This window comes from Carassius carassius, chromosome 5 (genome assembly GCF_963082965.1).
Source record: "Carassius carassius chromosome 5, fCarCar2.1, whole genome shotgun sequence".
Classification (NCBI taxonomy): domain Eukaryota; kingdom Metazoa; phylum Chordata; class Actinopteri; order Cypriniformes; family Cyprinidae; genus Carassius; species Carassius carassius.
Genome location: NC_081759.1, coordinates 31,707,127 through 31,926,940, shown reverse-complemented (window position 1 = coordinate 31,926,940; position 219,814 = coordinate 31,707,127). Strand labels below are relative to the sequence as shown.

At 36.9% G+C, this 219,814-nt stretch overlaps 18 protein-coding genes and 1 pseudogene across 38 annotated transcripts; 11 read left to right on the top strand and 8 right to left on the bottom strand.

Annotated features, from left to right (window-relative positions):
• The first annotated feature begins 3,994 nt into the window (after positions 1 to 3,994).
• Positions 3,995 to 23,727, top strand: LOC132141281 (calcium-binding mitochondrial carrier protein SCaMC-2-B). 6 transcript variants are annotated; one of them, XM_059550661.1, is made up of 11 exons: positions 3,995 to 4,747; positions 18,259 to 18,385; positions 18,583 to 18,670; positions 19,028 to 19,063; positions 19,553 to 19,664; positions 20,382 to 20,540; positions 21,361 to 21,513; positions 21,755 to 21,862; positions 22,148 to 22,315; positions 23,097 to 23,247; positions 23,391 to 23,727. In XM_059550661.1, the coding sequence occupies exons 1-11, from the start codon at positions 4,421 to 4,423 to the stop codon at positions 23,573 to 23,575; spliced, it is 1,614 nt and encodes a 537-aa protein (XP_059406644.1). In that variant the 5' UTR covers positions 3,995 to 4,420; the 3' UTR covers positions 23,576 to 23,727. The 6 variants fall into 6 exon arrangements, with proteins under 6 accessions (XP_059406644.1, XP_059406641.1, XP_059406640.1 ...); XM_059550663.1 differs by lacking the exon at positions 3,995 to 4,747 and adding an exon at positions 16,395 to 16,656; XM_059550658.1 differs by lacking the exon at positions 19,028 to 19,063.
• A 3,186-nt stretch (positions 23,728 to 26,913) lies between these two features.
• On the top strand, positions 26,914 to 31,598 carry LOC132141282 (UDP-N-acetylhexosamine pyrophosphorylase-like protein 1). The gene is made up of 9 exons (XM_059550664.1): positions 26,914 to 27,663; positions 27,773 to 27,977; positions 28,443 to 28,618; positions 28,802 to 28,974; positions 29,091 to 29,284; positions 30,272 to 30,412; positions 30,483 to 30,668; positions 31,013 to 31,079; positions 31,433 to 31,598. Exons 1-9 carry the CDS (start codon positions 27,375 to 27,377, stop codon positions 31,520 to 31,522), a joined length of 1,521 nt encoding a protein of 506 aa, XP_059406647.1. The 5' UTR covers positions 26,914 to 27,374; the 3' UTR covers positions 31,523 to 31,598.
• A 734-nt stretch (positions 31,599 to 32,332) lies between these two features.
• On the top strand, positions 32,333 to 37,442 carry LOC132141292 (palmitoyltransferase ZDHHC12-B). The gene is made up of 5 exons (XM_059550693.1): positions 32,333 to 32,803; positions 33,944 to 34,083; positions 34,228 to 34,320; positions 34,584 to 34,750; positions 35,674 to 37,442. The coding sequence occupies exons 1-5, from the start codon at positions 32,707 to 32,709 to the stop codon at positions 35,987 to 35,989; spliced, it is 813 nt and encodes a 270-aa protein (XP_059406676.1). The 5' UTR covers positions 32,333 to 32,706; the 3' UTR covers positions 35,990 to 37,442.
• A 36-nt stretch (positions 37,443 to 37,478) lies between these two features.
• Positions 37,479 to 53,528, bottom strand: LOC132141276 (serine/threonine-protein kinase N2-like). 2 transcript variants are annotated; one of them, XM_059550646.1, is made up of 22 exons: positions 53,197 to 53,528; positions 51,704 to 51,980; positions 50,731 to 50,885; positions 48,170 to 48,299; positions 47,685 to 47,836; positions 46,641 to 46,857; positions 45,366 to 45,548; positions 44,989 to 45,098; positions 43,401 to 43,544; positions 43,147 to 43,222; positions 42,817 to 42,985; positions 42,609 to 42,711; positions 42,436 to 42,509; positions 42,194 to 42,263; positions 42,015 to 42,106; positions 41,535 to 41,711; positions 41,328 to 41,390; positions 41,146 to 41,222; positions 40,899 to 41,041; positions 38,768 to 38,875; positions 38,606 to 38,686; positions 37,479 to 38,526 (listed from the first exon to the last, which is right to left on the bottom strand). In XM_059550646.1, the coding sequence occupies exons 1-22, from the start codon at positions 53,215 to 53,217 to the stop codon at positions 38,326 to 38,328; spliced, it is 2,823 nt and encodes a 940-aa protein (XP_059406629.1). In that variant the 5' UTR covers positions 53,218 to 53,528; the 3' UTR covers positions 37,479 to 38,325. The 2 variants fall into 2 exon arrangements, with proteins under 2 accessions (XP_059406629.1, XP_059406630.1); XM_059550647.1 differs by lacking the exons at positions 50,731 to 50,885; positions 51,704 to 51,980; positions 53,197 to 53,528 and adding an exon at positions 49,772 to 50,236.
• A 498-nt stretch (positions 53,529 to 54,026) lies between these two features.
• Positions 54,027 to 56,063, top strand: LOC132141300 (iron-sulfur cluster assembly scaffold protein IscU-like). The gene is made up of 5 exons (XM_059550704.1): positions 54,027 to 54,178; positions 54,661 to 54,774; positions 55,329 to 55,439; positions 55,573 to 55,651; positions 55,810 to 56,063. The coding sequence occupies exons 1-5, from the start codon at positions 54,083 to 54,085 to the stop codon at positions 55,902 to 55,904; spliced, it is 495 nt and encodes a 164-aa protein (XP_059406687.1). The 5' UTR covers positions 54,027 to 54,082; the 3' UTR covers positions 55,905 to 56,063.
• A 1,579-nt stretch (positions 56,064 to 57,642) lies between these two features.
• Positions 57,643 to 61,864, bottom strand: LOC132141291 (transmembrane protein 119-like). The gene is made up of 2 exons (XM_059550692.1): positions 61,598 to 61,864; positions 57,643 to 58,795 (listed from the first exon to the last, which is right to left on the bottom strand). Exon 2 carries the CDS (start codon positions 58,778 to 58,780, stop codon positions 57,893 to 57,895), a length of 888 nt encoding a protein of 295 aa, XP_059406675.1. The 5' UTR covers positions 58,781 to 58,795; positions 61,598 to 61,864; the 3' UTR covers positions 57,643 to 57,892.
• Positions 61,865 to 63,639: 1,775 nt separating this feature from the next.
• Positions 63,640 to 73,285, bottom strand: LOC132141273 (coronin-1C-A-like). Of its 3 annotated transcripts, XM_059550637.1 has the most exons (12): positions 72,231 to 73,283; positions 70,488 to 71,582; positions 67,450 to 67,649; positions 67,213 to 67,335; positions 67,006 to 67,135; positions 66,697 to 66,878; positions 66,495 to 66,614; positions 66,291 to 66,395; positions 65,913 to 66,058; positions 65,004 to 65,061; positions 64,501 to 64,743; positions 63,640 to 64,408 (listed from the first exon to the last, which is right to left on the bottom strand). In XM_059550637.1, the coding sequence occupies exons 1-12, from the start codon at positions 73,003 to 73,005 to the stop codon at positions 64,289 to 64,291; spliced, it is 3,297 nt and encodes a 1,098-aa protein (XP_059406620.1). In that variant the 5' UTR covers positions 73,006 to 73,283; the 3' UTR covers positions 63,640 to 64,288. The 3 variants fall into 3 exon arrangements, with proteins under 3 accessions (XP_059406620.1, XP_059406619.1, XP_059406622.1); XM_059550636.1 differs by having other exon boundaries at positions 70,488 to 73,285; XM_059550639.1 differs by lacking the exons at positions 70,488 to 71,582; positions 72,231 to 73,283 and adding an exon at positions 69,404 to 69,563.
• A 4,465-nt stretch (positions 73,286 to 77,750) lies between these two features.
• On the bottom strand, positions 77,751 to 85,870 carry LOC132141274 (protein phosphatase Slingshot homolog 1-like). Of its 4 annotated transcripts, none has more exons than XM_059550640.1 (15): positions 85,156 to 85,870; positions 83,698 to 83,735; positions 83,490 to 83,590; positions 83,044 to 83,108; positions 82,833 to 82,954; positions 82,675 to 82,743; positions 82,121 to 82,186; positions 81,823 to 82,017; positions 81,537 to 81,630; positions 81,320 to 81,448; positions 80,688 to 80,761; positions 80,464 to 80,610; positions 80,139 to 80,339; positions 79,079 to 79,706; positions 77,751 to 78,915 (listed from the first exon to the last, which is right to left on the bottom strand). In XM_059550640.1, exons 1-15 carry the CDS (start codon positions 85,444 to 85,446, stop codon positions 77,980 to 77,982), a joined length of 3,156 nt encoding a protein of 1,051 aa, XP_059406623.1. In that variant the 5' UTR covers positions 85,447 to 85,870; the 3' UTR covers positions 77,751 to 77,979. The 4 variants fall into 4 exon arrangements, with proteins under 4 accessions (XP_059406623.1, XP_059406624.1, XP_059406625.1 ...); XM_059550641.1 differs by having other exon boundaries at positions 80,715 to 80,761; positions 85,156 to 85,869; XM_059550642.1 differs by having other exon boundaries at positions 85,200 to 85,416.
• A 916-nt stretch (positions 85,871 to 86,786) lies between these two features.
• On the bottom strand, positions 86,787 to 99,575 carry LOC132141280 (synaptic vesicle 2-related protein-like). Of its 4 annotated transcripts, none has more exons than XM_059550653.1 (18): positions 99,525 to 99,575; positions 97,161 to 97,255; positions 92,991 to 93,217; positions 91,828 to 91,973; positions 91,098 to 91,183; positions 90,859 to 90,957; positions 90,609 to 90,680; positions 90,382 to 90,506; positions 89,555 to 89,618; positions 89,265 to 89,390; positions 89,009 to 89,137; positions 88,840 to 88,913; positions 88,662 to 88,738; positions 87,878 to 87,982; positions 87,636 to 87,747; positions 87,411 to 87,492; positions 87,231 to 87,320; positions 86,787 to 87,135 (listed from the first exon to the last, which is right to left on the bottom strand). In XM_059550653.1, the coding sequence occupies exons 3-18, from the start codon at positions 93,050 to 93,052 to the stop codon at positions 86,932 to 86,934; spliced, it is 1,653 nt and encodes a 550-aa protein (XP_059406636.1). In that variant the 5' UTR covers positions 93,053 to 93,217; positions 97,161 to 97,255; positions 99,525 to 99,575; the 3' UTR covers positions 86,787 to 86,931. The 4 variants fall into 4 exon arrangements, with proteins under 4 accessions (XP_059406636.1, XP_059406637.1, XP_059406638.1 ...); XM_059550654.1 differs by having other exon boundaries at positions 97,161 to 97,261; positions 99,525 to 99,550; XM_059550655.1 differs by lacking the exon at positions 92,991 to 93,217.
• Positions 94,465 to 98,037, top strand: ungb (uracil DNA glycosylase b). The gene is made up of 7 exons (XM_059550695.1): positions 94,465 to 94,580; positions 94,788 to 94,957; positions 95,049 to 95,144; positions 95,224 to 95,321; positions 95,439 to 95,527; positions 97,112 to 97,290; positions 97,641 to 98,037. Exons 2-7 carry the CDS (start codon positions 94,808 to 94,810, stop codon positions 97,779 to 97,781), a joined length of 753 nt encoding a protein of 250 aa, XP_059406678.1. The 5' UTR covers positions 94,465 to 94,580; positions 94,788 to 94,807; the 3' UTR covers positions 97,782 to 98,037.
• Positions 99,576 to 109,591: 10,016 nt separating the features above from the next.
• myo1hb (myosin IHb) lies at positions 109,592 to 122,687 on the top strand. Of its 2 annotated transcripts, XM_059550644.1 has the most exons (32): positions 109,592 to 109,627; positions 110,519 to 110,680; positions 111,095 to 111,210; positions 111,537 to 111,735; positions 111,863 to 111,943; positions 112,021 to 112,200; positions 112,284 to 112,382; positions 112,500 to 112,613; positions 112,737 to 112,808; positions 113,028 to 113,147; positions 113,263 to 113,330; positions 113,726 to 113,831; positions 113,965 to 114,045; positions 114,129 to 114,220; positions 115,058 to 115,152; positions 115,242 to 115,288; positions 115,384 to 115,464; positions 115,705 to 115,810; positions 115,908 to 116,025; positions 116,164 to 116,277; positions 116,379 to 116,455; positions 116,574 to 116,642; positions 116,726 to 116,810; positions 117,657 to 117,819; positions 117,928 to 118,011; positions 118,091 to 118,184; positions 118,299 to 118,354; positions 120,125 to 120,260; positions 120,580 to 120,650; positions 120,860 to 120,957; positions 121,087 to 121,186; positions 121,378 to 122,687. In XM_059550644.1, exons 2-32 carry the CDS (start codon positions 110,555 to 110,557, stop codon positions 121,402 to 121,404), a joined length of 3,075 nt encoding a protein of 1,024 aa, XP_059406627.1. In that variant the 5' UTR covers positions 109,592 to 109,627; positions 110,519 to 110,554; the 3' UTR covers positions 121,405 to 122,687. The 2 variants fall into 2 exon arrangements, with proteins under 2 accessions (XP_059406627.1, XP_059406628.1); XM_059550645.1 differs by lacking the exons at positions 120,580 to 120,650; positions 120,860 to 120,957; positions 121,087 to 121,186; positions 121,378 to 122,687 and having other exon boundaries at positions 120,130 to 120,255.
• An 806-nt stretch (positions 122,688 to 123,493) lies between these two features.
• On the top strand, positions 123,494 to 130,077 carry LOC132141290 (serine/threonine-protein phosphatase 6 catalytic subunit-like). 2 transcript variants are annotated; one of them, XM_059550691.1, is made up of 8 exons: positions 123,494 to 123,653; positions 124,312 to 124,407; positions 124,517 to 124,582; positions 124,723 to 124,864; positions 124,960 to 125,039; positions 128,606 to 128,815; positions 129,225 to 129,513; positions 129,821 to 130,077. In XM_059550691.1, exons 1-7 carry the CDS (start codon positions 123,579 to 123,581, stop codon positions 129,471 to 129,473), a joined length of 918 nt encoding a protein of 305 aa, XP_059406674.1. In that variant the 5' UTR covers positions 123,494 to 123,578; the 3' UTR covers positions 129,474 to 129,513; positions 129,821 to 130,077. The 2 variants fall into 2 exon arrangements, with proteins under 2 accessions (XP_059406674.1, XP_059406673.1); XM_059550690.1 differs by lacking the exon at positions 129,821 to 130,077 and having other exon boundaries at positions 129,225 to 129,560.
• Positions 130,078 to 130,217: 140 nt separating this feature from the next.
• Positions 130,218 to 158,055, top strand: LOC132141278 (protein SCAI-like). 3 transcript variants are annotated; one of them, XM_059550649.1, is made up of 18 exons: positions 130,218 to 130,619; positions 131,092 to 131,165; positions 138,453 to 138,564; positions 144,832 to 144,927; positions 147,891 to 147,977; positions 148,085 to 148,183; positions 148,360 to 148,456; positions 148,786 to 148,884; positions 151,276 to 151,428; positions 151,610 to 151,750; positions 151,881 to 151,982; positions 153,523 to 153,601; positions 153,962 to 154,061; positions 154,184 to 154,265; positions 155,033 to 155,105; positions 155,254 to 155,427; positions 155,533 to 155,633; positions 156,930 to 158,055. In XM_059550649.1, the coding sequence occupies exons 3-18, from the start codon at positions 138,458 to 138,460 to the stop codon at positions 157,074 to 157,076; spliced, it is 1,737 nt and encodes a 578-aa protein (XP_059406632.1). In that variant the 5' UTR covers positions 130,218 to 130,619; positions 131,092 to 131,165; positions 138,453 to 138,457; the 3' UTR covers positions 157,077 to 158,055. The 3 variants fall into 3 exon arrangements, with proteins under 3 accessions (XP_059406632.1, XP_059406633.1, XP_059406631.1); XM_059550650.1 differs by having other exon boundaries at positions 138,450 to 138,564; positions 151,610 to 151,711; XM_059550648.1 differs by having other exon boundaries at positions 138,450 to 138,564.
• Positions 158,056 to 160,245: 2,190 nt separating this feature from the next.
• On the bottom strand, positions 160,246 to 166,421 carry LOC132141302 (actin-related protein 2/3 complex subunit 5-B-like; annotated as a pseudogene).
• Positions 166,422 to 168,034: 1,613 nt separating this feature from the next.
• On the top strand, positions 168,035 to 170,108 carry zmat5 (zinc finger, matrin-type 5). Of its 2 annotated transcripts, XR_009433885.1 has the most exons (6): positions 168,035 to 168,325; positions 168,399 to 168,461; positions 168,555 to 168,635; positions 168,810 to 168,921; positions 169,448 to 169,773; positions 169,867 to 170,108. XR_009433885.1 is itself a non-coding variant. In XM_059550703.1 (5 exons), the coding sequence occupies exons 1-5, from the start codon at positions 168,199 to 168,201 to the stop codon at positions 169,587 to 169,589; spliced, it is 525 nt and encodes a 174-aa protein (XP_059406686.1). In that variant the 5' UTR covers positions 168,035 to 168,198; the 3' UTR covers positions 169,590 to 170,108. The 2 variants fall into 2 exon arrangements, 1 of the variants encoding a protein (XP_059406686.1); XM_059550703.1 differs by having other exon boundaries at positions 169,448 to 170,108.
• A 2,067-nt stretch (positions 170,109 to 172,175) lies between these two features.
• On the bottom strand, positions 172,176 to 178,037 carry LOC132141297 (calcium-binding protein 7-like). The gene is made up of 5 exons (XM_059550700.1): positions 176,999 to 178,037; positions 175,650 to 175,793; positions 175,150 to 175,262; positions 174,607 to 174,754; positions 172,176 to 173,612 (listed from the first exon to the last, which is right to left on the bottom strand). Exons 1-5 carry the CDS (start codon positions 177,105 to 177,107, stop codon positions 173,485 to 173,487), a joined length of 642 nt encoding a protein of 213 aa, XP_059406683.1. The 5' UTR covers positions 177,108 to 178,037; the 3' UTR covers positions 172,176 to 173,484.
• Positions 178,038 to 195,330: 17,293 nt separating this feature from the next.
• LOC132141296 (calcineurin B homologous protein 3-like) lies at positions 195,331 to 207,582 on the top strand. 2 transcript variants are annotated; one of them, XM_059550699.1, is made up of 9 exons: positions 195,331 to 195,702; positions 196,528 to 196,597; positions 198,336 to 198,416; positions 199,050 to 199,189; positions 199,314 to 199,375; positions 199,494 to 199,601; positions 199,932 to 199,979; positions 200,191 to 200,280; positions 206,943 to 207,582. In XM_059550699.1, the coding sequence occupies exons 1-8, from the start codon at positions 195,639 to 195,641 to the stop codon at positions 200,278 to 200,280; spliced, it is 663 nt and encodes a 220-aa protein (XP_059406682.1). In that variant the 5' UTR covers positions 195,331 to 195,638; the 3' UTR covers positions 206,943 to 207,582. The 2 variants fall into 2 exon arrangements, with proteins under 2 accessions (XP_059406682.1, XP_059406681.1); XM_059550698.1 differs by lacking the exon at positions 206,943 to 207,582 and having other exon boundaries at positions 195,334 to 195,702; positions 200,191 to 201,079.
• A 1,587-nt stretch (positions 207,583 to 209,169) lies between these two features.
• Positions 209,170 to 213,091, bottom strand: m17 (IL-6 subfamily cytokine M17). Its single transcript, XM_059550697.1, has 3 exons — positions 210,729 to 213,091; positions 210,245 to 210,396; positions 209,170 to 209,700 (listed from the first exon to the last, which is right to left on the bottom strand). The coding sequence occupies exons 1-3, from the start codon at positions 210,784 to 210,786 to the stop codon at positions 209,242 to 209,244; spliced, it is 669 nt and encodes a 222-aa protein (XP_059406680.1). The 5' UTR covers positions 210,787 to 213,091; the 3' UTR covers positions 209,170 to 209,241.
• Positions 213,092 to 213,261: 170 nt separating this feature from the next.
• Positions 213,262 to 218,976, top strand: taok3b (TAO kinase 3b). The gene is made up of 8 exons (XM_059550689.1): positions 213,262 to 213,393; positions 214,619 to 214,855; positions 215,202 to 215,330; positions 215,510 to 215,713; positions 216,428 to 216,667; positions 216,811 to 217,023; positions 217,986 to 218,168; positions 218,289 to 218,976. Exons 2-8 carry the CDS (start codon positions 214,670 to 214,672, stop codon positions 218,448 to 218,450), a joined length of 1,317 nt encoding a protein of 438 aa, XP_059406672.1. The 5' UTR covers positions 213,262 to 213,393; positions 214,619 to 214,669; the 3' UTR covers positions 218,451 to 218,976.
• Positions 218,977 to 219,814: the final 838 nt, after the last annotated feature.

Below are 219,814 nucleotides of genomic sequence, written 5' to 3'. Positions count from 1 at the left end.
CACTCCTGAACCAGAAAAAATGTCAGAAGCATTTCACCTGGGTAAGGAGAAAAAGAACTGGACTGTTGCTCAGTGTTCCAAAGTCCTCTTTTCAAATTAAATTAAATTTAGCATTTCATTTGTAAATCAAGGTCTGGAGTCTGGAGGAAGACTGGAGAGGCACAGAATCCAAGCTGCTTGAAGTCCAGTGTGAAGCTTCTGAAGTCAGTGATGATTTGTGGTTCTGTGATGTCTGCTGGTGTTGCTCCATTGTGTTTTATCAAGTCCAAAGTCAATGCAGCCATCTACCAGGAGATTTCGAAGCACTTTATGCTCCCATCTGCTGAAAAGCTTTATGGAGATGCTGATTTAATTTACCAGCAGGACTTGAGCACCTGCCCACATTGACAAAACCACTTGATGCCCATGATATTACTGTGCTTGACTGGCCATCCAACACCTGAACAGAGAATCTATAGGGTATTGTAAAGAGGAAGATAAGTAACATCTGACAAAAAATACAGAGGAGCTGAAGGCCACTATCAAAGCAGCCTGGGCTTCAATAACACCTCAGATACTGAATTTTTTTATTTTCCTAAGCTGTAAGTCATAACCATCAGAATTAAAATAAAACAACTCTATAAATATTTCAATTTGTGTGCAATGAATCTAGAATATAAGAAAGTTTGCTTTTTTAAATTAAATTACAAAAAAATAAAGAATTTTTCCATGATGCTCCTGTATAATATAATGTAAATCATTAGATGTTATACTTCGACTAATGTTGTTTTTTTCTTCTCTTTGTTTATAATGTTCATTAATATGCATTATCTAATTAATTAATATGCCAAAATGTAGACAAATTGTTGCTTCACTTCAGACAAAAAAAGGAAGAAAAAAATTTAACCATATTTAGAGGTTCTGTATTAAATTGTGAGATGAGATGTGAACTTTTTAAAAGGCACTGTGCAAATGAAATATCTTTATGCTGAGCTGTAACCACCACCATAAATGCTACAGGGAACATGATTTGTGGATTTGTCAAATGTAGCTGTATTCAAAACAACCTGCAAGGTTATTGTGGACTGAGAGGAACTTGGATTTTAACAGAACAATTAAAAAATACAAGATGTTTTTCTTTTATTATTATTGTAATTCAGTCACTTACAGTGATTGTTTGCTGAGTAATAGCTGCATGACCAAAATATAAAAGTATGTACAGTTTTATGAGTTCACATTCACAAAGGAAGACACACTAGCAGTTCTCACTGTGGGGATATAGGGCAAATCATTATAGTATATAGTTTGTTGTAGACGAGAACAGACAAGCTCTGTGTAAGTCATTATGTCAATGCTAAATGATTGCTCTGTCTACTCAGTAGGTCTACTGGAAGGCAACAGTAAGATATGCACCCTTGTCACACTGGAATTATTTATTTCCTGTAAATTGCATGGAAGTTAACTAGAAGAGTTAACTAAAAGAGTTTAGTTAAAAGTTAACTAAAAGAGTTATTCAGAAACACATAAGAATGGTCTTTGTGAAACTGGTTACTTCACAGATACCCTACATCATTGCAAACTGATTGCAAATGCTAGTTTAATAAATAAAGTTGAATAAATTCTGGCTTTCATGCTGCTTGCAATATCACAGTTTGCTTGTTTTGTATAAATTGGTTAAGTGCCTTTTAAAGAACATCAAATCCTAATTTGAAGAGCAGAAAACTGCATTCTATTATTTCCCCAGCAGGTGTCTCTTTAAGTACATTTTTGAATGTGATCACTTGTGAGTATGGAATGATATTGCGGACATTATTCAAAAGGCATTGCAAATTGTATTTGCAATTGCGTTTTCAATTTGTGGACGCATAAAATGTGACATAATCCAAACGCAAATGCAAATCGCGCATTACCGTTTTCATTTTCGATTAAGTGAACGCACAGTGTCTGCCAAATTTAAAATGGAAATGCAAAGTCCGTTTGCAATTGTGTTTTCCATATCTTACGAGCTATGAGCCTGTCATATTTAAATAGCAATATTAATTACCACATTTGCCTTTTCACTCTCTCTGCACTGTGCATGTAAACTGCCAAAACTCAAATGGAATCGCAATACCTTTTGCATTTGAATTTCCAACGTCTACACGGAAACCTGTCAATCAAGTGACAGGGGTGGGGCCATTTTATTGGGCGTGTTTGCATTGGGAAGTGAAGATTGTACTAAAATGTACCATGTTTTTACTAGGGTAAATATAAGTTAACGATAGTGTTTATAATTAAGCCACAGTAGCCACAAATGTACAGTTGTCTGAGACGTTATGAAATGTTCTTTAATATCATGAACCATAAAATGTAGTCAGTGTTCTGCTATTGTTTATTTTCATAATAGGTAAACACAGGCCACACGTTAAGATGGTCACAGATCTGGTGCTGATTCAGTGTAGCTTGGTAGCTCAGTGGTTAGTGACTGTCATCTCTAATGGCATACTGTCTTTTAGCGCATGTTCAAAACCCGGGTCAACACAGACGTTCTTTATTTTTTTTGTTTATCCTACTAACTTCAGCCGCCAAACGGGCGATCATACAGTGAGGAAAATTGCATTAGTCAAGGCGAGCTGACATGTTATCAAGTACGCTGCTGTTTGCAGAATTACCGGACCTGCGTCCTCGCAGACATCACACTCCTGAGTCGAATGCACAAAGTCTGAACTACTGAGGATGCAAGTCCGAAATCAGCGGCTGAAGTTAGCAGGATAAACAAAAAAATAAAGAACGTCTGTGTTGGCCCGGGTTTCGAACACGCGCTATAAGATGGTATGCTGTTGGAGATGACAGTCACTAACCACTCAGCTACCAAGCTACACTGAATCAGCACCAGATCTGTGACCGTCTTAACTTGTGGCCTGTGTTTACCTATTATGAAAATAAACAATAGCAGAACACTGACTACATTTTATGGTTCATGATATTAAAGAACATTTCATAACGTCTCAGACAACTGTACATTTGTGGCTACTGTGGCTTAATTATAAACACTATCGTTAACTCATATTTACCCTAGTAAAAACATGGTACATTTTAGTACGATCGTCACTTCCCAATGCAAACACGCCCAATAAAATGGCCCCACCCCTGTCACTTGATTGACAGGTTTCCATGTAGACGTTGGAAATTCAAATGCAAAAGTTATTGCGATTCCATTTGAGTTTTGGCAGTTTACATGCACAGTGCAGAGAGAGTGAAAAGGCAAATGTGGTAATTAATATTGCTATTTAAATATGACAGGCTCATAGCTCGTAAGATATGGAAAACACAATTGCAAACGGACTTTGCATTTCCATTTTAAATTTGGCAGACACTGTGCGTTCACTTAATCGAAAATGAAAACGGTAATGCGCGATTTGCATTTGCGTTTGGATTATGTCACAATTTATGCGTCCACAAATTGAAAACGCAATTGCAAATACAATTTGCAATGCCTTTTGAATAATGTCCGCAATATCATTCCATATGTGAGGAGGACCGTGAGGTAGGATTGTGAGCGACAAACAGGTTTAACTGTACTTGCTACTGGCACATTTAATAGTAGGCTACCAATGTAGAATTTAAAAGCATAATAGTCTGACATGCACAATCTGGAATTTACACACATATAAGCATAATCTTGCAAATCTGCATTAACTGAGCACTCCTGTTCATTAGTCGCTGCTACTCATTTTATTTATACCTAAAATGTATCTTAAAACATATATAATTCCAATAATGCTGATAATAATGATAATAATAATAATAATAATAATAATAATAATAATAATAATAATAATAATAATAACAACAATTATTCGTGTTTTTATGAATTATAAAAAAGTGGAAAGGACCAGAACTATTGGGGCGTGAACTTAGACTGTATGGGCGTGACGAAAAGACCATTTAAATTAATGTGATTGGTAATTTCAAGTGTCCATCACTGACATCATTAGTCCCGCCCACATCAAAGCCCCACCCAGTTACTCATTTCCTGTTGAACAGCTGTCATTCAGACCGCCAGTTCAAAACGGAATACCATTGGAAATTAGCAAACTCAAAATTATGTATTTGGAACAAGATTCAAAGAGATGTATATGTCGGAAGACGCCGATTTGCCTGCGCTTTTTAGGATTCTAGAACCCGGAGTAACGTTATCGGTGGGACATCCTTCCAGCTCATCACTATGAGCTCTGAATGCCGCTGTAGCGAGTGAATGCGTGATCAGTTTTAAACCTTAAACCAGAACATATCACACAGAGTGTTGAAGTAAAGAGGCTCAAAAGAAAGAGATAACTCTTTTTAGACATATTCGGAAGCTTATCTGAAATCTCACAGGCGCCGCTCCGATCGCGTGACTCGCGCTCCCACGCGCTCATACACACACAGACTTTACTTTAAACTGCTGGAATTCAGTGACATGCATCAGCGGGGATCGTTCGTCTCTCCGTTGCTCAGCGGTGTTTTCTGCCAGTGCCACTCGGAAGAGTATCAGGGCTCGGACCCCGGTGGAGGCGGGGGTTGTGGCCGGACTCTGGGCTCCGCGACATCTCTATCCGAGCACCGCCATGACGAGTCTTGCGACTCCCCGCATCACTGCCCGGTGTGCGGCGGGCCCGAGCAGGAGCATCGGCTCAAGGTGCTCTTCCAGATCCTGGATGTCAACAGAGACGGAGGCATCTGTGTCAACGACCTGACCATCGGACTGAAAAAGCTGGGGGTCCATCGCACAGAACATGAACTCCAGGTGAGTTATCCACTTTAGACTATTCAGTTATCCAACTATAATAGGTCTTTATAATGGGATTACAGGTAAAGTCACACTGATAGAGAGAGGACAGACTTCTGAGGGACACAACTATTACTATTACTAACATTACTATTTATTAAATCCCAGAAGTACAAGTTATGTTCTTATAGGCTATTGGCTTCTTACTTTCACAGTTCTTGTGTGGGGTTACTCACTAAACCTGCTGATCTGAGTGACATTTGCTTAACACAGTGCCACAAATGACATCTGTGCCTTTCCTTTCTCTGCACTGTGTGAAGAGGATTTTTCCTAGAAAGGTTTACAGTTGTTTTTGATCATATGGCTAAAAAGAACTACATTGTTGTGTGAACACTTGTGAAAAGCTTATGTGGCATGATAGGAATTAGATTTTTTTTTCTAGCATCTATTTTGAGGCAGGTGTGTGGGTTTCTGTCCACCCAAAATATACATTTAACATGGCAAATTGAGCTTAATTTCAGGCAGGAAGAAGCTGTTCTCCTTATTTAGCTAGAACAATTATTTTATCATTATATTACATTATATATATATATATATATATATATATAAGAGTTATCAGGTAATTATAGATATATACATTATATATATGTTGCTTCTCAAAAGGTTTTTTTGAATGCTTTGCTTTGCTTTGCCTCCGATATGCTAAACATTATAGAGGATGCCCATATACAGGCATGTTCTTTTCTAATCAGAGTTCAGTATAATTTTCACTATCATGATTATTAGATATGAATCTAGACTAGAATGTAACTGCCCAAGGAAATGCTTAACTAGGCAAGAGTCTTTTGAGAACATACAAAGCCACATAACTAATAAGCACAAAAAAGAAGTTGCTGTTGGGAAATTCACAACGCGTTAAGAATGTACAGAACCGGCTTTGAGTTGTCATAATCTGATAAAAGGAAATGGAAATCTGGGGAATGTGAAAGAGGAAGAAAAGGTTTCACTTTTATTACTTCAGAAGATACGATAAATTATACAGCTACTTAATATTAATTAGCCTGAGCTAACTGTTGGAAAAGTCATGAGACCTTCTGTCATTTATGATTGCCCACCCTCCCTCTCCCTCCCACTTCTCTCCCTCTCTGATGGGGGAAGGTGGGAGGTTTTATCTTTTACAGGTAGCATAATGTTAATACTTTCAGAAATTAAATGGAAAAGGAGTTTCAGAGATGGTTTACTCATTGGCCCAAAATGAGGACAGACATGTTTTGCATTCCACACTACAGATAGTTTCATCTCTGGGTGTGTTTTACAAGCTTTTGACTAATTTTCCTTAAGGTCAAACACTTTTTTGGATAACGGCATTCTTGGACAAAAGCCTGGCTGCAGAATTTTGCACATCAAGAATTCCTTTGTTTGCCAACTAACAAAAGCACTTCGAACAAAACCGAAAGTTCCTCTTTAGTGGACTAGCTGAGATTTGTTGGCACTGCTAAAATAGACCAGTAACTGTGCTATTACATGTTTAATTATGAAGGTCAAAAGAGTTTGCTGCTTAATTCACAACCTCTCATCGTGATGACTGACATCTGCTGCTTCAGTTACGGAAGGCCAAAATAACTTACTGGCACTTTAATAATCAAGGGTGGATTGCACGTACTTGAACTGGATTTGCATGCTGGAATTGCAAATGCAGTGAGAAAATAATGCAAATGCAGTCTATTCAAAAACACTCAAAAATAGATTGTTACATAAGAATCTACTTTAAATGTTGTATGAATGGGCATGTGCAGAAATGTTTTTAATTGTAAGAGTTTTTAAATGAATCTCACAGTAAATGGGTTAATGGAACAGCTATATATGCAACAGTACATGTAGACACTTTTTACTTTATTTCAGCCTTCCTTTTCTTTTGACAATAGTGTGTGTCTGGCTTTCACTGAACCTGACCGAATCATGCTTTTCTGGCATTTACTCTAGGGATGCACCGAATGTTCGGCAACCGAAATTATTCGGCCGAAAATAGCCAAAAAAGCACTTTCGGTGTTCGGCCGAATAAGTAAATAGGCCGAATAAATTTTGCCGAACAATGACGTTTTTAATGACGCAATCAAATAACCCGCATAGAGTGAGAGGCGCGCTTTATGCAGCAAAAATGTCAGCAGAGTGGAAGCACTTTAAAGTGTCAGAGAAAGAGGCAAAAACAGCCGTTTGCAGACATTGTTCTGCTGAATTGTCCAGAGGGGGTGCATCAGCAAAAACGTACAGCACTTCAAGTTTAATTTATCACTTAAAATCAAGACACCCCGAACATCATGCAGAGTACGAGAAAGACACGGCGGCGGCTACGGCAACAGCAGCAGCGAAAAGAAAAGTAGCTCCCAGTCCTAGGACACCCACTCCATCTGTGGCTGACTTCTTAGAAAAGGCAAAAAAGTTTGCCAATGACAGTGCCAAAGCTAAAGGTATAACTAAAAGGATAATGGAATTCATCGCATTGGATGATCAACCATTCTCTGTTGTATAGAGGATGTTGGATTTCGCAGGCTTATAGACCATATTGAGCCCCGTTACACCATCCCTAGTAGACGGCATTTCTCAGACGTGTGCTTACCTGAGATGTATAACGTTGTTTCAACTAACGTCCATGAGCTTTTGGCCACAGATATTGCAGCCCTCAGCTTCACGACTGATATTTGGAGCTCGGATGTGAGCCCCACTAGTATGCTGAGTTTAACTGCGCAGTGGATCGACACAGATTTCAAGCTACAAAAGATTGTGCTTCACTCACAAGAGTTTAGAGGGTCCCATACAGCTGTAGCCATATCCGAGGCGTTCGCCAACATGTTTGACACTTGGCGTATCGACCGATCTAAAGTGCATGCGGTAGTCAGTGACAACGCAAGAAATATGGCTAAAGCCATGGAAGATAGCAATCTGAAAGGCATACGGTGTATGGCACACACAATTCAACTGGCGGTCAACGAGGGATTGTTGAGTCAGCGCAGTATAGCAGATGTGATAGCGATAGGCAGGAAAATTGTTGGCCATTTTAAACATTCACCGCTTGCCTATGCGCACCTACAATCTATCCAAGAACAGTTCGGAATGCCACAAAAACGTTTCCAACAAGATGTGAGCACAAGGTGGAACAGTACATATTATATGCTGGAAAGCCTTTTTGTGCAAAAGCGAGTCTTGGCTACATACATAGCAGATCATGACCTGCCCGCGACATTCACCGCACACCAGTGGGTGTTAATCGAGAACGTTCTCTCTACTCGCCCCCTTTGAGCAGATAACAAAAGAGATAAGCTCATCTGATGCATCTGTGGCAGACGTCATACCCTTACTTGCAGCATTAAAGCGTCTTTTAAACAAAGAGGCTGAAACAGACCACGGAGTGAAAACAACTAAAAGAGCGCTCTTAGAAGCTGTCAGCACACGATTTAGTCAGGCGGACTCAGAACCCCTGTACTGCATCGCGACTGTGCTTGATCCACGATATAAAGATCATTACTTGGATTTGGGGAAAAAGATGCGCACACGAGAAATGATCCAGGCCGAGTTGGATTTGGGAAAGCCGCTAGGTGATGGAGACGGTCAGGTGATGCACAGCGCAGGAGATGAAAACAGCGCAGAGAGTAAACGGGCTCGTACTACAGATAAGGCGCGCACAGTCTCGCTGTCTGACATGTTCGATAAGATCCTCCAAGAGAATAACCAATTTGCAAGACAGAGGACAAGCTCAACCGCTCAACAGTTAGAAGGGTATCTCTCAGAAGTCCCCATCCCCAGGAGCAATAACCCTCTCGAATTTTGGAGGACCAATCAAGGCCGCTTTCCCGACCTGGCGCAGATGGCACACAGGTAGGCTACTTGTATGGGAAATTAATTTAAGATTTTATTTATATTTTGGATTATGGTAACACTTTATAAGTAGTTTCTATTTTTAACATTAACTAACAATGAAAAACCCTTAATAAAAGCATTTATTAATCTTAATGTTAACATTTACTAATACGGTATTAAAATTAAGTATCACATTTGTAATTTTTGAATTAAAAAGTGGTAGGCCTATTTGTTAAAATTGTTAATGCACTTATACTAACATGAACTAAATATTTTTTATTATCTTACATTAACGAAGATTAATAAATACCATAACAAATGTATTGCTCATTGTTAGTTAATGCAATAATGTTAACAAACATTTTAAAGTGTTACTACCTATATTTTATATTATGTATTTTGTGAAAATTTTCAGTGTAGTAAAATAGTAGGCCTACACTGGGTTTCAACCATTTCATTATCTTGAAGACATTGTTCGTTTTGAAATGAGCAACTGTCAGAAAACTGCAATAAAATTTTCAACTATTCTGCAGGTACTTGTCGGCTCCATGCACAAGCACCGACAGTGAGAGACTGTTTAGTGCTGCATCTCATGTCATCGATGAGAAGAGGAACCGACTTTCATGTGAGAAAGCAGAGAAACTGCTTTTCATAAAGAAGAACCTGCCACTTTTCCTGAAGAAGTAGGCTAAGTAGGCTTATGTCTAGGACAGTTATTCATTTGTTGTGGGTTCATCCACCTTTTTTGCACTATTCAATGCACATTTGTTGTTGTAGACATACAGAGTTACATTCTTTCAGCAGTCAGTTATAGGCCTAACATAGGCTATTCAAGAAAAGGGCTTCAAAGATGGCTTTTTTTTTTTTACTAATTTATTTATTTTAAGTTATATTGTGCTTTGTTTGTATAATATTTGCTGGAATGTTCAAAAATGTTCAGTGTTAAATAAATTTTTTTGAAATTGTATTTTTGTTATTTGATTTATTTATCTGAAAAGCAACACAAAATAGTAAAAAGCAAATTTTTACCATTTAATTATTGTAGTGGTGAAAAAATTGGCAAAATAAATGGAAAAAATGCGAAACACCGCGTTCGGTATTCGGCCTTCGGCCAAGCATTTCATTATTATTCGGCTTCGGCCAAGAATTTCATTTCGGTGCATCCCTAATTTACTCTTAAACTCCCCATTAACTTCACTGCTTGATAGTTTGCTGTTATTCTGTATCGGTTTCATTGGGTTACAGACTGTGAATGAAGCTTATCGCACAGTCAGTAACTGCTTAAAATTCAAGCAGAATAATGTAAATCCTGCCACAAATAGAGCCATTCAATTCCTCCCACATCAGAAAATGATTCCCTCAGTGGCTCATTACGTCAGTCTGCTAGAAAACCTGCTAATATTGAACATCAGTAGCTGCATTCTAATCTAATCCTCTTCATTTAGAAAAATATTGGGTTTAACGTTCTGTTTAAAAATGTACATGCATGTCCCTTGTGTTTATTTCCTTTCTTTCTCTTAAATGTATTTTTTTTTGTTTTATATTTAAAATCTGGTGCAGTAATAGCAAGCAGCCAGACCCTTCATCATGTTCAATGGGCTGTGTGAATAATTTATGATCTCTCTATTGTCGTCACACATTAATTAGTTAATGTGTACATTTATCACATTAATCAGGGGAAGCACTACTGTGATTGGGTATTTATTTTTTTATTTTTGGTACCATGACGTGTACATTTTGTAAGGTCCATACTCTGTCCAAGGAAGGCATCCGGTGCTGGCAGAGGGTTTCATGGGTGTTTGGAGTTATTCAATTTAGGTTAAACTCAAATCTGACTCCATTTTAGTATGACCTCCAATTTAGATTGAAACGCAAATTGGTTGCTTGACTATTTCTAATCATTCTTATTCTGAGATTTGATTATTCTATGTATTCTCTAATATGATTGTACTCATTCATTCAGGTGCTCATGTCGCTCAAAGATATCGCTTTGGCCTTAGCGGTCACATTCTCGTCAGTCTTGGTTATCAGAGGGAGGTAATTGGCAGAGGTGGAAAGAGTACAAAAATATTCTACTCAAGTAAAAGTACCATTACATTAATGAAATTTTACTTAAGTACAAGTAAAAGTACCAGTCTAAAAATCTACTCAAGTAAAAGTAAAAAGTAGCTCATTAAAAATTTACTCAGAGTAAAAATTACTTAGTTACATTTTAACAGTGGGAGGGAGTCAAAATGGGACAGGCCAAGGGTGTCAAACTCAGTTCCTGCAGGGCCACAGTCCTGCACAGTTTACATTTAACCCTAATTAAACACACCTGATCCAGCTAATCTAATCATTTAGGTTTATTTGAAAACTACATGATATGTGTGCTGGAGCAGGGTTAGAACTAAACTCTGCAGGGCTACGGCCCTCCAGGAACTGAGTTTGACACCCCTGGGATAGGCCTATTAATCTCAAACTAGTTGTTTTTAATATAAAGGAATCAGTTATTTAGAATAATAAAACATTTGGGCTGTTACCAGGCAAATCAGTATCGACAAGCTCATCTTTTAATGCAGAGGAAATGCAGAAGATTCATTGGAAGTGGCATTTAGATGTATTACACTGTCTAGTGCAGGACAAGAATGCATTTAACCTGCAGTTACAAATGCATGAATAATGTTTTGATATACAAGACATAAAATGTTGAATACTCATTTGAAATGATAAGAAATTAATTATTTAAAAAAATCAAAAGATACTTTAAATGTGAAATTAAAATGGCCAGTATGTGTCAGCAAGTCACTGTTAATAAGTGAGTCATTGCGATTGAACCAAATCATTTAAATGGTTGATTCATTCAGGAACGAAACACTGTCACGTTGCTCAGAGACGCAAAACTGTGCTTTGGTGGCTGTGTTTGGAATTATTTTCTGTTTGTAGAAATAGAGCTAAAAAAGGCAATATGGTGTCTAAAACGCAAGTCTCTTAATTAACTTGTTTACTGAACTGTTATATATATGTATGTATGTATATATTCATGATGATTTTTGGAGGAAAAGATGGCATTCTTTGTGTGATTTTGATTTAATATATGAAATTATATAAATATGTGAATTTTCTGCCCCTATATCTTCAATTTTGTGATCATTCTAAATGCATTTTAGGAAACTGAATCACACAGTGAAAGAACGCACTATAAATGCGCGCGCACATCATTAAAACAAAAATAGCACACTCCTCACCACTGCCTTTTTGGCTAATTTGTGCAAAACCTCTTGCTAAAATGTCAAAGCTTCATTTTAACCACCAATGCAACGATGCAAATATTTAGCTTACCTCTACATTCTTGCGAAGGGTTGATATCTTGTCGAGATTTTATAAGCTGCTAGTTTGGTCTTCCTAGGCAAGCTTACACTGCATAATAGAGCATACATATGGCCAGGGGTTCACTTCATTTCCTTCGAGTTCAACTTCAGAATATGACAGGGTTTCAGCGGTGTCTGCACCACTAACGCCTGTTTTGTCCGTCTGCATCTTTCTTGTGATTTTAGCGCCAGTTTGCCCTCCTCATCATTTTTTATTGCCGTGGTTTCCAGGGAGCGATTTATTTTTTTTATTTTTATTTTTTTTACTCTGTAATTAATACGTTTTAAAATGTAGCGAAGTACAATACTTCAAACAAAATATACTTAAGTAAAAGTAAAATTACAGATTTAAAAAATTACTTTAAAAAGTATTAGTACACAAAAAAGCTACTCAATTACAGTAACGCGAGTAAATGTAATTCATTACTTTCCACCTCTGGTAATTGGCTAATACTTTAGACAGCCACTTCATGCTGTGGGCTCATTCTTGCTACAGAAGGCCATAATCCTTTTTCTGCAGTCCTTTAAATACAAAACCAAGATAAAACATCCCCCAAATGGAGACATGTACAAACAATTGGAATTTGCATTAACCCAGGTCCCAGACAGGGGTAGTTTACACCTTTAAAGGGAACAGAAGGTAATTTACATGGAGGACCCTGGAAAAGGGCACTCTCATTACAGTAATCAAAATATCTCTTAACTCTTAGGATTTGTACTATCTTTAAGTCTACTTTTGTAAGATTGAGACCATTGTACCACTCGCTCTGAGACTATTCAAATGATACCAAACATGACTGTAAATATTACTTGCATTCATGTTGAACATTATATGTATATGGACTGAGTGGAGGGAGGATGGGTAAGGAAGGGGATGAGAAGGAACATGTGTGAGAGAGGTGTTTCCTGAAACCTCCACTCTGTGGGGTGTCTCAAAGATCCCGGTGTATGTTTGCATTGTCTGTTTCTCAGGAGATCAAAGTATCGGAGTTTATTTTATCCTTACAATTTAGACACCTGAACCTAATATTAGGCAACATAAAAATAAACATTCGCAAGTAAAATAAGGGAGGAAGGATGTAAAAAATGAACAAGTTCTGCTGTTTAACCCAGATTCAGTTGCAAAGAAGGAATGGAACCACAACAGCTGATCAATGAATGAAGTAGATATTAATAGGCGAGTATTGCAGTGTTTTCAAGAAATGCATGTAATCACCCTGGAGGCGTTGCCAGGGAGATCCTAATGATGCACTAGGTCTTAAAAAAAAGCAGAGGGCAGAAAAAACAGTCAGCAGAATTTCCTCATTGCTGGATAAGAGATCACTCCATAAGATGGCTGTATTTTGTCATCTGATTGGCTGCCTATGCATTGTCAGATGGGCAGCCAGTGTGGAGTGCTCTGATTGGCTGAGGCACAGCTGCAGTGAGGTTTCAGCTTTTTTCATTGCATCACTTTTTACCGGCTCTGTGATGCAGCCAACCTGCAGCAGCTTGCAGATGCAGAGAAAAACTAGCGCTTAAACATGGAATCGCTTTTAAAAACAGATTCATTGTGAGGATTTCAGCCTCTTTCAGTTAAGTTTTTTTTTCTTCATGTTTTTAGCTACTTTGCAGTGTGTCATAATTGTGAAGTGATGTCACTTGAAGAGTGAATGACTTTTTCTTCTTCAGCTTTTTGTGTGTTGTTGCACTCAGCAAAGAACATGTTTTGGGAAAGTTACCTGGCCAGTTTGTTTTGGATAAATGCTGTAGGTTTGCAATGATTTAGAGGCGATTATGAGAGAACTGGTCATTCACTGCATCTCAAAGTTTTTTGAATTGGTCACCGGGTTACTGTGGAAACGCTGTTGGATATGCCAGCAAGCTTTGGGAATTGTGTGGCAGTGTCCCCATCTGCCCTCATCCTCCTGGCCTCACATATGACTGCCTGAGCAGTTTCTCTCTGTACGCACATACTACATCTGTAGACGTAGTTCTTGAGAAGACCAAGACAAAACTCAAGTACACAAACAGACTTGGAGCATCTTTATGAAGATGCTCAAGGAACTTTGGTCATCCCTGTCCCAGTGGCTTCTGGGAGTAACAGCGTGTGAACATGATACTGCAGGGCCACCTGACGGGCTAAAGGAACAAAACTTGAAAAATGCTGCAAAAATGGAAGGCCAGAGGGAACCAGACACACAGGCAGATTCAGTCGGTCAAGAGAAGAGCACAGTATCTCCAAAGAAAACGACAGTGTTGTAGAGGTCTTCACGGGTCCACTTGGATCCGAAAACCCGAGGTCCGACCCGAGACCCGAGCGGGTTCGGGTCCAAAACTCCAACGAGTACCTCGGACACGGGTCGGATTCGGTATTAGTGGTCTCGGGTAATTTAAAATAAATATGCCTTTTCCAAATGGACCCGAGAAGACCCGAATTCTTTTAAACTATGTTGGGCATTTAACAAAATTGCATTATTTAAAACAACTATGACACCGTTCTCTCATTTTTTCTAAGTGTGAGAGCAAATCAGCGCTTCTACGTGCAACGGGCTATAAGCACGGTTGCCTCGCAACGCATTTATTTACTCAGTTCCACATTAACCAACCCCCCTCCCTTTGCCAAGAACTAGTGCGCCATCATGTGGATGGATGTTTGACTAAATGCAAGTACCGGTATTTGAATTGTCGTTAAGCCAGGCCTGTCAATCAATTTGAAAAATACGCGACACTGTCAGAAAAGCATGGAGGCGATAACAGACATTGCGAAAAAGGTGAGGGAAAACGAATATGTAGAACAGAAACATCCAGGGTCGTCATCGGTGTTTAGTCAAAATCAATGACTGGGAGACTTTGTATATTTTATTGAAAATCTGTTATTCTGTAATCTGAAAAGTTATATTTGAGAAACAGCCATCGGTAAATTTTATCCTGTGGTGGTTCTAATGTTAATCATCGTATGGTCCGGTAAATAACATTATGCCAACTTTTAAAGGACGTAATGGGTTACATGTGTGATTGACATTTCAGCACTTCAGCGCGTAGGCTACTCCTACTGCCGCGTCTATGTTAAGTGCATTTTTGAGAAACGCATGGTTGCAGGCTGTGCACATGTAAATGCCGTTTACGTTCGGGTCCAGTCGGGTTCTAAAGGAAATGCCGTCAGGTCGGGTCGGACTCGGGTCTAATTTTATCGGGTCTGTCTCGGGTCGGGTTTTTCTTTAAAAATAAATAATGTATGCATGTCGGGTTCGGGTAAGTAGTGATTCGGGTCGATTCGGGTCGGGTACAGTTTTTAGGACCCGAGAAGACCTCTACAGTGTTGATCATAGTGGCGCCTCCTAAGGATCTTAAGCAGGTATTGCAGAGAGAATTGCTTATGCATTGATATTTGTACTTTTTTGGTTTCTGAAAGGAATATAATAACAACTGAACTGCTGCACTTTTGCTGCAAGTTTTTTCAGCTCAGATCTCCCAAAACTGAGCTATGAGTGATATTTCATATCTCATTATTTTCATATGGAAAATTAGTGAAATGCAAAATCAAATTGGCTTCATGTGATATAGGCATCTGAGAAAGGCCCATTTTAATGAATTTTTTAAAGATATTACATGTGCACTTGATCTGAAATTGAATCATCAGGAGTCACCATTGTGGTTTAAAAGATCAGGAAAAGTTCTATAATCCCATTTTTTTTGTTATATACCCTCAGAAAAAAATGGTATGCTTTTAACAGACAAGCAGCATATAGTCAGCAATGAACTGGTGTGAATTTTTTTTTTTTGACTTATGCATTTGAACGTTTCTCTCTCCGACCCCAAACTGTTGCTTCATAAATCTTTATTGGGTTACAGTCTTCACTGCTCTCTAAATATTATTAATGTATAGTCAGAAACCTGGTCCGACTCATTAGGGAATGATCACATGCTAGTGCCAGGATTAGACCACTTCAGATCTGATTCAGTTATCTCTTATATAGGGACAAACAAGATTAATCACATACTAAGCGCTAAAACTGTTTATTGTTTGAGGTTTTATCCTGACCACCAATTTTACAAATTAGTTGTTGCTAAATTGACCCTTTTCTAACCCCTTGGTTACTGTTGCTAGATTTGACAAGCTTTACTGAGGACTGCATTGGAGATCTTTAATGAGTCGCCCACTTTTTTGCATTGAAAGTGGTAAATGTTATGGGAGCTGAAATTTTACAATTTATTTTTCTTTTCTCTTTAGTAAAAAAGTGGAATTTAGATGAGTTATCTTTTTTTTTAAGTAGTCAAATAAGATGCTGTCTGCTTGCCTTATTTTAATTATATGAATATTCCAGAAACCTGCAGTCTTTATGGCTGTCAGTCTTTAAGACAGATACTACGGTAAGCTTTTAAGAAGGTGATGCTGTATACGACGTGAGCCAATTACATAGCATTGTTCGCAGTACAAGCCTCGAAATGGCCTTTATACGTCCCCTAATCGCATGTGACAGAAATACCGGCGTTATGGTCTTGATAGCTTCGAAAACAGACGAGAGCTGTGTAGGTTTTTTTTCTCACATTGCCTTTAATTTTTTTTTTTTTCAGCTGAACATGTTGTGTTTGTGTCTTTACGTGTCTGTCCATATCTCAGAACGGATAGAATTACAGTATTTTGAGTCTGATAGTTTACCAGCGCAGCTGAAGTCTCTTTTCAAGTTGAGTTTATTTCTTCCGTCACAAGAATTCGATTCATACAGGAAGTGGCGAAAGGTATGTCATCTGTATTATTATTATGTTAAAAGTGATTGTGTAGTAGTGTGTCAAATGTTTTATTTTGTATATTCATTTTTAATTTTAGTTTAGATTGGTAATTTATTTGTGATGTCATTTGTATTATTTCTATTTCCATATTGCATGAATTAATTTTTATTTCAGTTTTCATTTGAGTCATTTTAGGTATTCACTTATTTGACTAATTTAGTAAATATATATTTATGTCAGTTGCTGATGCAACATTTATAATTTTCATTTATTTAGTTTTTAGATTTTTCAATCATCTTTCTATTTTATTTCATTTTCAAATTTATTTCACTTACTGAAAATAATTTTTTATAGTTTTAGGTAGTTTGAGTTGACACAGGTCTCAAATGTAAGCTGTGGGTTTTGTGATTTAATGAAATTCTGTGTTGTTTTAGATGGTCAAAAAGTTCTTGTGAACTAAGAGCTGTGTGTCCTGCTCATTCATGTCAGAATTTAAAGGGATGACTCAGTTTAATCCAGATTATTTAACTCCGGTGTTTGAACTGCTTTTAGAATCCCTTAGTTAGAGCTCACTTTCATTTTTATGCCTAAGTGACTTTTTTGTAGAAAATACCAAGAAATATAAATGTAAACCAAAACAACTTTAATATGTACACTATAAAATTTAGTAGTCAGACTGCAAGTATTTTTTTCAGTTTTTCTTCCGATTCTCCAGTTTTTTTCTATGACTGCATTGTCATCTTCAAAAGGTTAATGTTCTCAGCACCAAAAACTTGTTCCCTTCTCATGACCCACTTTACTGCAGTTGAGTCATTGTATCATCAGGATTGAGTGTGAGAAGACGATGACTATCTTTAACCTGCTTTACACTGGCAGGGCGATTTGAGAACGTGATCCTGACAGTCTGAAAGGATGCACACCGGACTATCAGGCATGATGCTGAACTCTCTGCCGAAAAAGGACTTTATTGACAGAATTTTAAGTTATTGGAGCTCATGTATAAGTTAATTTTAGTTTATTAAGACACTTTTTCTTTGTTTTTACTAAAGTGTTATTATGCACAAGTCCATAATCTCATAATGGAAAGCAACATAAAATAAATGATCTGACTCAGTGATTTGGTTTTCAGTGGCACGTTACGAGATGCTGATGTCACTGGGTGGGGTGAAAAAGTTCAGCAGTGGACAGACCAGTCATTTTGTCACACACTGTTAGAGCAACATTAGCCAGGAGTCATGCCATGGGCCTGATTTTCTATTAAAACTGGAAACACATTTGCTTTGTTTCTGTCTTTCCAGAGCACTTCAGGTTAATGATTCATTCATCTTCTCCATCCCTTTCCATTAGCTTCAATTATATGCTGCTCGATGGTTTAGACAGCTACTTTCCTAAAGGTCAAGCGTTGTCAGGATGGGCCTCATAATGCTGATGCTCATGAGAATGTTCAGCATGGTCCTATCAATACTCTCTTCAACAAACAAAGGCCATATGTCTGTCCCTAGTGGCCCATTAGCTCAACACCCCAAGCACCAGCTCACTGACCTCAAACATGACCTGGCTTGATTCTGTCCTGAGGTCTTGATGTTGATTCCAGCATGTTATGTGTTTCAGAAAATCGTCAAGGCTGGAGACAAAGACTTGGATGGTCAGTTGGACTTTGAGGAGTTTGTGCACTACCTGAGGGACCATGAGAAGAAGCTGAGGCTGGTCTTCAAGAGCCTTGACAAAAAGAACGATGGTATGTTAGTGTTTCGGTGAACTTACGAGCATTTTCTTGAATTATAGATGTTTTTATTGGTCTCTTTAATGGTTTTTTTTTTTGTCTTTTTGTATTATGTCATATTAAGGCCATCTTTTTTTCCAAGTTTGCTGATGCTCCCTAGTTGAGAACCACTGTTTTAGATGTAAAAATCACGTTTCCTTTTAAAACTGCAGGTCGCATAGATTCCCAGGAGATCATGCAGTCACTAAGAGACCTCGGGGTTCATATATCTGAAGAACAGGCTGGAAAGGTCCTCAAGAGGTGATTCGTTTTATTGATTGTATCTGTCCAACCCCCTTCATTATCTTTAGTCTTTTAGTCTTTTATTCACAGCTAGTAATTCAGACCTGACTGGGAACCCTCTAACACAACACGTGTTATACAACGATTTTTCAGCATGTTTATTTGACATTCTTTGACGAGCCAATACCCAAGAGTTTTTTAGAGCTCCTAAAGAAACCAGAATCACATATACGAACTAATTGCAGCACATACAATAATAAAAGTTATTTTTCATTTTGTGTATGTGTGTAAATGTCTTTAGTCATACGCGTCTCTCTTTCTTTATCACTCTCTCCTTCTTGTGATCCCACCCTCTCTCTCTGCTCATCTTATCAGAATAAGGAGGGGTCATATATATGCCCCTATAATGTAGTAAGTTGTGGTCTTTTCCCTGCACGTTTGCCTTGCTCTGCTTTTTCATTTCATCTGCTGATTCATCTTCATTTAGCATTTTTGAGGTAACTTTTTTTCTCTCTCTCTCTCTCCCTCTCTCTCTCAGAAGCTATTTTGTCTAATGTGGGTAGTGCTTTGGAAATATTAAGTAAGCTGATGATGCCTCTATTTAAGGAATTAAAAAAAAAATCACAACGAAACCTTTAGCAGAAGAAAGCTTTCGTAAATTATTAAAGAAGAATTCCAAATTCAATAGATCTGATATGCTGAAACCAGGGACATTTTTGCATGTGAATGATTTTTATTTCCTAGCAGCTTTTTTTGCTAAATCTAAGCAGTTCTTTATGGAAGTGCATACATTTTAGAAAGAGTAAGCTGGTCTTTTTTTAAGTAAGGAGCTGCTACTCAAAGCCAAAGAAGTTCCTGGCATATTTAGTTTTGGTCTCTTTTTTCTTTTCATTTGAACAGTATGGATAAAAACGGTACGATGACGATTGATTGGAATGAATGGAGAGATTACCATCTGCTTCATCCTGCTGACAACATTCCTGAAATCATCCTCTACTGGAAACACTCTACGGTAAACCTGAACCACACCATCCTGCCATGTGCCTTACAGATCAAAGTTTCCAGCTTTGCTTTTAGCGCCAACTTTCTCTCGTTGAGTGGGTTATTGTGCTTTTTACAGACTTTGTATTCTGTGTAAATTGCTTTTGCTTGTGTCACTGACATTCACCACACATCTCGTTTAAACTGATGTACTGCCACCTTAGTCATTCAGTCCTTCTAAGCCCACTTAGTTCATTTTGATTCCTTGCACTTGAAATACTCCTGAATGGGACAAAAAGGTTCACTGTGATCCAGTCTGATCCTGTTAAACAGATCAACAGTGCTCTGACATCACTGACTTGACCTTTTTGAGCCAGGAGTGGTAGATGTGTCCACCTCATGGATTATTCTAACACTGTCCCCAGGTGAACAGATAACTCACACTTATATTACAGAAGAGTAATTTCACTTTTTTATTATAAATTAAATCCAGTTATTTGATACACAACCTCTCGCTCTCTCTCTCTCATAAATGAACACTTGATAAATTACACTTTTCTGATAATTGAATATTGAAGTGGAGATTCCTAGACTGCAAGCTTACTGGTGTTTTCCGAAAGCAAGTGCGTTTAACCCTCTGGTGCTCCTTATTTGGGAGTCACACTTGTGGTCTTCATGGTCAATTGTGGAGATTCACGGAGACTGTGAATGTAGTCTCACTCCACATGATGTCATTTCCTCTGTGCAGATATTTGATGTTGGGGAAAGTATGATGGTCCCGGATGAGTTTACGGCGGAGGAAAAGAAAACGGGAATGTTGTGGCGACACCTGGTAGCAGGAGGTGGAGCTGGTGCAGTGTCCCGTACCTGTACCGCACCCCTGGACCGCCTTAAGGTTCTCATGCAGGTATGAGACCCCCTGACACTACCTGTACAGCTTACAGCACACATCTTATGATCAATGAATAATACACATTTAAGTTTGGAAACATGCATTATATTTTCTTAGATTTATATTATATTATGGTAAACATATATACTTTACACATATATATTTTATTCATATTAAGATGTATACTATAAAGACATTCTACTTGAATATATTACTTTACACATATATATTTTATTCATATTAAGATGTATACTATAAAGACATATTCTACTTGAATATTCAAAATGTAGTTTATTCCTGTGATGACAAAGCTCAATTTTCAGCAGCCATTACTCCAGTCTTCAGTGTCACATGATCCTTCATGCTGATTTGGTGCTCAAGTAACATTTCTAATTAACATTATTAATGTCTAAATTGACACTTCTGATCAATTCACGTCACAACATTTGTTTCATGAGAACCATCTTGAATAAAATCCTAGTTTTAGTGAGATCCAGTGTGCAGCTTATGAAGGGACTACATCTTGTGTTGCTTTAGGCACACTGCTACTGTAGTAAGTGTACTGTTGAGTCACTATGGTACAGGATGTTCTGTTCTTTGGATTAGTGCCTCGGTGGATGACCATGCACATTATGAAATGCCTTAGTGAGGCTAGTTTCAGTTTGGTTTGGTGGATTTTAAAATTCTCCATTTTTTTAATTCATCTGTATATGAATGTATAGGACTATAAAGGACATTGAAGCTTAGCTACCCATATAGCTTACCTTACCTGAAGTAAACTTACATTAAAATGCTTAAATGAAATGACATTTCGCCACTGCAATGGTGTTGGCAGGTTCATGCGTCACGCAGCAACACCATGGGCATTGGCGGAGGATTCGCCCAAATGATCCGTGAAGGTGGACTTCGGTCGCTGTGGCGAGGGAACGGTATCAACGTTTTGAAGATCGCACCTGAATCTGCTATCAAGTTCATGGCGTACGAGCAGGTAGCTTGTCATTGGAATCTTTCAGCAATTACAAAATCAGAACTATAATTCTGGATGTTTAAAAGAATGCAATGTTAATATATTTATCCACAATGTTTAACTGTTGCTTTGAATGTGATTTAAATAATTTTTTTAAATGAACATAATACTGTTATCTGACTTAAAACCTTTGAAAAACGTGCTTTTTTTCTCTCTTTGATATTTATTCTGAGTTCTAAAGCTCATTTGCCCTGTTCTTCAGATTAAGCGGCTGATTGGCAGCAATCAGGAGACTTTGGGAATCCTGGAGAGGCTGGTTGCTGGGTCTCTCGCAGGAGCTATTGCTCAGAGCAGCATCTACCCCATGGAGGCAAGAGCATAAACTGTCATTTAGGAATAAAGTTTGAGCACTGTTTTGAGAAAACAAAAGCTTTCATTTCAATAATAATTATTAAACAAGCTATGACTAGATCTCCCATGCTTTCTTTGTATCATGATATGTGATGTACAGATGTAAAACATTATGTTTCCAGAGTTTTTAATTACTAGCTGCCATTTCAGAAACTGAAACATAATCAAGCTGATGATGACTTTCTATGTAGACCAAACAAAGAATTGCTCTTGGAGCTTAAACAAAGCTTTTTGTGTGTTTAAGGTTTTAAAAACTCGTCTTGCCCTGGGAAGGACGGGTCAGTACTCTGGTATCACTGACTGTGCTAAACATATATTTAAAAAGGAGGGACTGACAGCCTTCTATAAAGGTTATATTCCCAATATGTTGGGAATCATCCCTTATGCGGGAATAGATCTGGCTGTTTATGAGGTAAGATTTTACACAGTAAAACAAAAAGATTATATATTTGTCAGTGGCAACTGACTGAAATAAAATCATTTTAAGTTAAAGTGAACATTTATTTAGATATTACTAGTGCTGTCAAACGATTAATCGCGATTAATCGCATCCAAAATCAAAGTTTTTGTTTACGTAGTATATTTATGTGTACTGTGCATATTTATAATGTATATATAAATACACATACAGTGGTATATATTTTGAAAAAAATTACACATATATACATTTGTTTTTATTCTTATATTTTATATTATATATAAATATATTTAATATATAAACATAACATATTTTTCTTAAATATATAAATGCATGTATTTGTATTTATATATACATAATCAAAAATATAAAATATACTCGGTGCGCACACACATTATTGTAAACAAAAAAGTTTCTTTTGGATGCGATTTATAAGCGATTAATCATTAGACAGCACTAGGTATTACAAAATTGCTGAGAAAACTGAAATGAAAATAAATTAAAGCAAATTAGAAATAAAAACAAAAACTAGTAATTTACAAAAGCACAACAAAATTACATCTAAAATTGAAACCTGAAAATATAAAAAAGCTAATTCAAAATATTAGTAAATACTATAAATACTACTAAATAACACTGCTACATCTTTTTTTTCCCTCAGTTTTCTACCTCCTGAATGTTTTATAATTCATTTATATTGTAAATATTTTTATATTAATTTACATTATTTTATATTATAATTACTTTAATGTGACGCTCTTATTTTCATGTGTAGACATTAAAAAACTCGTGGCTGCAGAGGTATGCTACAGACAGTGCCGATCCGGGTGTGTTTGTGCTGCTAGCCTGTGGTACAATGTCTAGTACTTGTGGACAGTTAGCAAGCTACCCATTAGCCTTAGTGAGGACACGAATGCAGGCTCAAGGTAAGTCTTTCATAAACTCTCAAATACGTAATTAGAAGGCATCCTGTCTAATTCATTCACTAAGTAAACTATTATCATTTATCATTTATGTCACAGTCCAGTTGATTTTTTGCTTCTTGTTCTTGCCCTTCATTGGTTAGCAGCTACTCAGGAAGGCAGCCCACAGATGACCATGACTGGTCTCTTCAGACATATTGTATGGACAGAGGGCGCTATTGGACTCTATAGAGGCTTGGCACCCAACTTTATGAAGGTCATTCCTGCAGTTAGCATCAGCTATGTGGTGTATGAGAACCTAAAGATCACCCTTGGCGTCCAGTCCTGGTGAGGAGAACCCAAAGACTGTTCAAATCCGCAATGGCTTTTGTTTTTCCTCTCAACTTTTCTTTTGGACTACTGAAAGAGATCGTCCAGGATTGCCAGTTTGCACTCGAGAAGAAGTGTAGCAACAGTGGGCCAAGACAGAGCTTGCATGAGGGGAAGAGTTACTGGAATATATGAGACCAGAGACATGCATAGAAAATACAATCCTAGCTGTAAGTAAAATGTGAACATCTCAAAATGGCATCTGTATTGGATCCAGACACTTCCTTATTCCGCTCCCGAGGTCATGTGGTTGCATTTGCTATATTTTAGTAGGGAGCAATCATATGCAAGACATTTAGAAAAACTACTATATAGAAAGGAAGGGCCAAACACCTGATGGATTCTAAAAGCCAGATTTACTAAAGCATTTAGTATATGCAAAGAACATAACACTGCATCCATTAATGAACTCATTTAAACTGCACGACTGAAATATAATGCGCTAAAGGCTTTAGTAGATACAATGCTAATAATCCTGGTGTAGTCCCTTCAGATCACTGTATCTTCATTCCACTGGATGCCAGTGTTCAGTAATATAGAGCTGACTGGGCCAGACACAAATTTGTTACAAGATCACCCACATACTTGCATTTCCCTGTCATCATTTATTCCCTTGTATTACTTTAATTGACATGCCAGTCTTGGAAGGTATAATGTGTGACAAGGGAAATATTTGAAATATATGTCTTATTCATCAAATTGTTGAGGACTTTTCATTGTTAATTTATTTAATTTTTTTTTATGTTGTATATTTATTTCATTTCAATTGAAGGTTACTATAAAAAAAGACGTTCTAAAATGAAAAACACTATGTATGTGCACACACTCCCCATGGCGACTGGCAGCTAATTAAGCGTTATGTAAACGTTTCTAAAATAAATCTGTGTGTGGATCCAGTGTAAAATGACCTGGGTTTGAGAATTTAGCAGCAGTTTTAATGTAGTGGGTTGAGTTCTGTGTCTAGATAGACACTGTAAGGTCTTCAGTTGAAGAAAAGCGGTGCTACAAATTGATTTGGTTTTACATTCAAACAATTCTTGTTCATAAATTGATCAGTTATCTGCAGTGTACAGTTTCTCACCAGTATTAGGATTTGAAACATGACTATAACACTCTATTAAACTCTAGTCGAGGGACATATTGAAGCAGTTGAGTTTAATCAAAATAAACCAGACTTGAATTTATAGGAGGTTTTTTGTAATGGAATGATCGTGTTGAGTAATTGAAGTGGTTGTGATTTAAGCAAATATTCTTTTTCAGCATTTATGTTTAATATTTGTATCAGGTTGTGGGCAAAAATGTTTTTGTAAAGGAAACACTAAAAAGGTACAATATAAGTTAGGATCTCTTTTGATAAAAATGTATTTGACTCTACTGTGCAGCAGTAGGCAAGTATCTTGTATATTTGCATATGACATATTTCAGGATTGGCACCCTTATGTGCATTTTGACTGACAAGGAGAGAATAAGTTGTCCTTATAGCTATTGCATGTGAAGTCCTAAAACCCACCGGGTCAATGGGTTGTTCCCCTTTGTGATTCTACAATACTGTAGTGTTCATATAGTTGCCTTATTTATGAATTTTTTTGGGGGGGGGGGTGCAGGGTGTTAATGTCAGACTGAAGTATTTCATTTATATATTCAGGGAGAATTCAGTGGTCTCGGATACTCCTGTGCAGATAAGACTTCTGAAACTCTTCTCCATTGAGATCTGGAACAGATATCTGCATGTTTGTAACTTGGATGGAGTGTTCGTGCAGGCCTAGGATCAGTTGGTCTTTCTCAAGCCTCATGAAAATGACTTGGATCAGTGAAAAACAGTAAATACCCTTATGTGTCCCAATAGTGGTTAAACCAAACTCAGCTGTGGCCCGATTCCCTTTGAATCAATTCAGTCTTTGTAACGCATGTATGTGTGTCTTGTCTGAATATGCACACATTGCTCTGTAGAGTCTTTACAGGGCTTTTTTTAAAGCTGTATTGCCTGCCTCATAATGGATGCAGCTTCTTTTGTTTGTTTTTTGCATTTTGCACCTTTTTTTCACTGTTTCTCACAGGAGAAATCTTTGGACTCCTTTGGATGTGTGAGCTCGACGCATTGGAGTGGTTTTCCTGAGACTAAAGGCTTTAGGTTGTGTGTGTTTGTGGCGTTCAACACAATCGAGGAATGCCGCCCTTTGAGGCTACCTGTAATCTATTGCCTTACTGTTCAGCTGTTTGCTAGTGAGTGTAACTGCACCACGTTCGCCACATGTATATCAACATGTGTTGTCGCTGGGGTCCCCTGAGTATCAGAAACATACACACTAATGAAATATCCAAATGTTTGTACTTGAAAATATATCTATATGTGAGGACACATCTGTGAAGGTTTGAGATGTGCAAATCAATGTTTATGGGACAAAAATGGAAATAAAAATCCATGTCCTCTAGAATGCAGAAACTGAATATAGAGCAGAAATATTTATGTTTGTAAAATAACTTAAATAAAGTCATTCTTCATTATGTTCATTGAAGTTGGGTGTGTAGTAATTATTATTATTATTGTTTAATCTATCCCAGGTCAAAAATATTTAACCATTCATAATATGTATTGGTCAGTTACACATAACTTTGATTTAGATTTTTTTCTAATTGGTAGATAGATTCATTTTCGCAGTCCTGTAACCGAAGTCTTAAAAAGCATGTTTAAAAACACGTCAACTAAATCTATTTCTTTTTCCTTTTAAGAAAGTGTTTATTTTGAAGAAATGATTGGTTACATGTTCAAATAATTGGTATTCATGACAAAAAAAATCTCTCTCTCTCAATATATATATATATATGCACACAGTGTATAAAAAAAATAATCATGCCATTTTCGACTGAAACCTCAAGTTTATTTTTTTATAATTATTTATTAAACAGATGGATGAATTTGGATCATTTTACTTAATTTATAATCACACAATTAAATGCATACGCTTTCAGCAGAATTTAAACAGTAAACATGTTTTATTTTTTAAATTATTTTACTTGCTACATCTTTCGTTAAGTAGTTGGTCATTTGTAGGCATACTTGAAGTTGCATCGAATCTCTAATTCGTACCGTGTTCAGTTTGTCGAATAGAACTGTCATTTTTAATAATTCTCAGTCTGTTTTTACATAAATAAATTAGTTACCCCTAATTACTATAATGCGGCATCAGTAGTATATAATGCATCAAAATTAAAAATGATTATGCTTTGCACTGAATTGATCCCTGATGTGAAGCGATTACTCAAAGGGGGAAGGACAGAGACTCAGCAGACTAGTCACATGACAGCGGTTAGCTTTCTGAGGAAGTCATTCATCCGCATAGCTAGAGTAAATTCTGGCTGCGTTTCGAACCCTACTGAGCTGCCTAACTAGACAGCATTCGAGACGTTCCGAGTCAGCTACCCGCTGACTGACTTTGGTATTTAAACTGATTCGAGCTGTAGTGAGGAGCAAAAATACTGTCTAGCTAGGCATTTCACTGAGGCTTTGGGACACAGTCCGCCATATGTGGCTAAGGGGAGTTCCCAAATGATTCCCGCAAGCTAAACATGCCTTGACAGAAGTTTTCTTGTTATTTTCCGAATTATATGCAACTCCAGTTATATTTTTATCGTACAAACCCCACACTGATCACGAGTTGCAAGCAGTGAAAACGGGATCTAAACTCCTCAAAAGAGAGGAGTCAACTAGACTCAAGGTTTGTTGTCTGATCATCAATGTATTAATTTTCTAGAAGGGAAAGATGTTATCATTCGAGGAAGCTAAAGCGAGGTTAGAAACGGCAGGACAGAGCCATGTTTTACAATTCTGGGCTGAACTTTCTGGGGAAGAAAGCAGTGCGCTTCTGGAGGAGATATCTAGGCTCCAGCCCGAAGAGTTACTCGAGCACTGCCGAGCAGCTGCTGAGGCTGCAAGCCGACACTCGAGTGCTGATGGTCGGCTAGACGCCCGGATGAAGCCCGTTCCTCCAGAGTTCATTGGAAGTGTGCGTAAAAGTGAGAAAGAAACGCTTCAGTTATGGGGTGATGAAGGTACAGCTCAAAGGATCAAAATAATATACAACAAAAATAGTAATTTTTACAATGTGTTAAAAGTAACACTGCATTTATCGAAGAGTACATAAAAGACTCCTTTCTTCAGGGTTACTGCAGATTTCACAGGACAGAGTGGCTGTTTTGCTGTTAGCCGGTGGTCAGGGGACTCGGCTTGGAGTGCCATATCCCAAGGGCATGTACAGTGTTGGGCTGCCAAGTGGAAAAACCCTGTACCAGATCCAGGCTGAGCGTATCCAGAAGGTGCAAGAGCTGGCCAATGTGAAGCATGGTAGTAGGTGCACAATACCATGGTATGGCTCTTTATTTGCAATTCAAACGAGGGTCTTTCTGAGAACTCTCGGTCCTGTTTTTAAAAAAATTATTATTTTTATAGACCAGCAAATGTAATTTCCACCACATTTCAAAAGACGCTGTTCAGCATTCTATGGTGGAAATAGAAATATAATAAGTGATAAGTGATGTGACATACAGCCAAGTATGGTGACCCATACTCAGAATTCGTGCTCTGCATTTAACCCATCCAAAGTGCACACACACAGCAGTGAACACACACGCACACCGTGAACACACACCCGGAGCAGTGGGCAGCCATTTATGCTTATGGCAGCCATAATTAAATATATATATATTTCCAGGTTGAAACTATGGGTCTGGGAGTGCTCATAGTTGAATAAATGTTCATGAATTCATTCATAAACATCCTCCAAGTGACAGAAGAACATGTACTGAATTCACTTTTGATGATATTTGAACAGGTACATAATGACCAGTGAGTTCACTCTGGAACCCACAGAGAAGTTCTTCAAAGACAATAAATATTTTGGTCTTTGTCCATCCAACGTAGTCATATTTGAGCAGAGAATGATACCAGCTGTAGGCTTTGATGGAAAGATCATCCTGGAGAAGAAAGGCAAAATAGCCATGGCACCAGGTCAGAAAGAATTTGTTGTGCTTCAGAAGGTAGTTCATAAATGATGAAATAAATTTGGATTTTTTTATTTATTTATATTTTCATCAGCTAGAAGACAACAGACAGATAACTATTAATTCCTTTTTTTTACTGCAATCACTAATACCAATTAATGTTTGCATCTCATTTCTATGTTCACTTCAGATGGAAATGGCGGCCTCTATCATGCTTTAGTGGACAACAAGATTTTAGAGGACATGCAGAGAAGGGGTGTGGAGTATCTTCACGTGTACTGTGTGGACAACATCTTGGTGAAGATGGCAGACCCAGTCTTTATTGGCTTTTGTGTAAACAAAGGAGCAGACTGTGGTGCCAAGGTAAAAATGGAGACTGTCTTTAGGCCTGAATTAGATCCAATCCATTAGTGTTTACCATTATTAATTTATTATTATTTATTGCTTTAATTAGCTGTGTTCGCCTTTATTGTGCTCAGGTGGTGGATAAGGCATATCCTGCAGAGCCGGTTGGAGTGGTGTGTCACGTGGACGGCCTGTATCAGGTGATTGAGTACAGTGAGATCCAACCAGAGACCGCAGAGCTGCGAGGCCCAGGAGGAGAGCTCCTGTTCAGTGCTGGGAACATCTGCAACCACTTCTTTACCCGAGACTTCTTAAAGGACGTGGCTGAGTATGTGGTTGACATACAGTTTTAACATACAATCCAATTTTCTTTTGTGTTAACTTTTCATTGTCCATAAAGGTATTTTTTTGCTACAATATATTAGAATCATGCTCCGTTGTAATATAATTAGGGCTGCAAAATGATTAATCGCGATTAATCACATAAAAAAAAAGTTTGTTTACATATTATGTGTGTATGTACTGTGTATATTTGTTATGTATATATAAATACACACACACATCCATGTATATATATAATATTTATATATAATATCAGTTAGATACAAGTATAAATATATACATACAAATATTTAAAAAAATATATTTGTGTGTATTTATATATACATAATAAATATATACAGTACACACATATGAAGTATGTAAACATAAACCTTTATTTTGCATGCAATTAATCGTGATTAATTGTTTTGCAGCCCTAAATACAATAGAATTAATAAAACAATAAACAAACTAATAACATCTTGGTGAAGATGCCATTATTTATAATAACGAGGAATAGGAGCCCAGTAGGACCCCTAATTAACAGTTGCACTGCGTCCGAATTGAATGCTTCTCTACTATATAGTATGCGTATATGTAAATTCATAGTATGTAATAATTGCTGTTAATAGTGTTCATCGTCTTGTATAAATTTTTCTGAAAATTTCTGTCATATGCACATAATCTGTCAGTCCCCACTGATAAGCTATTACTAAATATTGTAAAAACTTAATTTTCTGTAAAGTTGCTTTGCAATGATTTATATTGTAAAAAGAGCTATACAAATAAAACTTGAATTGAATTGAATAGTATTAAAAAAACAGGTACCCACACCAAGTGCATATCCAGATGGACACTTTACTATCCCATGAGTTAGTGGGAGAGGATTTATGAATGCATTTGTTAAAGAATTAGCAAAATATTGACTCATGCTAATCTGTAAACTAAGCCCGTTGTACAAACTAATTCCTATTTCAATGCATTTTCCCTGCAGAAAGTTTGAGAGTCAGCTGAAGCAGCATGTGGCTATCAAGAAAGTGCCATTTGTGGATGGAGAAGGGAACCTGGTGAAACCAACCAAGCCCAATGGCATTAAAATGGAGAAATTTGTATTTGACGTCTTTCAGTTCTCAAAGTATGTTTTACTGCTACCCTTGGCTAAGTTGGGTATTGCCATCTTCCTCACCATCATCTGCTTTTTGCAGGAAATTTGTCGCCTTTGAGGTGTTGAGAGAGGAGGAATTCTCACCCCTAAAAAATGCTGATGGGGCGCCTTTGGACACACCGACTACAGCACGCCGTTCCTTGTTAGCACAACATTACCGCTGGGCTCTGGCAGCTGGTGGAATCTTCCTGGATGAGCAGGATAAACCCATCCCCCCAAAACATAGGTAGGTTAAATCAGTAGAAAAATATTAAGTCATGTCAAGTAAATAAGTATCATGTTTTACCAGAGATTGTTTGGTTAAAAGTGTCTTCTTAATGACTTAATGTACAGTAAATGCTATATTGCAAGGTTCCTCAAGTATTATAGTTATACTACACCAGATGTAGAGCAGGATATGGTCTAGAAATGTATATTCTTGTGATGAATGCAATAACTTTTGACAGGCATGACCTGAAAGGAACATGTCTTAAAGGAATTTGTGCATTCATGCAGAAAATGAACAATTTTGAGGCACTTTCTAAGATGGTGTGTGGTTTATAATAACTTGGTCTACTCTTACTTTTGCAGTATGTCACAGAATGAAGACCCCCCAGCAATCTGTGAAATCTCTCCACTTGTATCTTACTTTGGCGAGGTAAAAATGTGACTACTTGTATGCAATTATTAAAGCTTTGCTGTAAACTGGAGTTGCTAATACTGATGAACAGTCTGGTTTTAGAATTTTAGGTTAACATTTCACATATAACATATGAAAAAAGTTAAATATTTGAGTACAAAAAAGAGGCTAGAGGCCTAGAGGGAAAAAAAGTATAGCAAGCAAGTGTTACCATATGGAGCATGATGTGAAACAGAGCGAATGATGTCCGGGTAGTGTTCCTGTTCTCAGGAAAGAGTTCAAGTGACAGCTGTAACACTCCATCTCTTTATCTCCTTTTTTCATTTTATCTCCATGACACATGGTCATATTTTAACCGCTGTGTTTTACAGGGGCTGGAAAAGCTGCTGAAACAGAAGAACTTGAGGTCCCCTTTTCTACTTGATGAGAATGAAGCAGAGAATCTTATGAAAACTGCATAGTGTTTTCAACTGAGGATTCCATCATGTCCAGGGCCAGGCAAATATTAAAGGAATTGAAAGGGATATTTACAAAAAATTCAAAAATAAAGAAAGAAAGAAAAATTGGGGTCTGTAACATTTTTACTTCCCAATAATCACCAAGGCTGCATTTATCAAAAATAACAGGGAAAAAACTGTAATATTGTAAAATGATTCCATAAAATAACTGTTTTCTATTTTAGTATAAATTTTCAAATGTAACTTATTCCCATAACGAAAAATTGACTTTTCAGCAGCCTTTATTGCAGTCTTCAGTGTCACACGATTCTTTAGAAATGTGGGGCTCAAAAAACATTTCTTATCATTATTAATGTTAAAAACAGTTGGCATTTTTTTTATGATGAATAGATTTTATGATCAAAGTTCAAATAGACAGCATTCATTTGAAATAAAAATCTTATTTTACTTAATTATGTACTGTAATTATAAATGCCTTTACTGTCACTTCATCAGTTAAATTCATCAGTTTACTGAATAAAACTGTTAATTTAATTAAAAAAATCTTAGTGACACCAATTATTGTTAAATAATTATATATAATTCTTCAAAAGGTTAGAGCAGAATAAATTCTTTCTAAAAAATAGATGTTATATGATTGAAAAATACAATGTGATTTTTGTATTAGTTTGTATTGCATAGCATATCATTTGTATTTTACGTTACAATTGCAATAAAATCATATACCCACTTACAGTTCAGATACTGTGTTTTCCTTTCCCTCGGCTCTGCCTTTGCATCCCAGTTTGAAGCCGAGTCGTCACATGACCACAGCTGACCAATAGGAAACGTGACATCCACCAGTGGCAGTTTCACGTCTAAGCAACGGAACGGCATCAACAAGCTTATTAGAGCGAGAGAAACACAGTATCTAAATGAAATATCGAGCTTCGGTTGAGTTGCGATGCTATAGTCTGCTGTATTAGACGCGCAGCAGAAAACTGTAATACTGTGGTTAAAATGGTTCTTGTTCTGGAATTTAGCGCGCGACGCGTAGGAGCTCACTTGACAGCTGGAATGTAACGTTAACTGGGTTTCTTATGAGCTGGCTAACACAGCTAGCTGATTATAGAGGTCTGAGAATAACATGCATTTCTTTACGAGCACACAGCAGATGCATGCTTAGGTGTATATAGAAGTATGCTAGGATGTTCAAAAATGTGTTCGGATCGGGATTCCTGGTGAGGACCGCTCATGTCATCTTGACATGGGTTATAACGTTGATTCTCTTCCTCCACGATACCGGTAAGTGCTCCTGAGAGATGCTTATTCTACTGTCAGTATATCTGTCTCGCCTACAGACCTCTTATTGTGTTATTGCTACAGTAGCTATATGATGTACATAACGCTGCTTCACACCTGTATCTGCAGGCAATGTTTAGATGATCTATAACTATTCTACTCTAGCACACTCTGTTACATTCAATTCTCTTCTATATGCTATTCTGTTCTATTGACACTTTCACTCTGCTGAAATTATGAGATAAAAGGTTAACCAAAAATTTTAATTATGGCAGAGTTAAAAATATGAGTTACTAAGTTGACACTGACATATTAAGTCATAATAAGATAAAATAAAAAATATGACAAAACATTTTTATTGCATAGTTATCTCATACTTTATCTCTCACTTAAGGCTGGAATGCACTACTGTATATGACTTTTGCCCAGGTTTGTGCCACAATTTACTGTCTGATCAAGTTGGCGTTAGTTGCCAGTAGTCAAAGCCAGTCTGCAGAATTTGGTAGGCTGGAGTTGAATATATAAATGATATCCTTTCTGAGGGTATCAAACATTGTAGAACACACAAGATTTTAGAACACATTGTTTTTATTTGTCTTCCTAGGGAGTTGTGTTGTGAAAGTCTGGTAGTGTATGATGCCTATTTTGTGGGGAAGTCGTGGCCTAGTGGTTAGAGAGTTTGACTCCTAACCCTAAGGTTGTGGGTTTGAGTCTCGGGCTGGCAATACCATGACTGAGGTGGACCGAACCCCCCAGCTGCTCCCTGGGCGCCGCAGCATAAATGGCTGCCCACTGCTCAGGGTGTGTGTGTGTTCCCGGTGTGTGTGCACTTTGGATGCAGAGCATAAATTCTGAGTATGGGTCACTATACTTGGCTGTATGGCACGTCATATGCCCCCCTCCCCCCTACTGTTTACAAATATGATGCCTCATGTTTTAAAATCTGTCCAGACTTCATGTAGTCTATTCCAGCCTTTATTGGGCATCCACAGTTCTGCACTATTCCACTCCACTATGTTTTATATTTTTTACTCTAATATATTGTATTACTCTTATGTTCTGCTATGCTCTGTTCTTCTCTTGTATACTCACATTTCTGCGCCACTGTATTCCTCTCTACTACACTATTGTGCTTCCACGCAGACCTCCGCAGACAGGAGGAGACGGGGGAGCTCACACTGCCAGTTCTCTTTGTGCTGCTGGTCCTGGTGTCCGTGTTGCTGTACTTTGCAGTTTCGCTCATGGATCCTGGTTTTGTCCTGTCTGATGACTGTGACTTGCAGGTCAGTTCATACGTGGGTTCCCAAGTGTTTTTGTCAGCCAAACCCCTGTATGTATGTATGTATGTATGTATATCAAAACCCCCTGCAGTTTGCATGTTTAACGCTGGTTTTACAGCAAACATGCATCATTTGACTGTATTTCAGTTCACCCTTGGTATCGCAGAGGAAACACAGGATATGATTCCACAAACCACCAAGTCCATACGGCTCCGGCGCTGTGGACACTGTTTGGTACAGGTGCGTTGTCACACATTAAAGATGGACCATATGCATAAATATAGAGGTTTAAATAATTAACTTTTCTAAAATGAAATCTACAATAAATTTAATTTCAATAATGTTTTTAAAGTTAAAAAATATTTTTTCAAATAAAACAATTGATTTAGTTTTTGTCTTTTTCATTTTAGTTTACAATAACCTATATTTATGCAAATGCAAGACCGCTTAGTTTGTTTCTAATAATGAATCCCTTCTAAAAATGAATCCATGCTTTGACGTAGCAACCCATGAGATCCAAACACTGCCAGACGTGTCAGCATTGTGTGCGGCGCTATGATCACCACTGCCCCTGGATAGAGAACTGCGTCGGGGAGAGAAACCACCGCTGGTTTGTGCTTTATCTGGCTGTCCAGCTTGTTGTCTTACTGTGGGGACTGTACATGGCCTGGTGAGTAGAACTTATATATCATGACCTGGGATGGCCAGCAGTGCCAATGGACATAATAAGTCCTCCTAAATGTATTAGTTTCCATGCTTTTCAACTCTAAAAGGTGATCCCAAACCATCTCATCAAGATTAAAGGAATAGTTCACCCAAAAATGAAAATTCTGTCAGTAATTACTCACCCTCATGTTGTTCCAAACCCATTAGACCATTGTTCATCTTCAGAAGAAAAATGAAGTAATATTTGATTAAATAAACAAGCAACACAATTAACACATTCAAGGCCTAGAAAGGAAATAAGGACATCGTTAAAATAGTCAAGACGTACCGTATTTTCCGGACTATAAGTCGCACTTTTTTTCATAGTTTGGCAGGTCCTGCGACTTAGTCAGGTGCGACTTATTTATCAAAATTAATTTGACATGAACCAAGAGAAATGAACTAACAGAAAACATTACAGTCTACAGCCATGAGAGGGCGCTCTTTGCTGCCAGAGATGCTGCACAGTGCTCCTGTAGTCTACACTAAGCAGCACAGAGCGCCCTCTGGCGGCTGTAGACGGTAATGTTTTCTCTTGGTTCATGGGTCTAAATAAATGTGACTTATAGTCCGGTGCGACTTATATATGTTTTTTTCCTCATCATGACGTATTTTTGGACTGATGCGACTTATACTCCGATATATAGTCCGAAAAATACGGTAATTAAAATCGTCCATGTGACTATTGCAACGATATCCTTACTACGTGTCTGGGCCTTGAACGTGTTCATCTCCGCTTGTGTTCTGAAGACGAACGAAGGTCTCACCGGTTTGAAATGACATGAGGGTGAGTAATTAATGACTGAATTTCATTTGTGGGTGAACTAAAGCGTCCAGAAACAAACATCTTTAATCTGGACTGAAGAACATCCCACAAATCTCGTACAGGTCAGGCTTCAGGCATGCTCCCACCTGGCAGCTGTGGTTGAGGACCAATGGTGTGCTCCTGGGAGCAGCGGCGGTGGTGGCTGTCCTGTCCCTGACCGTGCTTCTCCTCCTGGGCTCTCACCTGTACCTGGTGTCGCTGAATACCACCACATGGGAGTTCATGTCTCGACACAGAATCTCTTACCTCAAGCACTGCGGTGTGGACGAAAACCCCTTTGACCTCGGAACCCTGCGAAATCTCTGGGGCTTCTTCTGTGTTTGGGAACCGGTGGTTTGGGAGCAGGTGTATTTTAAGCAAGGCAACAATCCTATTTAATTCCCTTGGAGTCATGACTGCTGTGACAAATAACCCATTAGATGTTTTGGTGGAAATCGCTCCAGACTGCATCTGCAGAACGTCTAGTCTACTTTTTCCTTGTGAATGACCTATTCCGTTTTGAAAGTAATTCTTAAATGCATGAACTTTGTAGTTGAAATGATGTTTGATCAGGTCTTACCAAATAGGTTGGATTGAGCATTTTTAAAAAGGTATTTTTGTGAATATTTTGCCCAAGTAGAACTTTGACAATTCGTCTGTGCTGATTTTGCACATTTTAATAGCAAACGCAGAACAAAAAGCACACAATCACTATAGCGTTTCGGATGTGAATTGTGGTTTCCCATTTATGCAATACATAGAGATATTAAAATGATATAAGCTACTTATTTATTATCTTTGCTCTGCTCAGATAATCTCTATTTCATGGTACTAAAAAGCTGTTGGTCAAAAGTAATTAAACTAGACAGTGTCATCTTATTTTATAGCAGCAGCAGATGATGTACTGTTACATCAAAATTATTTTGTGCAATAACTGAACTTGAGGAATATAGTAAGTTGTATATACATATTTTCAAGAAAATTTACATCCCCTTTTAAGATCAATTTCAGACAAGGTAACAAAATATTCTTGTTTATAATAGAAATAATTTATAAATCAGTGGTGAAACTTCACTAAGCTTGTTATGTGACTTTGTAATATTAAATGTACCGATTTATCTCAACATAACACAATCAATACATTAAACGAGATAAATTAACATTAAAAGACTGAGTTTAGAATACAAACATAATCAGTATTGTAATGTTTAACATTACAGACATTTTTTTTAAGCAAAACTTTATATTTTTATATAAACAGGGCCTTTCCTATGACACATCAGCATCTTAGAGAGAAAGATGTAAGTGCATGTGACACTCCTTTGACTGTTAGATCTGTTCATTTTGTGCAATGCAGTACAATTGAAGTCCACATAGCGTGACTTTAACAAACAGTAGTTAGAATATTCTTAATAATACAGTCATAAAAAGCAATAATTGTTTTTGCTTTTACTTTATTTCAGTTTCTTTAAATCGCTTCCTTAACTTTTGCACTTGAGTGTTTTTAAAGTATCAAATATTAATGCAGAGATTTTCTTGAATGATTTGCGCCATTTTGATCAAAGTTATGCAATTTTCTTTCTCAGTGTAATATTATTAAAACCTCAGTATTCAATAAACTGAACAACATGGTCACATTGTATTTTATTTCTGAAAATACATTCATCCCGTTCAGTTACATATACATTTATATTTAATTACCCTTCATGGGGCTCACAGAAATGGCAAGTTTAATTTAAATATTTTAGTGTCATTTTGTTCACAGTGTTACTTATCAGTAGTAAACCACATTTACAATGATGCAATGGTAGCCTAATGTAGTCAAAAGTAAAATACAAACAATGTAATGAGCTTCTGTTAGATGACGTAAAGAGCAAAAACTTTTAAATTTCAGATTAGTGGGTTAAAGTGCTAACCGTATCATGCTAAGATGTCAAGTTGAATATGCTCGGTCTATCTCAGCATTCTTAGATTTGTCCAGAGGAGGACTATCAAGAGAAAGGCAGGACTGAGCAACCGAAAGTCACAAGACTTCTGCAAGTACATTAGAGAGCTCGGTTTGGAAAGTTGAGAACTGGTCCAAAATCAACAAGCAACATTTATCTGGGGCACCAATCCTAAGTCATATCCAGATTAGGGACAACCAGAGATCAAAATGTGAAGGTTTAACATGTACATGCATCACATAGAGTAAACATAGAGGAATTTGCATGATCTAACACTGAGAACACACTCTGATAGTTACAGTCTGCACTGCATCAGAAATCCTTAGGACGAAATGTTGTGCCGTTTTTTTCATCTCAATCTGACCAGCATTATCTGTTCAGCAACAGTGCAAGTATATTTTGGCATAGTATTTTAGAGTAACAGGAACACATTTTTTTTTTTTATACAGTATAACCCGACCCAAGAACTAATGTACATTAATAAATGCATGTTTGAATATCAGGAATGGGCAGTTAAAAGCTGAGCAGATCTGAGCTTACTCTGGTCAGGGGTGATCGTATGGTTTTAAAGTCCATCAGGACTGTCTTTGGAGCTGAAGCACACATTTGCAACCAGTTTCACGAAAAGCGTACAGCAGCTCTTAAAGGGTGAAATGAGGCCAGCTTCACTCGATTCCCCCTCATAAATCAAGGGAGGATGAGAGACAATAATTGGATGAAGAAGACGGTTAGAAAAGAAAGAAGGGATTTGATATGTCACAACTCCTTCCGAAGGTAATCGAGTGGAAGTCAGTGTAGGGCCGAGAAGTCAAAGTCTGCAAAGACCTCCTGTTGCTCGGCGGTGAGGAAGACTGGGGTCTGTGGAGGGGTCAGGACAGGCTTCAGGCGCGTGAACTCCTCGTCAAAGTTACTGACGTCTGCTGGGGCTTTAACTGACGGAAGGAAAGGAGGTTTGACTCTTTTGGCCAACAGGGCTTCCCAGTCTATGCCCTGCGGAAAAACAAACAGGGCTTTTAAAAAGAGAATTTAAACCAAGGTAGTCAAAAATTCTTCAGTTAGTGACGGTCACCTGGAAGAACCTGTGTCTCTTCACTTCATTGGCGTCTTGCTCTCCTGCTCCCAGTCGTTTTCCAGGGTTCTTCTGCAACAACTAACATTAAAGAGACGGAGTCAGAGACTGAGTGTCAACTGGATTTCAATTAGTTTTTCTCCAAGAGGGATAAGTTGTTACCTTTTGAATTATAGAGACTGACTCGGGGGACAAAAACCTGGGGTAGCGCACTTCATCGTTCACTATGCTGTCAAACACCTCCTCCTCATCATCACCGGGGAATGGAGACTGGCAGCCACAAGAGAACACATAACACTACTGTTCAAACCATAAGATTTCTTAATGCTTTTGAAAGAAGTTCCTTATGCTCACCAAGACTGCATTTATTTGACCAGAAATATACATTGTGAAATGTTATTACAATTTATATGAATTGATTTCTATTTTAAAATGTAATTTATTCCTGAGACATCAAAGCTGAATTTCCAGCAGTCATTACTCCAGACTTAAAGGTATTCCTTTAGAATTCATTAATATGCTGATTTGGATTCAAGATGCATTTCTTATCTTTTTTTCATGATTCTTCGATGAATAAAAACATTTGTTTGAAATTCAAATCTTTTGTAACATTAGAAATGTCTTTCAATTTAATTAATCTTTTCTGAATTCTTTCAAAAAAATCTTAAATAGTAATAAACATTATTACAGTACAGTCGTGGCCAAAAGTTTTGAGAATTACATAAATATTAGTTTTCAAAAAGTTTGCTGCTAAACTGCTTTTAGATCTTTGTTTCAGTTGTTTCTGTGATGTACTGAAACATAATTACAAGCACTTCATACGTTTCAAAGGCTTTTATCGACAATTACATGACATTTATGCAAAGAGTCAGTATTTGCAGTGTTGTCCCTTCTTTTTCAGGACCTCTGGAATTCGACTGGGCATGCTCTCAATCAACTTCTGGGCCAAATCCTGACTGATAGCAACCCATTCTTTCAGAATCACTTCTTGGAATTTGTCAGAATTAGTGGGTTTTTGTTTGTCCACCCGCCTCTTGAGGATTGACCACAAGTTCTCAATGGGATTAAGATCTGGGGAGTTTCAAGGCCATTGACCCAAAATTTCAACATTCTGGTCCCCGAGCCACTTAGTTATCACTTTTGCCTTATGGCACGGTGCTCCATCGTGCTGGAAAATGCATTGTTCTTCACCAATCTGTTGTTGGATTGTTGCAAGAAGTTGCTGTTGAAGGGTGTTTTGGTACCATTCTTTAATCATGGCTGTGTTTTTGGGCAGAATTTTGAGTGAGCCCACTCCCTTGGATGAGAAGCAACCCCACACATGAATGGTGTCAGGATGCTTTACTGTTGGCATGACACAGGACTGATGGTAGCGCTCACCTTTTCTTCTCCGGACAAGCCTTTTTCCAGATGCTCCAAACAATCGGAAAGGGGCTTCATCGGAGAATATGACTTTGCCCCAGTCCTCAGCAGTTCATTCACTATACTTTCTGCAAAAGATCAATCTGTCCCTGAAGTTTTTTTTTGAGAGAAGTGGCTTCTTTGCTGCCCTTCTTGACACCAGGCCATCTTCCAAAAGTCTTGGCCTCACTGTGCGTGCAGATGCGCTCACACCTGCCTGCTGCCATTCCTGAGCAAGCTCTGCACTGGTGGCACTCCGATCCCGCAGCTGAATCCTCTTTAGGAGACGATCCTGGCGCTTGCTGGACTTTCTTGGACGCTCTGAAGCCTTCTTTACAAGAATTGAACCTCTTTCTTTGAAGTTCTTGATGATCCTATAAATTGTTGATTTAGGTGCAATCTTAGTAGCCACAATATCCTTGCCTGTGAAGCCATTTTTATGCAACACAATGATGGCTGCACGCGTTTCTTTGCAGGTCACCATGGTTAACAATGGAAGAACAATGATTTCAAGCATCACCCTCCTTTTAACATGTCAAGTCTGCCATTCTAACCCAATCAGCCTGACATAATGATCTCCAGCCTTGTGCTCGTCAACATTCTCACCTGAGTTAACAATACGATTACTTAAATGATCTCAGCAGGTCCTTTAATGACAGCAATGAAATGCAGTGGAAAGGTTTTTTTGGGGATTAAGTTAATTTTCATGGCAAAGAAGGACTATGCAATTCATCTGATCACTCTTCATAACATTCTGGAGTATATGCAAATTGCTATTATATAAACTTAAGCAGCAACTTTTCCAATTACCAATATTTATGTAATTCTCAAAACTTTTGGCCACGACTGTATATGGCAACAATTTAGTGAAGCTCTATTGACCAGGACTGACCTCTCCCACTAGCATCTCATAGATGAGCACACCCAAACCCCACCAGTCCACCGCACGGGTGTAGGTGCTGTCTGTCAAAACTTCCGGGGCCAGGAACTCTGGGGTGCCACAAAAGGTTGACGTACGATCGCCATGTCCCATACCTGATTGGTGGCAAGACTTGGTTTATTCTCTGCTCAAATGTTGACATTTGAGATGAAAAAAAAAAAAGAAATCTATGATAGACATGGTATTTTGAGAAATATACCTTCTTTGCAAAGTCCAAAATCTGCAATTCTCACAAAGCCATCTGAATCCATTAACAGATTGTCCAGCTTTAGGTCCCTACAAAGAGAAATCGCACATTAGATCACATGTATTATTTAATACACGTATGCAATATTGAATTCAGTAATAGTTAAGTAATATAATAAATAATAGTGTAATTACCTATATACGATCCGGTTTTGATGCAGAAACTCCAGGCCTAGTAATACACATGCAGAATAAAACCTGCCAGAAAAACCCTTGTTTACAGTCACAGCCAGAGGAAAGTGTCAAAGCTAAAAATATTCAGCATATGAGTCTGAGAACACGTGAGCAAGTGTAGCACTTATGCTCTGTAATTAAACGGCCTGTGTGTGTGTGTGTGTATACCTAGCCTGTTGTTCAGAGAAGACGTTGTTGTGGATGTGGGTCATCAAGTCTCCTCCAGGTGAATATTCCATCACAAAGCACACATGGTCAGATGTCTGGAAGCACCCATACAGGTTCACCAAGAAAGGATGATGGGACACATTGACGGTCTCAAAAATTCTCTTTTCACACATTAAACTATAAAAGAATCAAATGAATTCACAATAAAATACAAGCCAAAAACAGTTAGAAGTGTTCACTAATGTCAGTTCCAGGGAACTACAACTTCTCAATTCCAAGGACCCACAAACATTACAATACCCTTACAAGCAGTCCCTTGCTAAAAATATAAAATGCAGCTACTGTTTATATTTTTGTTATTTAATTTTTTCATACAGACCCATTTAGACTATGTTAGTGCTATAACAGACAACAAATTATCCAGAAACCATTCATGGTTTCAATACAAGACATTTCTGATACAGAGATACAGAACATCACCTGTCCACTTCATCCCGGGTCACAACATCCCCTTTCTTCAGGGCTTTGATGGCATACAGTTTCCCAGTCCTCCTGAATACAGCCAGCAGGACCTTTAATGAGAGTTGACAATGACATTGAGCCAGCGGCACCATCCAGAGTTATCGGACTACAGTACAGAAGGAAAGCTGCAGTTTTACCTTTCCAAAGTGCCCTCTTCCTAAAACAGAAATGCAGTTGAAGTCCTCCATCTGCATCCCCGCTTTCCTCCTGTGAAACAGAATATATACACCACACAGTGAGACATTTACTGGGAAGAGAATCCCAGATTCATTACACTATCATAAGATGTGCAACATATTACAGGTTGAAATTTAAGACCTAAGGATTTAGATTTGAGCAATAATAATAATAATAGCACTAATAAATAACATTGACTTACTGAGAAGTAGGTTTGGACACAGGCCTGCCTTTGAGAACTTGGTTATCCTCAGAGGAATTCACTCTGGCAGGAGTCTGGGAAATGTGTCCCAAAACACATAATTACAACTCTAACTTGACCTGAGCAATACAGAACTACAATTTAAAAAGCAATTGTTTGTCTACAAGCCGTACCCCAGAAAGTGATGCATCAGTTGTGGGGTTCTGTACCAATTGGAGGCGCGGGGGCCCGGCAGGACGCTCCTCACTGAAATTCAGTTTAACAACTGCTGAGTCTCTGTGAAAAACAGCCACAATGCAGAAAGAGAATCACTTTTTTTATAAAGATTTAATGGATATATTTTCCTCAACCAAACCCCAGGGACACCTGCGTATGTCTCACCCAGAGGAAGGAGGCGTGGACACAGTTGGAGGGGACATGGGCTCAGAGCCGTGCAGAGGGGGGCTCATGGCAGTGACGGTGCTGTTGCAGGGGGGCAGCACGCTCATCATTAGACGCCCCCAAGTGGCAAAGTTCATATTCATCTGTGCTGCCCGCAGAAAATTTTTCCCTGAGAGTAACATATGCAAACAATGATGCATTAGTCTGAAACATCTTTTGAAAACACTGAACCTGACAGCACAGCATAATGTCACACTTGAGTTTTGAAAACAATCAAGAGAATATGAGGGAATAACTTATGAGTAACTGAAAATGTGAGATCAAGCACACCTTTTTCTTTTGGGAAAATCCGTTTCTGTCGTTGTAGTTTAGGATGTCGCTCAATGACAGGATTGTTGAATCTCACCTGAAGCAAACCACACAATGAATAGCTTATTATAACCATTGTGTGTATTAAAGCATCAACCTCTGCAGAACATATTAAATGAATGAAATGCACAGCAGTTGTAAACTGAAACCTCACTCGGCATCTGTGCTGTGACCTGATTTGGCACTAGGATGAAGGTAACGAGAGGTTCTCTCACCTCTGTGAACAGTGTGCCCTGTGGCTCTAGATAAAGACACATGCCATGCCGCTGGTTGTCCAGAAAATCTTCTAAACGCAGGAACTTCACGGCACACATGGACCTCCAGTCTCGCCAGTACACTGCAATCTCCAGCTCCCGAGACTACAGGGGTCAAAGGTCATGTGAGGAGCAGAAAAAAACAAACACACTCTCAGATATCAACTGTAGTTCTAGCTCTTGCCCCTTTACAACTCATTGTGATCCTTACATCACCATTTGAAATGTCTGGGGTTGGGAATATTTTTTTTATTATTGTTTTTTGAAAGAAGTCTCTTATGATCACCAAGGCTTCATTTATTTCATTGTGAAATATTATTACAATATTTTTTTTAAAGTCATGTAAACAACATATATAAGTTTAATATAACTTAAAATAGTAATTTATTCCTGTAATGGCAAAGCTGAGTTTTCAGCATCATTACTTCAGTTTTGCACGATCCTTCAGAAATCTTTTTAATATGCTGATTAAGTGCTCAAGTAACATTTCTTTTTATCAGTGATGAAGAGAACTGTGCTGCTTAATATTTTTATAGAAACTGAAATAAATTATTTCAAGCTTCTTAATAAAAAAAAACATTCAAAAGAATAGCAATTATTTGTGAAAGAATTATGATTTCTATACATCTATAATATTATAAATGTCACTTTTGAGCATTTAAATACATGGTCGCTAAATAAAAGTATTAATTGAAATTTTAATTTTTTATCTTTTAAACAATACAGTAGATGTAATGTATCTAGTAGTGTACAGTAAAAACATAGTAAAAAAATAAAATATGGCTATTATAATTTGATTAAAACTGAAACGTGCCTTTTAAGGATTGTACTATTTAACAAAGCTGTTATAATTATCACGGTGTATAACAACACTTCCATAATGATTATATTCCAGATCATGAATCAGAATCCTGGAATCCTGAGGTCTGATTTGCATAACTGATTATTACGGATAGACTTCCTGTTAAAACTATTTCTTGGTACATTTCTTGAGATACATCGTGTGCACTTGGTTGGAAGTCAGAAAACATAACTTGGTGTCAAAAACGATCAAAACCTCCAAGAAAAATACAGCTAAATGCTTCCCCGTTCATCAAACAAATGTGAAGCACAGCCTTTGAAAGAAAATTTGCTTCAGTAATCTAGAAATAATGAAATAAGATCTCAGTTGAATCAGCTTGGAGAGAGCTGTGGGCTGACTTGGCCAGTATTCAAGCTGAGTATCTATGTCCAAGGGGTGCGCAAAAGATTAGTTATGTTGAGGGATTAGTTTGGATTACACTGGAGGCGGCTGATTGCACTCTGGGAGTAAAGCTGTGTTAATGAAGGTGAGGAAAAGCCTTTAGCCAATGGCCTCTACAGGCACTTTCCATAAAACAGATGCAGAAAGTGTTTCCTGAGATAACTGACAGTTATGCTGTAAAAGCAACCAGCAAGGAGTCTGAGATTATGGTGTGCATTCAGAGTGAGCACCTGATCTGAATTCAAAACTAGATATGTTAATTACGATATGTCTATGAAGTATGCAGTAGAATTTTTTGGCACTGACCCGCTCGAGTTCGATGCTAAAGCTCTGATTCCAGGCCTCCTTACTCAGCAGCCGCCAATGTGTGCGACCAACTATCTTGTTATCCACCTTCAAAACAGCACTGATCTCCACTGAGAGAAAACGCATTAAAAGAAAAAAGATTAAAGAAGCATTTTGTTTTATAATTACTGGCTCAAAAGAATTAAGCTGTTTGATTTCTAAAGATCAAGTAACAAAAAATCTTAAATTAAAGTCAATCAAGTCTATTTCTTTTATCTATTTTAAAATCCCTTGTTTGGACATGGTAGAAAAATAGAGATACAGGTTTTCCTCTGTCACTGTCTAAAGACTATTGTGAAATCCCTTGTATTTCATATTGCTTTCCCTGAGAAACTCACATGAGAGCTCGTCAGTCTTGGTGGTCTTGTCGTTCATGCTGCGGGTGGAGAGGCCGGTTTTCATCCTAAGTGATTTGGACTCAGAGGGACTTCCAGGGGCAGAGGACATGTTGCTTACCCGACAGCGGCCTGGAACTGACTCCAGCAGGTCCTGACAACCCATCAGCCTGACATCCAGTCGCCCTGAAAACACACACACACACACACACACACACACACACACACACAACAACAGATTAACAAAACCAATTTACATTTTACAAACATAAAGCAGATTAGATTAAACTTTAATTTCCTCAATACTCACACTTTGCATAATGATACTAATCACCAGTGCAAATATGAATAAAAATGTGAATAAAAACATTACGAGTTTCATATCAGACTGAGCAAAGTAACAAGTAAAATTCAACAACACAAGACAACACATATACATTCTTGTTCAAAACTTTGGGGTCAGTAAGATTTTGTATTTATTTGATTAAAATACAGTAGTAATATTTTGAAATTAAAATAACTTTTCTATTGTGATATATTTTAAAATGTTATTTATTCCTGTGATGGCAAACTTGAATTTTTCAGGGGTTGAAGTAGGGGTGTGCGATATTGACAAATATAATCTCTCTATATTTTCTGGGATTTTAAAGCTAACGATAATATTACATTTGTAATCATGGTAATTTTTTGGAGGAAAAAACGTCACTCTTTGTGTAATATTGATTAACTATATGAAATTATAGAAATATATACATATTCTGTCCCCACAACTTAAATATTGTGATCGTAAATGCATTTTCTTAGACTCATGCATGCACTCTGTAGGGGTGTTTTGAATGGTTTTTTGCAGAATACTTGATAATGTCAAATCGCTAATCGTTTAAACAACGATTACAATTTTATCGCAGACAATATATATCGCACACCCCTAGATTGAAGGCTACCTTGATGATACTTTCCACCCTCCACAGAGAGTATCTGAACTGTACATCATTTATGGAGAGTAACTGCACACCAGTGATGTGTTTTCATCACCTGCTGAATGGTCTTCTGGTCAGAGACAAAGCAGCTGCTGTACCACATTGTGATGAAGTTTGTTAATATGATTTTGAAGTGTTTCAACAGCCATTTAACAGGGTCTTCAGTCTCTCCAGGAAGTGAAGACCAACACTAATGTACAAAATGTGGCATCAGAACTATATTTAACTGAGGTGACAAGGAGTAAAATTGACACCTTAACACCGTAACCTTCCAGCCAACTTTCAGCTGTGTCAATACCTGTCAGGCTAGCTGGTTTGAAAAGCGAAGAGGATGCGGATGATGAAGAGTGTAGCCGATCTCTCTGCCACCCAACAACAGGGGAGGATCCAACTGTAAGCTCCTCCTTAATAGCAGCTCGTTTGGGATGGTCGTGTGGAAGCTCTCCAAGCCGCTGCTCCAGAGACAAACGTAACAGATCCAGTTTCTGAGAGGACTCCTGCAAACGGGCCTGAGCCTGGACACAGAAAAACATGGTAAAAAATACAAAAGAGGCTCAACAAATACATATCTGAATCATACATATCTGAATGACAGTATATATTACAGTAGATATGCGTTTTATATAGAAATATATATATGTTATATTTTATGTTTCTTATATATAAAATGTGAAACTCTTGGCATACTGATGTCATGACCGGTCGGAGAAGGATCTTCAAAAAACAATCAAAATGATCTACAAGAGATCCTGAGGCCCCTATTGCTTCTGGTCTTTTAAATGCCAAGTGTAAATCGAAAAAAGGTTATCTTTGAGCAGCATTAAGCAAAATGTTCTCACTTTATCACTCGCAGTGGACTCGGTTTCATCTGTCTTTGTCTGACAAAGCATGTGCTGGCTGTGCTGCTTCAAGGTCAAACAAGCTGAGCAACACTGCACGTACGTACATGCTCCCAATTCTCAGGAGTAAATCAAAACACTTCCAAAAACCACTTCAAGGCCTGTCACATTGTTACTCATATACATGCAAAGACATTATCAAATACATCTCATTTATTTAATGTACTTGCTTTTTTGTCCATACAATGAAAGCCAATGGACTCCAATGGTGTTTGGTTCCCAAATTTCTTCACAATTTCTATTTATGTTCCACAGAAGAAAAAGTCAGACATTTTTGGAACCACACAAGAGTGAGAAAATTACAATTTTCATTTTTGGGTGGACAACTCCTTTCACAGTAGAGCAGTCTGTTGTTTCCAGACAGTCAATCCATTCATAATGCGTCATCCAAGGCTGTTTGTTTCTGAAAAGCCTTTACATCAAAGACCAATACATGCATGTACCTCGGCTAGAGCACGTCGGTCCTGCACTTTGCGTCCGCCAAGCTGCTTGACCACATTTTTGGCACCTTCTGCCACAGCTGCCTCAATCTTCAGATGATGCCTGAGCTCTTCCACCCGCAGCTCAAGTGGACTAATTGTTTCAGAGGGGCGACCTGCACAAAAACCTGCATTTAGACAAAAAAACACCAACCCATCTGTCTTTTATCTGGTGATTACATAACTAGCGGCTTCCAGAACAAAAATAAATAAATATCCAGGCAGCAATTTGTTTCATGATTAAAAAGTAGATTCATAGTACGTACTTTTAAGAGTATTTTTATATATTTCACAAAATAAATGTTTATTGTTTATTAAATATTTAATCACTTGATTTGAAAGGAGATTAACAATTGTCCATGTAGGCTAAAAAAATCAACAACAACAAAAATCTGTAATTGTTTTGCTGTAATGTTTTCTTTACTAATTAAAATAGTTTGTTTGTTTACCCTCTGGTTGGGTGGTCTCCCGCTCTCCCTCTCTGGCCTGGGTGACTTTGACAATCTGCATGCGGAGCAGCTCAATTTTCGTCTTGCTATCCTGCAGCATCTGCTGGGCTGAGGACAACATCTTCCGATCCTGGGGAGTGACAACAGAAGCGATGGAGAGATACTGCGATTGAACAATTTGCATATGCATTAGAACAAACAGTGAAGACACTGTCAGAGAAAAAAAATAAAGAGTCAGGGACTACAAAGAAAAGTGGGAAAAAAATTTAAACAGTGATGGGATTTTTGTTTTTATGAAGTGATGTTTTTTTTTTCTAAAGTGCTGCTTGATGATATTCACACATATTTTGACCAGAAAAATGATAGATTTCTGGGGCAAATTTCCTATTTCTGTCAAGAACTAATTCCAAGAATTAATAAATTGGTTACACTTTAGTATAGGGACCAATTCTCACTATTAACTAGTAGCTTATTAGCATACCAATTATTAACACATTGGCCAAATTCTACATTCCCAATTCCTAAACGTAATAACTACCTTACTAACTATTAATAAACAGCAAATTAGGAGTTTGAGGCAAAAGTTGTAGTTAATGGTTTATTAATAGTGAAAACTGAAACTTAAAATATAGGTAACCCATACAGTAATTTAAACTTTTAAATTAACAATATTATTGAAAAACATTAATATACTAATATTTCAAACACAGTATAGCCCAGGGTTCCTCAAATGTTGCCCTGGAGGTCCAATGCGCTGCAGAGTTTAGCTCCAACCCTGATCAAAGTCACCTCCCTGTGATTTTCTAATGATCCCAAATACATTGATTAACATGCTCAGGCGGTTTGATTAGGGTTAGAGCTAAACTCTGCAGGAAAGTGGAGCTTATAAATATATCTGTAAGCTTCTAGCCAATTAAATACTTTAAAGCAAAATATATTTAGTGTAAAATATATTCACTAAAGAAATTTCAATGACTTTTCCAGCTTTAAATTATATGATATTTCTAAGGAATGTGTTTTCTATGACCATGGAAAGCCTGTAATATACAGAGAGAACTACAGTATAAGACATTCATGTCCCGAAGAAAAAGGTAAACACTGCGGTGCTATCAAAACACTGTTCTGTTAGTTCGAACATCCAAACCAGCCTGATTAAAAATCAAAAGGACAGCATTTTAAAAATCGGAGAGTCATTTCTGCGGTTTTAATTTATGACGTTATTAGCCCAGAAAATCATATACTACAGCTTTAAGCTAAGCGGAGTCAAGATAAGAAATTCCCACACAGACCAACAGGTCAAAAGTGCAGCGGTCTTCATTAAACTCCTCATTATGAGAAGCAGTCAGGTGTACACCACACCCAAACAAACTCAAACATCAAACACTGACTGTGCAATTTTCTGACGTTAGAGTCACAGTACAGCAAGAGAGCTATATATCCTGAAACACAGCAACTACATTTAACAAATGAAGGAGACCTACTAAAATGATTGCAATGTCCCATGGAGCCCCAGTGTAAACAATGCTGCAACAAGAAACGTGTCCTTTTCTGAAACCTGCATAAAAGACACATTCAGGAAGTAAAGGAAAAGGGAAACTATACCGTCCATAGTGCTCTTCCCCTCTCAATGCAGCTCAAGAGGTCATCCGTCATGTTTTGTGAACTTTCAGATGGCTGAATGACACGCCTTCGCTCCTCCTTGACCCCCATCAGATGTTCTCTCCTGTATTTATCTCTCCGTCTTCAAAACTGTTCATGTCAGTTTATGTCGAACAGCAGACACAGAGACCAGCATCCAAGAAGCCATCTCATTCTTTCTTCTTATCGTTCTACTGTCCTTGCGTCCCAATCGCTTGCTTGTTCACTACTCCCCTCCCCTTTTCACATTTGTTCTTTTTGCCTCTTTCTCTCTCACGCCATTTACAGATCTCCTTCCAAAGGAGTCAGCCACCTCTAACTGCTGCTGCTGCTGTGCCCTGCCTGGCTGGCCCAAACTCGAATGCTTCGGCATTGGTTGGAGCGAAGTCACATGGGCTGCTGCTGTCGCCAGGCCCAAGACAGGAGAAACCGAATCAGTACCAGCAAGCTCTTCCTCTTAAGACTCAAAGGGGTGATGTTTTAGAGCACGTCTGTGAGTGTCTGAGTGTGTGTGTGTGTGTGTGTGTGTGTGTGTGTGTGTGAGAGATCAAGACTCGGTACTCAAGCTGTCTGAATCCAGCACAGACATAAATCACAGAGCTGCCAGCACACGTTGTTCTCAGGCAGATGCTGCAGCATTGCTGCAAGTTTGCAACCCTGTCTGATAGAAACACACGGGCTCAAATATACTCATGGTTAGCTAGAGGTCATGGGATCATCGCTCTAAAAGAGTTATAAAAGATGGAAGGGCAGAGGGGGAGGGGGGAGGGATCTCATTTGTGTGCGTGTTATCACATTTCATAGCCTTTTGGCTCCAACCCAAACCAATTTAAATAGACAGAGTAGCAGAGGATGAGTTAATCATGTATTAATCATCAAGATGTACATAAAAAAATAAAAATAAAGAGGAGGACTATCCTCACCTTAACAGAACTGTTGGCGTAAGTCTGAATGATGTTTTCGGCTCCTTGTTTCACTTTAAGCTCCATGGTAAGTTGTTTTTTTAAAGTACAGACTCGGCTGCCCAGGGGTGATGTGATCTCTTCCCAATGGCACGGATCTGGAGAGGTGGCATCATCTGAGAAAACAATTATAAAGAATATGTATAAAGAAATTTAGGTTCTTTTAGCCTTTTCTGATATTTCTGAAATTTCTTCAAAGGTGTTTACAGACTAGAGAGCTCAATTTAAAGAAACTCTGTCTACACTACTATTCAGAAGTTTGATGTCAGACTTTTTTGTTTTTGAAAGAAATAATAATTAAAATAATTATAATAATACTTTTGTTAAGTAAGAATACAGATCAAACTTGAATTTAAATGCATTTACAATTTTAGAAAATACTTTTATTTCAAATAAATCCTGTTCTTTTGAACTTTTTATACATCAAAGAATTCTGAAAAACTACAATCACAGTTTCTGTGCAGCACAACATGGTGGCTGAACAGGGTTGCAAACATTTCTGCAAATTCCTGAAATTTTTACATAGGAATATTACATTTTAGAAAAAAAGTTATTTTAAATTGTAATCTTTTACAATATTAAGTTTTAACTAAATTTCTGACTGTTTTGGCTATATCAAATAAACAGCCTTGGTGAGCATACGAGACTACTTTCAAAAAAATGTTTAAATACTGTACCAACCATAAACTTTTAAACATTAGTGTATACATTTACAAAAAAACAAACAAAAAAACACACACATACATGCCCTGTACAACTCCTGTACAAAATATAAAACAAGATTAGATAAAGAAAATAGGACTTGAACAAAGTGATTTCAGTCAGCATAAAAGATATCCCACTTTAATATCAATTATCAAAATTGATATATCAATATCAATTAACAAAACTCATTAGATCACCTCAGAAAACAACCACACCCTCCTGCTCTCACCTGTAATAGTATCTTTCTGTGAGGCCATAGCATGTGCATTCAGCTCCTGGAGCTCCCAGTGGAGCTGCTCCAGCTTTCGGCTGGAGGCTCTAAGCTGACCGTCCACATCAGCAGCATTCTTGCGGTTGGTCACCGCCCGTCGCAGCCGCTCAGCCGCCTCTTTGATCTTCAGTTCCCGCTGGATCTCCTGCCTGAGAAGGGCGATCGCATCCTCTACACGCTGCTGGAACTCAGGGTCCATGAGGTCACCTTCAGCCAGACCCCGCAGACAGCTGCTCTGTTGTGTTCAAGTGACATCGAAAAACATGCTTCAAGTTTTTGTTCGTTTACAGCAGCCTTTTTGTTAAAACATTGACATCAGCAGTTCAAGTAAGGTAAGGAATCTGTATACATTTCTTTTATCTATTGAATGTTATGTTCAAAAAAATGTATACATGTTTGGAACAACTTGAGGGTGAGTAAATGATGACAATGTCCATTTTCGGGTAAGCTATTCCTTAAAAAGAAAATTTCATTATACTAAGCAAATAATCCATTAAGTGTGACAACTGATACTGATAAAGTGGACTTTAAATGAGCAGGGTGAAATTAGGGTCACTTATATAAGCTAAGGGTGCATAGCAAGCAACTGGAGCAGTTACATCATAAACGCATATGAACAGTACATACCTCAGAAATGAGGCTTTAAATACTTGCACAATGAAAGGATATAAAGCTATTTTCTGAACAAGCAATTCATAATTTGCTACATAGAGGGCAGTGTTTCACACATTTTGACTTCTTATGACACCATTAAGAAAAGATAAGGAATTAAAATCAATTTACATATACATAAATGTTGAAGTTCCCATCATTCAGATTAATATTATCAGTATTTAACGAGTTGCCAGCTAGTGTTGAACGAATACATTCATTGGGACCAAACAGCAGTAAAGCAGGAAAAACAGGCAGACAACAATTCGAAAATGGACGATCATTAAACACTGTCATAACATGACTCGTCCGACTACTTTAAATCACAAAAAAATTTTAGTTACTCTCTTTTTTCATACACATAACTTCAGTTACATTTAAGCCTCAGGTGAGGGACAGATGAGAAAGTCCTGTCAAACCCGTTCAACCTGAAAATGTTTGGTGATATTTAATTGTCTGAACAAAGATCGAAAACTTAATATAAACAACATAAGGATGCATGTGTAATGCGAAAAAAACACCTAATTTGTCTAATTGTTTTCTATATTCCACATTTTTATTTTAGAAAATTTCGCTATCACTAAAGAAAATTGCTTGAGGGTGTCTTGCGATTGATTCGTTTCAAACTGAATGAAAAACTGTGAGGTACACAGACTCACCCATGAGCGTTTGAACGTTAACGATCTGAATGCTTTATTTCATGACTTTTTTAATCTCCAAACAGCACTTTTCCGCGTTTTCGATTACTCCATTACTAACTATAGTAAGGCGGTATTAAAAATATCTTATTTATTTCTTACCTGAAGTGTCACACCCGACATTGTGAAATAATATACGATACACACAGACAGTGATGCTCGGACTAACGTTAACCGAATCTTCTCTCGAGCTCACGGCTCTGGCTCACGCGGCGCCTGATTGAGAGACACTAGAAACCATATCCAGACTTCCAACTGAATCTGAGAGCTCAGACAAAAAGACATTCAAAGGGAATAAAAAGTTGTGTGTTGTTGGGTGCTGGAAGAAGATACAGGTGGCAGACTGTCAGCTGGGAGGCTAGACTACTCTCGAATAACCGGTAGTTTTTTTTATGGAAGTTGCTTTGCCTTTCCCATTTCCTGAGGTTTGAAAAATCCTCGCCGCCTCCCTTATCTACGATTGGCTGACAGCCTTGTCAGTCACAGGCGCTGCTATGACGTCATTTTGCGTACCACTATTAATAATAATCGATAGGCATTTAGCATTATATACACAATAAATCCACAAGGGTAGCTGCAAAGTGGGTTTCGTTTCAACAGTCAGAAAAAGCATAGGATAAAAGTGAAACAAAAACAACAATCCGCTGTTCTACAAAACAAGAATTTTTGAGTTAATCATTTTCTAATATAAAATCCTTATATAGTCTATGACATTTTTATTCATTGAACTTTGTAGCTTAATGCTTTTTCAAAATGAAAAAAGTGTCAACTGTTCAACTTATAATTTTCAACAATATACATAGGATATACAATAATAATAACAACAAATGTATATAAAGTATAGATAAATAATAAAGTTATAAAACTAATTTGTACATAAAATTTGCTCTTCACTTGTCTCACATCTCGCGATGGTCGATGAAATCTGCGAGACTAAACGGCGTATAAATCCGCTACTTGAGTTTTCAAGTGCGTCATTTCAGATATCATGGCGTCTTCGCTTGCGAAGAAATGCGCGTCACCGGCAATTCTCAAAACACTTTCAGCTCCTCAATTGAGGATGCAATGTGGGTATCACAAAAAGGTAAGCTAGAATGACTCGTGCAATTTGCTAGTAAAGGTTTTTGCTTTGACCCTGTTTACTTGAGGTGGTTTCCTGCATGTTTTGCCATCTCGTGATACATAATGACATTGCACTGTACTAATACCACTAACATGTGACATAGCATTTTTTTAGTTCTCATTCATATTTAATTCTCATTCATATTTAATTAAATCGTTTGAGATCACATTTAGGACAAGCTTAAGAATTAAGAATTAAATAAATTGTCTTTGTATGAGTCCATGTTTTATATATTAGACAACATTTTGAAATGTAAATTTTTAGTCTTTTGTATTATGGCAAGTTGGATACACATCTAACTAGGTCAAAATGAGGGCGATTGGAGCCCAGCATAGTCGTTCATTTGTCTTATATAACAATACAATTAACTGACACATGATCCTTACTTTGTGAGCCAAATAACTCAACTGGCCCCTCCCTTCAACGTTGTTTTTATTTTAAAGGTTGTGGATCACTATGAGAACCCAAGAAATGTGGGGTCATTGGATAAAAATGGCAAGAATGTGGGCACAGGGTTGGTTGGTGCCCCTGCTTGTGGAGATGTGATGAAACTGCAGGTAATCCTCTCTTGCATAACAATAGGTTTAATGACTGCTTTACTGGTCTTCCTATGTAGTCATTTTTTTTCCGAATGGGTGCAGTATGTTCACTACTGTAGGTTTATTAACTGTCATTTTGTGTGTGACAAGCAAAAAGACAAAATAGACCTTTATTGCGCCCTTTTATGATGACGAGTTGAGTCGAGTGCTTACACAGGATGAGTCGGCATATTTTAGATTATTCTGTTTGTTTATTTGACAGGGACATTACAGAATATAATATTTGTAGCACTTGTCCCTGGTTAGTATTTTACTGTGGACCCCAAAATATAATAACCTACAAACAGTATTGTATTTTTTCATATAAACTCTTTATCTAAAAAAAATTGAACAATCATTTGATCTCTACACTGTATCGCAAATGATAAATGCAGAGTTTTTGTTTGTAGTATATTCATTTTAGCCACAATCTGTGTTTGAGTCACAGAGCTGAAGATGGAAGCTATCACCACTCTTGACGCAGTGCTCATATATTTGATGGACCGAAGTGTATGTTTGTTTTTTCCACCTAGATCAAGGTGGATGAGGCTGGGAAGATTGTAGATGCCAAGTTTAAGACCTTTGGCTGTGGCTCTGCTATTGCTTCAAGTTCCTTAGCCACAGAGTGGGTGAAAGGCAAATCTGTAAGAAAAAATGGTCACATTTGCTGGTTCTATGGCTTTGGTGCAAATGTTTGTCCTCCTTTTTTCTTCTTTTTTTCTGCAACGTGACAAAGTTTGATTGTAACTATTCAACCTAAAAATTCTCAATGTACAGATTGATGAAGCCCTCAAGATAAAAAACACTGAGATTGCTAAGGAGCTTAGCCTTCCACCAGTCAAACTGCACTGCTCAAGTAAGTGTCTTTATAATTTGATTTATCTGTGTTTGTGTAATATTTAATTGCATTATATTTGCTGCTCCGGTTGATAAAAGTAACATTTATATGCATAATAAAAATGTAACTTATGATGTTCCTCTTCTGTAACTGACCTTGTTCTCTGTGCTTTGCAGTGCTGGCTGAGGATGCCATTAAAGCAGCTTTGGCAGACTACCTTCTGAAACAGGAAGTTGAACCGGATGAGAAGACTGCCATGGCCCTCAACTAGGAGGCGCACTTGATCCTCTAAATCAGTGGTTCTCAACTGGTGCTTCACGACCAAAAGGGTTTTCAGGTCTTTTCTGATTAGGTTGTGGGGAGCAGGGAAATGAAAAGTATTAAAATCCAGCTAACCATATAAACATGCAAAGTTAGAATAAGCCAAAAAAAGTGAAGTGAAGTGACATTCTGCCAAGTATGGTGACCCATACTCAGAATTTGTGCTCTGCATTTAACCCATCCGAAATGCACACACACAGAGCAGTGAACACACACACACACACTGTGAGCACACACCCGGAGCAGTGGGCAGCCATTTATGCTGCGGCGCCCGGGGAGCAGTTGGGGGTTCAGTGCCTTGCTCAAGGGCACCTAAGTCGTGGTATTGAAGGTGGAGAGAGAACTGTACATGCACTCCCCCCACCCACAATTCCTGCCGGCCCGGGACTCGAACTCACAACCTTTCGATTGGGAGTCCGACTCTCTAACCATTAGGCCACGACTTCCCCACAAGTCACACAAAAACAGGCTTATTGTCTTGAAAGAGAATGCATTTATTTTCTTCCACTGTGCAATGTTATTGATTTTGCATACTGTTGAGTCTGCACACTTCACGGTAATTTGTAATGAATCTCAGCGTTAGAGGTTGGAACAGCATTTAATATCCAATGTAAAATCAGGGTCTTGAAACAAAACTAGTTGAGAATCAACATGCTCTTTATCCTCCCATTTAAAAAGTTTAGACCAAAGCTCTCCAGCTCTTGCACTGTAGCCAGTCTTTTTATACGCATAATGTAAAAGTATTGACCATCGATGTTACAGTCTAAGTCATATTTGTTTAGATATGTTGATGTAATGAAAAAGAGTGTCACTGGTTTCACTTGCTAGCTGAACATGCGCACAAATTATCTTATTCTTTTATTTTAGTTTGAAAGAATGAAGATGTGATTATGATGGTGATTTATGCTGCTGGGCTTTCATTTGATGGCCTTTCAAACGTCAATACCTTCAATAAAGCATGTGTAAACCTCAGTCATGTGGGAACTGGAATTAATATTGCATACCAGTGGAATCTATAAACATGATGCTACTTTACAGTGATGAACTGATTTTGCATTGTACCTGGTTTCAGCATGGCTAGTATATGGTTTTCATTTGAAAATGTGATTATACATCTCAATTGGAGGTTTGTTTCAGTAACTGTGATGTTATAGGTGACATACCAACTGATCTTAAGCAAACTATAAGTGGAGTTAACACAATGGCCAGCTTCTTTTTTTTTTGTTTTTTAGAAATTCTAGATGGCAGATTGTCTTGAACACAAATAATGAAGTATAAAATGTGGTCAAATCTTGTAGTAAGTTTATTAAGAATATTGTGTTCTTCATAAAGTATGTGTTGCAACTAACTGATCTTAGTCTAAACCTTTTGAAAGGTGGCATGGGACTTGTGGATGAATACCTCTCGACCTTGAAAGGAAACACTTTGAGCCAGAATGTGTAAACAATAAGCTGACTCGCAGCAAAGCTTTTCTACACTCTCCTTAATTGGAGTAGTAAGTGTGTCTGTTTTATTTTGTGGATGCGTGTGTTTATAGTGCACGCAATCTACTTCCCCGACCCTAACCTTTCCATTCTTTATGGATGTCATCGCTAATAATAGAGAGTAAAGCAAACAAGAATAAAGATCATTCCTGATTTGGGGTTAAAGAGTCATGTCAAATGAAAAGAAATTCATGACAACCATCATTTAAAAAGCAGTTTTTATGTCTTGCCCCAGTAGGCGTCCGTTCATATCATTTACTCTTAAGTAACAGATTATTACATATATATTTGGAAATTTGAAGAGTTACAAACAATATTAAAGCCATGTCTTTTACATGAACAATCTCAATAAACTTCATACAATTTTTTTTTTTTTTTACAACACGTGCAAGAAATACACTTTGGTCTGTATTTGCATCTAAGTTTTTCCTTTAAGGCTTTAAAAATGTCCAAGCTAAAATGCGGTTTTCTCTTCACTGATAAATGGTGAGCCTGAAGTAGCAACATCCTGTTTGTTCATGTCCTCTTGGATCTCAGATTTCTCTGGCCCAGATGAATGTTTGCTCTCTTCAGGGGGCCCGGAGTCCAAGGGGTCAGTCTTTTCCATGTCACAAGTGGTGATACTGTCCTGGGACCTGCTGGGGCAGCTCTTTTCCAGAGTATCCTCAACAGCAGACTGATTAGTGGTCTTGTCCTCTAGTGAGCCACAGCTCTCCTCTTGACTCTTATCGCACTGGGCGGTTCCCTCATCTTTGGCATGTTTTTGGTCTTCCGCCACTTCATTCTTCTCCCTCCATGGGGTCTTGATTGGCGTTCGGAGGTTCTTGGTGGCCAGCATGATGTCCTCTTGGAGCTTCCTGGCTGAATTCACTGGCTCCTCACTGGAGCTGGAGCTGGTGTTGGCTTTCTCTGGGACTTCGCTGAAGAAGCGTGCTCCTCCGGTCTTGTCTTGCTCGTCCACGTACATCTTGGGAGGGAAAGCGCAAGGATAGTAGGTGCTAACTTTACGTCGGTGACTCAAGATGGCAGCTGAGCAGAGGATGGTGATGATAAGAAAAAGTAATGTGGTAATGACGATTATGGGAAGGTGGTTCTCTTGTAAGAATTCCACCAGCTGATCCAAGAATGATTTGCTATGTTTTTCTCCATCTATGGAGGTGGACTTCACTGATTCATTGAAGAAGGAAATGGTGGGTATGGGGGTCAGGTCTGTGCTCCCAGAGTCCAATTGTCCACTGCCCTCCAAAGAGTCATTCAAAATGACTGGGGTGGCATAAGTGGGGAGCCTGGTTAGCAGAATAATGGAGAGGCCGATGAGGTGGTGGAGAGCTGAGTGGTCCATCCTGTGACTGAAAACCTGAGGGGGTTGAAAAGTAGTGCTATCAAACCATCCAAAATAAGTTTTCATTTACATAATATATGTGTATAATGTGTATATTTAAATACAAACGCATGCATGTATATATTTAAGAAAAATATGTAATGTTTATATATTTATATATAATATAATATATAAGAATATAAATATATAAATTCATATGCAAGCAAATATTTTCAAAATATATACTGTATGTGTGTGTATTTATATATCCATAATAAATATACACAGAACAAATACATATCGAGGGGTTAGAACCCGAAGGTCGTAAGTGACATTTCACTAACTTGGATGACAGGATACTTATTGAATACTATTTTAACATTTATTCAGAAAAAAAATAATACACTTTTTTTTTTTAAGTCACCTTTTTGGCACAAATGTTCTATTTAATTTGTGTATAAAAACATGGGTGCATCTGCTGACAATATGAAAAAAAACATTACATTAGTGAGTTAATAAAATAAGAATCCATTGTGATAAAATTAAATCACATAAAAAGCCCTTACATCAGAATTATGTCAGTAAGTAGACACACAAAAAAAGTAAATAAAACGTTAATAGATTTGAACTAGTATGAATGTGTGTCGTAAAGATGGAATTGTACATGAAGTAGTAGCTTACTCTGACTGGCTGACCTGTAAAGCTTGGTAGAAGTCCACATAAGATTGGAGGACAAGTAAGTGATTCTTGGTGGACATCTGTATAACGTTTTACTCACTGCATTTCTTGCATTATTTCCTCTGTCATCTCCTTTGTCTATGTCTGTCTGTAACCTTCTCTCTTGTGGCTAAGCAGTAACTGAGTATGATAACACCCATAGTAAAAAAAAAAGTAATATATTTAAAATACATTTATTTCCATACTAAGTATAATTCAAATCTACATTTACTGACATATTGCTCAAGACTTACTGATACAAAAATGATAATTACATTTTATTTGGACTACTACTTGTGCACATTTCTCAATATTAAACTTAAAATGTGTTTGAATGTCACTATTAATGAGCACTGAATGATCTTAGAATAATATTGGTCTTTAAATGCATTATATTCAAAGTGTACCTGAAGTATACTAGCAATAGGTCCACTTCACACAATCAAATATACTTCAGTATACCTTTAGTTGAACTTCAGCAAAACTTTCTTACAATTAATGTGCATTAAGCTTAAAATTGAAAATTGTTCCAATTTAGCAGACTTTAAGTGTACCAGTTAAGTATACTAAAAGTACAATTGCAAGGTGTTTGAATTACTTTACTTTACATGTTTTTAACCAGTTTTTAACAGTTTAAGCTAGCTGGGAATTTTCTCAGAATTTTGGCTAATGTTCTGGCAAGGTTCTTGAAGTTATGTTCTTAACACTAATAGAATGATTGTTCAAAGTTATCTGGAATAAAATAATAACATTAAGAATATTTTGAGTTTGTATAATCAATAAAAAAAAAAAAAAATATATATATATATATATATATATATATATATATAAACATTTCAAAATTAGTGTTTTGAACATTCAGAGAACATTTAGAAATAGCATACATTTTTATAACTTGTTCTTGGAATGTATTTTTGTTAGCTGAAATGTTATTGACTTGGACCCAGCAACTTAAACTTAGACTTTGCTATGTTCTTACTTCATGACACTCATTGCAGTTGTCTTATGTCTTTCCATGGTGCAATTAAAAATCAAAGCACCACATGGAAACCTCATTGGATTCTGAACCAGATGCATTATGTTCTGAGCAACTGCCGCTGAACATGTGCACTCATTCTTTGAGGTTTCATGAGCATTAAAGTTTCAGTTTCTGTAGCATCAAAACAAGCTGAATATAAACATACTCAACTCAACAAGTTCCAGTTTTTGTATAGATAATTCTTACATTTAACATAAAATTACTTTTGATAAAGGAAAAAAATGGAAAAACTTTACAATGAGGTTCAGTTCATTACCATTAGTACATTTTCCTATAATGAACTAACAATAAACAAAAAATGTTATTGTACTAGTTAATTGCTTATTTATGTTTATTAATGATTTATACTGGTTATCAAAATGTGTTAATGCATATAACATAAAATGTCGTATAAGTAAATGTAGAAATTAATATAAAATATTTCATGTTAAATTGTTTTAGATAAATGTATAAAACGTTATATAAACAGACAAACAAACTGAATATTACTGTAAAGTGTAACAAAAGTGTAAAATATAGTATAGTTTTACAAAAGACAGCTGGTGAACCAATATAAATTATGATGGTTTGTTTCTTTAAGCAAAGATATTTCATCTGGGGTCTCTCCACTCCGTGCCATCTGTGCTCAAGCTGACAACCATAATCATCACTGGGCATTTGGTGTACAATGGAAATAGTATCAAGCTCATGTGGCGCCTCACTCTCAAACACACACACACACACAAACATGCAGCATTTAGTGTTTTTAGGCTGGCTTCGAAGAATTTCCAAACATCAGAAAGTTCTGTCTTTGCACATGAACTCGCTTTTATGTAATTCTCTATTGCTAAAAAAAAAAAAAAGAAGGGTCATCTGGCCAAAATCAACCGTGAGAGTCCATTCTAGATCTATTTTTGTTCAATCTTTTTAACTGTTAGAGAACAGTTTTAAACGTAGGTAGCCACATTTGGACATGACCCTTTTAAAGCTGTGCATTCCTGTAAGGTAAGTCATCTGTCTCTCATTACATGGACAGGAACAATATTACTAAAATAGAAGACAGACAAAAAAGTGATGTCGAAACGAAAGAGTTCTTTACTTACTTTCAAGTGCAGTTGTTCTAAAACATGCCGAGTGAAGAGGATCTAACATGGAGAAGAAAGCGTCTGCTGTTTCCCCCTCTCGAGCTGGATGTCTGTTGTTACAGATAGTGCATTGAAGAACAGTTGGATTGGTGAGGGGGGAAGAAACTCCTGTTCTCCCCTCCTCCTCCTTCTCCTCCTCCAGCTTCTACTCCGTCCAGAAAGACACTCTGGGCCATTTCCAGACACACTGTTCTCGTTAAGGCTGTTTGGGGGAGAGCCCAGATTTCCCCCCTGCTTGTGCACTGGAGAACTTCAAGCCACCAGATGTAGCACAGTTTTTTTTAAACTCTAGATCCATTTCTTCAAACTAAAAACAAAAGTGCCTTTAACATTAAACAATAAATCTAAATACAGTACAGACATTGATGGTCCCTTGTAAAATACTTTGGATTTGTTTCTTTCCTTCAAACAGAAGCTATTAGTTCCCTGAGGAAGAGCTTTATGTTTCCTGTGTTCACATGGTCCACAGGGGAGAGAGAGAGGGCACACGTGCTTTGAGCCACTGCTGGAACAATGGACAGGGTGTTGAGACCTGAGATATATATGGCTGCTTAGCTACAAGTCTCAAACCCAAAATATAGCAATATAATGAACTGAAAATGTGAGACTAAAAGGTACCGTCTCAATATTCAAAAAAACATATTTTGAGGCTTGTCTGTAGGAATGTATAGCCTTTCCTCTAGGCTCCTCAGAATTAGTTTTCACCATGCCAGTCCTTTGAGGCATGTATCTTGCACATACAAAATTGTTAGAACATCTGCTTTCTAATCACCTAAGCTATTTTTGAGAGAGTTGAGGCTGAAGGATGTTTTATGTCTTTTTTCATGTCATTCTTTCTTTACTGCAGAATAATAAACCTTGCTGTGAACAGGCATAGCAAATAAATGTCTTTACATGCTTCTGAAATAACTGTAAATAAAGAGAAATGTCTTTTACTAGGGGTCTTGGGATGATGTGGGCGTAAAATACAGATTTGAGTTGGAATTGTAAAATAATTTGACCTGTGTATACTATTTTAAAGTCATTACAGTATACAAAACTAAAATAGCAAATAGTCAGTATACAAATAATATACTATTAGCATAGCAACAGGAACAATGACAACAATAACTGGCAAGTCCTCTGAGGTCATTTTCACTAAAATCATTAATAAGATATTTCAAGTCCCTGAAAGAGTGGCGTGATGATGGGGAATATTAGGAAATATCTGACCAATAAATGACATGATTAACTAATCATAATCAAGTATTCAAGCCAGCCATATAGTAACAACTTTTAATATTGGTAATCATGACCGCATTGCAAATCGTCCAACAAACCAGAAACTGACAGCAGACTTCATGAAGAATTATGAATGAAAAGGTTTATTGTAGAGGCAACCTTTTTTATTTTAGGTGAAGTTTGGAATGCATGCACAAGACTGTTTGGGACACAGATAAGTGCTCAATTTCATGGATGTTGTCCTCCAGCAGTGGTCAACTGAGGAGGTCTGTCTAAAACCAGAAACACAAATAGAGGCACCAATACATTTACAGTAAATGTACATCAGAAGAGCTCACAGGTAGCCACTGCCTCTTAAAGCCAAGTTCACTTATCAGAGCATGTGTCAGTCCAATATTCTGTAACATGAGGATAATTGGGGGCAAATTGGAGAAAAAAAAGCAATTTCCTACTATTTCTGTGGGGAAAAAACTCATGCAACTGGCAAGTGTTGAGCATCGTATGTTTCTGACTTCAGAGGGAATATTTCCTGAGGTGCAACAGTAATTTCATAATTACTATCAAGTTACAGCAGTAGGTTTTTGATTCATAAAGAATATGCATGAGGAATTCATTTTCAACGATACTTGCCAAAGTCTAATAGGTTTAGGTTTACGTTCACATTCACTCTGCAACATGAAGTTATTGCTTTTGGATATACAGTAATTGACTGTTATATTTTTGAAAAACCCTGTTGTTGGATGCTTTATAATCAATGATGATGATCTCAAAGCAGCCAATGGAGGAAATGCTTTAATACTCCAGTGATCATGATCATCACAAGGGACATTATTTGGACTGAATTTCCAATTAAATCCTGATGAATCCTTAATGTTGAATTTGAATGATTATGAACATTTCACTAAAATCACATCCTTATCATCTATGATTAGGTGCCTTTACAATCATATCCACACAGTTCCGCCTTTTCTGCTGATGTCTTGTTTTTCATTAAGCCACTATCTACAACTGGGAAAAACATATAAAAGTAGAAATAAAAGGAGAGGTGACAGATTCACCTCAAATTTGGCAACACAACAAAAAAGTACTGATGTGTATATACATTTATCACTCTGTAACATACCGGTTAATATCAGAATACTCATGGAAACAATGTTACAATAACAAAAGAAGTAAGAAAATTGTTAACAAAATGTAAAACATCAGTTAAAACCAGTGACCACTCAGTGCCACAACTTTGCTTCTGCTATGCGAATGCTTGGGGGAGACTTGACAAAAAGTAAATGTCCATCTTGGAATGTTGCTTGAAGATGTCCTTGTGAGAAACACGTCAAATTGAGATATTTTGGCAGTGACTGCCCACCCCCCTCCCCCACTGAATCTCTCTTTCTCTATACTGACGCTATGGCTCAGACCAACACCAGTGTCTTAGATTCCCACATTAGCCACTCGCTCTTCCAGTTTGGTGATTCTCCTGTCCTGCAGTGTGACCAGATCTCTAATGGACTTAACTTCTCGCAGCAGCTCTTCTAACTTCACCTCATTCTTCTGCAAAACAGTATAAAGACGTAGGAAAATGTGTTTTAGTGCCAATTAATAGTGGGAAAAATAAGAAAGAGTAAATTAAGCATCATCCTTACTCTGGTTAGCTGAGGAGAGGCAGGTTTCTGGGGAGTTGCTGTCTCTTCCACCTTCTTGGGTGCCTTGTTATCCAGCACATTTTTCTTGACTACTTTGAGGTCGCGGTTCTTGCCCGGAACATAACCGTGTTTGAGGGAGATCAGGATCGGTTCACCATTCTTGCCTTCAAACCACTCCTCAGCCTCTAGCGCCGGGTCTGGACCTGCTGTGTCCGGATAGAGGTCGTCCTGAAAGAGGTCCGACTGCCAAAAACCGAAGAGACAGGAAATACCGTAATAAGTATTTTGGATTCATGCTGTTTGTTTTCTCTGAAAACATCTACTGCTTTAATGTTGAGTGAAACCAAATGCCTTCCCTTTTTTTCTTCATCAATTAATGACAATTCATTTGCACTTTGAACTTTGCTTGTAAAGCTAAACACAAAACAAATAAAAACGTATCAACTGAACATTACTATTAACAATCATTGTTTTAATGTACAGTGAAATACAGTGAAAAGTACCTTTCTAGGAACGGTCATGATAATTGGCTCACACTTTCTCTCATGAAGTTTATAAAACCTGTGAGAAACAACAGACATGTTATTGGTGTTATGGTAATAAGCAAAATCTTAATCTAAAAAACGTTTACAAAGTTTTTACTTTTTCAATTTACGTTTTAAAAGATTTATTTTTCAAATAATTGCTGTTCATTGAACTTCATAGTCATCAAAGGATCCCCCAAAAAATGATGATGATAATAATAATAATAAGCAGCACAACAGTTTTTTATACATTTATATGTAAATGTATGCACAAAATCAGCCTATTAGAATGCTTTCTAAAGGATCATGTGACACTTAAGACTGGAATAATTATGCTGAAAATTCAGCTTTGGCATCACATGAATATAATATAAATAAAATGGAAAACAATTTTATATATATATATATATATATATATATATATATATATATATATATATATATATATATATATATATATATATATATATATATATATATATATATAATACAAATATTATAGATATATCAATTTCCAGCAAAGATTAAACAAAGAAAGTACACACTTATGACAAAATAAATCAGAAAATTAATGATCTGTGCAGAGATCATTAGTAGTCAAATAATGTTTCATTGACCTTTAGGAGGCACAGCATGAAACCAAATCTACATTGCCATCACGTTAGATTTTATAGTCAATGACAGACTAATGACTCCCCCTACTGGAGAAATAAAATCAACATTTCTGAGAGCCATAATCAGAACGATGCTAGCCTGAAGTCAGTGAAGTAAGCCCTTCAAATACTTCAGATAATCTGAATGAATCTAAGGCCACAAACACTTGCAGAAAATTATTTTCTCATTTCAAAAATAACACTTAAAAGAAATACCTGTGCAAATCTTGCATACCTGGCTATCTCACATTTGTTGACATCTAGGCCTCTTTTAGGCATGTAGCCCATGCCTCTTTGGGGCTCCTTGCTGGAAAACGTGTTGAGGTAGTGCACATACGGTGCCTCGTCTGTGATCTCGAAATAACGGATACTGCTGTCACCCTTAAACCAAAAACAAGATTACAGTTGTATTCAAATATACATACTATATATAGAATGACATCACACTATTGAGGCAAAGCCAGTGGTTCTCAATTTCTAGGGGGCCCCCTAATTATTCAAATTTCGTTACATAAACATAACCTTCATTAAAATGCTAAAAAAAACAAAAAGGAAGATGTACAGCATTAATTATTAATATAATATTGCTGAACTCTAATAAAAACGTGCTCACCTTTCCACACAGGTAGACCACATTAGTGTCAGGGTCATAGAACGGAAGCAACACTCCATTGCTGGTGTCCATTTCATGCACTGATATCGGATCCTCCATGTTTTTCTTAAAGAGAGGAACATCATAATATTTAATGAAAGTGCGTAAAAAAACCCAAAAAACATTGTTTTTCAAAAGCATGAAAATGTATTTATTTTGCCTTACTGGATTCCATAAGGCTAGCTGCCGCTCACTCATACGACTGAAACCGGTGGTGAAGATGTTTCCGTCAGCCAAAAAGATGGCTCTCATGGGCCGTGCCCCCTCATGGGCCTTATCCTTCTCCTGTGATCATCAATGCCAGTGAGACACAAAGAACTGTGGATATAAAAAGTCTTCAATGTAATTCCGAGATGTTTGCACTTACCGCAATGATCTTTCCCTTGCGTGGATCGATAACTCGCACTTTCTTATCCTTGCATGCCGTGCAAATGAGGCTCCCGTTACGACTCCAGCAGACGCTGAAGATCACATCAGGATGCATGTCCTCCAGGTTGATCAGAGCTTCTCCTGTGGCCACGTTCCAAATGATAACGAGATTATCGCATCCTGACAGAGGACGAAAGATAAAATTGGTTTTTGATCATTCAGTCACGCAACATAACATGTTTATGATGTTTAAGATGATAAAAGTTAGGGTTTTAATGTAGTGCATTTGCTTTTAAAAATCTCTTACCTGCACTTAGCAGAACATTGCGGGCTGTTGGATGCCACGTCACGATGCCCACCCTCTTAGAGTGACCCTCTAAAACCACGACTGGCTCAGAAAGAGGTACGGCGAGGCCGTTCTCAGGGATCTGCCACACCTGTGCAAAAAAATGCTAATGTTTTTATAATAATCAATCAAAGCAGAATCTTTATTAGAGGATGTAGCCGAACGTACCATTACTGTACAATCTTCAGAGCCGCTGGCGATGACGTGATCATTGTGTGGGCACCAGTCGATGTCCAGCACAGGGCCCGTGTGCCCACAAACAGTGGGGTAGGCCTTGTCAATACGACCCGCCTGCAAACAGGAAACAGACAGCATGGATTTATGTCTCATCTTGAATAATTCTGACCAGCTACGCTTATTCAAATTAATAACTGCATAAATGCTGAGTGAGCAGTTATCCCTTACCTTTTGCAGAGGCAGAACAAGGAAAGCTCCACCCCCACTAGCCTCCACAATAATAGCAACAAATTTGGGATTTACTGCACAAAAGGCACTGTCCCAGGTAACCCGCGAAACCCTAATATCATCATAGCACTGGTCATTCTTCACCGCCTGACCAAACACATGACGGAATTTACTCTGTCGTACCACTCGTCTGATCATTTCTGAAAACACAAGAGAAGCAAAATGTTGTGGTCTTGCTTGTTGTAATGATTTTGCACTTTATTTATTTAATATTTAAATACCCAACAGTTATATTTTGCAGTATAATACATTCTTAATGACAGATGTTCAATGTTTTTCTTTTGCTTTCAGACTTAATATTGACAGTGTATCATATTAGGGTAAGATGAGCGGTCAGCTAGAGAGCACTGGGAATCGGTTTTCCATTTCACCGTGTATACATTTCTCCATAAAAGACAAGGGGTGGGTTTGAATGCAGTTTTGTGCATGAATTACATTGAGCCACTGTGTAGAAACATGAAACTTCATATGAGAAAACCATTCTCTAATGACTGAATATTTAAATTACTAAATAAGTAATAAGTAATTCATTACAGTAATAAGTAATTAATGTGATCTATATTTGAAATCCTTTATTTGATTAAAAAACAATTTCGTTTTATTACTTCATACTATAAAAAGTATTTTTGTTGAAGCACATACTGTATGTGACCCTGGACCACAAAACATAAGTCATAAGCGTCAATCTTTTGAAATTGAGATTTATACAGCATCTGAAAACTGAATAAAAAAAAAATTAAAAAAAAATCCAAATTAAGTTCTTAGCAATGCATATTACTAATCAAAAATTAAGTTTGGATATATTTATAGTAGAAATTTAAAATAAATATCTTAATGGAACCTGATCTTTACTTAATATCCTAATGATTTTTGACATAAAAGAAAAATCAATAATTTTGACCCATACAATGTATTGTTGGCTAATATACCTGTGCTACTTATGACTGGTTTTGTGGTCCAGGGTCACATATTTTAGCACAAATTTCATGTATCACATGTAGCCTTTAAAAGTAAACATTCTCTTTCTTGAACAGATTTACATTGGTTGAGATGTTGGACTAGGGCCCTGATTCATGGCGGTGTCTTCATAAATAACAGCTACCACCATTAATAACACTAACATTAATAATAAACAAAAACGATTCCAAACAGCTGTGTTTGTGAGAATAAAACGTAGTCAGCACAATACAATCATGGATGTGCTTTTGGAAATAGGTCAGATGTATGGCGGTGTGTGTGTGTAGTGTGTTTGCTTTCTAATGGCCGAGCTGCGTTATTGATGATGATGATGATCTTCATCATCCCGGCGAAGAAAACCCCTAATATCACTAATAATCTACTAAAAGATGAATTAAGATATAGAGTAAAGATGAAAAAAACGATATTGGCACATAGTGCAAAAGTGAGAATGAAAATCCATGACATGATAGATGGGCAGGCTTCTGCTGTGTGAGAAAACGAGCTAACCGCTAACCGAACAAATGAATGAAAACAGCAGAAAAAGCATCAGTTAGGCAGTTTGTTTTGAGCCGTGCGTGTTTTTCTTTGCATGCGCTAGCGAAATGCAACGTGCCGCTTTGAAGTGGAGGTGTGCTATCTACCCGGCACAGGTCGTGATGGTCAACTTTCAATTAACATCTCACTGTATTTCTGCTTATCTCGCCGTATGCATGAAAATCAAAGGCTAGATTCCGTCTCACATGCCGCTAAAAGAGCCCTTAACACCTGCAAGTCCACATGCACCAGCGCAAGTTGTTTTTTTTTTCGGTTATGTCCTGTTTCCAGAGCTTGTTTTAAATCAGTGATGCTGGCTAAAATCGAGCTAGCATTCCAGTAGAGGCTATTGCACCACTGACCTGTCTTGCATCAATATGACCAAACGCAAAACGCTTACCTTTATCAGTACCACTTCTCTCACAGCGTCAAATTTAATGCATTAATTTATTTTCTCACAGATTCAGTTGTGCTGGTGACTGTCTCAGTGAATTGCGGCTAGCCACAATAGCTTCCCTCCTCTCCTTTATTCTGAATGAACGGGAGAAAACGCCCTTGTTCTCCTCTCCTCTCCTCTCCCTTCCCCTCCTCCTCATGTCCTCCTACATGGACATCAGTTGTGTGTGTGTGTGAATAAGGAGTAATGGTACAAATTGTACCGTACTGTCTGACAGGTCACTGTGGTTTAACTGGTAAGGTCATTTTATAAATGGAAAGAAAGACCCCTGAGCATCTCTCCATTGCAAACACTACCTTGATACCAAGCAGCTTTTCCATCTTTTGCATATAAACAAGTTTTGCTTTGCCTTCATGGAGCTGATAATTTTACAGGACTCTGGGAGAGTAAAAAGGATGAAGTCATGGTCATGTTGGATTATGTTACAAAGTGCAATGTGCTCTTAAATCAATTATGGAGTCTTTATTTTTGTATTTTAGTGTGGTGTAGGGACTTTCAAACTTTGTGATATCAACGACCCAGGTATTATGATCTGAGGCACCTCCTTTGTAAAATATAAGGACAGCTATAGGCTTGTATTTTATAGTGGTTTTCACTTTAAATATGCTAGCTATCCAAACTAGCATCGGTGAATAAAAGTAAGCAAGTTAAAAGTAACAGTGTCAAAGTGAATGTCCACTTAAAGATAGATGAAAATATTAACATTTATATTTCATAAAACAGTGTTGTTTTTAACATTTTGTTTAAATAATATGGCTGCCAATATCATAAAATAATTATGACTAATCTTATGATTTCTTACCCATATTTACAAAAGATAATCAAACTATGAGGTCAATTATTGCGGTAAGCATGTTTAAGTAATGTCATAACACTATTATTAACTCCATTAGTGTTCTGATATTAAGTAAAACCTTAATATATATTAATATATTTTTGATTTGTACATACTGAACCCCACTGTGTCTCATTCTTCAAAATTCTTTAATTGTATATTGTATGAAATCAGCTTGAAAACCCGTCTTACCGTTCTTTGGCGAGGATCTTCTTTCCATTTTATGGGAAGATGTTTGTACATCAAAGGCTGTCTTCATCTGTGATACTTTTAGACTCTGGCTTCCCATAGTCACATCTGGCCTGGCTTTCTTTATGTTTGTCTTGCTGTGGTGTATCACTTTCTCCTGGATTTTGTTGCTGTCTCTGATGAGTTCAGAGACAGGCCTGTATCTGGACAGTTGGTTTTCTTCTGAAGCAGAAGAATCACTGCTTGGAATTCGACAGGCGGTGTAAGGATATCTAGTTGGTACTGAGGTGGGTTTAGAGTCTTCTTCATCCTCCATGTCCATCATATAGCATTCCGAGTCATGTCTACTACCATATTTCAAAGGCTGTTCCACATTTTCTTTGCTTGCTTGGTTCTTCTCAGTGTCTGTTTTAGCAAATGGATTTTGTGGCTTCTTCGGCACAGGTGGTGGTGGGCCCTTCATTTTTGCTCTTTTTTTTAACAACCGTCTCATCTGGGACATATCCATTTCTTTTAGCTCTTTATTGTCGACAATTTCTATCAAGTTATCACAGTCAGTTGCAACAGTTTCATCATACGGGACTAAACAATATCTTGAAATATCAGCAGCCTCAGGCTCTAAGGACATACACATGTAAAATGGGGACTCGATATAATAAGGTGACATATCAAGACATGATGCATGCATTTTAATATCCTCAACGGACTGCAGTGCTTCCTGCCTTCTGCCCATTTTAATATTTCTGAGCAGTAGGTCTGAATATTTGCTTGGCTCCTCTGTGGAATGAGAAGCAGATTCCTGGCCAACGGCTTTCTTAAAGGGATTCTTTGGTTTCTTTGGAACAGGTGGTGGTGCTCCTTTGATTTTGGGCTTTTTCTCTCTCAGAGCATCTGTGGGTAGGATGTCAGGGATCATGCTCTGTTTTTCAGCATGAGGAACGTACAAATGAGAGATGTCAGATGACTTCTTCGCCTCCTGATCAGGAAACGTATGAATCTGAAGTGGTGACGTGATCACAGCTGTGAAATAGAGAGACTCTTTTTCCTGTTGCAAAGAAGCTGTCTGTGCGACTCCTTTGGCATCACCTGCATCAAAATCTGAGTGAGAAAAGGAATGGAAATGATTTAGGATCATTTGATCTAAAGATTTAGCACTGGAAGAATTCTCTTTGGCCTCTGGTTTTGTGTTCATGTCATCCAGCTTGTAGATCTGTGGATTACAGACTCTTTTGCCCTGAATTTGACCATTTCCCCCTGCTAATTCAAGTAAAGAAGAATTATGCCTTCCATTAAGATGACCATCACATTCTTCCCTGCTTTTTGTGGATCTCGACCGAATAGCTTTTTGATAAACAGATTCAGTGTGTCTTTTCACACATGGTGCTTCTGCTCCCCACATTCCCTTTTTGGCTGGGTGAGGCGCATTGCTAACAGGGACGTTTTTAGCACTGGATTCAGTTAAACTCTCAGATGACATGACTGTTGAGTGTTTTTCCATGACAGTGAATGCCCCTTTGTCATCATTTTGCTTCTCACTGTGAAACAAAGTACTGCTTTGGCTTAAATCTGGACAAAATGTGCTTAATACCTTTTGTTCAAAGTCCTCCTCAATCCTTAATGGGACTAGAGCTGTGTCTGGATATGTGGGTTCAGTAACAGTGTCACAGTCCAAAGAGTCAGATGTTGTCACTCTAGATTTTATTAAACAAGGTTTATCAAAGCGAGTATGCAAGATTTTGCCCTTACCTTCAGTTTCACCCCATTCGTTCTCTTCTTTTCCCAGCAATTGTGTATGGAAAGTTGGGTTTCTTTGGTTGTTTCTGAAGTTTGTTACCTTGGGTGTCTGTGAGGCTTCATTGGGTTCTTGTAAAACACTTCTTCTTGACAAACCTCTACTGATATTTTTGTCTTCCTGTAAACTATCCTGCTTATTGGCACTCTGAAGCCATGGACGACTTGAATTCGAGTGGAGCCCAGTGAATAATGGACGTGTAGTCCATAAAGAATCTGCTCTGTCCAAATACTCAAATCTGTCCTTATCAGGACTTTCTTTGTGTCGAACAGTTCCAGCACTTTCTTTGCAAACTTTGTCACAACATCTCCTAATTTTGTCACTACTTAGAGTTTGCATTGCATGTTTATCTTTGTCCTGGAATGACGGTCTTTCAAGTAAATCAACATTGTTTGCTTCCAAAGAAAATTTCCTCGTTATTTTGACATCACCACTCATTTTTGTCATCCCGTTGTGTCTGTCAGAGAGCGTCTGTGTCTCATTCTTCTCAATGCTCACTCCATCATCTACTGAGTCCACTTGACAGGAACCTTCTAACATGTTTGGAGTATCCTTGAAGTGAGTTTTGTTAGTCATTCCGTCTGTTTTGTCAGGTCGTTGCTGGTCCACAGCAGTAAATATGTCTGTGGCGGTTACGTCGCTTGTGACTGTTTTGAATTCTGGGGCACATGGACCTCCTGCCAGGCTCAGCTGAGGATTTGGTGTCCTGCCATTCTGCAAAACATCCATGTCATAACTATGTCTGATCTTTTTTTCTCCCTGGTTGAAAGAGGACTGGTTTTGTCATTAGGTTTTGTTGGTTCTTGATCAGGACAAGGCTCTAGTATGGAGGTGTCCAAGTGAACAAAATTCTGGTCTATTTCTTCTGGATTGTTGGAATGTGCTTCCTCCTCGCTTTGGTTTAAGATCTCATAGTCACTAACGGCACTGGTCAGGACGTCTACTTTTCCTAGCTCCTTGTCCTGTTTCTGTCCCATCACCCCTGTGAAGAACACATCTCCCCACCCATGAGTTTATGAACAGACCGTATATCTTTATGTATAATGAGCCACCGCCCAATCTCTCTCTCTTGTTCCTCTCACATCACTTCTAACTGGAATGTTGCATGGCCTAAAATTAAATGACTCTCAATGTGGCTACTGAGTCACAGGACCCAAATGGGAACCGGACAACTGGCAGAGTAGCTCAGTTACCAGGTGCGAAGGTCACATTAGACATGAAAGGGGAAAACCCACAGACTCCAAACATATCCGATTGACAACAGCACTCTAGATTTCTTGGCCTCTGGGGCTATGCTTCCATCCAAGCTGGAAATGTAGTTCATCATTTATTTCAGTACATTTATTTATTTATTTTTATATATATACTGTTCAAAAGTTTGGGGTCAGTAAGATCTTTAATATTTTTGAAAGAAGTCTCTAATGCTGCATTGATCAAAAAATACAGCAAAAACTGTAATATTGTGAAATATTATTACAATGAAATATGTCTGTTTTCGGTTTATATATATATAGACTATAAATATATTTTAATAATATAATCATCATATTATTGTAATAATTACTGTATATTATTACATTTATAAAAAAAATAAAAAAAATCACACCAGCAGAACGGGACCTATTTTAAGGCGTTTAGATCTTCTGATTTATTTTTAGTAACAATTAATTATTTATTAATGATATTTTAATCATTAATGACTTCTCATTTATTTAATTCCTTAGTTATTTTGACTTTGATATATTAAAAGCAAAACCTTTTTTTAGAAAGTGACCAGTTTCTGTGAAATAGACACATCTACGGCTCCGTTTCCTTGCAGTGTCATATGAACTCGGTGACCTCTAGGGTCATGGCTTTATCAGTGATCTTCTAAATCTTCCATTGCACAGTGGTTTGAAAGTAAGCAGCAAACCATAATGCTCAGCTGACTGTAGTGTCACAATGTGTCTCGTGGGAAGAATAGTCTAAAATAGCCTCCCAAATATAAACATATGATAAGTGTGAGCATGTCCTCTGTTGCTGTCTAAAGTGAAAAAGCACAATGTTTTACTTAGACATAAAAAGTCAAATAATGAGGATGAATTCATGCCTTCAAGAAGGCCTATATGAAGTCGACTAGTCATTAGCGTATTTTAAGGTACATGACACAGCTTGTGAATGTGGGTCTGTCTGTGTAAACATGAATGAAAATGGCTCTACATTATCAGTAAATGTCATCTCATTTATTATGGGATATTTTAAGGGTCTAGTGCGCTGTGTTGACACTTTACTCTGTCTGAGAATGTCAGCTGTAGAGTTAAACCCAACTGGTTGGGCTGTTGGATGAATGGCGAGCTTATATTATGCTTATGTCATTGCACAGACCCTGTGCAGTAAATCTAATAGGTTATTTTGAGGTCGATGGCCTCAGCTTGCAGCGGAGAAGGGCCATCAATAAAACCAGATTCTCTATGTTCAGCTCTTCCATTGCCCTACCCAAAAGAGTTTGTGAATGAATTTGCAGGTTGAGCACAAAGTTGAATGCTCGAATTAACGCACACAATTTCCATATTTGTTTCTCGTGACTTTTGAAAGCAGATAAAAAACTATGTTAAACTGAATGCAGTCTAACATGTTTTAAAGTTTAGTGATGAGTTTAAATAGCATTTCACAATTATTTTTTTTCTCTGTAAAAATAAAAAAGGTGTAAACATTTTTTTCAAGGTAACTTATAAAATAAATTTCCTCCAGGCAACTAATTCACCAATACATTTAGACTTATATGTATGTCTTTTAGTAGATGCTGTCTACCCGGAGAGATACAACAGAAATCACATTATGGCAAATAACAGACGTAGCACATGAAATACAAATATAGCTGACAATCTCACCGTGTTCATGTATTCCTACAGAAGAAGAAAAATCCTCACCAGGGAGTTGTTTTTAGATTGGACTAAAAACACTTCTTTTAGTCTGTGATGACTTATTTACTCTCATTTTGTAGAAAATGTATTCATACTAAGAAGTGAATTATTATGTGTGGTGCATTTATTTTAATAATCATCAACAGTTATCTCTCAATCTCCGTGCCCCTCATAGCTATACAAATTCAATACTGGTCCATTTCTGATGCATACAATAAACAATTTATTATTTTTTTATTTTATTAACTGTACGTTACATTATAAAACAAAGTGCAGCACAACTTAAAATGGTCAAAATGAAGTACAGCGTATATATGATGTATGATCCAAGTCACTTTTTGAGAGCTGTTTAGTTAGGGCTGAAGGCAGTCTTCCAGTTTTATTGTTAGCTTAGTTTGTTCAAACATGCCAAAACATGACAATAAATAAATGACTTTGGTCTCCTCTATTCAAATATGAAATGTAATATCAAAATAAAAAGACAAACAGACTTGAGTAAGCCTCAAAATAAGCATTTTTTTTTTCAAAATAAACTTTGCTCTATAAAGAACGCAAACAGTTGGAGACAAAACCTCTGCGAAACAAAGAGCATTTTTTCTTTTTTAACCAAAGAACCATTAGACAACTGATTGCAAATGGCAACAGGTAAGGCACTTGCATGTCCGAAGAAACAAAATGTCTAGTATTCAAATCAGCAGCAGCTGGGAGAAGGTATGCAAAACTACAAATTTGATCTCTTTGGGAGGCCATCTTCTTTTGGCAATCGTTTGGCAAATCGTTTTACCCCCAGAACTATAAATGGGAACGTTGTCATTATATGCTTTTTTTTTTAAATGGGAAAAAGATTTGGGAAAATGGGAAATGGGAAAAAGCTGATTTTAAGTTCCAAATAACCAGAAATTTGCAAAAGCAATATGAAATACATATCACAACTTTAAAATGAAAGTGAGAACATAATAGTTTCATACAGCAGTGATTGAACCCAAGTGGGTCATATGGAAAAAAACAACAACCTTTCATTCAAATCTCACTCAAGGTGCGTTTCTCTCAGATTATCATTCTTCTTTATGAAAGAGAGTTACTTTTCATATTATTGTATAAATAAAGACGATTCTGTTCAAATTCTAGCTTACACTTATTGCACAGGCCACTTTGCATATTGTTAAAAAAAAGAAGAAGAAAAAATGAAAAAAGCTTAGTAGTCAACACAAAGACCAATAACATTATTAAATTACACATATATGACAAAATAATTCAGGTCAAGTTTAACCAATACTTGCAAACTTGCTTGTTATCTTGGAGCACTGATCAAACTTTGTGTTCTTTCACAAATATCATACACCGTCATGGTATTAAATTGAGAAGCTCAAGCAAGTCCCTATTCCCACAATATTATAACAAACTGTGCATACCTGTTAAAACCTAACATACATGACTGTTGTTATCAGATGCCATGATGTCATTTCAAATAGGAGACACTTTTAAAAGGACCTTTTAAAGGACAATAGTGAACATCCTATGATCAACTTGAAGACTGTATTGTACTAATATGTTGCTGCTAAAGCCTTTTGCACATCACAGGCTACAATTTGTACAATAAACAGCTTAAGCTAAATTACACAACAGGAGCTACTCTAGTAGCACATTTCAGATGTAGTTGATCTGATAAACACCAGCTAAAAAGCAAATTAGTGTTGTAAGACAAATAGCCAACCACATTCATGTTGATTTTTTTCTCTGGAAACAGACAATAATTATGTGGTTTTGTTGATGTCATTCAAGTAACTATCAGGTTGGAATAACACGGTGAAAAAAAAAACATACCGTAATCATACATTTCAGGCTAAACTTTAGTCTTAAAGTACTTTTGTGGTGCAACATTTTGATAAAAATTTCCACACAGGTTTGTGGAACTATATGGCTTTTGAAGGCAAGTTAACCAAAAAAGTTGCCAATTAAATATTCAGGACTACAGCATTTAATTCTAGTAGCCAATTAGTAATGGATTTCTGTTTTTTAAAGCTTACGGTTTGGGCTCAGATTTTGATCATGTTTTAATAAAGTCATAGCTCAAATGTTATCATGGAAATGTTTTAATATCTACATCTAAATCTGATTCAGTTTTTAAATAATTAATAAATACTCGCCTACCACCTTATTTGGTCCAACCATTTCTATGGTTTGAAAATTTATATTATTAGTAGTACATAAGTGTTCTGATTAGTTATTCCATAGCACCCTTTTAATTTTCACATTTATGTGCACCTTTAAGGTTTTCAATGATCTAAATCAGATAAATTGTCTCTTTATGCTATCAAATCATCGCAACTGCATGATTGGTTCATTTGCAGCAGCACCTAAATTTGCTGGTGAACAAACCAGGAGGCAAAATATCATGGATGTTGTTAGGATATCCACAAAATTTGGTTTCAATTATGGAGATAAAAAAAAATATTTTGAGGAAAATCATTACTGATTTAAAAAGGTCTGATTATGTGACCTATCGATTTTAAAACCTTAACTGGTAGGGCTTCCTTTAGCAAGACAAGAAAAGCCGTATGAACAAAGCTGTTAATGAAGGTCCAAGCCAGAGCATTCTTTAATATATATCTTCGTTTAAGCACAGACAGACAAATGAAGAATGCAGTGCAGTTATGTAAAGGGCTGCTGGAAGGACATCCAAGCCTGGCCTGATTGTTCTCACGAGGTGTCTTGCAGCATCAGCCTCCATGGTCGCTCTCGATGGCTGTAGGACTGGATCGGTCCCATTCACTGAGAAAGCAGTTCTGACATCTTGGAGTCAGCTTTTCAAACTCTGCAACACAGTTGGAGTTAAAGAGAGCTTGGGGGAGCAAGAGGATTGCACGCAAAGAGCAGGCTCTTGGTCATCGTAGTCAATGGAGAGTGCGGTGGAGAGCGTCAGGTCCTCTCTGGAGATGGCCAAGTCACCTAGCTTGGCAAGTGAAATAGACCTTTTGAGTTGGGAGGACATGGTCAGTCCGGCGTGCCGCACACGGGTCTCGATCTCTCGAGCTCGCTGACATACCATGACTGGCTGGCCTCTACAAATTCTCGGCAGACTGTCACTGCTAGAGCTGCGTTTCAGGGCCGAGTCCGGTGTGAGTGTTTTCTTGAGTTCACTGGAGCCAGGGTGCAAGCTGGGGATGTTTCCCTCGTCCACTTCCATGTCCTCTATGGCAGAGTCCTCTATGCTCAAGTCCATCTGTTCCAACTGAGGATCGGACATTTGCACCAGCTGTGTTTCCAGGTGGGCCCCCTGACTGAGCTCCGCCGTAGGCCTCTCACCACCCAGACTGAGCCTTAGGAGAGTAAGCTCTGTCACGGGACTGCTGGAGCTTTCCTTGCTCCCTTCGTCCTCCCCTTCCATTCTGTCCTCAGTCTCCAAGGAATAACGCAAATCCTGAGGAAGGTCTTCGCAGCTCGGTTGCTTGTGGCAAGTGTCTGAGTTGGCTCGACCGAAGCAACGAATGCTCTGGCAGTGCCCGCTGCTCATGTGATGCAGAGTGGCAGGAGGAGGCACCTTATTGGCGATGACAGGACTGAATTTGTGTCCTCTGGGGGCCTGGATGGACATACTGGGCAGGCCAGTGTGACGTGACAGGTTAAGGCGATGGGTGCGACGTTCGCAGCGGCGGCCGCTGGGCAGGCGCAGGCAGTCTCGGCACGACTGATATGAGGGCTTCACTTTGTAGGGCTTTCCAATGCTAGCACTGTCCTAAACCGATGAATACACACAGGCAGGGAGAATGCATGGTTAGGTTTTTTAAAGGTGTAAGAGTACGGGATGCTTTAGAGAATGTAAAGTGTTTAGCTCTTTGAGCTATAAGCTTGCATACAAGCCAGGAGAGCTGCCGCTACAGCTAAGACGTCATACTCACGTCAAAGCCAGAAGGGCAGCTGCGTTTCCCGGCCAGCCTGTTGCTGTTGTTGGCGTTCTCGTTGTTAAAGCGGTTCGAGTTAGCCAGGCTCTCGTCTTCCCTCGGCGTCTCCTCGCCACGAGCTAAGGCGGCCATCTCTGCCTCCTCCTTTTGTGCTTCTTCCTCGTCCTCCTCCTCCACCGTGCTAAACTCCAGCCTCAAGCGCATGTCCTCTATAGGCTCCAGTCGGCCACAGGTCTGGGCCGCTGTGCCCTCCCCAGGAAGGGCCAAGTGAGCCATGGGGAAGCCTTCATCATCCAACAACGCATCCCTCTCTACATCCTCAATCTCAATAAAGACTCGTTCCATGCCTAAAAGCGGAGGACCTCGAACTGGCGTGGAAGGTTCACTGTCCAGAGCAGTGTCTGAGAGTCGCCGGAAGTAGTAGTTGTAATTGAGATAGTCTGTTGGCTCTTCTCCGCAGCAGGGAGAAGCACTTGCTCCACCATGGCCCCAAGCGGTCTCCTCTTGATCAGGATGCAGTGACGAAAATTGAGGAGTCTGGTCACCACTGGCAGCTGAAGCCTGAAGGCCCTCCAGGGAATACTCATCATCGTCTGGTTGCCAGAGTTTATTGTGTCTCTGCTTGCTACAATGACAGGAAACAAAGGTAGCAGTCACCTCTTGAATGTGTAAAAAAATAAGAAAATACAGTCCAAGAAAACTGACAAGACAAAAAGGAGCTAGGTTTAGTCCCTTTAGTCCATGTTTTAAAAACTATGTGGTCACCAATAACAGTTGACTTTTGGATGCCTGTGTCCCCAAAAGGCTGTCTAACTAATACATATTTCACTTGAAAGAACTTGATGTGACCTGTTTCACTAGCACCAAACCAGCATAAACCACCCTGGACCAAAACTGCTCTTTTCACATTATTCAAATCCACATTCACAACAATTAAAATGTGCAAAATAACAAGTGCACATATTCAAATGGAATTAAATGGGTATGCATAAATTTAAATGTGAATACAAATTCAAAAAGAGATCTATATTAAAAAGAATATCTTGGCTTTTCCCACCTGGCATCTAAAATCCCCTCGTACTCAGCAAGTTGTTTCATAAAAGCTGGATTGGGTTGTGCTATATTCCTCTTCTGTTTGACAAAAGTGTATGCCTTTTCATGTGACCATCCATACTCCTTCATAGCATAAGCAATGACGGTGGATGCGGAGCGACTCACTCCCATCTTGCAATGTACAAGGCATTTAGAGTTGTTTTTCCTATATGAGAGACATACAGGGCACCCACGTCAAAAAATGCTTTTTTTTTTGGTACAATACTTTATTCACAGTATATTAACATTAACACATTTCTGATATTTTTCTAATCATGAAAGTAACTCACTTGGCTTTAACTATGAAGTTGTAGGTTTCGTTCCAGTGTGCCAGCAGATCTGTAGTCTCATCATCGTAAACACGGATATTACAATAACAAAAGGTACCTGGGAAAAAGTTGTCGATCTCTCGTGTGACATTGAGGATATACCCAACCCTGCATAAAAAATAACCTGACGTTAGATTGTTTACTGCTGATTTGTGTTAAATACGCATTATTTTAACTCAACGCACTGTCGGTCGATGTGTATCAGCACTAACCCAGAGTCTTGAAGTTCCTCCAAGTTGGATGCATTCCATTCTGAGCCCTGAAATTAATGAGATGTACAACAACCATAGTTTTATTTGTTTCAGAGTCTTAAAGCTCCTGTCGAAAACCATGTAATTATGTTGTAAACTTAAAGGCGACTAAGATTGATCAAGTTTTGACCATGTGTACTACAATTATGATTTAGGTGTAAATAAATACTGCATTAAAATGTTTTCAATAAAATATTAAATAAGTAAAATATTATAAAAATGTATTATCCAGCCTTTTAAATCTTGTCAGTTAATCATATCTGCAGTCTCCTGTGTATGCTTGTTTACATAGTGTAAATGCTGCAGACTGGCCCTTCTTACCATTTGTGAACTTATCTGTAATGTTTTGGTGTTTTCAATAACCAGTAGGATTTTTTTTTCTGCGGATTAATCCAGAATAGTCTGAGAAAGCAGGGCAATGCATTAGTGCATGCATGCAGATTTGTTTTTTTCCTCCCAGCCCTATCAGTGAACTTGCACTATGTGCTTTGCTTTTTAGGTAAGCAAACATCCTGGCAAACAAGAATCAAACATGGATGGCAGAGAAATCTTGGAGGAAGCTTTACCAGGTACAGATGGTCAAATATGAGTGTAGCCTTGTCCATCTGGCCCAGGATAAGCAGCATCTCATTGTCAATAAACTCTTTATACTCCCTCAGGTTGCAGCTCATATGTTGTTCCAGTTCATTTCGGATCTACAGAAGTGAAAGGATTCAGTTTAAATCTCCTTCCATGGCTGATGCATTCATGTAAACCATGGCACAAAAGCCTTATTACATATACCTCCTTAGAAGTAATATTTTCCAGGTCTTGAAACATCATTATGTTTCGGAGTTTGGTTTTGATCATACACTCCGTTCTCTCGCTCTCTGTTGGCCTGTGCATGACATGAAAAACAATGTTAATAATAAGCTAAATCATTGAGGGTTTTAGTCCCATAATAAGCTCCCAAAAAAGTTTTGTATCATATAAGAATATTCAAACTTATTTTTACCACAATCTGTTTAGCAGTCTGCTGTAGCATGTAAGATTCATCCTACTTTTTACTATCCACTGAAATATAACTCACTGATCAGAAAACATGACTGGCGAATCAGGCCGTGTGGTCTCCAGATCTGTCATAGCATTCCACTCATTGATACAGCTCTGCTCTGAGGAGATGCAGCTCTCATAATAGCCAACCCATGTAAGGGCCATCCCTCCTGGAAAATAGTTGTATCTGCGGGACACCTCACATGCTTTGTGCAGCACCTGGAGGGCAGACCTGCAATACACATACATACAGAGAAACAAACGATTTATCAAGTATGTGAGAACGCACTATTAAAAAAAACACACTATAAGAGGATACGTAATAGTAAACGTACCACATGGCCTGGACTGACACAGGCTTAAAAACATGTAGTCTTCCTGCTGTGCTCACACTGAAACCTCTGGGGGATGAGATGAGAGGAATTTAGGCATGTAAAATACAAGCTATGACATAATTTGTGATTATACAGAAATGCATATCCAGGCAACAGGACCACGCTGCTTTTCGGGGTTGGTCAGTGGAACAATTTTACACCACAAACCAGTGGAAAATTCTCTCTACTGTACATAATGCATCTGCCAATAGCCTTTAGGTCACATGCACAGAGAATATAAACACGTTATTCCCTACTGAACCTGAACCTGTCATTTTCTGTACACATGTATAAAGTGATTTTAAATGTGACCAATGATAGATGGTGCATTTTTATGTGTTTGGTTTGCACAAGCAATCAAGTACCTGAGATAATAACAAAACAAAAACATTTATTGAAACCAAATAAAAATGAGTCAGGAAAATCATAATGAGTTAATTAAGGATAGGTTTTAACCTAGAAGTAGGATTTAACAATGGCAATGGCCTTAGAGGAATTGAATTTTAGATATTTACCCATCTCCATCCAAGTGAATCTTGGTATCACTCCAAAGTGGAAGAGTCATCCCAATAGAGCAACTTTTACTACGACAAACAAACAAAAATTTGTGTCTACCAATAAGTGTAGCATAAAGAATGCATTCGGATCATGACTGGAGTGAGCAGATTCATACCTGTCCTTATCTGTAAAATCCATCCCAAGCAGTATGTTTTCTTCAGTGTCCTGACGCCCGTTTGTGTAGACAACCACCATGTACCGCACATGGTCTGCCCAACCGCTTTCTAGCCTAACAACCTGTTGATGGAGATGGTGCACGTTGGTGTATGCACATTTTGAGGAGTAGCCATTCCTACATTGTACTGGACACAATGTACGTCACTTACTAATTTAATTCTGTCCTCGGCACGGAGGGTGTTTATCATTACTTGTAGATGCTGTGGTAGATCCCCTTTAACAACAACAGCAAGATGAGCAATTAAAAACAAAAATCTGAGTTTTATAGACAACAAACCACTAAAAAGTTTAAATTTCAAGTTGTTTTGCCTTATCAACATCTAAATGACTGAGATGGCCAATCAAATTAAAAAAAGAAGGCTTAACTTTTCACAGAAACCAAAAACTTCACTTTTAACTGTTATGAGGTAAGACGAAAGCAGTCAAACATTTAATATTTGACAACTGTTTTATGATTGAAATGTTAAAAAAATAACCGTAATATCCAGTGATGCAAAATACTTTCCATTTATTCCCATAAATCCTTAATTATTTAAGTTTTCAAATTCTTCACACGCATTAAATTGATCATGGTTATGACCTTGTTGTGGTTTACCTGCATTTTTATGATGGGTGGGTGTTCTGGGCCCTTGTGCACTGCTGCCTTGCTGTAAAAACAGAGCTGCCCCTTTTACCATGAAGAAACTTTCACTCAGGCTGAAATAGGCCACACATACGATTATGAAGACACTCCAGAATTAAGATTATATAATAGTTAAAGAAGGATGAATAGATTAAATAAGATTAATAAAAATATCACTGACCTTAGGTTTGCCTTTCGATCATCATCACTGCCTAAATCCTGACAAATAAAACAGCAGAATTTGAATTACAAAGGGCCCTATACTGTATGAAATTACTTTGCATATATCAATCAATTCTGAATGCGTCTATTTTTGGTTCAGATATACAAAGCCATTTGATAAGATGGGTACAGAAATGTCTTAAACGGAATTCTTTAAATAGTAGGCCTACGAAGAAACGTTTTATGTTTAGGCAAAACAAAACAGTTTGGATAGATTTAGGGCACATTATAAAAGAATGAAAGCCTCAGGGATGGACATAAATGTGGGTTTATGCTATAGTAGGCTAGCTCATTAGTGGGCTGTCTCTAAAAAGAAGCCTGAACAGCAAAATCATGACAATATTCTGGGTCCCATGATTGGTCAGTCACCAGGCAGAGCATCTAGATTCAATGACATCACTGCAGTGAGTATGCTGAGAGTAGTGAGGGGAAGAATCGGTTCTTTCGAGCAGTTCGTTTCAAAGAACAGGTTCAAAAAAAAAAAAGGTCATGGGGTAATTTAGTCTGGTCTTTTCTATCTTTAATGTGCTGGTAATTCAAGTGAAACTAAATTTATATTTAGAGACTAAATATAACTTAAATTCATATTTAACTGAATGAAACTTAATTTACCTCTCTTCTCTGAATAAGTATTTGCATGAGTTTAAAAATCTTATTTTTTTCCCCTAGATAATTCATATTCAAAATATTACATAACTTTAAACTTATTATTAATAGCACGTCAGAACGGAGAATTATCGGTTAAATTAGGCGTTTACTTGTTAACAAATTCAGTTTAATTGTAATCTTAATTTCATAGAGGTTTTATGAATCAGTTCAACCGATTCTTTGAAAAGATTCGACTCAATGATCAAATGATAGGCTAATGATGTTCGTTCATAGTGAGAACTGCCAAACGCTCAATTGGTCACAAGTATCATATTACTAAGAAACTGGTGTAAAACGTATTTGTGGTATGGCTGAATTGAAACTGCGTTCAGTATAAAAGGCAGCCGATTTATTACCACTTTATCCCCAACACACCCAAATATGGTAATGTTATTGAATGTAGGGTAGGATAAACAGTGAAATAACAACTGCACCACGCATACAGTCACTAAAGGGAAATGATAATGATAATACATTTCAACCACACACAAAAATATATTTCACCATTTCAACAATAGAAGCATAATTCAGCAATGGCATGCTTTGCTTTGTTTTGTTTGGGCAAGTCAAGTGGATCCCCATCGTCATCCACACTGCCTAAAAACAATCTCCTCCTCCTCGCTAATGTGAAAACTTCAGCATGCGCTCGTCTACAGGGCAGGTTGAACTCGGCGACTTCTTGTAGTATCACATTTGCACAACATTAGAAACAAGAAATGATCCCCGAGCAACAGGCCCGGCTAATATTAGCAGTTTAGGCGCTATTTACACATGCATCCCCGGCATTTCCTCCGCCGGTCAGCCTCCACTCACCTCCCCCGCGTTGGTGCTGGCTGAGGATGCGGCGCTGGGTGTAGGGGAGCGCTGCAGAGTCACCAGAGCCATTGCTGTTCTGTAGAGCGTTCAGGAAAACCTCACAGGCGCCCCGGTCCGAGATAACCGATTCTGGACCCGCCGGTGACGGGGTTAATGCATTCAGAGGCGCATTAATTCTATTTAGCGGAACGATAAACCCATCATCGGCTTTGTCATCCAACTCGGAGATTCTGCAAATTCTCATTCACGCCAACAATGCCAATAAACACCTGTATGTGCTATATCTTCCCGACTGGAGCGTTGATTTAGTGGCCAGACATAATGGACCTTGTTTCGGAACCGCCGTCCGTGGTTTGTGTAGTTCTGTGATCGTCTGCGTTGGATATGGGCTTCCGGGCCAACCGCGTGAAGGTGACTTGCACTTCTCCCTGACAACAGTGCATCCTATGCAGACTCAACACCCAATCATCCACACACTATTCGAGCCCTTATGATGTAGACTATCTCGAAACTAACGTAATGCTTGATGGCCAGATTTTTCGTCCCTATGACGACGAGAAATTTGTATGGTTCAGCAACCAAAAATGGAGCTGAGTGTGTGTTTTGTCATGAAAACTGAATACTCCAAAATACTTCATGAAAAAAAAATTGTGTAACCCAAGTCCATCTGCATTAGTTAGCTCTCCACTGAAATGTTGAGACTTCTTTTAATTTAGCAGACATATACATTTTAAATTATTTTTAATTAATGTGGGCTTATTATATAGTATGCCGATTTTTACTCTTCCTAGAAAAATCCAAATAAAAATTACTGAAAATATTGATGACTCATCTTGCACCACACAAATATTTGCCCAATCAAATTCTCTCTAGAACAAAAATGTCCCTCCCCCTGGAGTCAATCAGCAAGTAGCAAATAATGGCTGCTGTATCACAACTAAAGTCTGTTGGTGTATGGAAATTGTGAGAAAATAAAGCACAAAATTAAATCTTAAGGATTGCCACACAACAGATTTCAGATTTTTTGAGCATAATATACAGTACAGACCAAAAGTTTGGACACACCCTCTCAATCAAAGAGTTTTCTTTATTTTCATGACTATTAAAATTGTAGAGTCACACTGAAGGCATCAAGGGCTATTTGACCAAGAAGGAGAGTGATGGGGTGCTGTGCCAGATGACCTGGCCTCCACAGTCACCGGACCTGAACCCAATCGAGATGCTTTAGGGGTGAGCTGGACCGCAGACAGAAGGCAAAAGGGCCAACAAGTGCTAAGCATCTCTCAGTGAACTCCTTCAAGACTGTTGGAAGACCATTTCAGGTGACTACCTCTTGAAGCTCATCAAGAGAATGCCAAGAGTGTGCAAAGCAGTAATCAAAGCAAAAGGTGGCTACTTTGAAGAACCTAGAATATGACATATTTTCAGTCGTTTCACACTTTTTTGTTATGTATATAATTCCATATATAATTCCACATGTGTTAATTCATAGTTTTGATGCCTTCAGTGTGAATCTACAATTTTCATGAAAATAAAGAAAACTCTTTGAATGAGAAGGTGTGTCCAAACTTTTGGTCTGTACTGTATATGTAGAAATGAATTACCATTTATTTAAAAATCTTGAATTTATAATGAATTTACATAACATTTAATCCATGGCAAAATTATACATTATGGCCTTTTCCACTATTAATCCTTAGGTTTCACAGATTCAGTTTTCCATATGCTGTTAAGGACATGTATTGCTGGAAGACTCAGTTGTTTCAGAGCCATTCGGCCTTTCTATGTTTTTTTGTTCCATGGTGCTTTGCGTTGATTCCTGAAGGCTCCGCCCTGTTGTTTCCATGGGCAAAAACCAGGATGCCACTGAGCCAAGCAAGCAACATATTAAATACACTGACAGAGTCAGGTAAACGGATGACTTCAAAAGGACCTGAAGGGGGACAGACACAAATGCACATACAGGAAAGCATCAGAACATGTTCATAACACCTTCATCTTCTTATGAAACCAAAAGGAATGCTTTACCTGAGCAAAAAATGGTGTGATGAGAGCTCCAACACGAGCCATCCCACTGCCTGTACCAATACCAATAGCTCTGGTTGCTGTGGGGAAAACCTGACGAGGCCAAGAAAAGAAATAAAGGAAACAGCATTTTAAATGAAAATTCCACTGAGCATAATTAGGCACTTTACGATGAAGCCTCACCTCAGGTGTATAAACATATGCAACCTGCCAGCCCCCTGTTATACAGGCTCGAGCAATGAAAATAAAGACTATGAGAAGTGTCCTGGAAATAGTAAAGTAAAACATGTCATTTACAGTGGCTTAAAAATATTTAGACCCTTCTTTTTATTACTTTTGCAATTACAAAATTTATTTTTGCATCCTAATTAGAATCTGTACAGATTTTGCATGACTTTATCAATGTACCTTTGTGTGCAGGCATACAGTGGCAAAATCGACACAGAGAACAATAAAAAACAAACTGCCATGCTTTTTCTCCTGCCAATTCGATCAATCATCCACACGGTCACCAGAATACCTATTCTGACATCAAGACACAGATTACAAAATTGTCTATTAGTTTATTTGTAGATTATATAACAATGTTTGCATTTAAGTTGATTAACTAAAAACATGAGAGGAGAAAATGAGTTATGGTGTCACGTGACCTGGAAATTCTGCGAAGGTGGTCCACAAAAGGTCCACATAATCATGGAATGTCAGATAACTGCACTCCAAACTGCACAGAGGTTCCATATTTGATTTGTCGGTGGCTGGAATTGTGGAAATTTACAACACATTGTGCTTAACGTGTTTAAATTGTATGAGACATTTATTAAAGAAATGACGGTCATTACTATTCAAAATCTGTTGCATGTGCTAGCTATATACTAAAATATACAAAAAATATACTAAAATATACTAAAATATACTAAAAAGATATAACTTTCTATGATGAGCACAGAAAATGTTACACTAATCTTCAAAAGTTTGGGGTCAATAATCCAAAGTGACAGTAAAGGATTTGTTTTATTCATCAACAGAATCCTGGAAAAAAAAATTATATATATATATATATATATATATATATATATATATATATATATATATATATATATATATATATAAATTTGCTGGAAGTACAGCTTCGACATCACAGGAATAAATTACACTTTAAAGTATATTAAAATAGAAAATTGTTATTTTAAATTAAATAATACATTTCACAATATTACTGTTTTCACTATATTTTTTCACCAAATAAATTCAGCCTTGGTCAGTATAAGAGACTATTTCAAAAACATACAAAATTTTACCGACCCCAAACTTTTGAACAGTTGTGTAGTTAAAATTTGTGGTCGTAGTATAAGTTAAATACAAAAGTGTGTCAAAATCTAGTTTGTGCACATTTTATGATGAGCTTGGTCAAAAAAATATTAGCAAACCACTCACCACTACATGCAGATCCTGCTTGGAACAGCTCAGTGGTCAGCAGCACAAGTCCATAATATGAAAAAGCATTACAAAACCTGTGTGTGTGTGTAAAACAAACAAAGTAGGTGAGTTTTTAGTTTTATGTTTTTTTAAATTTGACATAGAAGGATTTGACCATTTTGAACAATCTGCATACCAGATAAACCAGACTAAGAGTGTTGTTTTTCGGTATTCTGGAATAAAAAGATCTCTAATCCTCCCACGATCGGTCTAAAACACATAAACAGATTCATTCACTACTCTTCTTCAGTAATGTGTGAGGGGGAGATTTTGAGAAAAGATTTAGGACTGGTAGGCCCGCATACCTGTGTGTTGGCTATAAGTCTTCCAGTAGGCACAGAGCTCCCATTAGCTGCTGCTATACATTTCAAAGTGTCCAGGGCCTTGTCTTCTCTGCCTCTCAGTACATCAAATCTAGCACTCTCGGGTAACCACTGCAGACAAATGCCCACAATTCACAATCAGACAGTAGAATTAATATGGATTCTATCTGAATTTAAGGTGCCTAATCATGAGCCTTGTGTCTGGTAACAGTTTAAATATTGTTACAGCCATACATACACAGCAGGAGGCAGCAAAGACAACTAGAGGAAGGGTGGAGAAAGCTAGCAGCCATTTCCAGCCTAATGTGGGCATGACCACCATAGCCAGTAACACTTCAAATACAGCACCCAAGCCCCAAAACACCTATAAGAACAGAAGATTTCATTTTTTATTTTAAATTAATTATCATCAAGGCATGTTTATATTTAACCTAATATACATTGCTTCAGTAAATTACAAAATCAACTATCTCTGTAAAATTGCATAGTGAACTGTGAGTAATAGTTGAATAAATATATCTGAATTACCCCTAAAAGGATTACGGATTTCCCTCTGGACTTCACTGGGAGGAATTCAGTATATAATGTCACTCTGTAAGGGAAGGAATTCGAATATATTAGAAATCTATAAAATATAAAATAAATTATAAAATATTATATACAAATAGTATGAAAATAAGTATGGGGTTGTTACAATGTTTTCGAAGAGGTCTCTTTTACTCATCAAGGCTACATTTATTTGATCAAAATACATGAAATATATAAAATACATACAATTTACAGTAAACATTTTCGATTTTAATATAATTTACTAATAATAATTTATATTATTTCAGTGTCACTTGACCCTTCAGAAATCATTCATATATTCTAATTTGCCGCTCAAGAAACATTTCTTATTATTATTAATGTTGAAAAAAGTTGTGCTGCTTTATATTTTTGTGGAAACCGGGATACGTGTATAGCTTAAAAACAGCATTTATTTGAAATGTACATTTTGTAACATAAACCATGACTTTTGCAAAAATCTTACTGACCCCAAACTTCTGAACTCTAGTATATACAGTATATATCAGTATAGTATATATCAAAGATCTATGCTAAGCTAAAAGTGCTACCTCCAGACCCGGAGATTGGCTGAATTGATTCGAAAATGGTAAAAATCAACTGTTTAACTCTAGGGGAGTTGTTAAATGAGCTTATTTTCAAAAAAAGTGGAGTGTTCCTTTAATATCTAGAACATGAAAAAAGTACCACAAGGAAGTACTGAATTCTTACAGAATGTCGCTCACTTAATGTGACCTTTGAGTTTGTTATAAAACCAAAAGTCACACTTCACTGATGGAAAAACTCACGACTGAGGGGCTCCTCCTAGGCCAAATCCCACAAGGCCTCGCAAGATTAAGATCCAGCTGTAAGTAGGTGCGAAAGCACTGAGAAACCCATAGTGCAATGACCACAGCATGCACAGTATTAAACACTAAAAGATGGAGGCAACAATGACTGCTTTAAGTTCTTAGTTACATACAAATGCTTGCATTGACATTATTCATTTACTCGTTTCAGTTTAAACCAAACATACCACTTTCCGGCCGTACTTGTCTGAAATGTTCCCCCAAAGCGAAGAGCTGATCATCATTCCAATGAACACCATCTGACAAGGTACAAAATTACAATAATCCATTTAAGATTTAAAAAGATTAAATATTATGAAAGTCTTAACAACACAGAGTGTGAAAAATCAACATTCTACCATATTTCAGCAAGCTATGTCCAAATGTAACCCCAGGAGTTCTTTAACCATGTTAGTGTTTAACAGTGAATATACTGACCGTTGTTATGAATGCCACTTTCCAGCTGGAGAGCCTCCACTCACAGCGCAGTTGAGGAGTTGCAATACTTAGGAGCATCATTTCCATAGCATCGGCCATCTTTGCACGCAAATATGAGACATAAGAGTTTGAGTTTTCATGAAACATGTTTTTAAGTTAACTGAATGGACCAAACAAATTGAAGCCATTTGTTCAGTAAACATCAATTGCGTTTAACCGTATAATGCTGAATTTCTTACCCATGCAACTCCTGTTAGCATAGACAGCTTCCACTGAAACTTTCCAAAACCAATAGCCTCAACTGCTTCTTCCACAGTGAAGGTTCCTAATGAAATGCATATAAAACGAATGATGAGAAGATATTGTATACAGCCAATCACAAATCACCAAATAGACCTTACAGTTATCTCCTGACTGAGCCATGCAGGAAGGAATTGTGGTTTGAATTAAACTAAGCATGATGTCAAGCCTGTGAGGAATTTAAATCTGTTGACCTGAAAGTGATAACCTGATATCTATTTTCTGAAACCATATGACAAACAGATTTCAGTGATTTTTTTTAAATGCAACAATGATGATACCATGTAAAAAAAAAGTCCCACAATCTATTATTCTTCATGTCTTATGTCTTTATGTCCTATTTGTGCCTTATCATATAGAAGTCTAATTTTTATGAGCATCAAGACATACTTTTTGTAATGCTCTATAGACAAAAAGGCAGATTTTTACTTTAAAGATATCCAGTACATAAATTCATTTCTTGAACAAGATTATTTTTTAAGCATCCTAAACTGACTTCACAGCCAAAGAACATAAATAAATTGCACTGATGGCATATGTATAATACACCACAAACCAGACGTTAATTACCCTTTTTTATCTTTAAAGATTCAACTTTATACTAGAACAAAGAGAAAACGTTCAAATTGCACATTCATAAAAATGTAGATGTTGGATAAAGATGCCTACCTGAGGTTCGAGAGCTTCTGTTCTTGCTGTCCCCCAAATCTTGCTCCAGAATAGTGCAAACTCCTTCATTGCTAGGCTCATTTTTCCCAGGCTGCTCTTCATGAACAGTAATGATGCTTTTATCATCTGTCTGTGAAGTCACAAAACTAAACAAAAATAAAAATTTTAGCCTCTGTGCAAATCTGACACTTATTAATATTTTTAGTCGGATTTTCATTTCATTAACTAAACAGAATTTAAAACGTTGTCCTTTGTCTAGACTACGGTTTTCAGTTTTCACTTCATTAAAAGTTCTAAGACACCAGCACAGGTGTGCACTGCCATTCAAAATTGTGTTATCAGTTAAGATTTTTGACGCTAGATTTTTTTTTTAATGCAGTCTCTTATCAAGGCTGTATTTATTTGATAAAAAAAAAAAAAAAAATGATGCAGGGCTTACTTTTTAATTATACCAGTCTTCAGAGTCACATGATCCTACAGAAATCATTCTAATATGCTGATTTATTATTAGTGTTGAAACTGTTGTGCTGCTTAATATATATATATTTTTTGAACCTATGATACCGTTCTCTTTGATGAATGAAAAAGTTAAAAAGAACAGCATTTATTCAAAATAGAAACCTTTTCTAAAAGTCTTTACTATCACTTTTTATCAATTCAACACATCCTTGCTGAATAAAAGTATTAATTTCTTTTTAAAAAAAAGAACCCCAAACTTTTGAATAGTAGTGTTTATTGTAAAACATAATTTCTATTTTGAATAAACATTGTTCTTTTTAACTTTCTATTTATCAAAAAAAGTATCACAGGCCCCAAAAAATAATGTTTCCAGCAATGATTATAAATCAGCATAGTACAATGATTTCTGAAGGATCATGTGACACTGAATACTGGACTTTGCAGACTAAAACTTTGCTTCACAGGAATAAATGATATTTTAAAGTATATTAAAATAGAAAATTGCTATAATATTTCAGTAAATTACATATTTTTCTGTATTTTTTTATCAAATAGATACAGCCTTGATGAGCATAAGAAACCTCTTTAAAAACATTAAAAATCTTACGGATCCCAAACGTTTGACCGGCAGTGTAAATTGTACCTACCAGCCACAACATTTTTAAACACATTTTAAAATGTAACACCAAACACACATATATTACCTTATATTTGTGTCTTTCCAGCGTTTGTAAGGCACTTGCGTCGATCTTTTCAGTGCACTCATTTCACTGGGCTATAATGGAACGCTAAACTACTACAGTGTACTTGGCTACAGAACGAGTTAGACCGGCGTTCGTCTCTGATTACATCAACACAACCTCAGGGGTGGTAAGAGTGGGTTGGCCTCACACAGTCCTCCAGAGTACAATCCACACAGCATCTGTTGTCCCTAAACAACCAACCAAAAAAAAAAAAAAAAAACCCCACGAAATCTAGGTCGAGGAAATGTGTGGGATTCATTCATAAAATCATATTTATTACCATTCGAAAAGTTGTGTTAGGGATGTTAAGAAAAGGGGAAACTATCAGATTTCATTAGCTAGACATGAATTTCCCACTACATCCTCTTTTGAATGAATGAATAAATACTCTTTTTTTGTGTTCCGTTTCTCTTGGTAGCAATAATTTAGTATATAATTCAGCATTTTACTTCATATATCAGATTTTTAAACATGTTTATTCATACAGACATGTTATTCAGATGTATAAACACTTCACACTAGTTATTCTATGTCCAAACAGCAAAGATAACTGTTGATTTAAGCACCACTGAAGTGGTATGAAAAAACTAGGGCTGTAATTCGCAGGGAGCCGAGGAAGACTACTAAGGAAACAGCAGGATGACTTAAAAGTATTAAAAATAAATTTTTCAAATAACTAAATAATAACGCAAATCTAGATTAGATATGGAAAAAAACTAAACAAAACAAAAAAACAACATCAATAGCAATATAACTGAAAATATATTTTTTCGTAATTTCCCTCAACAACTATTGTTTTTATTAATGAACATACAGTTCTGCAGGGGAGCCCTGAAGCTCAACATGAGCACAAACACTTAAAATGATCTCTTCTTGAATTCTATTCTCCAAAAAAAAAAAAAACATTTGCAAGAACCAACATAAGATGCCCCCCCCCTCCAAAAAAAATTACAAAAATAAAATAAATATATAAACATTTTTTTACTTTTAACATTATCATGCAGTACCAACCTTGGCCACCAGGTGCCATGTTTATGGTTCATGTGGCATTCTTGAAAGGGGCCCTAAAGGAACATTGTCCTGGACAATGAGGGGCTTCAAGTCAAACAGGTTAAACTAGGATCAGGTGAATTAAATGTATTTTTCTGTACCCAGCAATACCTTGCCCTTGTAATGTTAATGTAAGTTAGAAATGTTAATGCTTTTTAAATAATGTTTTTTTTAAACCCTTTTTACAGCTGTATCTTTTACAGCTGTATTTAGCTGTATCTAAAAAGATTCACAAAGGAAATACTACCAGATTACAAATTTAATCATATTTAATCAACACATAATCATGTTATGTCTCTGGTTAACGGTTACAGTCATGGTTAAGGAAACATGGTTTAGAGTTGAAGTTTCGCTTTCAGTTTTGCAAATTATTGAGTGAAACAGTATTTGCATGACATGGCAGAGTAACGGTGATGCAGCAGTATTTGTGAAGGGGTCTGAGAAACAACAACAACACTGTCTTACTTTACACAACTTGTCTTACTTTGGACACCTCAAAAGGTAGGTTAAGAGTCTGAATAAATTCAACAATCGGATTATTATAGGTAATTATTGTAAAAAATAATATATTCAAACTTTTCCTGCATTTCCTGTTCATTCATTGTGTGCCATACCTATTGTAATACTGTCATTTCATAAATACCCCTGTATCTAAGTGTATGCTATTCCTATAATTTCTTTGCTTAAATGACAATGCATGCTGGAAAGAGCAAGTTAGTGGTGAGAGCATGCAGCTCAGTGAGGAGCAGCTGCATCAGATAGAGCGGAACAGACGCGCCGCACTGGAACGACTGGCCAACAGAAATGTACCTGTACCCGTTGGTGAAAGCTGGCGAAGACAAATCGGGACTGAATTTACAAAACTTTATTTTACAAAAGTAAGTGATACTTAGTATGAGACATCACCAAAATGACAATGTAATGATGTAAAGAAGAAAAACGTGTTCCTGTATTGTTGTTGTTTTTCAGCTCATGTCTTTTGTTTCAATGGAGAGGAAAAACTTTACTGTTTATCCCAGCCCTGAGCAGGTGTTTTATTGCACAACTTTGTGTGCAATTGAAGATGTAAGTTCCTGAATATAGAGTATAAAAAGGAAAAGACCATAGCGTTTAAATAGGCTACAGGTTATATTTGTGTTGACAGGTAAAAGTGGTCATTCTTGGGCAAGACCCCTATCACCATCCAGGTCAGGCTCATGGTTTGGCCTTCAGTGTGCTGAGGCCTAAACCTCCTCCTCCTAGGTACCACATTGTACTGAACTCTGAAAATAACTATCTACTGATAATCACACCACATTGATATCTTACAGTACATCTCTAATGACTACTCTGTATGTTGACCTGCTTTACTTATTTCAGTTTGGAAAACATATTTGCGGAGTTGAAGGAAGATATTGTTGGCTTCGGGCATCCAGGTCATGGAGACCTCACAGAATGGGCTAAACAGGGTAGTTAAAATGTATTTATTATTTATTTTGAAAGAAATTAATACATTTTTAAAGACATTTATAATATTACAATAAATAACATTTCAAATAAATGTTGTTCTTTTGAATTTTCAAGAATCTTGAAAAAGGGCTGTCAAACTATAGCTAAACTGTTTTTAACATTGTTTTTAAATCAGCATATTTGAATGATTTCTGAAGGATTACATGACACTGAAAACTGGAATAATGGCTGTTGAAAATTTTAACCTTTGTAATTTTAAAATATATTAAAATATAGTTATTTTAAACTTTAATAATATTGCACAGTATATCCATTTATTGTACTTTTGATCAAATAAATGCACACAGTGCGAAAACTACTGCATGCAACTATGAAAAAATATTTAGGAGCACCAGTGCTACTGTCCCGATTAGCATATTTGTGTTTGCTCTGAATGATTTAGTAATAAAATCAGTAACTTTCCGCCACCTATTGGCAGTTTTAGTTTATTCATTTAATATTTATATTATTAAATGGATATAATTTTATATTATTAAAAGGTTAGTTCACCCAAAAATGAAAATTAGGACATAAATTACTTACCCTGAAGTCACCCTCGGTGTATATGACTTTCTTCTTTCAGACGAATCCAGTCTGAGATCTTTCAAGCTGTTTGATACGGAGCCCTGCACTTGAACTGCAGGAAAAAAGTAGGCTGAATCGTGTGCAAAATAGTAATAGTAGAGAACAAATTAGTAATCGTGTGCACGTTTTAGGACACTGAGGGAACAAATTAGTAAATTATGCGCACAATTAATTTATTTTTTCTTAAAAGTCATGTGTGGGGCTCCTTAGTTTGATGCCACTCAGTGGGTGTTGCACTGCATCAGTCCAAGAGAAGTTTAATAAAAAGTGCATCCATTAAAAAACAAAAACAAAAATGTCTCACACGGCTCAGGGGGATGAACAAAGACAGTCTGTTGCGAATCGATGCATTTTTGTAGAAAAATATCCATATTCAAAATGTATTAATCACTTTAATGTAGCTTGTGCAAACAGTTGTACACAGAAGCAGTTCTGACGTATAAGGTCAGCGCTGCGCATGCGCCTGTGAGTCTCGTGAAAACCAACGTTTTTTAACAGGAGCAAAGGAAGCAAAGTCTCCTGGCCAAATTTTCATTTTTGGGTGAAATAACCCTTTAAATCTACCGCTGTATTGCAAATGAATTTTGTTAATAATGATTTTATTTGATCGGTAACATATTCTTCTTATTCTATTGTTTTAATTAGAAATTTGAAAAAGCTTATACATTTTTGAACTTGACATAAAAGATGACAAAATGCCCTTGCAAAAATGAATGCCGAAATAAAATGCCCAAGTAAATCACTTTAAGGAGTCAAATATCACCTCATATTATTAATCAGAAGGTGATCCTGAATTTGTGACTGTGCTCCTAATTAAAAAAAAAAAGCAAGCTTGCTGCTTTGAGTATAAAGGACTTCTTTTCGCCCTAAACTTTTGAACTGTTGTGTATGTGCCTGTATATGAGTGACCCATCAAGGTGCTACAAGTTATAATTTGTCAATGTTCTTTCCATTGTCAGGTGTTCTGCTGCTGAATTCTGTGTTGACAGTGAGGGCTCATCAACCCACCTCTCATGAGGGTCAAGGCTGGGAGATCTTCACAGATGCTGTGGTCCTGTGGCTCAGCAGGAATCTCAATGGCTTGGTCTTTCTGCTTTGGGGCTCTTATGCTCAGAGGAAAGGCAGAGTGATCGACAGAGTAAGTTAATGGAGACAGAATTAAAATGTCAATAAATTTATCAGGAATAAAAGTGCACTTTTTTTAAACAACGTTTACACATAAAGAGATGAACAGAAGTTTTTAAAAAGTTTGTAAAAAATCATGTACACTCAATGAGACATTAAAGTGGTTTTATTTTACATGGAGTAGTTGTCTCATGAAGGCCATTGAGTTTTTGGTCACCAGAATGTCACTGTTACTGGACACTTTTGCTAGTGGTATGACTAATCAGGGTTACTGTGAATATTGCAAATAAATTGCACCTTTAAAACACATTATGATACAATATAAAGAAATATATGACTGGCTGTTTTTTCTTTCTTTTCCAGAAACGTCATCATGTCCTAGAGACTTCACATCCATCACCGTACTCAGCACATTTTGGCTTCTTTGGATGTAGGCACTTCTCTAAAACTAACGTTTTGCTTAAAGCATCAGGAAAGAAGCCAGTTGATTGGAAAGCTCTCTGAAATAACATTATGCCATTTATTCCTGATTTTTTTTTTTGTAAAACAGAGAGGAACATTAAATATTATACTTTACAATTGAATATTTTTGCATTGTATAGTCCATTTATATTGCAAATGGGTCACAGCTGCCCTTTTGTGAGGTTGACCTTGTAATAATCATCTACATTTTGTTATATTGCATTATCTGGACAATAAATGAATACAATTAAATAATTAATGTATTTCATTAATCATATTGGAAAAAAGAGTGTGATTTTATAGACTTACCAAGATTAAAAACAAAAAAAAGTGTTGTTTGATAATTTTATAGCTTTAGGTTAAAAACTCACAACATTAATACCTTTAAAACGGTTAATACTACTGTTAGATATTAAACACAGCAAAAATGTGAATTTAAATGTGAATTTGATTTTAAAATGTAATTTTTGACCGATAGAAGTAGCGCAGTATAGGGAAATGTGTTACAATATTATTAAGATTTTTTATATTATTAAGTACAACCCTCAAGTATTGCCCAAAATGTACAGTTAGTAATTCTGATGTACATTAATATTATCTTAACATTAACAGGTTCCATAAATAGGTTTAAAATGACAGCGCAATACTGATTTTGAGTTACTTCATTCGACTTTTACAAACATAAATAAATACGATTACATTTAAAAACAAATCACACTGTATATTTAGATCACAATCCTGTGAAGTCTGCTTTGAGCATTTGGGAATGAGGCCAATCGCAAACTAAAAAAAAAAAAGAAAGAAAAAAAGAAAAGAAAAATAGGACACTACGACAGCCCATGTAGAGCATGTTTCATATAGTGGGATGTCCATAAATCCAGGTGATGCAGCCATAATAAGCTGTGTCCCACTTCAACTCTTCTTGGACCTTTCATTTTCTAATGCTGGACACCATCGCACATACAGTGCGCTACACCTCTCTGCACCACTGGCACTGCCCCATTCTCTCTCGGGACTCTCAATTCAAACAAACCAAACAGGACGCCAAATTTTATCTTGCTCTCATCAAAACATGTACTGCCTGAACTCTAAGGTAAGATCTACCAGCTGTGTATAGCAACACTTTTGCTCTGGAGAGAGTTTGATGCTTATTTCTTGACACTGGACTGTTGACCTTAACCTATATTGGATGAGTCATACATAATTATTTGTTCGGTAATGCATAATCAAAATTGTATTAGTTTATCTATCTATCTATCTATCTATCTATCTATCTATCTATCTATCCTGACAAACTAATATAATTTTTTATAATTGCTGAACACAGCATGGATGGCATACATGTTTACAATTTACACTTGTAAATTACAAATCTAAAATACAAACGTACAGTTGGAGGCAATATCATTATTGGCAACTAAATAATTTCTTCCAATGTTTATATGATGGTCTAATAAAACAAAACGGTGTAACAACAACATGTTATCTTTGAAGGTCTACCATCACGGTCAGTTTAGTTCCTTTTTATCTGAAGTGTGTTGTGTTTAGTTACAAGAGAGCATCTGTTTCACCACTGTATCGACTTGCACCACACTATCGTATAAATTAGGTCAAAGGTGTAGTCGGGGACACTAATTAGGGCTATGAATATTAACATGGCCATTTTGTGCTGCTGTGGAATTTCCGATCTCGAGCTGTGCGAATCATTTTACAGTTACACCATGTGCATTTCAGAATGTATTTTTTATAGCCATGTGTAGGACACGATTGTGGGAGTTAGTTTACCTTTGGAATCCTGTCTACGGTGAAGTTTTTGGATTAGTCTTTCGTAAAACTATGGTACCACTTGTTCCAAATACAGCAACGTTTCAAATACATCAAACTAAGTTCAACCAATGATGTGAGTTGTGAGGCGGGACTATCTGTTGGTCTGCCCAATGTTTGATGATTAGAAAACACTTTTTGAAACAGCAGGTAACGTTAGGTGTGTTCGGAGGTGCTATATTGCAAAAAAAAAAAAAAAAAAAAAAAAAAAAAAAAAAAAAAAAAAAAAAGCAGGTTATTTCTCTTAAAAAAGCCAAACTGTAGATCACAAGATGAGAGGGTGTATTTGCTTGTTTGGGTGTGCGATTTTTTTTTTTTTTTTAGAAATATCATGATTTTATCACGATTCTTTGTCATGTTGGGTTTTTCTATTTTGCAAACTGTTTGAGCATTACAGCCAATCTAATTTCCCTATTATAAGACAAAGACAAGCTTGTTACTTTAAGATAACAAAATATGAAAGAGTATGGCGGATATTTAGGCCAAATTGGGGGAAGATAAAAAAAATCTTTGTAATTTTATCTTAGAACAAAGATACACATTATAAATACACATAATATACAAATAAAAATAAACAGTTCTTTATTTTCAGGTACAATAATATTTAGCAGGAGCATTCAAAAAATTTAATGAACAAATAAAAATAAGACACTATATACACTGATTCCTATTCAAGCAACTGTATTATAAAGTTTTTCAGTCAAAAGTATTGAACCATTTTTCTCTTTTTGTTTAGTTTTTTATTAACATTAAATGAATAATTCGCCCCAAAATTAAAATAGAGTGTGTTTTGTTTTTTATACCTTCATGTACCCACACAAAAGTTTGTCTTTTTCTGCTAAACATACTGTAAACTCTATTTTGAAAGAAGGTGAAAAACAAAACAGTATTTTCCCGCTACTATCAAATTCAGTGTTGACCAGCAACTGTTTGGTTATCTAGATTCTTCCAAATATCTTCTTTTGTGTGCAGCACAAGAAAGAAATTAATATAGGTTTGGGACAACATGTGAGTGAATAAACAATGACAGAAATTAAATTTTAGGGTGAACTATCCCTTCAATTACAGTCAGTAGCATGTAACTATCGCTTTAAAGGTTTACTCCACCCCTAAATGAAAATTTTGTCATTAATCACTTACCCCCCATGTCGTTCCAAACCTGTAAAAGCTCAGTTCGTCTCCGTTCGTTCCTCCGTTAGGAATTGTTAAATACATTTTTTATTTTTGTTTTCTTCATATACAAAAAGTATTCTAAGGTCTTGAACTCTGGTCACTTGTGTTAAAATCTTTCATCATACATCTTTTACGCACTGCTATTAGAAATAAATTGACATCTTTTCCAGTGCTGTTTATCCCAGCCTGGCATTGGTGGGTGGAGTTAATAAATAGTCTCTGCCAACAAATTATGTTATTTATATAATATATTATTGTAATATTTTTATTATTCATTATCTTTGAAATAAACTGTACTGTATAAAGCACTATAGAGACAAAGGTGAATTAATTTGACTTGATCGGAAACGTTCTGTAGAGATTAAAGTACAATTTATGTCCTACTTGCGATATTGTTTTTAGATACACAGCGATAGTTTGTAGTTTACATGTATATGTATATACGTAGAAATACAAGTCTTACATTTATGACTACTATTCCCCACCTCCAGTTCACTCACGTGTTTGAAGATGAAACGTCACATGTAGCACGTTGCGTTTTGGAAAACAGTATCCCATGCAGTGTCTTCAGATGCATAAATCAATTTTCAGTCAGTGTATCAGGCAATCCGGGCATTCCATGCATACAGAACATTCACTTACTATTCACAGTATACACGCAGCGTACTGCAATATAGTAGGAGTTGTATGGTAGTATGCCATTCCAAACACAGCTTCTGTACTGATTTCAGTGTACTTGAGTTATATTGAGCAGATTCTGGCAAATATAGTAGGTCATCCAGGTATTCCATGCATACAGAAAATAGGCACACTATACACAGCTTATACTGGATACTGCAGAAATAGTAAGAGTAGTATGATAGTATGGTATTTTGAACACAGCAATACTCTTGTAGCGGTGTACACAGAAGGGTTGCCAGGTTTTCACAGCAAAACTCACATACAGTTTTTCTCAGTTGCTTTGGTACATTTCTCTAATCATTCTTGAGATTTGCAAAACAGTAAGTGCATTTCTCAAAAAAACTCGTACAAATAGCAAAACACAATGGATTACCTGCAAAAGCCAGTCTCTTGCTCAAAATCCTTAGTTCATCTCTCAAAAATAAATATCTGTGTCAATGAACATGTCAGTGCCATCAGAATGACAAGTCCTTGTGTCATTGTTTTCAGATAAGACAGTCAAAAAGTCATGTTGTCAATATAGCTAACTGATGTATGTTCTGATGTAAACTACTGTATTGAACAGTATGCCATATGCTTATGTATGCCATATAGCCATTTCAAAAGTATACTGAAGCAAAGTTCGGACTGTTATAGAGGAAGGAGACCAGGGTCGGCGTACGGGGCTCGTGAGATACTTTATTATCCACTCAACAAAACAAAAACAAACGCGGCAGCTGCGCGCACTTCACACTCTCACTCTCTGTGTCACTACTGCAGTCTTGGCTCGGCCGCTTCGCCGGTTGTCGTGCCGCTTAAATACCGGTTCCCCACGCCAATCACTGCAATGAGATCCCGGTGTTAATTGTTTCTCACCTGAACCACTTACCACCGCTCGTCTCTTCATTGCTCTCCCGTTGCAGACTTCGCTAAACCACGCCTCCCCCGCCACATATACATTTACACAATACTGTATGTGGGATATTGATTGAAAGAGACTGGATAGAATTCACAGTTACACTTTTACAGTGGTCTGACCAAAAAACAAAACAAAAAAATCCTTTACAATGTTTTTGTGATATAGAAAAGGAAATATGGGCACAAAGATGAAAATAGGTCAATTTTCAGAATTTGTAACTCTTGTGTTGTCCTCTGTCTATACAGTATATGCTTTTCAACTGAAGACTCATGAAATGAACCTTTGAGCTATTTCAGAGAAATGGTTTATCATCGGTTTATCATCTACATTATCTTCATTAGTCAAGATTCACTGGCACAATTCATGCCAAATTGACAAAAAGTCTAATAATACTGTAGCTAATTGATACTCTAAATCTATCCTCTAAACTCACGGAAACAGTTTTAAAGTTGCTCAAATCCGCGGGAAAATCGCGGACTTGACAACACTGGTACTTGGTTCGAACAGTTGAGTAAATTTTTTCAGGATTCTTTGATGAAAGATCCAATCAGCATTTATCCGAAATAAAAAGCTTCAAAAGTTTATTATTATTATTATTATTAAAGAAATTATTACTTTCATTTAACAAGGATGCTTTAAATAGACTTGACAACACTGGTACTTGGTTCGAGCGGTTTTAAATGATTCAGTCGGATCTAGTTCAATCGGTTCTATGAAAAGAATCGGTTCAAAAGAACGATTCATTCACAAACCAGAGAGGGAGAGAGAAACGTATAATGAAGTAAACAATGATTTTAAACAGTTTTCATTGCATCATATGCTTTACATTAAATATTCCACTCTCATTAATGGAGGTAATGTTAAGCACTAAAATTACATAAAGTCATTACGCAGAAGTTAAACCAAAGTTAAATTAATTTAAACATTGCGTTTATGTACAGGTCCTTCTAAAAAATTAGCATATTGTGATAAAGTTCATTATTTTCCATAATGTAATGATAAAAATTTAACTTTCATATATTTTAGATTCATTGCACACCAACTGAAATATTTCAGGTCTTTTATTGTTTTAATACTGATGATTTTGGCATACAGCTCATGAAAACCCCAAATTCCTATCTCAAAAAATTTGCATATTTCATCCGACCAATAAAAGAAAAGTGTTTTTAATACTAAAAAAGGCAACCTTCAAATAATTATGTTCAGTTATGCACTCAATACTTGGTCGGGAATCCTTTTGCAGAAATGACTGCTTCAATGCGGCGTTGTCAGGGTTCTGCCCTGGCAGCTGTGTCTATTTTGTCTTTGTTTTGTGTTTCTCTGTTTTCCCTGTGTATGACCACATGGCTTTGTCTCTGTTCATGTTGGCCATGTGCTCCTTTCGTCCTGCCACCTTGTTTCCCATTACCACGCCCCCTTGTTTAGTCCTTGTTTGGTGCTCATTAATTGATTGTTCTCACCTTGTGTTCGTGTGCTTTCCTTCCTATTTATTGTGATCATTTCCCTCATGTGGTTGCTGGTTCGTTTTGTACGTGAGTTAATGTTTGCTTAGCTTGCTAGCTGATCTATACTATAGAGTTTTTCCTTGTCCTATGAAGTCTGGTATTTATTAGTTTAAGTTTATCTTGTCATTGTTTATTCTAGTCTAGTTTAAGTGTTTCTTTTTGTTTGGATCTCATTTTTATTTTCTCGTGAGTTTGAATTGTTGTTTAAAGTATTTATTTTCCCCTTTGAGTTATTTTCATGGTTAGTTTTTCCAGTTATTTCTAGAACTTTATTTGGTATTTGTTTATTTACCTTTTTAGTTCACTTTAGTTAGTTAGCTTTGGTTATTTCTCTAGTTCCCCTTTTATCTTGTTTCTAGGTCATAGCATTCTTGTCTGACTTTTTGCCCTTGTTTATTATTATTATTATTATTATTATTATTATTATTATTATTGTTCTCTTGTTATCTTAAGTCTTGTCTAGTGTTTTGTGAGTTCTGTCTGTTCCTGTCTTGCCTGCTGCTTTCTCCCTGGGCACTGGGTCTCCCCGCATGGAGGTCTGACGTGTGTGGCTTCACCTCCATAGCCAAGTGCCCTTGGTTCCTGGTGCTGTGGTCGGGTCCCTTGCACAGCCTCCTCTACAGTCCTCCACTCGGTTGTCTCCCAGGGCCCCCCTCAGCGGTCACCCCCCCCCCCCCCCCCATCTGCCTGCTCCATTGTTGTATGCCCCATCCCATTGTCTGGACCGTTCAAACCACTCCCCCCTATCGTGCTTTGTCTAAATTGTCAATAAAACGTCCTTTGTTCATTCTGCATCTGGGTCCTCTCCCTCAGTAACCTTGACAGGCGTGGCATGGAGGCAATCAGCCTGTGGCACTGCTGAGGTGTTATGGAGGCCCAGGATGCTTCAATAGCGGCCTTAAGCTCATCCAGAGTGTTGGGTCTTGCGTCTCTCAACTTTCTCTTCACAATATCCCACAGATTCTCTATGGGGTTCAGGTCAGGTGAGTTGGCAGGCCAATTGAGCACAGTAATACCATGGTCAGTAAACCATTTACCAGTGGTTTTGGCACTGTGAGCAGGTGCCAGGTCGTGCTGATAAACGAAATCTTCATCTCCATAAAGCTTTTCAGCAGATGGAAGCATGAAGTGCTCCAAAATCTCCTGATAACTAGCTGCATTGACCCTGCCCTTGATAAAACACAGTGGACCAACACCAGCAGCTGACATGGCACCCCAGACCATCACTGACTGTGGGTACTTGACACTGGACTTTAGGCATTTTGGCATTTCCTTCTCCCCAGTCTTCCTCCAGACTCTAGCACCTTGATTTCCAAATGACATGCAAAATTTGCTTTCATCCCTAAAAAGTACTTTGGACCACTGAGCAACAGTCCAGTGCTGCTTCTCTGTAGCCCATTTCCTGCACACGCCTGTGCACGGTGGCTCTGGAAGTTTCTACTCCAGACTCAGTCCACTGCTTCCGCAGGTCCCCCAAGGTCTGGAATCGGTCCTTCTCCACAATCTTCCTCAGGGTCCGGTCACCTCTTCTCATTGTGCAGCGTTTTTTGCCACACTTTTTCCTTCCCACAGACTTCCCACTGAGGTGCCTTGATACAGCACTCTGGGAACAGCCTATTCGTTCAGAAATTTATTTTGTGTCTTACCCTCTCGCTTGAGGGTGTCAATGATGGCCTTCTGGTCAGCAGTCAGGTCGGCAGTCTTACCCATGATTGCGGTTTTGAGTAATGAACCAGGCTGGGAGTTTGTAAAAGCCTCCGGAATCTTTTGCAGGTGTTTAGAGTTAATTAGTTGATTCAGATGATTAGGTTAATAGCTCGTTTAGAGAACCTTTTCATGATATGCTAATTTTTTGAGATAGGAATTTTGGGTTTTCATGAGCTGTATGCCAAAATCATCAGTATTAAAACAATAAAAGACCTGAAATATTTCAGTTGGTGTGCAATGAATCTAAAATATATGAAAGTTGAATTTTCATCATTACATTATGGAAAATAATTAACTTTATCCCAATATGCAAATTTTTTGAGAAGGACCTGTAGTGGATGCGCTTGATTACTTTTCCTGTGTTAAGTTTTAATGACAGCGAGAAATGCTATCGGTGCATAGTAATTTTTCTTTTTAACATAAACATCTCATGTTATGCTGAAATATTTTTAGCGAGAACAGTGATCAATGATGCACATTTGCTTCAATATTGTGGCGGACACCTGGCTATTACCCAGTTTGAATAGGACCAATACTGTACAACCACAGCTGCATGGTGTTGATGTCCTGTGAAGACATCTCTACAATATTATGAAAAATACCACTTTATTTGAATGATATACTTGGAGAAAACGTAAGATTTTCATGTTTTTAAAATAATTTGTAAATGACGCGCACTGCAATAAACATAGGCCTATATTTTCCCACAAAATAGCTAAAAGATGTTCATCTTATCAGCAAAACGGCATTAACTGAATTTAATTTGAATTTTTTTAAAACAGTTGAACTATTATTGGGACATGATGGTTTCGATCTTCCCCGCCTCGGATTTATAAAGTAATTTATGTGTAGGTATGCATGGTTTTATAAATCTGAAAACTTTTGAGAGTACTCAAAATCTAGCTTTTGTGCCTATGTACACTTTTAGGATGAAATCTACGGAGAGTTTTATAAATGAGACCCCAGCTGATAGTGTTAACGCAGTGACATTGACCATTACCTGATGTCATTTAGAGTCAGCTGATGAATGAAAATCTATATATCAAGACATGAAATTTGAAACTGAATTACATGAGTGATGAGTGGGGCATCTGAACCTAAACATTTCCTAAGGAAGGCTAGTACTTACACACCTTTAAAGTAATGAGGTACACATCCCCTGACTCTGGTTCCATCAGAGCCTCAACTGACCGTCCCAGCAGTCAGAGTGATTACACATCCATCAGTTTGTAAAAATGAAATAGAGGCAATTTTACACCAAATGGGCTATGAGCCATGGGCCTTGTGTTGGTGAGTGGATAGTAATTAGCAGAAAACGGATCCATCTAATCAAAGATCAGTAACTAGACTCCAACAATGTAATTTTGTGGAGAAGAAGACAGGTAGGAGGGGAGGAAGCAGGGTTTTAGCTCAGGTTTCTACAGCCTTGTGTTACACATGGTGGGGCAGTGGCCTCTAAGGAGAGGCGCTGAATGAGATCCTCTCTTGCCGCCCCTCCATGAATCATTCAGCATCTTGGAGCAGACCGTGAGCTGAGTTTAGTAGGGGTGCTTAAACAGAAATAAATTCATGAGAACAAGATATGGAAGGATGTGTGACAGAGAAGAAGAGTGAGAAAGAAAAAGCGAGTTGATCAGAACCGAATGTGAAGTGGATCAGTCTAGATGTGTCTTTTGCTGGCCTGAGTTTCCATCATGCTGTGGCAAACTGGGCACTAAAGGCCCTTTAAACTTCTGAGCTAAACTTCATCTCTTTTGGAAAAAGCAATGGATGCTGAGGTAATTCAGGAATATTTCATATACTTTTGTCTGCGGAGAAAGCTGCTGAACTAATGTAGTAAAATTTAAATACTCATGAGCTGTGATGATTTTTTTGTTTCATTTAGCCTGGTGTGTGGATATATATATATATATATATATATATATATATATATATATATATATATATATATTATTATTCTGTAAGTTCCTCTTCTTTAAAAAAAAATTGTGGATTTATAATATTTTAAGATATATATATATATAAAAAAATACTACAAAATGACTGGGAGATTTTACTGTATTCTTTTATTATTTCCATTTTTGAAAAAAGTTAAAACATTGTTTTAAGGAAAAATTGAGTTCTCATTAATAGCCTTCCGAAAAAGAAAAAAATGTTAAAATGATGGTAAGGTAAATTCAGATTTAGACTTTAAGCAGCAACATTTTTCATGTTTTTGTGTAGTGGCTATTATAGAAGAATGTGGGCCAGTGACCAATGATGAGCTCTAGCTCTTTCCGAAGTCTCAAGCCATACTGTGAGCTGAGCACTGGGATCCAGTGACATACCTGAAATTTGGGACAATAGAATGGCCTCTCAGATGATGGTCAGTTAGCCAGATAGGCTTTCCTTCTCCATTAAAATCAGCTTTAATGTCTCAGTGACTCACTTGGAAATACAGCAAGATGTATCTAATAACAGTGACACCAAAGTGGAAATCTAAGTCATCGTGTAAATTAACTTTTCGTTTTTTCCCAATTCAGACCTGATCAGTTTTAATTATAAAAAAAAATAAAAAATCTACACACAATGGTAGCAAGAATAATATATATAATATTTGTGTGTATATATTATTATATTCATTATATTATATATTATGTTATATTGTAATTTTATAGTTTTTGTGGTTTTATATAAGTATTCAGATGTTGTAATCAAGTAATGGTAAAGTTAAAAAAGTAAGTTTAAAGTTAAGATCATGATTGTCTTTTAAACGGATGCACTACATGGCATGCTGTGTGTAATGAGAGAAGAACATTGACAGACTGCCAGAGGCTTGGCATCCCCTCTTGGTTCTGGTTTAAGGGATAGACAGGACTCAAGTGTGATGCCAGCTTTATCTTTCAGAGCATTTCCGCTTTTGTGGTACATAACTGACTGGCAGCTAACTTAGTGCATTTTATTTTAGTAATGTTAACTGTTTAACCATCTAAAGCCTGACTTATGAAATAATCATAAAAATATATTTGTTCTTTTTTTACTGAAAAGTTTGTTGAACTTACAAAATATTAAATAAATAAAAGTTGTGTTTTTTATAGCATTATAATTGATTCATTTGTATGATGCATGAATCATATATGATGTAGGAGAAAATCCTCTGTTTTAATCATAGACCCAAACTGAGCAAAAATGTGACATTTGGTACATTTGCTGATATCTATATGGCCAGAAAAAGTGAAATGAAATTTTGGTAACTAAATTGTAATATGATTGTAAATAAATGAGATCTTTAAAACAGTCTAGCAAACTACTTCAAATGCATGTAAATAAGTTGTCACTCTATATCTCCCATTAATATGTCTTAAAGTGATATTTAAAGTTTTAAGTAGCCTGTTTTATGATCAAAGCTCTGTTTTTTATTGTGAAGGGAAAAACATATAATGCAAAACAGTACAATGGCGATTTAGAAATGTTTCTATGTATCAAATATGATACAGTATGGCCTCATAGAGTACAAGTAATCACAACTGGACAATTCCGAAAAGGATGTCTTTTCTAATGAATTGTGAATTTACTGTACTCATGTGGTTTTAGACGGTGTGCTTCTTGAAATAAGATTTTATTAGTCATATTTGTGTGTGTGAGGAAGAAAGAGAGAAGGAGTGTGTGTTCCATCTGTTCTTGGAGGTAAATCAAACATCAGTAGCAGCAGACAGGAATAGTTCATTTTTGTATGAGAGTTTTCGTATGACCTTGCCCCAAATACCATCCCATGACAGGAACGGAATCGTGTAATCTCGGATAGAAATAGATCTGCCCTCAGGTTTAAGGGAACCAAGATAGGCCAAACCTACGCTGAGCTGAGCTTTTCAGGATGCTAGACAATAAATCCAGAATGATTTCTGTTTCAGACAGATGTTTCTTGACACACACATACACACAGACCCCCGCTTCCTTCGTAAACTTTTTATTAATGACTTCCCATGGTGGACGTGGTGAGTGTGATATGACAGCGTTTCCTGTTGTACTTGAAATAATCACAGATGCTCTTTACAAAACTGGATAAGATCACACACACAGTTCCCACATCAGTACTCAGAGAAACAGTCACTGCGTCGAAGGTAAGGGCTCCCATATTTTCATATGAATTTTTTAGATCAAATGTTAAAATATATAACTAATGGTGTAATACAGCTCACTGTGCTGTGTCTCTTAGCGAATCAACTGCGTAACTGTGCCTCAGCTTTTTATAAAACAGTTTATTAGTACAATGAATCAGGAATAATATGTTAAACTGAGAATCACAGTGTTTCTGCAACTAAAATGTATACTTTTCTTTAACAAAACATTCTCTTTGGTAAAAAAAAGTGTATATATATATATATATATATATATATATATATATATATATTTTTTTTTTATATATTTTTTTTTACTGTAAATCTTTAACCAAATGTGGTGGAAGGTACAGTAAGCTAACCACAATTATTTCTTCCTGTAAAAATTACAAACTTTTTTTTTTTTTACAGTGATATTTAGGGCCATGTACTTCTTTCAAAACACAACTTCAGAGGACATATGATTTTATCAATGCATGAAAACAATATCCTTCCGGTTTGTCAAGAGCGGGGGGGGGATCCTGCCATTCTCAGTGTTGATTGATGAACGTCCCTTTGACAGATTGTGCAGAAAAACATTTTAGATTAGATAGAGGCTGTGCTCAGACGATTCATGGCATGTTGTTGACGGGATTTGTTCAAGGCCACATCTGAAATGATATATTACTAGATGTAAGGTGATGTAAAAACGCCAGAGTGAAAGAAAGTTGGTGATGTTGGCAATTTCTGTACATTTGTAGCAATTACTGTTAAACATATACAATTGCAAGATTTTATGCCGTAATTATCCTGAATAATATAAATAATCGAAGTAAAACAAATAGGTGTATATTTTCAAGCAACTTCTAATGCTGATCAACTTCTTTCTTTCTTTTGTGTGTCTGTGATTAACAGAGTTTAGAGGAGCGCTGCCAGCGGATCCTGCAGGGTATGGAGGGATCTTTGACAGCTCGGGATCGGGTGGGCATTCAGGACTTTGTTCTCCTGGACGCCTACACCAGTGAAACAGCATTTATGGACAACCTCAGAAAACGTTTTAATGAGAACCTCATATATGTGAGTCCTGCATCCACTCATATGACCTCTTAGATTAGACTGCAGGCAATGCAATATCCAGTATCACAGTTACTTTCATTGTTGAGACGGGGAGAGAATAATATGGACTCTCATGCTGAACACAGGTCAATGCACACAGCTAGTCTACTAAGTGAAAGTGTTCTCTATACATCTAATTTGCTTTATTGCAGCGACTGGAAACTCACTTTGATGATTCAGCACAGAGGTATTTTCTGTTTAAGGTCATCAAGGGCAACCTACAAGGATAAACAACCTCCTAAATGAAACTGCTGAGACAGTTGTATTTTCTTATGATCCTTCTTTAGACCAGATTGTTCATATTTGTAACTCCGTACTTTGTTGAGGCTAAATGCTGACTTTTAACTTTTTCTGAAATCTTTGTTATTCTATTAGACCTACATTGGGACCCTCTTGGTGTCAGTTAATCCATATAAGGAGTTGAGTATCTATACCAAGAAACAAATGGACATTTATATGGGGGTCAACTTTTTTGAGCTGCCTCCTCATATGTAAGTTTGCATACAATCTGCATGGTAAAAAGCACTATATAAATAATTGTGACTTGACATGACTTGCCTATACACAGGTTCAAAAGTCTGAGGTCAGTATTATAATATTTCAGAATATTACTGTTTTTTTTTGTATTTTTCTAATTAATTCAGACTTTTTGAGCATAAGAGACATTTCAAAAACATAAAAAAATCGTACTGACCCAAAACCTTTGAAGAGCACTGTATACATACTTTATACTTACATTTATTTTTTAAAGAACATTGATGTTGATAAAAAGTTTTTTTTTACATGTAGTTTAAGAGTTATTTTTCTGACCTCTCAGCTTTGCACTTGCTGACAATGTTTACCGGACAATGATTAGTGAAACCAACAACCACTTCATCCTCATTTCTGGTGAAAGTGGCGCTGGCAAGACGGAGGCCTCTAAGAAAGTCCTGCAGTTTTATGCAGTGTGCTGTCCCAGCACTAGACTCTTGGACAATGTGAAAGATCGGCTCCTTCTTTCCAATCCAGTGCTGGAGGTCAGAATTCAAGCTTTTTGTCTGAAATGATCCATTGAAAATGTTGCTATATTCTGAATGCACATGCTCAAAGTGTTGCAAAGTATCATGTAAAAGAATATTGATGCTGAGTGTTTTATATCTCCAGGCTTTTGGAAATGCCAAAACCCTGAAAAATGACAACTCGAGTCGATTTGGAAAGTACATGGACATACAGTTTGACCATCAGGTAAAGTCCAATTTAAACAGAAGTAGAAGAATGGGCAGCATTGATTACGAATGTAAATAAATGCTTTTTTCTTCCAGGGAGCAGCAGTTGGTGGCCACATCTTAAGCTACTTACTGGAGAAGTCAAGGGTGGTCCACCAAAATCATGGAGAAAGGAACTTCCACATCTTCTATCAGTTAGTTGAGGGAGGGGAGGATGAGCTTCTCCGTTGGCTTGGCTTGGAGCGAAACTGTCAGAAATACCGCTATCTTATTCAGGTGAAAAGCGCAGATAGATGCATAGACATGTCAAAGCCATAAAGCATATTCATTTTATTGTTCAAAATTGATTTTCTGGACAGGGAGAATGTGCCAAAGTGAGCTCCATCAATGACAAGAGTGACTGGAAAACCGTACAGAAAGCTCTTACTATCATTGAGTTTATTGAAAAGGATATAGAGGTAAGAGATTATCAATCTCAGATTGATTGGAGTTAGGGCATGTTAATTGGAGTTTTTGTCCAGAAGGCTGCTTTTTAGAAAAAGAAGTTATTGTTTAATATGTTTGGTCTTTTTTAGCATCTGTTTGCAATTATTGCCAGTGTCCTTCATCTCGGCAATGTTCATTTTGAGGCCAGTGCCCATGGTTATGCAACATTAAACAGCAGTGCGGAAGTACACTGGCTGTCAAAGGTACTTTCCACCAACACTTTTATCAAGTTTTACGGTTTAAACTGTAATGCCAATTCTGCCCTCTTAGTTTTTTTTGCAAACCATTTCTCTCTCTTTCCTTTCTTTATTATTTATTCTTGTCAGTTATTGGGCATCCCCTCAAACATGTTACAAGAGGGTTTAACTCACAGAAAGATTGAAGCCAAAGCTGAAGAGGTGAGACTTGTATGACACATGAATTGTTGCACAAAAAAGCATGTTTTACATTCATATTGCTATGCAGAGTTATTATTAAATTATAAATTAATGTAAATGTAAAATGATTTTAAACAGTTGTTTTAGAGATGGAATATTAAGGAAGGTTTTTTATTTATTTATTTTTACATTTCCTGTACTTAAGAAATCCATTGATTATGTAGTATTGATCATTTTCAGGTTCTAAGCCCTTTCACTGCGGATCATGCAAAGTATGCCAGAGATGCACTAGCCAAAGCCATCTATGGACGCACATTCTCATGGCTTGTTAATAAGATTAATGAATCGTTGGCAAATAAGGTATGCATGATTACATGGAATTTACAAATTCTGCTTTTTATAGTGGTTTATAAAATACATGAATTAGTTGACGAATTATTAAGTTATCAGTCTATTTATAATATGTATGATGCAGGATTCAACCAGAAAGACGGTGATTGGACTGCTTGACATCTATGGATTTGAAGTGTTTGACGTGAACAGGTGACCGGTCATACATATTCACTGTATACATTTATTGTAATAGTTTCCTTCAAGAAAACTCTTAAAAGGGTTTAACAAAACCAATTAGTAACCTTTTTATCAATATAGTGTCAGAACAAGCCCTCTAGTCACAAATAAATGGGCCATCATCTATTAAAAGGGGTCAGTAAGGTTTAAGAAGGATGCATTAATTTGATCGTATTTTAACAGTAAAGACAAAATGTTCCAGAAAATGTCTGTTTGAAAGAAATACTTTTTTTTTCATCAATAAGTATATCACAGTTTCCACAAAAATATTAAGCAGCACAACTGTTTCAACATTGATAATAGATAGATATACTTTTTGATGGATTGATATTTACCACGTGCATGATTACTGGTGCTTTTCTCCTCAGTTTTGAACAGTTCTGCATAAACTTTTGCAATGAAAAGCTTCAGCAGCTTTTCATCCATCTCACCCTCAAATCAGAGCAGGAGGAGTATGAGATGGAGGGAATCGAGGTGAATATTTTCAATACATACAGCATTTGTTACACTTACAGATGGTAGTTTTATGTAAATGCTTTGGGACAAAGATTTGCCTCACCTTGTGTTTTAGCATATTTGCATATTTTCCCATATTGACATTTTTCAGTGGGAGCCAGTGCCATACTTTAACAACAAGATCATCTGTGACCTGGTGGAAGAGAAACATAGAGGCATCATATCAATACTGGTACGTGGAACTGATTCAAGCTGACGTGCACATTAAGACTTGATTAAGTCACAGTCTTTATGTCTTGTGTCCCGCAATTAAAGGATGAAGAATGTTTGCGTCCTGGAGAAGCCACAGATTTTACATTCCTGGAGAAGCTAGAGAAGAAGATGTGCGGTCACCCTCATTTTGTCACGTGGGTAGCTTTTCACTTCAAACTAACTTAATTCTGGTATTTCAATGCTATCATATCACTAGATGATTTTATTCATTTTATGACTCTTTTATGGGCATTGTAGGCTTTTGTGGACTGTCCAATCCTGTTCCTGAAGGACCACCTTCCAGCAGAGTTTATCTAAAGTACTAATTAAACCGTCTAATTCAAGGTTTTCAGAATCACTAAAAACTTCCAAGCTGGTGTGTTGGAGCCAAACTCTGCAAGAAGGCGGCCCTCCAGGAACAGGAAAATCCCTAAGAATAATAAGAGCTAATTTTTATAGAAACTGAATGCAGGTTGCTTCCATTTATACTGATATTAAAATCATAGTCCTCAGCTAAAACCTACAAGTTTTTAAATCCAGACATGACTAAGTTGTGAATATACTAGCTAGATAGACTCATGGGCATTTATTGAAATGAAAAGAACCACCAAAATGTCAATACTTGTGGCACTAATGTGTCTGTAAAACATGTTTTTGGTCTGCTCAATTTATAATGTCATGAGACAATGATTTTTATTAGGCTTTTTTAAGATGGACTGTAAGATGGTACATTTGAAGAATGTTTTATGGACTTATAATATATATAATGGACTTTGTATATATACAATTGTTTGTTGTGTTAATTTTGTATTTTTAATTTTATCCAATGTTTATATTTATTGTGTTGTTTGTTATTCTGCGTCTCCCATATAATAGCCTGTAAAGATGTTATGGCAATGCATTTAATTACCCAACAACAGCTAAAACCTTCAAATGCAAACTAGACTTGAAGTGCTGCGAAGCATTGTATTCACTTATTTTCTAAATTTCAGGCACAAATTGGCTGATCAGAAAACACGCAAGACTCTTGAACGAGGGGATTTTCGACTTCTACACTATGCCGGAGAGGTTACTTACTCAGTTGTTGGTAAATTTCATTTAATGCAAACAGTTTAAAGACAAATAAGGTTTTTAAAACATTTCCTTATCTTGATCTCTATGGTTTCCTCATGTCAGGATTTCTTGACAAAAATAATGATCTTCTGTACAGAAACATTAAAGAGGTAAGAGGTTTCGCCACAGCATGCATTCTCTCTTGGCCTGACATAACTGAAAAAATAATAGACAGAAATGGAAAAATTGTTTGTTATTGTTAAAGGTCATGCGACAGTCTAAGAACAGTATTATACAGCATTGCTTCCATACCATTGAACCTGACGGCAAGAAAAGACCAGAGACGGTACAGTTAAAGATCTTTAAATAGACACTTCTCTCACTCTCTTTCTCTCTATAATGTATTCCTAATGTAAATTTTCAGGCTATGAGAAAACTAATTTGCACATTGTTTGATTATAGTTTTAGTTAAGTATCATTATAGATGATAACCTATGAGCAAAACCTGTATTTAAGTTATTTTGCAGCACTTTATTCATGTACAGGAATCAAAAAGAAATTTTTGACCAGGTTTTTTTTTTAACAGGTAGCCACCCAGTTTAAGAGCAGCCTTGCAGGCCTCACTGAGATCCTCATGACCAAGGATCCATGGTATGTGCGGTGTCTGAAACCCAACCACTGTAAGCAGCCAGGTGAGCCTTTCACTTCACACCTCTGGTTAGTGGTTTTGTCTGCTGGATGTTTTACAAGTGACCTCCAGTGATCTCTCTCTCACTCGCCTAACCTCAGACCGCTTTGATGATGTCATGGTGAGACATCAAGTCAAGTACCTGGGGTTAATGGAGCACCTGAGAGTCAGGCGTGCTGGATTTGCTTACAGGAGAAGATACGAGGTCTTCCTGAAAAGGTGCATTTGCATTGTGTGTTTTCATTATGACTTCTTTCATGCCTTTTCCAGTGCATTCAGTTAATGTTGCTTTGAACTTATCTTCTCACTACTTTACACCTGCAAACATGTGTCAAACCTCGATGCTTATCTTTGCAGATATAAGGCTCTATGTCCTGACACATGGCCACACTGGAAGGGGACACCAGCAGAGGGAGTTCAGCGACTCATCAAACACCTTGGCTACAAACCAGACGAGTACAAGATGGGAAGGTACAAACTGTACAGGCTACTGCTGCTGTATGATACTGTGTTGTTCTTCTAGGAACAGAAAAATATCTGTTTTTTTTTCTATTTTTTCTAATTTTTCTAAGGACAAAAATCTTCATTCGCCATCCCAGGACTCTTTTTGCCACTGAAGATGCGTTTGAGATCTGCAAGCATGAATTAGGTAAGGCCCCAGTAACATCTGACAAAAGAAGACCGGCAATCCCTGAAGGCTTCGTGATGATCCTTGCAATGTCAGCTTTGACCTGATTGGTTGGTGTCACCAATCTCTTTTGTTACAGCCACAAGAATCCAGGCCAAATACAAAGGCTATAGGGTGAAAGGAGAATACCAGAGGCAGAGGGAAGCAGGTATTGATCTTTTTTGGTTTAAAATACTACAGATACTTATGAAAACCATACATTTAACATCACTCTTAATTCATTTTTAACAGCTACCAAGATTGAGACATGTTGGCGGGGCCTTCAGGCCAGAAAAGAAAGGGAAAGGAGAGCCTGGGCTGTCAAAGTCATCAAGAAGTGATCTATCTATCTGTCTATCTATCTATCTGTCTGTCTATCTATCTGTCTGTCTATCTATCTGTCTGTCTGTCCGTTTTTTTATGTAAATGTACACTATCGTTCAAATGTTTGGGATCAGTAAGTACTTTTCTTCAGCAAGGATGTATTAATGTGATTGAGTGGCAGTAAAGATTTACAATTTTACAAAAAGTTTCCATTTCAATTACCATTCAATTTCTTTTTTTTTACTTTTGCTTCATAAAATAATTTTAATGAAAAAAAGTATTACAGTTTCCATAAAAAAGTTAGTTCACCCAAAAAGTGAAATTTGTTTCATTATTTACTTGCCCACAAAGTGGTTGCCCACATTCTTCAAAATATATTATTTTGTGTTCAACAGAAATTAAATTAAATTGATGCATTTAGCAGACGCTTTTATCCAAAGCGACTTACAGTGCATTCAGGCTATCAATTTTTACCTATCATGTGTTCCCGGGGATTCAAACCCCCAACCTTGCACTTGATAACGCAGAGCTCTACCAATTGAGCTACAGGAACAGAAGAAAGAAATTCAAACAGGTTTGGAAAAACTTCAGGGTGAGTAAATGACATCAGAATTTTAGTTTTTGGGTGAACTATTCCTTTAAGGTATTTTCAACATTGATAATAAGAAATGTTTTTTGAGCAGGTTCAAAATTCAGCTGACATCACATGAATAAATTACATAAAATATAAATGTATTAAAATAGGAAAATTATTTTCAATTGTATTATTTTTTTTTTTACAATATTGCTGATTTTTACTGTATTTTTGGAGCATATAAATGCAACATATTTTATGACATCTTTTTTCAACATCCTGCAGGTTTATTAAGGGCTTCATGAACAGGAATCAGCCTGTCAGCATGGACAACTCTGAGTATCTGGCCTTTGTCAGACAGAGCTACCTCACTCGACTCAAAGACAATCTGCCAAAATCAGTATTGGACAAAACCAGCTGGCTAACTCCTCCACCCATAATGCAAGAGGTATTCCATATATTATATCCATGCAAAGTTTTCTTTTCTCTTTTCTTCTAGCTGAAAGTAATTTTTTCACTGTAATGAATATATATATTGTAATAAATGCATTTATAGGCCTCAGTGCTCTTGCGAAAGTTGCACACACGTCTCCTCGTACGGAAGTATGTTCGAGGGATCAGTGCACAGCAGAAGGTGCAGGTAAAAAAAAACATGTCTGAATGTTTATTTTCACACTTTATTCACTGGCTGGAATTTACAGTTACAAATGTATTTTCAGCTGCAAATTAAAGCACTGACCAGTGACATCTTCAAAGGCAGAAAAGAGAACTACCCTCAGAGTGTATGCCAACCCTTCGCTGACACTAGGATAAGTAAGTTTTTTAAATGCTGCTGTTGCCATAAACCTTTCAATGTGTAAATGCAAAGATCAGTTTATACCTTATGAATAAACATTATAGCACTTTATCCATACTTTGTTTATTCAGGTGAAAAAGACATAAACATCAAAGTCTTGCAGCTGATTTGTCATGAGGGCATTAAGGTACATGAAACTAAAAGCGATTTACATAGGTATATACACAAACATATGCATATACAGTGCCTTGTGAAAATTTTCAAGCCCCTTCATTTTTTTCATGTTTTGTTATTGCAGCCTCAAACTGCTTTAAATTACTTCTCCCCCCCCCCCCCCCCCCCCATATTAATCTACACTCCATAGACCATAATGCCAGGTTTTTAACATCTTTGCAAATTTATTAAAGATAAAAAACTTATTCAATTTCATAAGTATTCATCCATGACATATCTGGGAGAGTTGAAATTAAGCTCAGTAGCATTCATTTTGCTTGTAAATGTTACCACAATTTGAGTTAAGTTAACCTGTGGTAATTTCAACTGAATGGGTATGGTAAGGCACATTTCTTAATAAAAGGTCTAACAGCTGAAAATGCATATCAGAGCAAATTCAAAGTCCTGAGGTAATAAAAACTGCCTGTAGAGCTCAGAAACAAAATGGCATCAAACCACACATCTGGAGAAGAGTTCAGAGAAATTCTTCTGCATTGAAGGTTCTCCGAAGCATGTACAGTACGTAGCCTCCATTATCTATAATGGAAGACTTTTGGAACCACCAGGACTTTTCCTAGAGCTGGCCTCCTGGCCAAACTACGCAATTGATGGAAAAAGGCTTTGGTTAGAGAGGTGACCAAGAAGCGGATGGTCACTCTAGTTAAGCTCCATAATTATATGTGGAGATATGAAAAACCTACAGAAGGACAAACATTGCTGCAAAACCAAAAAAAGACTCAATCCTTTTCTCAGTGAAGACACATAAAAAGACACTGAAAAAAAAAACACCTAAGACCCTGAGAAACGAGATTCTCTGATCTGATGAAGTTCAATTCCAAACATCATGACTGAAGGAAACCAGGCACTGTTCATCACCTTCAGAGTACCATCCCAAAAGTAAAGTGTGCTGGTAACAGCCTAATGCTGTGAGGCTGTTTTTCAGTGGCAGGGACTGAGGGACACATCAGAGTAGAAGAAAAGCTCAGTTAGCCCAAATATAGAGATAGCCTTAATGAAAACCCAGCCCAGAGCATTCAGAACCTCAGATTGGGCAGAAGGTTCAACTTCCAACAGGACAATGACTCTAAGCACACAGAGAGAGTGGCTTAAAGACAACTATGTGAATGTCCTTGAGTGGCCCAGCAAGAGCCTGGGCTTGAACCTAATCAAATATTTCTGGAGAAACCTGGAAATATGTGTCCGCCCCCATTCAACCTGACAGAGCTTGAGAGGTGAACAAGTGAGGGGAAGAATGGCAGATAATTGCTAAATGCTGATATGCAAAGCTTGTTGCATCATATCCCAAAATACTTGAGGCTGTAAAGATGCTTCAGCTAAGTACTGAGTTAAGAATACTTAGAATACTTATGCAATGTACTTATTTAAATTAGTATTAGTATTTAAAAAAATAAAAGTTGTGACAGTTCTGTTTTTGCTTTGCCATTATAATGTATGGTCTGTAGATCGATGTGGGGGAAAATGAAGTAATTTAAAGCAGTTTGACATCAGGCTGAAACAACAAAACGTGAAACAAATGAATACTTTCACAAGGCATATATTTGCATTTGAATCTATTTATTGGATGTAAAGAAGTATCTTATTTTTGTTTCTGTTGCAAGAATGCTTAGGGGAATTTGGGGGCTTTTTTAACTAAGAGTACAGTAGATCTGTCTGAGTTTTATTTTTCAGACAGATGTTTATATCATTGGCATGTTAAACTGATGTGATATCTCACTTTACACAGTACAGTGTTCCAGTGATTAAGTATGACAGGAATGGCTTTCAGCCACGTTTCAGACAACTGATCTTCACTCAGGCCGCTGCGTATCTGGTGGAAGAGGCCAAATTCAAACAGAGGGTGAATTACAGTTCACTAAAAGGTGACATCTCAATGCCCAATAAGTAAACATCTATGATTGTGTGAAATTTGTCATCAATTTAGATTTCCACAGGCATTTTACTTAAATATATATACTAGAAATTATCCTATTTCATTAAAAACAATTGACAAAGGTGTAAACATGCCACTTCATATAGTACTCTGTTTAGTTTGGACTAGGTATTTTTTTTAGTAGTCTTATATTTATGTTTTACCTTTTTTAACCTCTTTTAACATATCATTACTAAAATAGTCAAGTTGACTCCAGTTCCATATAATACTTTACAATGTTTACATGAGCAATATTTACTTTTGTACAGGGGTGTCTGTTAGCGATTTAAGTGACAACTTCCTGATTCTCCATGTCACTTGTGACGACACAAAGCAAAAAGTAGGTGGTGAACAAATCTTTGTCAGGGAGTATCTGTATGAAATTACTGTCACATGGTCAATTGGAAAAACTTTTGTTTACATGCCTCAGAACAAAAAACAAAACATGTGTTCAACACGTATTATGTTTCTGTTGAACTGTATTTGAACAATTACAACTGTCATTGAAATATACAGTATACATACATGATTGTTAAATATTCTGTTTAGGGGGACCTGGTCTTGCAGTGCAGCTATCTATTTGAGGCATTGACAAAAATCTGCATAGTGACAAAAAACCACAAGCTCATCAAAATTGTTCAAGGGAGGTGAGACATGCACTCATGCACAGTATTTCTATCTGAATTGCCTTGGATACTTAGTCCTGCTCAGAAAGGTAGTATTTATTGTATTTAACAAGAATGCATTGATTACACTGAATTGTTGTCATTTTGTAGTGTGAGGTTTGACATCCAGCCTGGCAAAGAGGGCTTTGTTGATTTTAAGAGCAGCAGTGAATCAATGGTCTACAGAGCCAAAAATGGACACTTGATGGTGGTGAGTCCACATAATGTAATGCATACAACATAATCAATACACTGGAAGCATAAAATATATTTCAATTGTAAACTTTTTATGTGACCATTAGTACTATGCATATAATTGTATACCACTGTTATATTTATTAAAATGATATTGACATAACTTGCATTTATTATTTTGAAGCCATTTACATTTTTATTTTGCAGGAATCTGCACGGACAAAATCTCGATGATGAAATTTTGACTCACAAACCTTCTCCACAATGGCCCGATTAATGCATTTCAGTTGAATTTATTAGACGCTTTAACTTGCCCTAAAAGAACCTATAGAACGGTGTTTTCCAACGGCACCAAGACATTAAATGAGTTTTTAAGATTACGGAGACAAAATTTGTACTTGCGGGGAACTCCAGAACCAGGGTTGGGAAATACTGCTCTATGTTATTAATGTGTGAATTCAAAGGACAAATCATGAAATATCACTGTATTTTATTTAGAAAGAGTAAAGGAAAAACAAAACTGGTGTATTAAAGTAGTTTGAATTTGTTTTGTTTGTATAATATTACATTTAAATTCTGTATTTTAGTCATTTAATATTTTCATTATAAATATCCAGTGTCGTGAAAATGAGTGTTGAATTGTGCACTAATTGTGCTTTTTGTTGTTGTTGTTATATTTAACAAAAGAAGTACTTGTTAATCCATTAAAATCTTAAAATGTAACTGTTTAGCAAAAACATATGCATATGCACCTGTTACTCTGTCAAACAAATGTAAATGTTGTTGGTGCATTTTGTTATGTCTCCAATACTGCCAAAACCTTACAACATACTGCATACCATCTTTTCCTTTGCACTGACAAACATAACTAAAGATGGTGATATGCCCAGAACACATGAGCAAGGCCGCTGCTGGCCTAATCGGTAACCTAAGCAGAAATGTATTGTTGTGCCCCTTCCCCAAAATATTACTTAATTAATTAAAAGAAGAAGAAGAAGAAAAATACTATAGGGGTCAAAATAGAACTTTAATTAAACATAAAGTTAATAAATTAATAAACTGTAATTAAATTGTATTATTTACAAATTACAATTGTAGCTCTACAGCACAAAAAAAAAATCTAAATAACTAAAATTACACGCATTAAACAAATATTTGAAAAGATTACATATTATCCAAATAAACAATAACAAATTGAATCAAAAATCAACAGCAGCAGCTATTTGCACTAAGTGTAAATAGTATATAGAGGCTATATATACACTAATGGCAAATAGCAATGGATTTCTATTTATACTATGATAAAAAGCAGGATATTCTGCTATTTATACTACTTATTTCAAATTGTGGCAATTATCTGCACCTCAATATTGTAGTAAATTATAAAACAGTATGCAATAATAACAAATTGAGTGTAAAATTTATAGCAACTGCGATGGCGTCCCCCTTGGAGTTGGTGCCCTACGCAAACTGCATACTCTGCATAGAGGGAGCGGAGGTACTGCACATGAGCAAAACAGTGTACTTTTGTGTACTTTCAAACATAAAATGCCATGTGATGTAAGACACAGAAATGGTCATACATGCAAAATCTGTATATGGCTTTAATCATCATCATCATCATTTCTCCACATTCAGTTGTAGCCCTATATAAAATGTGTGTAGCTGCTGTGGTGTTACAATACAGCAAACATGGCATCTGTATAATGTTCAACTTCATGTAATCAAGATAATAATTATGTAGCCTGCATAAAAAAAAAAAATATATATATATATATATATATTATATATATATATATATATATATATATATATATATATATATATATATATATATATATATATATATATATATATATATATCCTGCAAATTCAGTTCAGCTATTGTATAAACTGTATTGAGTGCAGTGGTAATAAGAAGGAAATAAAATGATTCATTGTAGTATTTTGTGGACATTTACTGTAATAGGATTACCTGCTGTTTGTTATAAAAGCTTAAAAATAAAATAAACGAATATATGATGATTCATACGTATTTACAGTTTTTCTGAGCCTGTGTCATGAACTTAGTTTGAATTTGATTAAAAGTCCACTTTATGTCGCCACCTCATGGTAAATGAATGGAGAATGCTTTTAATAAAGGACTTGGATTTTGACGCCTTAATTCACTCGTTTTATTTTATTTAGTTATTTCTCCTCAAACGTAAGCCTCTATTTATTGCTCACGGTGTTTTTCAAGTTTATTTTGAGAGCGTGAGATGATGACCACCGAAACTACTGACCATGCAAGTGCCAAGTGGCGCTCAGGATCAAAGTACTGATTGGCCGAGCCCTGTGCCAATCATTAACGCCCATCATGACGTGGAAAGACTTCCTCTTTGCTTCTTCTATCGACTGTTGTTCCTAAAATGGCGCCGTTGGACCTGGATAAGTATGTTGAAATTGCAAGACAGTGCAAATACCTTCCAGAGAACGACTTAAAGGTGACTATTTTCAGCAATTCTATTTTTCTCTCAAAATATTAAACATAATAGCTGTTGATGTAATTCTGAAGCCATATGGGTCGCGATAAAGGCTGGTAAAATAGCAGTGTGTCATTGCAATGCAGTCGTTAGCGCTGCGTATGAACCCAATCATTGTGTTCCGGGATTTATTTTATAACGTTACATGGTATCAAAAAAAGCGGTTACTCCTTATAAAGGTGTGTTACTGATTATTTATTGTAAATACATTTGGTCGCTATCTTATGTTGTTGCTATCAAGCGCACTAATTTGAAACGCCCATCTTATATATTTTTCATCGTCAGGCTTTTAGTTAATCTCATTTTATGATATTTGCTTATTAGCAGTTTGCAGTCTTGACTGAATCATCCTCCGTTCTTTTGTCTGAAAATAGAGCTCCTGTACGTAAACAACTAACGTTATAGTTCTAAATTAGTCCATAATGCACCAATGCAGTTCATTACAGCATCATCCAAGCCACTAATTTGGCATATTGAAAAATGTGAATTAAATTAATTCTATATGTATTAATATGACTTGAAATGCAGTGATCTGATCTGCTGCTGCTGTCATATTTAGTGATGTTACTTCCTTTGTAAATTTGATCAACCTGCTGTTTCTCTTCTATTGCTTTGCCAGAGATTGTGTGACTATGTATGTGACCTGCTACTAGAAGAATCAAATGTACAGCCAGTATCCACTCCAGTCACTGTATGTGGGGATATTCACGGACAGGTGCGAGCAGGCCCTATGAACGAATCTCTGTTGCATACAGATGTTGTGATGATGTCCTTTTTTGATATAACAACATGTATATTGATCTAAACCTTTTCTTTATCTCTAGTTTTATGACTTATGTGAACTCTTCAGAACTGGGGGCCAAGTACCAGACACGAATTACATTTTTATGGTATTGTGTCTATAAGGATAATTAATTATACATAATTTTGCTTTTGTTTTGAGTTCATATTTGGTGACTCATTGGCAACAATGTCCACAAACCCCCCAAGCGTATACTGAATATACATTGGTATGTTATCTTTACTCTAGGGTGACTTTGTTGACCGAGGATACTACAGCTTAGAAACATTCACATATTTGCTAGCACTTAAAGCAAAGTGGCCTGACCGCATCACACTGTTGCGTGGCAATCACGAGAGCAGGCAGATAACACAAGTCTATGGCTTTTATGGTGAGATGGCAGAAATCTAATGCACACCTGTCGTAATATACTTGCATTGCAGTGTTTTTTATATTTTCATTTCCATTCTCGCCTTCCATTTATAGATGAATGCCAAACAAAATATGGAAATGCTAATGCCTGGCGATACTGCACAAAAGTATTTGACATGCTGACTGTTGCTGCTGTAAGTATTGTCTTTATAATACAGTCTCTCTCTCTCTCTTTCTCTCTCTCTCTCTCTCTCTCTCTCTCTCTATATATATATATATATCATGTTTTTTTATTGTTATTTATTTATAAAAATTATACTATACTAAATATATTCATTCATTGTGTCTATAATATAATAGTGTACTTTACTTCAGGGACCGTATTCATGAAGAATTTTCTTACCACTGAGAGTTCTCCTAAATAGCAGTAAAAGATTTTAGCTAAGAGTTTTCTCTTAAAACCTTTTGACAAACTGCTGAGACAAACTTTCACTAAGGAATAGAGAGAAATCTTAAGCTAAGAGAAAGGGCGGGGTTGACCTCGTTGCTAAGGATGATGTCAGCATGCTTACTAACTATGCACACAGTGATTGGCTGTTAGTCTGTCAGAGATTTATTCATAGAAATATTGAAGAGCGCAATATTATGTTGCCATATTCAAATAAAGGTTTAAAAATAAAACTGCTAATTGCCCCATTTAAAGGGTTACTCCACCCCAAAATGAAACCCCCATTTTGTTCCAAACCCATAAAATCTTCTTTTGTTTTTCGGAACACAATTTTATATATTTTGGATGAAAACCTGGAGGCTTGAGACTGTCCCATAGACTGGCAAGTAAATAACAGTGTCAAGGTCCACAAAAGGTATGAAAAGTTGTCATCAGAATACTCCATCTGCCATCAGACATGCAATCTGGGTTATAAGAAGCGACTGGAACACTGTTTGTAAGCGAAGAAAACAAAAATAATGACTTTATTCAATAATTCCTTTGTCAACGGTCTCCTCTGTGTCACTCCATATCACTGTATGCGCTTCTGTGTCCTCCATGCCACAAGGATGCACTGTATTATTTCAAATCCAGGGCTTAAAGTATTCCGGCACCGTGCCGGATCTCCGGCGTGTGGCCGTGAGAAAAAAAAAATAATAATATTTGAGAGCCTGCGCATGCAGTTTAATATTTTCGAGCCAATTTATTTCTTCTAACAATCATATGAGAGGAACGCAGCTTTAACTAACGTTACAAGCCTATCAGAAGCAGAGAAGGGCGTGTCCTTGCAACACTGTTTGATTGACGCCCATACGTCAATGTCACGTTAGCGTTGTCGGAGAAAAAAAATGGAGCGCAGATTTATGAAGCCTGGGGATGATGTCCTAGACATAGATGTCTATGGTCCTAGACTCCTAGCAATAGATAAAGGACTCAAAAATAAATGGCGCTTTTTGGCAGTTGGTGCAAGAAACAGACAGCACTGGGCTTGTTTCTGCATGATTTGCTCGAGGAAGCTTCTGTATGCCAGCAGCGGTAAGAAAGTGCTTGCTGGCTATGATTTATGTTGCGTTCCAGGCAACCCGTAACCCTTGTTTTTCCAACCTTAAACCCGTGAAAGTGCACTGGAACGGCAGTCAAACCCGTGACTTCCCACCCGTGAACTCGTACTAGATCGATGTACTCCGAGTTCTGACGTCACACAGCACGCGAAACAACAGTGACAGCCCCTACGGATAACACTGCCTACGGATGCAGTGTTTATGCACGTGGTACGCGTTAAAAATAGATTTTAGGACTATGTAACGTTGCAATGAAATTAATAATCTAGCTAAATTTCCTTGCGCTCAGAAAGTTTGCCGTGACTTGCCTGGAACGGTACAAAGTCGTTAGTCGTGGTTTGAAATAGTGACTTAAGAGCTCAAAAACCTGCCTGGAACGCAGCACCAGACTCCGGTCATAGAGCCGCTGCCCGTGCACTTAAACTTACCAGGACGTTGCTGGGAGGAGAGACCTGCGCGGGAGGGATTTTTCAGTCCCGCTCCGGCAAAAAAGGTGTTATTTTCTCCCGCTCCCGCCCGAAAAATCCCGCGGGTAAACGTATAGCAGTTTTTCTTAGAACATAGAAATACAGAAAAAAAGAAATGTAAATAGAAAATATATAGGTACCTAATAAATTATATAATAATAATAAACCTGGATTTATTTCATGTTCAAAGGAAAAGTAGTGTATGGGGCCTGCGCAATTCCTTCAAACATTTAACAAAAAATATCCTTATTCCTCAATAACAAAATAGACCAAAATATAAACACTTGTGCCCATGCAGGAATATCATGTCGTTCACTGTTGAGAGCTTCAGTTTAATCCTTCTCTGCTCCAGTATGCGACCGCAAATACTGAAAGCCCTGCGCTAGCTGGAATGCAAAGTACATGGCGACGGCGTGTTTGCTTAATCTCAGAAATTTGTCTTTTCCACCACTGGAGGACATCATCCGGTCTACGTGCTTCTAATCCAGCCAATTTGACCCTTAAATATCTCGCTATTTCGGAATCGAATTACACCTCGCTGTCTGTGGTATCATATTATAAATAAAGGTCTATTTGTTTCTAGTTATTTTATTTTGTTAGATATTTCCACTTTGCGGGAGTCCCGCAAATAATTTTATTTTCCCGCAACCCGCACACAATAATAGGCTATCTAGCCGCCAGCGTCCGCATTCACCCATCAAATATTGTCCCGCGCCGCACTCGGTGGCGCTGGGTCTTGCGGTACTCCCGCGGGAGTGCAGGTCTCTAGCCGGGAGCAACTATTAGCTGACACACCGTTGTCTATGACTGACCATGTCTGCGATTTAAAAAATACGTTTGTGCACATTTATACCAGAACATGATTTGTCGTTCAGAATTTCGCAGCCACTGGTCACCCTGTGTAGAAAACTGGCAGAAGACAAAAAAAGCGTTCACTAGCCTTGGTTTCAAATGAACATGCGAGTTCCATCCCAGAAAAAAAGTGATAATAGCCTTGATTTCACTTCTAATCTTCAGTTTAGCAGTTCAGTTCTTTAACACGTTGAGCACTTAATTATTTAAGCACTTTAAGCACTTGTTATTGTTTAGAAGAAAACACTTTATTTGACACAGTACTTTTAAATAAATGGTGCCAAACATAATCATTGAAGAGATTCATGTCTATCTCATTCTTTTTTTTAATTTTTTTTAAAGCACTTAAGCTCTTGTTACTGTATTTTTGTTATTATCGTCAATATTTGAATTAAGTCTGTCTGTGGAGTTTCTCTCCAAACACCCAACACCAAATTTGGAGTTGGGATAACCTCTAAAACCAAAGGTGATACCTTAAAAGTTCAGTATCTTCAAATGTTTCTAAAATGTTTGTTCTGAGGCAGATTGCCGGCATCAGCCATTTTAGTATTTGTGGCTTGGTCTTAATGACTTAGGACTCCTCTTCACTACTCCTAATGCTTCACAGATTTAGGAGCTAGTTTTAGTTTTAAAATGCTTTGTGAAATACTCTTAGAGTTAAAATTTAGGAGTCCTAAATTTAGGATCGACACAATTTTTAAGATTCTCTCCTAAATCGGTGAGTTATGAGCTACATTTCCCCTGAAGATGTTTTGTGAATCCGGGCCCAGATGTTTATTGTAACATTTTATATTAATAGGTCTACTTTCAACACCGTTTTATAACCGTCTGAAATACTGTTTCAGTTTACATTTTCCTCCTGCTGTACTATGACGTTTTGATTTCTCCTGCAGTTGATAGATGAGCAGATCCTTTGTGTACATGGTGGCCTTTCACCTGACATCAAAACTCTGGACCAGATACGCACCATTGAACGCAATCAGGAAATTCCTCACAAGGGAGCATTTTGTGATCTTGTCTGGTCCGATCCAGAGGATGTGGACACCTGGGCTATCAGCCCAAGGGGTGCTGGCTGGCTGTTTGGTGCTAAGGTTACCAATGAGGTAAGAGCATTCTTTCAATGTACAGCCAGTTTTGTGTTGGTAGTGAGTTTGGCAATCTGCATATTGTAAGTCGCTGCCTGAGTTGAAATGGAGGTGGTGCAGTTGTCATCCTCGGAAACTTTACTAGCGCAAGTTTTTTACAAAAAAATATCTCCAAGTAAATCGAGAACTAGAATGTTATTGTATTTAGTTTTGTGGCCTCTGGATTTTCTTGGATGAATTGAATTTTGATTAACAATGCTTTGAGCTAAATATTAGTCTGGCAATGAAATAATTTATTTGTAAATAATCAAAATGTTTAATTCAACTCATTGGCTGTTTGATAAAAGTGTGACATTAGTAAACATAAAAACTTTTAGTAAATGCTTCAAAACCTGAATTGTTTCCCCCCCCTCTCTTTCCATTAAAGTTTGTTCACATCAACAACTTGAAGCTGATTTGCCGTGCACATCAGTTGGTTCACGAGGGCTATAAATTCATGTTTGATGAGAAGCTGGTGACCGTCTGGTCGGCCCCCAACTACTGCTACCGCTGCGGTAACATTGCCTCCATCATGGTCTTCAAAGATGTGAGCACAAGGGAGCCCAAGTTATTCCGGGCTGTTCCTGATTCGGAAAGGGTCATACCACCTAGAACGACAACACCCTACTTCCTCTGAAGTCTTCATTGTCGCCTGCGTCCAGCCCTCTCCTTTCATTGTTCGTTGTTATGGTCTATAATGTCTCTGAATTTTTTTTTTTTTTTTTTGTAAAGATCGAACTGCTCTCCAGAATAACAACAGTAAACTATGGGCAGGATTAATGAACTCTTTTGACTTTTTAAGTTGGTCATTATTTGGTCAGTACAATCTTATTAATGTGAGCATGTGACCGTAAATAAGTGGACATCCTCATGCTATTCTTACAGGGATTTAAATGTAGATCTAACAGCCATTGACCATTTAATGATAAAAGTTCATGGTGTAACAACTCGCCTGATCAGAGCAATGTGGTGTTAGTTTTTCAGAGAACAGATCAGAGATAGAAACCAAGTGCTGGTCAAGTCTTCTCCATTTCTCCAAAACAGTGACACTGTTCTTTTTCGTGGCTTTTAAGTGTAGGAAAGGGTTGAGGCAATGACCAAACAACAGGACAAAGGAGGCTGTGATTCTTTTGTACATTAATATAATTGTATTGATTGAATCTTCTTTTTTTCAGATTTGTTGTATTTTATTATTGTAGAAAAACGGCAGCCCATTTAACAATTAAATATTGCAAAATAAACGCCTTTATTATTAAGTTACATTTCTGCTGTTGTATCCTAATCGATGGAAGCATGAAAATATCACTTATTCTTTGCACACATGGCCATATTAAAAGCACTACATTAAGACACCGCAGAGCGGCGCACGTCCCTTTTAATTCAAACAGGCAGCGTAGCCTGACAGTACTACGCTAGTCCCGCCTCTGTGAGTAAGTTGTAGCCTGACTGACAGCGCAGCCAACCAATGGAATGCATCGAATGTCAATCACAGACCGGCGGAGATTTGACAAGCATGTTAGTTTGAGCGGGTTGCCACAACAGTCAATGAAAATTCGACTGGCCACACTGAACCTTCGCCCGCAGTAGATGCCGAATGGCAGATACTCCCTGCTCTTCCCTGGGAGGGTGATTTGAATGAGCTGGATGTAAATGACGGTGCGCCACCGCACTGGAAGTCTAGATTTGTGTCGAGATTCACAGGCGCGCTCTAACGTTAACTGGAAACGCTGTTCTTGGGGAGCAGAAACAGAAGATAGCTGCACTAAACTACACCAGTGTTCAGGTTGGGTTTAATATCAGTGACTTTTTGACATAAAATGCACGGCGATGTATGCGTTAGGCAAAAGAGAAACACGACTTAAGTTAACACGTCTTGCTGGACTAAGATAGTCAATCATCAGTCAGACAACCCATCACTAAAATATATTTTTTATTCCGTAGCTTTCAGAAAACGCGCAATGTTTATATATATATATATATATATATATATATATATATATATATATATATATATATATGGGTTTACGTATATCGTTTCATATGTGTGTAACGTGCATATTTATATATGTGTGTAAAATAAGCCTAACAGAGCACATCAAATCCATTCAGCATCAGCTAAAGGCACAGTTTTGTCTGATGGTCATTTTGAGGTTTAAGAATGCTTCTGCTCTCTGAACGCACTAAAACCATGTTAACACCGTTCTGTCGTCTCTATTACCGTTACACGGTCCAACCTACAGTTTCATCTTTGACAGAGTCCCACAGAGTTGTCGTGTATTACCGCATCCTGGTCTGAGAAAGAGAAAGACAGCAGTCGTGTGAGAGCGAGGTAAGTCATTATAGATGAGACACCGGCTTGATGCTCTTGAATAAATGTATTTAGAAGTGCTGGATGGCTTCATGATGTGAAGTGTCACAGAAATGAGCGTTGTTGTTCTTCACACTGGTAAGTGATGTAGAACAACAGCGATCAGTCAATCAGTCCGTGTTCCTGGTCAATGAACGGAACGAGCGCTATTACGCAGAGACGCTCGCTGCCAAACGCTTTACGTTTAGTTTCGATACTCACCCTTTGTCTATTGTTTCTTTTAGTCCACCCAGATATTCGAGTCTGGTGTGATATTGTGAATGGAACCCGAGCCAATAAGTATCTCTGTATTATTATTGAATGAAGACGGTTGAAAAATCATTGGCTGTCGCAAGAATTACTGTATGTTCAAACTGGGTTGATTCTGTCCTGCAACAGCACGGGATTGAATTTTGATCTTTTTATTGTTCTCGATCAGGCTGCATCGGCCGTGCGTGCATAATCTAACTGTTTGTGCGAATTGTATAATATTATATATTGTATAGGGAGCTTCTTATGGTTGTGTTATGAACATGCATTCAACTTCAGATGAGGTCCCACGATAATCGTGCGGGAATAACTGACATCAGATGGCTGGAACCGAGAACAAAAAGAGATTTGTTGCAGACAAGCATATTATATATTGTATAGGGAGCTTCTTATGGCTGTGTTATGAACATGCATTCAACTTCAGATGAGGTCCCACGATAATCGTGCGGGAATAACTGACATCAGATGCTGGAACCGAGAACAAAAAGAGATTTGTTGCAGACAAGCATGTTTTCTCAGCATCAGCTCTCACACACATCATCTGTGAAAAGAGCCACCAGGTTGCTTAGCTGAAATGACGTCATGTAGACTGGCTTGTTATGGAAGAATGAGCTCGTGGAAGAAAAATATTTTTTTGTTACTATTGATACAAGTACATGAGTATTTTCTTATTTAGTTATTGACAATAATGGCTGTAGTCTATCTCAAAATATTCATTTAATTTGAACTTCATTGTCAATTGATTTTAGTTGCCTGCACCCTATTTAACAGTCAATATCAAAACGGCTGTTATTCAAGTATCTTAGTTTGTGCTAACATTGAGTACAACATTGTTAGTCTTCTATATCTTGAAGTCCACATTAAATCAAAATTGACCCTATTTACTTTAAACAAGATCCTCAACCACTCCCCACCAGCTATCATCTGATGCCAAGGAGGTGTGATAAAATCAAGACCCTCCCTCTATTTTTCTGATTCAAAATTCTGTTTCACTTAGAAATACATAAATACTGAGGGCGGTCACAACATGTGGTTCATACAGAAACATTTCCGGTTAGCTTGTTTTTTTGTTTTTTTTCGCCAGTGAAAATTGTTCCAAAATATCAAGCATTTTGTTTCAACTGTTCTGGAACAGCATATGTGAGTGGAGCAGAGAGATGGTGATTTTCCCTCCCATGCTAAAAACTTTGTTAGTTTACCACTTCCCACTCGAACCCGAGGCTCGGATTGAGCACCGTGTTAACCCCCCCTACATCAAGTGAACGATGCAAGTTTATATACTGAACAAAATTATGAATGCAACACTTTGGTTTTTGCCCCCATTTTTCATGAGCTGAACTCGAAGATCTAAGACTTTTTCTATGTACCCAAAAGGCCTATTTCTCTCAAATATTGTTCACAAATCTGTCTAAATCTGTGTTAGTGCTGGTCCGAAAACCAGTCAGTATCTGGTGTGACCACTAGAAAGTGTCACTCAGTCCAGTAGTGAGAGAAACCCTGCTCAGAGCAGTCATATAGAGAGCAGTCAATCAAATTTGTGTTGCATAAAGTACCATGAAAGTGTTTTTTTTTTTTTTTAGCTAGGGGAAAATTGCAAGCTAGTTTATAATTATAGCAAAGGCTCTCCCTCCCTTTGTTTGTGCCCTGTGTTATATAGGACACCTGTCCTATTTTCCTCTGCATTTACTTCTTAGTGACGTGACATTCAGCCAAGTATGTTGACCCATACTCAGAATTTGTGCTCTGCATTTAACCCATCCGAAATGCGCACACACACAGAGCAGTGAACACACACACACACTGTGAACACACACCCGGAGCAGTGGGCAGCCATTTATGCTGCGGCACCCAGGGAGCAATTGGGGGTTCGATGCCTTGCTCAAGGGCACCTAAGTCTTGGTATTGAAGGTGGAGAGAGAACTGTACATGCACTCCCCCCACCTACAATTCCTGCCGGCCCGGGACTCGAACTCACAACCTTTCGATTGGGAGTCCGACTCTCTAACCATTAGGCCACGACTTCCCCTTCAACGACTTCCCCTTCAACGACTATCACATTCCTGTGTGGATCCGAATACTGGTAACTGTTACCATGTTTTCATCCCTACCTCACTTTCACTCTCTTTTAAGTGCTGATGTTTCACAGTGACAGTTTTCCATTACCATGAGCAGTCATGTAGGCCTTTGCGCTAAGGTTAGTTGCATTAGTCAGCATATGTGTTTGTGTGACCTCTTTAACTCCGAGAGAGATTCTGGATTGCGGCTTTAATAATTATTACTTTTATTAATAATTTTATGTAATGACTGATCTTTTGTAGTATTATTTGTTTTTATTTGGACTTTGTATATCCAAGTAGGCTGGTCTTAGGTTGGTTCATAGTTACGGTCTACTCTTAACATATATTTGGTATATGCCTCAATGTCAGTGAAAGTCTGTTTCAGTACTATTAATAGAATGTGTTCAGTGATGCAATGACTGCAAAAAATTATATATTATAGGATATTGATTTGGCACAAGGTTAGTGGTTTGATTCCCCGGGAACACATGATAGGTAAAAATTGATAGCCTAAATGCACTGTAAGTCGTTTTGGATAAAAGTGTCTGCTAAATGCATAAATTTAATTTTAATTTAAAGTGTAGGTTACATACAGGGGCGTACATACACATACTGCCTCATCTTGCAGTTCTTTTGCTGCAGATGCATAGCTCATGCATTTTTATGTAAAGGAAAAGATATGTGGGTCAAGAGCACATCTCTGTGCAGACGCCTTTTACCACTGCTGGCTTTATACAAAGAACCATGCATGCGTTACCTTCATGAGACAAGCAGATCTTTCTTATACATGCTTCGTTTCCACATCCTCTTATCATTAATTCTCTAAAGCCCATCTTCCATTCATTCCTAGATTGCATAAATATGGTCTTAGTGGACAGGTTGTTTGTTTCAGCATAAGATCTCACATCCTCTGGTCTGAGTCTCTTGACTAATTCTATTCCGTAGCTCTGTGTTTATGTTCATCCTGATCTTTTCAGTTACCACTTGCTACAACCAGAAAATAGAGCTCATTCAAGCATTGTGTCAATATTGATCTGTGTAGTGATCAACAATAGTTATTGTAATATACTTGCTTGTTCTCAATGGGTGCCAATTGTCGTTTGTGTGTTATATGAATGTTGTGTGGCTATTGAGCATCATCTGACCAAGCTGAAGGTATACAAAATTAAGCTTTTAGAATACCTTTGTTAAATGGATACTTGGACTTTCAAAATGAACACTAGATATCCATGTAATAGTACTGCTAATAAATAATCAATAGAATACTTACAGAATAAATTTTGCAATTGTTTTCTGTAATGTAATTTATTTCTGTGATGGCAAAGCACAATGTTCAGCACCCATTACAGTGTCATATGATCCTTCAGAATTCATTCTAATATGCTGATTTGTGCTTTAATTTAATTTAATTTCTTTCCAGACAAATCTTATTGACCCCAAAGTTTTGAATTGTGCATGAAAATTAAAATGTGACATTTTTCTTTTTCTTAAAAGAACACATCACACTCATTTTAATCTACTCAAATCAAGTTAATTTAGACCTAACTAGTTTGTATTGATTTATAAAAACACATAAAGATCAACCTTATTGTTAAAAATATTTCATTTAGCCCAACTACAAATCAAGTTAAAAAATGTATTTAATACATTGTATCAATACAGTTTTCATATTTTCATAATTTTGATAAAATAACTTTTAAGAACTTCCATAAGCTTATCAATTTTAATATTAAACGGGAATACAACTGGATTGTCTTGTATTTTCTTGTTCTCCAGGCACATGGCAACTGTAGTATCTGTCTGATGCTGAAAAAAAGAGGATGCATTCAATTGAATCACTACAGACTTGAATGAATGGCAGCCTCTTGTTAAAAAAAAATGTGTACAACAGACAGCTTTTCCATTCAACAAATTTCTATTTGGTATGCAGAGACTGTGTAGCAGCAAACAACCACTGTGAAACACTGAATGTGCTTCCTTAATACAAGCATGTTCAGAAGACATGATGTTAGGTGAATATTACAGAGAATAATACATTCTTGTAACATCTGTGTGCACAATGTGTTCTTTTATTAATCACATTCCTGTGATCTATTATGCGCATACAGTATGTGACACTTAATGTTTTTATTAGTTATTTTATTTTATATATCAACTAATTAGAAATGCTTGTTGATAATTTACTGTTACATTATTTGGACTGTGGTGCAGTCAAGGCAGATTATAATACCTTTAGAAAACTATGGAAAGCTTAGGAGCCCTGAAAGTATCCTAATAGATCTACAGAATTTAGCAAATAATAGATGGCATATAGTATGCATACAAAAGAAACATTATTTTGTCAAAATACACTGCTGATTTTAAAAGGCCACTGTGTTTTTTTTAGAACCAGATTGTGTTGTTATCAGCATAAGGTAACAGGGCTTTGGTAACAAGCTAAACCTTGACCATTTGAGTAGAGTCAGCCCCCCCCCCCCCCCCATTTGTACACTAAAACAAATTCAGCATTTCAACATGGGTAATTTACAAATTCGAGCTACCTTCCATTGCAATGTTGCTCTTTTTTGATAGAGTTTGTACTGTATTGTCCAACCTTAGATAAATAACGGGTTTTTACTGTGCTAATAAATTAATTATTAACTGTTTAATTTGGGACATTATTCTTTTGGTGAAATATCCCCCAAAATTCTCTGAATCTGTTGACCGCATTTTTAAGGTGGGCTGAAATGGACCATACGTGGACCATGGTGAGCCATCTGGAGGCTGAGCAGGGGTGATGGACATGCTCAGGTCTTTTCCATTCAGACCACCTTGGACTGACAGCTGAATGTTTGTCTTACTATCCACTGGGTCTGACCACATGAATGCACACACGCATACATACACACGCATGTACAAGCTGACATTGTACACCGTTTCAGGCAATAAATGATGTTTCTCCCTGCAGTGGCTTCCAATGTCAGCCCAATTCATCATACATTACTTGCTCCTATTGGGGAGAATATGTCTTCAGCATACACATTTTCCATTTATTCTCACAGATGTGGAGCTTTCATCCATGATGCTTCATTCAAAATCATTGGTAAAGTTGAATTCTTGACTACATTGAGTCAAGGCTATTCAAGTTTCTTAACAGTTTAGCTTCTAGTTTTTTTTTCACAAAGCTTACTTAAATTCATGCCTTGTATATGCGTTATGGATATTTATTAACATTCATCCTCTTGTGTGGATTTCTCACCCATTCTGTCCTCACATCTGATCTGAGCAGTAAGCACTGCACATTCAGCCTTAGGTGTGTGTTTGTCACACTCCTGCTTTCTTACTTTCCTCTGTGCCTTTTACGTCCCTTCCTCCCTTTTCCCCCAATCCATGGCCACACACACACACACACACACACACACACACACACACACACACACACACAGACAGTGCCCAGTTCCTCTTGGTGCACATGTCCTCCCTATGACACTTCTGCACCACATTATTTTATCTCCTGTCACCACAGAGGGGACATGTGGGGTGTTGTTTGCTTTGGTTGACACCATATAGTCTTAGACAAACACATAAGCTAAGCCATATTCACAAAATAATTAATGAGTAAATACACAAATGGAAAGAGAAGTTAATTATTATTTTTCTTGTTGGTTAATGTGAAAACATGCTGATTAATTGGCCCCCTGTAAGAGCCAACCTTCTTCATTCTGCACAGAGCAGACTTTATGCTGTCTTTATAGTCCGTTTAAGCTTTGAGCTTGTTTCTGAAAAGGAAAGGCCTTTGAGATAACATATTCTTCAGCCAGGAAAGATCAGTGGGTGATGGTATATGTATCAGGCAGTTGGCAGGACCTGAACCTCCTCTGTCCTTTAGCGGTTTATTTATTTATAGTTGAAAGTAAACAATTTGAAGACATAAAGTCAGCATGAAATCAAATATATGTTTTTAGTTTTCAGATCATTTTAAATGCTATAAGGCAATTGATGTATTGTAAGAAAAATGGCTATTCATTTTAAGGTTTAAGATTACATTTAACAGTGCTATAAAATTATTAGCATTTAAAGATTAACTTAACACCATGTTCTAACCAGACACAATGTGATAAGTTTCCAGCAACCCAATTGCATCCTTGTCACACCAGATGCATTTACAACTAAAAGAATCAATCACAAATCACAGCCAATCAGGAGAATTTGTGGACAGACTCTTTCTGCAATTTAAATCATTGAATTAAATGATTTTAACATTATTTAAAATACACACTCAGTGGCTGTTGCAGTGTTTTCATATTTGGAATATGCTTATTTACATGAAGTTCCCAGTTTGAAAGCTATTATCTTAAATTTTTTTTAAAAAGCTAAGTTAATTATTAGTTGTTGCTTTCATTGTGACTCGTATTAAATTATTTTAATATGATACAAAATGCCATCAGTATCTGAGCTGTCAGCTGTGATGTTGCAGAAATTGAAATCATTGAAAAAATCCCTTGGAAGATAGTTTTTTTTTTAATGGCATCTTGCAACATCACTGTCCTGGACCAAGATTGGAAACAAAACATAAAAATGACTTCAAGCTTAATATATCTTGGTTTATTCATATCCATGAAGTTCATAGATTGATAAATGGATAACTTCAAAGGCTCAAGTGAAACTTTTGTTTTAACTCTGATGCAAATTCGTCAGACCATGTCAGTTGGTTTGGAGGTGGAATTAGTCCGTTTTTGTCAAAGCTGATTCAAACATCTGCCCACGTCACTGATTCAGATTCTTATACCCACAATACTGTATGTCAGTTCAGACTTCTGTGATGCTCTTTTAACTGTGATTCATAAAACTTGCACTGATGCCTGCTTCAACAGCGTGCTTGTGCTAAAGACTTGCTTTTGCATAACTCTGCCGACAGTCTGTTTTGAATTGCTTTTTTTTTGTATTGTTTTGTTTGCAGCAGCTGCCATGACAGGGGTGGGGGCAGAGGATGACATCCCTCTCTGTGAGAGGAAAACTGTCACTGACTTCTGCTATCTCCTGGACAAGTCCAAACAGCTTTTCAATGGCTTGAGGTCAGTCTCTTCTCAGCGTCTGAGCATGTTGCTGTTTATTTGTGGTCTTGTTTGCCTTCCAAATTGATGTCTGGGACCAATCCTGCAGTGACCTGATGTACACTTATTCTCAGCTCAATCTCTTTCTTTCTTGCTTGCTTGCTTGCTATCATTTGTTCATTTTTCTTTTTATTCTTGCTTTTGTTTTAATTTTTTTGTATGTTGTTTTATTGTTCATGTTTTCATACTTGCTTTTGCTTTAATTTTCTTTTTTAACTTATGTTCATTATTTTAATTTGTTTGTTTCATCCTTTTTTACTTTCACTTGTTTGTCCCATGATTTGTTGTATTTCTGTATTTGTTCTTATTTCATTCTTGCTTTTTGTTTTCTTTTTGTTTTTTTTGTTCATTCATTGTTTTTTTTCATACTTTTGCTTAATTATTTAATGTTTGTTTATTCTTTTGTTAATTTGTTTTTTGTTTCTTTGTTTTGATTTTTTTCACTGTTTGTCCCATGTTTTATTGTATTTCTGTATTTGTTCTTATTTCATTCTTGCATTTTGTTTTCTTTTTTTTTTTTCTTTTTTGTTCATTCATTGTTTTTTTTTCATACTTTTGCTTAATTTTTTAATGCTTGTTTATTCTTTTGTTAATTAGTTTTTTGTTTATTTGTTTTGATTTTTTTTTTCTCACTGTTTGTCCCATGTTTTATTGTATTTCTGTATTTTTTCATTTTCATTCTTGCGTTTGTTTTCATTTTTGCTTGTGCATTGTTTTAGTTTTTTCTCATTCTGTCTTTCGTTTGTCTTTTTCTTTGTTCATTTATTTATTTTTGTTTGCATATGACCCATGAGGAGTTCAGTTGAATACCAAAGTCAAGTTTTCTATTCTTGCAATACCCATAAATCATGCCTTTAACCACATAGTGACAGTGACTAATGTTATTATCAAATATGGTGACTTACGTAACACTGGAATGTCTTATCACAGTTGAGGCAACATTATTTAATAAGCAAGTCTAGTCGAGGCGGCCAAATCTTAATTAACCGACAGCGGCTTCAAATGCTTTTTAAATTTATGACAGCGTTGAGCACAACGCTTGGGCTGCTTTCAGACCACGAAGCTAATCGGAGTACCAGCGACAGAATCTAAAACCTTTGGCTGACATAAAGCTCATATTGCCATCACTATGAGTTACTGGAATCTCATATGAACAAAAAGTGAATGATGCTCGTATTTTAAGACGTGAAAGAGGATGTCCCCAACCCAGTTCACACAGTACAGGTCTACAGAATTCAGTCTCAAAATGTGTTAGAGTCGAGAAAATATAAAGAGGTAATTTACCCAAAAAAGAAATCATTTAGTCACCCTCATGTTGTTCCAAACTTGCATTACTAATTACTTGGAATGTGAAGCTAATGTCTTTTTGTCCATGCACTGAAGGTCTTTGGGGTTCAGTGTTGTTGGGACCTTACTGACTTTGAACATGAGGGTGAGTGTATATATAGACAGGATATTGATTTTGGGTGAACTGTTCCCTTTAAAAATACTTTATCTATAAACGAGCAGGTTCTAATGTCTCATCTGTGCTGTGCTTTATGTATGTGTTGATGTTTGCCTGTTCATCCGTAGGGAGCTGAGAGCCCTTTATATTTTCCAGTGTCTGGGTGAAGTGAGCTCAGTTTTACATCTGAATGAATCTTCCACCCCCTCATATCTGCCAGCATTTGTCTCTGCATTACACACACTCTTAAAAAATGAATCGCGCCACTTCATGTTTATCACCATTTCTCAGTGGCCAGTAGGCTGCGTTTGAGTTAATCAGTCATTTTTAGCTAAGACTATTTATAGGACAAGTATGTCAGTAGCTGTGGGCTCTATCTCTCTCTTTTTTAGCCTTCTCTCTTTCTTCTCCCATTCTTGTTTCTCTCTTTTCTTCTTGTCTTCACAATCTGTATTCCTTCCCTCCTCTCTTATCTTATCTCTGTTTCCATGTCCTGTCCTCATGTACAGGGTGTGTGTTTGTTACATTTGTATTGCATAAGCAACTGAGACTGCTACAGTCTAGGAAGTTGTTTCAAAGACGAACCCACATTCATATATTCACGCAGTAGGTTTTTGCGCATTAAGGAAATTTGTTTATTAACCTCATCAGTAGCAAAACAGGAACAAACAAAAACTGGCAAAAGATAAGGTAAATCAGGAAAGCAAACAGCACTCTTGCTTCTATGATATTGTTAAACTATATAATCTGATATAAATCTAGGACAAATACCCATGCTCATCATATCTTGAATATTAGAGAAATAAAACTTCACTCATAAGCAGCTACATCACGTCAAGTCGTTGTTCTGCATCATGTATGTCAGCAACTGCATGCAGTGTAAGACGGTGGACAGGTCTAGACAGGGCTGAGTGCATTAAAATTAGTTAATTTGGATTCACTATTTTTTTCATAACTAATCACACCAAATTAACACAAATCAACAGCACAGGAAAAGATTACAATTTCCTTGCCTTAAGGCTTTTAAATTTGATCTGAAATCTCTCTGAAATTGCTAAGCAATATACACATCTCTCCAACATATTGGGATACAGTTTGTGTATCACATTGCTAAGCAGAATCAACTAATGCTAAGAAAAAACCTTATGCTTCTACAGACATTTTTCTGCATTAGTATTGTAGCATTAGTCCAAGCATTATGATGCATTTGGTCCTCATTATTAATGCATGAAGGATTTCATATGATGCTCTGTATATAAATATGCATGAATATGTATTTATATTTTTTATACCTTAATGATGGCTTGTGTCTACACAAATACAGGTCTAGATGCTTGTTATGAGGCCACGCCCCAATGCCCTGTTTCTCCATGCTAATTAGGCTGTCTAACCAGTAGCAGCCTACTTTTGCTTAAGTTCAGTAATGAAACGGCTATTATTAATTGGTCTCATTTCCTTACCTAATAGTTCTACTCTATAGCACTCACTGTCTTTTACCTCATTGATATCTCTTTAGTATACAAGCTTGATTCAATAGAGACATTAATAGTGGCTTTTATTCTGACATTTTCATTTTCATCTTCACATTAATATTCTTTATCAGCATATAACAGAGTTTTTAAAAAATGCAGACATGTATACAAACACGTACAATACAGTTAAAATGTTTAGAGTCATTAAGAAATTATTTTTTTAATTTTATTCAGCAAGAACATCAGCAACATGGAAGACATTTACAATGTTATTTCAGTTACATACCATTTCATGTCAACTTTATATTCATCTAAGAATCCTGACAAAATGTATCCGTTTCCACAAAATATTAAGCAGCACAGCTGTCTTCAACACTGATAATAATAAAAATGTTTCTTGAGCATCAAATTATCATATTAGAATGATTTCTGAAGCATCGTGTGACAGTGAATACTGGAGGAACGGCTGCTGAAAAATTAGCTTTGTATTACAGGAATATACAGTATTACATTTTTCAAAATATATTACAATACAAAATATTTATTTTAAACTGTAACAATAATATTTCACAATATTGCTGTTTTTACTTCTTTTGAACCTGGACTTTATAGTTATGTTCAATTAATTTTTTTAATAGAAAATCAATGTATATTTTTATGTACAAATAATAAGTATATAAGAAAATGTATAATAAATATTTATATTAAAATATTTAAAAAATCTAATATATATATATTTTTTTATAAATATCAATAGAATTACTTACTGACAATATAGTGTTAGTAGACTTTTCTAAACTAACTTTTTTGTTAATGTCAGTTCTAGAGTAGTGCAATTAGCAAAACACTGGAGTATAAACGGCCTCAGCCATACAGCATGCAGGTATAATATTGCCATGTTACTCGACTACACCACATCTGACCCCATCTGCACACACCCCATCCTGGCTCCCTCCTTTCCTGTCTTCCCTAATTTACAGGTCTGTCCCTGGCTGTGCTCTGCCAGTGAATCTGTCTTATGAGCATTAATACTGTCAGAGAGGATGGAAAATTAATGGTGCATGTAGTGAAATTAAAGCCCTGCCTAATGACTGCACCTATCTCCTCCCTGACCTTGTCTCTCACAGTCCACAAGGGCACCGGGGTGAACCGTAAATCTCACAAAACAAAACATCTCTATAACCTTACACTTTGTGTGTGAATGCATATTATCAATGAAAGCATCGGAAATAAAATGTGCATGTGTTCACGCTACAGCCGTTTCTTCATGAATGAAAAGAGGTGTGTCTGTGCGTGGGTGTGTGTGTGTGTGTGTGCATGCATTTTGTGTGTTGGCTAACTCAAGGTTATGCCTGGACATGATTTATTTTTTTGACGTTAATTTTTGTCCCCACTCTTTTCCCTGAATGGCCTGTTACAGGTTCATAAAATATGCATCATCTACTGTAATGTGTGTGAGCGTGTGTAAATAAGGGCTTTTGCATTTATCTGCTGTATTCCTTCCCCAGTCCCTGCTTCTGTTGTCATAGCAACCCTCTGATAACAATAGGGCCTAGAGGTGTTTTGGGAGGGTTCAGGGGGAAATGGACGGGAAAGAAATAAAGAGTGAGTAGAGGCGGAGGAGGCAAAGGAGCTACTTCTCCAGCTGATTGCCATAGCTCATCAAATTCCTTCATATCATCGGCACTATGACTCACCACAGCCCTGCCCAAACACTCTCACCCACTCGCATTTTTCTGACTCTCTCTGATTGCTCTGTTTTTGTTCTCTTCCACCACCAATGTCTCAACACCATTGCTATGATGATGCTAATTAAGTGCATGACAGCTATGACCACTTATATTTGAAAGGTTCATCTGCTGTTGTCCACATGACGTCCTGCGGTAGGAGAGTCAAGGCAGAAGGGCAGAAATAGCTTATGTAATGATATGCGGCTATCAAGGTTGCGGGACTGGTTTGAACAAACTTAATATTGTAGCTAATAAAACAAACCGGTGATTAAAGCAGTGAGTCACAGGACCTTGATCATATTCACAAGGGAAATTAATTTGCGTAGAAGTCTGGTAATATAGGGAAAATAACATTTACCTCATATAGTCTCATTTGCAATGCAGTTATAAATGAATAAAAATAAATGATAACCTTTCAATGGATAGTTTATCCAAAAATGTGTTATTTATGCACCCTCATGTTCTTCCAAACCTGTATGACTTTCTTTTTTCTGTGGAACATGAAATAGATATTTTGAGAAATATCAGTATCAGTGATTGTTTTTTTTGTCTATATAGTGGAAGTTATTGGTCAATAAAACTGTTTGGTTACCAGCATTCTTCAAAATATCTTTTTTTGTTTCTATTGTAGAAGTTTCTATTTGATTGTTTACTACATACATTTGTATCGGATTAATAGTGTTAAGATTTAGTTTAGTTCACCCAAAAATGGAAAATCTGTCATGAATTACTCATCCTCATGTTGTTCCAAACCCGTAAGACCTTCGTTCATCTTCAGAACACAAATTAAGGTATTTTTGATGACCCTGTATAGACAGCATGGGAACTACCACTTTCAAGGCCCAGCAAGGTAGTAAGGACATCGTTAAAATAGTTTGTGACATCAGCAGTTCAACTCTAATTATTATAATATGCAAAGCTACAAGAATACTTCTTGAATGCAGATGCACAAACAAAATCTATATAACTACTTTATTCTGCAATTTCTTCTCTTCTGTGTTAGACTGCATTGTGCATTCACGAGAGTATTTTTAATGATATCCTTACTATCTTTCTGGTGCTTGAGCTTGGCAGTTGCGTTGCTGCCTATGGAGGGTCAGAAATCTCTCGGATTTCATCAAACATATCTTCATTTGTGTTCCGGAGATGAATGAAGGTCTTGCGGGTTTGGAAAAATGTGAGGGTGAGAAATTAATGACGGAATTTCCATTTTTGTGTGAACAGTCCCTTTAAGATAGTCAAGTTAGATTTATTTGTGCAGCAATTTATTAAGTACATGTTGTTTCAAAGCAGTTAACCGTAATAAACAAGAAAATAACAGTATTAAGGTTGCAAAGTTCTTCAATTATGAATTGAATATAATTTTAGCTGTAAAATGTTGTAATTATGGTTATTCAGCTATCATGGCTATCATTTGTAAATCCATTTTCAATCCCATATACTGATTGTACGAACACATAATTTTAATGGCTTTTATTCTTAAACTAATAAATTGATGCTTCAGTTCCAATGAATTTGGAGAATGCATTATTGAACTGAATTTGGCTGTGTGTCTGTTGTTTGTTCTCTCGCACTCCTGCAGGGATCTGCCTCAATATGGACACAAGCAGTGGCAGTCCTATTTTGGTCGAACATTTGATGTATACACCAAGCTGTGGAAGTTTCAGCAGCAGCACAGGTCAGCCCTCTAGATGGATCTATTTTTGAAACAGAAAGGTCTGTTTTTACCAAAAGCACAAAAATAAAGCAGGTTTTTTGGCTTAGAACTACATAAGACTGAAGTTTTAACATGCTTGATCCAGTGGCGAGGCCAGTGAGTGGACCTTGGTGAAATAGGGTGGACCTCAGTGCCTTTGGCTTTTGGATGAAAAAGAAAAAGGCCACAAATATGAGCTGAAAATATATGCCTAAATGGAAAATAAAACTATGACTAGAAAATGTGATGTTAAGCAAAGTATATAACAGATAGACTGGAGATATATTTTGTTGAAAAGATCTCAACTAGCAGAATACAAGCATAATTGTTTCAGGACATCAAACAATACCAAGTACATGTGAACAGTATAGGTTATGAATGTGAAATTTGGGCTGTGTTTTGGTTTGCAGCTTCACCAAATATTAGCAAACAATAGAAGATTGAGCGCTCTTGCATTTACCATTTTTCATAGAATAGCCTAGAAGCACACAACTGGAAGATCGACACTCATGCACCGGGATCTTATTAATTCTTTACTAGGGTTGTGCAGTATTGACTATGATATCTCAATATTTTCTGGGATTTTATCAGTAACGCAAATTAGACAGTTATTTTGCTGAGTGTGTTATTGTGCTGGTATCCAAAGGACTACCGTGGACAGCTGACTCCTAAATTTTTGTTATTCTTCATATTCTGTGTGGTGATCAGTTAACAGCAGTGATAGAAATTAATCTTTTCCAATAAGTTGAAATTAATTTTTACCTTTTGTGGGCATTTTTTACCTTTTATACAGCCATTTTTTATCTTCTAAAAGTGTGCATCACTTTTTGAGTCAAATCTTTACATTTAATCAGTCATTTAGAATAATAGACATTTTGGCTGTTAGCTATGGAAGCATATGGGTAGCAATATTCAATTTGGAATGTAATATGCAAAATGACAATGCAATATGTAAAATGGCAATACATTTCTGTATTTACATTTACATTTTCCAATATATTTGTGCAACGTTTGGTGCAAAATGAAAATTAAATTACAGAATTTTAATTTGCCATTTCACACACTAGTTTTAATATGTAAAATGAATACTCATTTTAACGCTTTATAAGTTACAAAATGAAAATGTATTACAGAAATGATTAGATATGTCTAACATGTTCAAGCAAAAACTGTGGCAAAATTATTATTCAAATTATATTTTTCTTAATTGCATTAACACTCACAATCAAGACACTTATGATTGCATTTTCATTCAGTGTCCCGCAATGAATGTAGCAAAATTCTATGTGCACATTGAAAATGCATTCCGAGCCGATCACCTGTCCGCCGCCTCCCGCCATGTCAATCACTGCGTGAACAAGGCGGGGCTTGCAGAAGGTCAAGAGACTCCATACTCAAGAAGAGGATTCAAGTGAGAGAACATGGAACATGCGGCATTGTAATGTCTGAAACCACCGCTCACTGTTAATTAGCATAATATTTGAATCAGATGTAGCTGGACACATAATTCGTGCTGCTTTTTGGTTTCAGACATTACAGTGCCGCACTCGCACTGACTCTTATTCTGTCTGAAAGAATGAAAAGACCGAGCTGAAGGTGGAGCGATTCCGACCAATCAGATGAAAGCAGCGTTTCAGCTCCGCCCACAAGTGCAAATGAAATATTAAACCCATAAACCGAAATGATCAAAACGTAGACAGACCAACTGTCTTGTCCATGTTCTCTCACTTGAATCCTCTTCTTGAGTATTGAGTCTCTTGACCTTCTGCAAGCCGGGGGGGGCGGACACGTGATCGGCTCGGAATGCATTTTCAATGTGCACATTGAATTTTGCTACATTCATTGCGGGACACTGAATGAAAATGCAATCGTAAGTGTCTTGACTGTGAGTGTTGATGCAATTAAGAAAAATATAATTTGAATAATAATTTTGCCACAGTTTTTGCTTGAACATGTTAGACATATCTAATCATTTCTGTAATACATTTTAATTTTAATTTTGCAACTTATAAAGCGTTAAAATTAGTATTCATTTTACATATTAAAACTAGTGTGTGAAATGGGAAATGAAAATTGTAATTTAATTTTCATTTTCATTTTGCACCAAACGTTGCACAAATGTATTGGAAAATGTAAATGTAAATACAGAAATGCATTGCCATTTTACATATTGCATTGTCATTTTGCATATTGCATTCCAAATTGAATATTGCTACCCATATGCTTCCATAGTTAGCAAGCAAATTAAATCAGTATTGACAAACTTTATCTTTGCAATGCAATGAAAACAGAAGCTGCATTAGAAGTGGCATTTAGGTGTATTTACACACTGTTTTAATGCAGCTCAGAGGGATATGGAATACCTGCAGTTACAAATGCATAAATAATGTTTTGATATTTTAAACATAAAACGTAAAAAAACAATGCTTGAAATTATTCAAAAAATGAAAAGATACATTAATACCATTCATTCATTCAGGAACGAAACACCGTCATGTTGCTCAGAGACACAAAACAGTACTGTAGCTATGTTTGCAATTATTTTTGTTGTCGAAATAGAGCATTAACTAACTTCTTGTTTATTTGAACTGTTGTAAAAATCAATATCATATTTGCAATTATGCTGATTTTTGGAGAAAAATTGCACTCTTTTGATTGATTTATGAAATTATACATTTTCTGCCCCCATATATTGAATTTTGTGGTTATTCTAAATGCATTTTAATAGACTGAATCATGCAGTGAAAGAACACTCTAAATTCATACACGCATTTGTGTTTTGTTAGGTTTTTTGCAATATACTCGATAGTGTCAAATCACACAAAGTTAAAACAACAATTAAGATATGGCTTGATCAAACTTCCCTCTGATGGCTCCTTTGCGCCAATGATGTCAACATTAATGCCAGATGATTTCTTATTTGGTTTTTCATTACTGGAAAATAGACAAGTCCTGGACAACCGGTATGGTCTCAAGAGGTGGCAGATAGGTGAAGTGGCCTCAAAAATTGGCCAGCTGTACTACCATTACTAGTAAGGATCTTTTTTAACACAACTCTTTATTCAGCTTGTTTGAAACCATGTATTTTAGATATATATATATTTTTTTTACGCACAATTTTTTTTTATATCTTCTTTAGCCTCCGCACTTCAGAAACAAGCTACCTTAATGAAGCCTTTTCCTTTTATTCGGCCATTCGCCAACGATCATATTACCACCAAGTCAACAAAGAAGACAGGTGAAAAGAAGCTGCAGTGCAATGAACTGTGATGAGCAAAGTTTATACTTTTTTATTATCATTTAATATGTTCTTGAAAGTTCTTTGAATATACTTATGAGCAAAAGTAAAGATCTCAAAATTTATGTATGATGTGGTCTTCAGTTCATTAATTTTGCCCTGTGTCCTTTGCACAGGCCAGAGCTGGTTGTAAAAAAGCTGAGGTATTATGCTCGCTTTATCGTTGTTTGTCTGTTGCTCAACAAGATGGACCTGGTTAAAGTGATGGTCAAGGTAAGTCATGGACAGCAGACCAAACAGACCAGTTACACATTTTTAATCCATGGCTCACTATAGATATTCAGTTGAACAGAGTTTCTTGCCAAAAGATCAGTCAGCAGAGACAGTCTGTTGGCCACTTTTGCAGTTGGAATTAATACAAGATTCATGCCTCATCAATTTTGGCACCATTTAAGAAAATTACCCTTATACATTTTGTATTTTTTAATGTTATGTTTAGTTTTACAAAGGACTTATCCCTAAATGCACTGTTTATGAGAATAAAAACACAGTAGGGTATATATGGGTGTGTCTGAGACCATCTGTGGTGTCTTTTTCTGCAGGAGCTGTCTGAAGAGATTGAGGACTACACCCAACGCTTCAACACAGAGGACCAGTTAGAGTGGAACCTGGTGCTGCAGGAAGTAGCTGCTTTTGTGGAGGTGAGATTGTAATTTTTTTAATGGCTCTTGCAGTGCATAAAAATGCTTAGTATTGTACAATTAAAGTCACAGTGAAACACAATTGACAGCTCATATTACTTCCATAAAATGTTGGCTTGCCAACTGAAAAAAATAAAAATAGGATGTAGTTGTAGAATTTTTTTCTACTTACTGTTGGAGTATTCAATCAGTTGGAGTACTGTTAGAAACCTAATAATATATAAAACAAAAAACAGATTTATTTTTACTATTAAAAACTATGAATGTCATTATAAAATAATTGTAATTAAAAATAATTTATATAATTAATTTAATATTCAGTATTCAGTCCTAAAAAACACATTTTATAAAGTATTTTCTTACAACTTTTTTTAGCGGATACAGATCTTGGTTAAAAACACTGTTCTTCATGACAGGTGGTTGGGGGGAGGGGCTGAAGCACATGTGGTGAAATTTAGATTTTTTTCCCCATTGTAATAATATACACCAATAAATTACACTACTGTTTAAAAGCTTGAGGTCTGTGTTTTTTATTATGTTTTTGAAAGAAGTCTCTTATGCTCACAGCGGCTGCATTTATTTGATCAAAAATACAGCTACAACAGTAAGTTACATATTACTAATATTTAAAATTGTGATCAATATTGACAGCAATTGTGCTGCTTTTTAGGATTCTTTGATGAAAAGAAAGTTCAAAAGAACATAATTTACGTGAAATAGGAAATTTATGTGACAAATGTCTTCACTGTAACACTTTAGTATAGGGACCAATTCTAACTATTAAAGGGATACTCCATCCCAAAAGGAAAATTTTGTCATTATTCACTTACCCCCATGTCGTTCCAAACCCGTAAAAGCTTTGTTCGTCTTCAGAATACAATTTAAGATAAAAAAAAAAAGGGAACGAAAATCAAATACACTTTTTCAGTTTTTGCATTATATGTAGGTTATGTTTGCTAATGCAAGAATTTCATTTTGAAACATGATAATTGCTATTTATCAGCATGCATAATTTTAGACAATTATCCAAGAATTATGTGCAAACAGTAAACAATTGGACCTACTAAAAAATGTTTATGTCAGAATGGGAATTAGTTTAAGGCGAGCGTGAGCGGAATATTAACGGAGCGCTTGCTTGGGCGGTTGAGCGACTGAGTGGCGCGCGTGTCCATAGAGCGGAAAATGAGCGTCACACCACTCCGCTTCGCTCACATGCTCTGTCCCATAGACTGCCAAATAAATAACAGTGTCAAGGTCCAGAAAGTATGAAAAGCATCATCAGAATAGTCCATCTGCCATCAGTGATTCAACCGTAACATTATGAAGTGACGAGAATACTTTTTGAACACAAAGAAAACAAAAATAAAGAATTTATTCAACAATTCCTCTCCTCTGTGTCTCTCCAAATCAGCATAGCGCCATTTTGGCAAATCTGAGCTGTACGCAGATGGCATACACGTTGCGTTATTTGCTTTACATTTACATTTACATTTATTCATTTAGCTTTCAGACCAAAGCGTAAATAGACGTAAGAAACTTGTCCTTGTGGTGTGACTGATACAGAAGAGCATACACCATCTGCGTACAGCTCAGATTTGCCAAAATGGTGCTACGCTGATTTGGAGAGACACAGAGGAGAGGAATTGTTGAATAAAGTCATTATTTTTGTTTTCTTTGTGTACAAAAGAAGAAAGATGGCAGATGGACTATTTTGATGATCCTTTTAATATTTTCCTGGGCCATGACACTGTTATCAGTCACAAGCCTCCTGGTTTCCATTCAAAATATCTTAAATTGTGTTCCGAAGATGTAAAAAGCTTTTACGGGTTTGGAACGACATGGGGGTAAGTGAATAATGACAACATTTAAATTTTTGGGTGGAGTAACTCTTTAACTAGTTGCTTATTAGCATGCCTATTATTAACATATAGGCTGTTTATTAGTACTTAAAAATCACATATTGTGCATGACCGTATTGTATATTCCTAATCCTACCTAATACCTAAACTAGCTTACTAACTATTAAGAAGCAGCAAATTAGGAGTTTGAGACAAAAGTTTTACTTACTGGTTTCTTAATGGCAAGAATTGGACCTTAAAATAAAGTGTTACCCTTCTGATCAATCCTTGCTGAATAAAAGTTAAATTACTGAATGATAGTGTATTGTAAATCAGGTTCATCTTATTGCTTTACCGGAGAAGTGAGTCAAATGTGCACACTCAAAAGCACAATATCTCAGATGTTATAAATTGGTCTTTCTACACAACCTTTATAGTTATGTAAAGTACAGATTTAGTACGCTCTGTAAGACTTCGGACACTGTTAATGACAGATATTCATATTGTCTTGACATTTGTGTCTTTCTTTTGTACGGTTTCTCTATCTACACAGGCGGATCCTCTTATGATCCTAAATGATGACAATGTCGTGGTGGTCATATCCAATCGATTGCAGGAGGGAGGCGTGCCCCCTCTTGAACAGGGCATGGTGGTTGGCCAGCTCACCTTGGCAGATGCGCTCATCGTTGGCAACTGTAACAATCAGGTGGGAGTACAGTACAGCAAAACACCTAGCAGGCTGAACAAGTTACATAATATGTCAAATTCAAGTGGTGCTTTCTTATGTAAATGATCAGGCACTTCAAACTTGCCATGTAGGTCATAATAACAAAAGAGTTTTATTGTAGTCCAGGTTTTGTAATGGATGAATTTGATCTGTTTTATAGGTGAAGTTTAGCGAGCTGACCATCGATATGTTTCGTATGCTGCAAGCGCTTGAGAGGGAACCAGTGAACCTGGCTACACAAAGCTCCAAGCCAGGGACACTTGTAAGAGAAGACTCTTACACTCTCCCTGTCACTCTCTATGTTGAGTGTTTCTGAGTATTTCCACCCCTACTCCCTTGCTATTTCAGTACTCTCTCACTGTTGTTTCTCACTCTGCCTGCTCTCAGTGTCTTTCTATCCCTCTCTCACTCATTTATCTCTCACATTATAGGAGCCCAATGAAAAGCCGGCCAAGAGAGAGAACCCTCATAAATATCTCCTCTACAAACCAACCTTCAGCCAGCTCTACGCTTTCCTGTCTGCCTCCTTCAAGGTTTGGCTGATGTCATAGCAGTTTTAAGCCCCTGTCAATTTATTGTCAACCCATCCTGATTTGACTCTATATTGCATCAAAACCTTGGAGCAAACATGGTGATTAAGCTTAAAACAAATGTGCCATATATTCTGAGCTAATGTACTCCTAAATGACAAATTTTACTTTTAGCAAATATTGACTACAGTTCAAAAGGTTTTTTTTTTCTGTTAAAGAACATTATTCATATATTCATCATAAATGCATTCAATTGATCAGCAAATACTGTTTGTTTATTTATTTATTGGCTGTTCTTTTGAACTTGTCTCAAAAATTTGTTTCCACAAAAAAGCAGCACTATTGTTTTTAACATTGATGATAAGAAATCTTTCTTCAGTTCCAAATTAGCATATTTGATATCTGAAAGAACATGTGACACTGAAGACTGGAGTAGCAACTGCTGAAAGCATCACAGGAATAAATTACATTTGAAAATGTATAGAAATAGAAGACCGTTATTTCAAATGGTAATCATATTTTACAATGTCAATGGCTTTTTTTGTGTATTTTTGATCAAATAATGCCTTGGTAAGCCTAAGAGGATTCTTTCAGAATTATTTTAAAATCTTTCCGACCTGAACTTTTGAACAACAATGTGCCTAATTAAAATGTATGGTCTTTCTCTTGAGCAAAAACACACCAAAGATAGCTTTTACTTCACAGATTTATCTCCAAATAAATGATCACAAGAATGAGAACGTTCGTACCTCTAAAATGTAAAACTTACAGCTAGACTAATTCCTTTTGGCTATTTAAAAAAGGGAGGAGCCTTTCATATTAATTTCCCAAACAGTAGGAAAACACAGTTTTCAGTAGGAAACACATTAGAACAGCTCATCAAATGATTTTATGGGGCTTTTAAAGCCTCAGGATCATATTACAATTCAAGAGTGAAGGGCAAAGATAAATAAAACCACTGTTTTTCTGTCCAGTTATTGCATTCTGGTTGTCTATCCTGTGTGCTAGTTTGGGTTGTGTTGTCGAGTGACATCTTATGTGAGAGTGTGCGTGTAGCAGCATGGCAAGCTAACGGGGTGTTAGCGTGTTACTATTTGCACCTCAAGAGTGCGAGGAAAAACCCACACGCACACATGACTCAAGATACTTGTGTGCTTTTGCTTTGTAGCAGTTCATTTTTAACTCTCAGACACCCCTATTTTTAGGCTGTTTTCCATCTTGCTTCATGTTTTGTTTAGATAAATAATGGCAAGTAATTGTCACAGGCAATTGCATGTGCTTTTTCTTTTAACCATTTCCTGTCAGTAGCTGGTCTGTGTGTTTCTCTGTTTGCAAAGGTGAATACTTCCTCTAGTTGACGTGTAGCACTTAGCGTGACACTGAACTTAATAATTAGCTTTCTGTGACACTGCTTTACCATTTGTGTCATTGTGAATGTTCTGATTAAATTAGCTGATTTAATGGATTCATTTTTCTGTTTTAGTCATTTTAAAACCGTCATTTTAAAATTATAAAAGATTTTCACTGATTCTTTTATTGCTAGGAACTGCCAGCCAATAGTGTCCTGCTGGTGTATCTCTCTGCCACTGGAGTGTTTCCTGCTGGACGCTCAGAGTGTGAAGGTACGCTGAGGTGTTTTAGAACCGTTGATCTTAAACCAGATGATCTCGAATATTGTTCTCATATATTTACATAAATATCTACTAATTACCAGCACTATTGAAAGCTGCTCAGCTAATCAAATTAGGGGATTCAAAAATGTGTATAATATCGTATATATCATATGTATATATAAATGTCCTTAAAAATCTTTCTGACCCCACATTATTTTAAACATAGTGTTGTAACCGAGCAAACAGAAGTTGATCCATCTAGAAAGTTTTAGGCTCCCATGATGCTTCATTTTGATGAGTGATCCAAACAGGAAGGAGTCAAATCTGTCCCACTGATATTATTTAACATCACCACTTCTTTATGTACAGGACCTTATGATTTTGGAGGTGTCCTGACCAATACTAACCGAGATGTGGTAAACGGTGAGATGGTGCAGAAGAGAAACCAGGCACAAAAGGAGATGCACTGGTGAGCCTTCATTGACATCCATTCTGTGCTAGTCTGCTAGAACCTAAAACCTGCTTACTACATGCTTGAGACACCGAGGTGTTATTTTAACACACATGTATGCGCAAATGTGTGCTTTTCAGTCTCCACCCAGGAGACCTTTTCCCCTTCACCAGGAAACCTCTGTTTATCATTGTTGACTCATCCAACAGCACAGCTTATAAGGTGAGACATCAGCTCCTGTCTCCCTTTCCTTGTCACTCTCACATTTCATCCATCATTGCAGCATTCTTTGATATCATGAGGCCATTTATTATTCAAGAGCAGCCATGTGGTTGTTCTATAAATAAGACTATCTGACTTATTAAAGTGAAGTGAAGTGAAGTGACATTCAGCCAAGTATGGTGACCCATACTCAGAATTTGTGCTCTGCATTTAACCCATCCGAAATGCACACACACAGAGCAGTGAACACACACACACACTGTGAACACACACCCGGAGCAGTGGGCAGCCATTTATGCTGCGGCGCCCGGGGAGCAGTTGGGGGTTCAATGCCTTGCTCAAGGGCACCTAAGTCGTGGTATTGAAGGTGGAGAGAGAACTGTACATGCACTCCCCCCACCCACAATTCCTGCCGGCCCGGGACTCGAACTCACAACCTTTCGATTGGGAGTCCGACTCTCTAACCATTAGGCCACGACTTCCCCAAACTAGAATAAACATGAGAATATTTAGCAGAAATAGACCTTGTAGTAAGGATACCATTGTAGGGTATTATTTTCTTTTTCTTTTTTTTACTCATATAGGGATCACCCTTTGTTTTTGTCCCTCCTCAACTGATTTTCTATATTTGGCTGCATACTTCAGTAATGGAGCGCCCCCTTGTGTGCATTTTATAACACATTCACATTTTGTACTAGTAGAGCAAATTTACTGTCAAAAATGATTTTTCATGTGACTCTAGTTGACTTCTTCCTGTCTTTCTACAGAATTTCTCCAATCTGTTTGGCCAGCCACTTGTTTGCCTGCTTTCTCCAACAGTGTATCCGAAGAGCATGCAAGGTCTGCTTTTTTGTTGTTAGGAGACAGGAAACATTTTTTATATTTGCTTGACATTTTTTTGTTCTTCTCTTTGAAGAGGAAAAGTCTGTTATTTATATACTGAGCATCTACTGTATTTTTAAACTCTTGTTTTCTTCTTTACTCACAGACCAGTGTCAGCGTGGGAGTCTATTTACTCTTTTCCTTTACAACCCCCTCATGGGCTTTCTGTCTGTGTGTGGACTGAGCAGCATGCGCTATGGATTGTGGGAAAAGGCCCAAGAACTCCTACGGAAGGTTTTCCATGACATTGGCCAGATGATCACGAGTTCCCGAGTTATAGGTAATGCCAGTATGTGCCCCTTTTTAACGCTTCCATTATTTTTTTACATATCAATGACAATGTTGGACTAAATAACAGACAGACATTTCATAATTTTCCTTCCAGATCAGGCCTATCTGCAATTTTATGGCGATGAATTTCTGCGTCTGCTCATGATCCGTTTTGTGTTCTGCTGCACCACACTCCGATTACACAAGCATTTCCAGGTGAGACTGAACTAAATAAATAAATATTATGTTAATATAATAAACACATTAGTGTGATTAGTAATGATCTGTGAAATAAGTCATATTTATCTCATGAACCAGAATAAATGACTATTAAATAATGAATAAAAATGAAATATATATTTTTTGGATATGAGGTAATGCAGCTCTTAAAAGTTCTGGGAAACAGACTGATTCCATTTCTCTGTTGGCTGCTATTCTCAAAATTGAGCTCTAAATCCATTCTTTTTCGCCAGCAGGAAATCGACTTCTATTGAGATCCAATTGACTAATATCTTGCTTTTAATATCAATCATCCCTTTTTTCTTGCTGCCTTATTTTTTTATGGACAAAAAACACTGATCAACAGCCATTTGTACCCAGTGTTTTTAGTGTTATCTAAATCTACAACCATTTCTACAATGTTTTGATTAATGAAGCTTAAATTAAATATAAATATTAGATGAGAAACTTAAAACAACTTAAATTTAAAATTGACTTTTAAGAGATAGTTCAACCAAACAACAGTTGAAACCTGTAAGACCTTCATTCATCTTCAGAACACAAATTAAGATATTTTTGATGAATTCCAAAAGCTCTCTGACCCTCTGTAGACATCAAGGATCCTAACACGATTAAGCTCCAGAAACATAGTAAGGACATCATTAAAATAATCCATGTGACATCTGGGGTTCAACTGTAATTTTATGAAGCTATGAGAAGACTTTTTGTGCGCAGATAAAAAAAAAAACTATGCAACAATTTGTCTCCTCTGCATCACCCTGTTGCTATTTTGGAGAGCATCACATACGTAAACAATATATGCAACATATGTATGCAGATACGTTATTTACATTCAGATCAAAGTGTGGGGTGTGGAATGATATGAGGGTGAGTAATTAATGACAGAATTTTAATTTTTGGGTGAACTATCCCTATAAGGTATTAATAAATACTGTAATAGTATACAGATAATACTTAACATTTCTTGTATCCCGCAGTCAGGCATCTGGTTAAGTATTAAATGCATACAAAGCTCTATCTATTTCTAAACTGTATTAAACTTAGAAGTAGATATAATGCACTGAAAAATGATAATTTAAATAAAATATACATTTTTACATACAATATACAGTGTTGTAGTATTGTGACTTTTCCAGAGTCACATTGTACAGTATACCTCCTGGTGGCACTATACTTCACAGTTGGAGGACAACTAACTGACAGCTGCAAGCACATTTACAAGATATTGTCACAGAGCAGCTGCATGAGAATATTTCTGTGTGCTTGTTACAGGAAGCGGGGAGTTTTCCAGAATCATACCCGCCCCTGCCCAAACAGGAGATGGTGGAGAGCAGCCTTCTACAGAAACATGTGCTGGAGCTGGCGGCCATGTTGGATGTGCAAAACCTCTTCTCTGATGGCATGTTGGATAACTATTGACCACATAATGGCACCATGCCAACCTGCAGACACACGCACACACGCTCATGCCCATACACACACAAACACAAGTTTTATGTAGGATCTTCTGAATAAGCTAGTTGTTTAACCTAATCTCATTAGATCTAGATACGGTAGTTTAATAACTATTCAAGACAAAATATCTCATCTTTGTGGGCAGATATTTCAAATTTGTCGAGTTCACATGTATTTTTAGATTTTAAGGAGCTACACACACCCAGATGCGAAAGAGTTGCTCCCAACATACAGAAAAGTTTACTACATGCATGTATCATGTGAGTGTATGAGCGCAGGCACATGGGCGTTCAGACCTGTTGAGGGCAGCTATCACCGTTTCTGAAGGTGATAAGAGAGCACAAGAAGAAAGGAGACTTGGAAACATTTTTTATGTGAATCTGTGTAATTCCAGGGAGATTCTTCCAAAAAGATGAGCCTACTGCTTTGGCAAAACACATTTTGGAGAAGGATGTTTTCCTTCTCAAAACTTTGCCTCTGCAACGTTTACACAAAATTTTTCCATAGGGAGCGTGTTGCATGTTTGCATTTCTTTGCTCCATCTTGGCATTTCTGTTTGTTTTTCTATCTTATTGTTCGTTTTTCTATCTTGACACAAATTCCACAGACTTTTGCCTGGTCTTTTGAAGGAGGCCCTCCACGCTGTGCCTCTTTTTGGTTATTTCGGTCATCAGGTAATTAATTAATGCTATGTGGACACCAGAATCTCCATTTTTATTGAGCGTTGATTCTTTTTAGCATGCCTTGGTAGTGTGGTAAACCCATACTTGGATATCTGATGTAATAACCTAAAGTCTTATTCCATGTGTGCAGTGGACACCAATAGCCAACAGAGTTCTCTTTTATAGTGTCACAGAGACATACAGGCGTCCTCCTGTATAGAAATTACAAATTTGTGTATGTATCTATATATAAATATATGTATAGTTCTATAAGAAGTCAATGTGATGCAGAGAAGTGTGTCTGTCTGGGTTGTTCGTCGTGGCAGATCTGTGAAAAGATGACCCTCTGCATGTGACAGGGGTAGTGTTATTTTGTCTAATCTGTGAATGGACCATGCCAGTGTCTCAACTGCGCACCCTCCCGCTGCTTCACACGAGTGCAGTCAGCTGACATTCCAAGGATCATGGCATAAGAGCGTCCCTCTTTCACAACCCCATCTGTCTCAAGGACAAGTGCACTGCGTTGGTCTAATAAGAAGTGATGTGTTCGGTGTTTCATTCCGTTATGATGATAACTACGATGAAAACTTACAATAATAGCCTTGCACTTTACTTGCACTATTTAAATTTGATTCCGATGTTATTTATTGTGCTGTTGGCAAGAGGCATGTCCGATTGTTCCGTTATGTCACGCTTGGCAAATAGCTTATCCACACATGGCGACTGATTTTTCAATATTTACGACTTTCCCCCCGTACTGCAGGGTTGATTGTGGCCATTGGAATGGGACCAAAAGATTCTTGCATGTGGAGAGCACAATGTCCCATACGATTCTAGTACCCTGTCATCTCTCTGTCTATATTTGACATTTTTGCACGTTGCTGCTTCCACTTGCATCCTTGTTTTTTGAATAATCCTCTTGTACGAAAAAAGAGAGAAGTTTGTTAACGAAAAAATCACTGCCAAACACAATTAACCTTCCCTTTGGAATATCCACTGCCCAAATTAAACACAAAACAGTTGCTCTCGCAGGCACAGATTTATTTTACGGCCTAGATTTTTTTTTTTTTTTTTTACAATTTTGCTGTTTTAGTTATGCCAAAAGGAAAAGGGCTGGATGGAGATGAAGAGGGAAACAGATGGTGGATGTCACCATTTCCTCTCTGTCTACTTGTCTGACCTTGACTGTTGGACTGTCAAATGTTTTTGCCTTATTTAATTTGTATAAGTATGGGTGTATAACTTTCCAGGAACTTGTAAATTAACCCAGCATGCTCTTGCTGGGACTGTCCCAGTATAGTGCTGTATTCACACAACATCATTTAGATTAGAGCACAGGGGTGAATACATACTTTAAGCAATTGAAAACGTGAAATGTACCACAACAGAAACCAACCAACCTAAAATTTAGGGGAAAATCGAATACCCCTTTTAAAATCATTTTAACGAAGCGTTTGTTAATAGTTGTCCAAATTTCTGTAGTAGATGCGTGCTAATTAGCTAATGTTGATGCCCCCTGCTCCATTTTAATGCAACCTGTAAATCCATTAGCGGCCATGATTGGAAGGAACAGAAAGAAAATCAACTGCATTTGTTTTCTATTGTAAACAAAGGGCCAGATCTAAGGTGTAGTATGGGTGATTTCTACAAGTTCCTACTGTTGTGGGAGGGAACATTTTCAAAAATGATGTAATGGCCAGAATACTCTTTCTTTATAAGTTAAGGGGTTCTAGAGTTGCTAGTTGAACATACTTGCATTGTCCAATTGTCATGTGTTTTTAATCGCTAAACTGTTTTGTCTTATCTGTTGCCAAATTATATTTGATGTTTTTTTTGTTAAATGCAGAAAAAAAGAATACAGAAAAAATGTGATGATACCAAACACGCAAGCTTTTTGTTTTTAAGAATGCTATTTAAGAACATTAAAAGGTTTATGAATGTTTTGTTTAATTTGTGGTGTTCCTTCATTCTTCAAATTTCAGAATTAATTTTTAAATCCAATTCATTAGTGCTGCAATGCTTATAGCATTTCAATTATTTTAGTTTTTAGTATTTTATTTAGATGAATACTGTATAGTATGGAAGCCTGATTCTACCACTGAATAAAAACATTAAAAAGTTAATTGCAACTTCTCACAATTCTGACTTTTTTTCTCACAATTGCGAGTTTACATATTGCAATTCTGACTTTTTTCTCAGAATTGTTAGACATAAACTCGCAATTCTGAGAAATTAAGTCAGAATTGAGTTACAAGTAGGTCCCAGATCTGACTTTATTTCTCGCATTTGTAAGTCTACATTCCGCAATTCTGACTTTATAACTTGCAAAAAAAGTCCGAATTGTGAGATAAAAAGTCACAATTACCTTTCTAATGTTTAAGTTCAGTTGCGAAAACAGGCTTCCATATTATAGCATGTTCATACTTTACATAAATACTGCATTAAAAGTAAATCAAACACAGATGACGACATAAAGGAGATCCATTTACTTTAATGTAGCAGGCACTTTAAAATGATCCCTAGTCTACCCCTTTGGTGTTCCATTCTGTACCCCATCACTGGTTCCATTATTAAATCTCTGCACAAAAACAAAACAAAAGAGGATGGGACCAAAGATGAAAAATAAAAAATAAAACATTGATTAAAATCCAACTTTTTTTTTTTTTTTTGTAGCACAGAAAACACTTCAAATCCAATCACAACCTCATATGTACGAGCTCACTTTTGCTGCTCTTGTTCACCTGATCTTACATATGCTGTATTCACCATATTACTCATAGCACATACACCAGGTTTGTTTTGTCTTCCACAGTAGATTTCTTCCCACTCAAAACCATGTCGGATTGAAATCTTTTTGATGCCAGTATATCATACAACAATTTATGCTATATTGGCAAATTAACATTACTTCACTTTTACACAAGCAAAATTTTTTCAGATTGAAACAAGTGCTTCGGTGTTTCTCTACAGTTTTTTTTTTTCCTCCAAGACAGAAGCATTCGAAATGGTCTTTTCTTCTTTCCTTTTAAGCAACAGGCAAACCTGCCTCGTGTCCTCGTTGTGACAGCGTCACTGTCTCCAGGTTCGGTCAGGTAGTCATACAGTCTTCCTGGCGGTCATAACTCGAACAATAGAGCCTAGTCCTCCAACAGCAAATGCCTGTAATAAAAGACAGAAAGAAAAATGTTTTTAATCTTATTTAAAGCCCTCCGATACGAGTATGGTTGGTGTAAAACACCCCTCCACTCACACATTGATAGCTTGGGTTTACCTTTTCATGCCACTGCAGCAATATGGCACTGCTATTTTCTGTGGGCCTCTCAAAGCCTTTGTAGACGTACTTCATGAGAAGATCAACTCCATTCTTGTTGAGAGATTTAACAGCGGGCTCTATATCGATGCTCTTAAATGATGTCAGAACCCTCAATACAACAGCCTGAGCTCTTTCCTGAGAGAATGAAAGACAGGAAAGATGCAATCGTCCAGTTTGCACCCCATATGTTTTACTCTGAAATGTAATTCTGTACCTTTATTGCTGGGTTCCTGCTGTTGATTGGAGGGTTCCTAAGAGCAATATTAAGGGCTGCCATCATGTCCCCTGTGCATTAAAGCTTGTTAAGGAAGACTTCAATAGCTCAAGGCAAGCTCTTACCATACTAACAGTACAGAAAAGGAAGCTTTAAATTTTGCATAAACTGACACTAGGAGGAATTAAGTTTTTCGGATGAAGTTGTCTCAAACACACACACACACACACTAAAGCCCAAGAAGGAATTTCTCAAAACAAATGAATCTTTCAGACGGGACTAAACTCTCAGGAACGTGGATGATTGATTGTTTGGTGCGCTGCGGCTGCCTGCCACTGCATTCTCCAACAACTGTCACGTGCACTGAATCACACCGTATTAATATGGAGATAGACGTGGCTATCCCAACTAGATTAATTTCAGATGAGACATTAATATCAACTTTTAATCCAAGTATTAAAATTTTAGGCGCTGTGACCTCAATATTAAAAATAGAAGACCTCAACATAGAAGCAAAACAGAGTGTTCAGCGTCCTAGTGTTCCAGAAAAGTTCTGACTTCTTTTCCCTAGATGTCCTTTTGTCATGCTGTGCTGAGGACATTCCACTTATTTTTGGGATAACATATCCATTGTAATACAGAACTTATGGATTTGAGGTCAGTATGAAGAATGAAGGATTGTATAAGTTGGAACATCTACTGTACATGTATTGAACAAGGTTCAAAAGAGAGCACCCCTTACATTTACATTACCACTTGATGACAGACACTTCTCAAAATAACCAATCTCAAAGGAGCATCAATGACAACTGAAAAAAGTCCAATGAAATATACAAATACGTACACTCATATACATAAGTACAGTTCTTATTTTAAAAAAATGATTACCTTTATTGAGTAAGGATGCAAGTTTCTATTTCATTCAAATTCAAATTGTTCTTTTGAACTTTCTATTCATTAAGGAATCCTAACAAAAATATATCATGGTTTCCACAAAAATATTAAGCAGCATAGCTGGTATTAAGCAACTGTTTTCAACATAAATAATAAGAAGAATCTTTTTTTTCAGCATGAAATCAACATAGGCCTATTGAAAATCATTTCTGAAGGATCACGTGACACTCGAGTGACTGGAATACTGCTTACTGAAAATCTTCCTTTTTCATCACAGAAATAAATTACATTTTTAAAATATATTAAAATAGAAAACATATTTTTTTATTTTAATATTTTACAATATTGTTTTTGTTACTCTATTTTGATCAAATATATAAAGTAACTTCTTTCCAAAAGTAATCCCAAAATTTAGTGCATAATTAAAAAATTATAATTATTATATAAAATTATACATATAAATTTGTTAATATTATTGTTAAAAAGTTAAAATGTTCCCTATATCATAAATGTGATAAAAGCATGTAAAGCCAGAGGTTCATTCAAAATGTCAACAAACTCTACAGGGACCAAGGCAGGCTCCTGTGGGACCTCTTGTTTTTCAAAGTGCAGCTCTGTGTTCTATAATAACACATTGCGGTTCAGCAAGATCAAGCTATTTGCATTCTGTCCCACTGCACAGAAGTGCTGCTGCTAAACAAGTCAAATGCTGATGCCTCCTATGTGAGAGTCAACTCTGCAAAAAAAGATGTGGTCTCACTAGCAAGTGGCTACAGCTACTCCAACACATACCATCTGCAGGAACTTACTGAACCGGGTACCATGGTAGAGCAGAGAGGAAGAGGAAGCCCGATGCAAATCAGAGGTTTCTGGGCACAATTGGGGTAGAAAGCCCTGAGGTGACTGGCCTCATATTTTAATTCACATCCTGCCAGGGCCAAATCCCAACACTTTACACAGCAGAATGATCACATCATTGGCAACAACTCTTCATCCAAAACTACGGGAGTGCACGTTCAGGCATATTTCACCTGTGAGCATAACCTGCACCATGGAGATCATAAACAAATAGAAAGATCACAGAGACAAATCACACCATTGTCCACCTCAGACTATACAGTACACAAGGAAACGAGAATTGCAACATGACTGCATGCAACAGCGTGTGGATTCCCTTAACAGGTTTATTATTGTGAGAGAATTTAGACGACTGTTTGCTTCAAAAGTCTATTACGCAGTCTAACCTAATTAGAAAACTGTGACAGAATGATGTATCTGGAATGTCACTCACAGCGCTCTTCTTCTCAACAAGACAGAAAAACACTCTTGAGGAAAGACTACAATATACTCTATAAAATAAAAGTGCAAATCCTGTCAAAGGTTAATAACATTTTTAAATGTCACTTCATTCAAATAAGAAATACGTTTCTGGAACAACAAGCGTTTAAAGAAATTTCTTTTGTTCCCCCCATCAGGTTTTGAATGCAAATTAGCCCTTTTAATCCCAGCGGCTACATCTGTGATGAAAATGTATTTTGAATTTGAATAGTCTAAAAACTATTTCTGATGTATTTCATGCAGTGTTGTCAACTGTAAATGAAAGCACGGGCTTCTTGATTACATTTTTACATGACCCAAGCTGTTTAATTCCTGTTTACCTGTCTAAAATATAAGCACCATAAAAAAAAGCATTTAAAATTTCATAATTCAAACTGTGTAATATCACTGTCACATAAAAAGCACGATCAAAGGAATCATAAACATCACATTTGTGACCACAAGGAAAAGTCCCACCTGTGCAAATTTTGATGAAATGTTAGATTTCAAAGTTCTCATACATTAAATTATCCCCCTCACAGAGTATTGATTACAAAGTTATCTTGGGTCTTACTGAGCAATTTTAACATTTACAGTTGTGACTGTAAATAAAACACATTTTCAATAGACTGTGCACCATTTAGGATATGTATCTTATTTCACACCCACTAAAAACAGTTAATTTCGCTCTAGGGAAAGCAAACTATAATCATGAACTAATATTTTGAGCTGGTGCTCAAGACTGGTCAGACAACACTACTTACTATTATCAATGCTAAAAACAGTTAAAGGGTTAGTTCGCCCAATTTGCATAATTAAGTCATAATTTACCCTCATGTTGTTCCAAACCCGTGAGACCTCCGTTTATTTTTGGAACACAGTTTAAGATATATTAGATTTAGTCCGAAAGCTCTCAGTCCCTCCATTGAAGCTGTGTGTACGGTATACTGTCCATGTCCAGAAAGGTAAGAAAAACATCATCAAAGTAGTCCTTGTGACATCAGAGGGTCAGTTAGAATTTTTTGAAGCATCGAAAATACATTTTGGTCCAAAAATATCAAAAACTACGACTTTATTCAGCATTGTCTTCTCTTCCTTGTCTGTTGTAAGACAGTTCAAAACAAAGCAGTTTGTCATATCCAGTTCGCGAACAAATCATTCGATGTAACAGGATCTTTTTGAAACGGATCACCAAATCGAACTGAATCGTTTTAAACGGTTCGCGTCTCCAATATGCATTAATCCACAAATGACTTAAACTGTTAACTTTTTTAATGTGGCTGACACTTCCTCTGAGTTCAAACAAATCAATATCCCGGAGTTATTCATGCACTCAAACAGTACACTGACTGAACTGCTGTGAAGAGAGAACTGAAGATGAACACAGAGCCGAGCCAGATAATGACTCGTTCACGAGTCAAGAACCGTTTCTGTCAGACGTGTCCGATTCGAGAACCGAGGAGCTGATGATACTGCGCATGTGTGATTCAGCGTGAAGCAGACCGACACACAGAGCGTCTGAACCGAACTGATTCTTTTGGTGATTGATTCTGAACTGATTCTGTGCTAATGTTATGAGCCCAGGTAAACCGAAGGCTTGCAATCATTACCAATGACGCCATTACGTTGAGCGCAAAAGAACCGGTGAACCGTTTTCTTCAACCGGTTTATTGAATTGAACTGTCAGAAAGAACTACTGGTGATCCGAAAACCGTTGCAACCGGTCCTTGACTCGTGAACGAGTCATTATCTGGCTCGGCTCAGTGTTCATCTCTCTCTTTACAGCAGTTCAGTCAGTGTACTGTTTGAGTGCATGAATTACTCCGGGATATTGGTTTGTTTGAACTCAGAGGAAGTGTCAGCCACATTAAACAAGTTAACAGCTTAAGTCATTTGTGGATTAATGCGTATTGGAGACGCAAACTGTTTAAAACGATTCAGTTCGATTTGGTGAACTGGTTTAAAAAGATCCGGTTACATCGAATGATTCGTTCGCAAACCGGATATGACAAACTGCTTTGTTTTGAACTGTCTTACAACAGACACGGAAGAGAAGACAATGCTGAATAAAGTCGTAGTTTTTGCTATTTTTGGACCAAAATGTATTTTCGATGCTTCAAAAAATTCTAACTGACCCTTTGATGTCACATGGACTACTTTGATGATGTTTTTCTTACCTTTCTGGACATGGACAGTATACCGTTCATACAGTTTCAATGGAGGGACTGAGAGCTCTCGGACTAAATCTAAAATATTTTAAACTGTGTTCCAAAGATAAATGGAGGTCTTACTGGTTTGGAACGACATGAGAGTGAGTTATTAATGACATAATTTTCATTTTGGGGTGAACTATCCCTTTAAGCTGTATAATATATTTATAGCAACCTTATAAACTACACCAAAGTATCGCTGCAGCTTAAAGAAACAAATCAACGCGTTGCTAAAATGTTGTAAACAAAGCCGCACAATCATCACGTCATCTTGCCCTAGTACTGTACAGAGGCGCGCGCTCTCATGTAACAATCCCTAATTTCGTTACGCTCACATTAAAGGATATTGCCTGATAAGGTTGTCGACTTCCACCGCATCAGGTCCTTGCTGCTCGGCAGGCTCGTCGTGATCGTCCACGAATTTATTCTCGTCGAATTCATCAATGTCCACCTTTCTGAAGCGCGAAGACAGCGTGTTCTTGGCCATCGGGGCCAGTGTCCCTCTCCAGCGTCCCGTGTGCTGTAACAGTTCTGTGCTCCGATGGGAGATTTCAGTCTCTGCTGATAGTCGGCGTCAGGGACTCCACAATGAAGCACATCCAAAGATGGATGAGTTGCTTAGTCAAAGTGGGCTGCGTTCAGTGTGTTATACCGCCACACACCAGCACGAGCACATGAGCTGTTTCAGTGTACCGATGCGGAGCCGCATATTTAATATGAAAGGTATGATAGCAAAAGCTGGAGTACTACTGCCACCTGCTGAGTCGGAGTGTATAAAATTATTTTACAGTTAAAGGGATAGTTCACAAGGAATTCTGTCAATATTTAGGAATATAGCTCAAATGTATGAATAATAATAAATAAAAATCAAAATATAATAATAATAATTTAACACAACATTAATTAAAATTCTGAAATTGTATAACTGCTTGAAGGGATAATAATTATACAAATAAAATAAAAAAAACATACACAAACAAAACCAAATTAAACCCTGCGGTTCATGACGATACATTGATGTGTAAAGGCACATGAAACTGACACAAGAAACGGAACAGTATTTATATAATTTTTTACTTCTGATGCACTACAATGCCCAAACTGTCTGAACTGTATGCACACCTCCTCAAAACAATGTATTGTCAGAAGCTGCAGGGTTTTTTAGTTTTATTGTTATTGTAAAAACGGTTTGTTTAAAAATATCACCCTTTGCATTCTACTGAAGAAGTAAAGTCACCTACATCTTGGATACCCCGGGGGTGAGCAGATAAACATCAAATTTTTCAGTTTTGGGTGAACTATCCCTTTAACCTCCCCACTGACTGCTATTATGTATTACAAGATCTGCAATCATTATTTGTTTATAACACAGACCTAGCAATTGTTTGAATGTATTAATAATAGACATTTTAAATAATATATTTGTGACCCTGGACCACAAAACCAGTCATAATTATCATGGGTACATTTGTAGCAATAGCCAACAATACATTGTATGAGTCAAAATTATCATTTTTTTTTACTTTTATGCCAAAAATCATTAGGATATTAAGTAAAGATCATGTTCCATGAATATATTTTGTACATTTATTTCTGTAAATACATCAAAAATTAATTTTAGATTATTTAGATTATAATTTTTTTTGCACCATTAGATTCCAGATTTTCTAATTGTTGTATCTCAGCCAAATATTGCCCTATAACAGTCATTTTCAAAAAACATCTAAAGACACATATTTTACACCAGCACTTGACCAACTATTACTAGCACTTACCTTCTCTTTTCTGTTCTGTTCTATTCTATTCTATTCTATTCTATTCTTAAAAAAAGAAGAAACAAACAAAAAACATAGCTAAGCCTATGTTTACTGCCAAAGACTAACTGAGACTTGTCATGGCACTTGTATATTGTTGTTTTTTTCTCCTTGGTCTGATTGCTTCTATGTTTCTCATCTGTAAGTCGCTTTGGATAAAAGCATCTGCTAAATGATTAAATGTAATGTAAATGTAAATAACAAACCTTCAGTGGAAAGCTTAATTTTTCAGCTTTATATTCAGATGATGTGTATCTTAATTTCAGAAAATTGACCCTTATGACTGTTTTAGTTATGTGTATTATGATCTTTTTTAAATGCTTCTTTTTATCGAACTTATTTGACAGACAAAACAACCATAAAACAATCTGTATATGTGTAATTGATAACTTAAATAACACCAACAGTTGTTGAGAGCACAAAATGAATTCGTCTCAAATGGAAACGTGTTGTGAAGCCGGCGTTTGACCGCTAGAGGGTGCTATACGTCATTTAATTCTGAGTCTGCGCAGGCATTTGTTGTGTCCGCCATATTGAACTGCTCTCAGAAGGAACGTATCTTTCGTCGAGGACGGGTTTTAAAACTCAAATTAAACAATTTTTAAACTTAATAAGTGTTTTTAAATTATTTCTGATTTGTAGTGTTTCCTGCATAGTGAGCAATGGGGAAGCGATATTACTGCGACTACTGTGACCGCAGTTTTCAGGACACCCTGCACAACAGAAAGAAGCACCTAAACGGCGTCCAGCACCACCGGGCGAAAAAAGCCTGGTTTGACAACTTCAGAGGTACTCACAGAAAACTTCACAAAGCAGTAGGAGGCTACAAAACAATGAATCACGTTTTTTATTTGTATTTCAGACGCTGCCACAGTTTTAAATGAAGAGCGGACAAAGGAGCACTGCAGAAAGTTTCTCCAGACAGGTACAAAATGTGACAAAAGAAGCCACACCGCTGTGTAGTAAGTTTTTTATTATGAAACTGATAAGTTAACTTTTTCCTCTTACTGTCTTTCAGGACAATGTGTATTTGGTGCAAGCTGTCGTTTTTCACACATGTCTGAGAGACATATGAAGCTGCTGGAGCAAAAGATTGATGGTGAGGTGCTACAGCAGCCAGCAGCAGCTTTCTTGGACCTTCATCTTATGATGTCTTTTAGATATGTCATTGATCTTTAAGTCATAGTTTAATGAGAAGGCAAGCTGTTGTGTTACACATAGACATTTTCGCAGTCTGTTAAACTGAGTAGCAATTGTGGCAATTTCCTGTCAGATGAAAAGCGGCAGAAGGAAAACCCTGACCAAGATGGATCATCTACCGTGCGCAGCATTGATGAATGGCTTTCCAGAAGAGAGAAGAAACTGGCTGCTTTGACATCAGGAAGGTACTTAATGTTTGATACTGCACAGAATGATGATTTGAAAAGGCTGGAATGTTCCAAGCAAGTATTTCATTCAATAAGATGCGTTTAGTTCTTAATTACTTTGACTTTGATGTTGACAAATGATCACTTTTCTTACTTGCATGGAACTCACTATTCACACTGGAACATCAAGGATGATGCTCATTTTATCCATTGTTTGGGTTTTAGTATTATGCCAATTTCAGAGACTATTATTATTATTAATTTTTTGTCTAAAACAACCAATTTAATGTTATGATTGAACACGTTGCTGAACTTATTGGATGAAGGATTCCAGCTGCTTAGGTGCAATTAGGTGTTTTAGAGCATTCAAAATGCATGAAAAAGCTTGTTTTAGAGGTCACCCTGACACACATTAAAATTAGATGCCTGCAGCCTACAGCTGTGTCATTTGCATAATTATCTGCATATAGGTTTCAGTGGTAGAGAAAGCACACATATTATGCTCTTGAGCTCAGCAGTCACCTGTAACTCCTTTTATTTTCAGAGTTTTAAAGATGGAAGAGGAAGAATGTGGGGAAAACATTGAGATACCTCCATATTTACTGTCTATTCCAGATCTTCCTCCATCTCTTCATCCTCCACCAACTGGTGGTTGGAGAGTGACGCAACACAATGAATGGGGTTGAAATATAATTTATAAGTTATTTTTAATTATTCCTTTTTTTCCCTTCAAGAACATACTGCTAACTATTATCATTACAAAGCCCTTGTATGTAATTCCTTAAAGGTATAGTTCACACAAAAATAAAAACAAAATTGTTGAAAATGTCCTCACCCTCAGGCTGTCCAAGATCATTTTGATTGTTCCTTGTAATGCTACATTTCTCCAAATCCATTCCATCACTTGCTTTGCAATAGATCCTCTGCAGTGAATAAGTGTTGATCCGTTAAGTAAACAGCAAGTGATGTAATGCTAAATTTCTCCAAATCTGTTCAGATAAAAAAAAAAAAAAACAGCTCTTGAAAGGCCTGAGGGTGAAGACATTTTCATCTATTTTTCCTTTCTGGGTGAACTGTTTCTTGTAGGCGAGAACAGTGTGTATATTCATATCAAATTGTATGGCTTAAACAAACATCATGTTTTGCAAGAATAAACAAGTTTACATTGTGGATAGATTTATTTTGAATAAAAACTGTGCATTGAATTTTATAATGTTGAGCTGTAATTTGTGTAACCTGAAAAGAACACAATGTTCTTTTCCTTTATGTTAGGCGTTAACATTATTGATTGCTTTTATTTGCTGCGTATCATGAAGTTGACAGTGTTCCCAAGCCAAACGTTACACTATGGATAGAGTTATTGTTTTTGTCTGCCTTCTGTGTCAGTGGTTTAGATTGAAATTCAGATGAGGGAAGCGTTTTCAATTTAGTCCTGATTGCTTGTTGCAGGGATGTTTTGTACTGCTAGCTTACATGGCCTTGGTGAATTCCTCTTGTCAGCCCTGATGAATGTTACACTTGATTGGGATGCATTACATTTAAAAGCCTGGTGATAAAAGGTCTTATTGGCTAGGCATTAGAGAAAAGATAGTATTAGTTGTCTAAAACCGTTTCGCTGCTAGATACTATTTGTTGGTCTAGTTGATATTATTTACTTAATGCTAGCAACGGTATATAAAGCTCATGAAAAAAAAAAAAAAAGTTAGCAGACCCATTCCACTGAAGCATTTTATATGCATACTCATGTGGAAATATGACCAAATAACCAGCATCCTTTTTTTAAAGTGTTGCACTTGCATACAAAATGACTGTGAGAAAGACCAAAGAAGAAGCACCACTGTTTTAATTCATTTGTTCACATGGTACAATTAAATGTAACATCAGCACATGTTGGCACATCATAGATTCAAGGTTGTTTTCTAGGGCTACATTGATGCAATATAAAGTTACGTACATCAGTTGGATATATTACTGTTACATCACTACATTAATATAATCAAGTGAGCTAATTTGTAACTTCCAACGTGTATCAGCCATTATGTAGTTGGGTGTAATAGATGTAATTTAAGTAAACGTGCCATAATATTTCCATGTGGAATAAGATGAATTCATATAAAGAAATTTGAAAAAATACAAAAATAAAACTTTTTCATATAATCTTAGGACTTTTAACCATTTATTACTCTGACCGAAACAAAAAAAAATATTGCAGTATTAAATAATACCCCTATCAGTGTTTAGAAACAATTTGCACAGCAGATCACATGTTTGAGCTTTGGAAATCGAGAGCGTGATATGTTTCTAATGTCCTGAAATCAGTATATCTCAATTTTTATAAGTGTAGATATATAAATCGTAACTTTAAATCACAGTAAAATGTCATCAAATAAGCATAGATTGCATATTTTAACAACAGAGGCTGACACCACAGAATACAACATGTCAGAAAATTACAAATGCATGCAACTGCAAAGAAACAGGGTTTCATCATTGCTTATATATTTTGCTCAAAGGTTGTCTTGTCATGTCAGCATTACCTTCATAATCTCTGAAGTCAGAATGTATGAGTTTGCTGAGTTTGACTTCAGGTTTTCTGTAATGTATAATAGTAATAATATTACTCTGAAAAAAAGTCTTAAAGTTGTATATGTTGCACTCTAGCCTCACAAAACCAATGCAACACTATCATTACAATCATATGCAGCTGCATATTCATTTAAATAATCAGTCATAACAGACTTAACTTGCATTATGGTTTTTCCAAATTACGTCAAAGAAATTTTAATTAACAACTTGTATGTATCAGTTAAGTGTCATCTGTGATATAGCACAAAGGTGAATTAAATACTGAGAAAGTGCACAAAAATATACACTTTGGACTTCAAACCTAAGACACACAGAAAAACACCATCCAATTTACTGTTTAGGCACTGAGATTACTGACAAATGCATAAAGTACAGATAGATGCTGGATGCATACATTTATTTTAGAGTATGCATAAGCCAAATATTGCTTGTTACCATTAAATCACACCAAACTTAAAGCTATTAAGTTAACTTAAAAATAATACTTTTGAATAACTTGCACTGGTTCATTCTCTTTGAGTTATGCTATAAATGGATAAACTTAAAGCAACTGTATGTAGTTTTGTGCATTTTTGCAATTTTGGAGCCTCCTGCACTTAAGTGAGTGGAATTCACTGCTGTAATTACCCTGGAAAGAAGTACACGTGCATACTGCCATAAAGCAGCCTTTCTGCCCTTCTGCCATCTGCCCTTTTCGCAGAAATTCGTAGCCGCACACCCTCGCACAACAAAACAGACATTTGAGAGGAGAGTTTGACCCAAACAGGCCATTCGGTCGAATTATTTTGAAACTTATATTTCTAGGTGTTAAAAAAAAAAAACACAAAGTTGCTTTAAAAGCAAAATAAACTTAACCTGTAATTTTCACGTTGACCAAGATAATGTGGACACAAATTCAGTTACATTGAGTGAACGTTAATGTCATGATGACTTAAAAATTTTAAATGGACCATTATACAGATCACAACACCCCAGAACAATGAAATCCACAAGTTCTCAAAGAAAATTATTGATACAGACTGATTATTCACTGACAACACTGATGTTATCAAAATGCTAGGAAACACGTCATGCAAATATGTATTAACACTCAGAACAGTTATATTGCAAGATCGACAAAAACATTTAGTCTCACGTGGCACACTATACGAATAGCCTTTAATATTCAGTCTTTTTTTTTCACAACATTTTTTCTCACACAGCCAGCTGACAATTTAATAAAAGACCTGTTGACAAACAATCCTGAGAGTCAAGACTGGAAGAAATACTGTTTTTGCAAGTTAACAAAAGACAATTGCACAGGTTAGATTCAGTAACACTTTGGATTGTCACCAATTTTAAACTCTATTTTCCATCACAGTTTATTACTGGTAGATTTCTAGTACATTCATTTTCTTTTTAAATTGCTCTAAGCCTAACTACTCATAGATAGTTTTGAGAAATTAATTTCCTCTTTATATTCTGTATCCATTGCTATCCCCACAGATCAATCCGGTGATGTTTGACATCATGTTGGTAAAATAAATCTAGGTTCTACTGGATCTAAAATTGTGTAGGGTTCATGACCCGGTCACATGTTGGCGTAGTTTTGTCAATGTCATTGTGTAATGTTATATAAGACCCTGACACGATATTGATATAAAGTGAATTACAACTATACAATACAATACTTTTAAGTATGATGTGTTACATTATAATAGATGTCTACTCTGAAACATAAGCCAAAGAACAAATGTCACATTTTATAGGACAATGATCATTAATATATCATAATGATAATAACACTTTTAAACTATGTTGTTTTGGGCTAAATATTTATTTTGTCTGTCTAACAACAGTCTGTCTTTACCTTGAGTTCATAGTAGAATGAAAATGCAGCCTTTGGTGTTTCTGTAAAACTGTGGTCATTAGAAACTAGTGAATTTATTACACTTTTTTGCATGTTTACCTTGTTTCCTTTTTTTCAGTCAGTTATTGTTTTAGAAACAGAACTGTTCATTGCATTCCTCTTCGAAGCATCTGATTGGCTGCGATGAGCATGACGCTGATGATGAATGCAATGGCGAAGGCACAAATCAAGCTCTTGCGCACACAGGTGTGCTTGACTTGTTGCATGGGACTTGCTTTGAGGACAAGTTGGTGAAAATGGAAGAGAAAAGTTATTATACATAATACTGGATTTTTCCAACAGACACATATTTATACAACATCAGTCCTCAGATCTCATTGGTCAGGCAGTGTTAAAAGAGTCCAACAACTCTAGTACTCTTCACTCTTTACATCACTTCATTTGTCTGTGTTTATGCGTTTCAGTTTGTACTTCAGTAGCAGAGACTTTTCAGTGACTCTGAAGGTTACATAGTTTCACCAGTAGGTGGCAATAAGTGAGTGAGTCATTGAATCACTCATTCAAACAAGTTGCGGATTTGTTGTGTTTTCGTTTAATATAATAAGCATTGCAAAACAGATAACTGCCAATATTGTCAAAAATGTAAATGACGCAATACTATTTTTTTTTTATATTAGGATTGCATATTTCAGCTGCAGCAGATAAAACAACACTTGTGATTGTGTGATATTGCAAACTATTTTTTTTTTTCGAAAGACAAATTTGATTTCATCAAACGTTTCATCTCTAGTTTCCCTTCAAGTGTGTGTGTGTGTGTGTGTGTGTTTTGCTTCATTTAGGTACAATATGTGTATAAGCTTCTTACGAAAGGGAATAAAAACTTACCAGTAGCTGGTATTCAGTAAAAATATATTTTTCTACCAAAGAGTACAAAGTGCTCATCAGTATTACAGATATATTCCACACTGTCCTGCTTCAAACAGATTCATGAGCTTCTTTATTTCCCCTGGACTATCAACAGAATATGTTTCAGCTAAAAATACACTGCAGCTATAACCTCTGTGTCTTGGGTTTTTAATGGAGTTGACAGACAATTTTGATTGACACGATAATGCCCAGACACTTCATAATGAAACGGATGCGTGGGCACACACAGGGAGCGAATATGCTAGAGACAAACAGTCAAGGTCAATGTATCATGTTTGCCGCAATTTTGTTATCATTTTTTTTGCTTCACTTTTGAGAATTGTTAGCGTATGAAGACTTACTGTCAATATCTACTTGGCACTCGGGGCTGTTCAAGTGACTCTCCTCAGTCATGATGATGTTCTCGATGTCTTTCATAGTCAAATGGTCACAGAAGGTGTCATACAGGAGTCTTTTCAGCTCATCAACAGTCAGCTTTTGCATGTCACACTAATGACACAAGGAGAAAGGAGAGTAAAACGGCCATTAAAGAAGCAATGTTCAAAATGCCAAATATTCCTGTAAATGATGTAACAACTGCTAGAAATGATCAGCGGCCAATGCACAGATGAGTTATACTAAATAGCACATTTAAGAGAATATTGCCTTCTAATGGATTGAAATGGCGCTTTCAACATTAATTTTTAATTCAGTGTTATTACTACCAATAAAATGCCAGCAAGTTAATTGCAGAGTGTGAATAATGTATGAATAATCTTCTTTTCCACCAGTAATCACAGGGAGTCACAGAACAAAGGGACAAAGTAAAGCTGAAGCCAGACAGAACTAATCATTGAGACTATGGGGGGAAATAATTGAGATTATTTCAAAGAAAACCTCCACACCTTCCAGAATATGGAGTCAAACTCGGCTCCACGGAATCTGTCAGGCATACCAGCTGAAGACAATTTTGGTCCGAGAAGTGCTACAAACTCTTCAAAGTCAACTTGACCGTCACCTGCGAAATAAAATATACACAAACACAGGCCAGCTTCACTGTAACCTTTTCTTGAGGGAGATTGCAATCTTATGCTGATCCAGCAGAACACCCACACTCTAATCTTTTGATTCGTTATCAGAAACATCAGTACTTTGTTCAATGATTCACAATAACCATTACGATATTGAATTATTTTGCTCTTGCAGGTATTTTGTATAGAATTTGCAATTCCACCATGCCTCTCTGATAAATGCTCCCTTAACAGGCTTTACATCATGTAATCAAAACAAGACAAATTAATAGTGCTATCGATATATAATACAATTATCAGCATACGTTAACTACAAACAGCATGTGTGTCCAAAGATAGGAATGTTTCTGTAGTTTTTGCAAGGGCTGCTATACCATTCATGTCCAGTCTCTGAATGATCACCTCCAGCTCCACTTCATTTGGCATGTAACCAAGAGAACGCATGGCCACTCCTAGCTCCTGTTTTGAGATGAACCCATTCCCATCACGGTCAAACACCTTAAAGGCTTCACGGATTTCTGCAGATGTGCCAAATACATCGCCATGTTACAACAAACAATGACACAAACGTTTTTAATGTTAAACTTGACAACATTATCTATATCAGTATGCTTGATGGGAAAGTTGGACCACTTTGAGACTTCCTCCCAATTAATCAGAGTGAGTGAAATGAAATTAGGATAGATAAGTGCTATGATTGATTGCCCTTTAAATATCAGGAGACAATCAAATAAAACATTATTAATAACTGTCATTAAAAGTAGTTAATATGTGTCACAAGGAAATGTTATGTTATTCTGAAAACATTTTCATATATATATAAATATGCAAAACTTTAACATATATTATATTAAATTAAATTATATCATTGTAAGTTTATGAGCTAACATGGCATAAACCGTGCCAATGGTCTGTGGACAGTAACCTAATTGTAGCTATAGCACAGACATAAGATTACTGGTAATATGGTATCTGATTTTTTTTTAAATTAAATTTGGCTCTTTTTCATATAAGAAAAAGAATATGATGATTAAATTCCCCACATCACTATGCAATTAAGAGGAAGGCCTCTATATCTTGTTAGGTATGTGTAGAATGCATGGAAAAGGCTGTATATATATATATAAAAAAAACAGTATGCATAAAATAAAAAAATACAAATATATATAAACTAAATTATGGCATTTAATCTATTCAGTTCCATGAAATTTGTTTTCTTCAAGACACTTGAATGTAAAGAATGACATTTTATTTTTGTATGGTCCAACCATTAAAATTATTATCAATTCATGCAATTGTGTTATTTAAATGTGTCTTTGGCAAAATATTTCTTATTATTTATAATTTTTGAATGTAATACAAATATTATAATAATAGATACATTTGTATTAGTCTGTGATGTATTTGTATACATCTGTATTAGTGTGTGATCAGAACGCCCACCTTCACCCTTCATATTGTAAGCTCGAACTCCATAATAGATTTAATCTGATGGCGTTTTTTCATAAGCTTATCTCCAAACCAACACAATCGAAATGTAAATATTTACTTTTTTTTTTACTATTTGCAACATTTTGTAAAAAACAACCAGTTTCTTCATAGTGGACAGTAGAGGCTGCCGCAGGGCGCTCTCCATGGTGCTGAAATCCACATTCACAAAGTACTAGCAGCACTATCGCCAAAGATAACGTATCCCTGCAACTCACAATGAAATATCACTTACCCTCCACTTCATCCTCGGGGAGGCTGACGGTACTCCTGTAGGAGAGGATATCTGGAATTGAGCAAAGTCCCCTGTACATGAACCTGGAAGTCACAGCACGAACTGGCATTTCTGCGAGGGGAAACTAACGATTGTGTCCTGATCTTCATAAAGCACCTGTAGTTCGACCACTGCAACTTTACTACAGAGCGCTTTCTGGTAGCTCAGAGCCAACAGTCAAAACGCGTGTCTGATTCGTCTCCATCCTGTCTTATTGTTGTCCAGGTCCGATTAGTCACTCTGCACACTCATGCAGGAATGATTATTCAATCGATCGATTGCGGATTGCTTTGCATCAGGTGCAAAAACTATTGCCATATGATTTCACGAATTCAAACATTCAAGTATTGCCATTCAAATGGAGCTTGTATGGTATATGTACGCGTATATCGCTGGAAATGTCCCCATGTTCTATACATCTTCAACGGGGTTTTGACGGATAAACGTAGAGCATCCAAACGCCTGCTCGAAAACAACGTGCCGTACGCTCTCTTTAAGATTACGGTGGTTCCATTAGCTTATATTCACGGGTACAGATTTAGCACGATGTGCGCGGAAACCTCCGTTCGAATGCAAAAAAAAAAACAAACAAAAAAACGAATTGTGTCACATTATACTAATGCGCATTACCTCCTGGGCATCACCGCTTCCCTCACGCGCTTGATGAAATCCTACAGGTAGTCGAACGGTCTCGAGTTGTACAAATCAGAATGTGTTGAATCATACCAATCACCGAGATTTCTAATGTTTCAATTATTTTTGTCCATTAGGTACATCGGAGAAAATGTGGCATGCTTTATAAGTAAACGACAAATCACACGAGAAATACAGATCCCCCATTACAGAACGACAAATAACGTGTGCATTTACTAGAAATGACTGATGGTAATTGATTTGCGTAAACTCGAGATGCTAATCAGAAATTCAAGAAAGCTGTGCTCCGCTGCATCCTCGGTGAGATCTGATTCACGAATGCGCGATCACCTAATGCGTGTCCCTTCAGCCAAAGTCACTTGCCTACACTATACGCGCGCGTTTAAACGCGAGTACCATACCAAGGGCCACTTTCAATCTCTTTTAATTTTTCCAAAAGCTTTTTTCTTCAGTTTTGTTGTTTGTTGGTAACTCAGCAAGTGTGAACAGAGCTGAATAAGGACCCTGCTGAAGTATAAAAAAATAAAATAAAATCAAGACACCATCTCAACATTTTTAATGCTTTTATTGATTATGGGACTTGTATTGGTTTTAATGGAAACTGTAATGGACCCTGTGTGTCTCTACTGGAAATTGGTCACCTTCTATTTGTGTCTTGTTAAAACCAATAAATCCTAATGGAATATGTCTCAAAACACACTACAGAAACCCATTTTTAAACGATTTTAATGGTTAAAGTTGATGTATTGTAATGTTTGTAATGGTATTTGTAGTGGAAACCATTAGAATTGACTGTGATGTTCTATTTTTTTTTTCAGCATGCAGGGTAGTTCTAAGATTAGTATAGATTAAGGATTTCCATTTCTCTATGGAAGCGCATAGGGCCTTATAGTTTAATGAAGTATTCTAGTCTAATATAATACACTTTATAATTAATTTTAAAATATTACATGTGAGAGGTGTAATTTATATTATGAAAACCTGTAATATTATGTCTACAGAATTTTTTTTACTGTGTTAAACTATTAAACGGTTCTAATAACTTTAATCTCAATTGTGTATTTGTAACGTCTAGGTAAAATGTATATGTTCTTTTCAGGTTTCTGTGGTCCAGCTTACAGTGCATACAGGAGAGTTTGATGAAGTTTTGTTACGAGGTTCTGATAAAAAAAGGTGCTGGAAAAGTTGCTTTGTTTTCAGAGTTGCATCTCTTTTATTTGATAGTTATTTGCATCTGGATGAACAAAAGTTAACATTTTCCAAAGTTACTTTATAATTAATTTAATTTAATTTTACTCTGGGGCAGAATAAAGGACTAGAGGTTATGAAAATAGGTCAAATGTGGCTTGCAAAGCCATGCTTGATTTAAAAAGCAGAACTGCAGCTCTGAATGATTTCAATTGAGGTTAAATTAACAGGCATGAAAATAGGCAATAAACGTCCATTCCTAGCGCTGCGCAAGTGCTATATTTCTTCCCTTTTAACTGTTCAAGAAGGTCAGATATTATTAAAATATGTGTGTTTGTGCATAGGCCTACTTGTATATTATCACTTTAAATCCAAACATTTAAATAGAGAAATTCTGCACAAGTCTTCACTGTGAATATGTTGTTCTGCATGTGTTGAAGCCTTTGCAGCAGTTCATTATTCAGAATGTTGAGAAAGTGCCGCCCTGTCTAAGCTTTCAGCTTGTGGTGTTGGACTGTTTGACAGCTTGTCTCAGCACTGGTCTCTCTCTAGTGCACCTGACTCTTTCCCCATGTCTCTCAAGTCAAATGTCCATCTGACAACTGCCATCAGGAAGTCTTGAAGCAGTTAGCATGCGTTTGAATATGGTGAAGTTATACCTATTTGTTTCTTCACTGCTCTGATTTAAAAACTTGCAATTTAACCGTCCCTTTTTAATCCAAATAGATTTAAAGTACACTAATTCCAGATCAATTTCTCACAATGATCTGAGGTTATGTTTCTTGGTCAAGGGCATGATAACAATGGGATTAATGATTTAAGCTGGTCTCTGTAGTGGTTTAACATCTAAAACGTAAAAAAAAAATAGTTTCATGAGCAGAGCGCTCTTATATTCCTTTTCACTCCTAGTGGAGAGGCATGTATTGATTTTGTTTAATTGCAAGTGACGTGGTTTGTGTTTTAATTAAAATCCTCTTTGAAATCTCCTAAATTCTTTCAACCTTTTTAAGTCCTTCTAAAACGGACCACTGGTTCTAGAGCAAACTGGATCTAGGGAAAGGCAAAATTTCATGACTGGAATGGAAGAGTCTGTTCTGATGCTCGTCACTCTGTCATAGTTTCTTTTGATTATACTAAAATAATGTAGCAAAACATTAGTTTATGTCTTTGTCTGATAGATCGGTACTTGTTGACAATTTTGCTTGCATCAGAGAAAAACATCATTGATAAAACAAAGCAGTACCATATTCCACAGCATGAAAAATGTAATCTGTTAAACTAACAGAGCAGAGAGAGATACTTCAAAACCTCATAAATGCAACCTGTATTGTATTGTAACCGTTTACTGTCCCCAAATGCTATTGGGAATATTGATTGCCTCTGTAATTGCCTAGAGAGGCATTTACACGGATGACTCTTCATTGTTGCCTTTTCTTTTTTTAAGAGAAGTCCGCACGTGTTCAGAAAATAATCAGTTTATCAAGAGAGAAAATAGCTTTTGAAAACAGTCTATTGAGCAGAAGGTGTCCATAATATATGATAAAACTGGACTAATTGATACTTGCATATGATGTACCTATATTCTTATATAAACTTAGATTTTAATCAAATAAATCTTTATATTGGTCACCTTGAAATTGTAATGACGACCGAAAATAAAATATAAGCATTGTATGTCATGCACTGCCTCAAGAGCATAAAAATAATTTTTGTCCCTCCTTGTACCTCCTATTCTGGTCCTAATGTCTTTAGTCAACAACATTTTAATGCATTTCTCTAAATTTAATTTCCTACTAGCTCTACAGAGGCATATTTGCTTGAGATTTATGACTTAGATCATGTCATGTAGAGGGCAATGATTCATTATTATATCAAACAAAGGAGACTTAGATAAATTAACCCATTAAAGAGCCTCAGCGAGTCTTGATAATGTGAAATATACTCTAATAATTTAAGCTCTATGATAGTTTGACCTAATTGGGTTAGGGTTAGGGTTGGGTCTCCTAATAATTATCATGTTAAAGTTGTTTTCTCAATTGATCAAGGTAAAATAAACAGATTTTTTTCAACCTGTTTTATGGAGACTGTAACTATTCACATAATGCATCAGCCCACCTCAGTATAAATAATAAGGTCATTTAAATCCTAAATATGCGAATATCAATCAGGAAGTGTGGTGTTCTATTGAAGAATATATTTTGCATAAGATTCCCGGTGAATGCATAAACTTACCAACTAATGTGCTCGGCTAAAGATAAGTATGCCTCCCAGGAGAGCAGAACTATGACATAATGCAAATAAGTCTCCAATCAGTCGTGGCATGAAATCAGTCTGACATATTGAAATAAGAAATGTTCATCATGTCTCTGAACACCCCTTATCTTCAGGATATTTTTGTTTATTAAAAGGCAATACATTAATGACATCTTTCCTAAACAATAGTAACTTTCAGTTATTGCAGTAAGTTTCTTTGCTTTCACAGTACAGGAAAAAAAGTAACCTGATTTGAACTCGAACATTACTGAATTGTTTTTTCAGTAAATAATCGATTTTTACGTTTAATTTGTTTTTGTTGTGACTGTGTATAAAATTGCAGAAAAACACTTTGAAACAATTTCCCCCAGTGTCTCACTCAGCAATGACACTGTTAACTAAACTAATCTCAACCTCAAGAGGAATTTCTCTCTGACGTTATCATTACTATTAACTGTCATATCATTACTATTAACTGCCATAAGAAGTAAACCATAAGAAGGCTGTGTTGGTTGAAATTGTTGCTGTCATCATTATGAGCACTGCTGCCTCAGTGCAGATATCACAGCTTGGATGTTGTCCTTGAACGTCCTTGTTTACTGTCGGCTCTGTGTTTTGCTCACATTGAGTTCTGAGGTCCTACAGGACACCCACAGTCTCTAAATGTCCTCGTGATGCAATTAGAACACTTCAACTGTTACAATAATTTATTTAGAGTTGGTGAAGCTGGTGTACAGTTCACATCAAGCTGATCAGATAAGATTGGCCTTGACTTTGATTCAGCCTCATCTAATCTCATACACATCTGGTGTAACCACTCACTGCTGGCATCGTTTTTTGACTTCATCAGTGCCCTCTCATTTACATGTGGAAGGGGGGAAACTAACCTTTACAACTGAGTAAATCATTTATTTAGCTTGAGTGAAAACATGAGAAAATGGTCCAAAGAGGAGAAAAAGATGTCAAATTGGCAGTCACCCCCTGCCGTTGTTTTAGAATCACTAATATTAAGAATTGTATAAAGAATAAATATAAAAAACCTCATCACATTCTGTGAAAATGGGCCATTAAATGACCCAGAACAGCCTGTAATATAAAATGCAGTCAATGATTGGTAAGTTTGCAATTCATTGTTGGATTTATTGTGACATTCTGGTGACAATGAAAGTAGTAGCATTTTTATTATTAAATACTGTAGATGCAATGATTTTAAATGGTAAATTTAAGATGTTTTTCAAAATGTGGCATTTATTCTAGCTTCTAAAATAAATCGAGCATTTATGTGTAAAATAAACAATGTCACAAAAGATTAGCGAGACTTAAAGCTCCCACCGTGTAAGAGATCCATTGTTTATAGAGTGAAAACTCATAGACTCAGTGTGGCATTGGTGATGTATGGCACGGTGTCCTCCACAAATGAATCACTTCAAAGCAATTCTCTCCTCCTGCTCTCCTGGTGTCCTATCAGGATGGCGTGAAATACCATGCCCTAAAAGTCCTCAGTGTCCCTCAGTTCAATTAATATTGGATGATAGCTGTACCAGCCGGGGCACAATATGCACCACCCTAGAGAGGACTGGACATATTGACTGTTGTGTGTGTGCCTATTAATAAGACGAAAAACCAGAAAGCCTCAAACCATTCCTTGTGTGTGTGTGTGTGCGTGCATCAGAATTTGACCTGTAAACATTAAAGGCCAAAAGACTGTGGATGGTCTGAATCACACAATAATTGTATCCACCTTACTCCATTTGGTTGTGTCTGTCTGATAATTGCATTTAAGGGAAATGGCGCTATTCCTAGAATCTGAGGAGAGAGGGCTGCTGATCCAGCTCTCGTGGAGAGATATCACATGAAAAGGACAACTGCAGTTTGACCCGATTACTCACATCTCTCTGAAGTGGCAAATGATCATTTCAAAGACAATATAAACAAAATATAAATCAATTTCATTTTCAAGTTTCTTTATCTGATGTATATGGATTCTAGAAGTGATTTATTGACATTTAGCTTCATATTGTTAGTATTATTCATAATGTTTTTATAAAAAAGCTTTGGATACATTTTAAGCACCGCAGAAATGTCATTTATAAATATTTATAGGGACCGAATGGAACAAAAAAGAACAAAGAAGGAAAGAGTAATATAACTGCTACCTACTACAAAAGGTCAAGAGTACTCTCTGTGGTGACATTAAGCTCAAAGGCCATAACAGATACATAACAGAAGTTCATAAAAGACATCTCAGAAGCATGCAGCCGAAGCTTGTGTTCTTATTGATCAAAAATGTAGTTTTTTATTTATATATAAAAAAACATGTCCAATAAACCTTTTGTTTGGTTTTCAAATACAACTCAGTTTCATTGGGAAGCAGATTTTGTGATTATGTATGGGAGAATATCATACCTTATAAAAGCAAGGTTCCAAAGGTTCAAAAATAGAGTTTTCATGGTGATGCCATAAAAGAACCATTTTTGGTGCCCCTTTTGGTCGTCAGTCTTTAAAGAACCATTTGTGACCCTGGACCACAAAACCAGTCATAAGTAGCACAGGTATATTTGTAGCAGTATCTACTGATTTTTCTTTTATGTCAAAAATCATTAGGAAATTAAGATAATATTCCATGAAGATATTTTGTAAATTTCCTACCATAATTATAACAAAAATTAATTTTTGATTAGTAATATGCATTGCTAAGAGCAACTTTCAAGGCGATTTTCTCAGTACTTTGATTTGATTTATTTTTTTTGCACCCTCAGATTCCAGATTTCATGATGATGATATAAATCTTCAATCTGACTCTTATGACTGGTTTTGTGGTCCAGAGTCATTTTGTGTGGAGAACATTTTCAAAATCTAAATAACTTTTTTTCACTGTAAAGAAAAAAGAAGGTTTCAGTGCATGTTAAAGATTCTGCATTAAACCACAGATTTTGATTTTGCACCACAGTATGTATCCATATACCAAAAAATCTTCATTGGATATGTTGCACTTGAAAAAGAACAAACATAAGAAAATAAATAGAGATGTAGCAGTTTATTGAACATCAGTCTTTGAGAAAAGCTCAGGAGCATCTGTCTAATTCTGTTTGTTTATTCTTGCAGACATCTTGGCACAAATCCGTTTTTGGCTCACCGGTATAATGGAAAATTCTTACCAGTCAGAGTAAAGAAGCCATTTACATTCTGCTCTCGTTTCTGTCTGAGGTTTCCAAAACCTGACGGGAGTTTCTCCCAAGCCTCTCATGTAGTGAGAGAGGTGATATCTTTGCTCACCCACGGGAGTTGTGTAGCAGGACTGACTTGACAATATGTCCTTTTCAAATTCCTTTGACCCCGTACCTCCAACCCAAGGCTAACATATAAAGTTTTTGCTTGGGTCTTGCTATTTTATGTAATAAAATAACCAGAGATGGTTAACTGTAAATTCATGCATGTAATTAAAGTAATTTTCTCAAGACTTTAAACAGGGCGACCTGGTCAGCTAAGAAAAAACAAATCAAAACAGTGTACTTTGTTGGAACTGGTGACTGAATGCTGGAAACATTGAATGTTGTATATGCACTGCCTCCACATGCCTCAATACACTTTACCTTTTAAGCAGACTCAATTGCCCACCTTTAAAAGGATTCTGGATGACTTTGTTGACAGATTAGGTCAACTGAAATTGATAAATGCTTTTTATGAAATACTAGTTACATTTATGTCAGCGTCAGTGTCTGCAGGTCACCCTCAGAGAAGGTGACTTACCTTTTTTCAATGTTGTGTTTAATGCGTTAGTGGATTAAGACAATTTTATGAATGTATTGACATTGAATTTTGTGTCATTTACTCTGGCACATCGTTTTGAAATATCAGAAATGTAATTGGTTAACAGATTCCAAAGTCTTTAATTGAATAATTACATTATTTACTTGTTAAATGTGATTTATTTATTTTTTTTTACCTCCACTTAAATTTTTTCAATAAATTATTACAAAAAAGTATTCAATATTCTGGGTACAGCATTATTTTCAATGTGAACCACAATCCCTGAGATGCAATTTTAATGGTGCCAATTTCTCTGATCTTTCCCATTGCAAGGTTATGTGTAATTGACTACATTTTTCAGATTCCTCTTTCTTTCAGGCAGGCTATTGTGTGCCATTTTAGATACTCTTATACAGAGACAATGTCAACATAATACCTTGACCTAATGGACAGAAAGGAAGCCCTTCAGACTCTCGTCTGTCAGGAGGTAAATTGCACTGCGGTATTCTAAAACTTTTGGCTAATTCATTGTCCTCAAGGATCCACTATGCTAGCCATTGTCTGAGTAGATTCAGCCCATCCTTCTCAACCAGGAGTTTACACGGGCAGCCTGACCATTATTGTTTCCTGCAAGGTGACCCTGGGGACAAACCTCATGGTTTATTCACAAGGAGCTGGACTGAGCTCTTTGAGTTGTTATACTGTGTTGAAGCAATTACACTTTTACTAAAAGCAGTCTTATATTGCCATATAATTAATTTATGCTGGTTATGCTATAGATGAGCACCCCATTATACCCCCTTCACGCATATAATGAACAACACAGAGCATTTAATTGAGTGATCCATTGATATTTTATGGGTTTTGACCTTGAATTAAACAAGTGAAGGGGACGCTCACCACCATGACTGTGTGCGCTGATTAATTGTTCTGATGATATTAATGTAGGGCAGTCTTTATTGCTGTTTGTTTGTACAACTGTTTCACCATTCTTTGTCATCCACCTTCCTTGTTACATTTATCGTCTCTCTTAAGAGGCCGTTTGGGAAGCGTTACAGTAAAAAGACAGATCAATTGCCACAAAGGCATCATAAAAAAACTCTCTGCTTCCCTGAAAGATTTGCAACAGTGGGCCAATATGCTTTTATTATCTCTTTTAATGTACTAATGAATTCCCCAAGGTCAAATGTTAGCCCTGAAGTCCAGTTGGCCTCTCAAGACACAGACAAGGTTGCTGATCTCCTGCTCTGTGCGTCATAACCCGCCAAAAAATCAGGCTAAATGAGAGTTTCTTTGGGAAGCAGACGTTTGTCAGGGATTACCATGAGAGAGAACAGCCTGAGGAAGCTTCCTCTGTATGCAAGTCACAAATGCTTGATTCATGGCATGCAGGGACGGAGCAGATGAGCTCCCCGCTGAAGAATGAAAAGAGGGGGAGATTAATATGGCAATCCTTAGGAAAGACCAGTTTCAAAGGGGTATTTCAAGAGCCCCAATACATCTAATTCAGGAAGCTCCAGTCGCACGATTAATCTTGTTGCTGCCATGAAACAATGTCACACTTTAATTGGAGGAATGGTATGTGCGGCATGTGCACTTGCTCAGGTTGAAAGGTGGAAATGTTCTACTTGCTGCAAGTAACTTAATGTGTTTGTGTTGCACTTATGAATATGTCAAGTGGATAGAAGCATTTTAAAGAAGCGACTGCCGTTTAACTGTTGTCTGATGTTTGCACACACAAAGAGAGGAAGACAGAGACTATTATTTAAATATATTTACAAATAAATATCTTACATTTGTGTAACATGTTGCATACAAATTTGAGCCTTTTTACTATATATGTATGTATACATATTTATATATGTATACATATTTATTCAATATTTATTCTTTTTAACAGTTTACAATATTTACTTAAGCATAATGTTGTAAATTATATATATATATATATATATATATATATATATATTTTTTATCGCTATACTTTAGTTTCTTTAACGCATATGGTACAGTATGTAAGTTTTGTAGATTTTAGAGTTGTTATTGTCACTTTTCAAATTATGCTACTAGCTGCTAAAATTCGACACTTCTTTGTCATTCCAAATTGTTGGTTATAATATCATGAACTGTATCACTTCCCGCAGATGTTATAATAGTCTACAGAATGTGGTTCCAAGGCCTACATAATGAAGAAGTTTGACTCTTGTAAAAACTCCTGTAGAAGAGGTTTGGTGCTGGTCAGTGGCATATATTTTTATCCTGTTCTCAACTGCAGTGCTCTTAGTTTGATATTTTCTAGCATGTGTGATTAAAATATTTATCTGGTGTGAGCTGTCACAGTAGGCAGCCTCTGAAACAGCTCATTTAGATCTGACCTGCAATGGCTCTCACAATTGTCATGGACATTCTTTGGGAACAAAAATGCGTTAGTATGTCTTTTCTTTAACTTTTCAAAATGCCCTGCACAGTGTTTTTTTACCTAAATGTAAATTATAGTGAAACGTAATTTCTCTAAGTGGAAGTTTGAAGAGTGAAATGGGATATGTAGGGGAGGAGTGACGTGAAATGCTCAGAATAAAACAGAGCATGAGTTTTCCATTTCTGATATTGAGCAGTTATGATCAGGGCCCAGATTTAAAGGTTGCAGACATTACATTAAGCATTAACTAGTTGTCCCAAAAGTAAGAATTCTGTCATTAATTACTTACCCTCACATTATTCAAAACCTGTAAGACCTTTGTTCATCTTTGGCACAGATATGAATATATTTTTGATGAAATCCAAGGGCTTTCTGATCCTGCATATGCAACTAATTCAAGGCCCAGAAAGGTAGAAAGGACACTGTTAAAATTTCCATGCGACATCAGTGGTTCAACCTTAATTTTATGATGCTACAACAATATTTATTGAGCGCAAAAAAAAGCACATGAGGTTCCTGCATGCGTGGTACTCTAGTGAACTAATAGCCTACAGTATTTGCCAGAGAATTGTTCAATATATGAATAGAGTTGGACATGATTATTTTTAAATAGTTTGTGCAAATGAAATCTGTTTTTGTCCTCTTTGAATGCTTTGTAGAAAGGTATGATATGAATACATAGGTCGATAAGTAAGACCCTCTCATGAGCTTTGAAACATTATGCTGTTTACCGAAGGAGTAGGCTGTCTGTTTGAAAGTGTAATACATTTATTTTCTTTGGACTGTGGCTTTGCACTAAAGCTCAAGGACATGATGTCCACTCCTATCCACTAAAAGTTGACATAACTGACAATGAAAGAAGGCAGGTCTCTGCTTCCCGAATAATAACAAAGCTTCAAATAAAACAATTCCAATTTTTAGATGTTGCATACCTAGCTTGGTCTGACAGTTCAAATAGTGGAGGTCATAGCACAATTCTGTGCCTTCAATACACTTTTATGCCGATTTAATTGAAGATACTTGTTTTTAATGAAAGCGCCATCATGAGAACGTGAGGACACGCTGCCTGTTTGGCATGCAGAGGAGGAGCTCTAAGAGGAAAGTCTGACAGAGTGTCAGAGAGCTGCCTCTAGCTCTCAGACAACAGCTGCTCTGAATGAGAGGGCGTCCTGGGGCTACTGAGACACAGACAGTGACTCTCTCCGCTGGTGTGGGCCGGCAGGAAGCGTGAGGAGCATCAGAAGTTGGCCTAGAGCCAGAGCCGAGATTTGCACTGGAATTATTCAATTTGTTTACCCTGTAATTCCTTAAACTAATATTAATGTTTGTTCTTTAATGTGGGTTATACTTGTCTTGAATGTTGTTTATGCAGAACTGCATGTGAACTCTGTTATTGGTAGCAGGTTTGTTGGTTAATACTAACATTACAGGCACTAGGCAAAATAGTTTAGTAGTGAAAAGTTATTGACAGCACTAGACAAGGGATACCACTAAAATTTTTGACTCTGTAAAAAGGAAATCTGTGAAATTTACAGTTAAATAATGTTTTATAGATTTAACTTAAAAACATGTATAATGTTAATATACAAACCTATTGAAGCACTAAAACGTGTTTTGACATCAACAGCTGGTAATAAGAAAGCCACATTATGAATCAAAGCTCATCACAGCTTTTCCACAAGCTTAAGTAAATAGTACAAGGTACACACAAATGCAAAACACCATCATGATAACACACAGTGTTAAAATAATGCAATAAACATTATTTAACAACACATTATGTAACAAACCCTGATGTGCATAACTGAAGAATGAAAATAATTTCGGGAATGCCAATTTATGGTTCATCGCTGTAAATGACAAGATGACTCATGTTTTTCACTTCCAAAACTTGTAAATGTAACAGTATTTTATTGTAAAAAAAAATTTAACCAATTAATAGGTTTTGTTGTACAACCCGAATTCCGGAAAAGTTGGGACGTTTTTTAAATTTTAATAAAATGAAAACTAAAAGACTTTCAAATCACATGAGCCAATATTTTATTCACAATAGAACATAGATAACATAGCAAATGTTTAAACTGAGAAAGTTTACAATTTTATGCACAAAATGAGCTCATTTCAATTTTGATTTCTGCTCCAGGTCTCAAAATAGTTGGGACGGGGCATGTTTACCATGGTGTAGCATCTCCTTTTCTTTTCAAAACAGTTTGAAGACGTCTGGGCATTGAGGCTATGAGTTGCTGGAGTTTTGCTGTTGGAATTTGGTCCCATTCTTGCCTTATATAGATTTCCAGCTGCTGAAGAGTTCATGGTCGTCTTTGACGTATTTTTCGTTTAATGATGCGCCAAATGTTCTCTATAGGTGAAAGATCTGGACTGCAGGCAGGCCAGGTTAGCACCCGGACTCTTCTACGACGAAGCCATGCTGTTGTTATAGCTGCAGTATGTGGTTTTGCATTGTCCTGCTGAAATAAACAAGGCCTTCCCTGAAATAGACGTTGTTTGGAGGGAAGCATATGTTGCTCTAAAACCTTTATATACCTTTCAGCATTCACAGAGCCTTCCAAAACATGCAAGCTGCCCATACCGTATGCACTTATGCACCCCCATACCATCAGAGATGCTGGCTTTTGAACTGAATGCTGATAACATACTGGAAGGTCTCCCTCCTCTTTAGCCCGGAGGACACGGCGTCCGTGATTTCCAACAAGAATGTCAAATTTGGACTCGTCTGACCATAAAACACTATTCCACTTTGAAATAGTCCATTTTAAATGAGCCTTGGCCCACAGGACACGACGGCGCTTCTGGACCATGTTCACATATGGCTTCCTTTTTGCATGATAGAGCTTTAGTTGGCATCTGCTGATGGCACGGTGGATTGTGTTTACCGACAGTGGTTTCTGAAAGTATTCCTGCGCCCATTTAGTAATGTCATTGACACAATCATGCCGATGAGTGATGCAGTGTCGTCTGAGAGCCCGAAGACCACGGGCATCCAATAAAGGTCTCCGGCCTTGTCCCTTACGCACAGAGATTTCTCCAGTTTCTCTGAATCTTTTGATGATGTTATGCACTGTAGATGATGAGATTTGCAAAGCCTTTGCAATTTGACGTTGAGGAACATTGTTTTTAAAGTTTTCCACAATTTTTTACGCAGTCTTTCACAGATTGGAGAGCCTCTGCCCATCTTTACTTCTGAGAGACTCTGCTTCTCTAAGACAAAGCTTTTATAGCTAATCATGTTACAGACCTGATATCAATTAACTTAATTAATCACTAGATGTTCTCCCAGCTGAATCTTTTCAAAACTGCTTGCTTTTTTAGCCATTTGTTGCCCCCGTGCCAACTTTTTTGAGACCTGTAGCAGGCATTAAATTTTAAATGAGCTAATTAAGTGGATAAAAGTGTACAATTTCTCAGTTTAAACATTTGCTACGTTATCTATGTTCTATTGTGAATAAAATATTGGCTCATGTGATTTGAAATTCCTTTAGTTTTCATTTTATTAAAATTTAAAAAACGTCCCAACTTTTCCGGAATTCGGGTTGTAGAATTTTTACAGTATTTTACCTTTAAATGTACAATACTTTTTTACAGTGTTCAGTTTCTTCTGGATTCTTCTGGTGTTCATGCAAGACCAAATAGTTTCTTGTGATTTAAATAAATGAGATTCAAATCTAGCAAAGGTTTGCTGTAAATAAAGAATTAATGATCAACATTTTGCATCAGAACATTCTCATGCATCACCAGTATTGGCAAAGTCATCCAGTATTTAAATAAGCCACCTTAACTATTATGTTTCAACTAGCACTACATTGTAATTCATAATATTCCCTTATTGCCTTTAACACAAATTGTACCAATTGTAGTTAATCTATTAAGATCTGCATTTTAAATGTGCCACTAAAGTATAAAGAGAAGTATTTATCTTTTTAACTGTGGGAATATCACAATGAAATTCAAAGAAAATTCTATTCCAGCACTAGTCAACAAATAAAAATTCTAGTCTTGCCATGTCATGTAGGTGTTATGTGAACCAATATTGATCTTCTGCAAAAAATATTTAGCTCACCACTGACAATGTCTCTGCAGGAAATGTGGATCTGGTGGCAGCTGCATTCAAAATGTCCTAGAGCTATAGTGATCTATTCCAAAAGACTTCATGTGGCTTATCTGGAAATTGAAAACAGAAAAAATCTACCATGAGGCCTATAATTAGTTTTATGTAAATTATTAACATTAAAATATCTGACGGATTTTCCTCGGATTCTGTTGCTGTTCCAGACCACGTTGGGCTTCTCCAGAATGACAGATCTTCAGTGCATTGGAAGAAGTAACTCAGAAAAGATACAACCACTTGCACTGTTTTTGGCTCTTGTGTGTGCTGTCTCAAGTGGACGTAAATGTGCAGCTCAGACCAGGTCAAGGCTGGTTTTAAGTGTTTTTACCGACTGTTCTCCACACTTTGGATTTAAACTGGGCCAGACTGTCAGCTTTATTTTAAGCTCTCATAATGTTTAAGCTCAGTTGGATTCAGATGTGACCCTGGACCACAAAACCAGTCATACGTAGCATGGGTATATTTGTAGCAATAGCCAACTATACATTTTATGGGTCAAAATGATAAATATTTCTTTTATGCCAAAATCAATAAGATATTAAAGATCATGTTCCATGAAAATATTTTGTAAATGTCCTACTGTAAATATATCTAAACTTAATTTTAGGACTGCCTATGCATAGGGCCCGGGATCTTGTGCAGCGCCCTTGTCTGTTTATAAGTTTTGCAAAACAAAACCTTTAAGTACTCCCTGGATCAGTAAGTAGCCAATGAATGTTTGGCAGTTACTGCTCCACAACCACACAAGGCCAGAAATGCATGTGAATACAATGTTAAAGTTTTATTGGTTTATTCCGTCATTGTCCGTTTTATTGGTATTTAATATACATTATGCGCCTTCAAAGTGAAAAAGTGTAGTTATCTACTGGCCAACATATTGATGGGTTGATGTCATGATCTTTACTGCCACCGTGTGGTGGATTGATATATAACGAAATGAAATTTAATGGAATGTATTACTTTTGTACTCCTCTTCAGCCATGGTAGGCTTCAATATCAATTATATGCAGTGTTGGGGAGTAACTAGTTACATGTAACGGCGTTACGTAATTTATTTACAAAATTATTGTAACTGTAATTAGTTACAGTTACTACGAAAAAATGAGTAATTAAATTACAGTTACTTATGAAATTTTTAACGATTACAAAGGGGATTACATTTGAATATTTACACACATCCACATACAGATTTAACTGATTTCTTTTCCAAATTGCACTGACTATTCTGAGACATACCGCCCTAATAATTTCCGGGATGCGGAAACACAGTCTGGTTTGTAGAATCCAGTCATAAAAACGGAATGCCTAACGCGGACGGAATATGCCACATTTTGGATGACTAAATCAAAAGTAGGTCAGTACACTTGAATCAAAACATGACATCGACTAGTGTCTGTGAATATTAAGCCCCAAAAATGCAATATATGACTTGCACATTCTGCGTGCCTGTGGAAATCAGGCGCGGACTGGACACCGGGAGAACCGGGACAATTCCCGGTGGCCTGGCAGCCGATTTTGCCCCACTATTTAATATCATTATTGTATACTAAAGCGATCATTTGCGAATCCGCCATTTGATAATTAAATCTCTAATAAGTCATGAAGTGTTAGTCATGACTCGCGCGCTCTCCGCGCCTCCGCCAAACGGTTTGCATCAGACTCAGAGTAATCAATGCGAGAGAGAGAGAGAGAGAGAGAGAGAGAAAGACTGAGAGAGAGAGAGAGAGAGAGAGAGAGAGAGAGAGAGAGAAAAGTGGACTGTGAAAGCGCACAGCTGGAGCAGAGAAGCAGAACTTCTGTTCAGGGTTTTAGGTCAGTTTCATCTGTAAAGATGCTTTTTTGTCTTTGTTTTTTTTATTTAATTAATCAAGCAGCAGCACGTTGCTCACCAGTCATCACTCAAAATACTTTATAAAGGACATCATTATTATCTGTTGTAATGTTATAGTAGTAATTTAGCTGAAAAAATTTCTGATTTTTTTATAGGTTTAGGGGGAGCTACGACAGACAACAACACAACCCTTACGAAAATTAACATTTTAATATTTAACTATAAATCCAGAGAAAATGGTTACTATTGTTTAACTGTGGTAACCAAAAATGTAAAATTATTTTATCAAAATAATTTATTTTATTTCATTTATTTGATTTAAAAATAAATACAAATCCATTTGCAAAAAAACAAAAACAAAACAAGGTTATTTTACTTTTATATAGGCTAATAAAAGCATGGTAATTTTTTGTAAGGGAAAAACATGACTCGTGTACAGTATTAGGATTTTTCTATAAAGATATTGTAGTATTGTAGAGTATTGTATTGTAAAGTATAGTTTTGTTCAATCTTGAGTATTAAAGTCATGAGAGAGATGGATAACAGGGCAAAATAAAGAGACTGAAGAGAAAAATGGAAGTGAAGGTGCAGTTCAGGAGAGAACTTTAAATTATTTTGCATGTCCCCAAATTAAAGATTTAAACCTTTTTTTATGTCAGGTACATACAAAAAAATAGTTTTGTCCATGAATTTGTTTGTATGAGTTTGAATTTTCCAGTCTGATTTTTTTCCCAGTCCGCCCCTCCTGTAAATTAATGGCAAAGACATGGTTTCATTTACTACACATAGGCCTACTGAAGCTCGCAGTGTTTTCAACCTCTGCCGCCTCAATATAGGAGTATACACGAGCACATAAACATAATTTCTAGAACTGCTCTGTGTCACTTCATGTGCATTTTACTTATTTTGAGAAAACTATCATCATATACAAAGAGACAGCAGTTTAAAAAAAACACCAATGTTTCAGGAGTTTATTACACAGAATACGTCACATGCTTATTAGACAAATGTATTTAAGTTGATGTATATGCTTTCATTTATTATTCTTTAATTTTCACAAATTTAGAAAAGTAATCAAAAAGTACTCAAAAGTAATTAGTTACATTACTTTAATAAAGTAATTGAAAAAGTTACACTACTATTACATTTTAAACAGGGTAACTTGTAATCTGTAACCTATTACATTTCCAAAGTAACCTTCCCAACACTGATTATATGAAATCTAATTTCGAGTCTTGTTGACAAAGTAGCTTTACAAATAGAGGTATTTAGCATAAAGTTACTACCTAAAGTAGACTACTTTAGCTCATACCATACCTTAATAATTTGTACTAGAAAAATATTTTTGTCTTGTTTTCCTGTATTAAAAATATCTAAACATTCTTAAATCATGATAGATTTACTAGAGAAAAAGGCAATAGGCAGTTTCCTAACTGACAGATTTTTCTTTCTTTCTTGTTTTAAGGATTAACTTTTGATATATTTTTCATACAACAAGATTTAAAATATTAAGTAATTTTTATTGAGTCATGTTAATTTAAGAATCTTTTTAGTGCGCGTCCTTTTTTTTTTTTTAGTTTTTTTTTAGTTTTTTTTTTTTTTTTTTACATTTGTCACGCTAATCTAGTTTCTGGGTTAATTTCTTGCTAATTGCCTAAAGCTGAATAAAAATAAATGTCATCAGTGTGAAGTACTGTACGATTTTGTATTTGTTTCTCCAAGGAAAGGGTTGAGAATGCTATTATAAGGGTTTTTAAAATGCTATTAGCTGTGGATTTAATGTTTTGGTTACACATTGCAATATGTCACAGAAAAATGAAATGCAAAATATGTCCCACATTAGGGCAATTCACCCTAAATATAAACTGGGCAATAATAATTAAGCATATTTGACCTTACAAAACAATATGTATATCTCTTCCTTTGCTATTTTACCATCAGTTTATCGAAGGCTGCTTTTCTGTGGCCTTCTCAGAAATGTCAGTGTTTCATTTCTGTTTTCTAGAAAGCTGTAGAAACCTGCTGTCACGGTAACATGTATTATGAACGAATGCTGCCGAGATGGCGCCGTTCGCTTCAGTCTTCATTGTTCATTATGTACACAATATTTGATCCTATTGTAATATCTGGTTTGGCCGTGATCAGCGATCAGAAACTGGATTAGCAAAGTAGGCGTGAATTCTTAGAACAGCATTTGATGCAGAGGATGTTTATGCGGCGCTAGGACCCAGGGGACGTGTTCTCATTCTCACAAGGCACAATGCAATTTGCATGCGTTTGTTCTGCAAGGCAAACACTGGTGCATGAGTGAAACCTAAACCCCCGGAAGATCGAGGAACAGACTCGCAGACAAACTTACTGGTGTTGTATCAATATCGTGATGGGTAGCTTCCAGTCTTTACCGGATGACCATCAATATCGAACCCTGTCACAGAAGACAGGCTGTGAGTATAACTATTGCGAAGGGTTTATATTTAATCTAATTTATAGCCCATTACTTAATGTCTAACAAACGCAGCAACATTTACACAGGAACTCTGTAGTGATATAAATCATTTAGTGACATGTCGGAAATAACTATATCTTCTTTTCGCATCTTGTGTAATTTACAGCTCAGAGCTACTGTACTGCATATTTAGTTTAATAAGCCTACCTGTTGGAAAACTCTTCAGTAGGCTACCTAATGTTCATATATTTTGTTATTAGCATTCATTAGGTGTACATAGGAAGACAAAACCAGCATTTGTGCATGCAAATGTTGGTTTTACTAATGGTTATGGATGCTTAGATTGATATCTCTGTACTGCAGACCCAAAATATGGAATTAATCAACAAAATGTGTAGGCTACCCTAAAAATATGCAACTATTCATTGTTTACACACTCGTGTTGTTCCAAAGCCATATGACAAATAGAGATATTTTCTGGCAGCCCCAATGACTTCCCAATCACCACTAACTTTAATCTTCTGCATGTAAGTGATCAATGACTAATGTGACCGTGCTCTTAAATCACCCTTGTGCTCTACAGAAGAAATAAAGTCATATGGGTTTGGCAGATAAATAATGACAGAACTTTGTATTTTGGTTGACTGATCTCTTGAAGTACATGTGATCTCATGTGATCATTCATAATTCAGTTAGGGGAGTCAGTCAGATAACAGCTACGTGTGTGAGGTGTCTTGAAGTTTTAGCAGTTGCATTAACTTCACACATAGTGCATGGTGCCAGCTGGTAAGTCATCAACTCCATTTTTTTCATTCTCTTTCAGTTTCACTGGAGCAGATTGCAATTCTCCACAATCGTTTTAAGCAGCTCAGCCAAAATGAGGAAACATTACGGTAATCTCCAAGTACTAGTTGTGTTTGGGGGAAGCATTCTGCAGAGTGTTGCAACAGAATGATTGTTCAAAATGCCTTTCAAGAAAAAAAAAACTGCTGGTACTAACTATTAGAAAAATTAGAATTAAATTATTATTTAATTGTTTATGAATTAGAAATAAATTAGACTGTTGTGGAAAAGTTCATTTATTTCAGTAATTCAACTCAAATTGTGATACTCCTGTAATAAATAAACTCAATGCACACTGACTGAAGTAGTTAAAGTCTTTGGTTCTTTTAATTGTGATAATGTTTGCTCACACTTAACAAAATCTCAACAAATTAGAATACCTCATAAGACCAATAAAATAAAATAAAAACATTTTTAGTGAATTGTTGGCCTTCTGGAATGTATGTTCATTTATTGTACATGTACTCAATACTTGGTAGGGGCTCCTTTTGCTGTAATTATTGTCTCAATTCTGCATGGCATGGAGGTGATCAGTTTGTGGCACTGCTGAGGTGGTCTGGAAGCCCCGGTTTATTTGACAGTGGCCTTCAGCTCATCTGTATTTTTTGGTCTCTTGTTTCTCATCTCCCTCTTGACAAAGAGAGATTCTCTGTGGGGTTCAGGTCTGGTGATTTTGCTGGCCAGTCAAGCACACCAGCACCATGGTCATTTAACCAACTTTTGGTGCTTTTGGCAGTGTGGGCAAGTGTGGGCAAATCAGCATCTTCAAAAAGTTGGTCTTCAAAAGGAAGCATAAAGTGCTCCAAAATGTCTTGGTAAACGGGTGCAGTGACTTTGTTTTTCAAAAAAACACAATGGACCAACACCAGCAGATGACATTGCACCCCAAAATTGCACCCCAAATCATTACAGACTGTGGAAACTTAACACAGGACTTCAAGCAACTTGGGCTATGAGCTTCTCCACCCTTCCTCCAGACTCTAGGACCTTGGTTTCCAAATGAAATACAATACTTGCTCTCGTCTGAAAAGAGGACTTTGGACCACTGGACAGTTCTTCTTCTCCTTAGCCCAGGTAAGATGCCTCTGACTTTGTGGTTCAGGAGTGGCTTAACAAGCGGAATACGACAACTGTAGCCAAATTCCTTCGACACTTCTGTATTCCTTGATCCCATCCTTCAGTCCATTCTTTGTGAAGTTCACTCAAATTCTTGAATCGATTTTGCTTGACAATCCTCATAAGGCTGCGGTTCTCTCAGTTGGTTGTGCATCTTTTTCTTCCACACTTTTTCCTTCCACTCAACTTTCTGTTAACATTCTTGGATACAGCACTCTGTGAACAGCCAGCCAGCTTCTTTGACAATGAATGTTTGTGGCTTACCCTCCTTGTGAAGGGATAAATGATTGTCTTCTGAACATTCAGATCAGCAGTCTTCCCCATGATTGTGTAGCCTAGTGAACCAAACTGAGAGACCATTTTGAAGGCTTGGGAAACCTTTGCAGGTGTTTTGAGTTGATTAGCTGATTGGCATGTCACCGTATTCTAATTTGTTGAGATTTTGTTAAATGTGTTAAGTGAGTTTCACAATTTGAGTTGAATTACTGAAATAAATAAACTTTTCCACGACATTCTAATTTATTGAGATGCACCTGTACTTGATTCATGTTTCTGCCTAGGTGTTTTGCTTGGTTATACAACATATATTCATACATAACAGGACATACAGTACAAAGCATAATGCCTGCCATTTACTTATCAAACCTAATTGTTTTGTGTGCTCATCTAAAGGAGAGCTGACCTTCAAACAATACAAGACCTGGAAAGCAACCCAATTCGATACGAGATTATAGAAGCTTTCTTCGATAGAAGGTTTGTGCTTATTTGTATTCTGTATATGTTTGGTGTTAACAGTGACAAGAGTTATGTATTGTTTGAAATGACGTCCTACTGCCTCAGAATTCGAGATTGCCTTTGAGTTCTATGTCACATTTTTGAAGTTTAATTAGAAACATCACAAATATCAGTGGCACTGTCTTCATTCAAAACAGATGTTAAACAGCACCTTAATAATAAAGGGAAGTCTTGTTACACAAAAGCCAAACGTGGCTTTTGTGGCTCTGTTCCTTTGAGAAGTAACTTTTAACGGCATTGTATAAAATTATATTTATTATTATATTATTATCGAAAAATTTTCATGCCCAATAATTTTTTATGTAATTTTCTTATATAACTAATTGTAATAGACTGACTGAATACATTCTTTAAAAAAAAAAAATCATCTACATCTTCCTTATAAATAAATATTTAAATTTGCAATATGTAGATCTGCATGGTACAACATTGTGTAGTTTTTTTAAGCGTGTGTTTCTTCCAAGTCCCACGGGTCAAAATCATCTGCAAACCACAAACCTGTAGATTAATATTAAAGTTTAATATTCAGGTTTCAGCAAAGCTGTTGATGTAGAGCAATAACACATTACTATCCCCACTTGTTCTTCACAGGAACTTCCAGAAAGATGATGTGGGATCTGTGGATGAAATTGGTTTTGAGGAATTTCTTACCGTCATGTCGTACTTCAGAGCACCAGCCCATAATATCACAGAGGAGCAGAAAGAAGAAATGAGAAGAGCCAAACTGCGCTGTAAGGGCATGCAGAAATGAAATTCAAAACATTCTCTGGAAACTAAGATAATTGGAGATAAAATACCAGTCAACTGAGCCATAAAGTCACAACAGAATTGATACAGTACTCTCTTTCTTAATAGTCTTGTTCAACATGCATGACACCGACAATGATGGAACCATAACACTGGAGGAATACAGACATGTAAGAAATTACCAATTTTTGTGAAATTAAATCCATCTTTTATAAAATATGTGTACATGTGGGTAGTTCATGATTATCTTCACAGATTATCAGAAGTGTTGTGGTCTCTCTTCTCTAGGTTGTAGAGGAGTTGTTGTCCCGTAGTGGAGCTCTTGGAAGAGAGACAGCTAAGGGCATTGCAGATGCTGCAATGCTGGAGGTTGCCAGTATCTCAGTAGGTCCTATGGTATGTTATTTAGAGGCTAGATCACCAACATTGCATGGAGAAAGTATATCAATATTAATTCAATATATCTGTAAAGTTAAGAATGTATAAGAATTTTTCAGATTTTTTTTTCAGAATTGGAGAAATTCATTCATCCATTTATTCATTTGATATATAATTAACATAGAAATTATTATGTCTTTGATTTTTATGTCACCATATGGAAGATGTAATTCTCTTCTGGGGACAAATTTATCCCTAAAGTATTGATAAGTCTACACACACACACACACACACATACACAGACAAACGATCTGTTGCTAATTTGTCTGTATGCTTGTTTTTTTTCAGGCACCTGATGAGTTCTATGAAGGAATAACATTTGAGCATTTTTTGAAGGTTTGTCAATTTGTTTGTCATTTATATGCACAAGCCATATGGTCATATGGCCATTTAGCATTTGCCTATTTTTAAAGGCAATTATTATGTTTTTCATTGCTTTAAACATTATCACATACAACATGGGTAAACATAAGAAGTTGTATAATTTGATCATGTAAGACTTGCCTTACTGATATAACACTCTCTTTCTTGGTTTCCTGCTCAACAGATTCTTAAAGGAATTGAAATCGAGACGAGAATGCACATTCACTTCTTAAACATGGACACAACTGTTTTTTGCAAGCATCATTCTGTCTAGGTACTGCCTGTAATGTATATTTTCCGGTAAAATAAGCACTTTATTAGATGAGGCTGGTTTAGAATAGTCTGGATAGATCTCTAGTTCTATGAACTATTTGTAGGATGCGCAGAGTGTGTATTTCACAAAGGTTGAAAAGCAATAAAAAAAAGTGTGCGTTGATATTTGAAACTCCTTGCTTTGCATGCACATATCACATAATTATGGTACTATAAAATTAAAACTATGCAGGCATGTATTCATTTATTTATTTTACTTGTTTTATTTTTATCTCTTTATTCTAAAATAACCAATTATTCTAAAATAACCTACCCTACTATACAATACTATAACAGGAATGCAATTGTAATATATTTTCACTGAAATAATAATCCTGAATAGAGTAATCAGATTATTGACACTGTGACATAGCAATAGCAATATGTGCAATTCTATTTAATTAAAACAATACTTGAATCCAGTCTCAAAAATGAACTGCAGTTACTCCTATCAACCAGCAGATATCGCTAATGTCACAGCTTTGTTCATGTCTGTCGCTATAGAAATACTCAGGTACTTGTACAACCAATAAGCATGTTTCAGCACGTTCTGGCAAGGGCAATTAGAAGTTTATCAGCAAACATTACATTACAAACAATACAAAATATTCTAAAATGATTAATGACACTATGACAATGATAATCTGTAACTGCTAGTGGACACCAAAGAATTGAAATAATATCAGCAGCAGAGACATAGGGCAAATTCCAAAGAGCTTTTTTTGCGCCCTTGGAGAGCACTTCAGGAAGGGGACGCCATTTGTAGGTGTAAGAATTACAGAAGCCTCAGACACTTTGATCTTCTGAGACATTCTAAAGACACACAGTGCATTAACATACAGACATCTGTTCCCACATCTCACTGAGAGAAAATGCAGGAAACGCCTCTCTCACATATGCAACAGTTCCTTCTCATCCCATTCCTTCCCTTCACATAGCTCACTCAGAATGGTCAATAGTAGAATATAATGGTCTATATTAATGCAAGTGATATTTACAGTCATGTTTGGTGTCATTTTAATTGTCTCAGTGCAACTGGTACAATGGTCTCAGTCTTACAAAAGTAGATTAAAAGATAATTAATTTCCTAAGAATTAAGAGATATTTTGCCTACTGTAATGGGAGGGAGTGCCCCTTCCCAGCGTCCTCCATGTAAATTACCTTCTGTTCCCTTTGAGGTGTAAACTACCCTGGTCTGGGACCTGACTTAATGCAAATTCCAATTGTTAGTTCCTGTCTCCATCTCGGGGGATGTTTGTCTTGGTCTGAGGTATTTAAGGATCAGGGCCTTCTGTACCTGGAATGGGCTCATAGCATGAAGTGTCCACACACTTCATACTATGTATTTTTCTAAAAGTCAGGTATGCACCTTTTACTATTAGATTCATCTTTTAGAATTTGATGTCTTGTATTGATTTGATATCTATGAATTGGCTATGTAATTGGCATAATCCTTACCTGACTGATAATAAATTGTTACATTTGATTTACTCTGACTTACTCTGAAATTATTTTCTCAAGTAGATTAAGTGAAGGCTATGTTTCCGCAATTCTGCATCCAGGGTTAAGTGCATACTAAAGATGGAGCATAGGGCACATCAGGTGAGGTTTTAGATTTCTGGCTAAACCGCTTGACTTTAGTTAAGTTGTACTCAGTTTCATTAACTATGGGGGGCTAGTAAAACTGGTCATAACCGCTGGTTATTGTCTCAGCTTTAATTAAGTTGTACGTGTTTATATAACTGTCGGGGGCTAGACAGGTAGTGCTAGAATAAACGTTGATTATTGTTGGAGCTTTAATTAAGTTGTACGTAGTTATATGATTGTCGGGGGGGCTAGACAGATAGTGCTAGCAGAACCGCTGATTATTGTTTTGAGCTTTAACTAAGTTGTACATGGGTAGCTGAGGGGGACTAAACGGAAATACTATTTAAAATATGGTAAGTATGGGTAACCTATTAAATAGTATTAGTCATAACCTCTGACTACTGTTGAGACTGGCGAGTTTGTGATCGTGGGGCACACGTAGAAGAACGGCCGTCGTGGGGCAACCTGAGCGACATAGATAGCTAAGTTGTTGTTGATTTAGATTTCACATACAAATGCTTATTAAATTTGTCTTTATTTTAATACAAAATATTTTTCGTCAGAAATATTAAGATGGTAGTGTCAGTGGCCAGGATGTTTTTATAGGGGTGGCCAGGGAAGCGCCAGCAACCAGTCTGGGGTGGCACAAAAATCTTTATTATTTTATATAAAAAATGTGTTTGACTATAACGTAGGCCTACTGGACTATTTTAGTGCCTTAAACACAACTGAGTACAATTAATTTCTACTTAACTGAATTGAGATTGCAATTTGCGACTTAGATCAAGTAACACTGGGTAAATATGACAATTTTTGTATTATTTCTCACCTCCAGATATTTTAATAAAGGGGCTCACTTTAGTTTTATTGCTCATTCAGCTTTTCAAAACTCGTTAATGCTTGCTCTCCAACATTACTCATGGATGAGGCGTGCAGTGATCAAAAATGTGAAAAAGGCCAGAAATCAACAGTAGAAATAAATGCCAGAATATAATTTTTTTTTTAATGCATTTAAATGGTTTCATTTTCGCATATTTTAAGTGCACTGTGCTCACAACTAATTGTGCATTAAATTACTAATAAAAAATATATTGTGATATAAGATATTGTGATCTCGAATTACAGAATAGGCTATATTTCATTTGAACATGCATTTGAGAAACGTGGTTTGCTGCTTATACATGTTTGCAGCTTTAATCGCCTTTTCTGTAATTTCATGACTTAGCTGTAGACATCTTCAAGAGAAAAAAAGACTTTAAACAGCCCTTTAATCACAGAGCAAATAAATAAGTCAAAGCTTGTTCTTGTGTTATAGTTACTTAAATCTAGACTGTCACACTATATTTTGCACACTGGTTGGCCAAAAATATAACATTAGCTCTATTGAACACACACATCTGCAAAAAACACCCTCAGTCTTCAGTCCAGAAAATAGCTTTTCATATTTCATAGCAGTTGATTCTGTTCCCCTCTGGAATTCCTGTTTCCCCTCGGGTTGCAAAGTCTGTGTAATAAACCCAACCAAATAGTTTATCAAACATTGCCCCAAAGTAGCCTAAATTCTGCCACATGCAAATACACCAAACACAACTGGATGTAAGGAAAGCAAAAAGGGACAAATCTCTTGCTACACTGCAGCATGGTAAAATGATTCTCACACTCCAGTTAATGTTCTATTATTATTTTTCTTCATCTTGCAATTGTTCCTTTGTTTTTGTCTTATGTCCGAGTTTTTGCAGTTTAATTTTTTCCATTGCAAATTAGTGTAATCTGTCCATGCTGACGTTTCCATATAGAGCAGCAATACATTTTAACTAATATTCTATTTGATTAATCTGTTTACCTTCTTACTGATACAGTGGAATATAGTTAATATAGGTCAAACCTATATGAGGAAATTCTAAATTACAAAACTCAAGGTATTTATCCATTTGTCTTGTAAAAAAAAAGAGCAGAAATATTTCACTTGCATATGTTCCTCCAGTTTCCAAGTTGATGGTAAGTAACTTCTCTACACTGACACATTTTTTCATAGTAAAGTGAGGTATAGTCAACTAATCGGTCGATGCCGTCTTGGTCGACTGACATTCTCATTGGTCGACCAGTTGCATAATTATTTTTTTTTTTTTCACCACTAAAGAAATTTTCATTGATTTACTCCTTGATATTTATTTCTTTATTAGCCGTTATATATTACTGTATTCTAAATATAATTAGCCTTTGTTTTATCCCAAACTTTAAATGCTTTATTTTAGGCTATTTTATAACAGCGCCACAGTTTAGCGCAACACGTGAACACGTATTATGTACTAGGCGCATCCCCAAAGGCACATGTACTAGGCGCACCCCCAAAATGTAATGTAAATGTAAACCAGTTACTCCAATCCTCCGAGGCTGTAGGCCTCACAACTGATTTGTGGTCTTCGCTTAGAATGGAAGCATACATGACAGTCACGGCCCATTTTATCGATGCGGACTGGAAAATGAATAGCGTTGTTTTAGAAACAAAGCAGATGAATGAAGCGCATGTGGGAGAAAATGTCGCTGCGTGACTCACTCAAGTCGCGGACGCTTACCACATTCCACCAGAGAAGCGGGTGTCAGTGGTAACGGACAACGCTGCCAACATGGTCCTCTCGTCTTGTTGGGCTTGTTTTTTAGGCTGTTTGGGTTTTTTGTGTTTGTTTGTTTTCAAACGCCTAGATCGGCTGGACAAAAGTTAACCCATAGCTTTGAAAGTAAAGAAGAATATACAGCCTGTATAAACGAGAGTTTTTTTTTTTTTTTTTTCATTATGTGGCAGTTTTAGCAAGTTGGTGTGGGAAACACTTGAGAGGCACCATGTTCCAGCTACAGTCAGAGACCTCATTCTGGATTATTACAGCGAGTTCAGTCTGAGAGTCTCAGCAGGGTCAGCAACATCGGAGTGGCACAGATTGGAGGTTGGAATTATCACAGGCTGCACCATCTCTGTGATCCTGTTCGCACTAGCAATGAACATGTTGGTAAAATCTGCTGAACCAGAGTATAGAGGCCCCAGGTCCGGGATCCGCCAACCACCAATCCGTGCGTTCATGGACGACCTGACAGTAACCACAGAGTCAGTGCCTGGTGCCAGTCACCTGTGAAGAGTTGGAGAAATGGCTGAAGAGCGTAGACAAAACAGGCCTACCCGGCAAATTCAAGGCATGGATCTACCAGCACGGGATTCTGCCGAGGATACTGTGGCCACTGCTTCTATATGAATTACCGATTTCCACCATTACAGACCTGGAGAGGAGAGTCAGCCACTATCTGAGGAGATGGTTGGGTCTACCTCGGAGCTTAAGCAACATCGCACTTTATGGAAACAGCTGCAAACTGACACTACCTCTGAAATCTATCGAGGAGGAGTTTAAGGTTTTGCATGCAAGAGAGGTGCTGCAGTTCCGGGAATCAGCAGACCCAAAAGTTTCTGGGGCAGGGGTGGTAGTTAAGACTGGCAGGAAGTGGAGAGCAGAAGTGGCAGTGGAGCAGGCAGAGTCCCGTTTGCGCCATGGAGTCCTAGTGGGAACTGTGGCCAGAGGAAGGGCTGGACTAGGAGCCGTTGCAGCCCCCCGTTATGACAAAGCGCGGGGGAAGGAGCGGCGGCAACTGGTTCAGAAGGAAGTCAGAGCAGCTGTGGAGGAGGAGAGGACCAGCAGAGCGATGGGGATGAGACAGTAAGGTGCATGGACTAGATGGGAGCAAGTTGTGGAGAGGAAGATATCGTGGACTGACCTGTGGAGGGCAGAACCACACCGCATCAAGTTCCTGGACCAGGCGGTCTATGATGTTCTTCCCAGCCCGTCTAACATGCACTGCTGGGGCTCGGCCGAATCCCCAGCATGCCCCCCCTCTGCCAGAAGAACAAGGGGACCCTTGAGCACGTATTGAGTTGTTGCCCAAAAGCTCTGGCCGATACCGCTGGTGTCATGATCAGGTGCTCAAGACTATCGCAGAGAGCATCTCTAGTGCTGTTTCCATCTGCCAAAAGTCCAGAGGAAGCAAACCATCAGCTTCATTAGAGCCAGAGAAAAGCCAGGTACAAAGAAAGGAACAGCAGGGCTTCTCCAAACTGCACAGGACTGGCAGCTGTCAGTAGACCTGGACAAGCAGCTCAAGTTCCCTCAGCATGTAGTCAAGACCTCACTCAGACCTGACATCATCCTGGTATCTGAGGCAACAAAAAATGTTGTCATGCTGGAGCTCACCGTGCCATGGGAGGAGCAAATGGAGGAGGCCTTTGAGCGTAAAAAGGGGAAATATCAGGACTTAGCCAGCGACTGCCACAAACAAGGCTGGAAGGCAAGGTGCTTGCCTGTAGAGGTAGGGTGCAGAGGCTTTGCTGGACAGTCCCTCTGCAGGGCATATACTGCACTCTGCATCACAGGTGAAAGGAGGACAAGAGCCATCTGTAACAGCACAGAGGCAGCGGAGAAAGCCTCTAGGTGGCTCTGGATTAAGAGAGCGGAACTTCTGTTTGGAGTTCGCCCATAGAGCTGAAGTTGTGCTTTGTTAGCAGTTATAAAAAGCACATGGATGGTACAGATGTAGGTTAAGAAATAAACTGTGTAAAGCATTTTATTTGCAAAAATGAAACTGGCATTTACTATGTGAAAGTGCAAAAATATCTCAAAATGAATGAATGTTTCTTCTGTTAACCTTAAAAAGGAAAAAAAAGACTGTATATGCACCCATTGTGTATTGAATCAACTTGCAACTTGCATTTACCACAATAAAACGGTATCTTGCAACACTGAAGACTTTTTGTAATGCACTGCTGTTTTTTCCCCCTGACAATTCAAAGCATTTCTCAGATTTCTTCAGTATTTGACGGTAAAAAGACTATGATCACTTTCATATTTCATGTGAAAGTGTCAAGTGAGGTTGCCAGCGCTAGACAGGAAAGAAGTTCTCACAAAAGCACCTGTTTTGATTGTATGTTATTTTATTAGGGGGTCTTCCCCACCACAAGCTGCCTCTGAAAAGCTGTGACACACTACCCTCTTTTTTCAGTTTCATGAAAAGATGTGCCACTCCCTTGGTTTGCTAGTAAGCTGGCACCACTACAAAACCCCCATCTGTGCTTCTACAGAAATCAGCTTTACAGACATCAGGAAGTTTGATGCAGCATCTCATATCAAACATCACCGGGTTGTTTGCTACAGATGTTTTGCAGCTTCAGGTCAGACGTTTCCAGGGCCATTCAGCTGCTAGAGATCATTATGCACAACGTGCTGATTAAAGGGGTCTAAAAACTCCTGCCATTAGGCTTAGAACTAGTGGAAAAAACTCTCTGGATTATGTAATGTAAGAGTTTGGTGGATCTGCATGATAAGTAAGAAGGCAGGACAGCCCAGACAAAACTTATTAGTGTAGACACTGGCGATTTCTCTGATTTACACTGTGCATAGTTTTTGGTATGCACAGAGCACTTGTATTTTTAGGCTTCTGAATAAAGAAGGCTTACCAAACAGAAGGATACATCTTAGTGAGTCTACATCCTTCCTAGTCCAGATCTTCTGAGGCTTTAGACTAGAGTGTTCCACAAAATTAGATGCTTAAATAAGATGGACTGGTGCATGGCTACATCATAAAGGTTTCCTCCCCTGTGCTTACGGTGTGAAAATACTATTAAAATTGTCATTTGAAAAATACTTTATAATAAAAATCTTTTTACAGTGAATGATGATAGTCTGTGGTCTCCCAGTGGTTTACATTATGTACAGCTTTTTTATTTAGCTTTTTTCACCTTATTTTTTTCCCTATTTGTTTAAAAAAAAAATTCCCAATTAATTTATTTTTATTTTTTGTCTTGCATTAATAAAATTTTAGCAGGATTCATTGGAACTTTTGGGACTGCTATCCTTCTGATATGTAGTGTTCTCCTGGGAAGGACCTCCAATGATTCAGTATGACAACGCATCTAAATATTTAATTGAGATAAGTGTAAAAGACATTGCTTTTTGGGGAGTTGGGTGCTGATATAGCATTTTGTTTTCTTGTCCCTGTTTTCCTGAAAAACGTTGCCATGCACAACTTGACCTATAATGAATCTTCCTACTTCTATTTTAACAGAAGCGTGTGACTAGGGCAAAGTGCCTAAGATGGCTTTTTTTTTTTTTTTTTTACTGAAATCACCCACTCACAACATCTAATTAATAAATCAGACAAAACATTTATCATTATTTATTGATACCATGTGTCTTTAGTGGTTATGTAGTTTTGCATGTTGTTTGGTGTGATTTGGCACTATGATATTACTATTGTGCTATGATTTTGATGTTATTTAAAGTGTCAGCAATATACTAAATGGAAAGAAAGGAAGAAGCACTTTTGAATGCCCATGTGTGCAACTTTGCGAAATTTGTAGACAGTATAAGAACAAGAACAGAAGTTTCTTTTTGTTTCGTTTATTTTGACGGTAGAATGCAAAGTAATTAACATCATGACATACTGTACTTACTGGGTTCATATAAATAAGTATCAAAAAATATATATACATGCATAATCACGACATTCACAGAAAGCATTCACGAAATGTACAGACCACAGTCTGTTAATTATAAGGGGAATGGCTTGAGATTCACACACACAAACACACACACACATTCATACCTTGTGACAGAGTAGACGGCTAGCCAGTTTTTTCCCCCTTTCTGATGTGGTGAAATGAATGCGTCATTATGGGCTGATATCAGTCTCTTGCACTTCCTATCTTCTAAAATGGTCTCAACTGAAGGTGACGTCTCAGACATATACATTTTACTAGTTTATTTAGGTCATGCTATAGACGTTTGTATTGACCACAAAAGCCAATATGGCTAACGTGACGTCACATTTAATCACTGCAAATTTCTTTGTAATCAAAACAATTGCCAGTGACGACATATATAACATCATAGAGTGTTGTTAGGAAATCCTGAGTAACTAAAGTGGTTCTGAGCCTTCTTTCTTGCAGGGCAAAAACCAACACATAGTCATACTGTTTACAGTTTTGATGCCAGCTGTTTCTTTATAACTAAATCAAATTGAAATATTTTTACTGTCAAATAATTCAAGGAGACACAACAGTCTATGACAGCCAAATAACATTATCCACTCTTGTCCTTTTGAGAAAAAAAAAACAAAAACAATTTTTTTATAACTTATATACATACAGTATATTGATATGGCAGTTAGGAAAAAAATAAATTAAATCAATAAATATATCAACAAAAACATATTCTGGGCATATCTTCAACAGTTATAGATGTACAAAAATAAATATGAATAAATTACGTCAATATTGTTTTATGCTACAGAACAGAGTTCATCAATAACCATTTTTGTTCCTCTTTCTGCACAATTTTCCCTTAAGAGACTTCTGTTCTTGAACTGCTTGGCTAAGGAGCTCCTGAAGACGAGATAGAACAATGCATCCATAGGCTTTCTGCTGGAAAATATTTTGCGCGGGGGGGATTCCCGTTGGCCTTTCAGCTGGCTCAGGAATGGGTATATTTGGCTGCAAGATTTGTAAGATACAGTTCACCCTCAGAGCGATGTGGCAAACATGTGTAATCATACTGTGAAGCCCCTCCACCACAAGGTTTGTTGGAGGATTTAAGTCTTTCTGCTGCTCCTTCACTGTCTTCATGTGCGGAAGAAACTCTTTCAGGTGGGTATAAACACTCAAGATGCGCTCTGACATGGTCTGGCCAGAGATGGTTGATACTGGAACATTGTCCATTTGCATATCACAGATCAGGTCCGCAGAATCTCCTTGACTGGTTTTCTGATTGAGAGGAGACAAGAGTCTATAAGAACCCTGTTTCTTATCAGTCAATCTTGATTTTAGTTGTTTTGTCTTACGATAAATCTTTTATAGTCATTTTGAGGCCCATAGTAGGCCTGGTTAAGAACCGGTGGCTTAGACAAAAACTGATTCTTGAATATAAACCAACTCTGTGACACCATTGCCCTATTCAGTGTCTTGATTGTCTTTTGCATAACCCATATTTACCTATTCATCTGAAAGACTAATTTCCACATTTGATGACTATTCATGTACTGTATATACTGTCAAAGAGCTAAATTTACAGTTCCCACATATTCCCACCCACTCTCAAAATAGCCCAGTTTTGTCAATGGAAGGAATCACCTCACTGTATGTTGAAACCACCCAAGCAACTGTTGACCATATTAGGCTCACATTGTCAGAGCATCTCTTCAGTGTTGTACCAATCACAACTTATTTAGGACCGCTGACGTAAACGTCATTTGCAAGGTTAATTAATTATACTTTAAAAAATTTAAATATATAGAAAGAGAGTACTTACATATGTTTCTAAGAGCTCTGCTGACCTTTTGGCCATTGACTTAGTGAGCTTCAGACTACGGTGAAGAAGTTGGCTGCAGTTCTCATGCTTGCATGACATTGCTGGATGCACTAACTCAACAGCAATCAAGATTAGGATAGGGAGGATTATTCCTGAATAATAGTAAAAATTTAATTAAAGTCATGTTCAGCAAAACTTATTCCTTTTTTATGGTGATCCTTTCACATGCAGTAGTACATCTTTAGCTTCACATTCACTGCTGTCAGAATGACCAGATGTCCATCATATGAGTACACATGTATATAATCAGTATACATGTAAAGCGATCACATGCAACATACTTTAACAAATATGCATATTTTGTTCATGTATATTGTATTGGGTTATTAATCAAATCACAGCATTAACAATGTTCCATGTCTGACCATTGTTAAGCATGCCTGTAAGCATGTTGTTATGTGTGCAGTGTGGATGGAATACTTACTGAATTTTGCTTGTGATCTCTGAGATAGGCAGACCATGTTCCTAACATGACAATTCATTCTCCGTTCACAGACAAAGTTTCAAACTGGTCATGATCACAACTCTGAAAAAGTTTTTAAAGACTGAAACCGCACATTTGTCATTGGAAGGAAATGACGTGGCCAGCTTTCTGAGGCAACAAGAGTTCCCAGAATTTTTTTTTTCTTTTTGCGTCTTCATTATCACATGTACTATGTGTAATGTTCCCTCCTTCTTTAGTTACCACTCAGTTATTGTGTAGCTGTATCTCCTTACGTGATGAAGAGCATGGATAGGTTGAGCAATCATGTATATTTGTAGTTAATTTACATTCAATGTCAGAAACAAAAATGTGATGAGATTTTACTCTTACCTCTCATATCTTATTTTATGTTACACAATTCTATGTATTTGTAATAACACTAAACATGTAGATTACTTTTATTCATTAACATTTGTATGCAAGTATACCCTCGGATTTTGAGATCAGTCTTTTCTGACATTACATTGTGTTTATTATCGTGTTCAGTCAATAACATTGCTCTAAATTTGTCAAAACCATGCCAAAAACAACAAAAATTAGAAAAGGAACCACCATCCAGCACAGTGCTCATCCACCCTTGCTCTGAACTTTATGCCTGTTGGTTCCACAGGAAGTGGTTTTGTAATAAGAAGGTAGTTTCTCAACACTAGATTTTCAGTGATACCTTTTGATCTTTTGATGCAAAAGCACAAATTTGGACATTTCAGCCACCTATTAAATTCAGACAAGGAAGGAAGATGACAAGGACTTTGATGTGTTTTGATTTGCTGCACTTTTCTTTAACTTTTGAGTGATGAAATTGCATTTTTGTAGCATGCAGAATGACTAAAGTGGACAAAAATATGCATCTGATGTTAACTGACCTAAGCTTTATTTTGAATCGTTATGACTCTGGCCTACAAGGGAATCCCTAGAGTCAAAAGTTTAGAACGTGCACAAATTTACTATAGCCCCCCAATTAAAGACTGAGCTCACAGCCACATCTGTAAAAATATATTCTTATGCTTAGGCAAATAAATGTAATTTCTTGGGTAAGAAGTCTCTTGTTCCTGCATAAGTGGGACACTGATGTGGTAAGTCAAAGGGGAAATCAGTGTCTTCTCAGCAAAACACAGGTAATTGTAGTTCAGTACCTGGTACTTTCCACAATTCTTACCAAAAAAAAAAAAAAAAAACATTATAGGTAAAGTGTCGTGGGAAGGAGGAGAAGTTGGAAGTGTTGGATTTGCCCTTTTATGCTGACTGTGGTCACTTTACCCTGTACTGGTATTGATGTTTTAACATCCTGGGGTTTGGATGTGGGTGTGGCAGCCCAGTCTTCAGAACTGTATAGGGCCACTTTCTTCCAAGGCACCCCCGTTCTAATGTTTACCAACTCCAGCCAACTCTTTGGAAGTGAGACTGTGTAAATTCAGCAGTATTCGTGCAGACAGGTCTGCTTTTTTATTAGCGACAAAAAAGATCAAAGATAATTTCTCTTAACCTCTTAACCACACAGGAAATGCTTTACTTGACAGTCCTAGGAAATCCCCCAGTTTCCTTCAAGTATTTCTCATAATTACCTATTTAGACTTTTCACCTCAAAAAAGTACGCAGAATCTGACCTTGTTGCAACAGAGTTAAGAATTATGATAATTTGTAACAAGGGAGCATATAGCTCTCTTACTAGTCAATGAGTGGAATCTTTATTTTGTGCAAGAACTGTAAAAACACAACAACAGTTATCATGTTATCAATATGTGTGTTTAACAGTGCAATCATAAAATATAAGGTAGTTCTAATTGTGTAATAATTGAAATATTTTGCTGCAATTTACAGTATAAATCTATGAATGAAAAAAGTATTAAATGTATGAATTAAATATAAATTAGAGGTTATATTATATTTAGTATTACAGCCTATGTCTGTAAATTAGCCTAGCTTCCAGAAGACAGAAAAGATACTAATTATGACTGCATCACTCAAAGGCACTATTGCTTCTTTACACGTAAAACTTTTTTAAATTAGCACAGAAATCACCAAGTGCACTTTATAGCTCGTAGCGTTGGAAACCTTTAAAAGTTTAAGACGCGCACTCGTTCTTCCCGCTGATTGCCCGTGGTGGGCATTGCGTAACTCACTCTATCCCACCGGATCTGTTTGCTTACTACTCCTCCTCCTCCTCCTCCTCCTCCTCCTTCTTCTCAGGAAGTGCAGCCGCTAGTCTGAAGAGAGGCTCCGGACTCCCGCTCTCGCCGTACCGAGCGTCATCCATCGCGATGCCAGTGAGCGACACACGCCAGTAACAGATGAAGGCTGAAGAGGATGCGCCGGAAGCAGCAGGCTGTATGCGGGCAGCAGGGAGACGCAGCGGCATCATCCTCATCCTCAGCCTCAGCATCAGCAGCAGCAGCAGCAGCAGGGCGCTCGGTTAGCGCCCACCCCCACTCACTTCGTCTTTTCCTCCCCCCTGCAGAAGCATGCTTGCGTGAGGGATGAGGCTGGAGACAGGGACATCAGGCCAGAGCTGCGGCCTTCTTCTTTTCACAAGAGCCGGGCTCGCCATCGTTGCAGCAGCAGCAGCAGCATCCGCCAACGCTTTGCCATCATCACACCAGCATCTTTGGTAGGCAGCCTATCTCTCCTCTTCTGCTCGCCGTTTTTGCATAAGAAATGCAGGCCTGCCATGGTCATCCACTCAACCCTACATCAGTAGCCATGGCAACCACATCCTGTTAATAAGCGCTTTTTCACCCCCCCCCCCCCCCCCATGTCTTTCTATCTCCGGAGCGCTGCCTTATTTTACGCTTAATTTTTGTTGTGGTAAAGATATTCATTTTGCTGGTATTCAGAGCTATTTTCTGGAGCTGGACATGATGTACTGCGTTTTTTCTCTCTCCACATATATAGATCCTTTGTGGAATGCAAACTAAGAACACATATATGTACAGTATAGAGAGCGAGCGAGCGAGAGAGTTTCAGTTCATCATTAAAACACCATATTTTCTTTCATATTTGCATTTTGTTTCAGTCAGTACTACTATTATAGCCATTATATTTAACCCATCAAGATGAAGCTGATTAGCTATGAAATTATATATTTCTTCAATATAAAATGAAATGAAGCTAAATGCTAATAGTAAAAGGCAAAATAGATGCCTGTGGTAAAAAATAACGAGGTCTTCCCCATTTGTGGGATCTACCCTGACATGTCCTCTGTTTTGCTCAATGAAACGTGTAAGGCAGGCTTCATAATATCTGGTAGCTGACATGTGCTGAAATGTAACATTTGAAAGGATTTTAATATTTCATTTATTTTTTGAAAATCTGTATGCAAGCAGATTTTATGATCTCATATTGAGTGACAAACTACATGGAATATTTGTAATTTTAGGGATAAGGCTGAGGATCATGTATAATGAACCAGTCATAATCATAATATGATTATGATAAGTTTTATACATTGATATTTCTTAAAAACATGGAGATTTTTTAATGATCCATTCTGTAACATCATGTTAAAAAAACATTTTCAAAAAACTATAAAAACTGAAAATATTAATAGAAATCATAAAGGCCTAATATATCAAACAATGTAGATCATTAAATACATAATTACTCTACATAATACACTCATTTTTATTGGTTATATAATAATTTATGTAGGGTTAAATATTTGTACATTTGGAATTCACAGAAATGGTCAATTTAAGTTTAAAGTAAACTTTTAACTTACAGTTACCTAAAGATCTTACATCTCATGGTTTAAAAGATGAAAAGAGAAACTAAACTTTAATTTTCTTGCTCGCCTTGCCTGACCTTTGACCCCCCAACACACTGTGTGTTTGCAGGTCAGTGAGCAGATCCAGGAGCATGAGCAGGAAGTTGTGCGGCGCGAGCAGATGTCAGGGTATAAGCGCATGCGGCGGCAGCACCAGAAGCAGCTGATTGCCCTGGAGAATAGGCTAAAGGCCGAGATGGATGAGCACAAGCTCCGACTGCAGAAGGACGTGGAGACCCAGGCCAATAACACCTACATTGAATTAGAGCGGCTGGCCAAGAAGCAAGCTGTACAACTGGACAAGGAGGTGCGTGCTCCTACTTACACTTTGTGGACAGGGTCATAAAAAATTTAGAAGATGTCACATTGTTGTCTGCAAGTTGATATATATATTAAACAAGCCATGGGTTCAGACAGCATTAAGACCAGGAGTTCTGACAAATTTGTAATAACTCAAATAAATACAGATTTTCACATGTAGCGTTAGACTGATAAGACTCAAATCACTGTGATGACAAAGTAATTTTAGTTTACTAATGCATAGCTGACCACAGTGAAATTTTGTAATACTTATCCTCCTTTGGACCATGATGATTAATTTGTAAGTGGTTAACGCTGCAAAACCAGATGTTATTTCTGTTGTCTCTCAAAAGATGAAATCCTCGGCAGCTGAAGAAAAAAGAATCCAGCAACAGATCTTAGTCCAGCAGAAGAAGGAACTGACCACCTTCTTGGACACACAGAAAAAGCAGTACAGACTATGCAGAGAAAGAATGAAAGAGGTGAGATCAGGACAGTCAATGAATTCACAGAACACAGTATAAACCCAGGACACCTTTTTATGTAAGGGCATCTTTGACAAAGGGCCCTTAATAACAAAAGTCTGTTTCATATTACCTATAAATGGCTATATTCGAATTTTTTGCAGTAAAAATCATCTAATTTGTTCTACATACAATAGGAAATGAATGAAGACTCCGATACACCAAAAGAGGAGAAACAGGATCGCTTGTCTCGGCATAAGGAAACAATGCAGCGCTCCCAGGCTGAGGAGGAGGCCCAGCTGTTGAACCAGCAAAGACTGGTTTACGAAAGGAGCTGCCGTGCTCTAAAAAGAAGAAGCCTTATCAAAAAGCACGAGTTTGAACAGGAGCAAATACGGGAGGCAAGAAATAATATGTCACAACAAACAATATCTCAAGCACATTGTTTTGTTCTCGTGAATTTTGAGGTTTTATTTGGACATCTGACTGATATACAGGTTATCGTTTGAAGAAAAATATACATACAGTATATACTTCTGTTCTAAAGTTTGGGTGTATGTTATTTATATTCGTGTCATTTTTCTAGTTTTCTATTTTAATATATTTAAAATGAAATTTGTTCCTGTGGTGGCGAGGCTGAATTTTGATCCTTCACACGATCCTTCAGAAATCATTCTAATATGCTCATTTAGTGCTTAAGTAATATTTCTTATTATTATCAATATTGAAAAGAGATGCTGCTTCAAATGTTTGTGGATCTTTGTTTTTGTGGAATATTTTCTCAGGATACATAAATGAACGTAAAGTTAAACAGAACAGCATTTATTTGAAACAAATCATTTGTGACAATGTTAGAGTATGTACCGTTACTTTGATGTAATTTAATGCATCCTTGCTGAACAAAAGTATTAATTTCTTTCAAAATCTTACTGACTCCAAACTGTTGAAAGGTACAGTAGTGTGTATATAATAGTTTGAAGTCTGAAATTAATTTTCAAAATTACAAAAAAACAACAACAAAGACATAAAGTTATTTTTAAAAACCTTATCCTTTTCTTGGTGTTGTACAAACTATTTAAATATTAATCAGAAATGATTTGCTCTTCATGTTAAAGGAGCTTAACAAGAAGAAGACACAAAAAGAAATGGAGCATGCATTGATGATCAGGCAGGATGAGTCCACCCAAGAGTTGGAACAGCGGCATCTACAAACCTTACAAAGGCTACGCTTTGAGCTGATGCGCCACCAGCATCAAACTGAGTTGGAGAACCAGGAGGAGTACAACAGTCGACGCCAGAGGGAGCTACACAGGAAGCATGCACTGGAACGCCGACAGCAGCCCAGGAACCTTAAGGTAAGCTGCACAAATTGTAATGTAGGTAGAACTAACAAAAAATATAAAGGAAAAATTATCACGAAAGAGAAATAACAATAGTAAAGCCAAAAGTATAATTGTATTTAGTCTTTGTATGATGCATTAATCTCCTCTCATTACAGACATTGGAAATGCAGATTAAAAAGCAATTCCAAGATACCTGTAAGGTGCAAAACAAGCAGTACAAAGCTTTGAGGAACCATCAGCTGGAGGTATCCCCGAAGAGTGACCACAAAGCCATCCTGAAATCTCTGAAGGAGGAACAGACCCGCAAGCTCGCACAGCTGGCAGAACAATATGAGCAAAGTATTAATGAGATGATGGCCTCTCAATCGGTAAAGTACACTGTCACCAGAAGAAAACAACCCTTTAATGGTGAAACCACATATTTTGTACTTGTATCTTAGGTTATAAACCTGAATCTTAGACCTTCAGCTGATAAATGTGTTGAAACATACAGTACTCATAAGTTAGTTTAGGGTTTACACACACACACACACACACACATACATTGTGTTTCCATGTTTTATGGGGACGTTACATAGGCATAATGGTTTTATACTGTACAAACTGTATTTTCTACCTTACACCTAAACCTACCTCAAGGTCAAAATTGACTGGTATTACTATCCTTGTGGGGATATTTGGTCCCCATAATGTGATAAATACCAGGTACACATACACAAAATTACACTGCTTCTTTGGAAATGGAGAGAACTGGATACAATAGAGACTGTTTTCATGTACAGTCAGATGGTCTTCTCGCATTTCTCTTATCAGTGAGAAATATTTAAAAAAGCAGCTACCTGCCAAGACCATTTGTGAGGTTTCCATCTAGTGGCTATAGAGGGAAATTAATTTCCAAAACCAAGCCAAAAATTCTACTTGCACGAGCAGTTTTCCAAATGAAAACTGATCTTATTGTTAAGTGTTATATTGCATATGTTATATTGTTATATTTGCAATATTGTTTTTAATCACGACTACTAAGGAAGATGACTCATTACTTAATACTACATAAGATATACTATTACAGTTTTTGCTGTTATTTTAAATTTGACTTTATTTCTATATTTTCTGTTTACATTTAAATTTTAATGTTTTAGTAATTTTGTAGCATTTTAAGGTTTCATTTATTAAGTTTTAGTTATTATAGTGCTCTAGCTGAATTTTTTTTTCTTTATCATTTTATTTTAGTTAATGAATTTTTTTAATTTTTTTAATGAGCTCACAATATTAATCATGCATAAACCCCATCGGTGTTTGAGAAAATAACTGCAGCATGAAACTCTCTCAGTTACGTTTAGATGAAGAGCAGGAGGCTGAATGTCAGGCTTTAAGGCAGCAACTGCATCAGGAGATGGAGCTCCTAGATGCCTACCAGAACAAAACAAAGGCGCAGATGGAGGCCCAACACGAGCGTGAGGTGCAGAAGTTGGAACAGAAGGCGTCCTTGCGCCGGGCTCACTTGGAACAGAAGGTGAGTTTTTTTTTTCTTTTACAGTAATTTTACCTCTGTAATTCATCGGATAGGTTTGCCCATAACTGGTCAAATTAATAAATTATACTAAATTAATAAATCAAACACCTCTGCCCACAGATTGAAGAAGAGCTGGCCTCACTTCATAAAGAGCGAACTGAAAAAATCAAGCATTTATTTGAGCGTCAGGAGCGAGAACTGGAGATGTTTGATATGGAGAGCGCGCGGCTAGGATTCGGAAGCTTGGCCTCATTTGACTTTCCCAATGATGAGGCCAGATGATCCAACAGAGGTTAAAGGGACTGTTCAACACTTGATGTCCTTGGACACATTGTGCCTGCACTGTCCCTGATTGTCGGATTCTCCAAGATCACCCAAACAGTGACAATGCTGGATCAATATCTTAAAACTTGCATCGGCTGTGAGAACTTCCCTGAGATTCAGAGATGAGAAACTAAACAGCCACAGACACAAAAGTGGCTTGGTGATGCATCACCAAGCTCATAAACCCAGAAGAAATATCTAGACAAACTGACCTTTTCTCCATGCCATTGTCCCACTTTTGGTATTAAATTAGTTAATTCAGGATATTTTAGTACAAGAAAGCACTTTGATATGTTAAGTATGATGCCATCATGCTAGGTGGATATGAAGTGTGAAATGCCTTTGGCTTCATCAAAGGACAATGCGACAGTAGAATGTGTCCTGCGTCTTCACCGTGGCTATTAGCTGTTTTGTATGTATCACAGAGAATGTTGATGAAAACTTTACGCAGAAGCAGATTTTGAAGCAGTGTCTGATTTTAAAATATGGTCATATTGTGGAACCCACGCTTTATTTCTTTTTACTTAGAAAAAGGACAAAAAGAACAAAAAAACAGAAAATGTATTCATTGTTCAGTATCCTAAATTAATTGGCATTAATTTAATCAGGATGTGGATTTATTACATTGAATCAGTTCTGTCAGAGTTACTGGTATTATTGCATGCACTTTAAAGACAAATTCAGGTTGTGAAGTGGAGCATGAATCTGTCCGAGATTTTAGCCATGTGCAAATAAAAGTGGTCATAGCAGTTTTGTTTTCATGGCTATTGATACTGAACATAAGCTTTATCTTTGATATAAACACCCGCCAAATTGCCAAATGCCTTTAAGTTATGTTGATGAATGTTTTTGTTTTCCTTATTTTGCACAATTTGTTGAATTGTGATTCATTCAATGTGGACTTATCACTGCTCTTGTACAGGGAAAATGTTGCAATTTGTGTTGTACAAATTTTATATAAATATTTGTATATGATAACCTAAATAGGGTTTACATATGTACTGATCAATCATTGCCAACAAAGATCTATGGAACTCTTGTTCAGTGAAGGCAAAGGAATGCAAACTTATTTTTGTAAGTAAAATAGAAAGCAACTTATATTCTCGTGCATCATGTGACAGCTTACATATTTGGTGGAGCTATAATGCACACACTTCTGTGTAACAGAGTTCATGGCTTGCTGTCATTAAGAAAGACACTACTCCAGCAAATAGTAGAAGGGGTTCGGTTTGATTTTTATTTCACAACAACAAGTACTTTATAGGCAGATTTGTGGTGTGTAATAAAATATACTTTGGGCCTGACCAACTACTATCTTTTAC

Excerpts from the sequence above, each read along its gene's own strand:
- LOC132141296 (XM_059550699.1), top strand. The coding sequence starts at position 195,639 with ATGGGTAGCTTCCAGTCTTTACCGGATGACCATCAATATCGAACCCTG. Across the intron at positions 196,598-198,335 it reads CAAAATGAGGAAACATTACG|GAGAGCTGACCTTCAAACAA; the intron begins GTAATCTCCAAG and ends GCTCATCTAAAG. Across the intron at positions 199,602-199,931 it reads GTATCTCAGTAGGTCCTATG|GCACCTGATGAGTTCTATGA; the intron begins GTATGTTATTTA and ends GTTTTTTTTCAG.
- LOC132141300 (XM_059550704.1), top strand. The coding sequence starts at position 54,083 with ATGGCGTCTTCGCTTGCGAAGAAATGCGCGTCACCGGCAATTCTCAAA. Across the intron at positions 54,179-54,660 it reads AATGTGGGTATCACAAAAAG|GTTGTGGATCACTATGAGAA; the intron begins GTAAGCTAGAAT and ends TTTATTTTAAAG. Across the intron at positions 55,652-55,809 it reads AGTCAAACTGCACTGCTCAA|TGCTGGCTGAGGATGCCATT; the intron begins GTAAGTGTCTTT and ends TGTGCTTTGCAG.
- LOC132141273 (XM_059550636.1), bottom strand. The coding sequence starts at position 73,005 with ATGGATGTTTTGCAGAATGGCAGGACACCAAATCCTCAGCTGAGCCTG. Across the intron at positions 67,136-67,212 it reads CTGAAGATTGTACAGTAATG|GTGTGGCAGATCCCTGAGAA; the intron begins GTACGTTCGGCT and ends TTTTTTGCACAG. Across the intron at positions 64,409-64,500 it reads CCTCTCCTCAGCTAACCAGA|AAGAATGAGGTGAAGTTAGA; the intron begins GTAAGGATGATG and ends ACTGTTTTGCAG.
- ungb (XM_059550695.1), top strand. The coding sequence starts at position 94,808 with ATGCAGCTCAGTGAGGAGCAGCTGCATCAGATAGAGCGGAACAGACGC. Across the intron at positions 95,322-95,438 it reads CCTAAACCTCCTCCTCCTAG|TTTGGAAAACATATTTGCGG; the intron begins GTACCACATTGT and ends TACTTATTTCAG. Across the intron at positions 95,528-97,111 it reads CACAGAATGGGCTAAACAGG|GTGTTCTGCTGCTGAATTCT; the intron begins GTAGTTAAAATG and ends TTCCATTGTCAG.
- LOC132141281 (XM_059550661.1), top strand. The coding sequence starts at position 4,421 with ATGCATCAGCGGGGATCGTTCGTCTCTCCGTTGCTCAGCGGTGTTTTC. Across the intron at positions 21,514-21,754 it reads AGTTCATGGCGTACGAGCAG|ATTAAGCGGCTGATTGGCAG; the intron begins GTAGCTTGTCAT and ends CCTGTTCTTCAG. Across the intron at positions 23,248-23,390 it reads GACACGAATGCAGGCTCAAG|CTACTCAGGAAGGCAGCCCA; the intron begins GTAAGTCTTTCA and ends ATTGGTTAGCAG.
- myo1hb (XM_059550644.1), top strand. The coding sequence starts at position 110,555 with ATGGAGGGATCTTTGACAGCTCGGGATCGGGTGGGCATTCAGGACTTT. Across the intron at positions 116,278-116,378 it reads GACGAGTACAAGATGGGAAG|GACAAAAATCTTCATTCGCC; the intron begins GTACAAACTGTA and ends AATTTTTCTAAG. Across the intron at positions 118,355-120,124 it reads TTTGTCATGAGGGCATTAAG|TACAGTGTTCCAGTGATTAA; the intron begins GTACATGAAACT and ends CACTTTACACAG.
- LOC132141290 (XM_059550691.1), top strand. The coding sequence starts at position 123,579 with ATGGCGCCGTTGGACCTGGATAAGTATGTTGAAATTGCAAGACAGTGC. Across the intron at positions 123,654-124,311 it reads TTCCAGAGAACGACTTAAAG|AGATTGTGTGACTATGTATG; the intron begins GTGACTATTTTC and ends TTGCTTTGCCAG. Across the intron at positions 124,583-124,722 it reads ACACGAATTACATTTTTATG|GGTGACTTTGTTGACCGAGG; the intron begins GTATTGTGTCTA and ends TCTTTACTCTAG.
- LOC132141280 (XM_059550653.1), bottom strand. The coding sequence starts at position 93,052 with ATGAGTGCACTGAAAAGATCGACGCAAGTGCCTTACAAACGCTGGAAA. Across the intron at positions 89,138-89,264 it reads TCTTTGCTGCCTCCTGCTGT|TGGTTACCCGAGAGTGCTAG; the intron begins GTATGTATGGCT and ends ATTTGTCTGCAG. Across the intron at positions 88,739-88,839 it reads CTCTTAGTCTGGTTTATCTG|GTTTTGTAATGCTTTTTCAT; the intron begins GTATGCAGATTG and ends ACACACACACAG.
- m17 (XM_059550697.1), bottom strand. The coding sequence starts at position 210,786 with ATGAATTGTCATGTTAGGAACATGGTCTGCCTATCTCAGAGATCACAA. Across the intron at positions 210,397-210,728 it reads GAGATCACAAGCAAAATTCA|GAATAATCCTCCCTATCCTA; the intron begins GTAAGTATTCCA and ends ACTATTATTCAG. Across the intron at positions 209,701-210,244 it reads CAGAGCTCTTAGAAACATAT|AAAACCAGTCAAGGAGATTC; the intron begins GTAAGTACTCTC and ends CCTCTCAATCAG.
- LOC132141278 (XM_059550649.1), top strand. The coding sequence starts at position 138,458 with ATGACAGGGGTGGGGGCAGAGGATGACATCCCTCTCTGTGAGAGGAAA. Across the intron at positions 147,978-148,084 it reads CAGCTGTACTACCATTACTA|CCTCCGCACTTCAGAAACAA; the intron begins GTAAGGATCTTT and ends TATCTTCTTTAG. Across the intron at positions 154,062-154,183 it reads GCACAAAAGGAGATGCACTG|TCTCCACCCAGGAGACCTTT; the intron begins GTGAGCCTTCAT and ends TGTGCTTTTCAG.
- taok3b (XM_059550689.1), top strand. The coding sequence starts at position 214,670 with ATGTCAGGGTATAAGCGCATGCGGCGGCAGCACCAGAAGCAGCTGATT. Across the intron at positions 215,714-216,427 it reads AACAGGAGCAAATACGGGAG|GAGCTTAACAAGAAGAAGAC; the intron begins GCAAGAAATAAT and ends TTCATGTTAAAG. Across the intron at positions 216,668-216,810 it reads AGCAGCCCAGGAACCTTAAG|ACATTGGAAATGCAGATTAA; the intron begins GTAAGCTGCACA and ends CTCTCATTACAG.
- LOC132141292 (XM_059550693.1), top strand. The coding sequence starts at position 32,707 with ATGTTCAAAAATGTGTTCGGATCGGGATTCCTGGTGAGGACCGCTCAT. Across the intron at positions 34,321-34,583 it reads GTGGACACTGTTTGGTACAG|CAACCCATGAGATCCAAACA; the intron begins GTGCGTTGTCAC and ends GCTTTGACGTAG. Across the intron at positions 34,751-35,673 it reads TGGGGACTGTACATGGCCTG|GTCAGGCTTCAGGCATGCTC; the intron begins GTGAGTAGAACT and ends AATCTCGTACAG.
- LOC132141282 (XM_059550664.1), top strand. The coding sequence starts at position 27,375 with ATGTTATCATTCGAGGAAGCTAAAGCGAGGTTAGAAACGGCAGGACAG. Across the intron at positions 30,413-30,482 it reads GACGTCTTTCAGTTCTCAAA|GAAATTTGTCGCCTTTGAGG; the intron begins GTATGTTTTACT and ends TGCTTTTTGCAG. Across the intron at positions 31,080-31,432 it reads TTGTATCTTACTTTGGCGAG|GGGCTGGAAAAGCTGCTGAA; the intron begins GTAAAAATGTGA and ends TGTGTTTTACAG.
- LOC132141297 (XM_059550700.1), bottom strand. The coding sequence starts at position 177,107 with ATGCCAGTTCGTGCTGTGACTTCCAGGTTCATGTACAGGGGACTTTGC. Across the intron at positions 175,794-176,998 it reads CCCCGAGGATGAAGTGGAGG|AAATCCGTGAAGCCTTTAAG; the intron begins GTAAGTGATATT and ends GCACATCTGCAG. Across the intron at positions 173,613-174,606 it reads GTGCCAAGTAGATATTGACA|CAAGTCCCATGCAACAAGTC; the intron begins GTAAGTCTTCAT and ends TTGTCCTCAAAG.
- LOC132141276 (XM_059550646.1), bottom strand. The coding sequence starts at position 53,217 with ATGTCGGGTGTGACACTTCAG. Across the intron at positions 42,986-43,146 it reads GATTTTCCCAAAAGAAAAAG|GGAAAAATTTTCTGCGGGCA; the intron begins GTGTGCTTGATC and ends TGTTACTCTCAG. Across the intron at positions 42,264-42,435 it reads GTGTCCAAACCTACTTCTCA|GAGGAAAGCGGGGATGCAGA; the intron begins GTAAGTCAATGT and ends TCTGTTTCACAG.
- zmat5 (XM_059550703.1), top strand. The coding sequence starts at position 168,199 with ATGGGGAAGCGATATTACTGCGACTACTGTGACCGCAGTTTTCAGGAC. Across the intron at positions 168,462-168,554 it reads CAGAAAGTTTCTCCAGACAG|GACAATGTGTATTTGGTGCA; the intron begins GTACAAAATGTG and ends ACTGTCTTTCAG. Across the intron at positions 168,922-169,447 it reads GCTGCTTTGACATCAGGAAG|AGTTTTAAAGATGGAAGAGG; the intron begins GTACTTAATGTT and ends TTTTATTTTCAG.
- LOC132141274 (XM_059550640.1), bottom strand. The coding sequence starts at position 85,446 with ATGAGAATTTGCAGAATCTCCGAGTTGGATGACAAAGCCGATGATGGG. Across the intron at positions 82,955-83,043 it reads CCGAGGACAGAATTAAATTA|GTTGTTAGGCTAGAAAGCGG; the intron begins GTAAGTGACGTA and ends CTCCATCAACAG. Across the intron at positions 80,611-80,687 it reads CTGATACACATCGACCGACA|GGTTGGGTATATCCTCAATG; the intron begins GTGCGTTGAGTT and ends TTTTTTATGCAG.
- LOC132141291 (XM_059550692.1), bottom strand. The coding sequence starts at position 58,780 with ATGGACCACTCAGCTCTCCACCACCTCATCGGCCTCTCCATTATTCTG.